The sequence below is a fragment of the Pholcus phalangioides genome, unplaced genomic scaffold (genome assembly GCF_987345545.1).
Source record: "Pholcus phalangioides strain wild (caught in Gottingen) unplaced genomic scaffold, Ppha-v1.0 ptg000018l_1, whole genome shotgun sequence".
Classification (NCBI taxonomy): domain Eukaryota; kingdom Metazoa; phylum Arthropoda; class Arachnida; order Araneae; family Pholcidae; genus Pholcus; species Pholcus phalangioides.
The window spans coordinates 11,804,058-12,092,415 of record NW_028301611.1 but is presented as its reverse complement, the minus strand read 5'-3'; the positions used below and the strand labels follow the sequence as shown (position 1 = coordinate 12,092,415).

The window sequence follows — 288,358 nt, the reverse complement described above, 5'->3', positions numbered from 1 at the left end:
AAAATTCATAAAATTTGGAATTTTTTTATTTTTTATTTATTATAAGAATCATAATTTAATGAGGTATGATTCTTATAAATTTTTAGTGCTCAGGAGGAAAAAAGTGGCCTTTCTTCATTAATTAGTTATTTATTACGTAATTAAGAAAAAAAATTAACAGAAACAAAGAAAGTGAAAATTTTAAAAAATTCACGCAAAAAATAGAATTTAAAATTTTTTTTTATCGGGAAAAAGAAATTTGCAATAAAACAAGAAATGAAATTTTAAAAAAGATAAAGCAAGAAAAAAAGTTCGAGAATAAAAAACGAATATGTAAAAATAAGAAATGAAATTTCTTAGATATTAAGAGAAATAAAATCTGATAGAAACTAGAAATGCAATTTTAAAAAAATTATTGAAACCAAAAATTTGATTTAAAAATTATCAAGAGAATCAAAAAGTAAATTTCACAAAGATAAAAAAAACAAAAATGAAAAATAGAAAATTAATTTTAAAAAAAATTGACCGAAACAAAAAAAAAGAAATTTCAGGAAAACTAAGAAAATAAAATAATAGAAACTAAAAATTTCATATAAAATAATAGAAACTAAAAATTTAATACAAAATAAAAATTAAAACAAGCAAATATAATGAAATTTGAAGAATATAAGAAAAAATTTAATTTGGTAGAAACAAGAAATGAAATTTAAAAAAAAAAATTGAAATATAATTTAGGAAAAAAATTAAGAGAAACAAAAACTTAAATTTTTAAAAAAAAAGTAAGGACTGCAAAAAAAATTGAGGGAAACAGAACAAGAAATTAGAAAAGCAATTAGTGCAGATTAGAGAAAAATTTCAGGAAAATCAGCGAATATAAAATTTCGAAATACAATAAATAACATTTTTGGAAATTAACAGAAGCCAAAAAAAGAGCTAAACTAAGAAAAAATAAATAAAAACAACAAAAATGGTGAAATTTTTAAATTATTTTTTAATATTCGTAGAACAATTTCAGTGATTTTTCGATTGAATAAAAATGATAAAACTGCTTTTACAGTAACAAAAAGAATCGTTAAAAGAAGTTTCTTTGTGAAATGCCAAAGAAAATGAAAAAATTAAATAATGATTAAATTTTCGTGGCTATGTAGCATCAAAGTAATATTTTCCGATGAAAATTCTCATATCCGAACATGTTGTTACGTCCCTCATGTCACAAATCATCAGAATTCATGTTCTTCGTAATATTAAAATTATATCCCTTAATAATTTCAGTCACTAGAACGTGTATTTTCCAACATCCATATATATTCCCATAAAATACTCGTTAATTTACCAAACATACCACAAAACCTCGATTATGCAAAATAACCAGTTATTATTTATAATAACCGCATTTATCACATTTACCGTAACATAAGTACCATAAAAATGATCCAATAATTAAGATTTATAGATTTTTTTAGTGTGAATATAGTTAGGTTTTATGACTACAATAAAAATGACTTTATAAGCAAGGTAAATTTTAAAGATATATTTGCTTGAAATACCAGCCGTTGATAGTCTAGGTCAGTGATTCCCAACGTGGAGTTAACGCACCCTTGGGGGCGATGGAAAATTCTAGGGGGACGGTAGAAGCTACGAGGATAACATAGGATCCTACGGGTTAGATTGGGGGGAGGGGCGATGTGAGAAAAAAATTTCTGAAGAAGGGGGCGATGGGACACAAAAGGTTGGGAAACTATGGTCTAGATAAATTTAAAAAATTATATGTCGATAAATATATATTGTCATTGAATTTCGTACCAAAAAAATAATACAATAATTAAGATTTATAAATTTTGAAGTGGAGATGTAATTAGATTTTATGTAATGACTCGGATAAAAATGACATTATAAGCAAGATGAATTTTAAAGACTTGAAAAAATTTGCTAACAATTGTGATAAGTAATTTAAATGAAAAAGCGATAGACGTTATAACGGGGCGTGAAGAATCGGGAAACAATTCAGCCAACAAGTATGGTTTTTTCTTTTTCTCAACGAAAACTGTCCTGAGTTATGTTTAATTATGTTAGGAGACACACTGCCATTAAATAAGAAAATTTTGTGTCATCATTAGACCCTGATTTAGAGAATTTTAGTCACCAAGGTGATTTTGCACCCGAGATTCCGGAAATCATGCGATATAAAGAGGTCTCGCTGTATTCAGTATATAAAAGCCAGTAACTATTCAGCGTAATTTGTCAATTATGCAGACGGAGAATTTAAAAACCTGACGCTACAGGGGGTTTGACGTTAAAAACGACCGACGTTATACCGAGGTCTGAATGTACAAACATGATTCGGAAGGTGCCAACCTTTAATAACTAGAGTAAACCTAATTGGCTAATTGTGGAAGAAACCTTAAAACCTAGTATTATAGGCGGGATGACCAGTGCCGCCTTAACGCATGGGGCCCACCCGGGCACGGCCCGGTGGCTTCAAGGGAAAAGGGCCTCACAGAAATGAGATCCGGGGGAAATTTTCTAGAATTTACCAGGTAGGGCCTCAGAAAAATCAACTTGGCTCGTTGGCCCATAATGCTCTTAAGACGGCCCTGGGGATGACGATAGAAGTGATAGTGGTATGACTGTCAAAATTTGACTATATATTAAAAGGAAAACTTAAAAGTTTATTATAAATTTCACCATATCTCCCATTTATGATCCCATTCTAATTTATAAAAAGATTATTACCTTAAAAAAATTATCTTTAGTAGAAATTCTAAAATTTGATATCAGTAATTCCTCCCCCTAATTTACAGTATGATATTCAAATACATAGAAAATTCTCATTTAATATCATATTGTATATATTATAAATGATGTATATATTTTTCATCTACCGTTTTGTATATATTAATATACCGTATTCAATTCCGAATCACATTCACGTGAAGAGAAAAAATTTTCTTATGAATTATATTATTTTCTCTACTTGAGTATGATCAAATAAAAATGATCATACCTTTTCGGTGTATTATAGTAATAACTATCATCTAGCTCAGGAAGTATGAATTTTATATGAAATGTACGAAATTATATTATTCACTTAGTCTTATTTCTCTTGATCAGGGATTTTAATGGAAAAAGACACGGGTTCGATTCCAAATTTGAAACAAAGCCCGTGTTCATTAGAAAATTGAATATAACATGATTGAAGTTGGTTTGTAAGAATATATATTTGAAGTTCATTGTCGACTGATTGTAAATTCTGTCACTGACCTTAAATCAGGGGTCCTTAACTTATGGGTCGTGACCCAAACTTGGGTCGCAGGGGCTTTTGAGATGGATCGTACAAAACCACTAACAGTCAGGGATTTTTGGAGCTACAAGTCGTGAATCAAAATTCTAAAATTTGATATATTACTGATTTTCCTCCCTAATTTCTAGTATGAAAAAAGGTAATTCGCATTTAATATCAAATTATAAATGATATATTATTAATCACATATTATACATGATATATTATAAATGGTACATCATTAATGTGATATATTATAAATGATACATCATTAATGTGATATATTATAAATGATATATATACATTTAATTTTATCTACCGTTTTCTATAAATTAATATACCGTATTCGGTGGCTTCCGAGATGGGTCGTTTAAATCTTTTAACAGCCAGGGATCCTTAAGCTCTATGTGTGGTCACGACCCAAACCTGATTCACGTTGGCTTCCTAGATGGGATGTACAACTCCACTAACAGCCAGTGATTTGTAGGTGGCGATCCAAACCTGATTCACAGTGGCTCCCTAGATGGATCGTACCAAATCCACCAACAGCCAGGGACTCTTGAGCTATGGGTCACGAACCAAACTTAATTCGTACCGGCTTCCTATAGATGAGGTGTACAAATCCACTTACAAGTCGTTTGCACTCGCTTCGGCAGTGTAAATGCGCTTATTGCGTCACTAATTTCGAACCAAAGGCCCCCCCCCCTCCCCATGGGTCACGAAGCTGATCATGTAAAAAAACTATTAATTCCGAGATTTTTATCAATTATCTGTATTTCTTCATTTCAATTTCACTTCATTTTTATTTCGGTATTGGGGATTTTAACGCTTTTCCACGAAGAAAGATATTTTTTATAGTTGAAACGAGCTAAAAATGAACGTCGTTGGTAAACATGGTAAATCGTACATGATAATTATTAATACATGTATCATTACATCGGGGGTACGATCGTAAAATTTGTTATCATTTACATCGGGGTCCGACTATATTCTTCACACATACTAGACTCATTTGGAATTTTTTTTTCATATTTATCGAATTCACCAATTACACTAGGGGTATTATATATAATCATAGATAAAGGCGATAAATTTCAAGTATTCATCAAATTTACCAATGACCATTCACTATGCATAACCTCCGGTAAAAAAAAGTGATAGTTTTTTTTTTTCAGTATTTACCAAATTTACCAACTAGCTTGGTTAATTTATGCATAATCGTCGGTGAAAGTGATAAAAGACAAATGGTAAGCATGCATAATAACCGATTTATCACATTCACCGTATTATATATGTAATCATAAATTTTTCGTGACCAATATTTAATTTTTTTCAAATAAATATTTAAATTAATTTATTTAGAATCTCAACGGCTGGTATATATGCCATGTAACATACACGAAAGGAATATAATTAATACCGTATTTAAATTTGAAATTTTCCACGTTTGCCCTCCCTCCCCCACAAAAAAAAAACACGAATTAATAATTATTATGATCATAATAAAACATTCTTAACATTTCTTTACCTTCTTCTCCACTTTCCGGCGATGCAGCTCTGCCATCTCAGGCGACTGACACTTCAATGCCACCTCATCCCAGCACTTTTTCAAAGATTCTACTTTATCTGGTATATCTCAAGTGTATATACCAGGTATAAAAAATTAATAAATTAATTAATTCCGAGAAGAAGAGAAAAATTAATAACCGTAGCGCACAAGCCAGCCGTCCACAATCCCCCGAGATTATCGAGAAAGACGAGGATAATAACGGTAATAATAATCCATGGATATAATAATTTCACAGTCGCTTGTTATTTCTTCTTCTGGATTCTGTATAATGTCACGTTTATAATAGAATACGGGAAAAAACAGAACGCGCGTCTTCAGGCCACACGTGTTACTCACGGACTGAAAAATATCAAGTAGAGAGAGAGAGAGAGAGCGAGAAGACACGCACGCACACAAACGCCGGGGCCGCGCGGTGCCGCCAGACACGACGTCCAATGAGAGGCGAGATCGGACGGGGGGTAGAAATCGTGGGGGAGGAGACGCGGCCGACCAATAGGGGTGGGGGACATAGAAAAATATCTCCACAACCCCTCGACCAATAAGAAATGAACCTACTACAGGAGCGCAAAATATTAATTTCTTGATTTTTCCCCCCACTTCGAAATAGAAATATTTTAAATATTTTTTTAAATCAAGGGGGTGCTCCGACCTCGAGGAGAGCGCGGGCCACTTGGTATTATCGGGAATTTCGTCACGGGCCACATAATCTAGTGGGGCACTTGAGTGGTCGGAAATGGGCCGCTTGAATAATCTGGAACTGTGCCGCGGTGGCCTGTTAATATGCCGCGGTCAATTAAAAGTTATCTGGGAATGTGCCGCACTTAAGTGATTTGAAAATAGGATAATCTGGAACTGTGTCGCTGTGATCTGTTACTTTTTCCACGGTCAATTAGGTTACCACGGGACGCTTGAATGATCTAAAAATGGGCTGCTTGGAATTATGTGGAACTCTGCCACGGTGATCTGTTAATATCCTACGGTCAATTAAGTTATCTTTGAATGTGCCGCGAGACACTTAAGTGATTTAAAAATGGGCTGCCTGAATAATCTGGAACTGTGCCGCAATAATCTGTTAATATGCAACGGTCAATTAAATTATCTGGGAATGTCCCGCGGGACACTTGAGTGATCTTAAAATAGGATAATCTGAAACTGTGTCGCAGTGATCTGTTACTTTTCCATGGTCAATTAGGTTATCTGGGAATGTACCACGGGACACTTAAGTGATCTAAAAATGGGCTGCTTAAATAATCTGGAACGGTGCCGCAATAATCTGTTAATATGCAACGGTCAATTAAATTATCTGGGAATGTGCCGCGGGACACTGAAGTTACCTGAAAATAGGATAATCTAGGTAATCTGAAACTGTGTCGCAGTGATTTGTTACTTTTCCACGGTCAATTAGGTTATCTAGGAATGTTCCGCGGGACACACTTAAGTGATCTAAAAATTGACTGCTTGAATAATGTGGAACTGTGCCATGGTGATCTGTTAATATACCAGGGAATGTGCCACGGGACACTTAACTGATCTAAAAATGGGCTGCTTGATTAATCTGGAACTGTGCCGCAGTGATCTGTTAATATGCCATGGTCCATTCAGTGATCTGGAATTGTGACGTGGATCACTTAGGTTAAAATGACGTGTATAATGTCACTCGATATGAAAATGTTCCGCCGCCCTCTCAAGTGTTCTGAAACTTGAACCAGGCCTGTGAATGTGCTGTGGTCTGCTTGAGTGAACTGTATAAGTGTGCCACGGGCTGCTTACGTGATCTGAAATGAGTTGCGGGCCACTTGAGTAATATTTGGGAACATGTCAAGGGTCACTCAAGTGATGATATATGTATGTAAAGGACCACAATTCTTCTTCGTCATTTATTTTCAGTCACTATTTTGTCTGAGGTGGCTCGAGTGAGCCCGTCGCTTGTCTGTGCCCCAGCCGAAGTGCTGGGCCACTTCTCTCCACAACAGTCTGTGGTTGATTGGCTCGGCTGAGCCCGTCTCCGGCGTGTGGACAGCCCATGGTGCTGGGCCACCTCTCTTCTCTTTATGTCAGTCTTTGGCTATTTAGCTATTAACACTGGCAGAATTTCCAATAATTTTTTGCTGACTTCAGTTATCATGCATGAATAACATTAGGCGCCGATTCGAATTTTTCAGTCGCCATGGCGATCTGGCGCCTGGGATTTCTCCAGTCCTGATTTTAGGCATGGCCCACGTGCCCTCTCTCTCTCTCTCTCTCTCTCTCTCTCTCTCTCTCTCTCTCTCTCCCCGCGTATGCCCCACTGCTTTAAAAAACACTATAAATATATAAGAGGCCCCCCAAAAAATAATATTTTCCCAGGGCCCGAACTTATGAAGTCCTGGGTGTGAGCACTCCAAGTTGAGAAATATTAGTGGCCGTCATTTTGCCCCCAACATCTTATACACACGGCTCTCTTAAAAATGAATCAAATTAATATTAAATCTTTTGCTGGGGCTCTAAAATTAAATCGTCGGTGGGTCCCAGAACAGGAATTTTCCAGGGCCTCCTCAAGAATAAATTGTGTAAAAAAATTGATTCATTCTAAGCCCCACTGCTTTAGCTGTCCCTCTTCCCTATGTAGTGGCCACCTCATTTGAATATCATCTATGATGAATTAATTAGATTGTGTTTATAATTTTGTCTCGTTAACATGATAGCCCCGACGCACCTACTGTACAGAGTAAGCCCATGCGTTAAGGTGGCCCGGCATGAAGGAGCAACGATGGGAACGGCTGGCTTTTTCCGGCAGTCCCTGAAGCCATGACTTTAAGTGGGCTTCCTAAAATTGATGTTCGATAAATGTTACGGAGAAATTAGTGTTAATTCCAGGGCTTCTATAGGCTAGAGCCCCTGTCATATCTTTTGTGGGAAAGGGAGGAGAGCACGCATGGGGATATCGTGGAACAATAGTTCTCAACCTCTAGAAGCCCGCGGCCTAATTGCGTGGTTTTGTTTTTGAGGAAACACTGTTGGGGGGGGGGGGGCATAAAATTTTAATCGCAAAGTGACCAAGACTGGCCCTGGAGATTGGTCATTGGAATTCCAAAACTTATTCTCGAGTTTCTGTTTTTAAGCATTAAAAGTAGGCTCGATTTTTTTTTTCAATTTTTATTTCTTTATAGAAATGAGAAAATCATGATAAAAATTTTCATAAAAATTTGCATAAAAATTTCAGTGAGTTTCTCATTCTTTTCAGTAAATTTACGAAGCAAAAAATTAAGGAATAAAGGTTTTATGCACGAATGTATCTAAGGATACGGTTTCATAAGCCTCTTCCTTGAAGGAATAGCCAGGGCCTGTTCCTTAAAAAGTCGGGCCCACGGCAAACATGACTTTTGAAGGTCCTTTATATATAGCGTTCTTTCAGACAGAGGTGTATGCGGAAGGACGGGGGGGCGGGTTGCATGGAGGGCCCATTAAAACCCTTAAAAATATTTTTTGCAAAAAAAAAAAAATTGAAATATCAAAAGAAAATATCAATTTTGGGGGCCCTGTGGCCAGTTTTGTCTTAACGCATGGGCCTACCCCGGCATGACCCGGGGACTTTAATAGAAGGGGGGGGGCTCACAAGAAAAATATCTGGTTGAAATTTTCGGGAGTAAGCATGTCGATTTTTGTCTGGTAGAACCTCCAAAAAAATCACGTGAGGTTCTTACGATGGCCCTGTCCTAGGATCGTGCCCTCGTTCATCCATGCAGTAAATAGGCAGGGGTGCCTGTTTACTGCATTCCCGGGTTCTCAACCTTTATGGCATTGTGGGCCAATGCACTAATTTGAAAACGTATCGCGGGCCACTTAAGTGATGTGGAACTGAACCACAAGCCACTCAAGTTCTCGGAAACTTTACCGCAGGTCATTTGAGTGATCTGTTACTATGCCGCGGGTCACTAAAGCATGGACCCCCCATAAAGGTGAGCTCACACTTCTCCAGCCCTGAGGCTCGAGAGGATTCTTATTTTTATTTTGCCTTTTCACGCTATAAATTCATCATAAAGGGACCCCGTGACAATCTCGGGGGGACGCAAAAGATCCCGCACTAGGACCCCTGCTCCATGAGGGGGGGGGGGCAAAGTGAGGGAAAAGTGATCTGAAAATGTGCCGCAGGCCAGTTGAGTGATGCCGAACTGCACCTCGGATTGCTCAAGTGCTCTGTAAATATGCCGTCATTATATTTAAGCCATTTATAAATGTGCCCATAGGTCATTTGAGTGACGTGAAACAGCAACACGGGCCACTTAAGTTTTCTGGAACTGTGCCACGAATCACTAGAGTGATCTGTAAATATACCATGGGGGGTCACTCAAGTGATATGTAAATATTCCGAGGGTCACTTCAGTGATCTGTAGCGAGTCACCGTGAGTCACTTAATCACTCTAAAACTACACCGCAGGGATGATACATGTGATCTGTTCCACAGGCCGCTTAAGTGTTTCTGGCACAGTGCGTGCTGCCGATCACTCAAGTGAATCTATAAATATGCCGCAAGTGATCCGTGATTCTGTCGCATAGTACATTTTCACAAAATCAGGGTTTATAAGGTTCCACATCAGGATGACTCCGAGGGGCCACGTTCGGCCCGCGGGCCACGAGCCAAACGGTCCGAACACGTACGAATCGAATAGTCAGCAACAAAGTTTTCTCAAAAATCAGACCAAAAAAAATGAATAACATGAAAATACACGTATATATACGAACAATAAAAATATGGCCGATTGTGGCCAAAGAGGGAGAATACAACACACATAGATAGCACACATACTTCTTTCTTTTTTTATATATATTTCTGTACCCTCCGTCCACACCAAAAATCGAGAGGGGGAGACAGAGCATCAATAATGGATAGCATAGGCTGTACCGAGTACTCTCCCCCCCACCCCAGAAACAAAAAAATACTGTATTTTTTTAGGCCTGTTTTTTTTGGCCTCTTTCTCCCTTCTCTAGAGAGAGAGAGAGAGAGTCCATGTTCAAAGCTTCCCCAACCCTGGAGTACTTTTTTTTCCCCCTCCGTCCTCCTGTACTCTGTACTTTGACCAATCCCACACGCTACCCCCCCCCCCCGTCCACCCATCGTGGGTCTGACACCATCAATGATCAATGCGAAGTAGCCCCATACTGAAAAAAAAAAAGTGTATATACACGCAGTATATAAGGAAAGGCTTCACGCGGCAATGGATGGAACTTGGAAAAAGGATGAGGATGGTGGGGAAAGTAAGAGTAGGAAAAGGGACCTTGTGGGAGAAGAGCCATGGACCTACAGATATTCCCTAGGGACGACGTCTACAGATTAATGGGAAGGAATAGCAATGCAAAGAAGAATTGGGGGCGAGGGGGCGAGAGAGAGAGAGAGAAAGAAAGGTACTTAAGACCATTAGGGTTAACAAGGAGAAGATCGAGTACTGGGACTACAACATGGGAATATGTGCTTCAAAAGGATGTGTGATTTAGAATTTCTCTGTGGAGGGATATCAATGGAAAATACTGTGGTAACATTCTTGATGATCTTACAGACATTAATGGCTATCGTCCATTATTATAGTCATTACATACAAACATTATTTTACCCAAAAGATAGATAATACTCTATCATGTACTGTCTGTCTATCTGTTTCCAACGTGAACCCTTGATGATGAAACCTTCCACGGGACTCGGACACAAATTTTTTGAATATTTTCCAATAAACTGTGTCCCTACCGCCGTCTCAGCAGCACCATAAAGAGCTCCAGGGCAAAATGAAAGAGCGCTCACCACTCAATTGATATATTTATTGTCTTAAGTCATTGTGATAGTGAAATCTTATCGTGAAAGCTCTTGCGCAAATGAGGTACCCGTACTCAAGGCCGTCTTAAGAGTATCATGGGCCTCCGGGCCAATTGGTTTTTTTGAGGCCCCTACCAAACTCTCGAAAATTTCAACCAGATCTCATTTTTGTGAGTCCCCTCTTCGATTGAGGCTCTCCCGGACCGTGCCCGGGTGGGCACATGCCTTAAGACGGCACTGCCCGTGCTATGCCTAGTTGGGGCTCATGGCCCTGGATGTTCCGTAAAGTACACGTAAATTGTGCAGTTCAAGAATCCTTACCTCTAGGAGATGGAAAATTTCCAAAAAAAAAAACAACAACAACATTGTTTTTACAACTTATAACTTCCTGATGAAACCGAAAAAATGGCATTCATGAGCTTCTGTTTCGAAAATTCGATGCCAAAAATTGTAATGTTACTACCGGTTTAACCAATAGGCGTACTCTCAACACGGCCAAATGAAGGGTCAATGTAAAAATAGGAATTGTGGGAATAAATGCCAAATTAGTTCATGGGCAGAATATTTGATTTTCTTGGCCAATTGATTTCGCTCTTTCTTCCCCGTCTTCCAATTCGTTCCCCCCTCTCCTGCCAAGTGGTCATCAACGCGGCTCAACTACTGCAAGTGGGCTGTACCGAAAGGGTTAAGTGTATGCCGTGAAGCACGTTTTACAGGCGTTGCTTTTCCGCTATGTGTTATGTATCTATAGTATATGTACCAAACTTTTCCAGTTAGCTAATAACCGAGAGACCTTTGATCGGACACCGAAAAAATAAGGACCTCTCAGCCACTTTTAGTCTCATTGTTAATTACAAATTTTTTCCCCCTAAAACGCATCCAGAATTGCTACAGTCGCCATTGACAAAGGGGCCTTTAACAGTTAACTGTTAGAGGTTTCAAGTTTAAAGGCCCGTTTCACAAAATGTTTGGAGTGGATTTGTTAATATTTCTTTCATTGTTGAAACTCTAAATCGAAATGTGAATAAGGTGATATTTCAAAGTAAGCAAAATAGAAAATTCTGAATGAATAATATCTTCGAGGAGATTTTGAGGCGTCCTTTTGCTCATCTGCTCATCCAAAGCCGTCATCATCCACATATTTGATGTCTCAGATGCGACTTGAGAATGTTTTCTTAATAACCTGGGAAAATTATTTTCAGTTATTATAATTAAAAAATAATAATTGTTGACATCCTAATAGGAGCCCTGGACCTGTCCAATAAGCCCTTAGGAAAAATAAATTTCCAGTAGTTTTCAAATCTAAATAAGTAGACAATAGGAGAAATGACTGACAAATCAGTCTATCTCCGAGATGACAGATACGATAATCTATGTATAATATATAAGATCTGATATCAATCTCCGAGATAAATATGGAAAAACTAAATATTTATTGGGGGCTCTCTCAGAAAACCACCCAAAGGTATTTTTGGTTTGGGTTTTAACACCTTGAAATATTCATTAACCACACACTAGAAGCGTGAAACAATTTTCTAAGATACTTCACGTATTCGTATATCATGACAAAAAAAAAGAAGAAAAAACGTATTATGAAAGGATTAGCGGGCACGTGCCCAGGGCCATGGCCCCCACATCCTGGAGCGGGGCCCGTAGGCTGGGATCTTTTTCGGGCCTCCCGGTCAGATTTTTCACGGGCCGCTTCTGTAGTTAATTTATACGAAATTTCGTTATAAAGGAATTCTAGCTTTTTTACATTGTTCTTATGCAAATTAATCTTGGGAATTGGAAAAGTGTTCGTTAAAACGAGATTTTCGCTATAACAGTATTCGTTAAAACGGGATTTGACTGTACCTCAAGAAACTCTTATTTTGTAAAAAATTCCTCAAACAACTCTAAAACCGGAACCTCCCGTAAAAAAATTGTCATAAACGGGGTCCTGCAATGGAGTCTGAAAACTATCATTAGCGCTCCAACTGGGGCCCTTAAAAATTGTGATAAACGGGGCCCTGCAACAAAGACCGAAAACATTATTAGTGGACAAGAAAAAAATCCCAATACACATGCCTAACAAACGCATTCTCACACCTTCACGATAAAATACACATCACAATAGACGTGTTAATGCAGGGAGGGATTCCGGGGCCACCCATCATCGCCCCGGGCGATTTCCATAGCGTAAAAGCCAACGAGTTAATACTTCCTATCACAACCCCAGCCTTCCAATAAAAAAAAAAAGCATTATTTAGTATACCGTACGGGCTATGGGGTACAACGGGGTTTACGGAAGCGTTGACGCTTGAAATTGAAACCCAGATTAAACGGGGGTGACGAGAGGGTTGTACTCTTCAATAACATACATAAGCACGGGGTTCTAAATACAGTCGAGATCCCAGTGTGGAGAAAGAGAGTGTTGTATTGAAAGGGGTTTGAACGGATGAAAAAGCTTGACTCGTCCCGCTGCGGGAAGCCAACAAATTAACCCCTTCTGGGTGGATATTAACTCGACCCAAGCCGATTATTACGTGATATTTCTCGTTTCCCCCTCACGAGCAACATTATTACAACGTTAGTGCAAGTAGAAAAGGGTTGGCACATCGGTTCCTCTGGGTGTGGATGCTTTGGCGAGTATTTATGACTGGATTATCGCCAAAATGATTTTCGATTCATATAGACTTCGTTTTTATAGGTTTTTTCATTTTATTTGAGGGTTTTGAGGTAGCGTAATAGATAATTATTGACATTTTAAAACTTCGTTTTAAAATATGATCTAGAATTTTTTAGCAATTATCATTAGAGTTTTTTTTAGCAATTCATCGCTAGGATTCTTTTAACAATTCATCATTAGAATTCTTTAGCTATTGATCATGAGAATTTTTTAGCTATTCATCGTTAGAATTTTTTTAGCTATTCATCGTTAGAATTTTTTTAGCTAATTTTTTAGCAATTCATCGCTACAAATTTTTTTAGTAAGTTTTTTTTATCAATTCATCGCTAGAAATTTTTTTAGCAATTCATCGCTAGAAATTTTTTTTAGCAATTCATCATCAGAAACTTTTAGTAATTCAGCGCTAGGATTCTTTTAGTAATTCATCATTAAAATTTTTTAGCTATTCATCGTTAAAATTTTGTAGCTATTCATCATTAGAATTTTTTAGCTATTCATCATTAGAATTTTTTAGCTATTCATCATTAGAATTTTTTAGCTATTCATCATTAGAATTTTTTAGCTATTCATCATTAGAATTTTTTAGCTATTCATAATTAGAATTTTCAAGCAATTATCATTTTTTAGTAAGAGTTTTTTTTATCAATTCATCGCTATAAATTTTTTTAGCAATTCACCACCAGAATTGTTTAGCAATTCATCGCTAGAATTCTTTTAGCAATTATCATTAGAGTTTTTTTTAGCAATTATCATTAGAGTTTTTTTTAGCAATTCATCGCAAGGATTCTTTTAGCAATTCATCATTAAAATTTTTTAGCTATTCATCATTAGAATTTTTTAGCTATTCATCATTAAAATTTTTTTAGCTATTCATCATTAGAATTTTTTAGCTATTCATCGTTTGAATTTTTTTAGCTATACCTCCGACGATTGTTAGAATTTATAAATTCTTTTAGCAATTCCCCACCAGAAGTTTTTAACAATTCATCATTGAATTTTTTCATCAAAAAATTGCATCGAATTCCATCGTGAGAAAAACATAAAAACTAATGACGAGGAAAAACTTTTCAGTACAAAACTTAAACTGGAAAATATTTTTCAGTTACTCATCACAAAACTATAAAGCGATTCATCGTAAAATAATTTCTATCAATTCAGGTGAAATTTTTTTCAGCAATTAATAGGGAAATTTCTGTAGGGATACTCCGCGAGGAATAATTTCCATAGTAATAAAAATATTTTACTCATTCATCAGTACATTACGTAATGATTAATGTAATCATTACGTCATCGTAAGAAGTTTCAAAGCTAAATTGCAGTAATCAAAAAAAAAAATTCAGTTCATAAAATTTATTTATAGCAGTGTTTCCAGGGCCGTCTTAAGAGCATCATGGGCCCCAGGCCAAGTGATTTTTCTGAGAACACTACCTGGCAAATTTTCGAAAAATGTAACCACTTCTCATTTTTTGGGGTCCCTCTTTTCTTGAGGCCCCCGGGCCGTGTCCGGGTGGGCCCATGCGTTAAGACGGCACTGAATGTTTCCCAAACTTTTTGAAGAGCGACACTTTTTTTTAACCAGAATTTTATCGTCGACGCCCTACATAAAGAGACCACGCGTCCCGTTTTCCGGGACATTCATGATTTTGTTTTGGTTTTGATTATGAATGTGCTTTAATTTCCGTAATCAATGATGGATGAAATCAAATCATTTTTCGATATTTAGCTGGCAGAACTGTTTTATTATGAGATTTTGAACTACACGCATACTTTTTAGCTTTGAATCTTGAGGACATGTCGTCAACACAGTCGCAAGTTAGGACGGTATGCGTATCTTGCGCATGTCTTGTAATATTTTATTTCCCTCAATACTGATTCCCTCCTAATATTTTCAGTGACTTCACATCTTCATCAAAAAACTTCATAAACGAAGCATTATTAATTGTTCATGATCTAAAATGCAGGCATTTCGCCATACATTCACATACTAATCATCGTTCTGTGTTCTTAGTTTTGAAATACATATATATAAATATTTTAAAATCTGTTGATTCTTTCTGATGTATTTATATGATGTATGACGTTTTCCCTGTAAAAATATAGCTCTATTGATATATCTTGATCTATTGATTATTATACTTGTAAAATTAGAGAATATTATATTATATGATAACATGTATGTGGTAAGCTGTTCAGCTGACTTGATGCATTTTATAGTTTTCGCACGCTGTGTTTTTACTTACGTTGCGAAAAACAAAAGTCAATTTCTTATTCGTATTTCTTATTTCATTTTTGAGAATCTCTCACGATCCCTTAACGCGACCTACACTTTGGGGACCCTTTATAGAAAATCATCGAAAGATAACTTCGATTTCATCATCCAAAAATCAAGATATTATCAAACCCATTTATAAGGAAATATAAAAATATAAGAGAGAGAGGAGAGTACTATAATTTTATTCATTCACACAAATTAAAATTGCCTGAAAACTAAATGAATTTTATGTTGTTTAAACTAACTAAATGAATTTAATTTACTAAATAAATTTTAATTGCATAAAAATAAAAATAAAATTATAATTTTTTATTGCTGTAACAACACTTAAATAATTCGTATCAAAAAATGAAATATCATCTCGGGGGAAAACAAATTAAGTTTCGGTATTGATTTTTCCCACCATACAAAATATTGAAAAAAAAAATTTTTCATAGGTTCCTGACCGCCCTTGCCCTTGACCCTTTTCCTTTCAAGAAACGAAATAAACCCTCTATTTTACAATAATAGTAATAACGAAAAAAATCACCTAAAAAAAATTCTCTGAGGAACAGTTTGTTCTCGTTCCCATTTCTCTGCACATTGTGGTACATTGCACAACCCAAACTGTACCTCGTCAACCCACTCTTTTATTGTATAACTGGATTTTTGTTCCCCCTCTAACCGGTTATTTTATATAAAAGTCGCGTGCGTCCATGTTTCGTTCTTTTCCAAGTCGTTATCTACATGAGAAAAGAAAAATAAGGAAGGAAAAAGGCAAGTATATATATATATATATATATATATATATATATATATATATATATATATATATATATATATATATATAAGAAATGATAATAATAATAATAATAATAATGGTTTTTTTGCCTAACCCGACCTTGCACATGGAAAAAAAACAGGTGTAAAAGACGCTGGGGCAAGTTCAAGGTTTTTACATGAAAAAAATACGAAAACCTAGACTTTTTCTTATTTTCTATGGTCTGGGGACGAGGAATTCAATTTTTTTCACCTTTTTTTTTAGATGAATTAATGCTAATTAATTAATTCAACGATATTTAAATTTAGTAATTTGCATATCCAATTAATTATTTCATGAGTACACGCAGAATAAATGCGAATAGAGGGGAAATATAATCAAGATAAATGAATAGAGGTGGTGGTTGTGAAGAAGTCAGTGGTTTGTCGTGGTTCTCTGAAATGAGTGATACCGCCCTATATCAGAGTGGGGAGGGGAGGGAAGGTAGAAACTGCGGTTGCAATGCGGTTTACCAGTCTGGACATCAGTCCGGGCTGTACAGAAAGGGCTGTTTAATCTCTTTCGTGTCGCGCTTGCCGCCTTGGCTTAGTGGGCGTGGTTTCGGGGCTGCCGTGTGACATCACGGTGCTACTATTTTTTTTTTCCTTGCAGATGACATCAACTTGCGAAACGTACTGTGTCGAAGAGGATTATTTTAAAATTTTAGTTGCTTATTTTACTGGTACTGAAGTGAGTGATGTGATCGGTCGTTGATGGTGTTGTTTTAGCGTCACTGGTATGTACGGGTGGTATTTTTGTAATATTTTTTTTGTGATTCTTGTTTAAATCCTACTCCAGAATTAATGAAAATTCAGAATTTATTAAAGAAACAATCCCAGAATGTGTGGAAATTCATAATTGATGAAAAAAATAATAATAATTCCAGAATTATTTCTTTATAGATGATGATGCAAGAAATTCCGGAATAATTCCTTTCTAGATGAAAATATAGATTTCCAAAATTTATGAAAATTTAGAATTTATGAAAGAAATTATTATCACCTTAAGTGAGGGTCCCCCGAAATTCGGGGCCCGGTGCTATAGCACCCGTCACACACCCCGTAAGGGTGGTGCTGCCTGAGGCCTACTGCCTGCACCTTCTGCCTGAGGGTGCTCTCAGTACCGCATTGAGTCCGTGAAGTGACTCAGTGGGAGTAGAAGTCACGTGGTAGCTATATACGGGACAGTTTACGTGACAAAATCATTATCTTTCCAGAATAATTTTGCTTCTTTGTCTTGGGTGTATGACCTGTGAGCAACGAGTTGTAGATGACACCGTCAACAGACCGAAATTATTCAATGACCATTGCGGCAACCAGAGCGAAAAATAATCCACGCTGGCAAAAAAAAACAAAAAAAAAACTAATGAAGAAGTCACATCGGTGTCGTGAGAAAGTCCGAGAAAATACGAGACTGTACATATATAGCGTATATAGAAAGGCTAATACATGAATAGGGGAGATCATCCACGATTCCTTGTTTACCACCAGGAGTAGATGCTGGATCTTGTTTGTTCTCTCTCTCTCCTGAGTATTGAACAAAGCAGGAAGAAAAAAAAATACATTTGTACCGATAGATGGGGTAAAAAATAAAGAAAAAAGCCCGTCTATATTCTCCCCGGGTTCGATTCCCGATCATGACAAGCATACTCTCGATGTTACACGAAAAAAAAAACATCGAACATTTGTCCGTTTTTTGTTATCATCTAACGGCCAATGGATGGATACACAGTACATTCAATAATAAAGAAAAGGGTGAGGAAAGAGAAGATAAAAACTCTTTCACAGAACTCCAAAGGTGTACAGACGTGTTAAACATAGTGTTGTCGAGACTGACCTACATTCATACTGTGTGAAAGTTCAAGGGATTTTTTTTTTATCAGTATTGAGTACAATACAATCAGATATTTTTCTGAGTATGTATTTCGGCAGAGTGAGAATCCACAAGGAGAAAATCGAATGGAATCAATGAGCTTGTTGATCCTTGATATGTTGATCATCCGTGATCATGGATGGCACATCACGCCCCATCTAGATCAACTTCATTAGATCACCCATTCACTAATCCATGTCTCGTTATAGTTAATGAGCGATACGCCTCAGACGGCTTCTTGGCTTCCTACTGGCTCAGAAATTGTGGTACAAGTACCCTGGGTGGGCAGTATAGGGGCAAGCAAAAATAATCAGCAATTGCGAAAACAATGTGTGAAGTGATAACAACTGCGAAATATTTGCAAGCTGCTTCATGCATTCTTATGCGTACAAGCACCTACCAATTTTTGTGGTAAGCAAAGTCTCCTAGGGTATTTCTAAGGATACGCAAGTCTCATAAATACATATCTCTAGGGAATGGGTAAGCCATCAACTTAAACATTTTCCGGCGAAAAACAAAAGCCACAATAGAGCCAAGGAGTGGCCCGTGAGAAAATCATATATCATTGGAAAATATAATTGGAAATATAATCGTTTGAAAACGAAATATTTCTCAATTTTAGTGAAGGAAGGCCAAACGGAAGCATATTTGTTGAACATCGAATCAGAAAACCGTTGAAAGATCATATACCAAGCTGTGAAATCCTGAATTTGCGCTACTCTTTCAAAATGGTTATCTACAAATTTCTTGGCAAATAGAAAGAAACAAAACAATAAGAACATGGGATCTAAGATGTCACTAAAAATTCCATTCTATTATGATTGATCTCGAAAATTTAGGTGCTTTTTTAGAGATGAACAACGAAGAACGCTTTTACCTAGGCATCCTCACTCTGGAGCATCGTTATCAGAGACATTGGAACCCTTTAATGATAGGGTATTAATGTTGGTGATGCCCTTCACAAGAGGAAAAGCAGTCTCATATTTTTCTAAATCGAATGCACGTAAAACTTTCAAAATATATTATTAATTTAAGGGCTTTTTGCATATACAGGGTAGTCCTCAAGTGCTAATGTGGCCTTTATCTCATCAACCGTCCGTCGTTGAGTTTTGTTTCAATTTAAAAAATGCTCAAAAAGGCGTTCAAAAATTACTCTGTACCAGTTTCGGGAGTGAAAACACAGTGTGTTACAAAATAGGACCTCCGAAATAGGAATACGGTCCTCCTTGTCTTCTAATTTCCAATTAGAATGTTGTTGTCCCGTCTCTTCTGAGGCAAAAAAAAGAAGGAATTTAACGTTTCTAAGTGCAATATTTGCCAAGATATTTGAATTCAAAATCGGAGAAAAGTTGGAAAAGGACAACGTAAATGAGGTGAAAGCATCGTTGCCAATTAGTTTTTGCTATTCCTTTATAACTTGATTTTTGAATGCGAATATCTCTGCAAATATCGCACTTATAATCTTGAAATTTTTATTGTTCTCCTCCGAAGAGATAGGGCAACAAAACGTTCTACTCGGAAATTAGAGGACAGGAAATTTTATTCAATTTTTGAATTCAAATGTCTTGACGAATATTGCTCTTAGAAACATGGAATTTTTTTTCTGTTTACTTCGGAAGAGAGACAGGGCAAAAACTTTCTAGTTGGACGAGGAGGACCATATAAAAATTTCAATTTTTTATTTTTATTTTGCGACACACTGTATCTTCACTCCCAAAACTAGTACAGAGTAATTTTTGAACGCCTTTTGAGCATTTCTTAAATTTGAACCATACCTCTACGACGGACGATTGATGAGATAAAGGCCGCATTAGCACTTACAGGACACCCTGTATATTTACTGGTAAACATCAGTAAAAAAAACTCTCTTAATTTATTTAAAACTAGACAATGTAGGCCAATATTGTATTTTCGCATTGTTGTGATAACTGTGTATCTCAATAATGTTGCGTGATAGGGGAAAAACTGATTTTTTTACTGAATACAGCACCCTAAAATGAGGTGAATCCACCTATTCGCTAAGCAGATACAGTTTTGATTCTCGTCGATAAGACTTTTTATCTAAATGGCAAATTTTGCCAGTGGTAAGTGACCAATTTCAGAGCTATCGCTAAGTGGTATATGTACCAGCTTTCTCCAACGAGGTTCGACATGCCTCTCTCGAATACAATGGCGTCCAGTGCCCGCTGTAAATCCGCTTTGAAAAAAAAAAACGGGTCCAAGTCTAATTAGGCATCGTGTGAAATAACAAAAAAGACGTCCACGTCGTCAAGATACAGCAACTAATTCACGATCTCCCTCTATTTTTTTTTTTTTTTGCCAAATGATAATCCTCTTCGTTCAGAGGGGATTACAACTATCTGGAGACGGGGGGAATCCGTTCCAATTCAGTCAAGAATGAGACACACTTGGGACTAAATTCAAGATATAAGGGAATATAAAAAAAAAAATTACAATCTAGGCTGGCTTAAGCCTGAAGCTAGGTAAGGGCCGCCCCTTACCAAACACGGGCTCCGTTGTGAAACTGATAGTGGGGGCCAGGTGCGTCTCAACACTTTCGGGGCACCAAAAATGTTTAAAATGAATGCCAATTCCCACCTCGAACGCTTTTCCTCAGCATTTATAGAGATACCAAAGCTTTTCCTACGCATTTATAGAGATACGAACGCTTTCCCTACGCATTTATAGAGATAGAACGCTTTTCCTCAGCATTTATAGAGATACCGAAACAATTTTCCTCAGCATTTATAGAGATACCGAAACAATTTTCCTCAGCATTTATAGAGATACCAAAATACTTTTCCTCAGTATTTATAGAGATACCAAAGCTTTTCCTAAGCATTTATAGAGATACGAACGCTTTTCCTACGCATTTATAGATACCAAAACTTTTCCTCAGCATTTATAGATACCAAAACTTTTCCTCAGCATTTATAGAGATACAAACGCTTTTCCTAAGCATTTATAGAGATACGAACGCTTTTCCTACGCATTTATAGATACCAAAGCTTTTCCTGCGCATTTATGGAGATACCAAAACTTCTCCTACGCATTTATAGAGATACCAAAACTTTTCCTCAGCAGTTATAGAGATACAAACGCTTTTCCTACGCATTTAAGGCGAGGGGGAATGGGCATCCAGTATTTCGGAATATACAAGAGTATTGTATAAGTAATTTTAAATACACAATAATTTTAAATGTAAATTAACCCAAAAAATATATCGAAAATTTCGGACACCAGCATCGAGCACTGTGGATGTTTCAGGGAAGCAGCACTGTGGTGATCGCGAGCAACGGACTGAAGATGCCTTTTATTCAGTATTTCGGACATTGGCTACGTATAAAAACAGGAAATTCTTGATCGTATATCTCTCTCTCTCTCTCAAAACTTGAAACTTAGTGCTTGCTGAAAAAATATTCGGTCATCAGGTCAAAAAATCCTCAAGACATAAACATTAACATTAATAACACCACAGATGGCTGTGGTTCAATATAAAGGTGGGAACCACACAACAATAAAGATGTCTAATAGTGTTGTTGTTGTTGTTCCTCATCCCACAGGTGGCAACACTTTCGGGGGTGGGGGGGGGGGAAAAGGGGAAATCCTTAAAAAAGGAGTAAAATAGGGTAAGAAAAAAACATGTTTTCGACCTAGAAAACATCAAAACACTCACGACCTTCAAGAGCAAAGAAAGGATTCTTCCAAGATGGGGAGTTGAAAAAATAATTCCGTGTGAAGTTTTTCCTGGTTCCGAACCCCCGGTTGGTTCCCAGGATGGGGTTCAACCCCCACATAAAAGAGTTGTTTACCAATCGGAATGACCCAGATTTCGCGTACAAGGGAGAAGAAAAAAAAAAATGGCGGAAAAAAAGGGCAAAATATGGTCAAAAAGGGGGTAAAAAATGGCGTAATCTCGAGGAAAAAAAATGACATTTTTTTACGGTGCAAACTGTATTTATGTCCGATTACACCCCAAGTACAAGGCTCTCGTAAAAAAAAAAATGTACAGTGTACTGCTAAAAAGTAAATAGCCATATATATATAGAGAGAGAGGGGAATATGGGTCATACGTGTCCTGTGGGACTGTCCCACCAATACTTATTTGTCGGTGCCAAGTCGTAAAAATCGGCAGGTTCCGGTTGTTTATGGGCCTTATGGGGTTTTAGCGGGCCTTTATATTTTCGTAATGGAACTAGGTCAGTCCGGATGGGGTTGTGTGCTACACGTTTTAACATCGCAAACATCGTTTAAACACGTTCACAAACATTGTGACGTTACAGCTGATGATGGTCGTATAATGCCTCAATATTCTGTACCCTTTATGTATGTATGTATGTGTGTGCCGTACATACTATCTTAGACCATACGTACTCAACGTATGGCCCACGGGCCAAATGTGGCCCTCGCAGTCATCTGATGTCCGCCCGTGAGCTCAAACCTAATTTTGTAAAAATGAGGTGAGCGGTACATTTCGAGATGACTTAACCGACCTGCGGCATAGTTTTAGTTCAACGCGGCACAGTTCCAGAGCACTAGAGAGTCCCTTACAGATAACTTAAGTGACCCGCACCACAGTTATAGACTGCTCAAATGGCCCGGGGTGCTTTTACGGATTGCTAAATAAACCCGCGCTACAGTTCCGTATCACTTGAGAAACCCGCGGCTCATTTGTAGCGACTTGAGTGACGTGCAGCACATTTCCAGATTACTTAACGGAGGCGCGACATAATTTTGGGTCACTGTGGCACAGTTCCAGAGCACTAGAGTGACCCTTACAGATAACTTAAGTGATCCGCAGCACAGTTATAGATCACTCGTGGCCTGTAGCACAGTTATAAATCACTCAAGTGGCCTGTAGCACAGTTATAAATCACTCAAGTGGCCCGTGACACATTTACAGATTACTAAATAAACCCCGCGCTGCAGTTCCATATCACTTAAGAAACCCGCGGCACATTTGTAGCGACTTAAGTGACGTGCGGCACATTCCCAGATCGCTCAACTGATGCGCGGCATATATTTAGGTCACCGTGGCACAGTTCCAGAGCACTTGAGAGACCCGTGGTACATTTACAGATAACTTAAATGGCCCATACCAATGTTATAGATCAGCCAAGTGGTCCGTGCCACATTTACAGATTAGACTGAAATCTTTAGTGGGCCTCTCCCAAACCAAACTTATCACGGGCCCCTTTCTATAGTGAATTTATAGCATGAAAAAAAAAATGATAGTAGATAGTACTTGTCACGGGTGGCAGGGTTGGTGCCCTGTCAGCCTCACCCTTTTTGGGGGGGCCCATGTCCAGGACCACCAGTTCTGCCGTATGGCCCCAGGCTGAGAACTGTAAAACCATACTTGGACGTCGCAAATATATGGGTCAGTTTTGTAACGAACAGTAAATACGCTTACGTGTGCTTATGGACCTCTACACCTAAGATAATAGGGTATCGGTCATCGGGGTTAAATATTAAGGGTCGGAGAGATTATTGTCTCAAGGTAGGAGCGCGTGTGACTTTTCCCCAACAGGTGAGAGAGCAAATTTGACCCCATTATCTTCTCGATGGACATTACCGTAGTAACGTTATTTCCGCGATAAAGTAAGAAGGGACAACGAGAGATAACACAATCCGGCGTCTAAATTCCAGTCCCGGGAGAAGACGAGAAAACGTTTCAAGTACACATCCTGGTCAAAATTAAATTCCCCCCCCCCCCATCAGCATGTAATGCTCATCATCTAATGCATAGTTTCCCAAACTTTCTGTTCCATCGCCCCCCTTCTTCAGAAATTTTTTTCTCTCATCGCCCCCCGACTCATGTGAGCCCCTGGGATCCTATGTTATACCCGTAGCTTCTATCGCCCCCCCCGGAACATTCTATCGCCCACCAGGGGGCGATGGAACGTTTTTAGAGTTCTGAGAATGAAAACTGTTTTGAGAGTGAAAATACAGTGTGTTGCAAAATAAGAAAAAGTCTAAATTTTTATACGGTCCCCCCACCCTGTCCTCTAACTTCCAATTAGAAAGTGGTTGGGATAATTTTTGAACGCCTTTTTTGAGAATTTTTTTAAAGTGAAACTACGACGGTCGGTTGATGAGATAAAGACACTTACAGGACACCCTGTATACGAAACTCAAGCCCGAGTATGTAATGGATGAGTATGTAAATTTTACCTCGAGTAATGTTCAGACTGTTCAGATTAACGTTATGATATTCTGAAACGAATTTCTTGCAGGGAAAAGTACTGAAGCTTTCCTTTGCTTGTGTGACTTTGCTTTCATGCTTCACCCAAACTTTTAGGAGATTTGCATAGCACTAGAAATTGTGTGTGTGTGAACCATCAAAAAGGGCAGCCGTACCAAAAAAAAAGAAAGAAAAAAAAATAGGAGAAACGAAACCGCAGTTTCGCCCCCCGTCAACGCCCAATAAAGTTTCACTTTGCTTTGGCAAGTTAGAACTAACAAAAGAAAAACTCGAAGAACTCAAGAAAACATTTTTTGTTAGTTTTTTTTTTAAGTTTTTTTTGTTTCTTTGTTTTTAATTTTTTTTTTTTTTTTTTTTGCGTTTTTTTTTTCTCATCTGCGACTTGACGGGCTTGACAAATAAAAAAAAATATTAAGCCGCCAACCCGATTTTTCAGGAGTCAAGCGTAGTATTTTGGTCCTAATAATGTTTTCTTTTTTTTTAGATGAAGCGTGAAATTGATGTGCCACATGAATCAGAAAAATTTCGTTTCACTCCTTAGACTCAAATTTAGAAATTTACTCCAATTTAGTAACCACATTAAAGAAATTTAAGGATTCAATACTTATTTTCGAGTCAACTCGGTGACCTGGCGCCTGCAGCGAAAGCGTTCGTATCTCTATAAATGGTTGGGAAAAGTTTTGGTATCTCTAAAAATGCGTAGTGAAAGCGTTCGTATCTCTATAAATGCTTAGGAAAAGCGTTCGTATCTCTATAAATGCTATGGGGAAGCTTTGGTATCCCTATAAATGCGTAGGAAAAGTGTTCGTATCGCTGTAGATGCGTAGAAAACGCGTTCGTACCACTGTTAATGCTTAGGAAAAAGCGTTCGTACCTCTATAAATGCTTAGGAAAAAGCGTTCGTACCTCTATAAATGCTGAGGAAAAGTTTTGGTATCTCTATAAATGCTGAGGAAAAGTTTTGGTATCTCTATAAATGCTGAGGAAAAGTTTTGCTATCTCTATAAATGTGTAGGGAAAGCGTTCGTATCCCTATAAATGTGTAGGAAAAGCTTTGGTATCCCTATAAATGCGTAGGAAAAGTGTTCGTATCGCTGTAAATGCGTAGAAAACGCGTTCGTACCACTGTTAATGCTTAGGAAAAAGCGTTCGTACCTCTATAAATGCTTAGGAAAAAGCGTTCGTACCTCTATAAATGCTGAGGAAAAGTTTTGGTATCTCTATAAATGCTGAGGAAAAGTTTTGCTATCTCTATAAATGTGTAGGGAAAGCGTTCGTATCTCTATAAATACGTAGGGAAAGCGTTCGTATCCCTATAAATGCGTAGGAAAAGCTTTGGTATCTCTATAAATGCGTAGGGAAAGCGTTCGTATCCCTATAAATGTGTAGGAAAAGCTTTGGTATCTCCATAAATGCGTAGGAAAAGCGTTCGTATCCCTATAAATGCGTAGGAAAAGCTTTGGTATCTATATAAATGCGTAGGAAAAGCGTTCGTATCTCTATAAATGCTGGGGAGGCATTTCTACTTCTACAAATGTATCGGGGCTTTCGTACCGTAGAAACGCAGACAGGCATTTACATTCCCTTGAAACGAGTATGAGACTTTCGTGCCCACTAGAAAGAAGTAAAAGACGTTCGTATCTCTGGAAATGGGCAGGTTTTCGTATCCGCTAGAAATTAGTGTATATAATAGGCGTTCCAATCCCCTGAAATGAATACTTCTTTCTCGTGTCTCCGGGTATTCGTAAAAGGCTACCAATTGTATCTCCTGTGTCTCAATGGTTCGTCCGATATCCGAGTGACCCCAGATATCCACGAGACCAAATCGTACCGTAGTGTAAAGGAAACGGAAGGTCGAACCGTCTTTCTGGGGCTAACCCTAGCAAAGTTTCTCAGTTTTATGAGGCTTTTATTAGGTTATATACATCCATTAGTACTTTTCTCAGAGAATAGCGTTTCCTAAGTAATATTACCTCACCTCGTAAGTTAATCGTTTTTTGTTCTCTGACATCTACGGATAGTATGCGTATTTATCTAAAGAAAAGGGGGGATTCGTTCCAGTTAAAACAGAAGTAAATAAAAAAAAGCAGCGAAAACACGAGGAAGTCCAATCACCCTTTCTCTGATTAGACAGCGGTTCAAGGATTTCTGCCACCATAACACCGCGAGCAAAATAAAGATAGAGTTAGCAAACAACCCTTCGGGAGAAAAAAAACTTCCCTGATACACATCCTGATACAACCGAGGTTACTCCATAACACACACTGAACAGATAACGTCTAACCTGAAAACATTTTTCTGATCCGCCAAGGATATTCGAAATATATAATTCGTATAAATATATCGAGTTCAAGGTACGATAATCGCGCATACCGTATGAGATAGATATCAGAAGGACGTGCTCACGGCAATTCCAGCCATGTTGAATACGTGTATAACATGACACACACATGCAAGTCATTCGGATTTAACTGTTTCTTTTCTGTATCGATGGTCGTAAAACTCGAATTCGAATCTGCTTGTAGAAGTCCGTGACTGTCGGATGAACCCCGTTCACAACACAACATGGTTCCAATCTCCTTAGCTGGCGTTGTACGTGTACGGTATTCAGCTGTGAAAACATTTACACGATAAATTATTACTACGGCGTCGTCTAGGATCTCGCGCTTACCATTGAATTTAACGCTCGTACCCGTTGATATCGGGTAAAAAAGAAAAAAAAAAATTCAGCATTCCTAGCAATGATGGAGTCGAATCTGTGTTTGATCAGCCATCGTTTTTTTCGATGTACGTGAACGGAGCCATCGTTCGATATGCGTGTTATTCACCTGGACATTATATTCCACCGTTATCTCTACTTTTTCGCTTTAAGTCTAAGGCATTTTATAATTTCGGTTGTTTTTGTTTTAACGTAGGAAAAAGGCTTGCGTACTCTAGAAAGTGCGTAGAAGACATGCGTGCGACGTGTTGCTAACCTGCGAAAGAGACTTGAATACTGCCCAGAAATGTGTAGAATAAATGCATGCTTAAGACGACGTATAATTTTATATATTTTTATTTTTAGCACATGGAACTAAATTACTTTTTTATATGCCAAATACGGGGGTGGGGCGTATTTGGTAATTTGCTTACATACTTTGGAAGTACAGTCGTTTGATCGGATAACGGATGAACGGATAACCAACTCAAAGGGATAAAATCCTTCAGCATCGAGATTTCTTCCATACGTTCCCCGCTTAATATGATAATTTCAGCAACTTCCCCCTCCCCCCCGCACGATCAAATGTTATGCTTATCAAGTCAACTGTTAATACACATCAACACCACTATACGCATAAATGTTTTTATTCAATGAATAATTTAGAATTAATGGAATCGCCAAGATGGTCTTTGTTGCCATCTCTTAGAACAGAACATGGCCATAAAAATAAAAATGAACATACAATCGGCATTAAAATACCTCTCTCTCATGTGCTTACGGTTAAACATAGTACAGATATAATCTTTTCGCCAGCCAAACACCAGAGGTCGATTCATCTCGCGCTCGCACACTGGGCCGTTGTGGGGGACACACACACACACACTCACGCTGATCCACCACCATCATGCCACAATCAGCATCAGCAATAACTCCCCCCCACCACTTCGGGTCACGTGAACTGACCCTCCGGGGATGTCGGGACGCTTAATATCAGCTTTGAGTACAAGTGATCTAAACTTGGTTACGTGTCAAAATCAAGAATGAAGCACGTCTAACTTGCACAATGGTTTAAAAAGAACCCACGATGAAGAACAATATCAAAGATCATGAAAAGTGGGGGGGGGGGGGGGGAACCGAACTTCCCGAGTGGGATTCGAACCAACGGTCAACTTACCATTCTAAGAATGGATGGTAGTTTCAGATATTAAAAATGCATCAAATTATTAAATATCCTATTTTTTGAAGATAACCATCGATTCTCAGATTCTTCGCCAATTTAAAACGCCAATTTTGAAGCCAACCTCACTTTGAGAAACTTATTTTCAAAATAACCATTTTGGAACATTGCCCTTAAAAAAAAGCAGGCGTGGATACTGCGCAATTTCCCCTAGAAATGCGTAGGTGGGATTCACATTACTATAAATGCGTTAGAAATTTTATATCTCTGTTAATGCGGAAAATTTAAAAAAAAAATTAATACCTAATATTATTTCTAATACAGACGTTTTCGTAAGGGTTAACTTTGTGCCGAGGGTTGCCCATAGTTTCTACTGGATGGTCGCTCGCAACTAGAGGGAGCTACGAAAAGTACTCTTAATGTGCAGGAGTTAAAAAAATTGGAAGAATTTGCATATTTTGTCTAATTTCTTGACCAATTAAGTAAGAGAATGTGCTGCATTTTAAAGGAAATTCTAATTAAATGGCGTGTATAATTAATACAATTTGCTTTATTTCTGAGATTTGAAATTTCTTCATTTTGCGAAAACCAAAAAATTTATTTGTACAGTGTCGTTGTGAAAATCTTTTGAGAGTTTCTCGAATTTTGTGAAAATTCAAATTTTTCACTGTATCCTTGAATATAAGATTATAAATTAATTTATAAAAAATTACCAAAACATCCCAAAATTGGGGTTTACGGAAAATTCATCGCTAACAATGTAATTCACCGCTAAGAAAATTCATCGACAACAGTTGGATACGAGTCAGTGTGCCAGTGAGTGAGCGAGGAACGACCGAGTTAGGGAATCAGCAAATTATACAGTAGTTGGTGAGTGAGTGAGTGAGTGAGTGACAGGGTTAGTGTGTTGGTGAGTGAGCAAACCAGTGAGGGAGCGAGTGACAGAGTGAGTGACCTAGAGTAAAAGAGAGTAACCTAGAGTAAAAGAGAGTAACCTAGAGTAAAAGAGAGTAACCTAGAGTAAAAGAGAGTAACCTAGAGTAAAAGAGAGTAACCTAGAGTAAAAGAGAGTAACCTAGAGTAAAAGAGAGTAACCTAGAGTAAAAGAGAGTAACCTAGAGTAAAAGAGAGTAACCTAGAGTAAAAGAGAGTAACCTAATGAGTGAGTGTCATGATGGTGGTAGACTGAGAGATCTCCCAGTGGTAGACTGAGAGATCTAGTGTGTAAGTGCGTGACCTAGTGATTGAGTGCGTGACAGAGTAAGTGACCTAAGGAGTAAGTGAGTGACCTAGTCAGTGGGTGGTATAATGAGCGACCTACTGAGTGAGTGAAGGAATAAGCTACATAGTGATTGACTGAGCGGCCTTGTGAGTGAGTGAGCGAAAGCGAGCTTAGAGAGAGTGACAGATCGGTTTCACTCCCTCGTTCACCTGCTCACTCGATAATTCATGTCGAACTGATATCGGTGAATTTTCCCAGCGATGAATTTTCCTGACAGTGAATTTTCCGGACACGCAAAATTGGGGGGGAAGAGTTGTTCTTTTTGCCAGATCCAAGTTTACTCTCCCGTAAGGGTGTTTTCTTGGCAAGCTCTCAACCCTTTCGGCACAGCCAGCTTTAGGTAGAGATTTGATAAAAAAATTTGTTGATCATACACCCTTTTCTTTTCAATTTCCTCTCGGCTTTATCTCATAAAATATGAGTATTATCAATGATATATTATATATCAACCGATATTATCAATGTATTGCAATAATGCAATCACATTTATGGATTCCGTTAAAAGATACCGACTATATAAAATAATTGTGTATACATTGAGCTTCAACAAGAACGTCCGAAAGAAATAAGAATTATAAAATTAGAATAAAAATATTGCTTCCCAGCCGCCTGGCAGTACAGTGGTTAGGGAGCTAGCTTCTGACTGTGCAGGTCTGGGTTCGAATCCCTGTTCGGGCATGGATGTCTACTAACACACTAACAAATTCCCTGGACAGATCGTAAAGATCTCTTGGGAATACGTAGTGATCACATTTAAATGCTCAGTGAGAAAGAGATAAATGCAGCTGTGACAGTGACGCCTACGTACAATAATAATTTGAAGGGGGGATGTAAAAATTAAAAATTGCATCGATAATTAGAACCGTCTTTCTTGTACCGAAAAACAAATGTATCCGTAATATTTGAATAAATATGCACCGAGATATCGATGGTTGAAATTCTTGATTTTTTTTTCCCCACTTTTCGGAACTATCTTTGTATTTCCTCTCAGATTGGGTTGTTTTAGCCCGTAATATGTCAGGGAAAAAAAAATCCAATCATCGATATCTCAGAGAATGTTTCTTGAAACGATGCAAAAACCAATACAAACGCAATGGACACCACAGCAGGCATATTGCCCAGTGAGGCGTCTGAGAAAAAGATGCCCATAAGAAATGTGGATATCAAATGTAAGCAAAATACAGCAACCCAATATAAAAGCATGTCACGAAAGAAATAATAATAATAATTAATTTTATATAACACACTGCCCATGAAAAAGATTGCCGTTGTCTTATCTGAGTATGGATAGCTTCTCGATTTATAGCCCTGTGCAAGGGCGTAACTAGAATTTTTGCCACCAGCGGCAAACATGATTTCGTCGTCGTCCCCCCACAACTTTAAAATTCAATGACGGTACTTTTTGTTCCCACCTAATACTGCCCCCCCCCCTAAATTAATCCGCCTGAGGCATTTGCCCCCTCCCCCCCCCTAGTTCACGCCCTGCCCTATGCCTATCGTACTTCTTTTTAAACGTATCATTGGTATTAGGATTCACGACCCCCGAGGTGTAAGCTATTCCATTTATTCGGAACCCTATATATTATAGAAAAATTCCCTGTGATACCCCCAACCCGGAGTTGTCCCTTCCTAAAAGCTGCTGGTGTCCCCTTGTCGAAGCAGTTGATTGACTGGACATCATCAAAGGGAAGAATAGAGTCTGATTACCCTGAATGGAAATTCTCAAAAGTAGGCCATTCATGACGATTTTAGACCGATTCCTACAGTAACTGACCAACCTAAGAAAAATTTCTCCAGTTTTGAACACATTCTCATCGTAATTCAGTCCGACACACACAAATTACCCTCATATAATTTTTCTAAAAACTCCGCCCGTGACAGTATTTATCAACCTCCGGGTCGCGACCCGGTACTGGGCCCTAAAATCAGTCAAACTGAGCCATGGGTGATTAACTGTTCCGTTTTTCCCTATTTATTTTCTATTTGTTGATTTCATGACCGGACAGGGCCGCAACTATATATTTTGTCAGCCTGGGCAGGCTCTCATTTTAGAGCCCCGTGTAATGAAGAAGGATCAGTTAAAGCAGGGATTCTCTTGAATTATGAATCGTGACTTTATCCTGGATCGCAGTTGCTTAAGGGCCGTATTCACAATTTTTGGATAAGAGATCATCATAGATTGGTTAAAAACCAGAATTTAACCAATCCGTGTCGATCTCTTATCAAAAAATTGTGACTATAGTTTAAACCATGTCGGTGAATACCACCCTTAGAGATGGGTCATGTGAATCTACTTATATAGCCAAGGATTTGTGAGCTCATGACCCAAACTTGGTCACAGCTGCTTCCGAGAGGGCTTGTACAAAACCCACTTACAGCCTGGGATTCTTGAGCTATGGGTCCAGACCTAAACTTGATTCGCATGGGTCTCCGAAATGGGCCGTAGAAATCCTCTCAATGTCCTGTTATAAATGCACACATTGCGTCACTGGCTTCACTAATTTTGGAAAAACCGACAGTTCCATGGGTCGCGAAGCTGATCTTATTGCTGATTTGGGGGAGTCGCGGCTTAAAAACGGTAACGGGTGAATCCGGAACCCGCTCTGGACCAGCGCCGGTGGCACCAAAACCACCTAATTGCTTCCCTGTGACCGGACCTCCAACTCACAAAAATGAATGAAACCGGCTTCTAAAGGTTGAGAAATACTGGCCTACATTGGCTACCCCCCTCAAGCCGAGATTATAGTGTTATTTCACAGGAAAAATAACGTAACCCCCTCCCCCAGAAGAAAAAAAAAATTTAACCCCCCTTCCCCCCTTTCGAGAAAATTCCGCCTACGAATATCATAGCCGCCAAGTCTCCCGAATTTTAGCTTCATCTCTCGACCTCCCGAAAAATTCTAAAATCTCCCGAATTTTTACGAAAACCACAAAAAATCCCCTAATTGTCCCTAAAAATTCCCTACTTCATTTAAAAAGAACTCCCGTTTCTGAAAACAATCCCTAAGGAATTTCTTGTGGAGCAAAGAAGTCTTTTGTTTCTGCATTTTCCCCCAACTTTCGAAATGACGTCACACGTCGTAAATCGGGGAATAGTGGGAAATTCATCACCCATGTGTGAAATAAAAAAAACATCAAGCAAAGTGCCACAAAAAGTCAGTGTTCTTCAAAAAAATTGACAATTTTTTCCTTCATCTTCCGATGATATTTTGGGGTCATTCGCGCAGAATGTTTCTGATGGAACACAATATTTGTTTTTATGTTTAGATAACCATTGAAGTTTTGCCCTCCAATTTCACTTGTTTTTTTGCGTAGAGATTTTCTTCCCATGGGTTTAACTTCCATGTGTGTAAAATCCCTATTTTATTTGACTTCAATTTTCGAATACGGTATTTATTCCCTATGCTTTAACTTTCATGTGTGGAAAATCCCTATTTAATTTGGAAAAAATCCCTATTTAATTTGGAAAAAATCCCTTTTGTATTTATCAAGGAGTAGTTTTAGTATAAAAAATACAGGTCCGCGCAAAAATCTCCCCAATTTTCATTTTCAAAAGTTTTCAGCTATGGAATATGCTAGCCTGTGGTAAGTAATTCCCGGCAAAATAACTTCAATTTTCTAATAGGGATTTCATTCCCTACGCTTTAACTTTCATGTGTGGAAAATCCCTATTTTATTTGGAAAAAATCCCTTTTGTATTTATCAAGGAGTAGTTTTAGTATAAAAAATACGGGTCCGCGCAAAAATCTCCCCAATTTTCATTTTCAAAAGTTGTCAGCTATGGAATATGCTAGCCTGTGGTAAGTAATTCCCGGCAAAATAACTTCAACCATCTCAAGTCATATCTTTCCCACATCTCTTACACGAAACTACCAAATTAATTAATTAGGTACTTCAAAACAAAAAATCCCTTCAGAAAAAAATCGCTTAAGAATCCTCAGAAATTGACATGCCGTATCTCTTGCACCGATACACCCACTTTTATCCCCCCCCCCTTGCGAGAAAAATCATTGCATAACGCATAACTTTTGTGTGTGTGTGTGTGTGTATATATACCTTACATTGGTAGAATAAAGACAATCGAAGTGATAATGAAAGTAGCTAAGCTTTTTTCTTCTTCCGCGATAAGGCGACAGACATTGCAATGGCAAAAAAAGAGAAGAAGACGAGCACGAGGTGCACGAGATGTTTGCCATCGTCATCAGTGAAGGCGTACAATGTATCAATGGGAAGGGGCCATTGAACTACAAACACCATAACTAACTTATCCCGTGCAAGCAGCAGGGTCAAAGTTGCAATTCAGATAAACCTTTGGCCTTATTTCAGGCCCTTTTATATATATATATACATACATATTCGTTATCTAATACTAGGCTGTGGAAGAGAAATTTCTCTGAATAATTTTTTTTTTTACTTATTTCCATCTTATCCATTTTCCTGAAGAAAAAAGACTGCCATCTAGTTTGTGCAACGATGGATGATGTCTTTGGAACATCGTTGAGATTCTTATCTGATATATAAATAATCTTGTAAACAATCAATTATTTAGGGCAGTATGTAACGCAACAATAATGATATACGGTATTGTATTTTATTGATTCTTTCTACAATTGGTTTTTTTTTTCTGGGGGGGGGTTATTGAATATTTAAATTCAGATATTTTTATGTAATAAGGTAATCGGAAGAAATTTTTGGTATTTTGTATTTAATAGACGCAATGGGATAATGATTGTTGATTCTGGATGATAGTTATGAGCGGTAATTTACCTTGAAATATGAAATTGTTGATTTAGAATTGCAGTTAATTTTGTTATCGTGCTTTCTTGATTGAAAAATATGTATTTATATTTAAGTGTTGTATTTGCAGCTAGAATTATTGTTTAAAACACAGTTTATTTATTGTAATTAATGTTCGAAAACACTATATCAAGAATTATTGTTTGAAAACACTATTTCTAGAATTATTAGAATTATTGTTTGAAAACACCATTGTTGGTGTATTGTTTGAAAACACAATTGTTGGTGTATTGTTTGAAATCACCATTGTTGGTGTATTGTTTGAAAACACAATTGTTGGTGTATTGTTTGAAATCACCATTGTTGGTGTATTGTTTGAAATTCCATTGTTGGAGTACTGTTTTGTTGGAGTATAATTTGGAATCCCATTGTTGGGGTATCGTTTAAAATCCCATTGTTCGAGTATTGCTTGAAATCCCATTATTCGAGTATTGTTTGAAATCCAATTGTTCGTGAATTTTTTGAAAACGCATTATTGGTCCACTGTTTCAAAAAATTGTTGCTGAGATTACTGTTTAAAAACGTTTTTGCTGGAAATATTGTTTGAAAACATTGTTAGAAACTAGAATTATGGTTTAAAACATTGCTGGTAGAATTATTTTTTGAAACACATTGAGGTGTTCTATTGTTTAAAACAAATTGTTGCTCTATTGTTTCAAAACATTTTTACTCAATTGCTTAAAACTTTGTTGCTAGAATTATTGTTTAAAAAAATTACTAGACATTATTGCTCGAGCTGTAGTATAAAATCCACTATTGCTAGAATTTTATAGTTTAAAAATACTATTGCTAGAGAATTGATCTTCAAAAACACATTGATTATCGACTGTTTGAATATGTTGAATGTATATATGTTTGAATTGTTACCATAATTGTTATTTTAACCCATTATCGATAAAATTGCGGGTAGAAATGCTAGCTCGAACTTTCGTTTGGAAACACGTAGCTGATTAAATACTTCTAATATTGCTAGAATTGTTTTTTATAAGTCAATTTTTTATCAATTGATTGAAAAAACATAATTGACCTGTTCCCACAGTGGTTCTCACCCTTGACAGGCCGACTGCCCGGTTTCATTCATTCTTGTGAGTGGAAGGCCCGGTAAAACACAAGACCAACGGAAAATGAATGAGGAGAAATGAAATGGCTGATCACTCTCTGCCCGGTATGAATGATGTCAGGGGGCTCTGTACCGGACCGCGACCTGGCGGTTGAGAAACACTGTGTTGCAGAGCTTCACAAATCCCAAGCGAAATTTACCATTGGGATTACCAAACAAATTCATATTAGCATCTAAAGTTCTATACGTGTGATTACAGACTCGGTCAAAGAAATGCGCTTGGCTCTTAAAAAATATTTAAAATATTTAGTTAGCGCCTAGATTTTTTTTTTAATTTGTCAATCCCTGGCCTATTGTTTGATCAAATTGTTGCCATGATGACTGTTCGAGAATGCTGCTGTTCAAAAACCTTGCTGCTACAAATGTTGCTTGAAAACAATGCATATTAACAGTAAACAATTGCATATAGTATATTGTTTGGGCAATACCACTGGCGGAATATATGGGTGTAAAAAAACAAATTTTCAGTTGATAAGAACAACGCTTGACAGTTTCAATTTTTTGACCACAATATCCTACAAGAAGTGAAAAACAAAATCCATCAAATTAATGGCATAGAAATTATACAATTATCTTCATCGACTTTGCCAAAAAGACAACCTGAGACATCAACAATCCTTACAACCTCGCGATTTGACAAGATTACCCCACACACGCACAAACTCCTAACATGTCGAAACAGCAATCCGTCGACACAACAACAATTTCTTATCCAACATCATTGATCAAAGTCAACGAATTATAATTCCCTTATTACAACCTTCAGCCATATATATTTTTTTATCCACAGCTGAATAGATGACCCCGACACCGGAACCTGCGTCTATTATGATAAGTCTGTCAATAACGTCATTGAAGAGAAATATATTTCAATATCATTCTAAGAAGGTACAAAAAAAAAAAATACCCGGGTGGGTTCTCCGACAAGAGAGAAAGTCCTCCTGACCTACTACAGTCACCCGGACTTATTATTATTATTATTGGAATCGGTCTGGGATCTCCAAAAACTTTCACATCTCACTACGAGACATCTGGTGAAGATGGCCTTCTCCTCCGACAGACAGACAGAAGCCTTTTCTTCAACAACAGAGGAAAAAGAGGCAGAAACCTGGCCAGTGTGGGATGGGATAGGTGGCCCGGCGATTGAAAAAAACACACACACACAATATACAGAAGAAGTGAAAGTACAAAAAAATGGAGGTTGATTGAACGTAACCAGCACAGGTGAGGGTCTTGAAAAGAGACCTCAAAATGACCTTCGGAATTTCCCCTCTTGCCTCTCTCTTCAAAGGACAAACACATCATCTACTTCTTTTCCATTTCCTCTTATTGTTGATGGTCTAAAGTTTTGGTTTGCGAACAATGAACAATTGCACAGTCGCTCTCTCTCTCTCTCTCTCGCGTAGATACAAATGCGAAATTTCGTATTAAGACGAATATAAGCCCCCCCCCCCCCCACCAGCCTAAATACTTCACGCTGATTCTGATAAAATAACTTTCCGACCGTGAGATGATTCCCCCTTAATGCATATAATAAGTATTATTCAATGGGAAAATCAGAAAATATTTTACAGGGAGTATGAGTATTCTTATCCCGGGATTACACTGTAAAAGTATAATATAAAAGTTCTTTTATAAAACTTTTTAAAAATGCAGCCAATAAGACTATCGGTTGCATTTGCGCGAATATAACCGGTACGATTATTGGTTGCGTTTTTCAAGTTTTATGAAAGAACTTTCGTCAAACTTTTATAGTGTAATCCCAGCCTTACGAAAAAAATTCGATGGCAATAGAAGATTGGAAAAAGATATACAGTCAATCCCGCTTATAACGTTCCCATTTAGAACGTTTTCTCGCTTACAACGTTTTTTTATTGCGGTTTTTCTCTTTGAAAAAGTTATCCGTGCATATAGGAAGCTCGGGTATAATATGGAATACCAATTTTATTTTATTTTTTATTATTATTATTCCTATTTAAAACATGATTGAAACCTGAAACTTCTATTTAAAGAAAATTTGGAATCTTGTCTTTTCATTTACAAGAGTATTATTTGAAAATAAATATCATGTCTAAGGAAATAAAAGGCATTTTAAAAAATCTATTTTAGGGAGTTCAAAATGAGGAAAACTAATTGAAGTTGATAAAAATGCAAGATTTAATGAGCCTATGACAATGAACAATGAAAATTTCACTGTTTGTTTTTGTAGTTTATGATGTAGTGTGGTGACAATCTAATTACAAGAGTCATAAATGCAATATTCTGCCCCCTTTAACAGTCAAGATGGCCCACAAAAAACAGGGCGCACACTATTTCTAGACCTTTCCTCTTCTATCTTCCCCTCTTGAAGTGATATTCTAGCCCAACTCAGCTGATATTTATTATATTCCAAATTACCCAACACATAAATTTTAAAAAATAGCGTTCTACCCGGACGGAAAAATCACTAGTTAAAAAAATGAACACGGCACAATAGAATACAGTACAACACTTAGACATTAGTACATTGTGCTTCATCTCAAATTATTGGACACATTTCCAATAATTAATAAATTAATAAACACCTTTGTAAACTTGCCTGAGTAAATTTCAGACAGTAGACTAACTAATATGCTCATATAGCAGCCGTGATGATGGTAATAATCGAGCGCGGCACGGACTCTTTAGCATCATGGGAGCATTTTGCGGGTGCATGTAGTTTATCATTGTTCCACTCATTGACGTACGCAAGGGGGGGGGGGTTCAATCCCCCCTAAAGCAGAGATTATAGTGTTATTTTGCAGGAAAAAACGTAAACCCCCCCCCCCCGAGAAATGACTGCGTACGCCTATGGTTCCACTTATGGGGGGGGAGGGAATACCCCTGCGCGGATCCCATAATCCTCGCACTTACTATATATATATTTTTTTAATATGTACTCTGTTCGGGGTCACTTAATTCGCTTGGAAACGTGTCGCGGGCCATTTAAGTGATTCACAACTGTGCCGCGGGTCACAAAAGTGGTCTGCAAATACGGCGCGAGCCCCTTAAGCAATCTGGGAGTATGCCGCGGGTAACTTGAGTGATTTTAGAATGTGCCGCAGGACACGTGAGTCACGTGGAAATGTACCATGCACTACTTGAGTGATCTGGGACTGTGTCGCGGGTGACTCAAGGGATCTGGGAACGGCCCGTGGGGTCATTTAAGGGATTTATGAATGCACCGCGTTTCACTTAAGTGATCCGGAAATGTTGCAGGCCACTGAAGTCGCATGGAAATGTGCCGCGGTTCACTTGAACGATCTGTAACTGCGTCGAGGGTACTTAGGCGATGCGAAATCGCACCTCAGTGCACTCCCTGTACTAGCGAGCAATGTCAAGAATATAGGCATGATAGGGATCGGAAGAGAAAGAAACGAACATTAACGGAATTCAGGCTGTACTGAAAGGGTTGAGTGCTTGCCATGAAAACGAATTTACGGCGCGTTGGGGGAAAAATAGGTGTTTCAAGGACAGTGGAAAGTTTACTGTTGGTATTTGTCAATACGGATAACTTTTTTTGTCAAAATATATCAAGGGATTTCGCTTTTCGTGGATGTTCCAATCTATTAAATGAAAAATTCTGGCACTATTCAGTTAGCTCTAGTGGGAAACGACGCAAAATTATGATGTAAATGAAGCCACGGCACGCGGAAAATAGTCAGCAGCAGCCGAAATAAAACGGTCCACATAATGGAACAAATGGACAACATTAGCTTCAGTATAAAAGCCCAGATTATACGCGCTAAAAAAAGTGGCAAAGTATGCACTAAAAAACTCTGAAATACGCGATGAAAATGCTGAGATATGTACTAAAAATAAAGATATACATATATATATATATATCTGCATTTAAATATGTCGAGATATGCCATGAAATCAAAAAATATGTGCAAAGAAGGAAAACAAATCTACATAATAATGCCGAACTACGTCGCTGAAAATGAAAAATATACGAAAAAAATGTGTTTGGAAAAAGTGCCGAAAAAAATTCATAAAGTTCTGAGATTCGTATTTAAAAATGCGAATATGTGCAATATGCAATGTATGCAATATGCAATGTATGCAATATGCAATGTATGCAATATGCAATGTATGCAATATGCAATGTATGCAATATGCAATGTATGCAATATGCAATGTATGCAATATGCATTTAAAAATTGGAATCATGCATGTTTCGGTTATTTTGTGACAAAAAATATGCCTATAAGAATTCTTATATGCTTTCATTGGCGCACGCAATGAAGGTAATTCAAGCCGAGATTATAGTGTTATTTAGCAGGAAAAAACGTAACCCCCCCCCCCAACCCCTAAGAAGAAAAAAGAAAATTGAACTTCCCCCCCCCCCTCGAGACGCCTATGCGTACGCCTATGTATGCCGCAAATATACGTTATAGGTATATTGAAAAATATACGTGAAATGAAAAAATATGCATTTAAAAATGCCGAGGTTTCCCCAAAAAAAAAGAAAAATTTTCGCAAAAAATGCACATTTAAAAATGCAGAAATATGACCTAAAAATGACAGCACTGACAAATCATTGACTGTTAGGCACTAAATTTTCCGGCACAACTCACTAGGTAGCAAATTGCTCATGGCGATGGACCTGACTTATGCTCGGTTTGAAAGAAATTCTATTGCCCATAGAAAGCGGTAAAAGACAGTCAAAATTTAAAATTTCAGTCTCGCAGAAATTAACACGATGATATAAAAGAAAATTATTTCTCATACAATATTACCGTCCAGTGTTCGCCAATGCGCATCCAGATGCGTGATTCAACGTATCAAAACTTTCAATTTTACTCCTACAAATTTCGGTGAGGGGTAAAAATACTCCATCAAATTTTGCCAGGTAATTTCTTCAGTAGAGTTATCTTTCACTGATGAAAATAAATACCCATATTTTTAACAAAATTACCGTTTAAAATTCGGGAAAGGAGTAAAATTACCTTCAAGATTATACGTATATGCGGATAACACTGTTACCGTCACGGTAAAGCTGAAAAACTGGAGATAGGTGTATCAAACTACCAAGACAAGAGATCCGAAATCCTAATTTAAATTTTATAATAATAATTGTTATTTAAATTTAGTGAAATAAAATTGTGAGTAGTCGATGAACTTACAGGGTGAGCAAAAAGCCCGTAGAAATTTTAAAAATGAATAAAAACCGAAATAAAAAACGGTTTGCAGGGTTAGCATCACTAAGAGGTCACGGGAGTTTTTTTAAGACAGGAAAAAAAAAACAAAAAAAAAGCCGTTAGGTGGCGTTGGTACGAGTGACTTCGGTGTAAATACGCAAATGATACGGCTATAAGAACTTGTACTCCTAATCCACAATCAGTTCACCGTTGTAAACCGTGTATGTGTTCCTGCTGCACTCTGCCGTTACTGGATTTGTGACTCGCCTGCAATGTGTTGTCCCCTGTGGTCATGTGGAGCACATACTGCTGTAATAAACGATTTCGCATAATAAATTTAAATTTAAAGCATTCTGTTCGTTATTTGCGTATCTTTTCTTTGACTTATGTACGTCAACGCCACCTATCGGATGCTTTTTAGGTTTTTTTTTTCCTCTGTCTTAAAATAAAATCCCGTGGCCTAGTGATGCTTAACCCTGCAAACCGTCTTTTATTTCGGTTATTTTTCCAGTTTTTATGAATTTTCATGAATTATGAAGTTATTCTAGATTATGAAGTTATTCTAGATTATGAAGTTTCTACGGACATTTTGCCCACCCTGTATATGTAAAGTAATGGATCGCTATCTGTTTCCTTCTTAAAATTGGCGACAAAAATACACTGTGCGTAGCGTATAATGATGATGGGCAGGCACTAAAGGGAAATGACCCGTTGCACCTGAAAAGCATGGGCCGCGTTGTCCTCATTTCCCCAATCTCGAGCCGAGTTGAACGGGCACCGTGTCCGTTATCTGCTCTCGTTGCCATCTCAGGGGGGCCCCAGCGAAGGGTTTAGTGCGTAAGAGCCCTTGCCTTGTCTGTCAACACGAAGATATTGCGTCCGCTTAATTTGGCCAAAAAAGCGCAAACCCGCTCCACGGATAGGACGCGCGACCTTCGTACCCCATTCGAAGCCAGAGAAAAATGTCTACACGAGATAATTTGAATTCAGGCCGAGCTGTGATAACGCCCTTCTTCTAACGCAACACGTGCAAAATTGTTCATTTTTTGATACATCGCATTTAATGAAAAACTTGCATGAAAAATTTGTTTTAAAATTATAAAAAAATAATTTTCATTCTGGCCCGAAATTTTTAGTTTCAGATATTTTTTGCTGTTGATTCTGATTTTTCAACTTTAAATTCTAAATTAAATTTTTAAATTCTTATTTTTAAATTTTTTAATTGTTATTTTGTTTTAAATTGTTATTTTGTTTTAAATTGTTATTTTGTTTTAAATTCTTATTTTGAAATTTCTAAATTCTTATTTTTAAATTTTTTAATTGTTATTTTGTTTTAAATTATTATTTTGAAATTTTTAAATTCTTATTTTGAAATGTTTAAATTCTTATTCTTTAATGTTTAAATTCTTATTCTTTAATGTTTAAATTCTTATTCTTTAATGTTTAAATTCTTATTCTTTAATGTTTAAATTCTTATTCTTTAATGTTTAAATTCTTATTCTTTAATGTTTAAATTCTTATTCTTTAATGTTTAAATTCTTATTCTTTAATGTTTAAATTCTTATTCTTTAATGTTTAAATTCTTATTCTTTAATGTTTAAATTCTTATTCTTTAATGTTTAAATTCTTATTTTACCGTTAAAAATTCTAATTTTTAAAATTTTTTAAAAACTTAATTTTTTTTTCAATTACTTATATCTATTCACTTTAACTTTAAATTTTTTTTTTAAATTCTGATTGTGTTTTTAAGTGTTAAATTTTGATTTTATTAAAGTTAAGTTCTGATGTTTCTGTATTATTAAATTCTGATTTTTTTTCGATCATTAAATTCTTATTTATTCAATCATTAAATTCTTATTTATTCAATCATTAAATTCTTATTTATTCAATCATTAAATTCTTATTTATTCAATCATTAAATTCTTATTTTTTTCATTGGTAAATTCTGTGTGCGATTTTTGAAGTTCATTTTTTTAAAGTTATTGAATCTATTTTTTTAAATTCTTATCGTTATAAATTGTTAAATTTTTATGTTTTTCGTTTTTTAAATTCGGACTTTTTCAAATATTAAAAATTTATTTTACAAATTTTTTAAAATCTTACTTTACTAGTTTTATTTCAATTAACTAAGTTAAAATTTTTAAATTTTTAGTTTAAAAGTTCAATTTTATAGTAAAACGGCAATAGAGAACTAAATCAAAAATTTTAAATGAAAAGGATTTAACAAGAAACACAGTAATTCAACAATAAAAATCATACAACAATAGGAAAATTAATAATTTAGCAATCAAAAATCGGATTAATTCGGTAGTTGAAGTGAAAATAATTGAGCAATAATCCATTGAACTTGAAAATTTTGTATCCATTGAATTTGCATAGTAGAGAGTAGAATTACCTTTAGGGTTTTCGACTGTTGGTCATCAACGAAATTAAATAGAAATTTAAAAGAATTCAACTATGAAAGAATTGAATGTTGAACAATCGAGAAATAAATCAACAGTTGAATGCCAAAAATTCAGCAATTGAAAACCAGAAATAGAAAAATTAAAATAACTTAACAATCGAAATTAAATAATTTAGCAACAAAGAGGTAAATAAAGAAGCAAATAATTTAACAATAAAGAAGTAAATAATTTAACAATAAAAAAGTAAATAATTTAACAATAAAAAAGTAAATAATTTAACAATAAAAAAGTAAATAATTTAACAATACAAAAGTAAATAATTTAACAATAAAAGGTAAATAATGTATTTAACAGTAAAAATTTTAATAATATTCGTCAAAAAATGGTTAATTCCAACAATCGAAAAAAAAAATCTCAACATTCAAAAAAATAAAAATTAAACAATGAAAAAAATAAAAATTCGACAATGGAAAAGAATAAAAATCCCACAATTGAAAATTAATCGTTCCACAATAGAGAACTCAACCAATTCAACAATTGAAAACTAAATAATTCAACAATTGAAAACTAAATAATTCAACAATTGAAAACTAAATAATTCAACAATTGAAAACTAAATAATTCAACAATTGAAAACTAAATAATTCAACAATTGAAAACTAAATAATTCAACAATTGAAAACTAAATAATTCAACAATTGAAAACTAAATAATTCAACAATTGAAAACTAAATAATTCAACAATTGAAAACTAAATAATTCAATAATTGAAAACTAAATAATTCAATAATCAAAACTTTATGGAATTCGATAATTGAAATAAAAATAATTCAACAATAATCCATTACACTCACGAAATCCATTGAATTTTAAAAAAAAAAGTTGAAATTTTTTCGCAAATTAATTGCAGAGCCTAAAAATTAACCTTCAGAATTTTCAATTGTCGAAGAGCAGCAGCAGCATAAACAAACGAAGCGTGTGAGTTATAAAACAAGCAAACAGTAAACAATTCAACAATAAGAATTCTAATAATATTCGTCAAAAAAATGGCTAATTGCAACAACAATCGAAAAAAAAAAAAATCTCAACATTCAAAAAAATAAAAATTCAACAATGAAAAAAATAAAAATTCGACAATGGAAAAGAATAAAAATCCCACAATCGAAAATAAATCGTTCCACAATAGAGAACTCAACTAATTCAACAATTGAAAACTAAATAATTCAATAATCAAAATTTTATGGAATTCAATAATTGAAATAAAAATAATTCAACAATAATCCATTACACTCACGAAATCCATTGAATTTTAAAAAATAAAAAGTTGAAATTTTTTCGCAAATTAATTGCAGAGCCTAAAAATTTACCTTCAGAATTTTCAATTGTCGAAGAGCAGCAGCAGCAGCATAAACAAACGAAGCGCGTCAGTTGTTGAGGATGAGAGGACGATGTCATCACGGAAGTCGAACCCCGTTTCAACAATGAGAAACAGAGAGAGAGAGAGAGCAACACACCGTTTCAGCACGTGTTGCCGGTTGATCTAAATTAACTGCAAAACGAGATGCCGCTCTTCTCTCTCTCTCTCCTCACAACAAGAAAAGATTTCTCTCCTTACATAAGAAAGAAAGATCTTCTTTTTGCGTGTGTTAAACAACTTCCCAAAATACTCGCTTATCTCCCAATACATACTTTATTTCTCTTTTAGCTCCGGTTACCTTGGCAACGACTCTCCCGATTTTGATTTTTACACAAAAATAAAGAAACAGATAACGCCAACAGTGTTATTAAAGTGAAAAAGAGATAACAAAAGATATCAAAATCTACAAATTTATCAACGGCGAAGATAATTTTGTTGTTTTTTATTTTACCTCGAATTATTACTTTTTCTCCTCACTGACAATTTTTTTTAATTTTTTTTTTTTTTCATTTTTTGTAAGAAATTTTAAAAATTCAATTTTTCTACTTTTTTTTGTATTTTTTTTAAGTTAATTGCTCTCGTAACTAGAGCCCGGATTGTGTTCGAATGCATAATAAGTGCGCATCCGATTGAATATTTTAGCACTTTCCATAATTGGTGCATATAAATGCATGAAATCGCCGAAATTTTAGAATTAGTGAATAATTTTTGTTTCTTCTATTAATCGCGTTGTACTTATGTTTTCATGGTTATTTTTTTAATTGATGAGGAATTTAAATTAATTTTTAATTTTAACTTCTTATTCTTCGAATTTCATTGGATTTCTTTGATTTTTTGAAAAAGATATTTCGTTATTGAGTATTGTTTATTTCAAGGCAAATTTTTGAGGCATTTGTGAATGCATATGTTAGGCATTTGTGAATGTGCATTGCTAGTCATTTTTGATATGCATATTTTAGACATTTTTTGAGTGCATATTTTAGGTATTTGTGAATATGTATTTTTAGGCATTTTTGAATTCCTATTTTAAACATTTTTAAATGTATATTTTAAGCATTTTTGAATGCATATTTTAGGAATTTTTGAATGCATAGTTTAAGACATTTTTGATATGCATATTTTAAGACATTTTTGAGTGCATATTTTAGGTATTTGTAAATATGTATTTTTAGGCATTTTTGAATGCCTATTTTAAACATTTTTGAATGTATATTTTAAGCATTTTTGAATGCATATTTTAGGAATTTTTGAGTGCATATTTCAAGCATTTTTGTATGCATATTTTAGGAATTTTTGAATGCATATTTTAGGAATTTTTGAATGCATATTTTAGGAATTTTTGAATGCATATTTTAGGAATTTTTGAATGCATATTTTAGGAATTTTTGAATGCATATTTTAAGACATTTTTGATATGCATATTTTAGACATTTTTGAGTGCATATTTTCAGTCATTTTTTAATTATATTTTTAGGGATTTTTGAATTATATTTTTAGGGATTTTTGAATTATATTTTTAGGGATTTTTGAATTATATTTTTAGGGATTTTTGAATTATATTTTTAGGGATTTTTGAATGCATATTTTTAGGCACTTTTAATAATGCCTATAATTTGTGAATGCGTATTTTAGGCATTTTTAAGTGCATATTTTAGGCATTTTTGAATTATATTTTTAGGCATTTTTGAATTATATTTTTAGGGACTTTTGAATGCATATTTTTAGGCACTTTTAATAATGCCTATAATTTGTGAATGCATATTTTAGGCATTTTTGAGTGCATATTTTTGGCATTTTTGAATTATATTTTTAGGGACTTTTGAATGCATATTTTTAGGCACTTTTAATAATGCCTATAATTTGTGAATGCATATTTTAGGCATTTTTGAGTGCATATTTTTAGTCATTTTTGAATTATATTTTTAGTCATTTTTGAATTATATTTTTAGCGATTTTTGAATGCATATTTCTAGGCACTTTTAATAATGCCTATAATTCCAATGCCTATTTTTTAATAATGCCATGTTCGAATACATGGACGTTATTCGAACCCACATGCGCGGATGGTAATATCAGAGACCGGTTAGCCAGAGAGAGAACCAAATTAGCTCATTATCATGCACGTATCCATTTGCCAGAGAATGTGTGTCCCGCGTGATGCATTTTAGGATCCTCGAACGACAAGAAGAACCAAAATTAGCAATTCACCTGCAAGTAAACGGCCGAACCACCTGCTTAACCACTATACATTTTTCCCCCCGGTGGTTTTTACTCCACCATAATAAACAACTTCCTGCCCTTGATTATGGACCCCCCCTTATATTTTCCGTCCCCACAGAGTTCTTCACTGGAAAAAAATAGCCCTCATAGTTACATGATTTCTTTTGCCCTCAATTTTCCCTCTTGGACATGAAGTACTTTCTCACCCTCTTAAAAAATATATGTATATGTGTACACCCTCCAGTCGGGATATTAAATTCATTGAAATGTGCACCATCGCGTGCCGAGACCATCCTTCTTCTCTTCGATTGCTTTCTCTTGGTTATGGGGGGAAAAATGACCGTGACCGACATATCTTGGACCCTATTTGAACATCTTATGCCGTACATCATGTATGACCTGCGGCCCGCGGGTCAAATATGATCCTCGGAGTCATCTGGTGTGTCCCGTGGCCTGAAACCTAATTTTGTAAGAATCAACCAAGTGAGACATATTTATAGAGAGATCACTTAAGTGACCCGCGACACAGTTATGCAGATCACTTAAGTTACCCCCGACAGATTTATAAATCACTTAAGTGGCCCGCGGCACATTTATAGATCATTTCAGTGACCCGCGACACATTTATAGATCATTTCTGTGACCCGCGACACATTTATAGATCATTTCTGTGACCCGCGACACATCTAAAGATCTCTCAAGTGGCCCACGATACATTTGCAGATCTCTCAAGTGACCCACGATACATTTGCAGATCACTTAAGTTTCCCGCGACACATTTATCGATCTTTTAAGTGACCCCGACACATTTGCAGATCATTTAAGTGCCACGCGACTCATTTATCGATCTTTTAAGTGACCCCGACACATTTGCCGATCATTTCAGTGACCCGCGACATATTTAAAGATCTCTTAAGTGGCCCGCGACACATTTATCGATGACTTAAGTGTGACCCCGAAACATTTGCAGATCATTTAAGTGACCCAAAACATATTCTGAAATCACTAAAGTGACCCGCTGCATATTTACAGTTCCTTTAAGTGGCCCACGATACATTTACAGTTATCTTAAGTGTCCCGCGACGCATTTTCAAATCAATGAAGTGACCCGCATTCTCCCAAAGGTTGAGCAGCACCCTTACCATACGTGCTTAACCCATGGCTCGCGGGTCCAAATGTGTGGCCCCTCGAAGTCATCTGATGCGGCCCGTTACCTTAAACCTTATTTTGAAATAATGAACGTAATTTTGAAATAAGTCGTGTGTAAATGCCCCCCGACATAGTTACAGAGCACTTGAGTGGCCCGTGGCACAATGCCAGTATTTTCAACCGTTTCCTAAAAATGGTCAACGGGCTACGCATGTCCCGTTGGCCCACAGGCCATGCGCTGTATCCACCAGTCCAAAGATCTTCATGTATTACGTCATCATCGATGGGGGGAGGAGGTTTCCGATTTGCTGAGTTTTGATGACAAGGGGGGGAGGGAGGGCGGTCTGGATAATGCTTACGTCATCAACCACCCTTTGTGATAATATGAAATATTTTCAATAGCATCTTACTCGGTGCGCCAAAAATGAGAAAAACCTTTCGATATTTTGTGGGCACTTGAAGTAACATCCCCCCCCCCTATTGATAAGTGCCCTACAGTGCCACTTTAGTTATCTCTAAATGTTTCGCGGATACAAGTGATCTGGAAATGTGTCCGGGCCGCTCAAGTGCTGTGGAACTGTACCACGTATCACTCAAGTGATCCGTAATTATATACCGCGGATCACTTAAATAATCTGAGAATGTGCCGCGGGTAACTTGAGTGATGTAGAACCGCACTGGGGGTCACTTAAGTGCTACGTCACATGTCACTCAAGGGATCTCTAAATTTGTCACGGATCGCTTAGGTGACCTGGAACTGTGTTATCCCGGGTCAATTTAAGTGATATGAAAATATGCCACGGGCCGCTTAAATGTTCTGGAATGGTACGACGGGACACTTAAGCGATTTGTAGATGTGCCGCTTAATTCTTTTTTCCTTTATTTTTACAAAATTAGGTTTGAGGAGGGTAGGCCGCATCAGATAACCCACGGGGCCATATTTGGTCCGCGGGACAAGGGCCTTTATGCGAGTTATCATTATATGGCTTAGAGGGGTGGGGGGGGGGGTCACAATGAACTTATCAAAGATAAATTTTGAGTTCACAGCCTTCAAATAACATTGAAATTAACAGAAATTTATTACAATAATGTGTATAAAAGTATTTTCTTGCGAAATTTCAATTAAAAAAAATTACATTTTTGACCGTGGGAGGATGGGCACGAGCCCCCCCCCCCCCTCCATGCACACGGCCGTCTTAAGAGCATCACGGGCCCCCGAGCCAAGTGGGTTCTCTGAGGCCCTACCTGGTAAATTCCAGAAAAGTTTTACCAGATTTTTACCCTTTCCTCTTGAGGCTCCCGGGCCGTGCCTGGGCGGGCCCCCATGCGTTAAGACGGCAAGACGGCACTGCCTATGCCCCACCCCCCTCCCGTGTACGTCTATGATCCCACCAATATGTGTTAGGACTCAGACGGGCAGAGCTGATGACGAAATTTTGCTGACAAGGGGGAGGGGGGGTCAGAGTTTTGCTGACAAGGGGGCGGGGGGTTCAAAAATGGCTAAAAATTTGCTTGCGTAATACTTGAACGGCCCCTATACAGTATATAGCGCTGGTGTGCAGTATGGCACTGCTTAGGGGGGGGGGGGTAGCTTGTCATTTCCATCACCGAAACTACTCGCAAAGCACGGATTCAGCAAGGAACTGCACTTGTAGATTGATATGAAGACCTTCAAGGTCCCGAAAATCCGCGATTTTACGAACATAAGGAACAACACATTGGGTTCTCGATGGAATTATCATTGGAAAGGCGATTTCGGGGGGCGAACCTCCCCCCCCCCCACTCCGCTGACGAGGATAAGGTGGGGGGGGGGGAAACATATATAATATGTATCCTACATGTGCTGCAGTGGAGTGGATGAAGTGTGGATCGGTCCACACCCCGATCTTTCCCGAGGATTACCTTGTGGGTTCGAACTTCCAATTCCACCCCCTGATCCTCATAAATCCTCGATGGCATTCCTGTGTTTCATACTCTTCCCCCCACGTGACCTAGTTCCTATCATTTCGTTTCCCTTTGACGCCCTAGTGTCTAAAAAGCACAGGGAAAACACTACCTTGATCAGATTCATTCGTTATTTATTTATACAGGGTGGGCGAAAAGTCCGTGGAAACTTTTTAGAAACGAATAAAAACCCGGTAAAATTAACCTGAATAAAAAAAACGGTTTGCAGGGTTGCCATCGCTAGGTCACGGGAATTTTTGTTTTTTTTAAAGACAGGAAAGAGAAATGACTAAAAACGGCCGCTAGGTGGCGCTGGTACTTCGCTGGAAATATGCAAATGAGACGGTTATGAGAACTTGCGCTCCTAATCCACATCTATAAGCACTTTTTTTTTTGTCATATTGTTAAACCCGCTTGTAATGAAGTTAGAAAAGCAACGAAACCGTTCGTTATACGTGAAGTTCGTTATATCATCTCGTTTCACACACAACGAATACTTTTCTAATCCTCAAGATAAGTTTACATAGGAACTACGTAAAATCCTGTAATTCCTTTATAACGAAATTTCGTTAAAATGAAGTGATTTCTCCGGCCTCTTGGTCAGTTCGTTTTAACGAGATTCGACTATACTTTTCACTATCCGAAAACTTTATTTTTCTCAATTCCTCTTCGTTCCTCATACAAATCGTAGATAAAAAAAAAGCTTCAAGTACTTGCTCTCAAAAGACTGTATAGTTTCAAGTTTGAACAAACGGACTTTTTGTACTTGAAATTCACAAAAATCAACTCGCAGGCGTTGACATCACTACGACCAATGTCTGAATCAAGCTGAAGATCGGCAAATTTGTACTGAAGATGTTTTGTTTAGAGGTAAATATAACCTCAGTCTTATCTCCCGATAAGGTTTCCTACAAGCAACACAGGATTTAACAAGAGGAAAGTTAAACAGAAATGCACAGTGGGTACTCAAAAAGACGCCCTCCTAGTTCAAGGCATTATTAGTGTACTCGGATCTTGTAGAAAGGTAAATTTACCAATGGTTGTCAACCTTAAAAAGAAGCCCACGGCCCGGTTGGTTTTTGTGAGTGGTCATACACATGACTAATGTGAAATAAATGGGTAAGATGAAATGTTGAACAAAAAAAAAAACTCAAGGAAACAGTAATTTTCCGGATATTATGCTGAGGTGAGTTCGGAAAGAAAAGTCATCACGTCTCCGCCGGGACTCGAACCCAGGCCCTCTTGCATACCGGGCAAGCATGCTACCATCTACACCACTGGAGACACATGAATCTGCCTTCCTAATTTCACGCACTGTGTCGTGAGGCGCTGAAGTAGAGGCATTAGTAGCCTCTCTTAACTTCAGGAAATGGCCCCCGGGTGGGACGGTTTAGAGAGAGAGGGCTCTGGCTGAGAAAAAAGCCATCTAAAAAAAAAAACTGCTCACGGCTTGTTAGACTGATGTCAGAGGGCCGGTACCGAGTCGCGGCAAGGCGGTTGAGAAACGCTGGTCTAGATAAGCAATGCAAAATTTCCGGGACATGTGAAAAAACTTCGTTTTCTCTGAAAATGCGTAATATCCGTGTTCGTTATACGTCGTAAGCGAGCCCGATTGTATAATATAGAAATAAAGGTTGGTGGTCTGTGAATTTCTGTGTGCCTAGGGGCATGGGTCCCCAGATGGGGTGGGCTGACAAGGCTCCAGTCATGGGGCCCGGGACGATTTTCACCATTTTTTTTGTTTTATCACGCTGTAAATTCATCATAAAGGGGGCCCGTGAAAGTCTGGTCGGGGGGGGGCGCATAAGATCTTGGCCTGGGACCCTGCTCCAGGATGTGGGGACCATGCCTAGGGGCCGAACTTATGAGGCACAGTCTGTGGCAAGCAGGGCGGTAACTAGGATTGTTGTGGGGTGGTGGGGAAGGCAAATATGATTTTAGGTGGTTAAAGTCAAGAATTGGGTTTTTACATTGGAAACAGTATTGAAATTTTAGCACGACCCGCGGACAAGTCCTTTCTTCTGAAGACCCGCTATTTTTTTCAATGGACCTTAATAACGGTTCACGTGTCAGAGCGAATGAATACCGAACAGAGCACGACCGGGCACAGAAGAATGGCCATAACGTCCCTCGACTTCCGTCAACAGTCAAGGTAAACCGTAAACACACGGGATTTTACCAGAAATAAAAACTAGCCGTGTCCACGAGAATATCGCCCATACCAACGTCAAGGTCAACCATCCATATACAGTACTCCCCCCAAAAAGTACAGTGATGACGTGAAAGATGGAGGAGAATGACGTCCGATTAGGTACAATCTGACCGACAATGCTTAGAAAAATTCGCTTCCGTGTGTACTGGGGGAAAGAAAATACACACTATATGGTACAGCAGTGACCTTTCGTACCCCCCCCCCCTCCAAAAAAAAAAAGTACTCTTTGTGCAGTAACCCTTTGTGTGTGGGGCCCCGAAAATAAAAGAGGATGCAACTGACACCCGGAAGGTTTAAAAAAACAAGTATCAAAAGGATAAAAACATGGCGGCCAACCCCCCCGAAGCCACAAGAACCCTTTTTTTTGAAAACAGGTGGCTGTGTTATCGCTTCAATGGCCGCCAAATACTGTACAGTACTGTTGGGGGAAAAAAAAAGGAGGGGGGAGCTATTTTCAGGTAAACGATGATGACATCCATAAGCATCTGGGGGAAGGAAGAGTGGGTACGCGGAGGTCAATACAGACAGTACCGCTGGTATGAAAGGATTCTTCTAGCAGTACGTAATGTACATCGGAAGGTATCAATGGAATCCTTTGATGCGTGGTAAGAGAGGGGTAACGATAATGTATTATGATACTTACGGAAAGGGGAAGGAGGTCTTACTTTTTTTGGCGAGTTCTCGCCAAACGTCGACGCGTGTGGCGCCAAATTGAACAAATATACTGTTTGTGTATTTGTTACCGAAAATGTGATAAATGTATGGGGATCGCATAGTAACCGGTTATTATGCATGCTTACCAAGCACTTCAGTATAAGTGATGAATTTCATACTGAAGTTATTACTTTTGCCGGCGTTTACGCATAATACCCATGGGCATGGAGGGCCAAAGCTCCCTCTGGCATCAAAGAGGGATATAAATGGGTCTAATGTATATGTGTATATATATGTATATACGTCATCATCATCATCATCTTGCCTCCCCAGTAATACTGACCGTGCCCCCCCCCCAGACTTCAAGTCTATTTCCCCCTACGATAATACCCTAGCGTCGCTAGGAATTTGATGTATTTCCCTAAATTAATCACCTTTACCGGTGATTATGCATGATACCCATGGGCATGGAGGGGCAGTGTTCCCCACATCAAAGAGGGGGTATAAATGGGTCTAATGTATATGTGTATATATAAATTGACATCATCATCATCATCTTGCCCCCCCAGCAATACTGACCGTGCCCCCCCCCCAGACTTCAAGTCTATCTCCGCCTACGATAATACCCTAGCGTCGCTAGGAACTTGATGTATTTCCCTAAATTAATCACCTTTACCGGTGATTATGCATGATACCCAAGCGTCTCGTCGTTGGTAAACATGATAAATAGTTTTATATGATATACTATAGGACATGATAACTCATACATGTATTTTTATCATCATATCGGGGGTATGATCGTAAAATTTTTCATCATTATATCGGGGTCCGTCTATCACACATATTAAACTCATTTTGAATTTTTCCATATTTATAAAATTCACCGATTACACACCCGCGGGCCAAATGTGGCCCTTAGACTTATCTAAAGTGTGGCCCGTGACATTTTTTTTTTTTTTTTTTGCATATCACTCAAGGAAGTCGTGCCATATTTACACGACCATATTGAGTGGCCACTCAATATGCTCGTGTGAATATGCCAGCGCCCGGGGCACGAGACCCGCCTGTCCCCCTCCCCAGCTGCGGCCCTGCGCGTCACAGTATCAGATCACTTAAATGGCCCGCGATGGTGCTTAATATCATTCAAGTTACGCGCGTCAAAGTTCTACATCATTCAAGTTACCCCCACAGCCAGAGGCGGGATTAACGGTGGGCGCCCCGGGGCCCCGACTTCTAAAGGGGCCCCGTGAAACCCAAACTTCACGTTATTTTCTAATTCAAGGTGGTCCAATATTCTCTCTTCCGCCCGGGGCCTCAACCGACTTTAATCCTCCACTGCCCACAGCACAGTTACAGATTACCTAATCGAGCCACTTGAGTGACGTGGAACTACCACGGGATGCTTAGGTGCTCTGGAAGTGTCACGGTGATCTGTAAATATGGCGCGACTCGCGTAACTGATCTTTCAATCGGCACAGTTCCAGATTACCTAAGTAACCCGCGTCACGTTTTCAAACCAATGAAGTGGCCCGGTTTCTCCTAAAGATTGAGCACTTTTGACCGATTCGAATGAAATTCCAACGATGCCTTGGCTCCTTCGTTGGCGGTATTTTCAGTCCAAGGCAACCATCAAACAGGGGGGGCCACCGGTGCTCATGTGGGGGGGGCGAAAGGATAACGGGACAGATAAACAGGACCAGACTTGTCTCCTAGTCAACAACCGCACAAAAGGGGTCCCCTCATCTCAACCAATAAGCCCTATTTAGAGAACAGTCTCGGCGTTGAAAAGGGTTGTTTTTTATGGGGGCCCCCCCTTTGTACACGGGGTTTGAACCCCTTTTGGGGTAAAGAAAAAAGGTAAAATGTCCGCGGTGGCCATTATTTGTTGAGAGGTGGGCGTATTATGGCCACATAACACCACATCCATCTTGTAACCAGGAGGAGAATGAATACAACACATGAGTTGAGTAGCCATTATTGCAGTTACAACAACGTATGTGGTGGCGCAACAATGCATAACACGGGGCCATATTTTTTTATCCGATAGGAAAACGAACTTTTTATTTTGAAAGGTTACTCGTTTCTAGTGTTTTTTTCCTGATTATTTTTAACAATGGTCTTTTAAAAAATAGTTTTAAACAATGGCTTCTTTTAAGTATTTTGTGACGATGATTTTTGAATTGAAAGTGAAAGCAATTGATAAAATAAAGTTATAAATTAAATGGCATTGTTTAAAAGGATATGAAAGTTCTTTCAACAATAGTTTTAGGAAAACAATTTTAAACAATGGTTTTGGAAATATTTTTATAAACAATGGTTTTGGAAATATTTTTATAAACAATGGTTTTTGAAATATTTTTATAAACAATGGTTTTTGAAATATTTTTATAAACAATGGTTTTTGAAATATTTTTATAAACAATGGTTTTTGAAATATTTTTATAAACAATGGTTTTTGAAATTTCTTTCTAAACAATGTTTTTTTGAAATATCTTTCTAAACAATGGTTTTTGAAATTTCTTTCTATTTTTTTGAAATTTTTCATTAAACAATAGTTTTCTTAAACTTTTTAAACAATGGTTTATGGAAGTTTTTTTCCAAACATAGTTTTGAAAAATTATTTTCAAACAGTGGTTTCTTTCTTGAAGTTCTTGAAATGCTCGAAATTTTTTTAAACAATGATTTTCCACAATTCTTCTCCAAACAGTGATTTTTAAATATTCTTTTCTGTGTTAAATAATGCTCGATAAGTTCATAATGCTTTTTAATAATGTTTTTCGAAAAACGGAACACATTAATGATTTTCAATGCTTGTTTTTCAATAAAGCTCTTCAACAATTGTTTTTGAATAAGTCTATTTAAAAATTACTGTTGAAAATCAGATTCTCCCGCAATTTTCAACAAGGCTCTTCAACAATAAATTAAAAATGTTTCCTCAACAGTAGTTTTTACAAATCGTTAACAATGGGTTTTTAAATAACGTTCTTCATAAGTGCTTCATAAACAATGACTTCAAGAATAGTTTTTCAATGAAGTTATGAGATATATATATATATATATATTCTAAAATTCAACAACTGAATTTTAGAATGAAACTCTTAAAAAATTCCTCTGGAATAAGGCTTTTAAACCATTGCTTTTAAATAATGCTTTTCAAGGTTAGCTTAAATCGGTCTCAACAGAGGTTCAAAATGCTCTCAACAAAGGTTTATAATGGATTCTCTCATACACAGCAATGGTTTATAATTCTCAGTCTAAACAATGTTCTCAACAATGCATTATAATGCTCTCAACAATGCTTTATAATGCTCTCAACAATGCTTTATAATGCTCTCAACAATGCTTTGTAATTCTCTAAACAACTGTTAAAAATGCCCTTAATAATGGCACTTGAACAATAAAGTGTTAACACTTTTCAACAATGGTTTTTTGAACTTAAACACTCGTCACAATTGTTTTAAAATAACGCATTTTAACAGTTGCTTTCAAATAGAAAAATTGATGGCAGATGGAAACACTACGCACAACAAGAATTACACAGAAACAAACTTCACATCAGATTCACTACACATACACACACATTCCAACATGTAACAATTCGTTAGAAATTCCGCAGAGGAATATGGACGAGGTGCATGTATGGTTGGTTCAGTAACTCAGTAGTAGTAGTTGTTTCCATATAATGACGCTCTTCAACAATCGTTCGTGAATAAGACTCTCCAATAAGTATTTTCCAATAGAGCTCTTTAAAAATTGCTTAATTAAAGCAAAAAATTGCCTCTTATTATCAATATTGTTATATCATAGTCCCTACATAATGGAGAAGGGCCCTCCCCCTTGGCTGGAATCTTTGGCGGGCCCCCAAGCCAGACTTTCCGCGGGCCCTTCTATAATGAATTTATTGTATGAAAAAAAAACAAAAAAAATGATAATTGTCCCGGACCCCGGGGCTGCAGCCCCGCCAGCTCCACCCTTGTGGGGGCCATGTATTATATATTTCATAATACTATTGAATAATTGAATAATAATATGGAATAATATCATTTCATATTGGATAATTGAATTAATGCATAATAATAATTATTATCAAAAAAACTCACTTATCACAAAGTTCAAACTCGTTCCGGGTATGTATAAAAAAATCACTAAAATCCACAACACTGTACGGAATCCATTGAAGAAAAGTAATAACAATTGTTAATAATCGATTTGGCTCTTCGAGGGCCACTCCAAGCCCCGGCTGAGTGTGTTGTTGAATCTCCCACGAGAGCCTGGGCCCAACTACCGAACTGCGTGAAGATCCAACAAGTCTTAAAGAAACTAAAAATTTAGGTCTGTTGTGTTTGGGGAAATGCTTTTCTTTCACCTTACCCTTCAAAGAGGCTACCGCCCCCGCAGGGCGGTGGGGGGGGGACACAGACAGAATAAATAGGGGCAACCCCGTCCGGAATGAATGAATAATAAAAGAAAAAACGCGCGCACCACACCCGTGAACCGACTTAACCAATGGGAACACTCAAAAGAAAGGACAATGGTCTGCAAAGGGTGGAGATTTCAGACGTCCCCCTCGATGACTTGACCTATATTTTGGGTCCCCAGCCTAAAGGACGTGTTAAGACGTCATATAGGCCAATGTCGTGAGAGGCAATTCATCGATATTTTAATGTTTTTTAAAAAAACTGCCTTGAGAAAGGTCTTTTAGGGCCCCAAAAAAAGGGAGAATGGAAATATGGGGCATTTTTGATATATGAGCATCGTTCTAAGCCAGGCGTCTTCAACCCGTTGCTCGCGAGCACCGCGGTGCTCTCTGAAGTACTCAAAGTGCTCGACGCTCGCGTCCGATTTCGTGCTCGCGAGCACTTGATCCACGCTCGAATTAAACCCCAACCTGGTACAAATTGTGTTCAAGGATTGAAATTATCCTGATTTCATGCATTCGTATGCGAAACAATAATTTTAGAATTCATAAAAATTCAGAATGAATGGACGAGTTAATTTTAGAATTGAGAAAAATTCAGAATCAATCTCGTGGAAACAATTTTAGAATAAATAAATATTCAGAATCAATCGAAGAAATAATTTTAGAATTGATACAAATTCAGGATCAATAATTAAAAAAAATTCAGAATCAACAATTAATAAAAATTCAGAATCAACAATTAATAAAAATTCAGAATCAACAATTAATAAAAATTCAGAATCAACAATTAATAAAAATTCAGAATCAACAATTAATAAAAATTCAGAATCAACAATTAATAAAAATTCAGAATCAATCGAGGAAATAATTTTAGAATTCATAAAAATTCAGAATCAATCGAGGAAATAATTTTAGAATTCATAAAAATTCAGAATCAATCGAGGAAATAATTTTAGAATTCATAAAAATTCAGAATCAATCGAGGAAATAATTTTAGAATTCATAAAAATTCAGAATCAATCGAGGAAATAATTTCAGAATTCATAAAAATTCAGAATCAATCGAGGAAATAATTTTAGAATTGAGAAAAATTCAGAATCAATCTCGTGGAAACAATTTTAGAATAAATAAATATTCAGAATCGATCGAAGAAATAATTTTAGAATTGATGCAAATTCAGGATCAATAATTAATAAAAATTCAGAATCAACAATTAATTAAAATTCAGAATCAACAATTAATTAAAATTCAGAATCAACAATTAATTAAAATTCAGAATCAACAATTAATTAAAATTCAGAATCAACAATTAATTAAAATTCAGAATCAACAATTAATAAAAATTCAGAATCAACCGATGAAATAATTTTAGAATGCATAAAAATTCAGAATGAATCGACGTATTAATTTTAGAATTGAGAAATATTCAGAATCAATCTCGTGGAAACAATTTTAGAATAAATAAATATTCAGAATCAATCGAAGAAATAATTTTAGAATTGATAACCTTTCTCCAGTCGCGAGGACTGCCTGTACTTGTCATCAAAAGTAGAGCACCCTTACGGCAAGTTTGACATACGAATGCATGAAATCAGGCTGATTTCAATCCTTGAATGCAATTTTTACAAGGTGTTCTAATTGGAAACGTTGATGAAGTGCTCGCGAGCAGAAATCTAATAAAAAAAATACACCTCTATAACAACCATAACTCTTTCTCTCATTTCCATTGGCAGTTAGCCCCTACAGCAGCCTCACAATTTAAACTAAAATTTCTAAACACTCACACAGCCTCCATCTTTTGGAGCTTGAAAACCGATACAGTCGAATCCCGTTACAACGAGCCCCAAAGAGACCGTAGAAACCAGTTCGTTATAACGAAATTTCCTTATTATAGAATTCCAGGTTATTCAAAAATGCTCCTACTCAAACATCTCTGGCGGATTAGAAAAGTGTTCGTTAAAGCGAGATTTTTTTTTTTTTTTTTGCTATAACGGTATTCGTTAAAACGAGATTCGACTCCAGCCTGCATTTTCTTCTCCGCCCGAAGCTATATGGCTAAATATAAAATCTGGAGCAAGGGGGCCAGTCGTAAAAGAGTTGTAAAAAAGAGCCTAATTGCTAATCGTACTATAGTACCAGTACCATAATTGGACCCCTTTTATCAGGCTGCAAGAAAAAAGACGAGACAGCAGGTTCTCCTTTTCTTGTTTGTTAAAGAGGATAGTATTGAGATGTAGTATCTTCCCACGGACCAGCCGGCACCAAAGGGCAAATTGCCCTGAAGGAGAACAGGAGAAAAAAAAAACCCAGATGTCTCAGGGACCAATTGTGACCGAAATACCAATGGACAAAACGAGTTGAGACATTACCTTTGAAGCTGTACCGCCGGTACAAAACACTGACTGCCTCGAGGTACGTGGTACAAGAAGACTGTTCCTTTTAAAAGGTTTTTTCTCTTGAAGGCTAAATAAAGCCTGAAAAGGCCGGAAAAATAAAATAGATTGGGTATTTTTCATGGTGAAGATTAGGTTGATTCGGCTTCTTTAGGATGGGCCCCCGAAATGGGCCCCCCCCCCGAAAAAAATGGCAATAAAATGCACAAAATTTGTGATGAACACTTTTTCCTAAATTAAATTCGGAAATTTATATGTTGATTCCAGTTCTCATCCCGAACCCGTTCCTTGTAAGTTTGAGAACTGGGCAAAGATGAAGTTTTGGGCCTCCTTTATACAGGGTGTCCTGTAAGTCGTAATGCGGCATTTATCTCATCGTATAGGTATGGTCTTAATTTGAAAATCGTCCAAATGTGTTCAAGTTATATCTGCACCTGTTTTGAGAGTAAAAGTACAGTGTGTCACAAAATAAAATAAAATAAATTTTTATATGGACACCCTGCCCTATAAAACTCGATTTGTGTGAAAGTTGATGGCCTGGAAAAAATATGCGAAAAATCCCGAACAAAATTTCAAATTTAGAAATTTGATCGAGCTGCTGCTATCAGCTGGTGATAAGCTTCACGTTCCAACATTCATGATAAATAAATAAATAAATATATATATATATATATATGCATAGTCGATCCCGCTTATAACGTTCCCACTTACAACGTTTTCCCGCTTAGCTTATTTAGCTTTCCCGCTTATTTTCGTGGTCCCATCTCTAACAAATTCCCATTAAGATTTCCCGTTTACGTTTTTTCATTATGATTTTTTTGAAAACGTTATAAGCGGGATCCAACTGTATATAATTCTTTTTATAAACTCGAAACAATATAGTCAACAATGCAATCGAATACGAGACACTCACCAAGGATGTAACCTTCCCGCAAGAGTACGTTTCCATCAAAATCTGTTGGCGACCTTGCAGAACGTGCGATGACATTCCTCAATGAACATTTGACTATCCCATCCACACAGTTTCAACGATCAACATCGAATTCCACCCGATTAATTACAACGACAAGGCTACGAATTCAAATTCAATTTCCCCAATGAAATAAAAATTTCCAAGGGCGCTGCCTTGCAGAGTTCTCCCTCTAGGAGCACCAATACCTTCAGTAACACCCAAGACACGAATGCAGCTTCTTTTACTTCTTCTCCAGCTTCTTTTTTTTTTGCCTTTGGCGTATATGGAGGCAGGCAGTGAAAAAGTTTTTGTTAAAAAAGCACCCTTTGACCTGTGTATGCGAGCAGCACGCACAGGAGCAACTTTCTATTCCTAGGTGCTTCTCAAATTAGACTCGCGTTCTGAGGGGGAAGCAAAAAAATAAAGTGTATAGGCATAGGGATTCTCTCTCTCTCTTAGATCATCTCTCTCTCTCTCTGAAGTCTAGAGAAGTGGGTCAAAATACAGAACCTGCGCAATTTATTTTTACCCTTAAATTTTATGAATACTGTACACACATAGTATTAGTACGTAACAAACTGCGAAGACACCTATGCCACGGTCACAGGCGGATTTATGATACACCCTGTGGGGCTGCAAGAATTTTGCCGCTCTTTTTCCCATTCTAGTCCCAATTTGCTTGACTCACTCGTTCCTCAAATTTTCCGACGCTGGTCATATAGCCCGCTTAGCGCATCTCCCTCCACCACGTCGGTACGCCGCGGCTTATCAGTCACTCGTTTTGACATTTACGTGCCTACATATTCTCTGAGTCACTCTTTTTGGTTCTTCTCTGACCTGGTCCCTCGATCTCTAGATCACTCTTTTTGGTTTCTTACTGACCTGGTCTCATGGCCTTCACAAGGGTGGGGATGATAGGGCTCTGGGTCAAGTCTTGATTTTTTGTTCCCACACTATAATTTATATGGCTCGCTGGAGATCCTAGCCTACAAGCCTTTCAACAGGTTGCGGGGCCATTCCTGGTCACTACGATTTCAAAAATTACCACTGGGAAAAAAATTGCTCCTAGTCGTAGAGCAAGCAAGAGATCACTTGCTCAATTTTATCTTTAGTTTCTCAGATGGCTACGTGCAATTATCTCGCTGAAAACCGCTACTTTTCTGTCAAAAGCCAATGTTTTCTCAAGATTCTTGCTGTGAACGTCTCTGCTCACGGAAATTTTGGTTTTATGTTGAAAAATGCCAAAAACGACGTTTGAGATGAGTTTGGGTCTTGACCCATAACTCAAGAATCCCTGACCATAAGAGAATTCGTATGAGTCATCTAGGAGGCTCATGCGAATCAAGTTTGGGTCTCGACCCCATAACATCAAGATTCCCTGGCTGTAAGTGAATCTGTACGACTCATCTAGGAAGACCCTGCGAATCAAGTTTGGGTCATAAGCCATAGCTCGAAAACTTTACCGTCTTGAGCATGGGCCCAAAGGGCACCGCCCTGGAGCATCGAGTGCAGAGGGCCTCACGTAAACGAGATCTGCGAGCAACTTTTGACAGCAAGTAAGTAAATTAGTCAGCAGGTTTTTCTAGGGGAGTATTTAAGGTAAAGTGGTTTAAAAAAAAATAACCCGGCCCGTATGGCTGTTAAGATGGCACTGTTCAAAAACTCTAGGCTGTAATGAATTTTTTACGACCCGTCTCGGAAGCATCTGCGACCCATAGGTTAAGGACCCGTAAATTAAGCACTTAAAGGTGTGTGTGTTTTAGCCCTTTGCCAACTGGTCCTTTTAACAATCTTTTTTTTTCTTTTAATCCAACCCATTCATGATGAAGATGCCAAGTAGACAAGAATAAGAAGAAGGAAGAGTGTAGTAGTGGCCTTGGCCGTTTTTTATGTTTTCTTTCCAAGGCCGCAAACACAATTCCACAAGTTCGCCTACTTCAGATTATTGACCCAACAACCAACAAAATTGCGGAAGGGTTTTTTTACCCCGTTGTGTTTTGACGCCATTTACTCAAGGGCATCGAAAACGGGTATCCGAGCCAACGACGCCAATCGTTATCGCCATTCTTGGCACTCTTTTAAAGTTCAGTTTTCATAAAACATTTTTGTTTCACACCCAAGTATCCATAAGAATAATTTTTATACATCTTCTAAAAATAATGTTTTGGTTTATGCTTCTTTCTTTTGAGAAAACAATTTCAACAAACAGTATATTTTGCACAACTGTGTATTGAAGTTAGTTTTTGTTCACTAGAACGAATTTAGTATAATGTTTTGTTAAAAGATAAATTTCGTATTTGATGTTTTTTAAAGAATGAAGTTTTGGGCTGATGGATAAAAATTCTTAAAAAATGGTTTGTTTAGGAAAAATTTCGTAAACAATGATTTGTTTAGGAAAAATTCCGTAAGCGTAAACGTAATTTCGTAAATTTGTTTAAAAATTTTGTATTATGTATTAGTTTGTATGAGGAAAGTTCGGTTCAAATGAATTTTATACTATTGTTTGCTTAAAGTAAATTTCATAACATTTTTCAGTTAAAAATGAATAGAATAGAAATGAATAGAATGGAAAAGAATAGAATAGAATTTCACACATTGTGTTTTGCCAATAGAATTCCAAAACAAAACCTTGTTTTAATATAATTGTTTGCTAAAAAGATCAATGCCCCTCCATTGTTTACGAGAGGAACTAAAAACGTTTCTATAAAGATGAATCTAAGTAACAAGTTGATTTGAAACAATTACTTGCTGAAATATGAATATAAAACAATAGTTTATTTAAAGAAAATTTCGCAACAATGTTGTTTTGTGCGAAGAGGAATTTAGTTGAAAATGAATTTGAAGAAATAGTTTGAATTTCAAAACGACTGTTGGCGCAAAATGAATTCCAAACAAATTTTATTTCAACAAATTTCGTAATTTGTTTCATCAGATTTCGTCACAATGGTTTTTTTAGAGAAATTTTATAACAAAAAAATTTCGACAAATTTCGTAATTATAGTTTGTGTGAAGAATTCCGTTGCAATGAAACACAATAGCATCCAAAAACAATAGTGTGCTAAAATGTTAATTCAAAAACAATAATTTGATAAAATATTGTTTAATTTAAAAAATAGTTTGATAAACTATGAATTAAAAACAACAGTTTATCGAGCGATTAATTCAATAACAATAGTTTTTCAGGAAGAAGAATTTAGTTTGTACTGAATTTGAAAAATTCTTAACTAAAAAATGAAATCGAAACTTATAAATAATTCGAATAATATTATAAGACGAATTCCAAAACAATGACTTTTTTTTAATGATGAATCCCATAATAATATAGATCGTATACAGAAAAATTCAGTTAAAACTAATTAAAACAATTTTCCGGTGAAAGATAAACTTCGAAACAGATTTTAATGCAAAAATGAATTCCAAACCATTGTTTGCTAAAATATGAATTACGCGATTCAATGTTTGTTTTAAAATTTATATCATAATAATGGTTCGAATGAAGACCGATTTCGTAACAATATATTATAGAGGTATTAAAATTTTTTTTTAATTATTTTAAAAAGAAATTCTCAGCAATGTTACATTGAAAGATGCATTTCTTGATGAATTAATTTAAATATTTAATAATCCTAATTAATTTAAATATTTAATAATCCTAATTAATTTAAATATTTAAAAATTATAATTAATTTAAATATTTAAAAATTATAATTAATTTAAATATTTAATCATCCTAATTAATTTGAATATTTAAAAATTATAATTAACTTAAATATTTAAAAATTATAATTAATTTAAATATTTTGAAAATTATAATTAACTTCAATATTTAACAATAATTAATTAATTAATTTCAGTATTTAACAATTCTAACTACAAATCTATAGCTAGTAACAAATCTACTAGTTACTAGCTATAGATTTGTAATTAGAATTGTTAAATACTATAATTATTGTTAAATATTGAATATAAATATTGATAATTTCACTATATAACAATTTTAATTAATTTCAATATTTAACACTTCTAATTAATTTTAATATTAAATAACGCCAATTAGTTTTTACAAATTCTAATCAATTTTTATATTATTAATTTTTCATAAGATAAACATCTTAACAACAATGTTTTAAGGCAAAACAAAAATGGATTTGGTAACAACGTTTCAGGAAAAATGAGTTTCAAGACAATGGTTAGTTGACAGAGATTCTACAATAATAATTTACGAAAAGATTGTATAACAATTATTTGTTAAAATATTTTGTAAAAAAAACGAAATGAATCTACCACACACAACAATGGGTTTTTTTCTTTAATAAAATTTCAGTAGATTCTTCGGTTCGAAATATTCCATTTCTCTCACTAAATATTTGTGTAATTAAAAAAAAAAAAATATTTATCAACTAATTAATAGTTAACGTAATACGATTCTTTATCTCAATCAAGATAAATTTAGGAGAAACGTAATAAATAACTGCAAAATGGTGGCAATTTTCAAGTTTTTCTTGTTCAACCTTTTAAACAACGATCGGGGGGAGAAGATCGTTCGTTTAGAAAGACGTTTTCCAGAAACTAAATTTAGCTTTTTCTTCTTCTTCGTCACCAACAACTCGTCTTTGACAAACCAAAAAAAAATTCTTTCCTTGAAAAAAAAAAAGTGAAAAACAAAAATGTATTTTTAGCCTAAAATCTCGAGCTTTGAAAGAAAGTTGAGATTTCTCACCGTGTTTACGCAGGTTATTATTATTATTATTACAGCAACCAACGTCGTGTTCACATTGGGTGACGATTGTTATTACGTACGCACGTGTATTACTAATACGTACAAACGTATACCCCTGACCTAGAAACGTTTGTTGCATTTCTGTAAATGGTCTCGGAAATTCCAGTTGTTTGTTGTGTTATATAATACAATATTTTTAAAAGTTAGCTAAACCGAGAAGCTATCCTCAAAGGAAATTTCTCACATTGAGTTCATCTAATTGGAATTTCTTTTATCGACTTGAAAACTACTTTACTACGGAGTAGGACGGCCTACTCCGTACAATGTTCGTAGGAAGGGTGCTACCCCCCGTTATACGTGCGTAAGAGTTGCGCATAGCGTGCCTCCTTGAAATATGTGAGAGACTTCCGTTTATACAGTCGAATCTCGTTCTAACGAAATTTCGTTATAAAGGAATTCCAGGTTACCTAGCATTGTTCCTATATAAACTTATTTGGGGGATTAGAAATGTGTTGGTGTACGTAAGCCTACTCCAGTAAACCGTTGGGGGGGGGGGAGCATTCCCAGATATGCATTTTTGTGCGTTCTGCCAAAAATGCGTTGGTGGGTGTAAGCTTACTCCACGAAATGCGTTGGGTTGCTCCTCTTATAAATTCATTGGTCTGCGTAAGCCTACTTCTAGAAATGCCTTGGTGTGCGTACTCCTAGAAATGCGTTTTTGTGCATATTCCTAGAAATGCGTTGGTGTGGGTGCTCCTACAAATACGTTGGTGTTGCGTAAGCCTACATCACGAAATGCATTGGTAGTGCTCGTCTTATAAATTCGTTGGTCTGCGTAAGCCTACTTCTCGAAACGTGAATTGCAGTTGAAATGCAGTTCCCGGTAAAAAAACGTTGAATATGACGAATAAAGTATGAGATAAATATTTATACATAATTATCAAAACATAGTTTATAGGTTGCGGAAATTCCTGTCCGGAAAATTCACCGCCAGCAATTCACCGCCAGCAATTCACAGCCTGAAAATTCACCGCCATGCAATTCACCGCTAGGAAAATTCACCGACAACAGTTCGATGCGAGTCAGCGAGGGAGTGAACGATTGAGTTACTGAGTTAGTGAGAGAGAGGAGTGACCTAGTGAGTATGTGAGTGAGTGAGTGACCTAGTGAATATGTGAGTGAGTGATCTAGTGAATATGTGAGAGTGATCTAGTGAGTATGTGAGTGAGTGAGTGACCTAATTATCTGCATTTACTGTTTCAGTAAAGGTAACCGATTAAAATGAACTTCGCTAGAAAACTGAGGCAGTTGTATAAAGAAAGGTCAGTCCAAATAAAAGTACAGGAATGCCCTCTAAAATACGGGTATTATAGTCACACTTCTCATAGGGGTCCGTTGACGTTTTGAGGCATTCCACTGGTCCTTGGATTTTAAATATTGAGAAAAGCTGATCTTGTTGATCATAGGCAGGGCCGTCTTAAGAGCATCATGAGCTCCCCCCCCCCCCCCCCCCCCCGGGCCAAGCGATTTTTCTGAGGCCCTTCCAGGAAAATTCTCAGAAATCCCAACCAGATCTCATTTTCGTGAGGAGGCTCCTTTTCTCTTGAGCCCCAGGACCGTGCCCGGGTGTGCCCATGCCTTAAGACGGCACCGATCCTAGGTGCTCAAAATTTTGAATCAAGTGTCTAAAAGGTTGGCAACTGTTGCTCTAAAATCGGCGGTTGAACCACCAAATATTCCAATATCTTTCCACACTCGGATTCCTCAGTCTTAAAATAGAATCATTCAAGATGCTGAAAGGGGAGGGTGATTATAAAAAGGGAAAGGCCATTGGATGATCCAATGCACCACCTGACCATTATAAACATCCTCAGGAAGCTAAAAAATCCAAAAAAAAAACCCCCTCTCTAAAGCAGCTGAGAAAGGAACCCCCCCAATAATCTTTTGATGCAATCTTAACCTGCCGAAACCCCCTCGAATATACCTGAGTATATACCTGGGTTCAATTCCCGTCGAATAACCCCAAAATAAGTACAATATATTTTTCAAGGACGGACATCTTTTTTTTGGGGTAAAACAATTTTTTTTGTGTGTTTCCTTCCCTTTTAACCTTATACATACGTATATATATTTTTTATAATATTTCTTAGCCCCCCCCCCCCCTCCTTTTTTTTAACCTTGTTTACTGCCAGACGTTGTTTACCGAGAAAGTACGTAACCTTCTCCTTCTATTGCCGGTTCAGTGACTTTTTTCTCCTCCTCCTCCTTCTTCTTATAACCGGAGAACCCCAAGAACCCTGTCGAATAAGAAAGGGCGGACCTCAGACTTACCTGGTACAGGTAAAGGAAAAAAAAAATAAATAAACTTATTTTTTTAGTAATATAAGAAAAAGGAAATTCTTTCTTTCTTTTACTTTTTCAAGGGAGGGCCATGACTTCTAAAGGGGGTTCTTGAAGGACCCTCGGTGGCTGCTGCCATCTTAGATGATACCCCCTTGCGGAAAAGAAAACCCCCGAGGAGGAAGAGAAGAGACGCGTCTCCTTTCCTTTCCTTTAAAGTGAAAGTCGTGAAAAGACAGGAAAAAGGAACGTTTATATTCATGAAGAAAATAATAAAAATTTGCCTTATCTGATATTGCTGGGAAAATACTGTACATATAGTACCTACATGTGTAATGTTGCCTGTGCATTCAGCAGGAAATGGACTTCCTTCAGATGGTCACGTACGTCACTGAAAAGTGTTTTCCTTTCAATGGTAATTTTCTTTCAGTTGATGTAAATCGATTCTGAACCGAAATATCGTTTAAATTCCAAGAAAATTTGATTTTTCCGAAATTATTTAAATAATTCGTTATCAGTTTTTTGATAAGTTCTGAAATCATTTTTTTCACCAATTCTGAAGATTTTCTGATCAACTACTGGTCGATTTAACTGATTCTTCCTAATTTCAATTTGGAATCACTTCAAATGATTCTTTATTTATTTCGGTAATTATGAAACTATTTCATTCTCCGTATCTTGAAATTATTTCTTGCAAGTATTATGTAATTATTATTTTATTAATATTGTGAAATAATTTCTGTCACAAATTGAGAAATTATTTTTCCCTTGATTTGTGTGTGTGCGTAATTTATTTTTTTCCACATTAATTCTGAAGTTTTTGTTTCAAAAATTATTTATTTAGCAATTCTAGCCATTGCTGCTTTGTATTAATGTAAATGTCATTGCTGTTTTGACAGCTTTAAATTAATGTCATTTTTTTGTGCATGGGAATTATTTGATTGATGCCATTGCTGGGTTTAAGAGCTAACGATTTACACCGTTTTGTTGCTTTGAGAGATTTTAATTAATGTTATCGTTACTGCTATTTTTTGAGCCTTTAATACAAATACAAATACAACGCCACAACAGGCAAACTGCCCAACGAGGTGGCTGACTTAAGAACATCATGGATCCCCGAGCCAATTTTTGGAGGCCCTACCTACTACTGCTACATGCACCCCCCCCCGCGGAACCCCCAACGAATCGGTACATGCGGGAATGTGCGTGTACGTGTAGTGAAACCTGACGTGAAGTTTTTTTTGTTTCTCTGTAATGCTTATGTGTAGTGCTGCCATCTGTCACCAGTTTTTCTAACTATGAGTGAAGTGTTATGATTGAATGATTTATCGTTGTAGGACTGTTGCTCTCTGTGGCGAGACTTTTTATCGGGGAGATCGGCTCGCATTTGCGTCTTGAAGTTGGGAAGGAACTACAGAAAACCAACTTCAGCCGACCACCACTGTGGGGTTCGAACCCGGATCCTCGCATCGCCAGTCCGTCACTATAACCACTCGACCACCACTAAGCGGGGTTGGTGCACGCAAATTTTCCAAAAAAAAAACCACATTTTTCCAATTTTTCGATTTTTAAATACTATGTTTTAATATAAACTGTTGGCACAGGAATTACACAATATTATATCTAATGTTGTCAACTGAAATGCTCTTTTCTCAAAACTAAGTTTTTTTGTTAGATAAGGAACGTTTTTCCAAACACCACTCATTCAAATGTCTTGAAACTTTGAGTGTTTCTCATCACTATGGTGTTTTATACTTTAGCGCGAGCTTTTAGAATTTTAATGGTTGGTTATTTATTTTATTGAATTTGAAGTCCAACGACATGTAACCTTTACAAAAATAACAAAAATTTACCAATATTTTGTGCCATAAATTTTTTTTTAATAAGAAATCTTCGTGTTAAAGTGTTTAACACCATAGTGTTGAGAGAGACACGCAAACTTGGTTTTGAGAAAAACGCATTTTAGTGAAAAAGCATGTATAATGACTGCGAGCAGTTTAAATTAAAATATTTTAAAAATATTTCTAGTACAGGGTAGAACAAAAACTTGAACACAGTTAGATGCAGAAAATTTCATAGTATTTAAAAATTGGAAAATGTGTTTTTTTTGGAAAATTTGCGCGCACCAACGCCCTTAAATTAATGTCATCGTCATTGCTGAATATAGAGCTTTAAATTAATGTCATTGTCATTGCTGAATCTAGAGCTTTAAAATAATGTCATATCTTGTCACTTAAATTTTTTTTTTATTGATATCATTTTTGTTTTAAGAGGCAATGATTTGCCCTACTGTTGGTTTGAGAGATATTAATTAACGCATTGTTGCTTCGACAGCTATCAATTAATGCATGTCATTGTTGCTTCGAGAGCTATCAATCAATGCATGTCATTGTTGCTTTGGAAGCTATGTATTATCTTCATTTCAGAGCTGTTCAGAAATATCCCTATTTCCAATAACTTTGTTTTCTCTATAAATAAAGGATTGTTGTGTTTGGAAAGCTGTTTTTTTTAAGACTTTTATAGGATTGTCGTGTTTGGAGCGTGTTTAAAACTGTTCTCACTTTGAGAGGTGTTTGCATTTAATTTTTTTCTTCGTAGCTGTTTAAAAAACTTTTTTCATAAGAATAGTATTTGAAAAATTAAAAAAAAGAACTCTTATAGGGATAAAAATTTAATCATTTTTGTCAAGAATAATATCTAAAGAAGTAACAAATGAAAATTCAACAATGATTTTCCAAAAAAATCAATTCGAAGAAAGGTCTGTTTAGCGTTAACACACGCAGTCACGACTATATCACACCATCTGTCCACGGTTATCTATAATCAATTAATCATAACTCGTCATCGATCATCAACCAATAATACAAACAAACAAAATAACACAAAAAAAAATCAGGATAAGGGAATGGCAAAAAAAAGCAGGAGTCAGAACGAAAAGAAACACTCGATTTGCGACACAAAAAACGTTTTTTTAACATGGGGTGGGGGGCGACATTTTCTTCCCCATGTATTTTCGTGTGGGAGGATTTTCTTGAGCTAAACTTCCGGAGACGATCACCAGGTGGCACTTATCGCACACACATACAATACAACAGACCACTAGCGGAGTAGTATACGAACAAAAAAAAATACATGCATCACATCTGCTTCCTTTGGTTAGGTAAAAAATATACATTGAAATGCATCCGTACACTGGTATATATTGTACTGAGGAAATAGAGCAAACAATAAGATAAAAATTCAATAAATTTCCAAAACAAAAATTTCAAGTAAACAATAAATGCTTTCAATGCAATTCCAAATTTTCATTATGCAAAAGAGTGTCAAAACTTTGAATTTAAAAAAAAAATAAATCGTTACATGATTTTGATCTTCAACTAAGCATTTTTATGAAATTGATAGTTGAAGATCAATTTCATAAAAATGATTAGTTGAAGATCAATTTCATGAAAATGCTTAGTTGAACAATGCTTAGTTGTTAATAAAATATACATAATATATATACATAATAAAATATATATATAATAATAAAATAAATCGTTACATGATTTTGATCTTCAACTAAGCATTTTTATGAAATTGATAGTTGAAGATCAATTTCATAAAAATGATTAGTTGAAGGTCAATTTCATAAAAATGCTTAGTTGAAGGTCAATTTCATAAAAATGCTTAGTTGAAGATCAATTTCAGAAATTGGCCTTCAACTAAGCATTGTTCAGAAATTGATCTTGAACTAAGCATTTTTATGAAATTGATCTTGAACTAAGCATTTTTATGAAATTTATCTTCAACTAAGCATTGTTTAGAAATTGATCTTTAACTAAGCATTGTTTAGAAATTGATCTTTAACTAAGCATTGTTCAGAAATTGCCCTTCAACTAAGCATTTTTATGAAATTGATCTTCAACTAAGCATTGTTCAGAAATTTATCTTCAACTAAGCATTTTTATGAAATTTATCTTCAACTAAGCATTTTTATGAAATTTATCTTCAACTAAGCATTGTTTAGAAATTTATCTTCAACTAAGCATTGTTTAGAAATTTATCTTCAACTAAGCATTGTTTAGAAATTTATCTTCAACTAAGCATTGTTTAGAAATTTATCTTCAACTAAGCATTGTTTAGAAATTTATCTTCAACTAAGCATTTTTATGAAATTTATCTTCAACTAAGCATTTTTATGAAATTTATCTTCAATCTTCAACTAAGCATTTTTATGAAATTTATCTTCAATCTTCAACTAAGCATTTTTATGAAATTTATCTTCAATCTTCAACTAAGCATTGTTCAGAAATTGACCTTCAACAAAGCATTATCCGAACATAGATCACGTCATACAATCCGACTCTGAATTCATTCATTGCACCACTATTTTCAGGGGCGTTAATGGGAACCAGAAGTTTTTGATGGTCTAGACTCTAGAGAAACGGATTTCAAAAAACGGAAAAAACATTTGGGTGAGAATTCATCTAAAAAAAGCCATAGCAATATTACAGAATGCAATATTGGGGGGAAAAAAACATACATAAAATAAAAAAAGAAGTGGAAGCTTTGAATAACTTGGGGGGGGGGGAGGTGGTCTTCTGTTTGATTTGGGAACCTGTCTCATTCTTCGTTGGTTCACCCGTTCAGACGCCACTGACTGGTTTCAAAAATTTCGAAAACTGGAAATTTTGAAGCAATTTAAAGTCGACATCGACCCACGAGTCACGAAGTTAATGCACGCAGACGAAATACAGAATTGTCTCATTTTCTTCAACAAAAAAAAATCAACATGACTTCAAGTATATTTTTTTCTATCAAACTACATGATATTATCTCAAAAAAAAAAGCATCGGTATCTCAGTATTTCCGTACAATGTACTGTACCGAATCAGTGATATCAATACGCGAGAAAACACCCCCAGCGTACAGTACATACGAAACTCTCAACCCATCTTTTCTTTAGAGATAGCGCTTATGGACTGACCGGTACAAATGGACAGTCATTTAGACAGTTTTTTTTTTTCAACTGTAAATTACCCAGTCAAGATGACCCCCACAGTCCTCGTCCTCCCGTACCCCATATACTTCACTGACGACTCTTCCTGTTATTGTCGCTTTAGGATATTGGGATTCAGTGAGGGGAGTTGGTGGGTGGTTGCGAATCGGGATCTATAACGCTGCTGTTCAACTAGATACGGATGACACGTATATGTGGGGGAGTTACATGGGGGGGAAAAATGTATAGTAATAACAACAAAAAAAAGGAGCACCGGCAAGTGGAGCTCGAGAAATACTAATAAATCATCAATAAGTTCGATTATCTAAAAACGGGGGGCTTCTCTTTTTTTGAGGTGTCCGTGCAGGAGTTTGGATGTTTCTCTCGTTAATGTGGGTCTTCCATAGACAGAGATAAAAATGGTGAGGGATAAAAATTGATTTTTGAGAGGGAAAAAGAAATTGGGTTTTTCCCCCTTTTTTTCCCTCCAGAAGAAACAATTTCCTTAAAAAAAATGAAATTCATGGAATGTGATAATTAATTAATACAAGCTCAAAAATCATATGCTATGGGAAAGATCATTATTGGAGCACGGATAATACGCGAATGCATATGCGATTACATATTTTAGCATTTTCTGCAGTTATTGTATATAAATGTATAAAATCACAATTAGATTTTAGAATAACTGAATATTTTTAGCATTTTTTCCTGTTTTTTAATCACATTGTACTAATGTTTTCAAGATTATTTTTAGCTTTTTATTCTAGAAAATATTTTACCATTGAGTGATGTTCAGTTTAGGGTATATTTATAGGCATTTTGAAATGCATATCTTTTGCATTTTTAAAGTATGTTTTCTTCGTTTTTGAGCATATTCTGCATATTTTTCTTTTCTCTTAGAGCCATACATAGTGCACTCATAGGTGATTTGATTAAGCACTTTTTTGTACATATTTTTCATTTTTGGTGATATCTCTGCATTTTCATAAATGCATGATTTATTTCCATTTTTTGTGCATATTTTGCTTCTTTAGGGAAACTAACATTTTAAAATAGATTTTTTTTTTCTTCATTTTACGTATATTTTTCAATATTCCCATGGCATTCAAGAAATTTTAAAGCTTATTCTTTATTTTATGCTTTTTTCAATATTTATAAGTACATATTTTAACATTTTTGAATGCGTATTTTAATAATTTTTTGAGACTTTTCATTATTTTTGGCACTTTTGAATACTTTTTTTTTTCATTTCTGCGCATATTTTTCATTTTTCATCTCCATACTTTAGCATTATTACAAGGGTTTGTCACCTCTATATATTTTTACCTCTGTTATTGCATACACCACCGCTTGAAACTTACACTGTGGATATAACATACTGAAAACAAAAACCTGGAAAAATGATGCCAAAAAGTGGCTTACTTGTGCAACATTCATTGCATTCGGATTATATCTTAATTCTTTCACTGTTAGCAGTGGGAATTTCTTTAGTTATTTATGAGGGGAAAATTCCCAGCATTACGGGGTAACTTTAGCACAATATGAATTAGCGTGGAGGGCCACCAATTTGAACTCCAATTCGCTTTATAGCCATTGTATAAGCAAATTTTTTTACGCCATGTACCCCTTTCAGATCCTGGTGCCACAAATGTGTGGGTTGCTTTTTCCTCACTGTAGAATTTTTTCTTTTGACCGCACGGTGTTAAACATTGATTTAACACCGGTTTAAGGACTGTGCAAGGACTGTTTAGGACTGTGCCAGTTTTTAGTTAGAAATATGGTGAACATATGCGTACGCAGAATTTTCTCGAGGGGGGGGGGGGCGAGCTTCAGATTTTTTTCCCTTCTGGGGGGGGGGAGGGGGGGTTACGTTTTTTTCTGCAAAATAACACTATAATAACTTGCGTACACCAATGATGGTGAATATGAACTTTTGAGGAGTTGAGGAGGGGATCTTCATCAGAGAGCAGCGCTCCAAGTTGAACTTTCAGAGCAGGAGCTTTTAAGATGGCTTCCAGGAGAAAGTGCCTCCGGGAAATGTGTGATTTATTACATAAAATTTAGCAATAAAATTCTGTGAAAATGAATATAAACCCCCGCATCATTTCGACTGAAAAAAAAATTTGAACGAAGTGAATTATTTCTTCACAAAAAAAAAATATATTGAAAAAGATGAAGATTTACTGACATTTATGTTTTTAATGCATTTTTTTCAGTATCAAAAATTCCAAAAAATTTCAAAAATTCCGAAAAATGAATGCTCGGGTCTGAAAGGGATACATACAGTACCATGCTAATGAAAATGAAGAACGAGCGGGAGCGTTTGTACGCGCGCGTGCCAAGGCATAGCCCACTAAACAATTATGTCTAGTCGGCCGTGGCCAAGGTGTATACATATTTTTCCATAATACAAAAAAAAAACCAACTCTACATCATTCTTCAATACTCAGAGGATACTCTTCTCATCATCATCATTTCTTTCATTTTTTTTTATTTTTTGCAGCCCTGGAAACATTCTTTCCCCGGGAGTAGTCACCTACCCACAAAGGCAATAAATCACATAAGAGCATTGCAAGTCTAGGGGAATGATGGGACAACACAGGAGAAATCTACGGATGTTATACTTTCTCTCCCCCCCCCCTTACCCACCTCTTATAATAGCGAAAAAGCAAGGAAATGAAGAAAAATGTTCCAAAATTCAATGGCACAAGGGGTGGGGGGAAGACAGTAGCGGAGGCACAAAACACACACACACACACACACACACACACACAAAAAAAAGGAGAAACACTGAGTGGGTAAAAAGTAAAAAAAAATTTTTGCACATGGGGTGGAAGAACACAAGCCTGGGGAAAAAGCCTTGAAAAAAAAAAAATAATAAATAAATGTTAACATTAGTTCTCTCAAATACAGACACGCTCTAAAGTGACTGAACGGCCGGGAAAACATTTTGCTTGTACAGTATATACTGTGCTGCATAAAAAAAAAATAATACCAACTCCCGGAAGACATTGTGTCCTTCCGCTCTAGAACAGCTTTCTTACTTCAGTATGGTTCCAGATGAGGGGTAGGGGACCGGAGAATCGAATTTTTTACTTCCCAATACAGCGTAACCTCACTACAACATACTCGATTTCACGATAAATCCATCTACAACGATATATATATATTTTTCGAATCTTGATTATAGTCTAATGTATGTGTTTGTTAAACCTTCCTCTCGATACAACGATATCCTTTACTACGATAAATACATAAAAAAAAACGATATTTTCTGAGATTTCGAAACTTCTTATATAACGATATGTTTTATATTTTCCTCAAAATCACCTTCAACATATTTTGTTTGTTCTACCCTCTGAAAGTGTTAACGTACCGTATTTTAACGTGTACGAGGAACCCCTTTTTGCCAAAGTTTTTGCCCCAAAAACAGGATTGGGGAGGTTCTTATACATGGATAGTACTATAGATATATCTTTTGAACAATTTTTCAAATTTTTAAGCCCAAAAAATCTGTGGGGTTCCTTCAGAGCCATAAGGTGGGGGGGGGGGGCAACTGTCCAGGTCGGCAAAATTTAGGGGTGGCACTTTTAGGTTGGAACAAAGCACACCATTACAAAATTATCAAATTTTTAAAGTTGTGGGTGCAAGTATCCTAGTTACGGCTCTGCGTTCCTTATACACGTTCAAATACGATATTTGCCACGAACCTATGCTTCGTGCGTAGTACTCGAAAGTGTTGTGAGGTAAATTACTTCACAGGATGTATCAACCCCTATAATATTGAAGTTTGAAAACCATGCCAAAACGGACCGTGTCTTATTTATGTGAACATTAATATTCAGGGAACGGATGCTCTATATAGTAGTGGCTTTGGAAGCCCGCGGCCCGGTTGAAAGCCCTGGGGCCCGAGACGATTATCATAATTTTTTTGCTTTTTCATGCTATAAATTAACTACAGAAGGGGACCGTTAAAAGTCTGACCGAGGGGCCCGCAAAAGATCCCAGCCTAGGGGCACCGCTGCAGGATGTGGGGACCATGGGGAAGGCCCTCCCATACACGCGACTAGTAGGGAATAAATGGGGGGAAAAGGAACAGTGAATAATTCACGATCCGGTTTGACTGATGTCAGGGCCCGGTATCGGGCTGCGGCCCAGCGGTTGAGAAACATTGCTTTATAGTGCTATGTGCTTTTCTCCTGTACCCATTTTGTACCATTTAAAGATAGAGTCTCTATTAGAGTCCTATGGTGGCCAGCCAACTTGTGCTGGGCCACTGTCATGGCGGCTAGTTGGCTTGCTGAGCCCTCGGAGTATCTGTGGTGGCCAGCCCAGGTAATGGGCCACTGTCGTAGCGGCTGATTGGTTCTGATGAGCCCTCGGAGTATCTGTGGTACAGTAGGCTACTGGACCTCGTTACCACGGGAACCCTGTGCGCTCAGCTGAAGTTCGCGGGCCATACCCGATGGGCCCCCCCATGAGCAAAGCTAGCCCTGTCAATGGAGGAAAAACATAATTACGTAATATTTTTTTAGGTGGATTAGCCCTTTGCTGAGTTGCTTTGAGTTTGAGCACGCCATTTGTTACATAGCATCTAGATGGGGGTACGAAGCCAAAAAATCTGCTTCAAGATTTACTTTCAACTAGCTTTTTGTAGGAAATGAGGGTACTTTTGGTCGAAAACTGAGATTTTCGACGGGGTCCCAGTATCGAAATCCTTTAGTAAATTTACTGCAATTATTTTGATTCCACATGAATAATTATTCGGAATAAATTTTAGCAATCACAAACTTTTCGGGATGCTTATCACAGAGAATTTCAAATAACGTCTCAAAAATACAGGGATCCTGTGAATTAGTGAATAGTTTAAGAATTCATAAAAATGGAAAGAATAGATATAGTTGAATGCGGTTAGCGAAAAAGTTATTCACACGCAGGTGGGTTTCTTTCTTTCTTTCTTTTTGGTACAGAAACTCAAATTTTGTGGATAGAGGGGACACCGCTCGAAAGAAAATCTCAGAATTCTTTCAGAATGTCTTTCTTCAATCTATTCTGTGCCCGAAACGTTCGTAAAGCCGGCGATTCGTAGCTGAAATGGAACAACTTCACCAATAGTGCTAAACCACCAATATCAACATCATCACAACGAAAATGATGTAAATGGCCAGAAACTGGCAAAATCTAGAAATGAGCTCTGTTGATTTTGTTCACCTTGCATTTCATGGGATTTGCATGTTTCCAGTGATTCGTTTCTGTGCGGTGCCCTCTATCAACAAAAAAATTTGAACTAAATTTACAAATTGTGCCCCCCACCCACCTCGTGAGAATAATTTTTTTCAAACCGCATTCAACTGTACCAATGCCTTCCATTTTTTAAGAATTTTTTTAACGATTTATATATATATACGAATTTAAGGGACACCCTGTAAATAGAAAATTTAAATTTTACTAAAAATTTATTACAATAAAACAATTTTCTTTTCATTCAAATGCATTTATAAACAGTTTAGTAAATTTCTCTACACAAAATTGCATCGAACAGATAGCCCCTTGTCGAAACTCTCATAAAAATAGTCAGTGCAAAACGTAAGTGGCTACATAGCCCACAGATTCCTGTTTAGGTTCCTCCATCTAACCTTGAAAAGGAGGCAACTTATGGGAGGACCAAAGGGGGGCAAGGGTTTAAAAAAAACAGGTAAAAGACCGAAAAAACCCCTTGAGCAGAGCCCCCCTTTTTTTAAAAGCACAAGTATAACATCCTTTCCCCCAGAACAACTTTTTTACCTGTTCAAGGGCCCCCCTCAGCAGCAGGTTTTTCCTACCTAACCAGGAATGTTAACGTGTTACGCAACTCTTCTTTTTATATATAATTTTTTTTTTCTTTTCCCGGAGGGATCGTGGGGGCACTCGTAAAGGGGTGCGGTTATATAATATAAAATGAAATATATATATATATATATATGTATTTTTCTGGGGGGCCTCTTTCAAGTGATGGGTATGTAATGGGGCAAGTTTTTTTTTTTCTTTCAGAGGAACCACCTCGAAATCCATTGCAGAGAGGGAGTCAATGGGGTATACTGTATTTTTCAGGCAGGTACGGGTCACCCCTCAGTGATCGTGATGTCAGTGACCGTCAGTGTGGTTTTTTTTTTTTTATGTGACACACGGTGATTTTTTTTATTTTTTCACGAATTTGTATTCACAACCGCCTCCGTATAACCTTTTATGCGTATTCTCTCGTTACAATGTAACCATCAAAATTCACTATGTACATACAATATCCGTTAAAATGGAAATTTTCTGTGTCCCGTATATGTCTAGAGGAGCGTATGACAACTACAAAGAATTGATGTTGCGAGTCGGTGTTTCCCAACGTATGGGCTGTGACATACAAGAGACACTTTAACATGGATCAGGGATTCCGTCTAATATTAATCATACTTGATTTTCATTCAGATAATAGATGAATATCTATCATATTGGAACTAGGTGGAATCGCCGCTATAGTATCGACTTATATTATTTTTTCCGTGGTAATAAATGCGTTGTGCACACTTATCATGTTTTGTCATATACCTGGGGACACTGTAAGAAAATATGAACTGGAGAATCTTATACGTCATACATGCTTGGTTTCATAGAAAAAGCTGATCGATAAACAATTAATGAAGAAAAAACTCACGGGAAAACAATCAAGTGGGAAAAAAAAATTCACCGAAAAACAAATCATCGCAGAGAAAATTTGACGAGAAATAAATCCTCACAGGGAAAATTAACCAGCAAACAATAAATTCAGCAAAAAAAAGTTATCTTCATACAATTAATTGAAGAAAAAATTTACTGATAAACAATTAATCGAAGAAACAATTCACCCGAAAAACAAGTCATCGCAGAGAAAATTACAAAATAGTAAATCATGGCTGAGAAAATTAAATGACAAGTGATCAATCCAATTCAAAAATTTACTTTCGTACAATTAATCGAAGAATAAATTCATTGACAAACAAACAATTGAAGAAAAAATTCATTGACAAACAAACAATTGAAGAAAAAATTCATTGAAAAACAAACAATTGAAGAAAAAATTCATTGACAAACAAACAATTGAAGAAAAAATTCATTGACAAACAAACAATTGAAGAAAAAATTCATTGACAAACAAACAATTAAAGTAAAAATTCACTGACAAACAAACAATTGAAGAAAAAGTTCACTGACAAACAAACAATTGAAGAAAAAGTTCATTGACAAACAAACAATTGGAGAAAAAATTCATTGACAAGCAAACAATTGAAGAAAAAATTCATTGACAAACAAACAATTGAAGAAAAAATTCATTGACAAACAAACAATTGAAGTAAAAAATCATTGACAAACAAACAATTGAAGAAAAAATTCACTGACAAACAATTAATCGAAGAAAAATTCGCAGAAAAATAAATTATCACAGTAAAAATTTACAAACAATCAATCCAACGCCAAAATTTCCTTCGATTAATTGTTCCTAAAGCCATTTTTCCCTTCGATTCATTATTTATCGGTCAGCTTTTCTTTCGATTAGTTATCTGTTCGTGAATTTTTCCTTGGATTAATCGTTTGTCAGTGAAATAAATTTTTCCCTACGATTAATTTTATTTGTCAGTGAATTTTTCCTTCGATTTTTTTTTTTCCAGGGAAATAAATTTTTTCTTAGGCTAGTTGTTATACTATAAAAGTTTTACAAAAATTCTTTTATGAAACTTTTATAACTTAATACCGGCCTTATGAGGAATTGTTCGTCGGCGAATTTGTTTTCTTTGGTTCATCGGTAAATTTTTTTCTTCGATTAATTGTTTATCAGTGAATTTTTTTTCTTCGATTAATTGTTTATCAGTGAATTTTTTTCTTCGATTAATTGTTTATCAGTGAATTTTTTTTTCTTCGATTAATTGTTTATCAGTGAATTTTTTTTTCGATTAATTGTTTATCAGTGAATTTTTTTTCTTCGATTAATTGTTTATCAGTGAATTTTTTTTTCGATTAATTGTTTATCAGTGAATTTTTTTTCTTCGATTAATTGTTTATCAGTGAATTTTTTTCTTCGATTAATTGTTTATCAGTGAATTTTTTTTCTTCGATTAATTGTTTATCAGTGAATTTTTTTTCGATTAATTGTTTATCAGTGAAATTTTTTTCGATTAATTGTTTATCAGTGAATTTTTTTTCTTCGATTAATTGTTTATCAGTGAATTTTATTTCGATGAATTGTTTGTCGGTAAATTTTTCCGTGTCGGTGACGAGAAATTTTCCGTGAACCACCTTCAAGAGTCAGTTAAACCTCGATAATATTTCACCTGCATAATACAGTGGCCTACCTTTCTTCACATTTTGCTGGACATCAGCTTTCGGCTGAGCAAGTCTGCAGTTTAAAATTGAGACACGGATGTCTAAAAGTTTGAAACCGACTCAAGTCTAATTGGATTAACCGCCTAAATACGAGAAAACAAATTAAAACGTGGAAGGCAATGAACTATAGTATACCAACACGAGCATTCTGTCAGGCGTTTTCCGCAATGGTGTGGCATATGTTTGATACATTAGGTCGTTAGCTTCTCCCATTTTTTTTTTTTTCCTCTGGTTTCCCCTAACTCTTATTTCCGCATTTTTTTAGGGTAACACCAACCAAAAAAAAAAAAAGTTTTTTTTTTTCACATACATATTTTCTGCATCTAACCCCATGTTTGCGGAAGCTGAACCTTTCTCTCCCCGAATCGTTACGTCACTAAACCCTCCTGACTCAGTTCTGGACCAAAAAAAAAACAACAACGTCAAAGGGGGCACGTGCCTCTCCAGGATATATATATATTTTTTTTTTTCAAATTTAAAGCCAAAAAAATTGAAAGTTTTTGTGCTAGATTGTATGTAACGATTGTTGTTGGTTAAGTGCAATGGCTCCTGGTGCACGAGCACGAGGGTGCTTTACCCTCTCACCTCACGCAAAAAAAACCTCTCTCTCTCTCTCTATAACGTTTTTTTTTTTAATACTGAATATACCAGTTTAAACTAACTCAGGGTAAGAATGAAATATGTTCGGGGTCCAAAAAGAGTACTCTAAGGGGTGTTAAAGCGAAAGGATATAAATTTTGATCAGGTCGGTATGGCTTTTGAATAGATTATCACTGACAATTATTTTTTTTTTTTACCCTGAGGGATATTCGTTTCGTACACTATCACAAGGGATCGAGTATTTTTTATTAAAGGGCCGTGAGAGGGTCAAAAACCTTTTGGGCGGATCTTTGGTAAGTTTGAATGGGTCATTCTGAATTATATGTTATTTTTTTAATGCTTAATCTATGAGGTTAGATACGAGGAGAATCCGCTACGTAAACGAATATAAATTATGTGTGTGGGTTTCGATTATCAAAAATTTCGAGTTCGACGGCCGTGAATCCATTTTGGATATTTATGAAGCATATGTGAGGATTGATGGGAATTTTCATGAGAATATTCTCTTAAAAATTTGTTATCTGTTCGATAAATTGATATTCTATTTATCAGATAACAGTTTAGGACTTAAGTTTTAATTCAATTGTTTGATTGATATTCTAAGTCACTTTTCGGCAATGTTTCCGCCTAATTTTCCAATGTTGGGAAATAAAACCATCATTTTAAGAAGCATTGTTTGAAAATCATTCTTTAGGCGAGAAATTATTTAAAAACCGTATCGACGAGAGAAATCATTTAAAAGGAACCATCTTGACAAGAGAAATAATTTGAAAACCATCTTAATGCGGAAAAAAAGGATTTGAAAACCATCTTGATGAAAGAAATTATTCGGAAACCATCTTAAAACGAGTTGGATTATTTGAAAACCGTCGCAACGATAAAACTATTTAAAAGCCATCTTTTGAGGAGTGAAATTATTTGAAAATCGCCCTGATAAAAGAAATTACAGTATTTGAAAACCATCTTCAGGAGATGAATTACTGAAAAAGATCTATAAAAAGGAGATGAATTACTGAAAAAGATCTATAAAAAGGAGATGAATTACTGAAAAAGATCTATAAAAAGGAGGTGAATTATTATAAAAGATCTAAAGGTAAAGAATTACTTAAAAAAGATCTAAAGGAGATGAATTACTAAAAAAGATCTAAAGGAGATGAATTACTAAAAAAGATCTAAAGGAGATGAATTGCTACAACAGATCTAGAGGAGATGAATTACTAAAACAGATCTAAAGGAGATGAATTACTAAAAACCACATCTTAAGGAGAAGAATTAATTGAAAGCCCTCTTTTTTTTGATGAAAGCAATTATTTGGAAATCATTTTAATAAGAGAAATTACGTATTTGAAAACCAACATAACGGGGGAAAAAAACTATCTTAACGAGAGAGACAATTTGAACCGCCCCCCCCCCCCCCCATCTTAAGGAGCAAAATTCTTCAAAAACCATCTTTACGAGAGAAGTTTTACAAAACCATCTTGATGTGAGAGAAATTAGGCCAAATGTATTTGAAAAAAATCCCATCTTTGTGAGAAAAATCATTTAAAAACCTTCTATAAAAAGAAGAGGAAATTATTTGAAAACCATCTCTTATAACGAAAAAAAATGATTTTTTTGTTTATAAACATCTAAACAAAGATAAGAAATGTAGGCGGTCCGGTCCTACATCCAGCATTTCAAAGAACATATCGTATTGTTTATTTAACTCATGAAATCAATCGGATATATTGATTTCGAAAATTTCTCTAGGATTTTTCAGAAAAAGATATTTTTAAAAAAAAAATTTATCACGTGTTGTTATTAAACTAAAAGAGGCATCAACAGCTCGTCCTATTGTGTGAGATTCTTCAAGAGATCCTCCACGTCATTGGCGTGCGCATCCAACCCTTTCGGATGTTCTCGGCAAATAACAAAGTGATCCGATACGCTTGAGGGCGGAACTATCATACCATTGGTCGACGGGTCGAAAGGGTTGGAGGGGAGAAATCTCAAAAGATAGGCGTGGCTTGGTAAATTTAGAATTGAATTCTATTCTGTTCGTCACGCATCGCAGGTGACCAATGAGATGGCCTCGATTGCCAACCCTTCCCATCCCGGAATGGGATCATTTTTAACCGCCTCTTCGCGGAAACTGCTTTCGGGGTTCAATTCGCGGTGTCGGATTTAATCTCTTTAATGTCAATGAAAATTCATCGGATCATTTAACAACACAAAATCATGCTTCTTCTATTTATTAATTAACAAATTTATTTTACTTTTGTCCATAAAAAATAGTTTCAAAAATTTATTCTAGATAGGATTCAGTCGAGGTCCGCAACTAGATGCAAGCACCATTTTGGCAACCCCCTTTGTAATGTTAAAAGAGAGGTAAAAGGGTGAAATTGACGCCTCCCCTCTGGTCACGCGCCCGGGGCGCCAGACCCGTCTGCTCCTCCCTAGTTGCGACCCTGATTAATAATTGCGTGAAGTAAGACTGATCCACGCAATTACGCCGAAAATTACTAAAATAGTTTTTATTTTATGTCATACCTCATGCGAAAAGTTAACAGGCATACTGGAATAACCCTGTATGAAGTCAGGGCCGTATGTTGATAATGAATAAATTTGATTTGATTTGAAATTTCAGTTGTACTAAAGTTTTAATGTCAAAAATTCAAGCCCAGCTATTAATCGTAAACCCCCCCCCCCCTATAAAAAACCATAAATTTATGAAAGATTCAAAATTTAAATTGCGAAAACATTAAAATGAAGAGTTTCGCCCTAAAACTCTCAGATATGTCATTATTTTCATCAAAAATGATCAAGATTCTATTTAAAACTAAAGCATTTTGATTCGATATATAAGAGTGGATAACAACTAAAATGGGATCCTCGATCAGCGTAATTAGTAGTTACAGTCGATCCCGTTTATAACGTTTTCCCGCTTAGTAAGACTCATTTTTTCATGGTCTTAACTCTAAATATATATAATTCTTATTAACATTTCCCGTTTCAAGCGTTTTCCCCGCTTACAAAGCTTTTCACGACGGTTTTTTGAAAAACGTTATAAGCGGGATCCAGTGTATATATTTTTCCTCTGAAGACGGTACCCACTGTGGATCGAAATGCATTAGGAGTTTTATATTTTCTCCGTATATTTCCAAGGAACGTATCTTCGAACATGAATAATGTTTGAGATAGAGATAGACGGCTTCTCTCAGCTCAAATATACCAAGGATACCAAGGATATTTTCTGGATTTTATGCCGAGGTGAACTCGGGAAGAAAACTCATCTGGTCTCAACCGGGACCTGAACCCAGACCCTGTGGCATTCCGACTTTTCTTTCCAAGTTCACCTCGGCATAAAATCCAGAAAATATCTGTTTCCTTGATATATTGTGCTGAGAAAAAGCCGCCTATTTACCTGATGGCCATTTGTTATGAAAGTTAAGGAAGGCAACCAATGCCTCTACTTTAGCGCGTTAGTAAAAGTTATTAAAAGTTTGACAAAAGTTAGTTTATAAAACCTTGAAAAATGCAACCAATAGGCGGAATAGTTAAGTTTGCTCGAATGTAACAGGTGCGCTTATTTGTTACATATTTAAAGTTTTATAAAAGAATTTTTAATCAAACTTCTATAGTGTAATACCGGCCTTAGAATCCTCTTCCCGATAAATGTATTGTTTGAAAAGAACCTTTCATCTTCATCAGAAAAGAAGCTTAAAAAACACCACGTCGTTTGCAAACCCTCTTAATGAAAAACCAGTTGTTTAAAGAAACCATGAAGCATATTGTTTGAAAACCACATGTCCACAAGAACGGTATATGCAGTGATCCCGCTTATAATGTTTCTCGAAATACCACCATGGAAAAAAAAGTTGTAAGCGGGAAAACACTTTAAACGGGGAATCTTTATGAGTGTTAGTAAAAGTTACGAGACAGAGAGAGAGACCACGAAAACAAGCCGTTATAAATAAGGACACGTGCTAAGTGGGAACGTTGTAAGCGGGATATACTGTATGTTACGGTAAATGTTATAAATCCGGTGATTATATGCATGGTCAACGACCATTTTGGTAAGATCGATAAATATTGTGGATTTATCACATTTAACGATTATGTATAATCCTCAGCTGGTATTCGCAATTCTGATGAATCGTTAATCAATCATTTCAATTTTCCGGGTCTAGTCAACCTCGACATAGGTCTAAATCAGAATTTTTTTTTATTTCATTGTTATAACGGCCCCTTACGATAACATTGAGGGCCCCCTGTGAATTCGGCTTCTTAACCGACTCATATAAGCTATAAAAAAACTGAGAAAGGACAAACTTCCAGGGGCCTTCCTCATTGCGGGGGAGTCACTATAAAGTACAAACTGTACCAATGAAATGCCGAGAAAAATCTTTGGACCGCAAAGAGTTAAGGCATTTTTCATGTTTTCAGAATTCAAGGCACATTTTTCATGTTTTCAGAATTCAAGGCACATTTTCATGTTTTCAGAATTCAAGGCACATTTTCATGTTTTCAGAATTCAAGGCACATTTTAATATTTTCAGAATTCAAGGCACATTTTCATGTTTTCAGAATTCAAGGCACATTTTAATATTTTCAGAATTTAAGGCACATTTTAATGTTTTCAGAATTCCAGGCACATTTTCATGTTTTCAGAATTCAAGGCACATTTTTCATGTTTTCAGAATTCAAGGCACATTTTCATGTTTTCAGAATTCAAGGCACATTTTCACGTTTTCAGAATTCAAGGCACATTTTCATATTTTACAGCATTATTTGTGCATATTTCATCAGAACAATGAAGACAGATTTTCCCCCCCCCGAGCTCCCTTCACTAGCTTCATTTCCCGCAATTGTCAATTTTTCAACGGTATTAGTTAGCAATAATTGGCAATTTTACCTCAGGCATCGTTTTTTTGGCAATGAGTGGCGATTTTTCGGCGGTATTAGCAACAATTGGCAATTTCATTCGAGTCTTTGGCATCGATTTGACAATGACTGGTGATTTCCCGTAATTACCTCGACGGAATATGGTTAGCCCATTTATAAAGGAACATTTTTAGGTTTTTACGGCGTATTTTACATTTTTAAGATATATTTCAAGTTTTTTTAGGGCATGAATGCATTTTTTATGGAGCGTATTCTGTCGGCCATAAAATTCCTAGTCCCAGTGATTAGTTATTCTTTGCTTTATTTGAAAAAAAATATCAAAATAAGATATTAAACAATGAAGCAAATTTCTATTTCTTTTTTGCTATTGTTACAAAGAAGCTTTTGGAAATTTCAGGTTCAGTGACACATAATCCCAACACAATGTTTTGAATTCTCAGTGAAACTTTGTCTCAGATTGAAAACACACGTTGCTCTCTTCCTATTGAATAGATTAAATTCCATCTCTCTTAAGTGAAGTAGCAACAATTGGCAATTTCAATTTCTTCTCTTCCCTTTTTTTTTCAATTCATTTATATGCAAATACTTTCCCATTTCAAACGAAAGCACGAAAATTCTCTAGAAAATGGGAGGGAAAAATGGTTCTCTGCAAAGGGGGAAAAAAATCCCGCTTCTTTTTCTAGGATATTTGAATGCGATATGCAAATGAGGTGCCAAATAAAAGTCCTTTATACGATAAATCCAATTTGAAGATACAAATAACCTCTTTTTGTTCAAAGGAGAAAGCTTCCTGAATTCATTGAAATGCAAATTGTTATCTTTACCAAAAAAAAAATTTAAATAAAAATTCGAACAAATGAAGGATTTGGGAATGAAAAAAAAGTGTTTTGTATTTTTTACGCAGTATAAATTTCAATTTAATCCGCTTAAAACTTTCACATTCTTGAATTTCTCAAACTGAGTCTTATTGGAATTTTGGACAAATATTTCTTTCTAAAGTGGATTCAAATTCTAAGTCGTGATTTTCTAAGCAAATTCTCGAAACACCGATTCAGTTCTAATTATTTCCGAAATTGTGAAGAAATCGTAAATAACGTCTTAATAAAACTTTTTCCCACTAAATTTGGAATGCATTTTCCAAAAGTTCAACGAACTCACAACAAGTAAATTCATTTATTATTATTTTTTTTTCCAAAATAAATGAATTATCTTATTCTCCCCATTTTACTCAATTTTCTGAAATAATAAAACTTTCTACGTGATTTCTTTTAAGGAAATTTTTTTTGAGTTTATAATAGAAATAGAGATCACATTGATCTCATTTAGTGTCTAAAAAGAATTGTTTACTTTTCTCAAGAATTTACAAAACTGGAGGAATTCTAAGAAAACGTATTTTCTTCTCTTAATGAAATGAATAAAAATAATTTTCGTTAAAATTTTATTAAATAGTAAAAGAATCATTGTGTTCTATTAGGTATTGAATAAGATTTAAATTTAAATCCAATTTTGTACTTATTGCACCCATAAATATTCCGAAAAATACGAGTAAAATGAATATATTTTTCTATATTTTGGTAGATATCAGAAATGCAATTCACTTCAGGAATTAACTTTTGTATTTTCTGGTGTAATAAATGACAAAATCCTATTAAAAATCTAAATTTCTTTCAGAAATTTGAAAAAAATATATATCGCATGTGATTTCTCTTCATCACATTAACGGGATTTACATGCTTTTACTACATTTTCGACAAATTTTAATTATTAAAATATTTTCGCTGTTCAGTTTTTCATGAAAAAATCATTTTTATAAAATATGTCTTTTTCCCCCTCAAATTTCAGGAATTTTATATATTTTCTACGCTTTTTCATTCAAAAATGATTAAATAATTCATTTCTATACAACATGATTTAACTTGTACATTGTTATCCTAAAATATGAATATGAGAAATTAAATTTAATGTATATGACGGGTAAAAAGTTCACAAACTTACAAATATTTTTACTATAGGCCTTGTATAAAAGTATACAATTTCAAGTAAAATTAACTTAAATATTTATTCCTTTAAAATAGAAAATGTGTGTCTAATATTGTTTTTTTTGCGAGTTTTCAAACATGTACGTACTCGGCTGTGAAACTTTAATAGGTGGCGCTTGAATCGGGTTTTTAATTCAAACTTTATCATCAGAGCCTGGATCATATGCAAATACACCAAGTGCATATGCATTTGCATATTTTGGTCTTTTTAGCATTAATGCATAAAATCAAAGAATTTTCGGAATAATTGCTTATTTTTGAAAGTTCGTTTAAGCTCAATCACTTTTTTTATAGTTTATAAAATTAATATTGCTCATAATATTTCTAGAGATGTGTCAAAAGCATTAAATTTTTTTTGAAAAAGTGTTAAATTTTATTTAAAAAAGTGCCGAAATTCTTTTGTTAATGGTAGTTATCACTAATTCTTTACAATAAAGAATTTTTCGAAAAATCAGAAATCTTATGTCAGAAAATGCTTAGTGTGGCGTGTTTTACTCTTAATTTTAATTTTCGATTTAATCATCGGAATCATTCAATTTTTTAAATAGATTAAATAATCTAAATTAGTTTTTAACCGATAAGTTAATCTAAAAACTATTTCGAATAGAATAACAGTAAAAACACTAATTAAAATTAGTTTATAATAAATACTGATTTTGGATAGAGTTTAAAAAAGCATTTACGCCATTTATGTAAATTAATTTTTTAATTAATCTAAAATTACACAACACATAAAAAAATAATTATCTACTGTATTTTTTTACTAATCTAAAAATTACTTTTAATGCACTAAAACGTTAATATAAATTTTCAGCTAATAGATACATTTAACTTAACCATGTGTGGTTTATGAAATCAATTAATTTCTTCGAAATTTAATGAAACTAATCGAATAGATTAAAATTTGCCTAAATCAAACTTTTAATATTCCAATTAATTTAAACCAATTTTTCTGTATACCAATAAAAGTTTTTAAATGAATTTTCCAATGGCTAAATCAATGTAAGATTGACAGCCAATTAATTAAAAATCAAAACAAATTTAGTTAACAATATAAAATTTGACAAAAGCATAATTAGTTAAATTTCTATCCATTTTAACTGCCAAAAAAGTACGTGATTGATCATAAGAATTTTAACAAAAATCAGTAATCTGAAAAATGTTTTAAAAAGAATTCTACCTTAATTATTTTCTGCTGTATAATTCCACTCAATTTTAATTAATTTTCAAATCAAAAGTATTAATTAATTTAAACTTTAACCTTAAAGTTAATTCTACTTATTTGAATTTTCAGGCAAATGTATGAACAATCATCATAAAACTTAATCATTATAATTATTAATAATATTATTATCTAATCATAAATTATTAAAAAAACGATAACCATTACAAATCCAAATATAGTACGAAAAATAACTACCTCAATATATTCTACCTCGAAATTTTAATCGACTCGAGTAAATTTTTTAAGTTAAATTTTAACTGATTATAACTTTAATCTACCTTGGAATTAATTGTACCATTTTTAATTTTTGGAAAAATGTTTCATTTATTACAAAAATTGGAGAAAAAAACCTCAGGAGTCTAAAAAAAATTTTAAATTAATATACCTTAAAAAATTTTAATTCAAAATTTAAAATTAACAAATATAATTAATTAAAACTTTAATCTGCATTAAAATTCATTCCCATTAAAGAAATATTTAATCACGATCATACAAATTTCAAAAATTAAAAACAGTATAAAAATTCCAAAAATAATAAAGAATCTGAGAAAAGTAGATAAAAAAAATTCCTTTCACGCGTAAAATTCATACAATTTTAAAATTTCCCGGGATACGTAATTTTTTTTGAGAATCGTAATTTTTTTGAGAAAAGTGAATAATAGACTCCAATGAATCATAAGAATATTTAGTGTTCTTTTCATTAAAGCGAAAATATATATTCGTGATTTTCTTTAACTTTAATAAACTGCATTGGAATTGATTCTCAGAAGAAAAAAAATATATTTATTTAATCTCGCACACAAGTTTCAAAAATCCAAAAACAAAGTAAAAATTTCAAAAATCCAAAAACAAACTAAAAATTTCAAAAATCCAAAAACAAACTAAAAATTTCAAAAATCCAAAAACAAACTAAAAATTTCAAAAATCCAAAAACAAACTAAAAATTTCAAAAACCCATAAACAGTGTAAAAATTTCCAGAATCCAAACACAATAAAAATTTCAACAAAAATTCAAAAACATCGCAAAATATTCAAAAATCTAAAAGCAAAGCGAAAATTTCCAGGATCCAAAAGCAACGTAAAAATTTCCAGGATACAAAAACAACGTAAAAATTTCCAGAATCCAAAAACAATATAAAAATTTCAAAAAAAATCCAAAAACAATATAAAAATTTCAAAAAAAATCCAAAAACAATATAAAAATTTCAAAAAAAATCCAAAAACAATATAAAAATTTCAAAAAAAATCCAAAAACAATATAAAAATTTCAAAAAAAATCCAAAAACAACGCAAAAATTTCCAGAATCCAAAAACAATATAAAAGTTTCAAAAAAAATCCAAAAACAATATAAAAATTTCAAAAAAAAATCCAAAAACAATATAAAAATTTCAAAAAAAATCCAAAAACAATATAAAAATTTCAAAAAAAATCCAAAAACAATATAAAAATTTCAAAAAAAATCCAAAAACATCGCAAAAAATTTCCAGAATCCAAAAACAATATAAAAATTTCAAAAAAAATCCAAAAGCATCGCAAAATATTCAAAAATCTAAAAGCAACGCGAAAATTTCCAGGATCCAAAAATAACACAAAAATTTCAAAAATCCAAAAACAATGTAAAAATTTCGAAAAAATCCAAAAACAAAGTGAAAATTTCAAAAATCAAAAATGAAACTAAAAATTTCCAGAATCCAAAAATAATATAAAAATTTCAACAAAAATCCAAAAACATCGCAAAAATTTCGAAAAAATCCAAAAACAATGTAAAAATTTCGAAAAAATCCAAAAACAACGCAAAAATTTCGAAAAAATCCAAAAACAACGCAAAAATTTCGAAAAAACCCAAAAAACAACGCAAAAATTTCGAAAAAACCCAAAAAACAACGCAAAAATTTCAGGAACCCAAAAACAACGCAAAATGCAAAAATTTCAAGAAAAATAATCTAAAAAAAAAAAAAAAGCCGAAAAAAAAAAAACAAACTTCCACCTAAAATTCTTAAAAATTCAAAATATTCCGGGACATGGAAATTCTTCCGAAAATCCATAACAAATGAATAATAATACATTCCAATAAAAATCCCAAGAATACTTAGCGACTTCCTTTCATCAAAAGGGAAAAATATTCGGAATTTTCAGGGTGAAAAAAAAAAAATCGATTATTTTTTTTCTCTCTTAAAGGAAAGGGAAAAAAATCCTATTTCTTTCAAGGAAAGGGATTCTTTCCTCCAGGAAGAGGTGAAAGAAAAGGCGGCCAATAACCTCTTTTTCTTCGTCAAGGTCAGTCGAGGGAAAGAAAGAATCGAGTAAAAAGACTCAAGGGCCTTTTCTTTTCGCTTCTTCTCTGATAGATATTTTTCTCCTCGTTATTTACTTCCTCTTGAGCCTCAAACCGCCATGTCAATAACCTTGACCGTGACAGTGAAAGTGCTAAAAAAATGAGAAAAGAAGGAAATCCTTTACGAAAGAAAAAAACTAACTAAATCACTAGGAGAAGAGCGTAGAAATATATGAAATAGAACTCGGGCAGGTGGTCGTAACATGCAATGCAAAGCATTTATATATTCTGATGATCATGATGATTATCATCGTTGTAATCATTATGTGGTGTTATAATCCGTCCTACATGCGACCGGACATACGCCCAATGTATGTTCTTTTTTTTGTTTTTTTTTTTAACTTATTTAGATATTCGATAAATGAAGATGTTTCCCGGTGAAGGGGCGCGCGGTAGCCCGGTCGATAAGATGCTCGTCTAAAGCAGTGGTTCTCAACCGGGATACTGGGATACTTCGGGGGGGCCACAGAAGAAAATGTAGAAAGGGGCCATGACAGGTGGTTTGGAGGGATGCAGCGAGCTGAGAAGAAAAATTAAGGTGACTATTCACTTACAGAATCTAACAAAACCCCTCATAAAACCCAGGGCCGTCTTAGGGTATGGACCCACCAGTGCCTCACGCCTACATTTTGCAGCAGGATCCTAGCAAGATCCCTAGGATGGGGTTTTTTTGCAGGCCCTCGGCTACATTTTGCACAGACCCCCTCTTCTATATTAAATTATAGTGTGAAAAACAAAAAATTATGAAAACCATATCAGGTCCCGGGCTGCAGTTCTGTCAGTCCCACTCTTGTGAGGGGTCATGCCCGGAGGTCTCATGTCCATAAGTGGATCCCACCTTAGTACAATAAATTTTGAAAATAAGTAGGAAATATGTAGGCTGCTTATTTCCAGCTGACTATGAGACTACCATAGCATCACTTTGCCTAGGGGGGCCCCATGATGTTGAGACGGCCCTGAATAGAACTCGGACTAACGGGGAGCTCAATAAATTATAAGCCAGTGGTCTGGAGGCCAATCTTATTTGCAAAATTTTCGTTCAGTATAAATTCAGTGGAAAAATCAATTCAATACGTATAAAGGATCTTGGTGCTAGACGAGGGTCGTAGACTCTGAGTAAGCCACGAGAAAAAAATATGGTTCAAAGGGGGCCACGGGCAAAAAAAGGTTAAGAAACACTGATCTAAAGTACCAAAGGATGTTTAGAGGTGTCGCGAATTCGATACCCGGTTCGTCCTTGTCAGAAAACTTTCCTGACACAGGGGTACAACAAAAAACGGCGACTTGACCGCAGCAAGAATTGCTACCGCAGGGAGTCCCCCATCGAGGGGTTAGCGCACCAACCTCTCGATGGGTATAAAAAACAAGCCTGCCGTTCGGAATCGGCAATAAATTGTAGGTCCCGGTCTAATTAGCCCTCGTGTGCAGAAAAATGACCGTGGTGCGACAAGAGTGATCAAAAGTTTCCCGGTGAAGTAGCCGGGGATTTAAGGCATGACGAATGAACGCCAGGGCCTCTGCCGCCGGACTTATCCCGTTGCCGAAATCTCTTCCAGCCCAGCTTCGTGGCAGAGTCTGGGACAGAGTGAGTGCGCCTAACAGTCTGAGTGTAGCTGAAAATCATACACAACACTAGAGAGTCCAGTCAAGTCATAATGGAGTGGGATTGTTTATTTTCGTGCTCGAATAAAAATTACATTTTTTATGTGTATATTAGAACATGACGGGTACTATATGTGTTATAAGTATTCATTAAGTGTAGGAGAAACAGTGTTTTTATAAAATTGTGTAATCGAGTGAAGTGAGAGAAAGTTCTGTGGATATTGGAAATGCCACGCCGTTGCGAGGTGTTGGGGCTAACACAGTCGTGTGTAATGTTCGGGAGCTGTAAGTACGGGAAACTTTGAAAAATCTTTAAAAAAAAGGAAAAAAAAAGAAAAGAAAAGGAAAAAAAAAAAGGGAAAAAAAAATCATGTTAATTGGCCCAAAATGTTTGGAACCAAACGTTTCTGGAAGTTGAATGCTGCGGCCCCTCTGTTAGACAAAGATGATTACCCATTAGGTAATATGTTTTGTAGGATGTCATTGTTTGTATCCAACTGGGGCGTTTATATATATATATATTTTTTTTTTGATTCAGAATCTGTCATTATTTAAATTCTGAGATGATTATTATTCAAGATATATGTTTTTGAATGCTTATTATAACATTGGTTTTGACATTTGGTCGCCATTATCGAAGCAACGTGGCCAGGGACAGAAGCGTGCAAAAAATTATACAGGGTTAAAACTGGAGGTTATAAATTGAACGCAAGCTGGACTCTATAGTCCCGTATTTGAAGACGGACCATAATTTGAATTGAGAATCTGAACATTGTATATTTGCATCATATGCTGATAGTATGGATATATGTAATTAATAGCGTCGTGTACCCCGTGGATAATTTAACTATTGATTATTACGCAGTCCCGTAATAGGTTGGTGACCATATTACTTTTAAATTTTGCGAGACATTGTTTTATTTAGCATTCTGTGTCTATTGTACGCATCTATATATCATACCATAGCCTCTCACATGATCCTGGACTGTCTCAATTATAGAATGATAAAGTTTTAGTTTGACAATATCCATTATGCATTTTGTGGTATGATGGCCCTATGTTACACATAATGTGTTTATTTTCTGAGATTGAGACATTTTATTGCATTATATCATCAATATATTTGAGAATAGCCTTAACTGCATACCACTGTGTGTTTGTATCACTATATTTTGTATGGGAATTTTTTGTTAAATGTTTGAATACGGGATTAAGTCTTTCGTCATTCTTGGCATTGTTGAATCAAATGTTTCTTCCTAAATTTAGCGCTAATTGGTGAAATCTGAACCATACGTCACGTTCCCATTCTTTGTCCTGTTTTTGTTGCTTTTTGTCCCTTATTGTGTAAAAACAGTGTAAAATGAGTCGCACATACTCCGGGCACTATAAATTGCTGAAAAACGTGTTAGCAAACGAGAAATCAACAGAAAAACTTGCAACTGTTTTTGAGAATCTTGAAAATGTTAGTAAAATCACCAATCAGGAAGAGACGCTAACTGACGATTCACGGGCTTCTCCGAACAGTACAGTATATTCTCCAATAATGTGTGATAGAGGCCCATCTTTTTTCCGGTTTACCTCTCCTCATCCGCCCAGACGAAGCCAACGACTGCAATCCATGTGTTCCACTGCCAAAGGACCGACGCAAACATCATTGGATTTTAATTTGTCTGTCACCTCAATGTCGGAGATGCACAATTCATCAGGTGTCTCATCTATATCGTTGGATTCAGCGCATCAAGCTGGAGATCTTCAACGACAAGCAACACCACCTATCCCTGCCACACAGGCCAGATTCGGATTTGCCACTTCAAATATCGTGAACTCGTCTTTTTTCGAGAATCAGTCCCTCAATTTGGACTCTTCTTCAATGGCTACCACCTTCGAGGAGGGAGACGACGAACCCTACGATGCATCGAACGACTTGTCTTCATCCCAGCAAACGGAAAAAGAGGTTAGCAAAAAATCTCTATACTTCAGGAGCCCTAATTTAAGTGATTCTTCGCAAGAGGACGATACTGCTTTGATGGACGAGGTGAATACAAGAAGAAAAAGTTTCAAGAAAACAAAAAAACATCAAAGTATATCCTCAACTAAGAAGGGAAAAAAACATGATGATCGGAATATCAGGGATAAGAATACACCCAACAATCGTCGAGATGAAAAAGGTACAGAAACAAATCAATTAAATTGTATTTCGAAAGAATTTAATCTCTTGGACAGTAATCCACAAAATATTACAGACTCGGACGTCGAGAAGAGTATCGAACCAGTTTGTGGACACTGTAAGGCATCTTTTAGAGATTTAGCGACTAAAAAACTATTGGAGAGACTAGAAGGTCTATATTGTACTGAAGAAATCAGCAATTTGGAGGAGTACTATGAAAACAGAGTCCGAGAAGCGGAAGACTTGGCGTTCCGACTTCAGCCTGATCGCAAAAAAATACAATTCAAGGAATATGGACGATTTGATAAATGCACAAATATTCTGCAAATGATGACCTGTATCACGGACATTGTACATTCTTCTACAATTGTAGAGAACAAGATTAGACACAACATCCCTCGAGCCGCCCGCAAAAGAGCAGATAAATTAATCAAACTCGTGGAAGATTGGATAGAAGAAAGTTGTAGAGAAAATGAGAAATTGTCCAAAACAGCACAAGAGAAACAGGTAATTGGAGGAAATACAATTTTGAAAAATCCTTCAGTTGTAGAGGACGGTGCAAAGATAACGAAGGGAAATTCTACTAAAATTCTCGGGCTTCCTCCCCCCCTTCCGCAGAGGAAGAAAAAGGTGAAGAAGGTGAGTCTCAAAAATCCCTCTTCTTCACAGACCCAGGAAAACAATACGGAGGATAAAGAGAAGACCGAGATTGATAATCTAACCATTCCGCCTCCAATAGAATCTGCTTCTGAAAAAGCAACGGCGTCAGAAGAATTGGGGCAATTTGAGATTGTAGAAGAGCTGATCGTAGAACAGGAAGACAAAACAATACAAGAACAATTTCAAGAGGTGCGCAAGAAGAAAAAGAATAAGCGAAAGGTACAGGAAAGAGGAATCTCACAGGAACGAAGAAATCCAGATGAATTTTTTACAATTCTTCTTTTGAAAAACAATAACTCTACAAAAAAATATATTTTTAATGAGTTTCGAATAATTTTAAACCAATTTCATAATGGCATAGGCAGAATCAGAAAAATAAGCAGAGGATATGCACTTGATTGCTACCAAAATAAAACATGTCAAGAAATAAAAACAGCTGTCCTCTCTAGAAAAGTGACAAGAGACAATATCTATGCCATCCCCACGAACAACTCCCAAATGGGGGATAGAAACAGCCAACAATCGTCAAAAATTAATCGAGTTCTTGGGAATACATTATCATCTAGTAAAAATGCTGAATCTCGATCAAATATTTACCTAGAGCGGGAGAAGACATCACAGGCAGGGACGGTTTTAATTTACAGGAGAAGAGAGTCAACAGGTCAAGAAACAATCAGCCTCATTGAATTTCTTGATGAATTCGACTCAGAAATTATTTGTACTCGTCCAGTTAGAAATGGGCTGGCTATTCAATGTAAATCCAGGGAAATTTGCTACAATATTAAGAGTTCCCTGGAGAATAATGACTATCTAAATCATCATGCTATTGCCTTTATCAAATCTCGAATGCCTAGTAAAAAGAGTGACCGATGGAACCAAACACAATCTTCGACCTCCTCCGATAACAGGCAATATCAGGAACAGGAGAAATTTCCAATTCACATGACCTACTGTAGCAGTAGAAATCCAACTCTCACAATGAAAAACCTGGAGGAACAGCTCAAATATGCCGGATTCCAACATCTAGTTCGGCGTATTTCTCAATGCCCGAATGGTCTTTTTATAGATTGCTCCTCCTTGTATGGACAAGCAGCGATCAGGAGAGAGATCAATAACAATTTTAAACTCAAACTTCACCTACGCGTCATCTAATCCTCAGGCTTATCGTTAGATCAAAAGACTTTTCTTCTTTTCGTGGTTCTAAATTCTTGTGTAACATCCCTTAAGAGAACACCTTATTTGTCATTATATAGGATTATGTCTTCTCCTGATCATCAACGTTCAGTGTCTGTTCCAACATCTTCCACAAATGGCATCAAAATATTACAATTTAATGCCAACAAATGCAGAAATGCGACTGCGCTTCTTCCGTTGCAAGCCACCAAAAACTCTTGGGGTATATTGATGTTACAAGAACCTCTGATTGGTAAAGGTAAACTACTCGAACTTCCAGCGTCTTGGCCGAAATGGACCTCTCTAAATAAAAAAGCAGCGATAGTCCTTGCTAGTCAACATCTCTCCGGTGCCACTTTTTCCATCATGACAAATTGTGTGGCAATTAAAATTTGCACCATTTCTGGAGAAATAATTATAGTCTCGGCATATTCATCCCCATACCAGAAAATTGAAAATACCATTCAAGAACTGAACCTTATTTGTGGGAAAGCTGGTAACTCTCCAATTTTAATATCTGCAGATATGAACGCCCACCACCAAAGCTGGGGATATAAGGATAATAACAACAGAGGATGGTCGCTGCTGGATTTCGCTAATGCCAATCATCTGATATTTCACAATGATGGCTCGAACACATACGAATACTTCGGGGCCACAGGCGCTCCAGACGTTACATTGTCAAATTTTGTTCCACCGCTTGATAATGTAACTTGGAAGGTCAGGCATCTCGATGTTACACATAGCCCGCATTCACATATAGAAATTTCTATTTCTGTTCAACCATCAATCATTAAGACGGTCAAATTCTCCAACTCGAGACGCCGAATTGAGAAGTTCACGAGATCAATGGTTGATCAATTACCTCTTCATGTACAAAATATCAACTTAGCTACATCCACTGAACAATTGGAAGAATGCACGAATGATCTCTTCAATCTCTTGAAAACGCAGGGTAACAAGTATCTCCTTATATCAAAGCAAAAGACACGATATTTCGACGGGTGGTGGACCAAAGATTTAGAGGTCGCTAGACGGAAATGCAGGACTAGTAAGAGAAGGTATCTAGCGGCAAACCTAGATAATAAGGAGGTATTGAGAATCATTTACCACCGTAACAGGGCCTTATATTCAAAATTAATCAGGAAGACAAAAAGAAGCTCCTGGAGGGAATTGTGTAACTCAGCTACAAATCCGTACGGTATATTTTACAAAGCAACGGTGAAACAATCTTCTCTGTCCCCACAACTTTTTTTCCAAACTGATACAGACGAGAATTTGACTGTCCTAGAACAAGCCCAAAAGCAACTTCAAGAATTTTTCCCTGAGGCTAACTATCCAACCAATCATCAAATAAACTTTTCAACGGCTAGTTTGGTGTCTCACGAGCCGGATAATAAGAAAATCTCACGCCAAGAACTGTGGTACATTGCAAGTCATTTAAATAAGAAAAAAGCTCCTGGCGAAGACGCAATTAATAATGTAACCCTTCAAGCTCTACTGCAAAGCTTTCCCGAGGTGTTCTCCGCATTATTTAATAAATGCTTTCAACTTGAACATTTTCCACGACATTTCAAGATTAGCAATGTCCTCTTCTTCCTCAAAAAAGACAAAGATCCAACATCAACTAAATCATATAGACCCATACATTTGTTATCAACACTGGGTAAATTGTTCGAAAAAGTCATTTGCCAGAGAGTTATCTTCTTCTTGGAAAAATCTAATGTCATCAGCCCCCTTCAATATGGATTTCGCCATGGGAGTTCGGCAGAACAAGCTCTCATGGACATTGTCACAGAGATCAAAAATCAAAGAATTAAAAAACATAACGTCATAATAATTACCCTGGACATCCAGGGGGCTTTCGATCACATCAATCATAATATTATCAGGGAAAAGTTGCTTAATCTGCCTGTACCATCTAATCTAGCCAATATTCTGATAAGCATGCTCCAACACAGGGTGGTACAGATGCGGACACCATTAGGAACAGTTCGACATAGAATGGCAAGGGGATGCCCTCAAGGATCGTGTTCCGGGCCACTACTTTGGAACTTATTCCTTAATGATCTCCTCCTTAAGAGGTGGCCGAAGAATGTCAGGGTTCAGGCCTACGCAGATGACATTACGGTAATAGCCTCGGGCCCTACAGTAGAAGGCACAGGTAGACTAGCCACATATGTGCTAAATGAAATCCATCATTGGTTAGACCAACACGGACTCAGCATCGCAATGGATAAAACCAACTTTTTATGGCTCTCTTCCAAAAGACCACCATCGGTAAAAATTGGCGACAATTTCATTAAGAAACGATCTAATATTAAGATTCTCGGGGTGACATTTGATGACCAACTGAATTGGTACAGCCATATCGCTACAATTTCGACCAAAATTAATGCCCTCATGCCAAGATTATGGTGCTCTACTGGAAAGGAATGGGGCATTACCACGTCAATGCGAAGAATCCTATATATGACAGTGGCTGAGAGGATCATCGCATATGGTGCCCCAGCCTGGGGTATCACATTAACGGAGGAACAGGGTAGACGTCTTGATTCTATCCAACGTGGTTGCTTATTGTACATCCTCAAAGCTTACTCGACATCACCAACAAACGCCCTGCAAATCTTGGCTGGTCTGCCTCCACTAAGATATATCGTGGAGTACGAAGCTAAAATGGGGGCACTTCGGAACAAACGCAATATCCAACTACAAGATGCAACTCACATCAGTCACACTCAAATCCAAAGGAAAATCACCGGATGGACGAGACACCCGGCAGAATATCCTGATGATAGACAAATGTCTGCAGATCCGACTGACACTGAACTGTTTAAAAAACCCTATTTCGACATCTATACCGATGGTTCAAAGACGGAAAATGGAGTTGCAGCAGCTTTTACTATCCTTCAGAAAGATGACATCTTCTACAGATGGTCTTGTAAATTGAATACCAATAACACAGTATTCCAAGCCGAACTTTTTGCTTTACTTATGGCTATTAAGAAAGCGGAAGAACTCCAGAAGAGAACATCTATCTTCACAGATTCACTTTCATCACTCCACTCAATCAGGGATCCCCTGTCTCAACACATCATCGCTAGGCAAATCAGAAAGGTTCTGTGTGCCAATCCTCAAATCAGTCTCAATTGGGTGAAAGCTCATGCAGGAACATATGGGAATGAACAGGCAGACCAACTTGCAAAAGCTGCGACTGCAAGAGTGACGTCTGACTTTTCGCTGCTCTTCCCTAAGTCATGGGCAAAGAACATCTTATCTGAGGAAATGATGCAGAAGTGGCAAAATCGATGGCAGACAGAACGCAAAGTTGGCAGGAAAATATATGCTCTCCTCCCCACAGCAAGATACAGATATAGGAAATGGACCAGGGAAATGGTTATATTCTTTTCCGAACATGGTCCTTTCCCAGCATATCTGGCGAGATTTCATCGACAGACTGAGAAATGCAAATGTGGCGGGGAGGGCACAGTCATCCACTACTCTACAGCCTGCCCGTTCACCAAAGACTTCCACTTACAAATCCCTGTTGCTGATACACAGTCTTGGAAGTTGAAGGTCTTCCAAAATCCTGGCAGTTATAATAAGATTAAAAATCTTATCAACTTTATGGAAAATAATCAAGAGTTATACATCTTCCCGAGACCTATGGCATATCAAGACAGAGAAGATCCCTTGGACTCTGATTCGGACTCAGACTATGTACCATAATTGCGACGTCTTTCCTAACCCCATGTGCTATAAAATATGTATAGTGATATTTTAATGAAATTTATCATTGTCAGTGATGCCAATATGTATTCTTTCCATGTTCATATATATTTTTTGTATCCAAAGTATCTACTTCAGATTCAATGTTTAATAATATCCTGTTTGAATTTTTCTACTCTGCTTTGATGGGCTGAGCGCAATTGTTGATTGAATTATTGATTGAATTTGTTTTTGATTGAATTATTGATTGAATTTTTTTTTGATTGAATTATTGATTGAATTTTATTTTTGATTGAATTATTGATTGTGATTGAATTTTGATTGAATTTTATTATTACTTGCATTGTCGATTGAATTTTAATTTTTTTTTTTTTTTTTTTTTTTTTGATTGAATTGTTCACTAAATTTTTATTATTGAATCATGAGTAGTTTGCAGATGTTGTCCTATAAGCATAATTAAATTTTATCTCATTTCATGTATATTTACTATGCATGTTATATACTATTTAATGCTTACATAATATCATCATGTACGCTATATATCTTACGTTTCGTGGCATCGCTGTTTGTCTAGATCATTCCCACAGCCCATCTGTTATAAAAACTCTGACGTTGTACCCGGACACCTGCTTATAAGCACATTATATATACTTTCTCAACTGCTATGAAACGCCATAATTTTTGTTATTCATCAATATATTCATGTGTTCCAATGTATACCACCGGTGAATCCACTAGTGCGCAACTGAACTTTGTATGTTCAAGTGAACTTTGTAATTTCTTCGGACTTGATCTCATCATTAGGACTATAATAACCAAATCTAAACATGTCTCTAACTGGCAATGAAAAGTCCCCCCCCCCCCGGCTCCTTCAGTCTTGTGATATTATTAACACCAGCAATTGATCAATATCGATAATTCCCACTTACATATTTATAGTTCATTGGACCTGAATTTGTACATGTATCCTGTTTTTCATGTTCTATTTGCAGATTCGGACCTATGAAAAAACCCTTCCAACAAAAGACAAGATGAGTGAAGTTGGTGTTGCAGATTGGCTGATGGTTGGGGACAGAGTACAGTGATGATGGCGGATGGCTCGAGATGTTTTTGTTGGCCTCTTGCGGGCGATTCGCCCGGGCTCCTTGGCGGGGGTTTCCGGGGACTTTGGGGGTGTAATTGCCAGGAGTCGGGGGCGATGGGGGGCCTCGGCGGGATTGGGTCCTGTGGCTTACGGGCCGGGGATGCCTGCCGGGCCCGAACATCAAGATAGTTTTTCCAGCATGTCCCAGCCGCTAGGTAATCTGCCTCAGAGCTGGGCCATGTTTGGTGTTGGTGTCTGTATTCCTTTCCGTGGGTTGGAGGTCGGACAGTGGTCTTGGTGGCTAGCGGGGCATTTTCTTTTTTCCAGCATGGCCCAGCCGCAAGGTAGCCTGCTTATATCCCACAAGGGACAGAGCGGGGGCCATGTTTGGTGTTTGCATACACAACACTAGATACGCACTCAGACTGTTAGGCACACACACAATTCCGGCGCAACTCACTAGGTGGTAAATTGCCTATGGCAATAGACCTGAGTTGTGCTCGGTTTGAGAAAAAAAAAAGAGAGAGTGTAGCTGCTGGTGTTGTGTTTGATATTTCCGCGCTGCCATCTATACTTCAAATTGTGAGTGAAGTGTAATGATTGAATATTTGTAACGTTGTAGGCCTGCTGCTCTCTGTGGCGAGACTTTTGAACGGGGAGATCGGCTCGCATTCGCGCCTTGAAGTTGGAAACCACAGAAAACCAACTTCAGCCGACCACCTGAGGGGATTTAAGGCAGTGGTTCAGGGGCCGTAATTAGTCGAATAGGGAGCCCCAATTTACATGTATTTTTCATTCTAATAATCCTTTTAAGAAGGGCCCCAAGGAAAGTCTGACTCGGGGACCCCGGAAGGGTACACTACGGCCAGCCCTGTAGAGGTTTTCAAACTTTTGTAACCCCCGGCTCCCTTGCCAAATTCGTGGCTCCCCTGAATAGATTAGTAGATTTTTTTTTCACTTATAAAAGAACTACTTCAAAGCCGTTGATGGATTTTTGGTGTTATCTGCTAGATATATACAGATGGATGGGTGGATTTTTTGGCGTTATCCGCAGGACTCGTTGATGAAATTTTCGGTGTTTTTCTCAGCTTTTGACCAATTTTTGGTACCATCTGCTACACTCTCATAGAAGGATTTTTGGTGTCTTCGGCTATTATCGTGCACGGATTTTTAGTGTTTTCCTCAGCTCTTTGACGGATTTTCGGTGTCACCTGCTGGCACATAGACGGGTTTTTTTTGGTGTCATCCGGAGAATTTGTAGGTGTCAAGACTCAGGGGTGGATTATCGTTAAACTATATAAGTTTTACAAATGTTATTTTATAAAACTTGAAAAATAAGCGCATCGATTACATTCGAGTGAATGTAACCAATAATTTTATTGGTTGTTTTCTTAGACAAATGCAATTTATTCGGATTCAATGCAATCCCAACCTTAGGATACATTATTATTATTGTTGTTGTTGTTGGAGTTATTACTCTATGGGGATACACAATACGATTAAGAATTTCTAAGGAATGTATGGAGCATCAACTATATGACCTGATGTGTTCAGCCTTGATAATCGCGACCGTTTCCACTATGATGTCCTCATCAGAGGCAATGAACATAATGGTTTCAAACAATCCTGCACGAATTTTAATTTTGTACAATAAGTTCAAGAAAACATGCTAGACATTTTGAATACATCTTACCTAGTCACAATACCGTATACCACATTAAAACAAAATGCAATGTGACCGCCATTTTTGTCGATAACAATTTCGATTATTGCTCTTATATACAGTATTTTTGTGCTCTCTCTCTCTCTCTCTCTCTCTCTCTCTCTCTTCCTTCTCCTCCTCACTCATATATGATCGAAGCCATCAATTATTTCAGGAAAATTTTCGATTCAAGCAGGGGATTGGATGGAAAAACAAATCTTTTTTTCCCCCCTACTGAAACCCCCCCTTTCCCCTGAAAAAAAACTGCAGATGACTGCAGCAATTTTTCAACAGAGAGTAGGAGGAGCTCTCTCTCTCAGGGATGAGAAGATTCTGAATTTGATTTAATTGTACGTTTCTCTCTGTGTGGGAGGACCTTTTTTTTTTTCGTTTGGTCTGGTGCATACAGTAGCGGCCTACTGCTGCTGCTACTACTACTACTACTACTACTACTACGAGCATTGTGTGTCTGGTACAGCCGTCACGTTTAAACTTCTTCCTCCCTAAGGCTATTTCCCTCTACATATAAGTAGTGGTCATTTGGAAATTGAAAAACAAATTATTCTTATCTAAGGGCCAGGACTTAAGGTTATTAAGAAGTCAGCGTTTCGCAGTCCTTTTTATACCCCAGGAACCAGTAAAATGTCTGAAAAACGTCGACGGACCCCTATGAGAAGTATGACTACAATACAAGATTCATCGAAAGACTGGTTATTTGTGGAGATGAAGATTACAAGGAAGAAAATTCATCACCGTCAAGAAAGGCCGGGGTTCAAGTCCCCGTAGGGGCAGTGATGAATTTTCTTCCTTGTAATCTTCATCTCCACAAATAACCAGTCTTTCGATGAATCTTGTATTGACAAGTGGAGAGGACGTTTCTATATGCATATGACTACAATGCCCGTATTTTGCACGGCATTCCTGTATTTTTTTTTGCGGATAGACTTTTTCTTTATACAACTGTTTCGGTGGATATTTTTTATAACTTATAAACTATGTTTTGATGATTATGACTAAAACCACGATTATATGCAAATTCATGTGTGTATATGCATTTGCATATTTTGGTCTTTTTAGCATTAATGCATATAAATGCGTAAAATCAAGGAATTTTCAGAATAAGTGCATATTTTGTGAAGGTTTATTGAAGCTCAATCACTTCTTCACAGTTTTTCAAATGAATATTGCTCACAATATTTTCATGACACATCGGTTTTTTCCCTCGCAGGTGGGATTGTTTTTTTTTTCCAAATATCAACTTTTTCATTGTAACGCTATTTCTAGAGATAGCGTCAAAAATGTTCAATTCTTTTAGAAATAGCCTCGAAAATTTTATTTTACTGGTATTTCGTTACTAAACACAGCCACGACCAGGGGCGTCGGAAGAGTTTTGAACCTGTGGGTGCCGGTCTTGAGATTCATGTAGGGAATTTCGATTTTTGAATCAATTCTGTGGGTGCTCGGACCCGTTCTACAAACTTCCGTGGGTGCCCGAGCACCCACAGCAACCCCGGCTCCGACGCCACTGGCCACGACTAACTAGAAATTAAAAATGCTCAAATAAAAAGTTTTAGCGTTTTAGAAGTTATTTGCATATGCAGTATATGCATATGTGAGGATAGTTATTGTAAATGAATATGCACTATATAGAAAATATGCATTTTAAAACATATTTGTCCGTTCACTTACCTCGCACTGGTAATTTTTCAGTATTAATTGGTGATTTTACAGACTTAGAGCAATGTTTGCTATAAGTTGGTGAATAGCCAATTAATAAATTGCGCCAATCGTCGTCAGTGTTTTTAGCGACAGTGTTTTTAGGCGTTGTCCGTATGTTCTCTTGCAGTATTTAAGACCCTTCCGGGATGGGTCGTTTAGATCAACTAACAGCCAGGGGTTCCTGAGTTATGGGTCCCGATTCAAACTTGATTCGCAGGCGCTTCCGAGATGGCGTACCAATACATTCACAACCAGTGACTCGAGCTGTGGGCCACGAACTAAACTTGATTCGCAGGGGCTTTCGAGATGGGGTCGTAAAAATCCACAAAGAGCTAGAGACTCTTGAGCTACGGATCACGACCCAAACTTGATTCGCAGGGGCTTCCGAGACGAGTGTACAAATCCACTTATAGCCAGAGACTTTTGAGCTATGGATCGCGATTCAAACTTGATTTTCATAGGCTTCCTAGATGATAGGCTTCATGATAGAGGCTTCCTAGATGAACCATACAAACCCACCCATTACAGTCCTGTTAGAAATGCATTTATCGAATTACTGATTTTACCAATTTCGAAAAATAAATAATCCCATGAGTCACCAAGCTGATCTTGTTGTTGATTTTGGGTCGCGGCTGGAAAAAGGTCAAGAACCCCTTCCCTAAGGAGGGTGTATGACAGGTGTGGCCACACTGGGCCATGAGGTATATGTCCACATATGTGATAATATGAATGAAAAAAAAAGAAAATTTGCAAAAATAAAACGTGATAGTTGTGTTTCAACTACAAAAATGACAATTAGTTTTCCAAATACTGTAATATACAACAAATAAATCAAAATCCTTCATAACTCGAAGGAGCCCCACAATCATTTTCTCTACGGAAATCCTCGTCTAGTAACGGTGGCCCTGGAATCGACTTGCCCCTGACGGGCCACAAGCACTCTATTTTTTGCATAAAATCAATACAATTTTCAAAATAATGCTGTTATTATTAATTGAAACGGCAGAGGGAGAGAATATATATATAAGTTCAACCAATTTATAACTAGCTTTCGGTCACTTAATATTTAGGCTTTTAGTGATTTTTCTTTTCTTCCATTAGTTATAAATGCCTTTTTTAGTGCATATTTTACTCACTTTTAGTGCTTGCTTATATTTTCACCATCTTTAGTGCCTTAACTTCCGGGCTCTAGTGATTACATTTCGAAAGTTATGACTAGAGCCCGGATTACATATGCATTTGCATATTTTGGCTTTTTTTTTTTTTTTTAGCATTAATGGATATAAATGAATAAAATCAAAATACTTTAAGAATAAATGCATATTTCGAAGCTTTATTTAAGCTCGATCACTTTTTTAAAAATATTTTTCAAAATGTGAATATTTCTTATAATGTTTTCATAACATCGTTTTTCCCCCGCAGGCGGGATTTAGTGAATTAATAGAGATGTTTGTATTACTGTATTTTCAAAATATCGACCTATTATCTCTCGTAAGGTTATTTCTAGATATATGTCAAAAGTATTCAGTTTTTTTAGAAATAGTGTCAAAGTTCTTCTGTTACTGATATTTCGTTGCTGAGCAGCAGCAGTAGTTATTTTCATATGGAAGTATATGTATATGTGGGGATGTGATTTTGAAATGAATATGCAGTAAGAAATAGAAAATATGCATGTTAAAAACCTATCCGTTTTTGTTTTTTTTGCATGTCATTTTTTCAATGCGTACATTTTCTCATTTTTGGTACATATTTCGGAATTTCTTACTTTTCGGGACTTTTTAATGCATATTTTGGTCCTTTTTATGCATATTTTGTCATTTTAAGTGCTGTATTTTGGCATTTTAAGTGCGTATTTTGGCATTTTAAGTGCGTATTTTGGCATCTTAAGTGCGTATTTTGGCATTTTAAGTGTGTATTTCAGAATTTTTAAGTGCATATTTGCATATGTTTGGAGCATATTTCAGAATTTTTAAGTGCATATTTGCATATTTTTAGAGCATATTTCAGAATTTTTAAGTGCGTATTTGCATATTTTTAGAGCATATTTCAGAATTTTTAAGTGCATATTTGCATATGTTTAGAGCATATTTCAGAATTTTTAAGTGCATATTTGCATATGTTTAAAGCATATTTCAAAACTTGTTAGTGCATACAATCCAGGCTCTAGTTATGACTATTATGACTATTATTTCAGTCCTGAAAAAAAAATTTCAGTTCTTGATTTCAAAAGGTTGATCCTCGTTTAGAAAAAAAAAAAACGGAGACATTCCATGAAAACGATTGGAATGGCCACAAACTTACGGTAATGTCCCGTTGTCCCGTAAAATACGACTCATAAGTCGACCTCATATATAAAAGTTTCTGGCCCGTGGACACTGAAAAGGTTGTCTAACCCCCTGTTATACAGCTTTTACACAAAAGTTATTAGGCCCACTACATGTAATTTCCCATGGCCCGCAAAAAAAAAAATCATTTAAAAGACAGAGGCCTCCAAATTATATACATTGAGGACTTCTATCAAAACTCATATCAAATACTTTTTTATACCTAAGGTGCCCCCACGAAAAAAAAAATGATTTGGCTCCGCCCCCAACCCCCCCCCCCCAGAAGTCATTAAGACGGCCCTGCCTCCAACTCCTTTTCATCTCCCTTATATGCTTTGCAAAGAAATATATATAAAAAAATTGGCCCCCACAGATCACTTTGATGTTGGGAAAAAAGGACTCTTCTTCTCCTTCACAAGGAGTTACACTAGAAAAAAAAATGTGGTATTGGGTAGGGACGGCCCTAAAAAAAAAGGGCTGTAGGATCCAAGGGGGTAGGGTGGAGTCTTGGGAAGGGATTAATTCGCCCGTTGGTGGGAGACGAACCCTCGAGGATTCAATGCAAAGGAAGGGGGGAAAAAAATCGAAAATGGACGGTCTTTACCACTTGCAAAAAATGGGGGGTTTTTAGAGACACTGAAAGATGATGATGGCCCTTCAGTTATGGACTGTGGGCGGCAAAAAAAAAAACATGTCGTCATGGTTACGGTATGCTTTCACGCTGTCCACACACACAGAGAGGTAAAAAAAAACTGCTTATGTACACGCAAAGGTAAGTATAGACGTGGCTGGCACAAACGGGTACAGATAAACCGCGCAAGATGGGTTCTTATTGTGTATTGTCGAGCCCGATTTTGACTTGTGAGGAGGACCCATGGGCAAAGAAGGCATTTTGAGGGACTATATTTTACTCTTATTTTACGACTGAATCTATCATAGAGCAGCGCCCCCGTCCCCTTCTTGCGGAGGGAGCTCACTTCCAGAAAGGGTACCACGAACCCTGCCCCTGCCTCTTAAGCAGTAAAAAGGACAAGACCCACAGAGTCGAAGTCAACTACATTCGAATCCCGTTATAGCGAAAAAATCTCGTTTTGACGAACATTTTTCTAGTCGATAAGTTTACATAGGAACAATGCAAAAACCTGGAATTCCTTTATAACGAAATTTCGTTATAACGAAGTGATTTTTCTCCGGGTCTCTTGGAGTTCGTTATAACGGGATTCGACTGCATTGAGATTACTTTTTTTTTTCTCCAATCTTCGACAACAGTGTTTCCCTAAAGAGGGCGATAGGGCCCCCCAACTAGGAGAGAGCAGGCGGATCTGGTGCCCCGGGCACTGGACCATAAAGGGCACCAACTTTGTTCGAAATTACGAGTGGGGTTGCCAAAATGAATACTCGCTCCGTCACTCAATATTTCACATGCTTATACACTATTTTGATCACTCACATGCTTATACACTATTTTGATCACTCACATGCTTATACACTATTTTGATCACTCACATGCTTGCACACTGTTTTGGTCACTCACATGCTTGCATAAGAGTGACAATAGAGCTTACTCTATTGTCACTCTTTTGATTGCTCACTGCCATGATTCCTTGCTGGGGTCACTTTTTTGATCATTTACACGTTTGCACATGCTCTAGGTCAGAGGTATTCAACATTTTTCCAGTCGCGAGCACTGCATCTGTAATCATCATCAAAAGAAAGCACCTTTACGATAAGTTTGGCATGAAATCACGATCATTTCAATCATTGAATGCAATTTGTACAAGGTGTTTAATTGGAACGTTGATAGTGCTCGTGAGCACGAAATCGGACACGAACATCGAGTTCTCTGGGTGTTTCAGGGAGCACCGTGGTGCTCGCGAGCAACAGGTTGAAGATGCCCGCTCTATGTCATTATTATGGTCATTCACAAGCTTACACACGCTCTAGGTCAGTGTTTCTCAACCACCGGACCGCGGCCAAGGGCCGTTAGTCGTTCATTTTTTTCATTTTTATTCATTTATTTCCCATTATTCGTATGTATGGCCGGGAATTCCAATCACAAAAAAAAAAAAAAAAGAATCAACCGGGCCGCGGGCTTACCAAGGTTGGGAACCACTATTCTGGATCACTCTTTTCGGTCATTCACAAGCTAGATCACTCTTTTGGTGATTGACATACTTGCACGCACTATAGGTAACTCTTGCTCGTTCACGTGCTTGAAAACACTCTAGGTCAGTGATTCTCAACGTTTGGAAGCCCGCGGGCGGGTTGAATTCTTACCCTTTGTGGAAGGCCGGGTCATAAACATGACTAATAGGAAATATAAATGGGTGAAAATGAAACGATGACCGGACCCTGACTAATGTCAGGACCTGGCAGTTGAGGAAACACTTCTCTAGGTCACTTTTTGGTCACTCACTGACCTAGCCTCTATAGCTGTCTAGGCAGAGGCAGATTTATTGACGGTTATACAAATTTCGCCAAGACATCCCGTTCTACTAATTTTCTTGGCCAATCATTCCTCAAACTTGCCGCCCTGGGCTATATATAGCCTGCTAAGCCCCACCCACTCCCTTCCTTTAAGTACACCACTGATAGGATGGCATACACAATCAAATGTATGTGTTAAAAATTTGAAATATATAGGCGAGCTTACTTCCCTTAGCAGTGCGGGAAGGAAGGGATCAGGCCCATAACTAGGCTAGAATAACCGGGACACCGCCCCCAGGGCATCGAGTCAAATGGAGGTGAAACAAAAAATTCACTTATTTTACACAAGGAAAAGTCTTCCCGGGGTCCTGAGAAAGTACGCTACGGCCCTGGGAAGGGAGAGATTCATGTTCACAAACCCTTTTGCTCCCACACATGGCCATTCATGGGTCAACGGGACCTAGGCCCAGGTGCCCAAATCAAACGATGGGCCGCAAAATTATTGAATTTCGTGGGGATTTTCTTCCCTTATTTTAATTTTCCGCTTCGAGGAGCATATTTTTGAATAACATGTCAAATCCGGGAATTCTAGACCTTCCATCAGAGCCGCCATCAGGACAATTGTCCTCAACCTTTCTCGAGTCCCGAGCACTGCTACAATGCCCATCATCAAATAAGGGCACCCCCCACCCCTTACAACAACCTTGACATACAGAAAATCTGCGTAATGCTAATACATGAATGTAATTTTTACCGGGTGTTTAATTGAATCGTGTCTCAATTGCTCGCGAGCACAAGATCGGGCACGAGCATTGAGAGCACTCTTGACGCTTCAAAGAGCGCCATGGTGCTCGTGAGCGACAGGTTGAAGCAGGGACGGACTTTAAGTATTTTACCACTTCCAGATGCCAAAACAGCTTCATAGCCCCCCCCCCCCCCCCTGAAATGGTTTTTCTTGATCCTTGAAGGCTGAAGCTCAGCTCTATCTCTCTCTTCCCCCCCCCCCCCGCCCAGGTTCTGGTGCCTATGCTAGGGACCCTGCTGTAAAATGTGGGCGCCATGTCTACATTACCTGTACACGGCGCACTACAATGGTAGAGATATCAGGGCTATACGACGAATTATCTAAAGGCCCCCCCCCCCCTCCATGGAAAATCTGACTTGAGTCCCACGAAATATTCCAGCCTGAGGGCCCTGACGCACGATGTACGAGCTATGGGGGCAACAGTGGCAGGTCAAAATAGGTCCCGCACGGGTACAGATTTTATCTAGAGCCGCCCCAAATTCTGGTATTACAGGTCACGTCTATTTTCTGAACGTTTTCGTTGTCGAGGTATGACAACCTCGTGAATTTTTACTGTGTTAAATTTTGGGGTCTGCTCTGACCTTGCAACCTGCCGCCCGAGTGCGCCGCTCCCCTTGCATCCTCGCTTTAGCCTCCCTGGTCCACCCCACGCCTCTTCCTGAAAGAACACTATGTGTAAAAGGGGGGGGGGGACACACACCAAAAATACTATCTGTCCATGCCCCCCTCCATCTTCGAGCAGTCTGAAATATTTAGTGGGCCCCCCCCCCCCAAACCAAACTTTTCACGGGCCCTTCTATAGTGAATTAGTAGCATTGGAAAAAAAAATATGATAGTAATTGTCCCGGTTCTCCCAGGGCTAGACCTTCCCCCCCCTGTCAGCCCTACTTCTGTGGGAGACCATGGCTCGAACATATGAGCTACAGGTCTTGGGTTAGTGAGGGGGTATTCATGCCCCCCCCCAAGGCGGAGGCTGACAGGGCTCCAGCACTGAGCCCGGGAGACGATTCTCATCATTACTTTTTCACGCCATAAATTCACTATAAAGGGGCCCGTGAAAAGTCTGGTCTGGGGGCCGCACCAAAGATCCCATCCTAGCGGCCCCGATCCAGGATGTGGGGGCCATGGGGATATTGTAAAATTCCGAGATTTCGAGCCCCCCCCCGTCTTGGACAGAATTTCAAGCTATTGCTTTGTTAAGCAGTTAAAATGTAACTCGGTGTAATGAAAGGATTTTTAATCTGTTTCGCGGCCCCTGAAATTTAGCGGTCCCTTGCCAGCCCACCCCTTACGGGGGCCATGGCTGCACCATTCGCACGTTTTCAAGTCCAGCCTTGGGTTGAAGCTGCCTGCGTAGGGGGTAGGAGACCAATTCAAGTACAGTAAAAAAAAAAAAAAAAAAACGGATTTTTCTCCCATTCCTACACGGACTTGTTTGGTTATTTTTCTCGAGTACAGATGGCGACACCATTAACAATGTTCTACTGATGAAACGTTTGTATCGTAAATATTAGGGTTGCTTACGAATTTGCTTACACAGAGAAGCTAATGTTGCCAGCAGTTATAAAAAACAAATTTAGGAAATTTAAGGCATTTAGAAAATTATCGATAATCAAAAAATCGGAAAAAAATTAGTAATCGATTAAAATACCACAAAAACAATGTTTATATTTGTAATTAGTGCCCATCCTGACATGGCCCGGTGGCGCAACGGTAGCGCGTCTGACTCCAGATCAGAAGGTTGCGTGTTCAAATCACGTCCGGGTCACTTTTTACATTTTTTTTCACCCCATCAGTGGGTCATTCAAGTATTACGTCAGCATCGATGGGGGGGGGGGGGATAGAGGGTTTTGATGACGACCCTCTTTATAACAATATGAAATACGGTCGAATCCCGTTGTAACGAACTCCACAAGAGACCCCGGAGAAATCACTTCGTTATAACGAAATTTCGTTGTGAAGGAATTCCAGGTTTTTGTTCTGTTCCTATGTGTAAGCTTAACTGGAGGACTAGAAAAGTGTTCGTTATATATAAAACAAAGATTCTTTTCGCTATAACGGTATTCGTTAAAACGGGATTCGACTGTATTCTTGATGTCAATCTTTACTGGAAATGCCAAAAGATTGGGGAAAACACTTTTCTTAATGAGTGGCGTCTTAACGCATGGGCCCACCCCGACACGGCCCGGGGGCATAAAAAAAGACGAGAAGTAGTTGAATTTTTTAGATAATTTTCGAGGTAGTGACTCAGAAAAATCGCTTGGCCCGGGGGCCTATAATCATGGCTTGGAACTGTGCCGCGGGTAACTTGAGTGATGTAGAACTGCACGGCGGGCTGCTTAAGTGCTCTAAAACTGTGCCACATATCGCATAAGGGAACTCTAAATGTACCACGGAACAAAATTGTGCCGCGGGTTCTTCAAGTGATCTGTAAATGAGTCGGCGAGTCACTTAAATGATCTGTGAATGTGCCACGGGCCTACTTGAGTGATTTGAAAATTTGCCACTTCAAAAATGGTTAAAAATCTGCTGACTCGTCCATTTTAAATAAAACCCTATTTTCTCAGTGCTATCTTAAACCATGCGCCTTCCCGGGCACGGGCCAGGGGCCTCAACAGCAGCGGGGGAGGGGGGGGTCATAAATATTGGTATCATATATTGGTACGGACAAGCATTTATAGACAGGTAGGGCCTCAAAAATATAACTTTCTCCAGGGTGCCCTTGACGTTCTTAAGACTGCCCTGCTGCCGAGATAGTTAAGGGACAAAAGACTAACATAGGGAAATTGCAAGCAAGTGGGCAAAAGAGGGACTTTGAGTATGAGGAAGTATTTGAAAGAACAAAAGAGTAACCTGCACAGCGAGGGACCTGGTCAGTGTGTTACCTAGAGCGTGTGAATGACCAAAATGAGACACAGGCCGTGCCATCTTAACGCATGGGTCCACCTGGACACGGCCCGGAGGCCGTGAGTGTCCCTCTTTTGCCCACTTGCTTGCAATTTCCCTATGTTAGTCTTTTGTCCCTTAACTATCTCGGCAGCAGGGCAGTCTTAAGAACGTCAAGGGCACCCTGGAGAAAGTTATATTTTTGAGGCCCTACCTGTCTATAAATGCTTGTCCGTACCAATATATGATACCAATATTTATGAGCCCCCCCCTCCCCCGCTGCTGTTGAGGCCCCTGGCCCGTGCCCGGGAAGGCGCATGGTTTAAGATAGCACTGAGAAAATAGGGTTTTATTTAAAATGGACGAGTCAGCAGATTTTTAACCATTTTTGAAGTGGCAAATTTTCAAATCACCCAAGAGAAGAGGGGCCTCACAAAAATGAGATCCAGCTGAAATTTTCCAAGATATACCATGTAGGGCCTTCGAAAAACCACTTGACCCGGGGCCCATGATACTGTTAAGACGGCCCTGGACACAGGTGCAGGCTACTTGTAGGAGTGGGGGGGGGGGCAAACTGATTGTAGGGTGGGTGGTGAATTCAGGGAAATAGTAGTTAAGAAAATCGGATTAGAATGCGGGAAGGGCGGCAAAATTCGTCTAGCCCACAGGCAGCAAAACTATAAATGCACCTCGAGCCGGAAAAAAGATAGGGGCCGGCGCATGGGCGGAGATACGGGGGCGGGGGGGGGCCCAGAGTCAAAGGTGGAGTCGACTGATCTAATGTATATATGAATTGACATCAACATCATCGTGCCCCCCAGCAATAATGACCGTGCACCCTAACCTTCCAAGTCTATCTCCGCCCATGGGCTGACGGGGGGAAGGGGAACTGCCCCGGGCGGAAAAAATTTGGGGGGGGGGGCAGTTTTAGGTTTGATCAAAGAATACCGTTATAAAATTATCGAATTCCAAAGCTGTGGGAGCTGCAAAATCATATTTGCCCCGTGCGGCAAAAAAATTCTAGTTACAGCCCTGCCTGCGTGGGACCAGTTCTTGGTACCCCCCTCGGGAAAGAATCTCTACCGATGCGGGCGGGGAATATTTCCGTCTATCTTCGGCGCCCACTGACAACTAAGGTGCTCCCCCACATAGAGCGGCTCTCCGTGCTGCCGCGTGGGGGTCACTCGGTCCGAGAGCGGCTCCTGATTGAAACCACTCTCAACGGTCAAAACGCAGATGACGGCCGCGCCCTCTTTTACCGCAAAATAACAATAATAGCGCCCCCCCCCCACTAATTACGTTTTATTTTAAACTCTTCTAATAATTTTTTTTTAATGAAAGAAACAATTTTGAAACTAATGAAAATTCGATATTGATGAATTAAAACTAAAAATAATTCAAAGAAACTAATTCCAAGACTAATAATGAAAATTCAGAATGAATTCGGAGAAATAATTTTAGAAAATTGATGAAAATTCCAGAATTTAGAGGGGAAAAAAATTATGAAAAAATTCAAAATTCAATAATTTGGAGGGAAAAAAATTATGAAAAAATTCAAAATTCCAGAATTTAGAGGGAAAAAATTATGAAAAAATTCAAAATTCCAGAATTTGGAGGGGAAAAAATTATGAAAAAATTCAAAATTCCAGAATTTAAAGGGGAAAAAAATTATGAAAAAATTCAAAATTCAAGAATTTGGAGGGGAAAAAATGATGAAAAAATTCAAAATTCAAGAATTTAAAGGGAAAAAAAATTATGAAAAAATTCAAAATTCACGAATTTGGAGGGGAAAAAATTATGAAAAAATTCAAAATTCCAGCATTTGGAGGGGAAAAAAATTATGAAAAAATTCAAAATTCAAGAATTCGGAGGGAAAAAAAATTATGAAAAAATTCAAAATTCAAGAATTCGGAGGGGAAAAAAATTATGAAAAAAATTCAAAATTCCATAATTTGGAGGGAAAAAAATTATGAAAAAATTCAAAATTAATGAGGGCTGTGCCAAAAATCGGTGAGGGCCCTGTTTGCTTTGTGGTCCCATATCCGATAAGACAACTGTGAAAAACACCTTTCAGGCATTGTGGACCAAAAAAAAAATGTTAGTCAAACTCTAGACTAGTGACTATAATAGTCATACCATCTTAGTCACTCTGGTGTCTTAAAGTATAAGCCTCACGGGGCTCGGGGCCCCCCTTCTAGTTTGTACTTGAAGTAGGGTTGGAAAAATCGCAAAAAGATTCGTGCTCCAGAAAAAACTTTTAGGCGCAGAAAAAAAGTTTTTTACCCCGAAGAAAAAGGCCCAAAATAATGCTTCTTTTGGCTTTTTCCGGGACATAGTGACCCTTTTTCCTGTTGGCAAATATGCTGCAATAAATTCAAAAATTTAGTAGCTACACGAAACAAAATTTTAGGCGCCAACACCAATGTTTTAGTCGCCGCGGTGACGTGGCGCCTGGGATTTGTCCGGCCCTGCTGTAAGCACGTTGGATTATCAAAAGTTTTCCACACGTGGTGCCCCTCACCCTAATCACCGCTTATCCTGAACCCGAGAAACCAGACACACTCCCACGTTAGTATTCCTATAGAACCTCTAACGCAGCGGTTCTCAACCGGTGCTCCGCGGAGCCCTTGGGTCTCCTTGTGCACTCTCCAGGGGCTCCGCGGCCGCTCGAGGAAAATTTAAAAAAAAAATAACTATAAATATTTTCAAATAGTAAAAATACATCAGTAACTTTGATGAATAATTTTAATGAAATTGGCCTACGGGGCTCCGCCATACAATTCTTTTACTGTAAAGGGCTCCGAGAGTCAGAAAAGGTTGAGAACCTCTGCTCTAACATATAGGGAGTGTGCTGGAAAGCAGCTAATCGCCCAAGGAATCCCAGAGGTGGACCCACCGCCAGAACCCCATCGGTCTCCCCACAGTTCGCACCCACCAGCGACCCACGCCGGAACAGCCCGCCCCCGCAGACAAGAAGAGACAAACCCTCAGCCAAGCCTGAGAAAGGGCGAGCCCCCCCCCCCCCCCCCCCATCAGGCCGCGCATGCCACCGACGCCAACCACCCGGAATCACCGCTTTTCCGCGGCTCCCCAGAGCAAATCAACAAGGAATCTGTTCCGAGAACCCCTCTCGGGCCGCCACTCCGCGGTGCCCCTGACAAAGGTTGGCGGCTCACCGAGGGTGCCCCACTGCGCACAGTTTGGGAAATCACGACTTGAAGCACGAAATGTTGAGAATCCCTTCAGCTATATCACTGTGATGGCCCCCCACAAGGTGTGGGCTGACAAGGCTTCAGCCCTGGGGCGCGGTACAATTTTCACCATTTTTTTCACGCTGTAAATTCATCATAAAGGGGGCCCGTGGAAGTCTTGTTGGGGGAGGGCCTCCTCCAGGATGTGGGGAGCCATGATCACTGTATAGATTCGTTTCTATGGCAACACGAGTGTAATTATGTTTCGGATATTTATTAATGTTTCCCCGAACTTTTCTTCCCCCCGGGTAGGATCGAGATATTTATAAACGGTGATTTTTCGAAATCAAGGAAGGCGGGGGACGTTCTCGAGTTTCGAAGATTTTTCGGAATCTTATCACGCATTTTCGAGCTTATCTCGACGGTGTCATTGACCTAAAAATAAGATCAGCTTCCGACAGTATATTTGGAAGAATGTCAAAACATTTTCCGTGAAATTATCGCACATGAAACAGCGAGACGCGGAGACGGAAATCTATTGGGAAGGGTTTCTCCCGCTGCATTTCGAAGATAAGCGAAAAAACCCTTTATCCAACGCACGCGACGTCAACGTCTTGACCCCTAAGACGTCAGAAAATTAGTTGATTACTCTGTAGCGTCGTTTCTCGGCCTGTGGATCGCGGCAGGTGCGGCTCGACAAAGCCTCATTAGCCGCCTCTAAAGACGACCCCCCTCATAGGGAAGCCTTGGGATACATCTATTTTGTTTTTAGAAGAAAGTTGCACACCATTGTTTACCGAGGAAAATAAAACTGACCATACGTCCCGCTTTTTAAGAAAATACAGTAAAATCTTGATAAGTCGTCATCTCACGTGACTGAGAAATTACGACGGCTTAAGCGAAGTGACGACTTATACGAAGTGCGCTCAGTTTCAATGTGCACTATTGTGAAAATCATACGAATTTAAAGTAATATAACATTTATTAAAATATGAATTAAATTACACACACAATATTAATAAAAAAATGTATAGATTGCAAAAGAAAAAATTGAAATTTTTAATTTTTTTTAGAGCTCTTATTACTTAACTTATAGTGTTAAATTTTTACTGGTATACTTTGATTTGTAGTAATTTTTAATTTGTACTGATCAGGGGAAACTGTTCTAGAATAGTTAGCTTTTCTTCGCAACAGAACTACTACATGAAATTCAATTTTAGTGTATCTCGAACACTAGGTCCCTTTGAGGGACCAAGGGACTTGGGGGGGGGGGCCTGGGTAGAGAAAAGCACACATTAAAAGACCTTGACTTTGGAAAAAAATGCCTGATTTTTCAACAACTTTAGTCGGCAGATGAACTTCCCAAAAAAAACGACGACTTAACCGAAGTGACGGCTTATTAGGGTGACGACTTAACGAGGTTTTACTGTATTTCATTTTCAAAGAGAGTTTTGTGTCTTACTTTTATTTTAATTTTATTTTTTCGTCTGGAATTATTTTGCCATTCTTGCCATTCCTGCCAGATAACTCAATCCACAAAACAGCAAATCAACAATCGACTTATTGATTAGCCATCATTACTTACGCTTATCCCATAAAGATGATACATAACGTGACGACGATTTTTATTAAGAAATTTATTTCAAAGGCGTTTCTGGTGCTCGAGGGACCGGGCAAGTAAGAAGCCGAGTTATAATCAAATCGATCATTTCAATTGAAATTTTCATGTAAAGTTTGTGGATTAACTGTTTTTGTTTTTTAAAAAACCGATTAGATGTCTTGTAAATCATTTTCTATACAGAACATATTGGATAAGGATGACTCTATTTACAGTGCTGTCTTAACGCATGGGCCAACCCGGGCACGCCCGGGGGGGGGGGGGGGGCTCAAGAGAAGAGGGCCTAAGAAAAACGACAAGTAGTGGAATTTTTTCGGTTTTGATTGCAGTGAAATGAAATCATCATAACGAAATCGGACGTGAGCACTGAGCACTCATGGTGCTTCGAGGAGCAGCATCACGGTGCTCGCGAGCAGCAGGTTGAAGATGGCTGGACAAGACACTAGTGAAGAAATTAAAGGTTGCGGCAATTATGTTCAGCATACTACATTGCTCAAAGCGGACGGCCTGAATTTCTCAACCTATTCCTATATTTGTTTGCATCTACCGAATAGTCTGAGTGAAATGAAATCATCATAACGAAATTGGACGTGAGCACTGAGCAGTCATGGTGCTTCGAGGAGCAGCATCACGGTGCTCGCAAGCAGCAGGTTGAAGATGGCTGGACAAGACACTAGTGAAGAAGTGAAAGGTTGCTGCAATTGCGTTCAGCATACTACATTGCTCAAAGCGGACGGCCTGAATTTCTCAACCTATTCCTATATTTGTTTGCTTCTACCGAATAGGTGAGTGAAATGAACAAAATATATTTTTTATAGCATCTATTAATATTATATGGTCGCAAAAATTATTCGATTAAAATACGATTAATCGATTAAAAAATTTTTTTGATTAACCAGTTCCAAATTTCAATCGATTCCCAACCCTACATAAAATACGTGCCATATGGCCACCGATCATCGAATCATATAAAAAAAATGATTTCGAAGTCCCACAGAAAATCCTCTAAAATTCCGAAAAAACAAGAAAATATGGCGGAAATTTCTAATTGCCTTCTAGTTTTTGCAACCCCTCGGTATTTATTTATTTCCAAATTCCTCCCCAGAAGAATGAACGGAGTTTAGAAATATTCCTGGATGTTTTCCAAGACAGTCACGAAAGAGTATGCTGATAAGTTTTTTTTCTGTTAAAGACTCGAGTTAAGCCTCTAAAAATGGATTCATTCCCGTGTGTTGTTGAAATTCCTTTTGGTCCCCTGATGAGAGGCCTCTAGTAACTCTCAAACAACAAGAACGGATTCCACCAACTGAGGACAAAGTTGCCAGCAGAGTTGAGAGGGTGGAAAAAAAAAAGAAAACAAGCCGGATGCCATCATAATGTCTATCCTGAACCACTTCTTGTCTGAAGAGATGAACACATCAGGAAAGAAGTGTTACACACGTGGCTCGAACCAGAAATAACTGAAGATACAAGAGCTCCCCCTCTAAACACCCACTAAATAGTTTCAAGAGTTACCATCCCTTTTTTTTTTAAGGATTTCTATGAGAAAGATTCATGAAGTGTTTCAAGGGTTATAGATGCGAGATTTGACAAAATATCATAAAAGTCCGTTATAACGAGTACAGAGCCGCCCATAGGGTTGTGTGGCAAGAGCGGTCCCACTGGGTCCCGCGTTTTGTTAGCCACCCCCCGGGCGCTTACGATATTAATTTATTTCGTATACTCTGAATATTCATCAATTCTGGAATTATTTCTTTCATCGATTCTGAATTGTCATTCGCACACATTCTGGAACTCCTTTCAGCCAGAAAGAAATATTTCTGGAATTCTTCATTTTCATGTAGAAATAAATAATTCTGTAACTCTCCATTTTCATGTAGAAAGAAAAAAAAATTGTATGACTATGCATTTTTCCATGTACACAGAAATAATTCTGGAATTCATTTCCATGTACACAGAAATAATTCTGGAATTCATTTCCATGTACACAGAAATAATTATAATTCTGCAATTTCATTCAGCTAGAAATAATTCTGCAATTCTGCAATTTCATTCAGATAGAAATTATTCTGCAATTCTGCATTTTCCCGTAGAAACAAATAATTCTGTAACTATGCATTTTCATGTAGAAAGAAAAAAAATTGTATAACTATGCATTTTTCCATGTACACAGAAATAATTCTGGAATTCATTTCCATGTAGCGAGAAATAATTATAATTCTGCAATTTCATTCAGATAGAAATAATTATAATTCTGCAATTTCATTCAGATAGAAATAATTATAATTCTGCAATTTCATTCAGATAGAAATAATTATAATTCTGCAATTTTATTCAGATAGAAATAATTATAATTCTGCAATTTCATTCAGATAGAAATAATTATAATTCTGCAATTTCATTCAGATAGAAATAATTCTGCAATTTCATTCAGCTAGAAATAATTCTGCAATTCTGCAATTTCATTCAGATAGAAATAATTCTGCAATTCTGCATTTTCCCGTAGAAACAAATAATTCTGTAACTATGCATTTTCATGTAGAAAGAAAAAAAATTGTATAACTATGCATTTTTCCATGTACACAGAAATAATTCTGGAATTCATTTCCATGTAGCGAGAAATAATTATAATTCTGCAATTTCATTCAGATAGAAATAATTATAATTCTGCAATTTCATTCAGATAGAAATAATTATAATTCTGCAATTTTATTCAGATAGAAATAATTATAATTCTGCAATTTCATTCAGATAGAAATAATTATAATTCTGCAATTTCATTCAGATAGAAATAATTCTGCAATTTCATTCAGATAGAAATAATTCTGCAATTCTGCAATTTCATTCAGATAGAAATAATTTTGCAATTCTGCAATTTCATTCAGATAGAAATAATTCTGCAATTCTGCAATTTCATTCAGATAGAAATAATTATAATTCTGCAATTTCATTCAGATAGAAATAATTATAATTCTGCAATTTCATTCAGATAGAAATAATTCTGCAATTCTGCAATTTCATTCAGATAGAAATAATTCTGCAATTCTGCAATTTCATTCAGATAGAAATAATTCTGCAATTCTGCAATTTCATTCAGATAGAAATAATTCTGCAATTCTGCAATTTCATTCAGATAGAAATAATTATAATTCTGCAATTTCATTCAGATAGAAATAATTATAATTCTGCAATTTCATTCAGATAGAAATAATTATAATTCTGCAATTTCATTCAGATAGAAATAATTCTGCAATTCTGCAATTTCATTCAGATAGAAATAATTCTGCAATTCTGCAATTTCATTCAGATAGAAATAATTCTGCAATTTCATTCAGATAGAAATAATTCTGCAATTCTGCAATTTCATTCAGATAGAAATAATTCTGCAATTTCATTCAGATAGAAATAATTCTGCAATTCTGCAATTTCATTCAGATAGATATAATTCTGCAATTTCATTCAGATAGAAATAATTCTGCAATTTCATTCAGATAGAAATAATTCTGCAATTCTGCAATTTCATTCAGATAGAAATAATTCTGCAATTTCATTCAGATAGAAATAATTCTGCAATTCTGCAATTTCATTCAGATAGAAATAATTCTGCAATTCTGCAATTTCATTCAGATAGAAATAATTCTGCAATTCTGCAATTTCATTCAGATAGAAATAATTCTGCAATTCTGCAATTTCATTCAGATAGAAATAATTCTGCAATTCTGCAATTTCATTCAGATAGAAATAATTCTGCAATTCTGCAATTTCATTCAGATAGAAATAATTCTGCAATTTCATTCAGATAGAAATAATTCTGCAATTTCATTCAGATAGAAATAATTCTGCAATTTCATTCAGATAGAAATAATTATAATTCTGCAATTTCATTCAGATAGAAATAATTCTGCAATTCTGCAATTTCATTCAGATAGAAATAATTCTGCAATTCTGCAATTTCATTCAGATAGAAATAATTCTGCAATTCTGCAATTTCATTCAGATAGAAATAATTCTGCAATTCTGCAATTTCATTCAGATAGAAATAATTCTGCAATTCTGCAATTGGACACACACGTGTACTTTTAAGCCACTCTCTCTCTCTCTCTCTCTCTCTCTCTCTCTCTCTCTGCTGGTAATAATGGAATTATAGAAACCTCAACAGGTAGTAATCGACTGTTTAGGACAGCGGTTCTCAACCGGTGCTCCGCAGAGCCCTCAGGGCTCCTTGTGCACTCTCCAGGGGCTCCGCGGCCGCTCGAAGAAAATAAAAAAAAAATTAAATTTAAAAAATAGTTGTAAATATTTTTAAGTATTAAAAATAAATCGATAACTTTGATGAATAATTTAAAAAATTAGCCTACGGGGCTCCGCCATAGAATTTATTTGCTTGAAAGGGCTCCACACACGAGTCAAAAGGTTGAGAACCGCTGGCTTAGGAGTTTCTTAGAAGCATCAATTGCAGAAACGAGCTCAAAATATACAATGGATTTATATGGAAAAGATAAGAAACACATGTTGCGCTTGAGAACAACATGTCCAAAAAATGGGTTAAGGGTACTTTGATAAAATATTATGATGCAGGTTCGAAGCCTTGACACCTTGACAAGATAATTGAATAAGGCTGGGATGTGTAAAATCCCATACTTATTCAATATCTTGTCAAGGTTTGATAAAAGTGCTTTTATAAAATTTCAAAAATTCCACCAATAAGATTATTGGTTACATTCTAGAAAATACAACCGACGATCTTATTGGTAGCATTTTGCAAATTTTAGAAAAGTTCTTTTACAAAGCTTGAAACAGTCAATAAGCTGATTGGTTCTACAAATGCAACTACAAATGCATATGCTTATTGTTGCATTTTCTTATTTTCTAAAAGTTCTTTTATAAAACTTGAAATACACCCAATAAGCGCATTGGTTATATTCGAGCGAATTTAACCAAGCTTTTTAGTTATTTTCTTCTTTTTTTTGTAAAAGATCTTTTATCAAACTTTTGTAGTGTAATCCCGGTTTCATAATGAAAGAAATAATCCTAGAATCAATTCAAACCTCATGGCGCAAATATTCCTAGAACTAAGAAAAATCCAAATTTAATAAAAAATTAGAATCAGTTTTAATTCAGTTTTAATTTACAAAAGAACTAAATTCCAAATAAATTAAGGTCTTCAATTATTACCTCCCCCCTCCCCCCGGTATCATTCGGGGTCTTGGATCCACCAGTTATTGCCCCACTGGCCAGGGCAAGAAACGAAAATGAATTTGGTCCCCCACACCTACATGATTATGGATGAATTGGAAAATTTTGGGCATCACCCACGACGCCGTTTTCCATTGTTGTCCGCAGCGGATACCCCCCCCCCCACCCCCTAGTGACCATGAATGTCTCACTAGTACAGTTAAAACCCTTCTTTTCGGACACGCCCTTAGATGCCGTCACCCCTCTTTTACGGCCAAATAACAATTTCTCATTGTATAACAAAAAGGTATGTATTTCAAACCCCTGATTAATGGTCACCCCCATTCCCTCTTTTACGGACGAATTTTTTTGTCCCTTCGGTGTCCGTAAAAGAGAGGTTTTATTGTGTTAATTTTTCAGTTTCACCCATTCAACCACCTTATTTTACTAACACGAAAAAAAAAAAGAATTTGGTGTATATGTTAAAGTAAATGTGATAAGTCAGTGATTATCCACAAATCACCGGTTATTACGCACAATCGGTTGTTACCACCATGGCCTCCACATCCTAGAGCAGGGCCCTAGGCTGAGATCATTTGGAGGGCTCCCTACTTTCACCGTCCCTTTTATGATGAATTTATAGCGTAAAAAAGGAAAAATTGGTGAAAATCGTCCGGGGCCCCAGGGCTGGAGCCTTATCAGCCCACCTTCTGTGGGGGCCATGGTTACCACCATCGGCTACTACCGGTTATTACCACAATCGTCTCTGTAAGTTTGGTAAGTATGATAAATATGGAAGAAATCATTCAGAAATATCACTTAAATTATCATCAGTAATCTTGCAATGTTAGATTTATTCGCATTTAGCAACATTTTTAAACACCGTCACACAACATCACCGATCAAATCCCTCATCCTTGAATAAAGTTTGAGCAAAATGTCCCGTAAATTTTGAGTAATTCATTGACGATTTATCATATTTACCGATACGAGCTGGGGACTGTACATAATCAACGATAAATGTGATAAATTCGAAAAAAAAAAATTATCAAACTTACCAAAATCATTTAGTGACACATTTACCGATTTATCACATTTACAGTAACATATTCGTATATATGTTTCATTTATTCACAGCGAGTGCTAGGCTCACCAAAATGTAGGCACGGGTCCTGTGAACATGGGCGGAGATACGGCGGTGGTGGTGGTGGTGGGGGGGGGGGGGTGCCCCCCATCGTCGAAGGTAGAGTCGATTGATGTAATGTATGCGTATACTGTATATGAATTGACATCATCATCGTGCCCACCAGCAATAATGACTGTGCCCCCCCCCAGACTTTTAAGTCTATCTCTCGTCATAGCGGGATGGGGGGGGGGTCTTGGGGGTCTGGTTCCCCCACTACCAAAATGTGGGAAAAAGGGAAAAAAGATGGCCAAACCTATCACTTTGGTCCCCCCCCCCCCCGAACGAAATTTCTGGCTACGGGCCTGGAACCTACCTATATGCTGTCTCGCACTCCTTAAAGGTGGCTCTGCGACCAAATACCAAATGCCCATCAATCAGTAACAATAAATTCGAAAATTACTAAAAATACAGTCGAACCCCGATTCAACGAAGCAATAAAAAACACATTTTTTCCGTTAAGTCAATTTCATCGATTTACGGTTTCGGGATTACCGAATATTATATCGGGGTTGAGATTAACACAAATATATACACAGAAACGTCTAAAAAAAATTCGTTAAATCGGAATTCGTTGTAACGGGGGGGGGGGTGCCGACTGTAGTACCCAAGCATCCAAATTCAACAAGTATAATTTCATAAATCTCATGCAATATAATTTGACTTACCATATCTTTATCCAGATCGACTTATCACTTATAATAATCCATAAGAGACACAACACACACACACACAATCACGATCTTCTTGGAAAATAAGATGGTCCGCCGCATCGAACATAATCCAAAAACCCGAGAGAGAACACACACACACACCAAATATGAACGGGGTGTCTAGAAGTAAAAACCGTGTTTTCTCTGCAACTGTATGGCTGGTGATGGTGCCTTGACCTGCTGCAGGACGTCAACAAAAAAACGGTACCTGCTACCACCCCCAACCCCCCTTATTTTTCTCCTATCTCAAGAGTTCACTGACACTTGGGTTCACAAAAAAAAAAATTTTTTTTTAGGGGTAAGAAACCAATGGTAAAAACGAGGGTTTTTTCTCCCACCCTCCCCTCGTGCACGGGGTCATAGTTCACCCCGGGGTGAAAGGGGAGAATTTCCTTCCAAAAATCACCAGCAACACTGCAAACACCATCGCACCCCCATCCTTCCTCAATGTTTTTTTCCCTCACAAGACGGACCACGGTTCTATTTAAGAAATAAAGCAACGGAGAGGAGAAAAGAATGGCGGCCACCACCCAGTCTGGGTCTACCCTTCGAAAAATATCACATCACCCCTTTCCATCCTCTTTAAGCGGCCTTCCCCCCTTCCAACAACAAGTGCATGAAGGCAATTTCTGGAGGAAGAGGCCAAATATTTCTTGCAGCCACCATAGTTCCTGCCGAGAATATTAATAATAATAATAATTCCCAAGGATATATATATGAGAGAGGGATATATAACCCCACAGGGTTGAAAAGGGAAAAAGGGGCTAATAAACTACAATGATGGTATTTTTTCCTACTTGTGGAGAGAATTATTGGAAAGGGCTCTTAAGCAAGGCAAGCCCCCCCCCCCCTCTCGTGGTGGAGAATGACTGTTCAGGGCCGAGGACTTAAAGAAAATAAGGGTGGAGAGAGATACTGTGTGTGTGTGCTGTCTGTGAATGGTAATAAACTGTGAGTGGAAATTGAGAGAAATGTCTGTCATCATTATTTGCAAGGGTGGTTGGAAAGTCTGGATGTGGGTTAGGAATTTTTTTCGTCAAACTTGGGTGCACCAATTTCGGCTCCAGGGGTATCTACGGCAGTGGTTCTCACGCTTTGGAAGCCCGCGGCCCGGTTTGACTGGTGTCAAGGCCCTGTACCGGGCTGCAGCCCGGCGGTTGAGAAACACTGGTCTATATCATTATATCACGGTACGATCTTAAACCTTGCTATCATTATATCGGTGTCCGACTATATATGCATCACACATACTAGACTCGTTTGGAATTTTTTTTTTTTTATGTTTATGAAATTCACCAATTACACAAGGGTATTATGCATAATCACAGGTAAAGGTGGTAAGTTTCAAATGTTTACCAAATTTACCTACGACTCGTGGTTATTACGCATAATTGCAGTTAAAAGTTGTAATGTTTTCAGTATTTATCAAATTTGCCAACGATGCTTGGGTATTATGCGTATTCGCCGGTAAAAGTGCTAAATTTATCAAATTTACCAAGACGATTGACAAGTATGCATAACCGATTTATCACCGTTTACCGTACCATATACAATTTAAGATGAAAATTGCACGTGCCAAGTTCGATTCAAATCCGATGTTTTTTTGGTGCTTTATTTTTTCTTTCTGACCTGGAGCCATCCCTTAGGGGGTGTGTGTTACAGGCGCGATCGCACACCCCCAATCCCGCATTTTGGGAAGCCCCGCACTTACGGTAATAATAATTCCTTTCATCAATTCTGGAATTCTGCATTTCCATCATTTTTGGGGATTCTGCATTTCCATTTTTTGGGTTTCTGCATTTCCATCATTTTTTGGGATTCTTCATTTCCACCATTTTTTGGGATTCTGCATTTCCATCATTTTTTGGGATTCTGCATTTCTACCATTTTTTGGGATTCTGCATTTCTACCATTTTTTGGGTTTCTGCATTTTCACCATTTTTTGGGATTCTTCATTTCTACCATTTTTTGGGATTCTGCATTTCCATCATTTTTTGAGATTCTGCATTTCTACCATTTTTTGAGATTCTGCATTTCTACCATTTTTTGGGTTTCTGCATTTCCACCATTTTTTGGGATTCTGCATTTTCATCAATTTCTGGAATAATTTTTTGCATTTATTCTGGATTTGATAGACGCTGCAATTTCTTCTTGCATTTATTCTGAATTTGATGGGCGCTGCAATTATCTCTTGCATTTATTCTGGATTTTCATGATTTCCCTTCTCCCACAGAACACATTCTCCCAATATAAAATTCGGAGCTAAGGGGAAGGACCCAGAACTTATCAAGACGCTTCTGGCCCCACCATTATTTTCGCACCGGGCCCCACGTCTGGTAAGGGTGGTCCTGTTTTGACCGGGAGTGTACATACAATAGGAAGAAAAAAACAGTTTTTGATACAACGGTCACGAGATGATTCAACAATTTATTTTCAGTACGGCAAAACACACATGCGCATGCTCGAATATTCAGCGTCATCGTCTAATGAGGGGAATTCATCGGTACGTCACAGACCCCATCATCGTCTTCGTATTTCATGTAACGTGGCATCGTCTGAATCAGATTGTACAATTCGTCACCAGGACACGGAGTACACGTCAAGTCTCTGTGTCCCAATATATAGTAATCCGGAGAAAGGAAACCCTGAAATCACAAAGGCAAAGAAATTGCATTAATGGCGAAGCTATGACATCACTTGATTTTGCGAGAGTCGCGTTCAAATAAATCGCCCCCTTTCTTCGGAAATTTTTTCTCTTACCCCCCCCCCCCCCCGTCCAACTCAAGCGAACCCATAGGATCCTATGTTTTACTCGTAGCTTCTACCGTCCCCAGGACCATTCCATCGCCCACCGGGGGCAATATTGCCCTCTTGTAGAAACACTGATTTAAATGAATCCCTATTTAGCACTCTGATAAATTAGGCTTCCCCAAAGACACAATACTTGTCACCTTTCACGATAGATGGAGCGACTGTCGGTATCCACCTCCTAGCGTGGATCACTGCTCTGCCAAATTTTAGCAGGTGGTCGGGCCATGATGAAAACTGCATGTATGTGTTGTGAACGTAACGTGAAGCCTGTTTCCGTGTAACGCTTGTTATGTGTAGTGCTGCCATCTGCCGTCAGTTTTTCTAACTATGAAGGAAGTATAATGATTGAATTTGAATAATTATATAGTTTTAGGTAGGGGCGGATCTAGAGCTCGCTGTTGGGAGAGGTGATTTTTCACATTGCGATACGATGACCATACGTCCCGCATTTTCCTAGACAGTCACGGTTTTCTCTTTGTCCCGACTTTTTTTGAAATGCCCAATTTTTTGCCGTTTTCGAAAAACCCGCCCATAGATCTGCGCGCCTGGTTTTAGGCATACGAAATATATTTCAACACTTGTCATAAAACAAAAAAAAATTCGGTCGCACTCTGTGTAAAGACCCCTCGGCTACAACGTCAGTAATAGGCTGTCCGGACTGATTCTCATAAATGGTGCTAATGAAAAAAAAATTAAGAATAATATCAATGAAAGAGAGTACTACGACTTCGGATATAACGACACATTTTCATAATTTTTTGACTCTGTTTTTATGGGTTTTTTCCCCGAGAAATTTCCAGTGATACAAATTTCGTTCTTTGAACGGCAGGCGATCAGTGAAATCAGCGGGCAGCTCCATCCGTCCACCCCTGTATATGCCTATATAGCCTATAAGCATTGGTCTTATTTAGCTATCACTGTAGTTCTCTTGCCTTAACGGTCATTCATTCAGTAGATACTGGTCCCATGTATAATGGTCATGCAGTGCCGTCTTAAGGCATGGGCCTACCCGGGCACGGCTCGGGGGCCTCACAAAAATGGAATCTGGTTGAAATTTTCAAGAATTTCCCTGGTAGGGCTTCAGAAAAATCACTTGGCCCGGAGGCCCACGATGCCCTTAAGACGGCCCTGTGGTCATGCATCCCCCGTCGCAGGGGCGTAGCCAGAAATTTCGTTCGGGGGGGGGGGACCAAAGTGATAGAATGGTAGATTTTGCCATCTTTTTCCCTTTTTCGGTTATTTTCTCACATTTCGGGGGGGGGGGGGAACCAGACCCCTAAGTCCCACCGCCCTCGTTACGCCCTTGCCCCGTCGGTTCTCTTACCCTAGCCTTCATTTACCCATAAATCCCTTGCCGTGATGATCATATAGTATATACACGAATCCCTTGCCTAATTGTCTTGCATTTGCTGCTCCCTTGTTCTAGCCCCTGATTAACCTGCGAGCCCTTGCCAGCGAAATGGTTCTATATTCTCGGCTCTCTCATCTTGACCTTCATTCACACGCGGCTCCCCTAATTATATAAATTTATTCTCTCTCTCACACAACATAACTTTTACTCAAAGTAAAAAGACTCACCAATCTTGTCGCACACCGAAGAACTCTCCTCAGAGAAGCCAGTGATAGCTCATCGGGGCATTCCTTGTCGAATTTGCCAATAAAAGCCACGGACAACGTTTCGTTGCCGAGTTTGGACGCGTAAGACGCGCACTTGTTGATCGGACGACCTTCATAGACTCTACCGTCTCCTCCAATCAGCAGATGATAACCAATGTCCAACCAATCTGTAAAATGTATTTGCGTCGTTATGCAATACAAACAAATCAACATAAAAATCGAATAATCGATACATCAAAAACCACCCCCATAGAAATCAGATCATGGCGTTCAGAATATGCATGGTGACCATACGTCCCGTATTTCCTGGGAAAGTCCCGGTTTTTTTCGCTGTCTCGACCTTTTTTTTTGCAAAAATATCTCGGTTTTTCCACGCATCTCCAACGGAGCCAATTTTTATTCTTCAAATCAGCGATTAAAATTATTTTCCCAATTCATAAATTACATTACGACATAGTTACGACCACAAACAAGAATATTCATGTCACACATATTTGTCATGTGTTTTTTTTTTCAAGTCAAGCTTCATTTCCCGCGATTGGCGACTTTTCTGTGATGCCAGTACGAGTTGGCGACTTTGCTTACTTTTGGCATCATTTTTGGCAATGATTGGCAACAATGTCCCGTATTTTGAAGCTCAATTTTCCATATTTTTCTCGAGCAAATATGGTCAGCCCGGGAATATGAGTAAAAATGAAGTTTATTAACTGATAGCAAACTGATTTCTCCATGATAAGCCTCAGTCCCAAACTAGTAAGATATGCAGATTTCCCTGTTTTGATTTCATGGCGTAAGGCCGGGATTACACTATAAAAGTTTGATAAAAGATCTTTTACAAAACCTGAAAAAAAGACAACAACCAATAAGTGCTGCATGCATTGGCTACATTTCCAGACATAGGCTTACGCAGAATTTTCACAAGGAGGGGAGGGGGTTTCAATTTTTTTTTTTCTCAAGGGAGAGGGGGGGGGGGTTTACGTTTTTTCCTGCAAAATAACACTATAATCTCGGATGGAGGGGGCGGGGGCAATATATGGAAATATATTTACTAACATGCCGGTCATCATCGTAATCGGCGATGTCTGACGTACTTGCTAAACATGAGGCCCCCGGGCCATGCCCGGGTATGCCCATGCCTTCAGACGGTACTGGCAGTGCCGTCTTAACGCATCTGCACACCCAGGCACGGCCTCGGAGGGGCCTCTGGGGCATCACACAATTGAGAACCAATTGAAATTTTCGAGAATTTTCCAGGTAGGGCCTCAGAAAAACTATCGTGGCAAAAAAAAAGCATGGGCCACAGGGGGGCCCCCTGATACTTTTAAGACGGCCCTGCCCAAGGGGGAGAAAATTCCATTGTTTGTATATCACTCACTATTTCTCATCATGTGGTGCTTCTGTATGATTCGGGCGATCATCGAGCAAGTATTCTTGTCGTAGCAGGGCGGAGTACTAGTATGGTGTATGACCACGCAACCAGCCGTCTCGTTCAGGGCCTTCAGTTTACCAGCCGGATCCACGGCTCCCCAATCTTTCCTTTTTACGAGCTCCACTCCTTTGCACGGCGACCTGCAGTCCTTCATAGTTTGGCCTTGCTCTCCCGATGCTTCAGGCGGGACGTAGATTATCTCACAACCTGAGGGGGAAAAAAATAACAAAAATCTGAGAAAATTCACATGGAAAATTAAATTTGCAATTAGATTTCACCACAGCCAGAGACGGGCTTAGATATTTTAGGTGCGAAAACAGCTTTGCGGCCCTCTAAAATGGTTTTTACCAGATTCTCCAGTGTCCACGGGCACTCTGGCACCCACTAGATTTACACTAGTAGCACCCGAAAACGATTATCAAACTATGTACTATGCAGAGGTGCCGTCATGAAGTAAACATTGGTGGGGGGCTGAAAAGTGTTCGTTTGTCCCGTATATACGGGACTAAAGTACGTACGCAGGAGAAGGAGAAGATGTATTGCATTCTTTTTTGAGAAATTATTGGGGCTCATATCCTTTTACAAAATTTATTGGAGGGGCTCAAAGTCAGGGACGTAGTGTGCCTTTTCGGGACCCCGGGGCAGAATTTTCCTCGGGGTCACCCCTTCTTGAAAGGATTATTATTATGCAATGTGTATGTAAATTTTTTTGGGGCCCCTTGTTCAGCTCGGGGCTTTGGGGGAGTGCTAGGGTTTCTCAAGCCTAGTTACGGCTCTGCTCAAAGTGCCTCAGTCCCTAGGTTCCGGCACCCATGGTACTACTATGGTACTACGTACCACAGTATGTCTATGTTGTGGTAATAAAAAGGACATCTGAAAACAAATTCAAACAATAGCACCCACCGCCCAGCGAATTGTAAGTTTGGTTTCAGGGTACGTGAAAGTTGGTTGAGAAGCGAGTGCTCTATAATCATGGCCCAGCAAGGATAGGGCTGATGATATTCCCATGGGCGGAGATACCGGGGGGGGGGGAGCATCAAAAGTGAAATGAGCAGATGTAATGTATGTATAAATGTGTGTATATGAATTGACATCATCATCATCGTGCCCCCCCCCCCCAGCAATAATGACCTTGGGCCCCCCTAAACTTCCAAGTCTATCTCCGCCTATGGAGGCTCCAGCGAGGAACGATTCTTATTTTTTGTTTCTTTACCCTATATATATTATGCAGTGGTTCCCAAAGTATTGATCACGACCCCTTCGTGGGTAGGGGGTAACGTTTATGATTTAACATGTCCCGATGAGAGAAGAGTAAGTATAAGAACATAATATTTCTTTCACATTAAACATGTGAAAAAGACATCAATCAATGAAGTAGAACCCCTTTCGCATTAATCGAAACTCGGTATCAAAATTCAATCGAAGAATTGTAACAATTTTATTTGATAGGTGGCGTATAAGGGGTTCTACTGTATTTCATCTATGTCTTTCTCTAAGTCAGCGGTTCTCAACCTTTTCTGACTCGCCTTTTCAGTGAATAATTTCTCTGGCGGAGCCCTGTTTAACTCGAGGAGCCCCGTTTTTAGTATATTATTTATATGTCGGTACCCTTTAGGCCACTTTTTTTTTTGTTTGTTTATCAAATTTATTGATTTATTTTATCATTCTCGAGTGGAAGCAGGGCCCCTCAGAAGTGCACGCGGAGCACCGGTTGAGAACCGCTGCTCTCTATAAATAATATAATATTATACTGCATAATTGTTTTCAATATTTTATTGAAGGTATATTTTTTTCTGATGGAATTTTTACAGGTTGACTGATCATGTGACATGGACTTATATGGTTTGCTTATATGTAAAAAAAACACCATTCCACCTCCCCTCCCCCGTGAAAAAGTTTACAAAGTGAGTTTGAGATTTGGAGGCTGAGAATGACTGATAATACTTCCGTGTACACTGTTCTTTTGCTGCGCAGAAAAAAAATTTCCTATATTGTATGAATATTTTACCACATTCCGGTCATATTATATCGAAATTTTGTGAGCACAGAAACAGGTCTGTGCAGGTGAAATAAAAGGCAACGTGCCCTCTGTCTGAAAAGAATGAAAAAGAAATAATAATTAAAGGGCATATTCCAAGTAAGAATAGAATTCTTTTTTACACAGTGAGCATCTCGGTGCTCATTATGCCTCAATCCATCCTGAAGCTAGGCGCCTCCCCCCCCCCCCTCCAAGACTGAGATCTTTGTTGGGGTCTGTATAGTGTAAAAGAAAAAACAATGAGGTTCGTCCCGGGTCTCTCTCCGTGCTGGATCTGTATTTCTTGAAATTAGGGTTACTATATATATAAACTAGCTATAATACCCGGCGCTGCCCGGGTTTTCTTCAATGAAGCTTTTTGGATCATGCGATATCTCCCTCTTTCTTTGAGGGACATGCAAACCGTGTCTAAGTTAACCAATATGGCGACGTCCTGCGCGACTCATGAAATAAACAAATCTAAATTTAAAGAAACGTAGAAATGAATAGCCCCCCCCCCCTTTTTTTTTATGGGTGTTAGGTATTTCGATTCCCTCCCCCTGAACTTCAAGTTATCTATTTCTGCCTGTTTGAGCTTCCAAAAATGCTTAATTAAAGCTGTGGAATTTTTTCGATGCACTTTACGGGGCCCATAACTAATTTTAAAAACATCCTAAACTATATGAATTTATGCAAATAAATATCAAAAGACAATACGGAGACATTAATTTTCATGCTTGAGAAGATATAGATAAAAAGTTGAAATCAATGTTATTACATGGATATCAAACTCAAAAGTAGATCCGGCAAATTATTCATATTTTTAATTTTCTGGGCTTCGTATCTCCAAGTGAATTCCATATTTCAAAAATCGAGAATTCAATTTAATTTTTAAAATTATTGATGTGGCAGGGAACCCTCCCCCCCCACTAAATTTCCGTATTTATGCAGTTAAATCGGCAATTTTAATAGTGATTTCTATGAGGATCACCCTTTTCCTGACCCTCAAAGCGATGCTGATGATGATTATGACGTCTATTCAAAAAGCCTCATTACTGAGAGTATTGAAAATGTGGCAAACCTTTATAAAGGCATAAATTATTATACATATACTAACAGGATTAAAGAAGTGACAACCGTTTCAAAAATGCTTAATTGAAGCTGTGGAATTTCTTCGATGTACTTTACGGGCCCATAATTAATTTTAAAACATCCTAAACTATGAATTAATGCAGTTGAATATCAAAAGACAATACGGAGACATTATTTTTCATGCTTGAGAAGATATAAATAAAAAGTTGAAATCAATGTTATTGCATGAATGTCCAACTCAAAAGTAGGTCCGGCTAATTACTTCATTTTTAATCTCCTGGGCTTCGTATATCTCTAAGCGACCTCAATATTTCAAAAATTGAGAATTCAATACAATTTTTAAAATTATTGATGGGGCGGAAAATCCAACTAATTTCCGCATTTCTACAGTAAAATCGACAATTTTAGCACTGATTTCTATGAGGATCACCCTTTTCCTGACTCTCAAAGCGATGCTGATGATGATTATGACGTCTATTCAAAAAGCCTCATTACTGAGAGTATATTGAAAATGTGGCAAACCATTATAAAGGCATAAACTATCATACATATACTAACAGGATTAAAGAAGTGACAAACCGTTGTAAAGGCATAAATCACGTCTGAAACGCATTGCTAGGGAACCACGGTAACCAAAGTAAACGTTCGGAAAGTGATTGTTGAGGCCCAAAAACCATTGTTGCCCGACAGTTTTCTGCCCATTTGGGGCACTTGCCCTGCTCTGACGAAATTTTAAAGTAGCCTATCGTTCAAGTCGGGTCCCATTTGGTTTATATGCAAAATTTGGCGACGATCGATCTAAAATTGTAGATTTGTATAGAGAACATACACACACACACACAGAAAATCAATTTTATATATATAGATAGATAAATAAAAAAACTGTGAGAAAACCGAACATTTTTTTGCACGCGCACCCCGGGGCTAACGAAAAAGAGATTCTCTCTCGTTATTCTCGTTAGCCCCGCGCGCACCCTTAGTGACGTGACTTTCAACAATTTCCACAACAGATGGCGCCACTATTCTGACAAATAAAACCACACCAGTGATGGTAACTCGTGGGAAATTTCCCATATTCGTGGGAAAAATTGGCTAAAATTTGCCCAAATGGGAAATAATTTGGAATTTCTTATCATTTGTGGGAAATTATGAGAGTTCATTAAACAAAAGAATTTTTGCAAAAAATAAAAAATTAATGCAGTGCAATACATTTCCATTATAAAATACTTGATTACGTATTTTCCCCGCTAGATGGCAGCACATTTTCCCGAATGTGTGGGGAAAAAATTTAGTCAAAAGGGAAATTATTGAGGGAAATTTCGCTGGAAGAGGTTACCATCACTGAACAACACATAACAGCTGCAACAATAGCCAATGGAAACATTCATGTTAATGAAGATAAATTTTTTTCAAAGTGAAAAAAATAAAAAATATAAAATTTCTAAGGAAAAAATGAAAAATAATTCCTGACACCCCTAAAAATGACACACGCGCACCCTCTGTAACACAGTTTTCCAAACTTTTTGTTCCATCGCCCCCATCTTTAGAATTTTTTTCTCTCCTCGCCCCTTACTCAAGTGATCCTATAGGATCCTATGTCAAACCAGTAGCTTTTATCGCTCCCCTGGACCATTTCATCGCCCACCAGGTGGAGATATTGCCCACTTTGAGAAACACTGCTCTATAACATCAAAATTTCCGATGGTTTTACTACACTAACAAAAAAACACACCAGTGGTTCGCAAACTGCGGTGCCTGGATTATTATGTAAGGGTTAACAGATTCGAAAATTGAGAAAGAACGCCTGTGTGAGTGACCTGTGACGTCATTTATTCCGATTTCCGCAATAGATGGCACCAGTATAAAACAGAACCGCTACAAAAAAAGCAAAAACAGAAAAAATTCTGGGAATTTCGACGGCTATTGTGTGTTGAATACGTGTGGGGCAAAAAACACAAAAACACTCATACCAATGAAGAAATTTATGTTTCGAAATGGAGAAAGAAAAAAATTCTTTTCAAAAAAATGGAAAATACAGTAAAACCTCGTTAAGTCGTCACCCTAATAAGTCGTCACTCCAGTTAAGTCGTCACCCTAATAAGTCGTCACTCCAGTTAAGTCGTCGGTTTTCTTCAGGCCCTTCCAGCTTTCATAGACAACAATGTTATTATTAAACCCTCGTTTACTCATCGCTAATTTCGGTTAACTCGTCACTATGCAAAAGTTTTAGGGAGAAGAACAGATGTTTTTTATGACTCCTATTAAAAAAAAATAGATTGTTAACAGCTTTGGCGACTTGACCGAAGCAAAAATTGCTACCGCAGGGAGTCCCCCATCGAGAGGTTAGCGCACCAACCTCTCGATGAGTATGAAAAACCAGCCTGCCGTTCGGAATAGGCAATAAATTGTAGGTCCTGGTCTAATTAGCCCTCGTGTGCAGAAAATGACCGTGGTGCGACAAAAATGATCAAATGATGATCAAATGTTAACAGCATTGCCATATGCTTAAAAATCAGCAAACAAGCCTATGTACCAAACCAACGAAAGTTACGCTGGTGAAGTTCATTTGCCAGCTAAGGTTTTTGATACGTTAGGGACTATTCGAGCTAGACTTGATTTCTGCATGGACCCCACTAATTTAGGATTTCAAATTTTAACAAAATATCTTTGTAGAAAAACCGAGACATTCTTTCCAAAGTTGAGGTCTTCTAATGTGTGCTTTTTCCTATCCAGGGCCCCCTCGTATCAAAAATGGACTCTGTGTTCGAGATTAATTTGTAATTAGTAGATTAAGATTACCTTGATAAATTTTACCAAGATGACCTTGTAGTTGTATCATGAACTACTGATGAAGGATTAAAACATAAAATTAAATTTCATGACACGTAAAATAATGCGCAATAGTTCTGTTCTGAAGAAGAGCTAACTATTCTAACAGTTGCTCTGGTTAGTCTAAATTAAAAAAATTACTAGTATAAATCAAAGTGTACTAGTGTATTTCATCGCAATAAGTTAAGTGATAAGAGAGATCAAAAAAGGTAGAAAATTTCTATTATTTTTTCTTTTGCAATCTATAAATTTCAGTAATATCGTAATTTTGATCCATATTTTAGTAAATATTATACTACTTTGATTTCATACGATTTTCACAATATTACACATTGAAACTGACGGTGCTTCGCTTAAGTCGTCACTCCGCTTAAGCCGTCATAATTTTTCGATAACATGAGGTGACGACTTATGGAGGTTTTACTGTAATTCCAGAAACATGACAAGGAGGTCAAAAAGGTGAATTTTCTGAAACGTAGGAGAACGTTTAAAATACCAAAAAAAAAGAGGACGTCCTCCTGAGGAGGTAGGGGGTTGGTAACCCTATATATGGCTGTAGTTTCTGGTGCTATAAATTAATGGGGGGGGGGGGTTCCATGACAGACACAAAGAATTCCAGTGCGTCTACGACTAAAAGTATTTGGGAACCGCTAACATACATTATTTTTATTCATAACCGCAAACCATTATTTTTCCCTACTGGAACAGAACCACCAAAAAAGCATAAAAAGAACAAATAACGATCCGTCTCCCCGCTCGCTTTTAATAAATTATCGACACAGTCTGGTCAGATTTATTGCTTTGCCTGGAGCAAGGCTCCATATTCCACCCTCAGAAGTTTTTTCTAACTTTCGGGAGCGTCGCTTTTTTTTTTTTGCCAGAGGCGATTTCACCATAGCAATCAGCATTGAGTGTTGTTTGCATCCTATTTCCTTTTATTGCGAATGAAAGAAGGGGCAGACCCCCCCCCTCCCTTCCTTACCCGATTCAGTGCACGGCATTTGCTGTTGGTGAGCAAAAAATGGTATTTTCAAAACGGATGCTGCGGTTTTCCTCCAGATCATCGATTTTTCAGATCGCCTTTTTCCCATATTACGGGGAAAAAAGGCACGATTAACCATCCACTTGGAGGTAACGTGGGTGTTCTTGTGTACAAATAAATACAAATGCAACAGGCAAAATGCCCAACGAGGTGGTTGAACTTCCTTCATTTTTTTTTTTCAAACCGAGCACACAACTCAGGTCTATCGCCATCTATAGGCGATTTACTACCTAGAGAGTTGTGCCGGAAGTGTAACTGTGTGTGTACCTAACAGTCTTGGTGCGTATACAGTGTTGTGTGTTTGATTTTGTTGCCATCTATATTTCAGAATTACGTTTGTAGGCCCGTTGTTCCCTGTGGCGAGATTTTTTTAAAGGGGAGAGAGATCGGCTCGAATTCGCACCTTGAAGTTGGGAACCACAGAAACGGGGTCATTAAAGTATTACGTCAGCATCGACGGGGGGGGGGGGTTTCGGATTTGCTGACTTTTGATGACAAGGGGGGAGGGTGGTTTGAAGGTTGCTTACGTCATTTTTCAACCACCCCTTTTCGAAGATATGAAATATTCTAAGCTGCTGACGAAATTTTGCTGACCGGGGGGGGGGGGAGAGGGGGGGGGGGTCTGTGTTTTGCTGACTTCTGCTGACAAGGGGGAGAGGGAGTCAAAAATGGCTGAAAATCTGCTTACGTAATACTTAAATGGCCCCAAACCAACTTCAGCCGACCACCACTGTGGCGGCGGTGAGGTTCGAACCCGGGACCTCGCGACGCGTGTCCGTCACTATGACCACTTGACAACCACAGCGGCGGTTCTTGTCAAGGTGTGTAAACGTGTGGGAAAAAGAAAAACACAAGAGTTTCAATGTATGTCTCAGAGTACAAAAAACATTTTTCCCATGAAAATGAAGAAAAATTGTTGTGAAAAATTGAAAAGAAGGATATAAAAGGGAGAATTTTTCTAAAACGCGTAAGAGGACGCTTGAAATGACACCAAAAAGGAGGACGTCTAGCAACACTGCTTGAAATATGAGAGAGACATGCATATAATTGAAAAAGGCGTGGGAAGCTTACGTATCTCTAGAATGGGCAAAGAGGTACTGGTATATCCTTTAAAATGCGTCAGCAACTTGCATATCACTGAAATGAGCAAAGGGCAAAAAAGCACCTCATACACATTCCTCTACGGAATTTCTAACGAATTAGCACAAGCCGGAGAGAATGTGTGTTCTGGGTGGCTTGGCCCTAACGTATTTATACAAATACAAATACAATGCCACAACAGGCAAATTGCCCAACGAGGTGGCTGACTTAAGAACATCATGGATCCCCGAGCCATTTTTTGGAGTCCCTACCTACTACTGCTACACCACACATGCACCCCCCCCCCCCGCGGAATCCCCCAACGAATCGGCACATGCGGGAATGTGCATGTACGTGTAGTGCAACCTGACGTAAAGTTTGTTTCGGTGTAATGCTTGTTATGTGTAGTGCTGTCATCTGCCCCCAGTTTTTCTAACTATGAGTGAAGTGTTATGGTTGAATGATTTACCGTTGTAGGACTGTTGCTCTCTGTGGCGAGACTTTTTAACGGGGAGATCGGCTCGCATTTGCGCCTTGAAGTTGGGAACCACAGAAAACCAACTTCAGCCGACCACCACTGTGGGGTTCGAACCCGGATCCTCGCATCACGAGTCCGGCACTATAACCACTCGACCACCACAGCGGCTATGTTGTCGAGTTGTTTTTGTTTCGTGTTCATGCTGCCATCTGGCTTCCATTTTCTGAAGTAAAGATAGAAAATGCTTGAATTTCCATGAGACTTTTCAAATGGGAGACCGGCTCACATTCGTACCTCGAAACTGGGAAAACAGCAGTAAACCAACTTCATCCAGTTACCACTATACCGTCAACGGGGTTCGAACCTGGATCCTCACGACGAGAGTCCAGCACGATGCCCACACGACCAGCAAAGCGGCTGGTTTATAAGGGCATAGACATGAGCAAAGCGGGGGGGGGGGGGGGTTGAAATGAGTAGAAAGTGCATTGAGAGCTTTCATATTTTTTGAAATTCGTAGGAGACTCCCACCTCAATGAAATGTATGTGTGAGGTAAATGTGTATGAGGCCTGTCTGTCATTGAAATGCTTAGGAGGGCAATGCTAAATTATACTGTGAATACGCAGGAGGCTTCTGTGGCCAGAAAAATGAACGGGTGACTCTTAAGTGATTCTAGAAATACACGAGAGTCTTTTGAATTCTTATAGATGCTTTCTGCAAGAAATGTGTAGGAAGGTTACGTACCTTACGTTATTTTAGGGGTACGCGTGGTCTGAAAGCGCAAGTCTGAAACCACTGGCCTGAAGCAAAAGTTCAGAAAAAAAATAAAAATCTGTTTATGTAATGGCCCGATCGTTACGCACCAGATTGAGTTGATCAGAGATTCCCTAATGGTGTACCATTAACCTACTCAATTCTCAAGATCATTTCGAATTTTACGTTCTTAACGAAAATCTTAAACCCTTGCAGTGACAATCCCGAGATATCTCTGGTTCTTTGATTAACCGACCCGATTAATCGGATCAGCCGTAATTACTACCAAATTTTTACAACGTATGTCGATAATTCGGGGACGGGGGGACGTGGCTTTCATGTTTGGGATAATATTATAATTTTGGCTAGTTTTTGCATTTTTGAGGGTATATTCAGTCGTATACCTATTCACAGATTAATTTAGAAATCAAGTTTTGGAATTCTTTTCCTTATAACCAACCCGAACTTGTTGTGATTAAATAACAATTATATAGTAATTACCAGTCACCAGTTCAGTAGAAAACATTGATGTGAAGATAAGATATGCCTGCAGATCCCGGATGTTCATTCTCCTTGAATGCTTCATTAATGGACGTGATGATGATGATAAAAACAAGTATCTATAAGAAATTAAGGAAATTAAGTAAATGATAAGGTTATATAATATATATATATTTCCCAAGACAGATAAAAACATGCTTTGGACCTGTGAAAAACCTGCGTACAGTATAAAAACTAACGTATCGACAAAAAGTAAGCCATATCACATAATGTATACATGCTAAATCCATAATCCGCGGGTCAGATGTGGACCTCGGAGTCTTCTGATGTGGCCCAAAGACTGAAACCTAATTTTGAAGAAATGAACTTAGCAGCCCATTTTCAGATCACTTGAGCGATCCGCAGCACATTTAATTGACCTTCAGTGCTGTTTCTGATCACTTAAGAGGTCCTTGACACGTTTTCAAAGCAATGAAGTGGCCAGCACGCTCCTAAAAGTTGAGCATATGTGACGTATTGCATAGGGCGTATCCCAGAATTTCTTTACCACTATGAATCTAGGGCTATCGTTGACGAGGGTGAGGAAGTCTTTAGGTGAGGAAAGCTTGAGAACTACTGCTGTTCACCTCTCATATCTGTTCAGATATGACAGACTTCTCTTCTTACAAACAAATCTGCCATAAAAACTACTAGCTATAAGTTATGTTTCTGCAGCGGTCTTCACGATGCTTCAAAAATAACTTACATTTTATTCCCTATTGTAATTTGACAGCCCAAAATATCGCCAGAAACGGCGACACTGTATCAGTGAAAAGTTCAGTTCGACAAAGAACACCTCAAATTTTTGGGTTATTTATTGTCTCTGTCTTTCCTATGGGATTAGACCCACTGTTTCCCAAAGTGTGAGCCACGGTTCCTAAGGGCACCGCCAAACTTTGTAAAGGACATCGTGGTGAGCTGTTGACATTGATAATCGTCTACTTAGTGCTTTGAAGTGGTTTTCTTTTAGACTCTTCTGGGTAGCCGCGGAGAAACGTTATCCCGGCAAAAGAATGACGTATGGCAAAAGTTTGAGCACTACTGCCCAAAATCATGTGTGACCCACCCCTCCTCACGCGGGGAGTTACGATCCACACTTTGGGAACCACTGCATTGGGGTAATGAACGTGGGGAAAGAAAACTCTTTCCAAATTGCCGTATCATTTTTCGCTTCAGGTAGCAAAATTTCTAGGGCAGATCCGTGGAACATACTCGTGACCATGAAGTGTTCTACGAGAGTGAAAACGTTGGGAATCTCTATTAATTGCAGTGGCGCATTTGCAGGGGGCTTAGCAGGCCCAGGGCAGCAAATTTGTGGAATTAGAAAGAAAATTAGTGGAATGGGAGAAGTGTGGCAAAATTTCCATAACCCTTACTGAATCCGTCTCTGTCGAGATAGTAAGGGACAAGATCAGCGAGTGACCTAGAGAGTTTGCAAACAAGTGAGCGAGCAAAAGAGTGACCCACAGAGCGAGGGACCAAGTCAGTGAGTGACCTAGAACGTGTGCACGCATATGAACGACCAAAAGAATGACCTAGAGCAGTGGTTCTCAACCTTTTCTGACTAGCTTTCTGGTATATAATTTCTATGGCGGAGCTCCGTAAGGCTATCTTTTATTTATACAACAAAGTTACTGATTTATATTTATTATTTTAAAATATTTATAATAACTTTTTTTTCAAATTTACTGGTTTTTCTTATTTTCATCCAGCGGCTACAGAGCTCCAAGGTCACCGCGGAGCACCGGTTGAGAATCGCTGACCTAGAGCATGAGTAAATGTGCGAATGATCAAAAAAGTGACCTATAAACCCAAGAACCATGTCAGTGGGCAAGCGTATGAGTGACCTAGAGCGTGTGCAAGCATGTGAGTGACCAAACCAGTATGCAAGCATGCGAGTGACCAAAACAGTGTGCAAGCATATGAGTGACTAAGATTGATTTAGAGAGTGTGCAAGCATACGAGTGACTAAGAGTGATTTAGAGAGTGTGCAAGCATATCAATAACTAAGAGTGATTTAGAGAGTGTGCAAGCATATGAGTGACTAAGAGTGATTTAGAGAATGTGAGGTCATGGAAGTGACCAAAAGAGTAACTTAGAGACGCAGGTGTACTTGCAGCAGTTGAGAGAGGTAGGCTAGTTACAGCAAAGGCTGGCGAATCCAAGGAAAGAGTAGTAGACTATAATGAGAGAAATTTGGCAAAATTCGCGTAGTCCAAAGGCGACAAAGCCATAAATGCGTCTCTGCTTGATGGGGCTACTGTAACTGCACGCATGTAAGGCATTTCAAATCAAACTCTCGCAAAACAGTTTATATAATCAGAACAATAAGCAGTTATATCACTACGTATGAGTAAAAATGCAGTTGTTATTATTCTGTGTTGTCCGTTCCAAAAAATATTTCAAGAGTTATTGCTGCAAAGTTCTAGATTTCCGTCCCTGATTTATATTCCGACACCGAAACCAAAAAGTGATACATCACTGCCTACGAGAAATAAGAAAACAAAATGTGGGAAAGGAACTTCACTTACTTGAGCTTACATGTGCAGATTCCACGGCTGGAGATCTGAAGGTTTTCAAAAAACTAAAAATTTCTCCTTCGATTCTTCCATATATCATACAATATGTAGTATGAAACCTGCATGCATGTACAAAAAAAATAATAAAAGAAGAACCGGTCTGTGGCAATTCCTTCTTCAATGAGGCTTGCGTACGTACGAAAGCGAAAGAAACCGTAAATAAAATGTTTCGTGTGTTGGCCATGTCACTTAGTGTCATCGTCATCACGCCGAAACGTACAGCGGCGCGTGTGCGTTTATGCATGTATGTATGTACGTAAGCTTCTTATTATTACGATCATTATTTCTTAGGTATTCCCGGCCGTAGAAAGTCGTTTTCTCTTGCGGTTTTTTATTTATGTTTTCATTGCCGGACAATGTCGCCTTCTCTTAATTTTCTTTTTTGCATTTCGAGTCCTGGCTATTGTTCGACCGGCCATCATCTCTCCACATAAGCTTCTATTCATTCTGAATCATTTCCGACGAGATGAAAAACCCATCTTTCACGTGAAATCGACTTCTTTGAGAATAATGCATTCACTTACTCGTATGTTGTTTTTACGAAGAAAATGAGCCATTTTCTTCTAACAGTTGGTTCCGGAACAAATTAAACTTTTTCCATGATAATCATGGCATGGCATTACGTACCTCAATGGAATTTCACCTCCCTCGCTCGACACGTATATCAAATAGTGATGTCATAAACATCCGCATTTCGCAGGATTTCCCCATTGTAATCCACTGCAGGCTCACGGTAGAGCGTATTTTTTCAATTCCCACTAATTGTTCACCAACTTTAGCAACTTTTTGGTGATGATTAAAAATGTCCCGTATTTTTACCTGCTTATTTACTATTTCCAGTATTTCTAACGATGAAATATGGACACCCCTCTCCCCAACTTTGCTTTAAGAATTGTTCTGTTTCCTTCCCGAATGGTGCAAGTTCCCAAGCAATCACAAAAATTGGTGACCGCCTTGCTTGAAACATCTTTCTACCTTTCGCTATCACATTCGAAAACTGAGAAAGGAGGACGATCGCACGCACATCCTTATTAACGTCACTTTTTCAATTTCCACAAGAGATGGCGTGGCTATACTAACAAAAAGCACTTACCCCACCCAACAACAATCTTTCCCAATTTGAACGGAATAGCTAAAAAGAGCAAAAATAAAGAAAAGAAAAATAACGACACGTTTCCCCCTCGTGACAATAAATTGTTCAGTTTAGTCAAAGGTAAAGTAATATATCTGGTCAGTTTTATTACTTTGCCTGAAGCAAGGCTAGAGGTTTTATTTCCCTACCCTCAGAAGGCTTTTTTTCGGGAGTGCCGCTTTTTGCCAGAGGTTTTCGCTTCACTCACATGTTTGCACACTATATTGGTAACTCACATGTTTGCACACTATATTGGTAACTCACATGTTTGTATATACTGTTTTAGTCACTCGAACTTGCACACGTTATAGGTCACTCTTTTGGTCTCTCACCGACTTTTTCTCTCTTTATGGGTCACGCTTTTGATAATTACAAGGGAAACTTCGGCATGCGAAAAAAGTGTACATGATTACGGAATTGTTGAAAGATACCTTAACGAACGAAATAGTTTTAGAATTATTTCGGGAATAATTTCCTGATATAATTTCAGAATCAATAGAAGAATAATTTCAGAAGTTATAGAAATGATCTCAAAATTGTTGAAAGAAATTGTTTCAGAATTATTGAACAAAAATATGTATTTTATCATTGATAAAAATTAATAATTAATGTAAGAAGTAATTTCATAATTACTTTTAGAAATAATTTCGTACTTAACAAGAGCCACAATTTCATAATCGTGAAAATAATTTCAGTATTTCGTTATAGATGAAGGAAGAAAAAAATTAGTGAGAGAAAAATTATTTCAGCATTTATGGAAATTCATATTTAGTGGTAGAGATATTTACAGAAAGAAACAAATTTAGGGCTTCTGTTTAACTTGTGACCTATGGGCCCAATCATTTTTAAATCTGTACACCATCTTGCAAACTAATTCTAAATACTGGTATGAGACTTATCGGCCAGCGGACTTCATAGAAAATTTTGATTTGGTCCACAATGTCTGAAAAATGTGTCTTATACTGTAAGTGAAATATGAGTTTATGATTGTTGGGAGCTCTCTGATCTTCCAGATCAGTGGTTACCAAACTGTTCGCCAGCGATTTCTTAATGCTACGTGAAGATGAATATTAGTGATCGTGAATGGCAGAACTTCTTTTTTAAACCTCAATATGCTTGAATGAGGCACAGGGAAAATCCAAATAGATTTGTATAGTTATTTGTAAAGTATCAAAATACCGGGAAGTGATCGCCGCTGACTAAGGTACACTAACTTTTTTCTATGTCTTCATATAAATTATTCATCATCAAATATGTTAGCAAAGAATCGAATGTCTTTCTACAACCTGCTGTGTTGAATTTTTTTTTTTCTATCTTGCTTAGATTTCAAGATAAGAAAAAAAGTTCCTAAATTTTCCACCAGGTGGCGTTCTAACCTATCTTATCATTTGGCGCGTACTTGTGTTGCTATACTAATATTCTACTTCCATGATTCTATCTCCCATATTTCTGGAGTTATTCAAGATTATGTGAAACTTCCAATGTTCTTCATTTCTCTCATATTTATCCTTTTTTGCTCCCTGGCATCCCAAAATGATTCTTAGAGGTAGAAATGATTATAAGAGGCTGAGGATATATCATTGTATGTGAGATCTTCAAGTGCTCATAACTTTTGAATGAATGAAGATAGAGCGATGGAAAAAGTGTCTAGATATAATAAATCGGTCATGCGCCACACGATAACAACAACTAAAATGCCACCTGGTGGGAAATTCTTGAACTTTTTTACCTTGTCGTGACAAATAAATGAGTTTTGAACAAAATTACTGCTTGAATTTGGGAAATCCTATTTCATAAGATGAAAATATGTAATACTTACTAAGAATGTGTACACTGACTGCCAAAATTTTTAACATTTAATATCATCAACTATTACTACTACTTTTCAACCATCGATGCCTCAAGAACTTTTTTCTAATGTTACGAGATGAATTTCTTTCGGTATAAAATTGAGTTGCAAATTTTAACCAACTTGTATTTTTTTGACTAAATCACTTGAAATCATTGATTTTCACTTTCATTCAAATTATAATTTCAAACAGATATGATTATTACAACTGAATCAAAGCTGTTAATTTTCCACACGTTCATCAGCTCCGAAATGCTCTGTAGAATTTTATTACTTTCGGACACACACTCTCTAAACCTCTTCCCATACAATAGCGAAATATTTCAGCCGAAACACGTTCGAGCTCTTTCTGTTCTTTCTCTCATCGAGACGTTTGATTGCTAACCTTGTAAATGAGAATTGATTTTTTTTTTCCTTTAGCTCAGCATTATTTTCTCGCTCTCTACGGTATGACGAGGCAAATAATGTATAGAATAAATAATTTTAGGAGAAAAGTGGCTTTGGTGGCAACTGAAAAACTCATCTTTATTTCTCCCAATTTCTTAAATGTTAAATGAAGATACCGGTTTCAGAGATTTATCGCTTGTACTCGAGTATATATCGTTCAAATTTGTTGCAAAAAGCCTGTGTAAAAGGGAGGGGGGTTGCATATATGCAGATGCAGGTGAGTAGTGCTGCAAGATTTGCATCATGGGCGGAGATACAGGTGGGGGGGGGGCGTAGGGGGCATTGCCCCCCCAGCGTCAAAGAGGGAGTGGGCAGATCTGATGTATATGTTGTGTAGGGATTGACATCATCATCATCGTGCCCCCCCCCCCCAGCAATAATGACCTTGCTCCCCCAGACTTCCGAGTCCACCTCCGCCTTCGTTTAAGTGTCATCATAATCAGTACTCCATGATGGTTTTGAACGGGCTTTTTCCATTTTACATGTAAACGGGGCTATAGAGATATCGGTGCACCTCCTGGATCTATCTTTAAGAGGTGCTGCTCCCATGACCCCCCACACCGTGCAGCAGGGGCTCCTAGGCTGTGCTTTTTGCCGGGCGCTTCTAGTAAATTTTCACTGGCCCCTTTGCAGTAAATTTATAATGCAAAAAAAAGAAAAGAATAAGAGAAGGGTTTTCTTGGGGCCCCAGGCTGGAACCCTGTTTGCCCTGCTCTTGTGGGACGGGGGGAGGGCATGGCTGCTCTCGCACCTTATGAGATAGCGCTTGTTATATGACCTCTGTGGTGGTCGAGGGGTCATAGTGACGGACTCGCGTCGCGAAGTTCTGGGTTTGAACCTCACCGTCACCACAGTGGTGGTGGGCTGAAGTTGGTTTTTCTATGATTCCCAACTTCGAGGTGCGAATGCGAGCCAATCTTCCCTTTAAAAAATCTCGCCATAGAGAAAAACAAACGATACAAGTATTCAATCAATACACTTCACTTCTGAAATATAGATGGCAGCACTGAAAAATCCGACACAACACTAGATACGCATTCAAACAGTCAGGTACTCACACACTTACACTTCCGGCACAACTCACTGGGTCAGGGTTCTCAAAGTGGGCGCCCTGGTGCGACTCCAACCTTTGTCATTTTTGAAAATACCTTTTGTTAAGGAGCTCTAAGGGGAGCCGGAGGAGCTCGCGGATGAGCATTGAATAGGGGAAAGGGGCACTGCGGGTGGAAAAAGTTTGAGAACCCCAGCCCCTGCAATAGTAGTACATTGCCCATAGAGGGTGACAGACCTGAATTGTGCTCGGTTTGAAAGAAAGAAAGCCCTTGTCATATGACGCTGACCTTAGATAAGGTTTGTATGTCCCTCAAACCCCCTACCCACTGAAAAGAAGGGAACATCACGTGATCCACAAAAAGCCTCATGAAATCCGAGATTCGTACTGGTTTTCTCAGATGCATGATTTGGTCACGGAGAGATTCAGGCAAAGACATTTTCCGGAGAACAGCTGGTAAAAAATCCATCTGATTCTCATCTGCACGTGGAAAAGCTCCCAAAGTAAACAAACACCGGTGTCCTCGCTGTCGATTTGGCACGACTGTTCCGACGGGAGGGTAATGGATGTCATAGATTTCCATAAAAGATTGGCGTTTCCCGATCAAGCAGTTCAATGCCGAGTGGGTATTTATTTACATAATAACATACATTTTCTTTTCTCGCGAGTTTTTACATTAACATGAAATAACACTTATAATAGGGTTTAAAAACTTTCATTGTCAATGGCTGTAATGAATTAATGACTTTAATGAATTAATTACTTTTGATTGTGTGTGTGTTTTTTGTCCAATGTAGGCCATATCAAAATTACTGGATGCTTTCATAAAGAAGAAATCTCAAGGGAAATCTACAATTGAACAGGTTAGAATTACATTAATACAGTAAAACCTGTCTTCAACGGAATCGCATGTATGTATATATGTGTGATAATATTCTTAAATTTATTATTTCACATTTAAAATTGCCCTTTGTTCTTGGCTATTTGTCTCGGAGCAGGTGTTCGATGACCCCCGTCCCTGTAGAATAATCACTTTAAACTTCTAATAATGACATTTAATGAACACAAAAACATGGGCGGTTATACAACACAAACGAGCACCATTGCTATCCGGACATCTACTGAATATCTTGAATTCCACAAATATTCTTAGAGGTGAAGCATGTGCTGCCATCTGTTAGTCACTTCTTCAGTTAGTAATATTTACAACAGTCCCAACGGTCTTACTCTTCTCTGATGCATACCTCTCCAAGTTGCAGCTGCCCCTTTTAGCCAATCACAATTAATTAATCCACCTGCCTCTCATACGCATACACTTTCACATCTATCCTTTATCGAGATATGTAACGTTATGTAATCCACTTTTATACTACAGTCACCATGAAATAAAGCCATCAATCGCTTGCTGCTCCTGATATCGCTTTCTTTTGCTTCAACCTACTGCAAATTCAATTATCAAAATGTGCCAATGTGACATATATATATGTTCTTTGCTCTTTCGCTCCCCCCCCGGATAAAGTTGAAATGACTTCCCTGCCCTAGAATCTGATTTAATAATCACATATACAAAATTTTAGGTGCCCATACTAATTTTCTAGTCACCACGGCAGTGCCTGGGATTCGTCCAGCCGTGATGTACGGTGAAAACTCATATTACATCATGCTTTTGAGCCGCAGTTGATGACGAGGATGTTGAAAAAATTTGAGGGAACAGATAGGACCTGGGATAAATCAATAAACAAGAATGTACTCTATCACAAGGGTGGCAAGTGTGCCTTTTGGTGCCTCCACCGAGTCATTTTTCTGCAAAGGTGAAATAAAGGCAAGTGAAAAATTCGGCTTCTTCCTTGTCTGGTCTCTGGAGTGCCAGAAATGCTTTTTGAAATAAATTTCTTAATTGAAGTAGCCTCATTATACTTCATCTTTCACAGGATAAGAGTAAGTAATGACTCTTTAATACAGCGGTTCTCAACCAGTGCTCCGCGGAGCCCCAAGTGCTCTGTGTGCACCTTCCAGGGGATCCGCTGGGACTCGAGGAAAATAAAATGAATCAGTAAATTTGATAGATAAGTAAAGAAGAGATTCCTACATGGTTCTGCCATAACAATTAAGTACAAAAAATGGCTCCTTGAGTCAAACAGGGCTCCACCATAGAAATTATATACTGAAGATGGCTCCGCAAGTCAAAAAAGGTTGAGAACCACTGCTTTAATAAGAATTGTTATGGGAGTCAATTACCACCCTTACGTGGGTCATTGCCCTTTGCTTTTCTTCCTTTTCTTTTCCTTGTTCTGGCCATGCACAAATAGCTTGCGATCACAGTGCTACACCAGCTTTTCACCATACCGAGCGCAAATCCAGGGCATTGTGTTGGAAGGGGCAATTTGTTGTGCAGGTTCATTGGATCATAACATATTTTATGGGACAGACTAATTTTCCTCCATATCATTCAGCATTTGAAAGGGGTGATCACCCTGTCTGGATCTGCGCCTGCACCATACTAGATGATAAAGGCCCAATGCAATTCTCTGATGTGCCAACCGTGCTCTGATCCAATTTGAGTGGATCAGGGCACGGCATCAGTATTTATAAATGGGAACATTTCTTCAAACCAACCCAGGATGGGGCATAGCAAGCAGATGTAATTAAGTCTTTAGAAACTTCTCTTGAAAGCAGTGATCTATCGTGGCGTATATATAAAAAAGATGTTCTTGACTCCTTTCAATGCTGACATTGGCCCTGACGTTTAAGAACCTAAACCAGTGATTCTTCGGAAACACATTTTGATACTTCTTAATAATGTTTAAAACAGAAGGCTTCAACGAAAAAAAGTTGTGGAATGAAAAGAAAATGTACATCTCTCATATTTATTATAAGGTAAGATGGCGTCTAAAATCTTTTGACGAGAAAAAAATAATTCAAATCCCCAGTGGGAACAAAAACAGCAGCACTTGTGAAAATGTAACAGAAAAAAATGTCTCCTAGGGATTATACTACAGTTGTTCTCATGCAGGCCTGTAGCCAGAAATTTCCGGGGGGGGGGGGTGGAACTAAAGTGATAGAACAATCAATTTGGCCATCTTTTTCCAGTCATATTCTCACATTTCAGGGGAGGGGACCAGACCCTCGAGTTCCCCCCCCCCCCCCCCCCCCCCCCGCTATGGCCTTGTTCTCATGACATCCTTAAGGGGATTCCCGAAGTACCATCCAATCCCAGGTTTGTTCCAGGGAAAGAGTATAGATAACAAGATATTTTCCCCAACGAACTTGAGACGACCACCGATAGATGCTGCCTTCATTTGCAGCCCAACTCTATGGAAAAGATGCAAAATTCAAGCTTTTTTCCCCCATCTTTACTTCAGAAAATGGAAGCCAGATGGCAGCATGAACACGCAACAAGTTGCAACTTGACAACATAAATACGCTAGGGCCAAGCATATACACTCAGATTACACATTCTTTCTCTCTTTTCCAGCATGTGTTGATTCATTAGAAATTCCGTAGAGGAATGTGCACGAGGCTCATGTTCGGTTAAGTAGTAGTAGTAGCAGCCCAACCCTATAACATCAGTAAATTGCAGTGTACCTACCAATGGCTGGAGTTGGTGTGTGGTAAAGTTTGCCTGTTGGCATCAGCCTCACTTTTGCTAAGACTGTACAGGTAGCTTTACTGTGGATTCTAAAAGTAGTCTCGATGCTCACAGGTTATTATGGATAAGTATAGGCTTTAAACATTAAAATTGAATCAGATATTGTAATATATGCTAATGCAAAAGGATATGAGAAAGTTATTGCTAAATTTCTGGGAAAAATATTTCTGTTATGTTTCAACTCGCACTGCAAAATTTAGCGATCTTTTATTACAGTTTTATGAAAATTTGTGCTCTAATCGTTTGTGCTAATTTCTTTTATTTAGTCTCCAGAGATTTCAGTTTTGTTGGAAGCATGCGCATCCAGTGGCATTACAGCTCCGGCGTTTGCCGTTCAGGGCATCATATCTCTAGTGTTGAATGGCTATATGCATGCTGATTATGCGGTGAAGCAGCTGCTGAGTATTGTTGCCTCAGCCAAGTGAGAATATTTTTCATTCTTTCTTTTAAAGACAAATATATGAAAACATCAATGTTTGTACTGGAAATTACAGTAGACTCTGGATTATACTATTAACCACTTGCAGGACCAGGGGTCATGAAAACGTCAGATAACTGGGAGTAGATTTTAGATTTACAAATGTTAAGCTATACAGTACAAATACAGTTGAACTCTGTTAAGATGAACTCACTCAATACAAAGTTTTGCTTAATAGGAATTGTTATATTTTACGTTGCACATAATTGAATCTGGTTGGTTAATACAAAATTTAGTAAGTACAAAATACAAATTATTTTGGGGTTTTTCAAATTTGTGTATGAGTGTGGTTTAACTACACTATGAATAACTTTACTCGAATAATGAAAATTCAGTGAAATCTCATTATAATAATACTCTGCAGAACAAGGAAAACTGTTGCTGTAGAGAGATTATTTTTGTATTGAGAAGCAGCTGCGTGTGTGTCTGTGTGTGTGCATGTGCGTGTGTTGAACATTAGACTAGTGTTCGATGATTCGATGGAACTTACAGCATGAGTTGCGTGACTATGTGTCTCGTACTTTATGGGAACATTTATGTATTTTTGTCCATTCCAACTTCATACAACTGTTCCATTTTTTCAACGAAGCTCATTTTAATTTGTAATTTTTACTTAAAATGATGAATGAAGATGACTCTTATAAATTATACCATGATAATTATGAATATATATAAATACTTATCTCATATATTTGCCATGATCAACACAGACATGTCATTTCAACTTTTTCTAGTTGGGGAGGGGAGAGACAAAGAACACATACACAATATATATGTTTATTTCACCTTGTTTGTCCTTTTCTATTGTATTTCTTAAATTTTTGTAAAATCCATGGGTCCTGATCCCCCCTACATGATGACCATAGTTTTTTTGTGAACTACATTTCAATTCACTGTCTAGCAGTCCTTCATTTTGCACTTATTCATAATTTTCAGCCATTTCATTAACAATTGGTGATTTTGCCAACTTAGGGCAATGTTTAATTAAACAAAATTGGTAACATCCCCTATATTTTGTGGCTCTCCAGATCACAGTTTCCTCCATATTTTTTTCCAAGAAAATATCCCCCAGTTTGATAAATCCTTTTTCCTGAAATAAATTTCAGTTTATACTGTGATTTGCTGCAGTTGTGTTGTGTCCTTTACTTCCACTTGTCGGTAATTTTAACAATAATCAGCAAATTTGTCATAAATTACATTTTTTGTCTTCAATTTACTCCATATATATTACTGTGATTTACAGTATTTTACTTGAGTTGAACACCAGATTTTGCTGGTGTCTAGTGTGAAAAGGGTAATTTTCGGACCAGTGCAGTAAGAGAGATATGTAATTAAGAATTTAATAAATAAATCGTCTAACAATTTATGAAAATATTTTAAATTTTGCATAAGAATAATAATGTATTCTTCAGATCTTTAATCATATTGTATTCTTCAAGCTTCAATGTCTTTCGGCTATTTGTTTTAGGAATGTATCTGTGATAATAAATGGCATCGCTAAACTTCTCGTGGCACAAGCCGATGCAGTTGATGAATCAAATCGGATGAAGTACTCTTTGCAGCATGGTGGCTTGTATGTATTTGTCTTTGCTTCATTGTGTTATTATTATTTAACTATTTGGGTTGCAAGATTGTATGCTTTAATAAGTAGACAAGATTAGAATTATGTGAGAATAGCTGATATTTCTGGCTTTGCACGAGTGGATTTGATAATTTGAGAAATCCCTCATAAGACCCATTTAGGAGTTGAACTATTGAAAACACATTCTTTGTGAGTTCCTATGTTATAAAATGAAACTACTGACCACAAATTTCATATTTATAGCTTCAGCGGTTTTGGCTTAACAATTATGTTATTTAATAAATATATATAGTGAGGACATGTTATATATATATATATACAGTGTCCCAAAATCGACTGATGGTTTTCCAAATGGGATAGCAAGAAAAAGTTGAAAAGATATTAAAGTCATTCTTGGGGAATATAAATGTGCAAAGTCAGGAATTTCAGATATGTAATTCATGTTGCAAGGGGATGTATAACTATATTAAAATTAAAAAAAAACTAACTTCTTCTATGGACACCCTGTGCTCAAAACCCAATTAGGAAGTTGTTGCCCTGTCTCTCCTGATGCCACCAAAAAATTTCCACGTTTTTAAGTGCAATATTTACAGAGATATTTGAATTCAAAAGTTGAAGAAAAGTTAGGAAAGAGCAGCGAAATGAGAGGGCAATGCTTCTTTCCCTTATTTATCCTGTTCTTTTTCCTAACTTTCTCTCGATTTATCAATTCAAATATCTCCGTAATATTGCTTTCAGAAACATGAAATTTTCTTTGTTGGCATCAAGCGAGACAAGGCAACAACTTTGTGTGTGATTGGGTTCTTGAGCACAGAGTATTTGTATAAAAAGTTTTTTTATTTTAATTACTATTACTACTAAACCACACATGCACCTCGTCCATATTCCCCTTTGGAATTTCTGATGAACTGGTACCTGTTGGAATGTGTGTGCATGTGTAGTGTAACTGACGTGAAGTTTGTTTCTGTATAATGCTTGTTGTGTGTAGTGCTTCCATCTACCATCAATTTTTCTAACTATGCATGAAGTGTAATGATTGAAAATCATTTTAATAACTGTACATCCCATTGCAACATGATTAATGTATCTGAAATTCCTGACTTCACACATTTATATTAACCAAGAATATTCCATTTTGAAAACCGTCTGTTGTGGGAAACTTTGTAGATTACATACTATAATCATTCTTTGGAGAAAAATGAATTTCTTACTGATAAGCTTGAACAAATTATATCAATATATATAGAGGCTAATGAATAATTACTGGAAAAATTATGTACAGTGAAATCAATGATACTTTACAGACCAAGAAAAATTATCATTGTAGTCTACACTTTGTATGGAAGTTATTGTTATATGGAGAGAGAACATTATCGTCAATCACCAACAAAATTTATGCTGTTGTTGGCATCTCTTTTCAATTGGCATTATCAGCACTATCATAAAATGCATTCATGATCACTTATTCACAGTTAAAAAATTCTGATTAGTTGATGAATAAAAGTTAAATGATGTTTCAGTACTTGACGGTTCTTGAAATTTATTGACATTGACAACTCTAGTGGAATATTTCTGATCTCCAGCCCTTCTTAAAACTGGATCTTTCCCTAAACCGTCCTTTAACATATCATTCTTAATTTGATGTTGTAATCAAGAGTGCTCAACCTTTTGATGAATGCTGGCTGATTTAATGATTTGCCCCCTTTTATGGGCGTCACTTGAATGAGATTATTTTAATTGTTTTAGAGCCACAATTGAATTGTTAAAAATTTAAAATTCAATATCACAATAAGAAATTTCCAATCCAGGATAAGTGGCGTTTTATGCAATGAGAGTAAACTTGGGCCACGTAATCATAATAAAGTTTTTCCTTCGTTTTTTTTATTGAGTTTTTGCATTCTTCATTTTATTTAAATTTTTTATTGACAAAATTATCCATTTGATAAATATGAAATAGTCACAATGTAACAATGGGACAAGATAAACCTAAAGAATCTCCCAATATAAAAATATGTTTAATAAATTAGTGTTTGCATTCTTGCACAAATTCGGACACATTGGACTGTAAGGACGAAAAAAAAAATTCTTTACATCTTTTTTCACAAATCAAATGTTTAAAGTTATTTATCATCTGAATTTTACAGGTATCCAAAATATCCTTTCATAACTGTTTTTGAAACAAATCCAGATTCATGGCCACTCATTTTGGAAACTATTTCATCGAATTTCCTTCACAAGGATAATAGGTGAGTGGGAATATTGATTTTTTAATATTTATTTATTTATTTATACAATATTGTTGGCCCTTGGGCCTATACAAGAGGATGCGATTGAGAATGACAAAGATATTGTTTGATGTTGGATAAAAAACTAGTGATAGAGGGAGATTCAACAATAGAGCTTGGGAGTTTGTTCCATTCACCAATGGTATGAGGAAAGAAGCTGTATTTAAAGCAGTCAGTGGAAGCAAAAATAGGTTTTATTTTAAGGGAATGGTCGAGTCTTCTAGAGATGTAGGATGGTTTGGCTAAGATACCAGAAGTATCCATGTTGAACTGACCATGGAAAATTTTATAAAGCAATGTTAATCGAGAGATGAGACGAAGAGTAGAGAGAGGGAGGAGATGAAGTTCATTTTTAAGTTCGGACACAGAAATGAAAGATGACCAGCAGTCGTGAACAAATCGGGCGGATTTATTTTGAATAGATTCAAGTTTGTCTATATTACTGGAGGTGCAAGGGTCCCAGATTTCAGCGGCGTAGGAGAGGACGGGGGATATATAAGTTTGGTAACAGAGAAGTCTGATATCCCGAGTAGAGTGTTTAAGATTGCGGCGGAGGAAGAAAAGTTTGTTAAGGCACTTCTGGTAAATGTAGTCGATGTGTTTGTTCCAACGTAGGTCGGCTGAAATAATGACACCAAGGTATTTGATATGTGAAACTTGGGATAACGGTAAATGATTGATGGAGTAGGAGTATTCAAGAGGAAGAAGTTTACGGGTAACTTTCATGTGAACCGTTTTTGAGATATTCATTGGCATTTGCCATAGGGAACACCAGTCGGCGATGAAAGCCAGGTTATGTTGGAGAAAGTATGAGATTATTTTATAATCTCATAATAATTTTAAATATGCAGTGGTACCTTGATACTTGTCTGTAATTGAGGGGGGGGGGGTTGAAGTCAGGGTGGAAGAAAAATTCCAGCAAAAAAATTCCATCCAATCATCTTTTAGTGTAATAGAAAAAATTCATATCATACAATATCATAAAAATTTCATATCATAAAAATTCTATCATAGATGAAAGAATAAATGGGATCTGAGGCCATTTGAGCATCCTGTGGGCATCATCCTTGAACAGCATGATGCCCACAGTAATATAAAATATATATATATTAATATATAATAAAATATATATATTAATATATAATAAAATATATATATTAATATATAATAAAATATATATATTAATATATAATAAAATATATATATTAATATATAATAAAATATATATATTAATATATAATAAAATATATATATTAATATTATATAAACCTCATTAGTGCATCACCCAGTTAACAAGTCACTCTGCTCACCGGGTCACTTTTTTGGAAGTCCCAATTGTCTTCAGGCAGGAATCGGCACATTTATGGCTTACTCCGTTTAACGAGTCACTCCGCTTACTAAGTCATATTTTTGCCCTCCCAAGAGTGACTCATTAACAAGGTTTGACTGTATTAATATATAATAAAATATATATATTAATATATAATAAAACATATATATTAATATATAATAAAACATATATATTAATATATAATAAAATATCTAATATATAATAAAATCTGTACTTTGTTAAAGACTTAGAAGAATCACAATTATGTTATTATGAAAATTGATTTAATGCCCAATTAGATTTTCTTTTTCAACTTGTTTGTTCCTTAATTTTAAGAGCAAGTATCATTAGTGTCAAAACTTTTGAAACAGGCTGTATAAATGTACTTAATCAAAACAATAAATGTATAATTTTTTTAAATAACTGAAATTATATTGGTGAAGTATTAGAGACATTATTGTGTCAGTAATAGTGTTTGTTTTGGAATTCATCACAGAAGGAAAATTTTTGAATCTCTAATGAAAACTTTCCTCTTTCTCTCTAGTGCCAACTCCAGTTTTCTATCCATTGTTCCACTTTTGGATTATGTTCTCTTAAATCCACAAGGAAATATCCAGATTTCATCATTTAAGCATTCACTACTTCAAAAATTACTTAGTGCTGGTGAAGGAAACTCATCTAAAATATTGGACTACTTTTGTCATGTTCTACCATGGATACAGGTAAAATTAATTATGTTTGCTTACTGTTAAATAGTATATTCAGTGCTGTCTTAATAAATGGGCCTACCCAGACAAGAGGGACCTCACAAAAATGAGAACTGATTGAAATTTTCAACAACTTTCCAGGTAGGGCCTCAGAAAAATCACTTCGCCCAGGAGCCCCATGATGATGTTAAGACGGCCTTGAATATATTCTAACAAATATGACAGTATATAATTATATATTAGGAATATGGACAAGGTGCATGTATGGTTCAACAGCAGTATATAATTATATATAAAGCTTTTTTTTTAAATCCCTACAATTTTCCATGCAGGTTAATAATTCCCTACAATGTGCTGAAAGTTTGCATTTCCTATCAAATTTCAAAGAGGTCATTATTAGATCTGATGTGGAAGACGACTCAATGATTTTGAACCTCATATTTGTTTCGCTTGGACTGATTGGGAGCAGTATTGACCAGGGAATGACACTGTCCTCTTTTCTAGACATAGTCGAAGAACTCTGTTCTTCATTGGTAAATATATTATTTGAATGCTGTTCTCTCTCTCTCTTAAATACAGTATTTTACTTTGAATGTGTCATTCATATTGCAAAAGGTTGTATAACTATTAAAATAAAAAAAAAAAAAATTTTATACCGTCCATGTGTGTGCCCAAACACCCGATTAAAGAGTTGTTGCCCTGTCCCTCCTGATGCCAACTAAAAAATTCCATGTTTCTAAGTGCAATATGCACTGAGAAATTCAAACTAATTTGATAAATGGAGTTGGGAAAAAAACAGCTCTAAACGTAGAAAAACCGTTTTACTCACTTTAATGCTGTTTTTCACCAACTTTCTCCCATTTTTTGAATTAGTTTGAATATCTCAATGAATATTTCACTTAGAAACATGACTTGCAACATGAATGACATATCTGAGTACTACAAGTTATTTGGATACTTTTTTTAATTTGAAAAATGCCTCTAAGATCAATGGTTTGCCAGTGAAATGCCATACGCCCTGTTATCTGTGTACACTGTATAAATACTGTTTTGAATTGAGATAATGATTAATTTTGTTTTTTCTTTTTTTAAAGGGAACAGCTGCATCTTCCAATCAAACCTATGGCAACTGTTGTTTTGCTGTGATATCGACTCTACTTTCAAAAAGCTATGGCGATGTTACATTAAGACTTCTTAAAATAGGTTTGCGTGTGTTTTATCTCCCTCAAATGATTTATTGAAACCAATTTGTCACTTGTGACTTCAGAAACTTGAAACATATAGGGACTTGTACATATTTATATTTTTATGGTGAAAATATTCTTTGTTTCATTAATTTATTTGACTTCATTTTTATTAGTGTCAATTTACTTTGTTTGATTGGGAAAAAAAGTGAGTAGGGCTGGGATTACACTGTAAAAGTTTGATAAAAGTTATTTTATAAAACTTCAAAACAACCAATAAGTGCATCAGTTACATTTGCTTATTGGTTGAATTTTTTATGTTTTTATAGTGTAATCGTGGCCTAAGAGTCAAGTTTTTCCCATTTTTATGTAAGAGTTCTCATCTTAAATCAAAAGATCTCAAATTTTTAAATTTTAGAGTTCATTTTATTCTCAACAATTCCCTAACATTATTGATTAGCATCTTCAAAAAGCATGTAAGTTTTTTTTTTACCAAATGGTGAATTCAATGATGCATTTTTAGCTTCAAGTTTAAGACTTTTAACCATTGCTGGGCCAGGAATCACAGCATGTACTTATGCCACTTCAGCTTGTTGGACATTGCTTTATTCTGATTGTTTGTTTGAATTTAAAATCAATCTCCCATGTGTGTCATCCATGCATCTAGAAAAATATGGTGGACAAGAGGACAGCCCTCTCTTTCAATACACAATGAACACAAAAAGATTCTTATCAGTTGAAGCCCAAAAGTGAAAATGTTGGAAAAATTCAAAAAACTGTTTTTGCAGCCCATAGGGATGCTTACTCTTACGACCTCTTTACATGCTCTTTTGAACTCCTTAGAGGGAATATTTGGCACTTTTCACATTGAAAACATTATAAAGCATTGCTCATTCAACACTTTAATGTGAAGTACAGTATTTGAATTTTTCTTGGTACTTACATCGTTTACCACTTTTACCCTCCAATTACTAACTAAAGGTATTTAATTTTTAACTGTTAAGCGATTGTATTTAGATAGAGTAGAACCCTCGTTTAATAAATTTCCTCGCTTTAAGAAGTCTTTTATATATCGATATTTTTGTTGATTTTGCCCTGATTTAATGATTCTACTTAATTTAATTAACCTGATCCATCAAATCAGTACAGTTGACTCCACTTGTTAGAATCACTGATAATGTTATCACTTTTGCTAAGCACGGAATGGGCCAATATCATAACATGGGAAAAAATTTGTTTCGCAATGTCGTAATCAGCCCGTAATAGCTGCTATGATCCATGTACATGTAGCACTGCTTTTGCAATGGTTTTCCTATAGTGAAGGCATGTGTAACAAGGAAAAAAGTTCCTTTCTTCAGTTCATGGTCAGTTTCTTTAACTGACCACATTCACAATTATTTAGCCTGAAGACATTTACAAGGGAATCTAGGGAACAAACTTTATATATATATACATTATAAAAAGTATCGCAATTCCTAATACACACATTAAGCAGTTCCATTCTAACTTCTCACAATTTTTCAACAAGAAAGGGAGTTTAGTTTATGAAGGGGAAAAATATTCTATTTGAGAACAATTTTTAAAAATATATACTATTTAACATTTTAAAGCCTGTAATGTGGGAAAGATGAACAGAGTTGTCCTGTTTCCATACGGCCCTGTTTGACCAAATGGGATATATGGTCATTGTACTCGCAATCTGGAATTTTTTGGAGGTTAAATTATAGTTATCAATTAGTTATTGCTTGAAACCATGAGTCCCAATGTGATAACATTAAGCAGCATGGACTGTATACCTAATAAAAAGTATAGTGACTCCATTATTATTATTTTTTCCAGGTTTATTACTTCTAGAGAGAGTGCAGCCAAATAGAATCGCTGCAAGCATGGCATTTATTCCTACTGTGCAGTTATCACTGGAACCTAAAATAATGTCTTTCACATATGATGAGAATATCACGAACATTCTAACACAATTCACAGATAAACTTCAAATGTGCCTTAAAAACAAAACCGCTTATGGGAAATATGTATCGAGCAGTTTCCCTATCAAGTATTCTGAAGCAATTAATATCCAGTGTCTTGATGCAGTGTTGTGTGTGAATTTTATTTCCGAATTCGAAAACTGGGATGATGAAACCAGAATGAGTTGGTTACTTAAAATGAAGCGATATTTAAGTGTAAGTTCTGAGCAGGTCTCTGATCTTATATTCAACATGGTAGCCGGTCTGCTGTTTCTTCCATCATCAAAGCAGTTGCTTAACATCCAGCTGGAAGTTCTGGAAATTATCTGTGACAAAAACTGTGAAATGGTAATTGAGCTTTATCTTTTTGTAGATAATATCTCGGTATGTTGGTTTGTTGTGGATATTTAATTTTTTGAAATTTCTAAGCATGAGATATTTCATCAAGTAGTAACTACAGTAAAACCTGTCTATAACAATACTGTAGGAACCTAGAAATAATATTTTTATAGAAAGGTTATCATTGTAGACAGTTTGAGCATTTATGTTATTTCATAATGAACAGGAATTCTGCCTTGACCAAAGAAAATATCTTTGTAGGCAGGTTTATTGTTATGCAGTGAAATCTGTGTATAACAATACTGTCTACATGGCCTTAACTAGGCAAGTGCAACAGGTGTACCCACACAGGGCACGACCTCCTATATAACCGGCCTTTGCGTAGCGTTGTGACGTCACTAGAAGTAGTGCTAAACCTCCGCCTCCTTAAGCCTAACGATCTGATCGGATACGGCGACGATATTTTTTGAAGTTTTTTTCTCCCTGAAGAATTTGAATCACGTAACCAGTCGGGAAATTTTCTTAAAAGACATCGATATTTTTTTCAACTATATACACAAACATTAATGACCCATTTAAAAAAATTCTTTTGCCCTTTCCTATTAGTTATGCACTGCACTATTCACTTTTTTTAAAATTAAACAATGATTTCATAGATATCTCTCATTGTAGAGAGAGAGAGAGTCATCTTAATTCCTTAATTTTTTTTCTATTTGAAAAAGAAAAAACCCAATCATTCTGTACAGTATTATTTCTATAAATATGAGACTTTTTTTTTAAAAAAATCGAGTGTTCCTAAAATTAAACCTTTGCAAAAATATCTTGAAACTTCTGAACTGATGAATGAGAAAAACAAAGCCTTGTATCTTTTTTACTCCTAAATATTATTTGATAGCAATAAAAGACACCATAATAATGTTAAATTGGAAAAGTTTATTTACATGTTTCAAAAAATATTGACACAACTTTATTTTACATGAATATAACATCCTTTCAGATGTAGGAAAAACAAATCTGTCCACACATGTAATAAATTGAAAAACACACATTTGATAAATGATTTCAATAACTTGATTTTTCAATGATTTTCAGTAATTTCAAATATATTTTGATTTCAAAAATACACAATTCTGATTTTAATATAAGTTGGTGGTTATGAGTAAACAGTACAGTCAAAAATAAATATATTTTTTGTGATCATCTGTGGCGTGTACCAAGTAAGACACTATGGAACCCCGATAACTTGAAACCCAAAGACTATCGAAAAATAATTATGTTAACTTAAGCAGATGTCAAGTTAGCGAATTTTATTTCATTTTGCTTCAATTTTTAAAAACTTTTTATGTATGTAATATTGAACATACACACATAATTCTAGATATCATTCACAAATTCATAAAAAAATTTTCATATCTGCAATTTCCTACGAAAAGTTTTTGTATTGGGAATAATTTCAAATTTTAGGTGGAAGGGACGTATATTTTAATTGTTGGAAGATGTTATTTGTGAATGAGCGTTGTTATTGACCAAACAGATAAATGTCCTCCCCTCATTTAAAACATATCAATTTAGCTTTCTCGTGTCTTCTCTCACACTCAAAAATCATTCACAGCTGTGGCTGTCATATCAAACAGGTTGAGTTTTCAGGTTCCAAACAGAGAAATAACGGGAAGTAACCCTACTGAAAGGAGTGGAGAGAATTTGACGAATATTAATAAAGAAATAACAGAAACAATGAAAAATATAATTTTTCACATACGAGAGTAATGACGCAAAATTTTTTGAACTGATCAACGCATGGGTGATTTCTGAGTACAAGTTATGGTAATGCAGTTTAAATCGTAGTCGACTTAAGTGGGATATGGGTCTCATGTATCAAATTGAAATATTTTCCCCAATGAATCAAATATAGTGGCAACCATATAAATAATAAACGGTGAGTTATCAAAGTTACACTGTACTAAATTTAACGCTTTAAAATACTCATGTTGCGATACAAAAAAACAAGTTAGTGAATAAAATTGGAGGTTGATGTCTCCTTTCCAAATCACAGTAATGTTATATGAAGACATGCTTGCATTTTACGATTATTTTTAAAAATCATTTTTGTCATAACAGACTGTTCCGAATTATATCTGCACCATATTAAAAAAAAACCTACTTGGAAAGTATGAACAAGTAATAATCCTTTGCCTGATAGGCATAATTGAAAAGAAACCAACAATAAAGGCAAAGCTATGATTCAAGCGAAAGCATTGATTTTTTTCATGACTTTTAGGGGGTCATGATTTTTTTCTTACTCTGAAACAGAGTTCCTCACTCAAAATCTGAAAATTTTTATAAAACATTAGAAATTCGTGGCTTTTCCTTATTGTTTACCTTCATCGTTGGTCACCTCTTCGAATATTTTGAAAGTTTTTGCATTTTTCTATTACCTTTTACTTGGCATTTTTCCCTTTCTGTTTCAAATTCATCACAAGTCATTTTTTTTATAGAAATTATTTGAGAATGCATCAGTAATAAAACATACGTACTCATATACATGACCTTATAGTGTTATCCATAAATGTTTTTCACATCTTTCTGATAGAAAAATTTCCCTTTCAATCCAATAAATTGCATATACACATTTCAAACTCCTACCGGTTTCATATCCTTTTTCTCTCTGGCTTGTTTTGAAGTGTGGAACAGTGAAACGCGAGAGTCCCAGTGTACAAAAATTCCAGTGTACATTCAACAGTGGTACATCATTGAGAGTTTCTCGAGACCTTACTGTATCCGTAGATTTGCCGATCAGGAAGCTTGTTGAATTCCTTGATAGAGGATAGATAATGTTGTCATGACCGTGTTTGGTGCTGAGCAGATAATGAAATCAGGAACGCTTCCTCAGGGTTCATAATAGCTTATCAAGAATCTGGCTTGAAATGTGGTTTACATACCTGTAAAATGAGAGAGAAGAGCCCTTATAAAAATTTATGGCATTAAATCAATTTATTTTGAAAATAAAAATTTTGAAAAAATAAATTTGATATAATTTTATTTTATGATTACAATTTTTTTTCTCTCTACTATCAAAAGATTTCCTACTTGTAGGTACATCTTGAGACAATAAGTTTTCTAAAAAATATTTTTGAAAATATCTAAGCATAAAAAAAGGTAAAACTTTCATAATATTCACAATGTTAAAAGTATATGACAAATTTTCATAATGATTAAGTTTTTTAAAAAAAATTAGAAATTAAGAAAGGAAAAAAAATTCCCAAGGTGAACAATTCTATGTTAATTAATGTATGCCTAATTTTCATTGAGTTCATTGCCAGTAAGAAATTGAACTAATGTTAACTTTTTAAAATTATGAAAAGATAAAATAAGAAAAATTGTTCAAATAGACAAAAAATTAAGTAATATGCTCTAAACACAAATACTGTACCTCATCTGTTCAAAATTGAACAGATGAGGTACAGTATTTGTGTATAGAGCATATTACTTAATTTTTTGTCTATATTATTGGAGTTAGATTAACAAAACATCAACAGAAAAAAAAAGTTAAACTTTCATTTGTATCGAAGTTTGTTGATGCGGAAAAAAATATATACCATATTGATATATTATATCAAAAAAATCAGCGATTTTGCACTTCATGATTAAATTTCGACATGGAATAGCCTTCAACATTATCATAAAACTAGTGGACTAATGCTCTTATAACCAGAAAAATTCAAGAAAATTTCAATAAATAATACAAGAACGTTCTTACCTTACTATTGCTGGTAATTTCGAAAACCTTTCGATGGCATGCTATTTCTCGGCATCTGAGCACGGCGACTTTTGGATCATTCCTTCAATCTAATTTATAATTCCGCACGACTATCGTGAACGGCATGAGAAATATATAAAAATACAAATTCGAAAAAACTGAGAGTTGAAATAAAATTATAAAAACACGTGCGAAGCAGAGATGAAGAACAAACAAACACGTTCAATCGTGCTTCGCTGAGTAGGGTCATGGAGGAACGATAGCACTACTCTTGCTGACGTCACAGCATTCCTGATCACGTGTGCAGAGGCCGGTTATCTAGGTGGTCGTGCACAGGGCCCACTTGGGGGGGGGGGGTAAAAATGGGCATAAATGGGTCAGAAGGGGCCTAAATTCAAATTCTTGCACAGGCACAGGAATGGCTAGCTACGGCCTTGACTGTCTATAACGTTAAACCCTCCTCTAATGATATTTTCTTTGGACCCTGCAGAATTCCTGTTCACTCAATGTATTTTTAACTTGCCCACAGTGATAATCACTTTTTAGATGCACCTGTCTATAGCGATAATTTTAAATCTTTAGAAAGCTAGTAGTACCTATACAATAAATCCGGATTTCTTCAACTTGGAAAATGACACCCTGTGATCCAGAATGGAAGGAAACAAAAGATTACTGCACATGTGAGTGATAAGAAATGATTTCAGGGAAATTGAAGAGAGGAAACTAGAACGCGGGGCTAGCGAATGGAATTCGCACAAGTGTGTGAGTGCTCACCAATGCTCGTCCATTCATCTTTTCGATTTAATGCCAAAGAACTATTAAACTTCAACAATAATGTGATAGTGTTTGGACGTGCAAGCGATGAAGAGATTACTGCAGAAGATGAACTACCAGGTTGGCAGAGCGATGAAGAGGCAGCATGAAGAGAGTGTTCACAAGAGATGCTAAAAATTTCTGTTAAGGATGCCATATCCCTAATCTCTCTACAGGATTTCATTTCAACATTACCAAATGTTTCCAATGTGCATATGAACTTGTTTGATGGGCTCAAACACACACACATATATATATATATATATATATATGCAAATGTCATTTGTATCAAGTAAACAAACAGAATTAACAACTTTTTTTCTGAATAGTAACAGATTTCCCCCCCCCCCCCGTAATTTTATTGTTAAATAAAATTATGCTTAATCTCCTTTACACACATACTTTTATGTAGGTACCTATATTGTTAGTAAAAATTTTGACAGGAAAATTTTAACTTTCAATATTTTAAAATTTTTTTAAGGATTTCAAATTTTATAAAATACAATTTTATATAAGCAAGTATTTTAAAGATGAATCAATAAGCGCAGTAAAATTTGTTAGTACTACATACATTATATTACATGCACACGTACGTACATAAACATTGGCTGCACAAATGCTCAAACTGTCTATAACGATAACCTGCCTATAAAAATATTTTTTCTAGATCTTTACGGTATCGTTATAAACAGGTATTACTGTAGTTATCTACACGTATAACATTATTTGTGGCACAAGATTTGGTTACCAGCTACATAAAATAAATGCATGTCAAAATTGATGAATGCTGGTTCTGGTAAGTTGCTTTCCTGAGAAACCTGGGATGTTAGTCTGATAACTTTTTTAATGAAAAAGTCAAGATTTGCTTGTCTATCTCTGTCTATTAAAATTGTTGTAGCGAGCCAGTAATTCTCAGTATCTCTCGCATATAAAAAAATTCCATTCTCAGGATTGCAATTCTTCGATCACAACTCTGATGGGGGTGACAATCTCTTACCTAAAGATGCTCATTTGTGAGCTCTGACGAATTGGATTTGAGGTTTCATTTGCACTTTATTTTTCTAACATCCTCAAATCAAATAGATTTTGTCATTTTCACTATGCCATATCTTTAGTTGACAGTTAGAGCTCAGTTTTAGGTTTCAAATCAAACTCCCAGCCAAATTTAACAGGTTACACATTTTTTCAAAATTATGTTTTAATGTAATTGCATAAAGTTAAGAGATGATGTAAACCATATGGTGTTTGCATTGGTTTATGTAATTATAATGACAAGAAGATTAATTGGGATTTTTTATGCACTAAAAAGTGATTTATATTATTTTTTTACTAAGGTTTCTATGAATCATTCAATTTTGTTGCTATACTGTCATTTTAAGCATGCTGAAGAACTTTTTGAAGCATTTTCCCATTAGTAATTTTTAAGCGTTTTGCATTCAGTGGTGATAAATTCATATATCCTTCATAATATAAAAACTGATTTCGATTTTTATTTTCTTCACTCCAGTCTACAAGGATGTTCTCGCTATTAATTTATAAACAATCTTCAGAGAAGGATCCTGAAATTTTGTTACTTATACTCGAGTATTTATCAAAGACAGCTAGTCATAAGGTAAGGAAAACAGCCAATATGATAATTGAGATTCTGAATTGTATAAAACCATAGATTTTTTGCTGAACTTTAAAGTTATAACCGCTATAGGGGGGGAATATATAATGCCATTTTTTTAGAGCAGGAGATGTTAATTAGAAGTCCTTGGAGAAATTCCAGGGGCTCCATCAGCTTGGATGAGAAAACAAAGGATTAATTGGAGGGAGAAATTGTTTTTCTCAGCCTAATACATAAAGGAAAGAGAAATTTCTAAATATGACAGATAAATTCAGAAAGAAAAGTCATTTCTGGTCTTTGCAAAGAATCAAACCTAGGCCCATTTTACTACTGATTCGCGCAAGTGTGCTACCACATACACCACTGGAGACACGACCTTGCTTTTTTATTTCACGCACTGTGGTGTGAGGTGCTGAAGTAGAGGCTTAGCAGCTTCCTTCAACTTCAGCAAATGCCCCGAAAGGGGAGAGTAGGGAGATTGCAAGAGGAACTGGGTTCTATTCCTGGCGGGGACCAGATGACTTTTCTTTCTGAGTTCACCTCTGCTGTTATGTCCAGAATGTCTCTTTCCTTGAAATTGTTTTGTATTTTCTTTTAAATACAAAATAACATTCATTCTGTAGCAAAAGGGGGGGGGGTCCCATTGACTCAATGTTATTGGTTCAAAGGGTACATGGAACACAATAGGTTCAAGAACATTATATACAGGGTGCTCTGGTAATGGACCGACAAAATCAGAGGGTTGTTAGTAGGCATCAAGAGAAATAAAAATTGCAATGAAACATGGTGTCGCAAACCACATTGAGAGGGTGAAAATCATGAAAATGCATGCAGGTTTCGACATCACACTAGAACAACAAAAAGTACAATAATAACTACAAAAACCAAGCACAACTCGGGTCTATCACCATCTATGGACGATTGAGTTTGTTGCTCCATTAACAGAACACCTTGTATAAAGCCATATTCATGAATTTAAAAAAAGTTGTCTCCCCCCTAGTCATTTATACTACAGCTTTTTGGGGCTCAGCGTAAAACCAAATATTTCCATGATTATAACTTTTCCATGTAATATTTGAGAAATTTTTATTTAACTTATCTATTATGTATCATGTAGTTTTTTTCCAGCTATATAAATGCTTAGAAAAACTGCAATAAAATTTTATAAGTCTGCATGCTACATCTACCATTCAAATATTGTTAAAATATAAAATTGTGCAGGTTTATGAGCATGACAGTTTTATGGGTCAAAGGCATCGAGATTAATGTTAATTAGTTTGAGAAATTAGATAAATTTATTAGGGACATTAACGATGTGGTTATATCAGTAAAATCGTAGATTGCTATCTTCCTGTATGGGGAAAAGCTCACATTTTTGTATGAATTTATTCATTAAAAAATTATTATACTTATTTTGTTGAATAAAAACAGAATAAGAAATACTTTTTATTTACGTCTTTTACCTATTGTTTTCCTAGTATGCTGTAGCTCCAGTTTTGAATATCCTCCAGATGATGTTTAAACATCAAGAACTGAAATCTCAGGCAGCTTATCTAATGTATCACTTATGGAAGAAGCAAGACAGGTGTTTTTCATACTTGGAAAAGTTTCTGGTTGAGAAAGACCTAACAGTGTCATTAACCACCGGTGTCCCAGAGTGTCGTCTTGCTCAAATCTCTATCATCAAGAAACTTTGTACTGAAGTGTAAGGCTCTTGAAATTTTACCTATCATTTCTGCATCATCAACAATTGGAAAAGGTTAAATAGCCATCTCAGAATATCTGTAATTTCATTTTGGTCCAATGGGTGATTTTTGAATTCCTACTACATAATCATAGCTACAGGTTTGATGAATATGAAAGCTTATACAGCCTCAAATAATTTAATAAACTGATAACTTTTTCTGAGATTAAATAAATACATAGGGTAATGAGGAAAGTCCCTTGGCCACATTTTACTGGCAAACTGCTGATTCTAGAGGTCGGGGAAAGTGGGGCAAAACTGGGTATCAAATAGAAATGAATTACCTTTTGGGTTTGATAGTGCAATTGAATAATCGACGTGGATGAACGCAAAATTCCAAAAAGAACCACGGCTATACACATTTCGGAACTATATGAAGTTCCTTCATCAGCAGCAGAAACAAGGAAGAAAGAAAATATTGAAAAATTCCTTTTTTTAAATTTGACTCTTGTCTACAACAGCAAGTAATTCCCGCTATAAGGAGTTTTTTTTTCAATATTTTCTTTCCTCCTTGTTTCTGCTACTGATGAAGGAACTTCATATAGTTCTGAAACGCGTATAGCTGTGGTTCTTTTTGGAATTTTGGGTTCATCCACATCTCTCTCTTATTCAATTGGGTTTCAAATGTGTGAGCGCATATTATTCTGGAACATGAGAAGAAAATTACATGAAACTTACAGCTTCTCTAAGGATGATATCACTCTCCGCTATCCATACGAAGGTTTACAACAGCTGGCTGATGCAAAGATTGAATATTTTCTTTTTTTTAAATTCATCTTTGCATCTGCCAGCTGTTATAAATCTTCATACTTTCAGCTTCAATGGATATTCAACTACCTGAATATAAGCAATTTTTTGTTCAAAATTCATTCTTCAATTATTATGACTTTTTTCTGAAAAAAAAGAACAAATAACCGGTTTCACACTACCCATTGAAATGCATGTAAAAAAATGTATTTATCAAAAGTATATTTTAAAAAATGAAAAATTTACATTAGTCTTCAAAGTTTTAAATTTCACTTTAAGAAATAATATCCTTCTTTTATGACCATTTAATTACCATTGTTATAGAAAATTTCAGTAGTTGAATTACATTGCCTTATGCTCTCATGTTAATTGCAAAAACCACATTTAAAAGTGTCATCTTTCTCTGTATTCGAGTGCGCTTCACAAGCCCAGTCTCTGCAAATGCAACACTGGATCCATTCTTCTTTTGTTCTTGAACTGTGCATAATGTTCATTACAAAATATACAAGTTTCAGGATTGTCCTCTTCTTCTCACGGTAATCCTATTAAAATAGCTTATCCTTTTGATTTTGATTTCATTGACTTTATCCACTTTCTACTTATTGCTGCTACTTTCATATTTTTATTAGTAGATGTTGAAAACATTTATTTGGGCTCTCTTATTGCAGCACAAGCTCATTAGGGAGAAGGAGCAAGCAGCATAGATGTTTTCCCATTTTTTTTGTTTTGAATCTTTTTGAGAGGCTGATGCTGTTTTGGCAACATACTATATAACGGCCTAATAAATTTCTTGCTGCTGCTTCTGAAGCAAGAAACACTTTGAGCTTTCTTAACTTTGTCTTCCAGTGTTGATTTTGAGAGTATTAAGATGTAAACTATAACTAGGTAGTACCTGGTTTTGTCCCCACACTCACATTCATGAAACAAAATGGCACAATTTTGTTCAGTGATGCCTTCAATTTTCTACTGATGCGTTTAAAATGTAATGTGAAAAATAATTAATACACTCATGAACTTACAATTATGGGTCTTCAAACATTTAGTCGAATACGACAGATAATATAAAGCACAAAATTGAATTATTTCTACCTAAAAACTTAAATTTTGAAAAAAATCAGTGTTACCACCCACTCACTAATATTAGTTCAAATTTCTTTAAGGGCTGCAGAGTAATTGATTTAAATGTTTTTGGGTCAATCACAGCACTAGATTCGGAGATAATGTCCTACCTGGTTTTGCCCCACTCTCCCCTATATACTAATTAGAAAAATATATCCATATAATGTGTAGAACTCAGACATGTAGTTCATGTTGCAATGTGTTGTATAGTTATTAAAATACAAATGCTAACGTTTGTTAACATTTTATACTGACACCCTGGTCCTCAAAACCAGATTAAAAAGTTGTTGCCTTTTCTCTCCTGAGCACAAATTTTTTTTTTCGCTTAAAAGTGCAATTTTTGCTGCGATATTTGAATTTAAAAAACTGAAAAAATTAGGAAAGAAAAGCATGATGAGGGAAAAACATTTTTCATTAGTTTGTGCTGTTTTTCCCCAACTTCTGATTTTTGAATTCAAATATTTCATCAAATATCGCACTTAACTTGAAATTTTTTTTTGTTGGTTTCAGGATATACAAAACAACGACTTTCTATTTGAGTTTTTTATTCTATTAACTGTACAACCCATTTCAACATGAATGACATATCTGAGTTCTATTATTTGGATACTTTTTCTAATTGGAAGTATGCCTTTAGGATCAATGGTTTGCTACTGAAATGCGACCAAGGGAATTGTAACGTGGGGAAAATATCAATCAAGATCTAAAAAATTAAAAAAAAGGGGTGGGGGAGACACCTAGTAAAATGATGTCAGATGTTTCAATCACAAATGATATAGTGCTTCATTGAAATGATTCTCGTGTAAAAAATTTATCATACTTTTATGACTATGTTGGTATGTGGTTTTTTAGTTATCTCTTTATGCTGAAGCATGATTTTTATTTTTTACCACACTCAAATCATTTTACTTTCATCTATCTGTGAAAATCTCATATTATTGACAGTTGCAGGGCTCCTACTTTTCCTACATTTTTTGGTAGAATGTCCTACTTTCTAGGTTTTTTCTAACTAAATCCTGACAACTGAATTCATGTAACTGCTTTTAAATGAAGAGGGCATCACATATATAGATATATTTCCAAATAATACAAATGCAGTTGATTGCAGTTAATGATTTTGCTAAAGCAAAAATCAGTTTTTTCAGATTATTTGGGGATGTATGTTGACCATTCGGTTCATTAATTTTTGCTTTGTTCCAGGGTTCTTAAACTCATTTTGTTTAATGTTTTGATCAATTGTCAGTGTTTTGATTAGTTATTAAAAGTTTCTGTCATGATGAAAAAAATAAGTTTGTATTTACTACTTCATGGGCTTAGACTATAAATTCATTGTACAGTAATGAGCATTCATCATTCACAATTATGATGCACATTGTGTGTATAGGTGAAACAACGGTTTGCATAACAAAGCAGTTGGATACATAGACCTATTCTAGGTTTTGTGATGCTGATGCTACCCAATAGTATTCACCTTGACTTATTTACATTAGAAATTGTTATTTACACATTTTCCTCTATGCTTTTGGAAGACATCTTGAAGTTGCATCATTCTTAAAAACTTCCATGTCTTTATAATTTGCTGTGCATCGAGGAAGATAGTTAACAGACTACTTTACCAAACACCAACTCTGTCCATATCGCTATATTGCAATTTACTGTCATTAATGAGATGGGTTGGAAATGAAGGTTCTGTCCATTGGTGGTCATCTCAAGTTCATTAGAGAAAATGTCTTATTTATATCCTTCCTTGGATTCGAACCCGGGACTGTGACAGCAACCATCATGGTGGTAGACGAGCATCTTACTGCCACGCCACTCGAGCAAGAGAGTTGACAGACTGGACTTTAGAAGACTCCTTGGGAAAAAAAGTGTAATACATTGTGGGGAAAGACAGAAAATAATTATCTGGCTTCTAGTGCACTGGTTTGGCCAAAAATTTGTTTTTCTTACTGTCATTTCTATAATTTTGCTTTGGCTCAAATCCATACTGAAATAGTGCTATGAAAAATGTTTTTCTTAAATAAAAAAGTTTTCAGAGTAATTTTTTTATTGTGCTATGATTATGTTGTCTGAGGGGGTAACCCTCCCCTTGTCCTACTTTTTCCTAATTTTTTGAGTGGGAGCCCTGCAGTTGATTCTACTTAACACATCATTTTTAACTGTTGAATGAATGCAAGATATAAAGTATCAACCGTTTTATCGTTCCAGTTAAAGCCTAAGCATTTATACAGTGAAACTCCTATATAACGATACTCAAGGGAATAGATAAACATATTCTATGAAATATATTAGCTCTATGAAAAATGAATTCAGAGATTAATATAGTCAAATAGGAGTTTCACAGTAGTTTGTAAAAAAAGGGAAACATGTTAAAATGACTTATGGTGATATAATTTATGCATTCATTTGAATTTTAAATATCTTGTGCAGGCCAAATAAGTGTTCAGGGCCTTTCTTAGGAACTTTGTCCAACATAATCAATGAATCTACTTCAGAAGCATCAACACCTGCTGCAGTTCTGGCCTTGGATGCGGTAATTGAACTCTGCACAGCTGAGGTATGTGTGAAATAAATTGGATCATTAAATACTTAAGATGTAGATCTTCTAATAATAGGTCTTGATTATTATTTTTAAACTTATCATCTGTAATTTATATCATGGAATATCCATAATTCTTAATTTATTTTTTTGTTAGGTTATTGATCTCAGATCTGCTTGGAAAGCTCTTGCGCCAAAACTTGGCAGAGATAAAAGGTAACACAAATATGATGACACTCTCTTTTCAAAATTTTTGAAGTGATGAATTATATGTCGATGAGATTTGAAGCCCAAAATAGTGGAAGACATTTTAGATGGCTGTTCACTGTCTTGAATGATGGAAGGTTATGTAATGAAACTATATAAAATGAAATATGCTGGCACAGTCACAGATGGTAGAGCCAGGGCTGCATGTGGGCCAATAACCCTCATGGTTTTTTTTCCCTATTTCAGTGCTTTACTCTATAGAAAGGGAACAATATATACGTTAAAATGATTATAGTTATTACCCATCTTCAAATTTCTGTCACCTTATCCTTTTCAGCTTTTGTCATTCCTGGGCTTATTGATTACATGTCTGCTTAATAGCATTGGCTGGTATTAGCTGCAGCATGTAATTCATCAAAGGATAATTTGCAGAGATTTGCTAATTATTCAGCAATAATAATATTTTGTTTTTTGAAATACCAACAACTCTTTCAACAAACTGAAAATGAAAAGGAGGAAATCGTAATATAAAGCAGATCTGACGTAACACCCAAAGATATACAGCCAAAATAGTTATTCAGGCTGAAGCTGTATCGAAAAATTGTTTTAGTAAGTTTCAACATGAAATCAATACAGTGATGACAACTCATAAGATTTTTTTCATTATTTTTTCTTTTTTTGTACTGTCAGGCCTCTGGTATCTGCTCATGTGTGTGAACTGCTTAGCTTGGTTCCCAAGTTAGTTGTGAAGTCCTGCGCATATGACAAATTCATGAATGAGGTGGTTGTTTACTTATGGCGAACTGTTTCACGAACACCTACAGATCCAATGACGTTTGGAGCTGCTTATAAAGCCTTGTCAACTTTTCCTGCAGATTGCCATAATTTGAAACTATTACCCGCTAGTGTAAGTTTTATTTTATTTTTCTATTTTTAAATTGTTTGTGTTTATTTTTTTTACAAAATTTTATTTGCATGTTTCCATCAGTTTCATAAGTCATCAGAGCCAGCTCCTGTAAGTTTGGGCCCTGGGCAAGTATGGATCTTTGGGGGGCCCTTTATATATAGTGTTCTTGGAGGCAGGGGTGTGCAGGGAGAGGAGAGGGACCCGTGCCTATAATTCAAAAGGCAGCCAATTTTGGGTCCATGAAAATTTGTCGCATGTGCCCTGTTTGCTCATATGAGGAAACAGGCCCTAATAGCGTACTTATATTTTTGTGAACAATATTGGTGGACATCAACTCAAACATAGCTGTGAAGTTTTTCATGTATTTTTAATTATCATTATACTTTTTTTGTACTTTCTCGAATACCTTAACATCTATGATGTTTTAATTGATATTTTAAGAATGATTTCTTGTTTCTGAAAATCACCTGCTTAAGATTACTCTTTGGTGTTTTTTTTTACACATATAGTGGAACCTTGTTTATACATTGCTCAGTTATACTACTTTCACATTTATATGGCGTTTGGCTTTGGCTGCAATTGGTTTTTATACATCTTAATGATAAGGCCGAAAGTTGCTAGTTGTAGATTATGCCGAAAAGTAATATGCCGAAAAGTATATACTGCTGCCGAAAAGATGAGTCCAAGATGAGAAATTTTTCCAACTTGACAATATTTTGTTGTAATTACTTACCCAATGTCGTGCATTAAAAATCCCTCTAAGTGGACCTATGTTGAAAGAAAAATATATGAAGATTGCTCAAGAAATGGATCTGAAAGAAGCTTGTTTTTCATCTGAGTGGCTACAAAAATTCAAATTATAACACAGAATTTCGTGTAAAGTACTGAGTAGGGAATGTAAAGATGTCCCTGTGGAATCTATTGAATTATAGTTTGAGAATATATCAGAGAAAATTTTTGGATATTATCTAAAGGATATTTTTAATGTTGACAAGACAGGATTGTTTTTCCAAATGATGTTTGAAAGAGTTTTAAAAAAGTTTAATCTAATGTTTTTTCTTTCATCTTCAAAAGAATACTATATGAATATAACCTAGATACTTTATAAACAATGGTAATGTTCTACTTTAAATGATTTGAAATGTGATTTAATTTTTTTTCCCTCAACCTCAAGTATGATTGAAATAATATTTTTTTAATAACAGAATTAGAGATGCAATTAAACACATTGAATTTCATAATGCTTTGTATGTCTGGGGGGGGGGGGGGAAGAGAAGCAATTTTCTTTAAAAAAGTCCCAGCCTCTTGAACATCATATAAATGAGATTTCAACTGTATTTAATTTTCTAACACCTGCATCAGTGATTGATGTCAGTTTTCTTCATGAAAAAATTAATTGTTTTCTTTTTCTAATGTTGTGTAGGCTAAAGTTAACCTGAAATTACCACCATCAATGATTTCCACTCCTTTGGATATGGGTAAATCACCAGAAGATGTTTTATCATACATTCCTGGGTACTGCTTCATTGATCTTCTGCAATACTACACTGATAAAGAAATTTTAGAAGGTAAAAATATAAAATGTGCAATCAAAGATAATAAAATGAAATATATGCAACTTTCCCCCCCCCCCCCCCCAATCTATTATGTCACAGTCTAAGAAATTTACTTCCTGACATTTCTTCCACATCCATGATGGAAATCTTTGGAGATTTAATAGAGCGTGGGCCATTCTCTGAAGAACAAGTAAAGCGGCATAGATCTTTGCTGAGCTGTTCCTTTACATAAAACCTCTGAGGTCTGATGGAATTATATCGGCTGGTTTGACTATATATGTTGGGCTCAGATCAGCTGCTGGTATCATAAATGTGAGTGAAACGGAAGGAAGTTCCTGATTTGATCCTGCTCTACAAGATGCTGTTAGAGGACTTGAGTGATTGAGCACAGAATTTTATGGATTACACTCTTCAGTATGTGGTTTAATTGATGTTACTGGATTTAACATCTTATCTTATTTGATTTCTGCCATAAATGCTCAATTGGATAGAGATGGCATGACTATGATTTAGTAAAGCTAACTCTCAATCAACTCAGTAAGGTTAGCTCTTCATCATGCTTTTAAAATCACTCGTGAATTGTTTGAACTATGTGGGGTGGTGCATTTTTTCTTCTATAAATATCCATATGCAGTAAGAATTTCCTTTACTGGATATACATGGCGAGAGTTTCAATATATATGTTCTGTTATGCATTCAGATCTTGTTTTACTCGAATGGAAGGGCTTACACAGGCCAGAAAAATGCTCTCTAAACTGTGTCCCTCCAGCTTGAAGTGCAATGGCGGTGCATGCTTTCATGCCATTTTATTCAGAATCATATTCTGCAATCTACTCTGTGTAATTATGATAATGATACATCAGACCATGTTTCCTTCTTCCAATCCCAATCATTTGTTGAAGAAGATTGGATCTTTGTGATCTTTGATACACAGAATTGTTTGATCTTGTTTGCAAAATCCTATGCTACTACTACTTGACCATATATGTACCTCATAAACATCCCTGTGCATAATTTCTAATAGATCTATTCATGCTGGAATGTGTGTGTGTTCTGAGTGAAAGTGTGGCCTCTGACATATTTATGTCATCAGAGTTCTGCCAGTGCTAAAGAGGCGATTCAAGTATTACGTAAGCAGATTTTCAACCATTTTTGACTCCACCCCCCCCCCCGTCAGCAACAGTCAGCAAAACACTGCCTCCTCCCCCCCCCCCCTCCGTCAGCAAAATTTCGTCAGCAGCTTAGAATATTTCATATCTTCAAAAAGGGGTGGTTGATGACCTAAGCAACCTTCAAACCCCCCTCCCCCCCTCGATGCTGACGTAATACTTGGATGGCCCCAAACACAAAAAGCCCATGCTTTCTATAGCATAGGCATTTGCATTTACTTCTGTCTGTTATATTCAAAGTATGTAACACATGACAAAGAGTATGGTGATTGGCCATACAAATTCTTTTTTGATTTAGATTTTCGGCAATTTAATGCATTGCTTCACTTCTATTGGTCTGAACGTTGCCATTAGCAAGGAGAGGTTTGGTGTTCATCCCTCCCACCTCTTTAGCTGAGATGGTTTGTTTTGCATTCCAACCTGAGTAGAAAATGAAATAACACTCTTGGATTGAAAAAAAATCTCCTCTTGAAAAAAACATACTTTACGCTGCTGCTGGCAACTTATCTTTTCATTTAATTATCACCTGGCTAATGTAAACCACATGTGTTGTAGATCACTTTCTAAAAACATCAAGAGCTCTCTTTTTTTCCTCAAAAATTACTGTGATATGTAAATATTTTTGATGACCACTTTCTACAGCGTTATGTATATTCAATTTTCCCCCACCCTCTATTTTCCTAGGTTACAGTTGTTTTCTACAATCAGTTGTAACACAAGAAGTAGCAGCTTTACCCCAGAGTGTTTATTTCAAACGTAAGCCAATCAGCAGGAAAAATGATTCATCTGACGTTCTTGCAAAAATTCCCGGAATTCTTTGTTCTCAGTTTGATTTGATTCGGTCTACTGTGGTGCAAAAGAATTTAGCTGGTAAGCCCTTGAAAATTTTTGAATGTATGGAAAGGCACTTTTCCGTAGAAGGCCACAAAGGAAGATCGCATGCAAATACAAAGACCTTAATAGGCAAACTGTCCAACGAGGTATCTTAAAAAAAACCAAAAGTGCCCATGAAAATATATGGATGCCAAATAAAAATTTAAAAAATCCAACTACCCCCCAAAATAAAAACAGTTTCCATGAATAAAAAATAAAAAATATGAGAAAAATATAATAAATTGCTTATAAAGAGAATGTGATTGTCTTCATTTAAGTATAGGTAGCTTCATCTCAACATGTTTATCGTATTTCTTTTTAAATGTCAACTGTGTGTGTGCATGGAAATTCATGGTACTTGAGGGTAAGCTATTCCATTCATTCACAACCCAGTTAAAAGAACTCCCAGTGACACAACAACCTGGAGCTGTCACTTACTAAATGATATTAGTGTCCTCTTATCGAAGCACTCGATTGACATTGTATTAATAGCTCATGGTCCATTTTATGCATTCTGTCGAAAATTTGAAACGCTTCCCTCTTATCCCCCTTAACAATTGCATTCTAATGTAAACATGTTTAAAAAATCAGGTTTTTCTCCATAACCCAAGCCTTGTGCACTAATGGGAGCTCATGCAGCTCCTCTCTGCAACCCTTCGACCAAATCTATGTCCCTAGAGAAGAAATCATGATATAAACATAAAGTTGCACAAGGATTTGTTTGATATAATACGTAATGGTTTATAATTTATTTGAAATTCCAAATCTGGTAAAAATGTTTTTTAACATGTAGTTAACACTTGTCTCAAACAGATGTAAATTATTTTGTGAATGGCAAAGGACGTTCAAAGAAATGGAATATTTTTCGAAACAGAGGACTAGTCCCTAACAATGTGTCAGTTCTTAAACGAGGCTCATAAAATTTAGCGGCGACTGTATTTTGAAGATACACTCAAATAAATCAAGCTTCATGGGTTGCAAATAACTATTGCATAATAGTGCATGTCTGTCTAACTCTGAAGCCTCTGGAGTTCAAAATTTGCTAGTGAATAACAAATGATAGAAATTGTAGTTCAGCAATTTCTCCTGTCTACAATCAACAGTTGCGAATACGGTCACTTTGAGATTATCATATAATAAACACATGTGCAAATTTTATTTATCAGTAACAAAATCCTAAAAAGTGGAAGAGGTTATTAGTAAGGTTTCTTTTTATAAAAATTATTGATTCTCCCACTCTCTCATCTATATAGGCCTGTTTATGAAGCATTATTTGTAAAAATATATTTTTATATTCCAAACTTTCAGATAAAAAGAAAGTTACAAATGATAAACAATGGCCTCTAATCCACTCCAAGAAATTAGAATGAAGAGGGAATCAAAGATATATTGCCAAACAATACAAATGTAGTAGACTGCAATCAGTGATTGGGCCAAAGCAGAAATTGTAATGTTTTTAGGTTATTCAGGAGGTGTATGTGGGCCATGTGGTTTATCAATTTTTCTTTTGCTTAGTTCAAGGGTTCACAAACTCATTTTGTGTCAATGTTTTGGGTTGTCATTAAAAAAATTCTGTCATGAAGGGAAAACTAAGTTTGTACTCACTACTTCATGGCCTTACACTATAGATTCATTGTGTTGTAACTAACATTCATCATTCACAATTTTGATGCACATTTTGTGCATAGGTGAAACAACAGTTTGCATAACAAAGCAGGCTGATACATAGGCCTATTCTAGGTTTTGTGATCTTGATGTTACTCAGTAGTATTCAATTGTCTTCTGTATTTTTAGGACATGCAGAGGCATAAACAATGTTTGCAAAACTCTGCAAAGAGCTAGAAATGAAAATGCTTTATTTGCCAAAAACAATGACGCTTGCATTGAAAAGTAAAAAACGAATCAAAACGAAAATAAATCCATTTGAAAAAAGAATGGACAGTGCAGTAAAACCACCCAGTTCACCTTGAACTATTTACATTAGGAATTGTAATTTACACATTTTTCATTGTGCTTTTGAAAGTGATAGTGATAGGAACCGAGAGACACCCAGGCTCTGTCACACTCAGTGATATAAGCACATTGTCCCTGGGGACTCGGGTGCCTCCGGGGTAACCTAACCATTTATTGATCTTGAGAAAGATGTATTACATACATGGGCAGGTGCCATGACGCACCCCGCCAGTAAACAAGTATAAAATTTGTAATCTAAAAATGGTGATTCTGTAAATAAATCACAATTGTAAATCACAGGTTATAAATCACATAATAATCGTCATAATCGGGAATAGTTCTTGATAAAATGTGATCTGCTTCTCTTCAGGGATTTTCATTAGATGAGTAACTATCACATCAATGAAAGCTGTCAATCTACTGATGGGTTGATCTAATCGCTGCACCGTATGGTTTGATTTGGTCCAAAGACATTCGTCAGTAATTGCTGCCTGCATGAAGCTTTTCGATAAGCCAGCGTGGATCAAACTATTCTCGACTACTCAGGCTCCTCTTCTTCTTCCTCTTCTCTAAACAGATGTACGAGATCGCTGTCTGGGGTGTAGTTGACGTCGTAGTCTAGTGGATCTCCTAACTGGCATAGGTGGCTCTCTATCTGGTTCTGGCTCCGGGACTGTAGTTCTGATATCCTCAGGGTGCTGCTCTAGAAAGCGGACCAGTTTACGTATTTTACTTTTCGAATCTTCCCGCTTGAGGATGCACTCAAGCCAAGGTATTCACAGATGTTCAGCTGGCTCTCTGAAGTGGAAAGCCGTTGTCTTGGGGCATAGAGTTGCGTAGTGAAGAGGCGTGCCTATGGCCAAACATGAGCATTTATCACTGGGGATTGATTTGAACCTATGAAGGTTAGCCGGAAATGGACCATGGCCCGTTACGAACATAATCATCTCACGTGACCATTTATGGTTCCGAGGCATTACATGTCGCAGGATGCTATGAGTTGATCGACCGGGCTCTGTGTTGTCATCCCACCTCTGTTGCCATTTATTCATTAGATCCTTCCATAGGATTGCTTTGGCGTGTGATGCGGGAAGCAGCAGATCACCTGTAATGATTTCGCATTCGGTAGCTTCCTTCGCCGTGGTATCCGCCAATTCATTACCCCATTGGCCTATATGTGCTTTTACCCAAGAGAGGCTTATTCTGGTGTGATTGCAGAGAAGCTTTCTTATTGTCCTAGCCATTTTATGACTAGACTGAGGATTAGAGACCGCCAGTATGCTGGAGCGACTGTCAGATCTAATTAGGGCAGCTTTTCGATGTAAAGAAGCATCTAAGACTGCGTTGTAGATGGCGAAAAGCTCAGCCTGAAACACTGAGTTATCATCCTTTAGCTTGACCGACCATCGGGCTATTACTTGTTTACCTTTAGTCTTAACGTATGCTGCTCCAGTCCCTTTTTCCGACTTTGATCCATCCGTGTAGTATATAAGTGTGGATGACTGAAGCAGCTCACCTTCGTTTTCTGGTTCGTCAAAACGTATTTGGCTGTTCCGCAGCCCGACTGACGGGTGGGATGACCAACCCTTTATTTTTCGTTCATATGCCTGAGGATCCAATGTATTTTCCGTCGTTGAGACTGTCTTGCGGAGCTGGAGTAGGCGAGCCGACTTAGCTAGAAACTCCATTTTCAGGCTCAACGGAGGGAGGCCCAAGATAGTCTGGAGAGCATTTGTCGGGGTTGTACTATAAGCTCCTGAGGTGTACAACAGGTATCCTCTCTGAATTGAGTTCAGTCTGTTTGAAAGCTGTACCTGAGGCGATGCACACCAGATTGACGCACCGTAAGCCATAGTTCGCTCTGCCACCTTCAAATAGAGGATTCTGCGCATTTCTTGATTAATGCCCCACTTTGCTCCGGCCATAAGTCGCATCTTCTGCAGGGTAGCAGCAACTTTATCCTTCATTTTCTGGATATGGGACTCCCATTTGAGATCTTGGCTAATGGAAACTCCTAGATACTGCAATACCGTAGTTCTTTTTATTGTCTTTCCCATCATCCAAATCGATGGGGGGCGCTTCTTTGAGATCCAGAGAAATCTCGTTTTGCTCGCCGACAGGCAAAGGCTATGGGATAATAACCAATTTGTGATGGATTAGAGCGCCTTTTCCGCTAGCTCTGCAGTTCCTTTGATCGTCTGGTGAGACGCAATAACAAGTATATCATTCTTTTAAGAAATAAGAGGAGCTTTCCGATTTTAAAATGACTTGGGAAACATTCGATTGAGTAGCACTTGTTGAATAAGGTGTGTAGTAGATCTGGAAAGGATCTGTTGATTGCCTTGGCCATTCGATTATTCACTCTATCCAATCCAGGCGCCTTGTTATTGTCTAAATTGTCTATAATCCTTCTTATCTCTGATTTGGAAATTGGTCTATCACGATATCTAGGAGAGTCAGGATGTGCTGCTACCTCATGAGAATCTTGTGTGGATTGGGTTGAAGAGACTGGGACATCTGGATATATTGTTTGAAGTTGTCGGGTGGCCGCTTCTAGGATTGTCTCGTTACCTGTCTTCCCCATCATGACTTGGGGAAAAGATTTACTTTTCATTGTTGCTCGATAGTTGGTGCCGTAAACCACCGTTGCATCTTCACATGACTTTCTCCAAGACGCAATCTTAGTTTTACGTACCATTTTTGTATACATCGCCCGGTGTTTACAAAACATCGCCCGCAACCTGGGTTTGTCCTCTTCTGATGCCTTCTGGAAACGCCTCTTCAAGGCTCTTGAATGTTTCCTTTCGATTTCTAACTCTCTGTTCCACCACTTCGACTGATTCTTTTTGTCATTGACTCTGTCATTGGTCTCGGCTGCAAGAAGTGTCCGGTCACTCGCCGTCGTCAGTACTTGGAACAAGGATTCCGTCGCTTTCTCCAGGTCTTGTGAAGTATAACATCTCTTAATATTAGCTATTTGGTCTGGAATGCAATTTTTAAGATATCCTGTAAAGTTTTGGAGCCTTCTTTGGGTGGTGCGATAACTTCTTCTTGTTGTAGTCATGGTAGTAGTTTTTATAGACATATGGATATAAGAATGACTACTCTGTGTCGTCTCCTCCCCTACGTACCACTCTATATTTTGTGCCAGCACTGGAGAGTTGGTCAGGGTTAAGTCGGGCCATCCATAGCTTCCTGTGTGGCCATATGTGGGTGTCTTATTATCGGCGTTCAACAAAATTAAATCTTTCGCCAGAATGAGATCTAGTATCATCTGACCTCTTTCATTATTATCATCATAACCCCATAGACTATTATGGTCGTTCCAGTCAGAAGATATAATGATTCTATGTTTTGAGTTCTTCGTGATCATTTCCTCCATTTCTTGTATGACCTCGTATAAGTTCTTGTAAGGGGACGAGTAAGAGCTTATTAGGACAAGTTCTTCTCCATCCACATGTAATTGAATTGCCACTGAATTTTCTTTGGTTTCCAAAGAAGCCCCATGGATACAGGTATTCCTAATGACAATTGCAGCCTTACCGTTTTGCGATAACCACCGCGGCCAGCTTGTCGGAAGACCCTTTAGCTCATAGCCATGCTCCGTGCGCCAAACCCATGGTTCTTGTATCATCATAATATCGATATTTTGACCATTTGCTGTTACTTCGAGTAAGTAGCTGGCCGCCTTGGCTCGATCAAGATTTATTTGAATGATATTGATGTCCGTTAGAAGCATCAAAAGTGTTTCACTTGGTATTATAAGTCTTGTGAGAGACACTGTTTTTCACATTTAGCAACTCCGCCTCCCGGCCACTAGGCCACGCCGGCCACACACTAACAGGTGTGAGGAGCATTTTAGGCCCGTTACCTTATGATTGATGTCCATTGCCGTCTGATGTGCCATGTTCATCATCCAACAGTTGATACACCGCCCTGCCTTGCATCCCGTCTGCCCATATTCAGTGGAAACATATGGGTTGGAATGACGCCACTGGTTTTCTTGGCACCGCCAGTGCGCCTCTCTCTGAATGCGGCTGAATCCAGTCTGTACCGACCTACGATCTGGCATTACATTGGTAGACCCACAAAAATTATAATAACGGTATCGATGATTCTTTGATGGCTTTGTTTTTGCCATAGTCCTATTAGCATGGTGACTCTCACTTTGAAGTTTGGTGGATAATGACCTTCGACTACTGGTGAGAGTATCATTCAACCTAGTGAATGATTTGTCGTTGTACACTACTTTGTCGTTAAATGTTACTTGTTTGCGGTGCCATTCTTCTATGATAGAATATTCATCATCATGACTAGGGAACCAAGTTTTACTTTGTTCACTGCAAGGACTTGGGTTCTGTTGTTCCTCCTCGCTATACATTACTTTGTCACTAGGTGTTGCTTGCTTGCGGCGCCATTCGTCCACGATAATGTATTGATAATGCAGTCCAGGGAACCAGAAGTTTGTTTGTTTATTGCTTGAACTTGTGTCCCACTGTTCCCGTTCGTGAGCCGTAGTTTCCAGAAGTTCGTGTGATTGGGGAAGAACAGTTTCTGCTCGCTGCTTTGGAGAGGTGCTCTGAGAATAATCATCGATGCCCATACCAGTGACCTCAGCAGTTGTACAAGCTGTTCTCACATTTCCGTCTCTCTGTAGGGAGCAATGAAAATATGTGTTATTTTTTGATGTCCCAGGTAGTACTGGCCATGGCTCAGCTGTTACATTGTCATTCCGCACTGGCGGATCCTCGTCGCATTTCTCAGTACTGCTGTCCCGTATTTTCTTTGCATGACTGTCGCCTTTCCTCAGGACGACAGGTGTTTCTTTTCGCGGCCAGGAGTCATCTGATATATACGGCACATCATTCGTCTTTCGGGAGGAAGAGTGATCATCTTGACATATGGTATTCAAGTCTAATATCACTCTCTTACCCAAGAGCACTATTGGATTCAGTGCTATTTGCTTATTACGAGTCGTCGGTGTAAGATGCTTTGGTGTTTCTGTCTGTGTGGTTAGTGACGAAGCTTTATCCTCACAATTAACCATAGTGGTAGCTGAAAAGTCGCTGGCACCGTCACTCACTTGCACTATCTTTGCTGTGACGTCCTCATTGGTTTTCTGCGGAAGGCTGGTATAGCTCCTTGTTTTGTAATCATCTTTGGCGATTTCGCTCACAAGAGCAGACAAAAGTTTCTGTAACTTCTTCTGCACACCCAATGGCACACGGTTACGAATCTTGCCATTACCATTCTCTACCGACTTAACGATCGTGGACCAGAGATCTCCAGTGGCATCTATGAAAGAAACTAATTGGTCTTGCAGGGTTTTTTGTTCATTCTGCGGTATTCGTGGTCGATATTTTCCATTCCTGTCCGTACGGAGGTCAGTAAGTGTCGTCCATATTTCCTTGGCAGCATCAAAGGCATAATTACCGTGTTGCGGTTCTTCCTCAGAATGTGTAGCGGAATCATTTTTTTCTTCGATAGTGACTATCGCCTTCTTTTCTTGAAGGTTTGCTGCCATTTTCCTGATGTTTTCGCCTGTTGCGCTATTAATAGCTTTTTTCAGCAAACGAAATTTCATCCTGTTCCCATTTATCTTCAGATGCGGAGAGTTCGAATTCGTTAAGTGCGGAAAATTTAGGCTTAAGTAGTAGCCTTGAAAACAAGGCAATATCCGAGTATAAAAAGTATAATAATTCAATAAAATCTACGGTTGAACATAAGTAAATAAATTTTTTCCATCATTTCTTTCCGCAGCGACCAATTGCGAATCAGTCTAGGTATCGACCAGGCTTGACTTTCAATTTAGGCTCTCACCTCTCCGCGAAATACGTTGAAAGAAACATGGCGGCGCAAGAACTCATCATCATCACACAACGCATCGTTCACCAGCTAGCACCATAATAGTTTTCTTTGTACCCACTGGGGTTAGCTGGCCGAAATTGATGTCGTTCGAATCAGGGATTGAAGATCTACATCGATATTACATAATCTTAAGTAAACAACATGACTGCTTTTGAAAGTGGTCTCCAAGGAGCATCATTCTTGAAAAACTTACAGGTCTTTATAATTTGTTGTGTAGGGGGAAAGAGACTGAACTTTTGAAGAACCCTAAAAAAGAAGAATATAATATATATTGCGAAGAGAAACAGAATAGTTTGTGGTTGCTATAGTACACTGTTTTGGCCCATAGTCGTTTCTGTCATTTTGCTTTGGTTTGAGCCAATCTTATAGGGTAAGATTGAGATAAAACAAATAGGACTGAAAGAGTGCTACAAAAAAAAAAAGTAATAAATATATTTGAGTGATTTCTTTTTTAATTGTGCTATGATGTTGTCTGGGGCGGGGTGTATCCCATCCTACTTTTTCTAATTTTTTCAGTGGGGAGTGCCCCCCCCTCCCAACTCTTTTTTTTTCCCATTGTGTGTACATTGCTAATTGAGCTATGAGCCAGCCGTCTATATGCATCATATGTTGTTTTCAAAATTCTTAATTTCGATATTTTGCAAATATTTTTACAGTTGGTATTCTGTTATCATATGAGCCCCCAATGCAGTATGACAAAGACGGCAAACTTACAAAGAACTGTATAGCATCCCACTGCAGTATGTACGAGCAGATATTTGAAATGCTTCTGAATGAAGTCAGTTTGGATCCTAATGATTGGCAGCGATGTCTCTTGTTGCCACAAGGTTGGAGATCTTTCATGGAGAAAGCTTTCTTTGCATGCGAGGAAAGTAACCGTATTGGTATTGATCTCCAGAAGTCAAGTGGTCGTTTAAAATGTCCACCTGAAGAAATCAATCTGCAGCTTGAGACTGCCTGGCTATGGTTAGCATATTTTTTGTTTTGTTTCTCTCCCCCTTCCTCCCGTACCGTATTCATCAGTAGGAATTTTTATATTGTTCCAAGTTTTATTTGTGTTATTTAGTTGAACATTTATATTTCTCTGGTTTTTTTTTTATGTACGAAAGATTTTTTTTTTACATTATACAGGGTTAGAAATCGTTTTTTGCATCTCATAAAAGTTACTTCAAAGTAAGTCAGCACTTCTCTCTATTTAATTTTGTAATAATAAGCTTTATGTGTTAGTGATTCTGATGTATGACATTTTAACTAATCAATTAGAGACTCAAATATTGAGTCAGTGTTAATGTGTATTGGTTCAAATTTAAAGTCTAACGTCGTCATGAAGTGGCCAGTGCCTGAAGTATCTGAGAGGTAATGTGAAAATTGGCCTTCATTTAGCCAAGCCAATAGACTTTGGACTAATATTTAATCCTATATGCACCTCATACACACTCCTCTGCAGAATTTCTAATGAATCGGTACATGTCTGAGTGTGTACTATGTGTGTCTATATATTTGTGGCCTAATAATGTATTTTTTTCTTCAGAATTATGCTTGTTTTGTGTTCTTACTGGTGGTACTACTACTACTTAACATTACATGCACCTCGTACACATTCCTATAAAGAATTTTTAACAAATTGGTACATGCTGGAATGTGTGTGTATGTGTTGTGAACCAGACGTGAAGTTTGCTTCTGTTTGATGCTTGTTATGTATAATGCTGTCATCTGCCATCAATTTTTTCAACTATGAGTGAAGTGCAATGATTGAATAATTGTACAATTAGAAAAATTGGTTTAAAAAATAGTTAAAAACTGATAGTTAAGGAAATCTTACTGGGACTGCATCAGTCTTTGGTCTTTTGAAATGAAGGTGGTCAATGCTTGACTTTGACTGTGATACAGATTGTTCCAAAATAGACTGATGAAAATTAAATTTTTTTAGCTGTCCTTTATAAGCAAAATCCATTATAGTGAGGTTCTACTGTATTTGTGTTAACCTCAGCCATGATAAAAAGATTTTCCTTGATTTAGCAAATGAAAATTTCCATTTCATCTGATTCACCAAATTTGCATACAATTATTTTCATGTGTGAATCAAGTTTTAAAAACCTATAATGAATCAAAAACAAATGAAACACCTTTAATGATGTTAGGGACTGGAGAAACACATTTTTATGTAGGAGTTATTGTTAAAGATGGAATATATCAGCACTATTAAAAATTCATTGGAACCAAATAGTAATATCATTACATAGGTGGTTAGAATTATCTAGGATTTTTACTGCATTATCCAAATCACAAGTTTAATTTTGGTTTTTTAATTTTCACCTTTAGAGCAACTGCGAATGCAGCAGCAAATTCTGTATTCGCATTAGCTGGTCTTATGAATGCTGCAGAGAAATTCTATTCTGGACTGGATCATGGCTTGAGAAAGATAGCAGCTGATTGTACAAAATACATTCCTCATCAGGATTTTCTTATTCAGAGCCTTGACACCATCATCTCTGTATGGGATTCCAATCATAAGTATTCCATGAAGCCATTGGAGCTCTTTCAAACAGTATGTGATTTATGAATTCCATGAACTATTTTCACATTTATATTTTTATCAATTTACCGTAATTTGATATTTGTGTACGCATAATTATACTTCTAGTGGTTAAATGCACATGTCTCTTATTCTATAGCAATCACAATCATCAAGTGCATCTTATCTGGTAAAAGGATGTGCTGGAGCGTCATTAGCAAATATTGCTCATCTTTTGAAGCAACTCCCTAATGTCACAGTTCAGCATTGTTTTGATATTTTGTTTGCCAACATGTCTGGAACATCTTCAGCCCTTTCTTTGTTTAGTGGAATTGGTTTTGGATCATTGATGCAAGTTGTAACGAGAGATAATGAAATGCTATCCGGAGGCAACAAGGTTTGAAAACACAATTTTCCATGAACATTTCATATACATATCATTATGATTCAATCTATGTTTATCACCACTGAAAATGAATTTCATTAGCAGTCAGGAGCGGTTCAAGCAAGAGATGTAGTGCACCTGGACAGCACATCATAAGGGACGGCAGTATAGACTTTTGTTTAGAAAAATAAAATTTCAAATACAGTGATATAACGGTACTCTGGGGACCAAGAAAAAATATCATAGTAGAGGGATTATCGTTATATCAAGAGGAGGCAGTTTAACATTAGAGTACAGGCATTTCCAAACAAAACTTGGAAAAATATCATTGTAGAGAGATTTATTGTTATATCGAGTATCGCAGTAGCGATGCTTCACTTGAATAAAAATTTATGACACCACAGCACTGTCACTCTTTCGAGCCATACTTTGACAACAAAGATGTTGAGAAAACTTAAGGGAACAAACCAGGCCTGAGGCTGTAATACCAGAAACAAGAATTGACTCTATCACATATGACAAATGTGCATTTTGGCACCCCCAGGAATGGTCAAACAAAGGCAAAGAAGAATTCAAGCTCCATCTTGTCCAGTGCCTGGAGCATCAGACCCTCCCTCCACACTCCTCTAGTTTCTGCCCTAGGAACCTCTTGGAGTAGATATTTTTCATTGACAAAGTTCAACTCAAAATGTTGGAGGTTTTAGATTAATTAAAAAGTTTCAACACCAAAGGAAATTACAATTGCTCATCATGATGAGCTGTAATGCGAAAAAAGTTATCTGGCATAATTTTAGAGCATTGAAATGACTCTGGACCAAAAAGTGGGATAATTTATTTAAAACAGGGACGTATGGTTAAATAAATTTCAGTGGGTGAACAATAGTGAACGGCTTTGGATGGATAAAAAATTAAGTTTATCCCAAAGTCCTGTGGGAGAAATTCATACATACCCCCCCCCCCCTTGCTATAGAATTAATTTTATTTTGTATTTAAAAGAAAATACAAAACAATTTCAAGGAAAGAGACATTCTGGACATAACAGCAGAGGTGAACTCAGAAAGAAAAGTCATCTGGTCCCCGCCAGGAATAGAACCCAGTTCCTCTTGCAATCTCCCTACTCTCCCCTTTCGGGGCATTTGCTGAAGTTGAAGGAAGCTGCTAAGCCTCTACTTCAGCACCTCACACCACAGTGCGTGAAATAAAAAAGCAAGGTCGTGTCTCCAGTGGTGTATGTGGTAGCACACTTGCGCGAATCAGTAGTAAAATGGGCCTAGGTTTGATTCTTTGCAAAGACCAGAAATGACTTTTCTTTCTGAATTTATCTGTCATATTTAGAAATTTCTCTTTCCTTTATGTATTAGGCTGAGAAAAACAATTTCTCCCTCCAATTAATCCTTTGTTTTCTCATCCAAGCTGATGGAGCCCCTGGAATTTCTCCAAGGACTTCTAATTAACATCTCCTGCTCTAAAAAAATGGCATTATATATTCCCCCCTATAGCGGTTATAACTTTAAAGTTCAGCAAAAAATCTATGGTTTTATACAATTCAGAATCTCAATTATCATATTGGCTGTTTTCCTTACCGTTAAAGCTCTTTCAGCCTCCCACTATAATCATAGGTCATCTATGGGAGTGGCACATGAGGCTTTGCACCCAGGTGGCAGATGAGCTTGAGCCGCTGCTGCTAGCAGTAGTATTAAATCTTAATTTTGGCTGGTATTGTGGGAATATATTCAAGTGCTTAAAACTTAATGGAGTGAATTATTTTTTATTCAGGCTGATTTTTTGTTGGAAACTGCAGAGAGATTAAATTACCTATGTAAAGATGAAGACTTGAAGTGAGTGAGCTTCTGATTCAATTGCCATGAAAATCTGTAGGTTTCCTTGATACAGAATACTTCATTAATTGTAATACTTACAAAGTATGCAAGACTGGGTACCAAAAGCGGAGATCAAGATGAGTTTCGCTAAGAAAATTCATATGCTTCTGTGGGGGAATCAAAAACCTCTGCCCCCTCACACAGTCAGAGTTAGTGCTCTTTCATTGTGCTATAGAGGACTGATTGCTTATTTCGCTTTGGTATCCAGTCTTTCATGCTTTGTATGAACAGTGGAGAGTGAAGGTGCCAACATGAAGAAAACATTGGGGCTGAAAGTTTCTGGTCATCCCGTATATACAGGACTCAAGCATGAATGCTGTAAAGAGAAGGTGCATTGCATTGTTTATTCATTAATTACTGTGGGAGGGGGCTCAGCCCCCCCTCACAAAATTTATTGGGGGTGGGTCAGATGGCCTTAGCCCCTTGGTTCCAGTGCTGCCTCTGGTGGAGAGTGACATTTCCTTCTATAGTACTTCTATTACTTAAGTTTGTATCAAAATTCCTGACTAAGTTCATAGATAAACCCTATAAAGATTTTTAAAACCTTCACCTTCTACTTTTCTATTGATTACAGTATCCAAGATTGTTAATGCTCTATTTTTCATTGGTCAAAAATGCAATAAATTGAAAAAAAAAACACATGACAAACATCTAGACTGCAGTGAAGTTTATCGCACGCATTTTGCAGTTTTACATGGTCAATGGTTTAAAAAAACGGTTCAAAATGCAGCACTCTGATGCAGTTTTTCAAGTTCATTGAAGTTTTTGGCAATGGTGGCTTATAAAAAATCGCCAAAAAGTGAACTCGAAAAAATGCATCAGTGCTGCGTGTTGAACAGTTATAGTCAAGATGTTTGTCGTGTTACAAAAGGTTCACTCATTGAACACATTTGTAACTGAAAAAATAACTTTGAATGTTTTTTTTTTAATTTTTATGTATCACAGATTATGCGTAACAGTTTTCAAAATCGTGTCATTCATTTATGCTCACCCTGTATAATCTATGAATTGTCTCAATGCATAAGGACTAGAGAAATATGAGTTCAAAAACCTTATGTTCCAAGATGGGGGGGGGGGGGGACTTTTTTTTTTAAATGCCAAATGGGAGTCACTATCATTTGATTCTTTCTGCAGCAGGAAATTTTGACACAATCATAGCTTGGCTAATGAAGATTGTTCTGGAATGAAGTTTGTTAGCAGAAGTGTTTGTTAGCTGCATAATGCAGTTTTCCATAGATTTCTATTACCACTAATTCACATTTCTATTGCTATTAATTTCCTTTCTTTTAAAAAATGTCAAAACATTGAATTTGATATGACTATTTAATATTTTGCACACTTGGGAAAAAAATATTTTTTAATATTTGAAGGCCTGGAAAAATGATTGCACTAGCGCTTTGCACATCTTCATTAAGCGCTAGTGGAGATCCGACGTACACAACATGGATAAAAGAGATGTGTCAGAGTTTCCATAACAGACTGATGGAAGAGAATCCTTCTTCCATGGAATATGAGGTGAGTCCAAAACATGTCCATTGAATTTCTTTATAGTTTTCTTATGCTTCATTAGAGTTTTTTATAGCTCTGTTTTCTAGAATAATCTAACTTGTCATGGTGAATTTAGACTATGTTAATGCTCTTAGTTTTAGGCTATTGACTGATAACCCATTTGCATCCACAAGCAGAATATTCTGCAATTTTCATTGCCCCCTTATCACCCAGCACAGAATAGTCCACAAGATGTTGATTGTTTCTTATCATTGAGATTAGAATAATCTGCTCTTACAACAGTTGCTTTGGGCCAAAATGGAACAATCTGCAATTGTTTATGGAGGTAATGCTAATGCAAACAAAGAAAAATACTTGTGGATCATAATTCAACTGGATCCAACTTAGTCAGATAAGTTCACATGCTATAGTTTTGCCCTTTTCTTCACTGAATCCTTCCAAAGTATGTGTTTTACTGCTACATAAAAACTAGTTTCATTATCAAAGAATGTTTGTATGGTCTAGATACAGCTGGAGATGGATTTGAAGGTCTGGGGGCATCTTAAGAGTGTCATTGGGTCCCCCCCAAGCCAAGTGATTTTTCAGGGGTCCTAGTTAGCAAATTTACGTGCTTATTCCTGAAAATTTCAACCAGATCTCATTTTCATGAACCCCCAGGTCATGCTTGGGTTGGGCCATGCATTAAAACGGTACTGCTGGGGCGGGGGCACAATGATGATGTAAACACATGTATACACATATACAAGTGTTTGGGAAGTAGTGATACGTAATGTATATGCAGAAAAGTAATATTTTATTGCTTATGTTGGCAATGTGGACTTTAATCATGATCCTTTAGCTTTTCTCTTGCAGCATTTTGCCGCCGTTGCTATTCTGAATCTGGCTTGAGTAGCTAGCATTTGCAATAGCTGCAGTGATTGAAAACACTACCATCAACATGAATAATGATGTTAAACATTACATAAAATCAAATTGTCACTCAATATACGTTTTCCCAACTGCTGATGAAATTTTTACAATTATTTAAAAGTTGCCCACTTCTGGATCCTTTGCAGAAAATATACCAAGGTCTTAAAAATTCTTCCATATCATATTTTGAATACTCTCTCAGATTTAATAAATATATGTATGGCTAGAGGTGAATTTCCATGGTCTCTAAAATAATCTATTGTAACCCTCCCCATTTATAAATTTAAGAGATCCGAATGATTTCAATAACTTCAGGCCAATTTCAGTTTTACCTTCTATTTCAAAAATATTTGAAACAATTATCAAAACAAGAATTTTTTCTTTCATATTTCAATTATTTCTCTAACAATCAGTTTGGATCCTTTCCTAATAAAAATACAGCTTTACTAACATTTACTAGATTTATTGCTGAAAATATTAAGTCTAAAAAACCATTGACATATTGCTTGACATAAGAAGAGCTTTTCATAGTGTGAATCATTATGTATTACTATATAAGTTGCCAAATTACGGAATCAGAGATAATGCTTTGAATCTAATTGCTTCTTATTTAACTCATAGAACACAATCAGTCACGATAGTCTTAGCACCCCATTGGAAATAGTGAAAAGTGTTCCTCAGGGCTCTGTCTTGGGACCATTATTATTTTTAATATTCATAAATGATTTATGCAACTTAAACATAAATAACTTTTGCTTATGACACAGTATTACTTTACTCAGCTGACAATTTCCAATCTCTAACTAACCTAATCAATACTGATTTGATTATAATTCAAAAATGGTTTGTTTCTACTGATGTACATATAAACACATCAAAAACTAAGTTTAAAAATTTTTCTCCTCACACTAATACTCATTTTTACCCTAATTTAATTTTCCTTGATCACAATTGTACTATTAGTTCTGATTGTAATTGCTTATGTCTCGAACAAGTTACTACAATTAAATACCTTGGCATATGCATTAATCGCAACCTTAAATGGAAGAGTCATGTCAAGCAATTGCAAAAAAGACTACGGCTAAAAATTTATAAATTTTACTATCTCAAATCTTACTTGAATCAGTCTTTTTTACTAACTCTTTATTACTTGCATTTATTTTGAAGAAACATCTTAACCCTTTCACTTCCAATTTTAGAACCTGAATGGGACATATTTATATGGGTGGTAGTGAAAGGGTTAAAAAACAGACAGCACTTGCATGATGATGACACAATAAAAGAATGAGTTACAAGGTAGTTTTGGTAGCAGTGACAGATTTCTATGATACTAGGGTACAGAAACTTGTACCCAGATCAAATAGATGTTGGGACAATGGTGGCAATTATGCAGAGAAATATATAACACATGAATTAGAGTGTACTATTTGTAGTAGATATTTTTTCACACAAAAACATTTTGAATAAATATTAGCCATTGTATTTTATACTTGAACACCCCTTGCATATGTAAAGGTCACCCATACACATCTTTGATGTTCCCTCCCCCGTATCTCCGCCCATGAGTCAAGAGTGACATGAGCTCATTAGATTTATGAAGTGAGTAGTGGATTCAGTGCTATGATGAAAATAGGTAAAAAAAACTGGAACTTCATCTACCTAAGTAAACCACATACTGTAAAAAAAGACAAACTATAAGTAGAGTAAACCTCTCTTTTCCAGGTAGCGGTGGGACAAAAAAAAAGTCCATAAAAGAGGGGGTGACTGTTAATCAGGGGTTTAAGATACATACTTTTATCATATGAGGGGAAATTATTATTTGGCCATAAAAAAAAGGGGTGACAGCATCTGAGGGGGTGTCTGTTAAGAGGGGTTTTACCGTATTTGTATATTTAAAAATTTGATTTTTTCTATCATGAGCAACACCAACCCAACACATGACTTAAAACATCATTGTGACTTGAAATTTTATTCAGTTTTTAGCTCTTTGCACGTCAGCCATGATCCTGAGCACTTCTTCAGCAGGAATTCGATCCATTTCTGATGCTGAAGATCTTTTGGAATGGTTTGAGGATAATCGGAAGGATATGCCTCAGGTAAAAATTCTTTTAGTTCAAAATTTTGCCCTTTTGTTAGTATACTTTTCTTAGAAAATGTATTTTTGTTTCTTAGAAAAGTATACTAAAGTTATCACATGTGTAATGATTTATGTTTCATTCAATTTTTAAACCTAAACCATTCTTTCCCAAACTTACCAATAAGAAGTACTTTTAGCTGTAAACCATTACAGTGATAATATACATTTAGAGTTAATGTAATTATTCACACAATAAATTTTTTCCACAAAAAATTTTCAACACGTTTTTAAGACAAATGCATTTTTTTTCTTTTTTACTGGTTTATGTGTTTCGGCTCTTCAATGGAGAGCCGTCTTCACAGCTGAAACATGTAACCAGTAAAAAGAAAAAAATTCATTTTTCACGTAATAACAGAGTTAAAAAAATATATAGAAGTCAATGGACCAAAAGTTGGGGAATTACAAAACCATATGTTATATCAAGGGTATATTGTTACTGTACTTGACTGTATTTACATATTTTTGTGAACAAAATTTTATTCTATATAAAATACATTGTACTGTATGACATGACATGAACGTCAGTATGCCGCTGCACTCTATCATGTTAACTGATTGTTTTTTTAATCTATTGGGAGTTTAGAACAAATTATTGTAATCACCATTATTTTGTAAGGGAGAGTATTGCTTGTGTGCCAGAGACTCTTTTGCCTGAGTGGTGTGGTGGTAAGATGCTTATCTACCACCGTGAAGGTTGCTGTCACGGTCCAGGTTCAAACCTGAGGAAGGATATAGATAAGATATTTTCGATAATAAACTTGAGGCGACCACCGATAGATAGCACCTTCATTTCCAACTCATCTCATTAATGGCAGTAAATTGTAACATAATGATATGGCCAGAGTTGGTTTTTGGTAAAGCAGTAGAGACTCTTTTGAATGAAATTATTGTATCAATTTATTTTTTTAACCAAAGAAACACATATTTCTGTGGTCACATCAAACTGGTTTCTTCAGGTAGAACAATCATTGACATCTTTTTGTTTTTAGTGTTCTAGCACAGCTGCTGCTGTAGGTTTCTTGTCAGATGGTTTGCAACGTCTGGGCAGCTCAAAAGGGTCGGAAATGGCTAGTGAAGTAAAAGATGTCTGGCTTGGTATTGTACGTTCCGAGGTTTGTATGTTTGTACTGTGTCATGTAACATTTCATTTCATGTAACTGAATCACTGTTGTAGAGTTCAAGACATTTTGGTCTTAGCTTCGAAAGAGGAAGAATATATTTTGTCAGCAGACATACCTATACTCTTTATTTGTAATTAAAAAGAGCATTGCTACACAAAACATTGTAGAAAAATACAGGGTGGTTATAATTAAACTGACCCTATTCAGACCTATGTGCAACCTAATTGACAAATTTTGTTGAAACTTGATGTATATTAATGTGGACCACGGGGAAAAGAAAACTGCAATAATAAATTTTGACCACCAGGTAAAAAGTTAGCACAAGAAATTTAAATTGGAAACAAAAAACTTTTCATATAACCACATAATTTGTCCAATGTGCATTCCATTTGCGTCAATCATGGGTTCAAATGTGTCTTTAGGAGTGCTCTCTCCAAGGCCCTAAAAGGTGTTTTGTCATAAATGCCTGTTTCTACGAACTTCTGCAGAAGAAAGTTTTTTCCGACTTACAAGAATATTTAGAAACTGCTGTACAGTGTTTGTCAATTCACATCTAGATGCATGATTGACACCTACAAAGATGTAAATGCTGATTGTAAGCCTTTTGCAGGCCTCTAGTGCCTTCGTGGCTTCACCATTTCAGAATCTGAGAATTTTTTCCCCTTGCACAAATTCTTTATCCAAGGAAAAGTCACATGGGGCAAGATTAGGGGTATAAGCTGGTTGCTGAAGTATAGGAATGTGATACTTTGACAGGTAATCTGACACAACAAGGAACCTGTGAGTCTTTAAACATCTGCATGATTCGGCGAGACACAAACAACCAGATCTTAGGAAGGCCAGGTTGTGGGCACTCCATCACAACTATGTGCCAGCTCAAGGGTTAGATTGCCTGTTAAAAAATTATATTTCGATATTTCCACAACCAGCCTATTCCCTTGACTTTGCCCCATGTGATGTTTTCCTTTTTCCATCAAATAAAGAATTTGTGTGTGTGTGGGGGGGGGGGGGCAACGATTTCCAGGTTCCGAAGAAGAGCAGCAACAGAAGCACTGGAGGATGTGGCAAAAAGAGGCTTTCTATCTGCATTCACATCTTTCTATGGTCAATGACAAAAATGCATAATTGCACAGGTTGGTTACTTCGAAGGAAACACCAAATGAACAGATTCTATCTGTACTCATTCTTTCATAATAAAATAACCACCAGAACATTTTGAACAGTGGTGTATGGGTAGTTTTGATGATTGCTAACCAACTGAATTGCCTTTATTGTATTACATTCTAGGTTTGTTGCCAGGTTTTCACTCGAATATTTTTGTTATTTTGCTCATGAAAAAAAAAATTACCTCATTCAGGAAAAACAAAATTGTCACATCATGTACTGTATGAGGTAAATTTTTAAAATTTTGTATTTTTTCAATTTTTTTTTGCAGAAAAAGCCTACCTTACAACGAATGGCTGCCTTGAATGGTTTATGTTCTTTATTTTCTGCTGGAAAGGGTCTAGTTCAAGTAGGCGGTGAATTTTTTTTACCATATACAGAGTTACATACATTAAAAGAAAAAAAACGTTTCTCAATCTCTAATTTTCACTTTTTTATTGTTCAGATATCTGGGGATATGTCAACTCCAGCATCTAGCACTGGCCTTAGAGACTTGGTGCAGTTGATGATTCAATTTCTTGGCGCCTCTAGAGATTCTGGTTTGCAGAGTGTAGCCTGTTGGGAGCTTGGTGTGATGCATGCTGTTCATACAAATGTACAGAATGAATCAAGCACAGGTGAATAAGTTTCATGGTATCGATAGTTACAAATTATTTTTTTTCCTGTTAATTTTAAATGAAGAAGATGCTTGATTTTTTTTGATGACCAATCAAATCCACTCCTATTTGGTACAAATAATGTAATAGCAGTAGAGAGTATTAGTTTAATTAAATAAGAAATGTGCCACATTCATATGGTATCAGAGTTTCATATCATGAGCTTGTCATGCTACTACAGTATGAATAAGGAAGGAATGGTCATGTCTCTTGTGGTGTACATCCCCATTTTATTTATGTCTGAATGTAAGAAGGAAAAGGTAATCCCAAGGTCATCCTGACATGCAGGCCACTAGCACACTGCTTGTGAGGCCACCATGGTCACACTGTGGCAGCGCTGCATTCCATATGCAAATCAATGTGATCATTTCCAGTCATCTACAACCACTCTGTACTCAATGTATGTATGTGTATATATATACCATTTCCTTTGTGTATTTTCTAGGATCGGGGCAATGCACCCCCACCCCTGATAATTTTTTCAACAATTCATTGTACAATTAATGATGTATCATCAGTTTGTCTAGCAGTTGATCTGACAGAGTTTGTAAGGATATATTAAAAACTTTTTGTGATGAAAAACTATGACACAGTAAATACAGTCGAAATCCTTTATAATGAATAAAATTGCCAAAATTCAATGTAACAGGGTATGATTGTAGTTATAAGCAAACCATACTTGGATTGATTTAATTATATAGTTATATTTCATTTTTTTCCAGAATCATCATCTTATTCATATCTGAGTGAAAGAAGTATACTGAAGCCACTGATAAAATTAGTCGAAGGATATTTCACTGGAGGTAAGAGTTTTGGTTGGAACTCATACAAATGCAAACACAAAGGCTACAACAGGCAAATTGTCCAATGAAATGGCTGAAAAAAGATGCCCATAAAGCATATGGATGTCAAATATAACCAAAATACAGAAACCCAATATAAAAGCATATTTCACGAAAGAAAAAAGCAATAATTATTACTATATAATGCACTGCCCATAAAAAAGATTATAGCTTCTTGATGTATCCCAATATGCCTATCATACTTCTTTTTAAACATATAGATTGTGTTAGAATTCACAACCCTCAGAGGTAAGCTATTCCATTTATTCACAACCACCATTAGAGAAAAACTCCCTGCGACACCACAACCTAGAATTGTCCCTTACCAATCATTACTGGTGTTCCCTTGTTTAAGCAGTTGATTGACGATGTATTATTATCTCATGGTTGGTTTTATCCATCCTGTTGAAAATTTTAAACACTTTCATGATATCCTTTGGCACCTGCGCTCTTCCAATGATTAACCATTTAAAAAAAAAAATCAAGTCTATCTCAATAGCCCAGTGCGCCATCAAGAGCACGCGTGGCTCTTCTCTGCACCCTCCACCAAGTCTCTCTATAGTTATGGTCTCTAAAATTTGATGGCATACTCCAATCCAAAGTGAACTAGGCCCCAGAGAAGCAAACAAATGACTTTAGGAGAACACAAAGACACCCTTTTAAGAATGAAACTGAGCATTCTATTTTATTTTTTGACCATTTCTGAACAATGTTCAGAAAACTTAAGGTGCTTGTCAATGAGAATTCCCAAATCGGTGACCCTAGTTGCATCTAAGACAGTAATACTATTCAACTCGTAAGTGAAATGTGGGTTGTTCAAAGCAAAATGAGCAACCATGCACTTATCAACACTGAACGTCATGCTCCTTTCATTATCCCATGCTGCAATCATATTTAAGCTTGTCTAGAGCATTTCCCTTTCACTTTGATTCCAGACTACCCCTAATAGCTTTATGTCATCTGCAAATTTGCTAGCAGTCCCATCGACACTGATTGAGTTTATCGATAAAAAGTGAAAAAAGTATGGACCCAAAGACATTTCCAGGAAAAAAATCCATTCTAAACATCTGTCCAATCAAAAAATTCTCTGTTCACCATAACCCATTGTTACCTATCTTTCAACTATCGTTCTATCTAATTCAACAAGTTGCTCCCCAATGTCATGTAAACGCTTCAAGAGTTTACCATGCTAGACCCGATTGAATGCTTCCTGGAAATCAAAATAGACAACATTGACATCTCGTCTATCCACTTCACCAACTGCCTTTTGATGATATTTTCCAGAATTTTTGAGAGTAAGCTCATTGGTTATGAAGAATTAGTCATTAAAATTGATGGTTAGATATACCATTTTTGTTTTTTTTATCAATGATCTCTTTGTATCACATTTTATAATCTCGGCAAATGAGAAATCCATACTTGAAGTATGCATTCAAATTTATATTATTTCTTTTTGAAAAAACTGTATGCTCGTTGGCTCTGGGAGACAAAAATTCCCATTTTAACATAATTTTAGTCTTGATGGGGAAAATATTTAACCTTTTTTTCCTTGATGCAACAATGGTGTGATACTGCCACTGGGGCGTTCGAGTGGTCACAGTGACAGACCTGCAATGCAAGAACCCGGGTTCAAACCCCACTGGTGATGGGCTGAAGTTTGTTTTCTGCGATTCCCAACTTTGAGCTGTGAATGAAAGTCAATCTCCTTGTTAAAAAGTCGTGACACAAAGAGCAGCAGGCCTACAACAGTACAGATATTCAATCATGACTCTCCACTCATAGTTCAAAAAATAGATGCCAGCACTATAACAAGCATTACACAGAAACAAAACTTCACGTTAGGTTCACAGCATGCAGCAATTCATTAGAAGTTCTGCAGAGGAATATGGACAAGTGAGTGTGTAGTTCAGTAGTAGCAGGTGTGATGCTACATTGCAACCCTGTCGAGGACAAGATTCCTAAATGCATACAATGACACTGCGGTCTCGATCTTGTTTCTTTCCTTGCCACATAATATTTTGTATGAATAAAAAGTTAATGAGAAGACCTTGTAATAATCTATATTTGTCTTTTTTCAAAATAAACTGTAGTTGCTATGTTCGTGCATTAATATTGCTAATGCGCCGACATTAATCTAATTCTTCCATTAATTATTCAGAGGTCAGTCGATGTCACATTATACTAGTTTTAGAAGCTCTGGGTCAGAAATTTCCTCGACCACTGCCACCTCTGGATTGGGTGAAATTTCTTACTCCTCTGCTTCAACAACTGGAAGGTGAGTTGATGTTTCTTTTATAAATAAGAAATATGTTATATAAATTTCATTTAAGTCACCTTTTGAGAATTTTTATTTCTTCAATATCGCAATCTACGTGTTCTTCAAAGATAAACATTCATGAGGTGCATGTGAGCGTGATTATCAAATAGCAGTAGTACAATCTATAATGATTGATATGTAAGATTGCAGCTGTATGTGTAAAAGATCATGCTATAGTTTTACCTAAACATCTGTTTGTCTCTAACATAGATACAGGAATCGTTGAGGCCACGTTGAAAATTGCTATCAATCAAATGTCTTCATCATCCAGTGCACGTGGTGTATTTTCATCTTATTCTGCTCCGCCACTTTTATTCAAACTTCCGGTATGTATAACATTCTCAAATTTTTTTCTTGACCAGTTCAAACTTGAAACAAATTAAGTACAGTGATACGTCAGTGCTTAAAAGTTTTTGGCTGACAAAGACTTTTTACAGGATTTCTCTGCCTTGGCTAACAAACATTTTCGTTGATATTGATTCATGCGCTAACATAAAAGCTGCATCAATTTTAGAGCCAATCATCAGAATTAATGTCACTCAAATCAGATTGACTCATGTTCACCTCAGAATCTTTTCCCAGATATAGTTCCACTTTCTGAAAGTTCTTAAACCATTCACGTAAAATGAAAGATTCAGAAAGATTCATGAAAAATGCATTGGAGGAAAAGAAGGAGCATATGTTTCCAGAACACGTCTTTTTTCAGTGCGACTCTTAACATCAAGCTGAACAGTATAGACATTCTAGGAGCTTATCTTTCCCATCTGCATGTATTAAATACAGAAATGAGCTGACGAAATCACAAATTGATGGGGACACCTACGAACTCAGCTGGCTTGTGTCAAGCAGGTTGCGTAATTAGTGTACTAAAGCTGTAGTTAATTGTGTACATAGTGTGAAATAAAACGATCTTCAGTATTGCATCTTATAAATCTTCATGTATCAAATTACTTCAGCTTTTTATCAGCTTTTCGTCATTTTTATAGTTAGTGCCATTAGGCATTTTAAAAAACTTATCTTTAAATTTTTGGCTGTTTCAAGAACAAATTAAACTAAGATTTTCCATAGAAACCTATAGGAAATCGCATTCTGGCTGAAAAACAAACGTGATCCTGGAGCAAATTATCTCTTAGCTAAAGTATCACTGTAATTGATTATTATGTCATTCTTTTTGTGTTACATATTAGCTACATTCGATTTCTATGATGTTCAGTTTTATGCCTGAACTTTCACATATTACATGTACGGAATTTACACATTCAACAGCCTCCCTATTTATTCGATGTTCTGAATCAAACCATGTGTAGAGCATTCATCGCCAACAATTCACTTGTCGTAACGTTTACCACCACGCAATTTCAGCTGCATGGCAATTCATCGCTAGGAAAATTCACTGACAAACAATTCATAGACAAAGGGACATAGTGAGTAAGTGACCGAGTGATGAACAAATGAGTGAGTCACTCAAATAATTACTCACTTGGGCACTCATAAAGTCACCGTCTACTTGCTCACTCATTCAGCCATTCACCCATTCACTCATATGATTGCTCACTAACTCAGTCACCCACTTTCTCAATCACTCACTCACTGGTGATTTTTCTATCAGTGAATTTTCCATAAATCAAATCAAATAGGGGAAGGGTGTCCTATATTATTGAAGAACTTATTTACTCTGAGATTATTTTTTTCACTAAATGTGAATTTACATCATTTCGGAAATGATTTTTTCATTGAATATAAATCTTCATTAATTCTGAAAATGTTTCTTTCAATAATTCTAGCAATTTATCACATTAATGATGAATTCTCATTAATTACAAAATTATTTTTTCCATCAATTCTGAATTATTATTTTTTTTTGCTAATTCTTAAATTCTTTTTCTCATTAGTTCTGAAATGTTTTCTTGAAGCAATTTTCAAATTACTTCTTTCAAATTTTAAAATACATTTCTTCATTGAGGTTTTCTCTCGTATGTAATGTTTTCATTGAAGGGCCACCACAAAAAGATCCCACTCAAATTATGGGTCGAAGACTCCTGTCCTACACCTTATTTTTTTTTGGCATGGAAGTAAAATGTTTTAAAGCACTTTTAAGTGTCTGTAGACTTTTATTTCAATACGGTATGTGATTTAAAATTTCTGTTTCATTGGAAATATGAATTATATACAGTGGCCGCTTGATATCACAAACCGACTTGTTTTAAATGATCGAGCCCTTTGCTCCAAAACAATTTGCCATTTCTTTGAAAGTCTTTCCCATTTACGAACTAAGTTTGCATTTGAAATACCTTTAGAATTACAATATACCTTTGCATGTTGCCAAGTTTTGTATATAATTCAGTAGTATGACCCATGAAAAGCTATTTATATCCCTTTGGGCCGAAAAGTGTTCGTTTATAATTTATTGTCTGTCTTGTCTATTGTGTTGTTTGTTCAATATAAAAAAAAATTGAGCAGACTGCAGTTATCTCATTCTGCAATTTATTTGAACAACTTAGTAATAATATTACTCTTTTTTTTCTCAATTATTGTCAGCAGTACGAACCAATAACGCATTTTATTTCTCAATTATGACAGGTAAGTTGCCATGTGATGTTCCTGAAAAATCTAGTCACAATTTCTTCGTCTTTCCCTCCAGCAAAACTGACAGCATTTCTAAAGGCTTTTATATCGTCAGGTAGCATAAAGATTAAAGATGATCCAATTACAGAAGCTGTGATATTTGAGGTATGTTTTTTTTAAAATACTAAGTCATGTTAAATGGTTAGTATACGAGAGATATACTTCTGGAGGCATATTTCCAATTACAAAAAGTATCCAAATAACGAGTATAACTTTAATACATCATCTATATTGCCAGGGGTTATATAGTTATTCAAATATAAAAACTTACTTTTTATACGGACACCCTGTTCCTGAAAACCCAATTAGGAAGTTGTTTCCCTGTCTCATAAATACATCACAGTGAGTGCAGAAAAGAACACAATTTTTTTTTTCTTTTCCTATAGTGTCTGCAAGAAGCTCACAGACATCTTGATTCCAACCAAGGGCCAAAGAAAGTGCTTGAAGATGTTTTTAAGGACCTGATTTCGTCTCAAAGTTTTGAAAGAATCAGGATGTATTTAGAGGCAGTATGCAAGTTCTCATCTGAGATGAGTGAAGAATCTTTGAACAATCTTTTTGAGCATTTGAGGAACAATGATTTGCTGTGTGTTGAAATGCTGATTATCAGCAACTTAGTTAGGATGGGAAAGAAATCTCTCGCACATCTCAAGTCGTGTCTGACATTCTCCAAACATGAGGATAATCAGTAAGTTATGTGATCTTTCCATAATTTGAAACATTAAAGCCAGGATTCAATTGAATAAATGTTGCACAATGTATGAAGCTTATTTCAATTATATTATTTGCATGAAAATGAGAGAGAGAGAGAATTCTGCCCTATTTTTAAACCCAACAAACTCTGATATACATGTATGTATGTATAAACAGACATTCATATTTTATCTAATCTCAATTCATATGATATGAACTGGGATTTTAATTCTGTTGACTTGAACGTCACATGCTGTGTATAAAGTTGTATATCTTCATGTAACCTCCAAGATAGTTAAAAGAGGGCATGTGGAGGTCACGTCATATGAGTTGATTGGGTTAATCTTGAACTCTGACATCTGTATTTGAGCAGAAGCATATTCATGGGGTGGGGGGGGGGGGATTAGAAAATTATAGCTCAGGGTGGCAAATTTGACTAGAATAGAAGGACAGCAAAAAATTTTTATAGCCCACAGCATCATTAGACACCAGAAATCTGCCTCTGCCCAGATAGTAAGGAATCAGGTCCATTAGCAATCAAAAGAGTGTCATAGAGAGCAAAGGATCAGGGTGAGTGACCCAGGGCAGTGTTTCTCATCCCTCGGGCCCTGACATTGTTCATACCAGGCAGCAAGTAATTGACCGTTCCCCCCCCCCCATTCCTTCTGTGGGAGGACTCCTGTCCCTCCACTTACAAAAATACATGAAACATGGGCGGCTGGCTTCCAAAGGGTGAGAACCACAATGGTTCTACCTGTTAGAACCTTACCAGCAGTATATCTAGGGTTGTAGGTTGACATTGGTTTCCTGTAAATCTTAACCTGGAGTCATGAATAAGAGCTTATCTCCCTGTTAAAAAGTCTTCCACACGAGCAAATATTCAATCACCACACTTCACTCATACTTTGAAAAATAGATGGCAGCACTAAAATTCAACACTAAATATACCCTCAGACTGTTAGGTACATATGTGCACTCTTGGCACAATTCATTCAGTACTAAATTTCCTGCGGCAATAGACCACAGTTGTAAAGTTGTGTTCAGTTAAAAAAACAACGTTTGAGGGGGGTAGTAGCAGTTTTTTTGTGAAAACAGACACCTGACCAGTCTGCCAAGGACAATGTTTCTTGTTTTGCAATTAAGATATTAAATCTGTATTTTATAATTGTAATTTTGTACACATTAATCAATAAAAAAAACCCTCTAATCAACAAAAGTTTTAAAATCGGTGAAATTTAACTAGTTCCATGTGTTTGCTGGAAAAAAAATTCACACAAATTGCAAATTTGTGTGAATTTTTTTAGACTTGTTTGATCAGAGGTGTATTTCTCTGTTCTGACCGAATACTAACCCCTTTAAGTATCTTTTTAATGAAGTAGGCTTTGCTCTGATTTTCAGCAAGTGCAAACTAAGGGGGCATAAGGAGAAGTTTTCCATTGAGAAATCAATTTATAAAATATCTGAGCTTGAAAGTGCTAAAATTAGAGGCTTTTATGAATACAAGATATCGTGCCAGTGCCTCTTTACTAAGCAACATAATAAAGACAAAAAAAAGTTGTGTTCTATAAATAAAATATCAAATGAATACAGTAAGAAATTACATCAAATAACTTACTATATTGTACTTTGAAAACACAGCCTTTGTGTAATGGGCAAAGCTCTTCCACAAAAAACACTAACTGCACCTGCTTTTTCAAAATCAATGAAAGAATAGCACTTCAGATAAACCAGAACTTTGGTAAAATCGGGGTCCTTGTGCTAGCACAGGAGTCAGGAAATTTAGTATGAAATCCTTCAATTTATTTATAAAGTATGAAAATTGAAACTGATGATTCTACTACTAATCTGTCTTGTATCTGCTTGATCATTTTCCAGAACGAAATACAGAGTCATTTTCATATTGCTTCGATGTATAACTGAAGGCAAGATGGAGCCTACGAGCGAAATTAGTAAAACCGAAAATATCATCGATCTGTTAATGGAAACCATGGGGTGGATAACAGTCTTGTTGGATTCGTCTAATGAAAACAGACTGGAAAGTAATAACGAGGTAAAGTTTGTTCCACATTTTCAAAACTTTTTGTTTGCCAAGAGATTTATGATTTGATCGTCCCTTATCTGATGGTTATCTTTAATAAAATCTAAGATTTTTGTCTAATTCAAATCATCTGTGTAATACAGTGAAACCTCCCAACAGCAGCCACTAGCAGGACCGTCAAAATGTGGTTGTTATTGGGAGTTTACCTTTATTAAGAGGTTCAGTATTTTTAAGGGGGGAAAGAAATTGAATTTTTTTGATTGTGCATAAAATTATATTCCATACAACTACTAAGTTCAAAAGTTCCAAGACTTATTTTATTACAGAAGAATGAATATAGATGACCCTTTTTGTTTGGTGTTTCCTTTAAAGTGACTACACTTTGCAAAAAATTAGGGGGTAATAAGCTGGTTGTGTAAAAGTACTGGAATGTAATTTGATGGGTGGGACCTGTGAGACCTGGTTGGTTGTATCTCATCAAATCATGCAGGTGAATAAGGACTCACAGGTCCCTCCTGATGTCAGATTACCTGTCAAAACATCACATTCAGGTACTTCCACAACCAGCTTATTCCCCCCCGATCTCACCCTTTAATGGATTGGACCTGCAGGCGAGTGCAGAGGGAACACCCCATTTATATAAGTGCTATTTATTTATTGCTTATATTTCTACCTGAAATACCACATCACATTATCTGGGGTCGAGTCATCGGATCATCATTGGGAAGAGCCTGCCTCATCGTTGTCTACAGCAAAACAAAATGGTGTCGCCACTGTTTCTGCTTTGATACTGTATTCATTCTTCCATAATAAAATATGTCACAACTTTTTGAACGTAATAGTATAATTAAATAAAAGAAGCTGTTTTGTTTTTTAGGATATGGCATTTATTTTCCATTTAAGATGCATGAAATTTGCAAGATCTTTAGTTTAATCTCTGAAATCTCTGCTAACAATTAGGGTGAGACAATCTTTAATGGACTTATGCTATGAATGGGACCCCATAGAATTTGGGAAGGGAGTTCCAAGTCAAACAAAAGTTTTTAACCCTTTCAGATTTAATGCAAACATTCTTTTTTTTTTTAACTTCTGGGAGTTCAGCTCTGACTACAATGATAAAACATTTGTAATCCTTAAAGGCAGGGCTGAACTCCCTGAGGTAGAATACCTATAGCAAGAAAAACACTCCCCTCGCCATAGTTTGTACATACACGCTTTTATTAATATGCAAAGCATTTTTTTTTTGGTCTAGCAATCTTCCTAGGCTGGGATCTTTGGTGGGGCCTCGGGGACCCATTTGCAGTGAATCTACAGTGTGAAGAAACAAAAAAAAAAAAAAAAAAAAGATTCATCCTCCCCCAGGCTGGAGCCTGTTCATGGGTGAAATAGTGAAAAATAAAGATTCTTTTCGTAATGCGACATTGTACCAATGAATGCAATGCAGCAGAAGCGCAAAGATCTATGAAAATGCCAGATGAATAAACAAAGACAAGTTTTTAAAGCCGTTCTTTTGAATGGTGCATTTTTTACCAACAGTCAAAAACTGTTTGATAATTAGACTTTCATATCCTAGGATTGAATTTTATTTTCTCACAATTGAAGTGTTTGGTTCAGAATGTTACCAGGAAAAAGCGTTGAGCCGGACATTTTAACAGATTTAATGTGGATTGTATACTATACTACAGTAAAATGATCAATAATTATCATGCTAGTACCATAATGTTTGTAATTTGATTGGCGATATTTTTCTTCACTTATGTTCAGGTGATCCAATTTTTAAATAATGTGTGCTTGGCAATAATAATTGGCTCGAGTAGCATCAGAACCAGTTACGCTACATGGTCCGATACCCCAATGTCGATGGAAAAATTGATTCAGTTACTTCCAGCAGCTCTATGCGATTTGACACACAATAGTTCTTGGAGTGATCACATGGACAAGGTAAGTTTGCTTTATCACGTGCTATATGAAACATTTTAATAACATTGTTAAAAATAGATAATTAAATCTATTTTTCTAGATAATCGATTGGCTAATCAAATGGGAAAAACTTACCCACGTGAAAAGCGAAGAAGAAATGCATTATGGATACTCATCTTTATGTGCACTTCGTAGCACAGAAGCTTATCGCAAATCCAAATGGGCAAAAATTATATGCATGTTGGACTATGTTTGAAATGATGTATTTTTAATTTAACCAATAAATTTTTTTTTTCACTGTTTGATGCGTTGATATTTGGAATTTGTAGCATTGGAAAGTATCAATATCCTGGGAGGATGTGCACCCAGAGTAGGGACACAAATGCTTGCTTGGGATACAAGCCTATGCCAGCTGCATTTAAATCTAAGATTGTTTCTTTTTCATATGTAATTTCAGTTGGAAATTATTGTTGATAATCAATAATATATTATCGAAAAACCAATATTAATATCTTTTTTAACTATGAAAATCTTCTATTTTTCACATTTCTTCAACCACATCTGTGTCTGGAAAATTCACCACCATGCAATTCACGGATAGGAAAATTCACAGGCAACAGTTTGACATGAATGAATGAGTATGCTTGCTCACTCAATCACTAGCTAGCTCATTCTATCACTCACTCTGTCTCGCTCACTATATAGATTGCTCCTATCATTCATTTCATAGGTCACTCACTAGGTTGCAGTGAGCAATCAGGTGATTGAGCTTGTAACAAATTCAACAGGTTGCTCATTCTGTTACTCCCTAAGTAGCTTGTTTTATCACTCACTCCAGGTTGCTCATTCCATCACTCGCTAACTAGATTGCTCAGTCTACCACACTATCACTCACTCAATCCTCGCTCACTGACTCGTATTGAATTTTTCATAAACCAGCCACATCTACAGCTTTTGTCTCATTATATAAAATGATTTTTTCTCAAGTTTTTAAATTTCTCCAGTACAGTTGTCAGTGATATCATTATACATAGTGGATAGTAGAATGATTTATTTTTTCTAGGGGATCTAAGAGACTGTCACATTATATTTTTTCTGAATGAGGAGCGACTCCAGCTGCGGTTTTCTCCAGCATGTATTTACATTATCGAGGTGTAAAATGTGCAAACGGCAATCAAAGCAAAAGTTCTATTTCAATATTTGGTAGGTTTGTTCAGGATACATTGTCGAAAAACTTCTAGGTTTACATCAATTGTGACATATCCCCCTCCCCTCCCTACGGTATATGATTCACTTCAATGTAAACTTCCAAAACATAAAAATCTCAGATTTTTTTCCTCGTTCGCTAAAAATAACATTTTAACTTAATAAAAATAGTAAGTACTAATATCTTGAATTAAGTAATCTTTGCATATTGTAAGGAAATGTGCTATCTAGTTGTAATTGTGTTAGGGTGTGAGTGGCTGCAGATGCCCATACTTTTGCAGTGTTTTGTTTTTTTACTCTTGTTTTCAGTTACCAACTCCACTGATAATGGAGTTGGTAACTGAAAACAAGATCATTACTATTCCTGTGTGACATCATAAGTAAGTCCTGATGACCTTGACCATGGCACCAGAGGTAGTTCCCTCCATTTTCCTATGACATCACCTAAAACCAATGCCTGGGACCAGTTGTGCCATGATTTTTTCCCTCTGCATAAAAAGGTGTGCCATTGCGTGGATGCATTTTCTGTTTACGTGCCGTTGCTGGTTACCACCAAGTATGAGCTGAGCCGTTTTTTAAGGTGAGTGAAGCCTATTTCTGAACTTTGAAGGTTTTTTTATGGCCCGGTGTGTCACAATATCTTTCCGTGGGGATCTAACATTGCACATTTATATAGCTCAAACACTCGTGTGGCATACTACAGTACCCCAACAACCGAAAATTGTTCATTAAAAACCAACAATGGAAACTAGGTTTTTGTTATGGTTCAGATACTGCAGTAATCCACGTGCATCCTTCTGGGATATAAAATGTCACAAATTTTAAAATAAATTTCCACTGATTGGAGGCTATCTCAAGCCTTAAATTTGCGAAATTCACCCATCCCGATACACTGGCTGGTAGCATTGTAAGAATAAAAAATGTGCAACCTCCATATTACATTCATGTGGCATTGTGTAAACACTGCTGGAATAATCATCGAAAATCTTTAACGGTAACATTTTATTTACAAAGTTTTTACCATACGATTCACCAACATCTATTGGATAGCTGACTTCCTTTATACACCTGCAGAAATCTGTTTTTGTACTCTAGCCATCATTATTTCATCCAGATGCTTCTGTCTCATCACAACGATACAACCACTTATCACAGCAAGGATGGCCATTGAGCTCTCAAAGATTAGGAAGTTTCGTTCATCCATCCATTGGACTTTATCACAGCTATCATAGAATAAACAAAGGGGCATTTTCACCAATGACTGGCTGCTTAATGAAAATTTCAAACAATGATAACAAATTCAAAGAAGAAACAACATTTAAGGTTTTTCAAGTCGGTATTTAAATGGTCTAGGTACTACACGAATGGTAATTTTAAAAAGCATCAGAATTAAAAATTTCCAAAAAATGACAGTGAAAAACTTGTGCGACGTTTCTCCTGAAATCTGTGTCAAGGAAAGTTGCAAAACAGATGTTGCCAAAGCCACCCTTGAGGGTGTGCTGTAATGTATCCATGGGCCCCCGGGGAGCAATTGAAGTGATACAAAAGAAATTTGTTTTTTATTTTCTGCTTGTTTGCCTTAACTCAATAATTCAAACCAGGCATGTAACTCTTTAAAAGGACTTTACAAATTGGGTCTCAACCGGGGTTTTAGTCACACAGGGCCCTGCACTAACAGTAATACAAGTGAAAAAAAAATACAGTAAAACCTCATTAAGTCGTCACTCCGGTTAAGTCGTCATTTTTCTTCAGGGGCTTCCATAGACAACAATGTTATTAAACCCTCGTTTACTCGTCGCTAATTTCGGTTAACTCGTCACTATGAAAAAATTTGAGAAAGTGGAACAGACTAATTTCATGGCTCCCATTAAAAAAAGAACTTGTTAACAGCATTGCCATGTGCTTAAAGGTCACCATAAAATCCTATATACCCAAACGGAACAGTTTAAGTAACGAAAGTTACGCTGAGGAAGTTCATTCGCCAACTAAGGTTTTTGGAACGTTGAGGACTGTTCAAGCGAGATCTCATTTCTGTATGGGCGCTAATGGAGAAACCGCGAGACACCCAGACTCTGTCGCAAGAAGCAACGTAAGCATTTCAGCCCCACAGGGCATCTCCGGGAGAAACCAAAATTTATTGATACGTCAAAAACTACACTTGGTGCAAGGAAATCAAAAATTATGTAAATCGAAGAATCAAGTTAAAGTCAAAGTGCAATGCGGCTACGGATAATAAATAATCATAGAAAGCATGGGCTCTACTAACTTGGGGCTTGAAATTTAAACAAAATATCTTTGTTGAAAAAAATTTGACATTCTTTCCCAAGTTGAGGTCTTATGTCTACTTTTCCCTGCCCAGGGCCCCTCCACCAAGTCAAAAGTGATCGAGATTACTTTGCAGTTGTATCATGAACTACTGATGAAGAATTAAAATACTAAAATTTTAAATTTGATGTCTATGTAAAATTAATGTGTTATAGAGAGTTCTATTATGAAGAAAAGCTACTTATAGCTTTAGACTAACAGTTGCTCTGTTAGTCTAAATTAAAAACTACTAGTATAAATCAAAGTGTACAGTACATTTTACCACAATAATTTAAGTAATAAGGAGATAAAAAAGGTAAAAAATTGCTATTATTTTTTCTTTCGCGATCTATAAATTTTATTAATATTGTTATTTTGATTCATACTTTAATAAATTTCATATTACTTTAAATTTATACAATTTTCACAACATTGCACATTGAAACTGATGGCACTCCGCTTAAGCCGTCATAATTTTTTGATAATTTGAGGTGACGACTTATCGAGGTTTTACTGTATATCAAATATATTTTCAATTCTGTGATGTTTTCACTTCATTAATTCTCAATTTTCATCGATTCTGTAATTTTTCCATTTAGTCTGAATTTCCGTCGATTCTGGGATATTTTCCCTCTTCTATTCTGAATTTTAATCAATTCTGCGATCTGAATTTCTTGGATTCTTAGAATTCTTGGATTTTTTCTCTCATCAATTCTAGGATTTTCCTTTCATTAATTTTAAATTTTCATCGATTCCAAGATTTTTTTTTCACATTAATTCTGAATTTTAATCGACTTTATGATTTTTTTTCTTCCATTAAGTCAGAATTTCCATCGATTGTGAGATATTTTCTCTCATTAGTTCTATTTTGTCGAACCTGACACACTTTCTTCCTTTAATTCTGAATTTTCATGGGTGAGTGGATATTTTTCAGCATTCCTGTATATTCTGTGATAATGCATGAATCTTTGGATGTAGATTTCCCGCCCCTTACAAAATACATAAAATTGGGGCTGAGGAATCCCAAAATTATCTTTGCATCAGGCCTTGCATCTGATAAGGGTGACCCTGGATGTCGCCTACACATTTTACCGCTCGAAGGATTATTTCAAAATGGATTTGAGGCTTTTTTATTTTAATTTGAAAAATAAGAATTAAGAAAATAGACTGATGTAACAACAAATGCTCCATGTTACAGTCAATTTTTGATATAATATTAATGTTCACGGTTTCTACGAGATTTAGGTTTGCATTTAATACAACTTGATTTGTAACTAATTGATTGAAAACACTCCAAATCCAATTTGAAAAAAAAGCCTTAAATAACATGACAGTTGGGTATTTTTGGTTTACGAAAAATTCACGCAGAACAATTCACCATCATGCAATTCACAAACAGTTCCACACAAGTCAGTAAGAGAGGAATGACCAAGTGAGTGAGTCAGTAAATGATACAGTAGTTAGTGAGTAATAGAGTGAGCGAGCGACCTTTGTGATTGAGTGTGTAATAGAGTGAGCAATTTGGTTGATGATAAAATGAGTGAGAAACCTAGTGAGTGTAAGAGTTAGTGACCGACCTGTTGATCAAGTGGCACAATGAGCAACATTGTGAGTAAGTGACAGAGGGAGTGACTCACTTATTCCTTCATTCACTTATGTTCAACTGTTGTCAGTTGCATGGCGGTGAATTTTCTAGACACTGGTATTTTTTATGGTCTCCGGCAACGACCAGTGAAACAATTCGTTGCCAGAGTAAATCTTTTTCTTTGAAAAATTTGGATTCAGAATGTTGTTAAACAATTCCTAGGGTTGCTTGGATGTGTCCTCATAAATTTCTGAGAAAAAAAAACCAGTCGAGATACAGAAGAGGATACTGCTTTTAAACAGAATCAACATAGCTTACTATGTCCTAACTTTCAAGGCACTCAAGGGTCACCTAACAGTTGTCTAGTCTAGGTTAACCTAGCCGATTGAGCTAAAATTATGTACAGATCCTCTTTTGTTGATTGAAACAAGATGGGAGTGGGGGGGGGGGGCGCAGTAGCTAAAATTTTGAACAGTTTAAAAATAAGGGCCACCCAATAAATTCGCCCATTTTCTGCCCATGCTCATAGATTAAAAAAGGTTGCACACCTTCCGCTCCAGGAGTTGTCTAATTATGAAATTGTAAAGATAAGATGCTTATAGAATTAATTGTTTAAATTATGATACTAATTTGTTGAAATATTTCCCCCTCCCCCCCGGTAATGGGAAATAAAACTGCCAATAACTCCTTGCTTACGAGCGCAAAAAATGAGGGGGGGGGGAGAAACCATTTCACTACATTGATGGTGTCACAAATCATTCATCATGAAATTTGATCATATATATATGCTGCTCAGATTTTTAAAATGAAATTCAAACTTGTATGGCAGATGACTCAAATTACATGAGCTATTCATTCAATTTATAAGCCTACATGACCCAAAAGCGCCAAATGAAAAGGGGGCGATAGATGAGACTACGTGGAGCATAAAACACCCATATAGCAACTCTGTCCTATCTCTAACACTTTTCGAGTTATGATGGATAATGGGAAAAATGTCCAAAAAAAAAACTCACCCGAATTTGTGGTTTTTGACAGACCTACATGCAAAATAAGCCCATATTCGGAAAGAGCAGGAGAAATCCTATAAGGTGACATAATTTTCATCAGAACATCTAGGTTTGATGCTGAAAGTGAAAGATTGGTGATGTGCGAAATCAAATTGTGGCTAAAATCTGTGACTACCAATTCCGCAAACAGCCTGTAATGGTACAAACCCGCGGTGGGTGGAGAGGGCCCACCCCATTCAAAATAAGTGCTCTAAAGTAAATTTTTGTCATTAATTGAATGATTCTTACCTAATTATCACAAGTAAGGTCATTTGGTGTCGATCTAAGGTCATCGAACATTGTGGTGTACATTAATCGGGCATATGATCGGTAAACATCATTCCAGAAATGCTCAATTGACTGACTGTGGTGAAATGACATCATTGTCATTGTGCCACATCATGATTTCACTGTGATGAAAGAAATTTAGAATATAAGTAAATAAGTGATGTGATTGATCACCTCTTCAGCAAGAAGGGCAGCGACAACGTCGTTTCTTCACATTTGTAATTCTGATTCACTTGCATTCAGCCGTACTTCATCACTTCTGGTTAACTCCACCTGGGGAGTTAGGATGTCATAGTTTGGAATACCTCAGCAGTACTCCATGTTCCTGAACTCCTAAGGCTGCTTCTTTATCATGTAAGGCCTACTGAGGTGGGAGTACAGACGAGTCAACTTCAAACATTCAGCTACAATGAATGAGCTGACTCCTGGTGATATGGACAGACGACTTTCGACTCTTATTGTGCACAGGATTACTTCATGATACTCATTAAGATCCTAGTTGTGACAAGTGTTTCGTTATAACCCTTACAGCTACAACTGGCCAGACTCATCAAAAATTTGTTCATTGCACTAGCTTTCGCAGAGCCTATCATAAACCATGTAGGTGTTCTAGTCCAGTAGTTATTTGGTCTTTTTTTTTGCGATACTGCATCACTGAAATCAGCACTATTGAAGTATACATTCAATGAGCATTCAAAATTGCAGTTACAGATTTTAGCAAAAATTTGATTTTGCAGGGGAAAAAATCCTAAAACCTGACGCCACCTTCATCAGGATATCTGGAGTTAACGAGAAGCTACAAGCGTTGAAAGATTGGCAAAGTGGAAAATCAAATTTTTACCAAAATCTGCAACTGTCGATTCCAAATGTTCCTGATTTCAGTGATGTGTTGCAAACAAAAAGCTAAATTACTCCTGAAGTAAATCACCGATACAGTTTATTGCAGGCTGTTTTGAAAGCTGGTGATAGACAAATTTCTGGTAAATGTGACAGATTGTAACTAGAAGTTTTGTTTATGGAATCGGTAACTAGATACCTTTGGTATCAATTTTATTTTGAAACCTTTTGATTGTAGCTCACCATTACATCTAGATATACTGATGCAAAAAAATATCGACAAATAGAATTTTTTCTGCTCTTTCCAAATATGTGCTTATTTTGCATTTAGATCGATCAAAAACTACAAATTTATGTTTTTTCTCAGACTTGAAGCATTTTCTCCCACAATCCATTATTCACGAAAACGGTTAGAAGTGGGACAGGGTTGAAATAGTGTTATATGCTCAAATACAAATACAAATACAAATACAACGCCACAACAGGCAAATTGCCCAACGAGGTGGCTGACCTAAGAACATCATGGATCCCCCGAGCCCCTACCTACTACTGCTACACCCCACAAGCACCCCCCCCCCCCCGCGGAACCCCCCCAACTAATCGGTAAATGCGGGAATGTGCGTGTACGTGTAGTGCAACCTGACGTATAGTTTGTTTCTGTGTAATGCTTGTTGTGTGTAGTGCTGTCATCTGCCCCCAGTTTTTTTACTAACTATGAGTGAAGTGTTATGGTTGAATGATTTACCGTTGTAGGACTGTTGCTCTCTGTGGCGAGACTTTTTAACGGGGAGATCGGCTCGCATTTGCACCTTGAAGTTGGGAACCACAGAAAACCAACTTCAGCCGACCACCACTGTGGGGTTCGAACCCGGATCCTCGCATCACGAGTCTGGCACTATAACCACTCGACCACCACAGCGACTCGACCACCACAACATGGGGTCTTTGATCACCCTCTCTTCATTTGGCAGATCAGGTCAAATTCACCCTGTGCATGCGCTTACCTTCGATAAACATTACCCGCAATTTCGCATGTCACCATTTCCTTAAAGCCTGTTGGTATACAAGCTGGAAGGTGCTTGCTCACCTGAAAAAAAAAATTGAGATATCATTATACTGATATATTTGCAGCGTAAAAATATGTGTTTTGTTCAAAAAGTATATAAACATAATTTTTCATGCAAACCACTCTTCCCTAACTTCTTTGGTTCGGTCGCCTTTAAAGCAGTTGTACCACTCTTTTATCGGTGTGGTGCCCATTTCTTTATCTCCAAAGCCACGTTTAATCTTGCGGATTGTTTCCACTTAGGAATAGCCAAGCTTCACACAAAACTTAGCAATAGTGTATAAGTTTTTGCTGCTATTTTACCAAAAATGGAAATATGACAGTGGTCACTCACTCATCGGCAGTCTGCCAGGGACTGGGAGCTTCTGCAGGCAGGTAAAAATTGAAGCATGCACACTACAATTGCCTACATCAGCGGTTCTCAACCTTTTTTGACTCGCAGAGCCCTTTCTGATATATAATTTCTATGGAGAAGCCCCGTAGGCCTATTTTTTATTCATTCATAAAAGTTACACAATTTATTATTATTCAAAAATACTTTTTTTTTTCAGAATTTACTGTTTTTCTGTACTTTGCTCGAGCTGCCGCGGAGCCCCTAGGGAGTTCAAACTGAGCCCCAAGGGCTTCGCGGAGCACCGGTTGAGAACCGCTGGCCTAGATACATGCACCAAACCACACCTCTCTAGCTTCATTGGTTTGTGGAGGGAAAACTGCAGTTGGATACTTTCTGAACAAGCCTCATAATTCTAAAAGAATCTCGACATCCAAGTAGATCATAATGGGGGAGAGGAAATTAGCAGTTCAGCACATAGGAATAAACAGACTCGGCTGCCTTTAAGAAACATGGCTGGCATATTATGAGACCGAAGCATAAACTGGTGAAAGAAAATTTGTCCCTGAAACGTCGTAAAAATGTCATTGGATAGCCTATATCACATTGAATTGAAAACTCTTACTTTTTCAAACTCTGAACACGGTGCGCACGGCTGGCTCACATAAAAATTCTGCGTCTGCCAACATGGTGCGTCCGACGTGTTTTCACCTTGACTTCCGGGATGCTGCGGATATCTGCCATTTGGAGGGGTGAGGTAACTTTCGACAGCTAGCACAATCAGTGACGTACTGAAATGAATGAAATCACATGGTTTACAATAAAAACAACTGATCCATTTATTACGAGACACATGACAAGTTTCGATAAAATTTCATTTAGATCTGGATTCCCAAACTTTTTAGGTCCAAGGCACAAATGACAATTTAAAACTATGGGAACAGCTACAGTATAATTCCTTTTTTCTTCGGAGATTTCCTTTCTATCCTGATGGCACGTTTCTTCCTGGAAACAAATACTGTTACAGCGAAAACCTCATTTTAACAAACACTTTTTTAATCCCCCAAATAAGTTCACATTGGAACAATGATAAGTAACCTGGAATTCCTTTATAATGAAATTTCGTTTTAATGAAGTGATTCCTCCAGTCTCTTGGCGTTCGTTATAATGGGATTCGACTGTATACGACCATATGGAGACTCTAATTCTCATTTTCGAGCTTGAGATATAATAACAAGCTGAAATTAATGTTATTGCTTGGATGTCCACCTCAAAAGTGGGTCTGGCTCATTATTTTATATTTAATTTCCTGGGCTTCGTATTTCTAAGCAAACTCAATATTTCGAAAATCAAAAATTCAATTTTTAAAATTATTGATGTGGCGGGAAAACCCCACTAAATTTCAGCATTTCTTTACTAAAATCGGCAATTTTAACATTGATCTCTATGGGGATCATGTGTTTTCACAGAGTCACGTGATCTTACGTCAGAGATGTTAGGGGACACCATTCTAAGAACTGCCAAGGCGGAGACAGCTGACGTCATACTCCCTCCAGTAATATAAGCTCGTTGGGACTTAGTGAGTAAGCATGGGATTGACCAAACGAGTGATCTACAAAGCGGGGTACGAGGTCAGTGAGTGATCTTGGAGTGTGTGCAAGCATGAGTGACTAAAAGAGTGGCTTTAGAGACACTTGCAGGAGTATGGGGGGGGGGGGGACAAGCGTCCAGTCTAGAAAATCAGACTAGAATGTTAAAAGAGTGGCAAAACTACATAAATGCGCTTATGCACTTGGGTTGTTGAGAATGGTGTTTGCTGATTATATCGCCAAATTAGATGTTGGCGAGAATGGTGTTGATTATATCACCAAATTTTGTGTTGGCGAGAATGGTGTTGATTATATCGCCAAATTGGGCGTTGGCGAAAATAACATTGGCTGAGAAATCTCTAGTGGAAACGGAATCTAAAAATTGATTACGAACAAAATCTCAGTTGATATACAAACAATATGTTATTATCTCAATGGATTGAGAAGGGGGAAGGGGAAATGATTTGCTCACCAAATCAACGCAACGATGAACACAACCATTCGCTTGGTGGTGCAAAACTCTATCATGGCGATGGCGAATCTTCGAACCGAATCCCTCTAAACATTTTCCGCACGCGAATGACAGCGAAATGACTAATAACAACAAAACTCGCCAACATCCGTACGACCGTGATCACTGCTCCAATGATGACCAGAGTTGCCAGATCCGCGAAAACATTTCCAGCCCAAAAAGTATTCCGGGATATTCAAACTTGTGCTGCCATCTAGGTGACAGAACACGCACTACAGCCTGCCGGTATTTTAGCCCAGTGTTTCCTAAAGTGGACAATATCGCCCTCTGGTGGGCGATAGAAGCTACGGGTGTAACCAATGCTGTCTCAACGCATGGGCTCAGCCGGGCATGGCCCGGGGGCCTCCAGAGAAGAGAGGGCCTCGCAAAAATGAGAGAACTGGTTGAAATTTTCAAGAATTTTCCAGGTAGGGTCTCAGAAAAATCACTTGGCCCAGGGGCCCATGGTATAATAAAGACGGCCCTGGGTATAATATAGGCAAGGCTGTCTTGGGGGAGATGGGGCAAAAAATTTTGGGAAACTATGGGCTAGATCGTAGCTCCTATTCAACTGAGGTCCCTGCATGGCCCCCACAAAGGGAGTGGGTTTAGCAGAGGCTCCTGCCAGCGGGCCCGAGATGATTCTCATCAGATGTGATTCTATTTTTGTTTTTGACACTACAAATTCATATCAGAGGGGTTCGTGAAGGGTCTGACCTGGGGGGACCCACCAAAGATCTCAGCCTGGGGGCCCTACTGTGAGATGTGTGGCCATGGGTTTTTGTGCCGTGCCCGGTTGAACTCCTGGTTGGGACTCACGAGGTTGGAGCCCTGTAAGCCTGTTGGGAGGCGTATTCACGAATCAAGAGTATGGATTGGTGTGATCAAAGCACTTGATTCGTGAATAATGTAATTATGATGATAATCATTGAATCATAGAGTACTCATCTGAGTTGTCGGTGAGTATCTCGAGTATGAAATCAAGCATCTGTCCTCAGTGCCGTCTTAACGCATGGGGCCACCCGGGCCTCACAAAAATGAGATTCGGTTGAAATTTTCTAGAATTTACCAGGTAGGGCCACTTACGGTAGGAAAAGCCACTTGGCATGGGGGCCCATGATGCTCTTAAGACGGCCCTGTCTGTCCTCAATGATTTCATTGAGCATTACGACCCCTACAACGGTAGGTCTGGCCTGGCTTTAGCGGGGAGGGGGGGGCACGGGAGAAACCTCATTGCGTTTTTTACTAGATAAATTCACTATAGAGGAGGTCCCCACCAAAGATCTCAGTCTTGGTGGGGGGTAGTTCCTGGATGGGGGGGGGGGGGGGGTGGCATGATGAACACCGAGATGCTCGCAGTATAAAAAGGAAAAAAATATTCTTACATGAAAAATGCGCACTTTAATTTTTTTTTTCAGATAGCAACCCTATACAATGTGGGGGGATTTTTTTCTGCACAAAAAAAAAAAAAAAACTCTATGTACACGGAAGCATTCTCACACTCTGAACGCGTCCATATTTTTGTAAACTTTTTCACCATGTGAAAATAGTGCCCTTCTGTGTAGGGCTGTGCTATTCTAGGCACTTTCGTCCGTAACCAATAAACTGGTAAAAATAAAATTTCATCCGCAAAAATATGCCTTCTAGAAAATATTGAAAGCAGTTTTACAGTACAGAGTACCCATTACATGCGGGACCGTCTTAAGAGCATCACGGGCCAAGTGGTTTTTCTGAAGCCTTACCTGATAAATTCTAGCAAATTTCAACCGGACCTCATTTTTGTGAGGTTCCCCCTCTTCTCTTGAGGCGCCCAGGTGGGCCTAATGTTTTAAGACGGCACTGATTATATGTGAGAAATACATCAAAAAAGTAGAACCCCCTTCCGCCACCTATCAAATAAAATTGTCTCATTTCTTCGATTGAAATTAGAGATCGGATTTTGATTTATGTACCGTATGAATAAAAAGCAACATAATGTGATATTAATTAATATTTCATAAGCAATATTATATGTATATATTAACTATATTATTAATTTTGTCTCAAAATTTTAACAGTTGTTATTTGTAAAAGGTAAAACAACGTTAGTATAACTCATAGTGTAGCACAAGAAGCTTAAAATTTACACTTTACAAGTTTTAGTAACTTTTTACCTCACACAAATAACAACTGTTAAAATTTCGAGGCAAACTTGATAATTTAAGTAATATTGTTGCTCATAAAATATTGACCGGTATCATATCATATTTCTTTTTCATACGGCACATTAATCAAAATCGGGTCGCTGATTTCAATCGAAGAATGGTAACAGTTTTATTTGATAGGTGGCGGAAGGGGTTCCAGTCCATTGATGTTTCTCACGTGTAATATACAGTGTGATTTTAAATTCGTGGGACAAACTTTAAGAGGTGATGCAAGACACCTAAATCAGCATTTTTGATCATATAATGAGCACACCTCCTCTTTCATAATCCTTTGTGGCGAGAAAACGACTGTAAGCTCCTTCGTCAGCCATCTTGAACCAATCACTTCCGTTCAACCCACGTAACCAGTGACGACTTCCGGAAAGAAAGGGTGGGGGGAGGGGGATACTGGCGTAAACTAAACGCCATGTAAACGGGCTGTAGTGAAAATTCCTGTTACGGGTAACTTGCCTGTTCCCTGGATATTTTATTGCACATGTAAACGGATTAGAAATATCTATTAAGGGATATAGATATTATTAGATTATTTAGATTTTTCGGTATCATTGATATCCGTTCTGAAGAAGTGTGTTCACGTCATACACGGGCGTAAGTAGGACCTACTTTTGTTTTGGAGGTGGGGGGGAGAGAGCATACAAGCTAATTTGAGGTTTGAGGGAGAGCAAGGAGAATCTGAAACAACAATTGAAACAAAATTTAAAGAATTTTCATTCAATATTTTAACTTTTTTAAATTTTTGATAGTTCTGTCCCCCCCGCCCCAGGTGTGTTTCTTAGGGAGAGGGCATCAGGATTCTAAAAGATGCTTAGATGTAAAAAAGTTGGGAATCGTTGCCCTAGGGTTACCAGACGTCCTCCTTCTTGATATCATTTCAAGCGTCCTCCTACGTTCTTGAAAATTCGCTCTTTTGTCCTCCGTTTCTGGAATCATTATTATTTTTTTTCTGGGGGAATTTTTTTCTTTCTTTCTGAAATGCACCCAAGTAGTAGCCTGACGTCAAAATGACGTGAAAATTTGGTCATTTTCATTTTTTTTGACGTTGAGATAAGTCAGGTTTCCATAATGGCACACAGGAGCATCGGAAGAGTTTTAGACCACAATGGTATTCGTTAAAGCGGGATTTGACTGTATTAATACCGTTTCCCGCACACATGAAGTATTAAATCTTTCCAATTTTTCATTACCGGTCTTTCACAATACACACCACGGATACCGATCTAGAGTTACATTAAGCAATGTGGATGTTTCTAGGATGCTTCAAAGGTATCTATGTTACGGTGAATGTGATAAATCCGGTTACTGTGCATAATCACCGAACATTTTGATAAATTCTATACATTTCACTAAGTTAGTAATTTTTACCGGTGATTATGTATAGTACCCAAGCGTCGTTGGTAAACTTAATAAGTATTAAAAGAGAATTATCACTTGTGTGTACCGGGGATTACGCATAATATCCAATCATCGCGTTATTGGCAAACCAAGACGATTAATAAGTATGCATAATAATCGGTTATTATGTACAATAACCGATTTATCACATTTACCGTAACATATGTATCGATCGTATATGCATTTCGCATGTGACAGTTGGAAAATGAAACACATTCCTCTGCAAATCTTATTGCATCATTTTGATATGAAAACCATGATTACGTATCCTGCTAAATAATTATGAAGCCAATAAAGCACGCATACTCACGCCCACATAAATGTATACACATTAAACTAAATTATGGCTTAATTTGACAAATTTATTTGGACAAATTTGATGGTTTCGTATCGGCTTTCCTATTTCGTTTTGTCCTGCTCTTCTTCCATAACCTCTGGAGTCTCTGCTCCCCTGAACCTGAAAACCCTTCCTCTCCAGCGAGTAACCATAATTCCTCCCTAAATAAACAGTCAGTCTATATCAGCATCATGCCAGGAACTGCGACTGCGGAGACGCCGACAGTAGAAGTTGGTAGGTCGTGGCAGTGCTTCCAGGTATTGTGTAGGATGTCGTACACTGCGCAATCCTTCGGTGACGTCAACTCGGCGTTGTCGCTTATTCCACTGATAGCATAGACGCAGGAACCTGAAAATAGAGAGCACAAAAATAACATTCAATCCTATTTTTATTACAAAGGTTTCCGGGAGCGTTTTACCCGCAGATCACAACGTGTTTCATATTGAAATACTGATTCAGGACAATTGTGTTGCACTCCGTGTAGCAGGGGTTCTTAACCTTTTCCAGCCGCGACCCAAAATCAGCAATCAACAAGATCAGCTTCGTGACCCGTGGGAACCATTTATTTTTCGAAATCGGTAAAATCAGTGATGCCTGCCACAAGTGCATTTCTAATAGGACTGTAAGCGACCCGTCTCGGAAGCCCGTGGGAACCAAGCTTGGTTCGTGACACATAAGTTAGGAATCCTTGCCATATGTTACTAAAGACGAAAGTGTTATCAGAGAGGGACGAGCACAGGGTACTCGTGGCCCTCTTCTCTTCCAAGACGATAAAAAAAAATTAAAGATAAATATCCAAAGAAAGTGACGTCATGTGTTACTTTAGTCAATTTCGATTAATTTAACAAGTTTTAAACGACGTAAAAGTAAAAATACGGTATGGTTTCGGTTTAAATTCCTTGTGTGAGTAATATCCTTGTGATTAGATTCCTTGTGTCCCCTCAGAAAATTGATCTTGCACCCAGCCTCCGCGATTAAGGAAATTAACATATCAGTTTATCATTATCATTAATCAACTGGGGGTTAAAAATGGTAAAAAATTTGACTACTTGAAAGGCCCCTTTTTGACATATAGAGGAGCCAATTTTAAAATCTTGGCAAGTGGTATCGGTAAAAAAATATTAGAGCAAATTAAATTCATAAAAAAAGAAGGCAGCATGTAAATAAGTAATAAGTTGAAATACCGAACGCCACAGCAGAAATCATGTGTTTCGGTGTAGGAAGAGGCGCACACTTCTTCCAGGCCATCATCGAGTGACTGTAGGCATACACATGATCCACATTGAATTCTTTACTCTGATCCGCGCTGATGTTGGACACTCCACCGATCGAAAAGATTTCACCGTCGCATTCTACAACTGCGGGGAATCCTAAAGGCTCTGGCAGCTTTGCTGAATCATACACTATGCTGAATGAAAAGGACAAAAATACCGATAAGTGAGAGAGGATAATGACTAGTAATTATCCTGTTTTAAATTAGATAATTGAAATAGTCTAATCGTCCTTAAAATCTGAGATACAATTTCTTAATGAAGAATATGAGAAATTATTTTGATGCATTTATTAGACATTTTCCTGTAATATGAGCAAAAAAATATGCAATGATGCGAGAGCGATTAGAAAAAAATCTGGCAGGAAAGAGCTCATACTCGTCTACGCCTGGGTCATACAGTTCAACATCCCGGACCGCACTACACTGCTTCGTATGTTTGTCTAGCACCAATCCTCCAACGATCCAGAGCCGACCATTGTGTGCGCAGACACCACTGCCCATCTTCGGTTTACTCAAACGCGGGCTAACCGTTTTCCAGCTGCTATCTCCAGGGGTGTAGCATTCGATAGTGTCCAGCAACCTGAGTGAAGAACGCAAAGTTCAAGATCGCATATCAATGTGAATATGGGTTACTTGAGTTATCTTGAAATGTGCCGCAAGTCGCTCAAGTGATCTTAAAGTGTGCCGCTTGAGTAACATGGAATTGTGCCGCGAGCAATTCAAATGATCTGGTAATGCGCTTCGACACACTAAAGTGATCTCTAAATGTGCGGCGGGCCTCTTGAGAAAACTGTGGGTATGTTGCGAGCTACTCAAGTGATCTGACACTGGTCACTCGATCAGAACCGCTGGTAGAAACGGAAATTTACTTCGTCTCCCGGGGGCCAGTACCAATTTTAGCACACCCCTCCCTCCCTGTTATTTTAATCTTAAAAATGCCCTTTCTGGTCCAGCCACCGAATCACCAGATCCCCTTGTTCTTTCCTGGCCTTGCACTCGAGTGATCTGGAAATGTGCCTTGGGCAAATTGAGTGATTTGGTCATTTGTAGTGGGCCACATCAGGTGACTCCGAGAGCCACATTTGACCCGCGGGCTATGGATTGATCATGCATGCATGCATTATAGTGTTCTTCGTTTAAATTATATTTTTCGCCCTCTCTAGCTGCTCTCACATTGTAAACTTGTCATTATCATGGTCTCTGATGAATATTTCACCTACTTCGATGTTGCTTTCGAAAATATCTTCATCTTTACAATTTTTTGGCAGCCAAAATGTCATTTAATCTTTATGTAGGGGACACTAATTAGCTCTGAGACAATCTTTTAAGACTTATTTTGAAAATCACCTGAAACCGTGCATTGGGTAGCTAGACACTGAATTCGTTGCTCTCATGGAAAAATCGAAAAGGTCAGCAATGTGACACGTGTTTTTCAGCAGTGCTATGAAGAGAACGATCCACTAATTAGAAGGATGTAGAAGCTCGCGTGCTTGGGTTGAGAAGACGCGCGTCCACTTCTCGCAGATCCCACGCGCGCTGCCCGTCAATCACATAAGTACCGTTCAACATGAGGAAGACAACCGTTCCAACTTACTTATCATTGTCATCTTTGCCGCAAGCAACGAAGATAGTTCCACTGATGACGCCGGCACCGTGGTACATTCGAGGACTCCTCATCCGAGGGAGATCAGTCCATTTTTTAGTATTCACATCAAAACACAAGCATGTTGGTTCTGGCACCATCTTACCGACCTTCGAAACACCGGCGTCACACCCACCTGTAAAATATACGAAAATTACCTCATATAAATTCTGTCAAAAAAACAAAAACAAAATTAATAAATTTCGTCAAGCATTCTGCCAATCCATCAAATGCTCGATTTACCGATGCAGTAGATTTTGCCGTTCAGGAACACAGCACACATGTGATGGCGACTGCTGGGCATTTCACTGAACTCGCTCCATATATTCATTCGTGGTGCATACTGGAGGATAAGTTTGCCTGCAATTAGATATCAGACATAATTTTCTACTCAAATCTGGTTTGAAAACCATTAGAAAACTCTAATAAATCTACAGATTTTTCCGTACCTTCCATACCACAACCTTCAAGTACGAATTTATGAAATCGCTTGATCTGAGTTTCCATACCATGACATTCCCGTTCCGTATTAATTAATATTTTATGAGCACAAATCACAACCCTTCATCATAGAAACCGCAAAACAACAACACAAAAGTAAATTTCAAGATATAAATAGCCTGGATTTAAAAACAAAATAACGAGTTTATTTCATTTGGCTTATCCATTATCGCTACCTTCAGCAGTCATATCAGTTCCGCCAAATACCAAGATGGCACCGGTGTCCATGAATTGGTTCCGAGCTTCTCTGAAGGAGTCGTCTGTTGAGTACTGCTGCGAGTGCCCGCAAGCGAGGGTTCTCTGAGGTAGGTGCTCACTGCGAGCACCGCGAACTGAAGGATATCCTTGTTGTTTCCTGTCCAAGCTCTGAGACAGGTAAATCATCTGTTCTGGTTGGTTCCGGCTCGAGCTCTGGGACGGGTAAGTCGTCTGTCCTTGTTGGTTCCGGCTCGAGCTCTGGGACGGGTAGATCGAAGGTCCTTGTTGGTTCCGGCTCGAGCTCTGAGACGGGTAAATCGTCTGTTCTTGTTGGTTCCGGCTCGAGCTCTGAGACGGGTAAATCGTCTGTTCTTGTTGGTTACGGCTCGAGCTCTGAGACGGGTAGATCGACGGTCCTTGCTGGTTCCGGCTTGAGCTCTGGGACGGGTTGATCGAAGGTCCTTGTTGGTTCCGGCTCGAGCTCTGAGACGGGTAGATCGTCGGCCCTTGTTGGTTCCGGCTCGAGCTCTGGGACGGGTAGATCGACGGTCCTTGCTGGTTCCGGCTCGCGCTCTGAGACGGGTAAATCGTCGGTCTGGTGGTGTCGTACTGCTGGGAATGCCGGTTTATAACGTTCCGCAAGTTGTCCCCGTCCTCTGAGTATTGATAGTCATGACGTATTTGATGCTGTTGAGGCGAATTCCAGCTTTCGTTACTGGGATATTGTGTGCGATTGACGAAGCTGGGTGTCGTCGGGGCACTTGATTTCCTTTTCAATGGGTTCTTGAAATAACTGAGCCATCCCTGTGATTTCTGGAGAGAGAGAAATTCATTTAGTTATCGAAGAAAGCCATGAAAATCCATTTACGATTCTATATGGTGGAGTTCACCCTCTTTCCATTCTTTTGCATGACCTATTCACCACAGGAAAGGGGGTTCCAAATTTTGTGCTTGTCCCGGGGTACGAAGCATCTCGTTGCGGCCCTGAACACGTTGTGTATAAAACATAGTAACATAGTAGATACAATCGAATCATGTTATAACGAACTCCAAGAGACCGGAGAAATCACTTCGTCATAACGAAATTTCGTTATAAAGGAATTTCAGGTTTTTGCATTGTTCCTATGTAAACTTATCTGAGGGATCAGATAAGTGTTCGTTAAAACGAGATTTTCGCTATAACGGTATTCGTTAAAACGGGATTCGACTGTATAGCTATTTCTCATATCTGACCCCACCGAGTGAGAAGTTTTACCGACGAATATTCCAGTACCAAAGTGTCGTTGGTGAATTTGATAAATACTTGAAATTTATCTCTTTTATCTGTGGTTATGCATAACACAATAGTGTTATTGGTGAATTTGATAAATATGAAAAAAAATAAAAAATTACGAATGAGTTCTAGTATCTGTGTCCAACCCCGATTTTACGAACAAGTTTTACGATCGTCTCGCGATATAACGATACAATACATGTATCATGACAGTATCATGCGATTCGATTTATCATGTTTACCAACATCGTGATTATATGTAGTGTGGTAAATCGGTTATTAACCGCATAATAACCGATTTACCACATTTACCGTGAAATATATGTAAATTATTTTACCTCTGGTGTCCTCGGTTCGGGCTTAGGATACTGTGGCGGCGGTCTACCAGTAGGAGGCTGTTCAGTGAATATCTTCCTGGTTTTAAAACCTCGATACTGAGATTGTATTGCTGTGGCCGCCACTTCTTTCTGATACTGAGCGAATCTCACAGGATCCGAAATGTGAGGGTCCTATTGATCATAACAACGACAATAAAAATCAATTTAACTGAAAAATTTACGTATTTCTACTGCAGTTATGCTGTTCAAAATTACAATACAGGTATGATATTATACCATGATAAGATCATTCACTCAGGGTGTTTAAAGGACAACATTGGGCCTCCCTGAGGCAAATTGAAGAATATACTTACAGAAAATTGAATTTAATGTGCACATAAAACTAGATGCATGAACAGATATTTAATTTTAGGAAAGGAATAATACATCTCTGCCCTCACGGGGACTCGAAGCACTTTCACTCGTATACTGGACGAGTGCTCTACCACTAAGCTATGAAAGCAGATAGAATACCCCCACCTTTCGGGCGTATATACAGGGTGGATGTTATCGACCGCTCAATAATTACACTCGTGATTCCTTGTGAAAATCTAATAGGCGAAAAGTGTCTTCAGTTTTTTGATTTGACCACTAATTATGGAGTTACAAGGCATTAAAAATGAATGATGTCACTTTCGAATCCCGCCAAATTCACTGAACGTGAAACAAAACTTGGCATTTTTGAGCAATGCTATTAACCCTGAGAGTAATCAAAGAAATGTTAAAGCTGTTCAAACCAGTTTTTTTCCTGCTCTTTCCCCACAAGAAATTTGACTTAAAAGCGAAGTAAAACAATAACCACATTTTTTGCAAGAAAGTGTTGATTTCGGGAAAACAATTTTCCCAATAGATTTCACTTGGCTAATGCTTTACAAATCTGGTCATAAATTTGCCATTGTAGTGGGGCGAAGGTAACACTTAATAACTAGGTTAACATTACTCTCTACACGGAGAGGAAAACACACCAAACCTGAAATAAAATAACTGAGCTTGTCTTCTAACGGGATTGGATATCTCAGTTCATTTTCAATTAGTGGCGACCAACTGCATGGGGAAAGTTTATTTTTTTCACAGTGGCTAAGATGTGCTCATACTGAATACATCTTTTCCATCTAGCCCACTGTCAATGGAAAAGATGTGCTCATACTGAGTAAGCGCACACTTATTCTGACATTTTGCCAATCCATATTGTTGAATACACTATGAATATGGTATGAATACGCTATAATACATCACACTGGAAATATTCTTTCTACACAGTATACATACCCATAATATCAATGGTTTTTTCTTGATCAAGTATGTACGAGGCTCACAGTTGTAGTCTTGAAATAGATCTTCTTCGTTCACTGTTCTAGCAGCAACGTAGCTATGGACGAAGAGAAATTCTTATAGCACTCATATATCCATAGAAATATTGATATAATCATCATGATTGGTCCAGATCATACAAAAATGACTATATTTGAAAATTAAAACACTCAGAATAACAATGAAATTAACGGTTAACATCAGTGGTTCCCAAACTTTCGTCACCCGCGGCTGCTTAGAATAGTCTAACAAAGAACCTTCCGAAATGTCGCATTCCAAGTCTCACGACGTATTGTTAAATTAAATTGCGCAATGAAAAACGCGGAAAAATTACGTGTGCGCTACATATTACATTTAATGGCTTATGCTGTGGTTATAGTGGAGCGAAGAGGTAAGTGGGTACGAGAACTGCGACTAGGAAGAACAAAATGTATTGGGGGTGGAGGAAGAGACGTCCGCGCATAGTCAAAGAGGAAGAGAGTAGAGAAAATGGCCGGAGAGGGTTCTGAAATGTAAGGGTGTAATGATAATGATCCCTTCGCAGAAGAGGGAGAGAAACAGACCAATCAGCAGATAGCTAAAATCATCGGATCGAGGCGGAAACAAACCGGATTTTTCTAGTCGCACACCTCGTTGAGTGCCCTCTTTCTCTTCTTTGTATCGCTGGCTTGAGTATGTGAGGTGTAGAACAATACAATTGTTTTCGTCACTATACTCCCTATTATGCACTCCTGTACATCGTGGTTGCCTCACTATGTATTTAACATAGTGGCTTATGACTCAAACTTGATATCGTAACACCATACCAGCGAGTGTGCGTATGTGTGTGTGTGTGTTCTTTCCCTTCCAGGAGGGACGGGAAACTTTACTTTTAGTTTTGATTCCTTTGTTCGGACGAAAACTCCTCTGATTGATTGAACAAAACATCTGACCGGGCTGCGTTATTCCATACCATACATAGGATTTTAACTTGAGGTTGAGTTCATTGGCCAAGATCACTATCACGTCACTAAAAGAAGAAGCAGTGGGGTTCAAAATGCTTTAGTATACAGTATATATATTACGGTAAATGCGATAAATCGGTTATTATTCATAATCGTTAATCGTCTTCGTTTGATGAATTTATCACTTTTACCTATACCAGCGATTATGCATTATACCCAAGCACCTTAGGTAAATTTGATGAATAAATCTACTATACACTAATAAATACTAAAGAAAAAAATTTTACTGGTGATTATACATAATACCCATGTGTGTGTGTGCCTAAACTTGATTAATTCGATAAATATTTAAAATTTATCGCTTTCACAGGTAACTATACTTCAGGGGGGGGGCGTGACACTCCCCCTTAAATCGGGGGTAAGTAAGCATACTAGACTCATTTGGGAATTTTTTTCATATTCATCAAATTCATCAATTACACTAGGGTATTATGCATAATTACCGGTGAAAGCGATAAATTTAAACTAATTACCAAATTTACCAAATACTATGTATACACGTAAAAATAATTATTTTAGCACTTATCCAATTCACTACCGATGCATGCATATTATGCATAATCACCGGTTATAGTGATAAATTGATCAAACCCATGGAGGCGATTGGCGATTATGCAAAAAAGCAAATAATATGACATTTACCGCAACATATTCTGTAGACAAAAACATTTTAAGCCTCTTGCCTTTTTAGCCACGCCTTGTCTTTTAGTGACGTAATAGTGATCTTGACCAATGAGAGGAACTCCATGCTAAAATCCTATGTACAGGATGAAATAACGTGACCGGGCTGTGCTTCATGATAGGTTGAATGATTTAAATAAAGCAAAAAATGTCGCGAGAATGTTTCCATATATTGGCGTCAATTCTGCTGATGTGTCGCAGCAAGTTACGTCTGATATGAAGAAAAATGACTGCGTTCTGGCAGGGCCGTCTTAAGAGCATCATGGGCCCCCGAGCCAAGTGGTTTTCCTGAGGCCCTACCTGGTAAATTCTGGAAAATTCTTACCAAATCTCATTTTGCGAGGCCCTTTTTCTCTTGAGGGCCCGGGGCCGTGCCCGGGTGGGCCCATGCGTTAAGACGGCACTGCGTTCTGGGACTTCCAAGCGTGGGAAAGAATCTAAGAACATGTTATCTTCTGTTCAATATATTCGAAGTGGGATTTTTAGTTGGGGGGGGGGGGGCAATTGCGCTCACGACAAAAGCACCGAACAGGCACACATCAATATCCTGAGCTCACTACAACGCCCCCTGGGAAAAACTTTGGTGATTTTTCCTAGGAGCCGCGACGCACATTTCGAGAAGCACTGGTTTATATTATACACGAACGACGTAATACTTACCAAGTGGCTTTGAGAAGCATCATGTTGACTTCCGGAACTTTTGTTACCCCGGGCAACAATGGCGGCGAATGGGCGGCGAGGATTTCATTGAGTGTCATCAGTGGGAAACGGACGCATCCGATCACGTCAGCGACGAAACATTCTCTGTCTAAGAAATCCACCGACAGCCATTTCAGGGCAGCGAGGTAGACAATGATTTCACTGGACGGGGAAGATAGCGGAGGAAAACCATGGTCAGTGTTATTTTAGGAAACAACGGTATACCAGCGAAAGATGCGGTCAAGTACCACTGTCATCAAGTATCATGCATAGTAGGAGTTTCTAAACCACGACCCGCGGGCCACTTTTGGCCCTCAGAGCTTTTTGTCGTGACCCGCCTTCAATAAATTGTTGAAAACATTGAATAGTTCAAGAATTAATGGAAGAAATAATTTTAGAATTAAAAAAAAAGGTCACTCATGTGGCCACCGATACGTTCATTCCCCCACTCGGTCATGCAAACTCATCCAACTCGCACACTCAACCATCTGCATACCTATTCGGTCACTCATATGGTCACTCACCCAATCGGTGGTCATTCACATAGACACTTACGTACACGGTGGTCATTCACATAGTCACTTACGCACTCGGTCACTCATACGGTCACTTATATGGTCACTAACCCACTCACTTGGTCACTCAGACGGTCACTTATGTGGTAACAGATACGGTCACTCATCCACTTCGCCTCTCATATAGTTACTTATACGGTCACTCACTCAGTGACTCATATGGTCACTTATGCGGTAATAGATGCGGTCACTCACCCACACCGCCCTCTATATAGTTACTTATACGGTCACTCACTCAGTCACTCATATGGCCACTGATATGGTCACTCACACACTCACTTATACGTACATATGGTCACTTACACACGTGGTCACTCATACTGTCATTTTTATACTGTCACACCCGCACATTCAGTCTCTCGTACGGTCACTCACCCATTCACTTGACCCAATCCGGGATCAAACGTTCTGAAGACGAAGTGTCGGAGGCGAACTCGTCTTAATTATAGTGTAATTAACTAATTATACAGGGTGGGTGAAAAGTCCGAAGGCACTTTAAAAATGAATAAAACCCGGAAAAATAACCGAAATAAAAAATGGTTTGCAGGGTTAGCATCGCTAAATTCGCGGTATTTTTTTGACAGGAAAAAAAGAAACAGCCGATAGGTGGCATTGGTACGAGCAACTTCGGTGGAAATATGCAAATGAGACGGTTATAAGAACTTGCGCTCCAAATCCACAACCTGTTTGTTCACTGTTGTAAACCGTGTATGTGGACCTGCTGCACTCTGCCGTTACAATTTGTCACTCGCCTGCAGTGTGTTATCCCCTGTGGCGGTGGTCACGTGGAACGCATACTGCTGTAGTAAATGATTTCGAGGCGTTCTGTTCGTTATTTGCGCATTTTTTCTTTGACTTGTGTACTTCAGTGCCACCTATTGGCTGTTTTTTGCCCCCCCCCCCTTAAAAAAAATTCCTGTGACCTAGCGATGCTAACCCTGCAAACCGTTTTTTATTTCGGTAATTTTTCCGATTTTTACAAGTTTCTAAAGTTTCTACGGACTTTTTGCCCACCCTGTATTAATATGTATTTATGAAGCAAAAGCAACATAGCAATAAAATTGCATATTTCGTGACCACCCTACTCACCTTCGAACAGCGAGTTCGTTGCAGCTCAAGAATTCGATGACTTGGTCACTGGTCAGATGCAGAAATTCGCCGGTGCCTACAACTTTTTCGAAGTTCTTGCACATGACATCAAGCGCACGCGCAGCAGTGGCTATCTCTCCGAGCTTCTTCGCGGTGACGTAGATGTACACAGGCTGAATGACTGGATTCTCTTGACCTTCGAATATCTGGTATGACCAGGTGTTCGAAAAAAAAAAATTAGGCTCTTGTGAAAATTACATGACACACAAACATTACACCTTGTTTACAGGTTCAGTTCCTTGTTTACAGGAAATTATGTCAATGACTTATACATTGATAAAAATATACGCCCATCTCAAAAAGGCGGGTCATTCAGGGGGGGTACGCGAAAGATAATCAATCAGCAATGGCGAAAAAACCGAGCAAAGTGCAAAACATTTGACATGGCAATACAATACACAATAAGACGTATAGTAACCAACCGCATTTCTATGCGATTGACGCCTCTTCCGCATTTCTAGCGTTTCGAAAGCCTCCTACGCATATCTAAAAGCAGGCACGCCTTCAAGTATTTCTAGGGATACGTAGGCGTGCGTAAGTTTGCTATCCGTTCCAAGAGGTGAGCCCACCTTCTAAATATTTGTTGCGGGGAACGCGCAATTTTCCACGCGATACGCCAGCCTCCTGCAGATATCTAGAAACAGGTACGCCTTCAGAGTATTTAAATGGATACGCAAGTTTCCACCGAATTTCTAGACTACGTAAGTTTGCTGTTCATTCCAAGAGGCATGCTCACCTTCTGAACATTTGTTAAGGTGCACACAATTTTCCATGGGGTTCGCAAGTCTCATACTCATATGGAGGAGCAGGCACGGCTCTCGAGTACTTCTAGAGATGCGCAACCGTCCTACGCATTTATAGGCTTGCGTAAGTTTCCTATGCATTCCAGGAGGTGAGCTTACCGTTAAGGTGCACACTATTTTCTACGGGGTTCGCAAGCCTCATACTCATATCAAGGAGATGGGAGAAGAGTCTTCTGAATATTTCTAGGGATACGCAACTGTTCTATGCATTTCTAGGCGTACGTAGCTTCCCCACGCATTTCAAGAGGTGAGCTCGCTTTCTGAATATTTGTTGGGGGGCACGCACAATTCTCCACGGGGTACGCACGCTTCTTTTTCATATCATCCCAAGTATTTCTAGAAGCAAGGTCTCCGATTCATTAAACGTAAGCGTCCTGCACATTTTTAGATGTAAAACTTTGTTGGGGGGCTACCGGCCTACGCATTTCCCAACGTACTCTGAAAGGTCAGGAACTACTGTCTTATAGCACGAAAAAGAAAAGAAAAAGAATGCAAACTTACCGTAACGCATTGGTTGACTGCACTCTCGATGCCGAGTTTACGAGCTGCTGTAAACACATCACCAATGGTCTGACACGTTACCTCCAAGTGCCCGGTGTACATATGGTACAGAAGAATTTCGAGAGCCTCTTTTTTGATGTCAAAGCTGTCGAGCTGTACAAGACAATTTATTTCGCACATTACAAACTAGAAATAACCTATACACGGTTGATAAATCTCCAAAACAACCATCAGCTGCCAAATCAATATACTCCTGAGATACGCAGGAGCCAGGGAAAGAGAGGAAATCGTCACTACTGCTCATTTTAACACAGGGTAAGAGGACATTTGCTCTATAGTCTCTTCATACTATGGTTATGCCATCTCAAGATACACAGTGCCCGCCGCTTAAATTTATCATATCGGAATTCTGATTACAAGAACCGATTAAATCCTGATGTACGCTCCATAGATCCCTTGAGAAAGTCTTTCGGTCGATCAGGGCTGTGTGCACACCAGTTAGACAAGACAAGACAGCTTTAGGCAAGCTTAGTCTATTTTGTTAACGTTGATTTATACAGGGTGTCCTGTAAGTGCTATCACGGCCTTTATCTCGTCACCTGTCCGTCGTAGAGGTATGACTCCAATTTGAAAAATGCGTTACAAAGAATTATCGTGTACCAGTTTTGGGAGTGAAAATACAGTGTGTCACAAAATAACAAAAAAATCTAAATTTTTATAAAGTCCCCAGAACTCTAACTTCCGAGTTGAAAGTTGCTGCTCTGTCTCTCCTGAGGCCAACGGTAAAAAATTCCACGTTTCTAAGTGTGCAATACTCACTAAGATATTTGAATTCAGAAATCGGAGAAAAGTTATAAAATCACAGCAAAAACTAACGGACACAATGCTCATTTCCCCCCCCCCCCCATTCATTTATTTTTACTTTACGAACTTCTCATACGCATGTCCAGCCTACTTTACAGCACACTACCTCCAGTCATATATCACCGAGTTGAAAATGAAGGCCCAGCATGGTCCAAAAGTCATTCGCAAATATTTGCTCTTCCAATGTTCCCCCGGGGCTTATGAAGCACCAGCAGTATAGGTCCAATGTTCGTTGCTGAATATTTGCTTCCAGAGCACCCCTCCGCGTTGTGACAGTTGACATTCTTTGAACAATGTGTGGCCAGACGGATTGGAAGATTGGGAAGGCAGCTTCTTTGACTTGGTGGGGGGGGGGAGGGGAGATACAAGGTCCTGGTTGTTCTCTTCGACCAGCCTTCCAATATCTCCCAGGCTCCAACATTTGACGATCATTGCCAGTGGTGGAGTAGGCACACTACTCACCCGTGACCTCTCTCTCTCTCTCTATCTCTGGATCACAGGTTTGCCCACTCAAATGATTGCACACTTTTAAGGTCATTATTTTTCTCACTCATGTGCTTGTCATTGTTTTGGTCACTCACGTGCTTGTCATTGTTTTGGTCACTCACGTGCTTGTCATTGTTTTGGCTACTAACGTGCTTCTCTGTGGCGAGACGATTTAACGTCGAAATCGGCTCGCATTTGTACTTCGAAGATGGGAACCACAGAAAAACAACTTCAGCCGAGCACCACTGTGGTGACAGTGGGGTTTGAAGTCGGCGCCCGAGTGCCGTGGTGGTAAAATGCTCGTCTACCACCGAGAAGGTTGCTGTAAGGGTTCCAGGTTCAAACCCTAGAGAGGATATAGAAAAGGTATTTTTCCTAACTAGCTTGAGGTAACCACACCGATAGACAGTGCTTTCATTTCCAATCCATCTCATTAAAAGCAGTAAATTGCAATATAGCAATATGGCCATTCGGTGAATTAGTGGGGTTCAAACAATCTATCGTTGCGATGCGAGTTGAGTTCGTCACTATGATCACTGGACCACCACAGCCGTGGTGTTTCGGTCACTGACGTGCTTGAACTTTGTTTAGGTCACTCTTTTGGTCACTTACCTGCTTGCAAACTGTTTCGGTTACTGACGCTCTCGCACTTTTTGCACTAAAATCTGCACTGCTACAAATCTTCGCCAACTTTTTTTCCCTGACACAACCCTGACTCATTTGAGGTAACGGAAGTAAGTTGCTTTGTGACAGTGCGGGGTTGTGAGCGGTTCTGTCCATCTATCTGCAAATCGAAGAGAACGATACCTTACGTAAAACTTACGTTTATGACATCGACGTGGCGATGCAGCAAGAGATGTCCCGGCTCAGCGGAAAGCAAGATGTCTTTGAGTGCCGTCGAGTAACACGACAGCACTGTCTTATGAGCGTAATACTCGTCGTCATTGATCTTCAATATGACGTCGGTGACCTTTTTGTGCTTCCACAAAATCGACGCGTGGATTCCCAGTTTGAGGTAGTGACCCTCCTCGTGCGTTTCGCCGTCTTCATCGCGCATGAGCGGGCTGGAATGGGGAACGAACGTTTCACTGGACACTCCATTTTTCTGCTGAGGAGGTAGTATAGATGGATCATCCTGTATCTGCGAGTGAAATTTCGCCAGCTGGAAACGGAAAAAGGAATGAATCAATTATTGGCGCGCATCAGTACGTACACGTGACGCCTGAGTGGCGTGGGTGGTCTACCACCGTGAAGGTTGCCGTCGGTTCCGAGGTCCGATACGGGGGTGGGGAAGAATATAGATAAGATATTTTCCCTAACGAGTTTGAGGCGCCCACCGATAGATGGCATCTTCATTTCCCGCTAGCTAACGGCAGTAAATTGCGTATAGCGATATGGCTGGAGTTGGTAAGAGGGAGTGAGGGAGTACATGCAAGTGAAGCTACATCCACACCACTCTGACGTGACGTGGGACCACATCAAACGGCATGGTATCATATAGGACATGACATGATACGGTGTTCAGGCTGGTCTGATGTTGCCTCCTCTAAGATTTAGAGCCATTACAGTGTGTGTAAAAAATAAATTGAAGCATCTCAAAACGGGACATTGTAAATTATGCTTTAGTATAGTATGTAGCTTTCCCATGCATTTCAAGAGGGTGAGCTCGCATTTCTGAACATTTGTTGGGGCACGCACAATTCTCCACGGGATACGCAAGCTTCATTTTCATATCCCGAGTATTTATAGAATCAAGGTCTCCGATTCATCACACGTAAGTGCCCTATACATTTCTCGAGGTAAACATTTGTTGGGGGGTATCGGCCTACGCATACATACTACTGTATGTACTACTATATACACAGTATATCGTTCTCGATTAAGATTTTTTTTTTTTTTTTTTGCCGGACGACGTCGCCAAGAGCGCCAAAAAGCGGAAAATAGTGACCTTAACTTACCATGATGAATATTACCCGGATGGATGAAAACGAACTTTTCCTTTCCTGATTCTTAAAACATTTTGAAAACGAGTGGAGGTGAACTTTTCTATTTATGCGCTTACTGCTGAGATATATAGGTGAAGGTAATATACTGGCCGGAAATTTACATAAAAATTACATTAATCGACAATAAGTGATTTACTTTCCAATTGTTGGAATACAGCAACAAGTCTCATTACAAGGGAATATGAATTTGAACAAATGCTTTTCTGATACGTGAATGGAGAAAGTTTCTTACGTTTGAAACAATACGCCAGCAGCATTTTGATTGGGTAATTTTTAACAGTGAGATTTAAACCAGGGGGGATCATCTGTCTTCAATGAGCAGCTCGCATTTCTCAACTATTGTAGTAATTTCAAAATTATTAAAAGAGAAATGATTTCCGAATTAATAACATTATGAATACTACCTCTGGCATTAACATAAGAAATACGATCATTCTACAGTGGGACCTGCCATAACGGGCACTCGTTTTAGCGGACGCAATTTCGAATTACATCGACGGGACTCAATATATATAATACTATCCATTAGTGGACAACTCATTAGCGGACAAAATTTTCGATTGCATGGTTTATCGAGAGATGAAAAAATGGATATGTTCCATTTTGATAGAAACGACTAACTTGTAACATTGTAATTTTCTTCCAAAAGCTCTTTTACGCGTAACAGTTTCCATGAAATTTTAAAATAACTAAAAAGATATTGTCCTGTTCTATTTACCAACATGTGTGATCTATTGCGAAAGACAGGATAAAAAAAAACGATCTCACAGTAAAAACGTATGCACTACATGCAACCATCACTGGAAAAAGATTTCACTTAACAGTGAAAGAGAACAAATTACCATATTTTGGTAAAAAACAGTTGATATTGGATAAGAAATTTTCAAATACATCTCTCTCTTTCTTTCTTTCAATTGGCTAGCACTTTAAAAATCCAGTGACAATTACCAATATAGCGGACGAAAGTAACACGCAATAACAAGGGGCGGGGGCCATTCAAGTATTACGTAAGCAGATTTTCAGCCATTTTTGACCCCATCCCCCCCACTTGTCAGCAAAAGTCAGCAACACACTGACCCCCCCCCCCCTGCAGTGCTAAAGAGGCGATTCAAGTATTACGTAAGCAGATTTTCAACCATTTTTGACTCCCCCCCCCCCGTCAGCAACAGTCGGCAAAACACTGCCCCTCCCCCTCCGTCAGCAAAATTTCGTCAGCAGCTTAAAATATTTAATATCTTCAGAAAGGGGTGGTTGATGACGTAAGCAACCTTCAAACCCCCCCCCCCCCCCTTGTCATCAAAAGTCAGCAAATCTGATCCTCGATGCTGACATAATACTTGAATGACCCCAAGGCTATAACATCGAACTACAAGAAGAGCAGCGAAAAATCGCCAATCGTGAAAGAAGAAGGCCGAACATGGCTTCTAACGAGACTAAATACAGCAGCTCATTCCTCTTCAAAAAAGCTGCAACCCACTGTAGAGGGACAAATTTACTTTCGTTGGGTGTTGGGCGCGCAAGTGACCGTTACAAAATTAGCACGTTACAAAACTTCAAAACGTTATAACTCTTGCAACGAGTCCGATCCAAAAACAGAAAAGGGCGTGGTAGCTCAGGTCGACAAGATACTCGCCTGAAGTACCAAAGGATGGTTAGAGGTGCCACGAGTTCCTACCCGGTTCAAATACTCTCCTGACGCAGGGGTACAACAGAAACGACTACAGAATAAGATTGTTACCGTAGAGTAACAATCTTACCGTTCGGTGAGTATGGAAAAAAAAACTGTCGCGCTTAATCGGTTGATAGTTGGTTGGTTTGTTCGTAACGTGTTATATAGTCCCGAAATTTCTGTGTTAATCGAAGCCATTTCCAGTTTCCTCAGATTTCGTTCCCTGGAGTCATGCATTTCAATCACCCTTGACGAAGCTAGTGGAATAATGGTTATTTCTCAGGCAGAAGCTGCGATTACTCACGTAATTAACACTCGATGTCGTAAAGTTTGCGAATTGAATCGTAGTTTTAATTCCTTCCCGAAATAGCACCCAATGAATAAAGATCTCTCTCTCTATCTGAGGATAGTCCTTACTTTTTATATTAGAATAGCAATAATAGCCTATCTGGGTTTTTCTCCAAATACTGGGAGCACGAAAAAAGTGACAAACCATAGTAAAGAGACAAACATGTCTGAAAGGCAATGTTAGAGATTCCGGTATAACCACAGTAAATACTCCGAAAGTCATTATTGAGGAACGCGAACCATTGTGGCCTAACATTTTTTCTCCCATTTCGAGCAGTTGCGCAGCTCTGACGAACTTTTAGGCCCTCCTCACACGGGTAAACTAAAATCGAACCCGAGTTGCCTCAACTTGAGAGTTGAGTTGACTTGAACGAGTCGAGTTGCCCGTTCTCCCTCCCTCACACGGCGCTACTAAAAAAAATATTCAAAGCCAGGGAAATTGAGTAAAAACAGTACAATCCGTGAGAAGTACAATATCGTCCAAGTTGCGTCCTGTTTGGTACATTAAGCAATTTTTTCCCCTCTTGAAATCATTAATTATGTTTAAAGTAAAAACATGTTGGATATTTTTTAACATTGGATTTTTTTCTTTCTCTCACAAAAAAGCTGGTCCAAACTCCTTGTGATTTTTAAGGCACCATAAATATTATTTTACGTTCTATCTGGAAGTCATTGAGAGGACTATATACTTTACGGGACATTCCCTAAGGGATCGTAAAAAACGATTGATTTTTGGGGAAAAATTTTTCATTCGCTTTAAGTGAGCTTTTTTTCTGATGGAATCGGCTTTTTCCATTGAAGACACTAATTTTTAGCGATTATAGTAGCGATAAAGTTGAGATTTTAATTATAAATAATTATCATCATACACTACTATGTAAGTGTTTATCTAGGGGAAGGGTTTTATACTATACTCCCAATCTCACGTGAGTGCTGTACGTAACCTATATTTATTTATATAACACACATTCCATTCGAGAGGGATTTGGGGGTTACGATTGCATCAGTGAACATTTCTGTAGGAAATAAAAGTTACATTAAATATAACTGTTTATCTTGTTACAAAGTTCAGCGTCGGGCACATCTCGTGCAATCTCGACCTTGGAAAATATGAAGGAATACTTCAAGAGTCGCGTTACTTTTGTTGCGTTCAACTAGCATGTGCAAGTCGCCAAGTGACTCCGTTGCGTACGATATTTCATCACCTCGTGTGAGGAGCTCCGTAGAGAAATATACGTGTTCGATCTTCTGGAAACGAAGTCTCCTGTCAGTCGCCAGACTTTAGTATCCCCGTGTGAGCAGGCCCTAATTGAATCATTCAAAGAATTTAAACACTGTACATCTCCGAAACGACTTTTCCAAATAATCCTAAACGCCATTCCCTTCTAATATTTATTGTAAAGATACTTGCCCCTCCCCAGCATCACTGATGATTTTTGGCTAGACGGATTGCGGAAGATCGTGGAGGAAGGCGGCTATTTTGAGTTGGGTTGGAGGCTGGCCATGCGAACGACAGCCTCAGTCGATAATCCAAGGTATTTCTAACTGATAGACTTAGCTGGAGGCTGAAAGGTACTGATTGTTCTTTTCGACCAGCGTTCCAGTACCTCCCACCCTCCAACATTTTGACGAACATTGCATATGGTGGAACGGCCACACTACTCGGCGATGTCCGATCTTGGGCCAGATGGACACGAGTGTAGTTTAAACGAATTGGATGCACAAAAGCATGTCTGGTATTTCAAGTTCAAGAGTCTTTCAAGTGTATTTGAGAATTTCTCCCATTGGACAAATCAAGCACAAGTGAGAAGCTTCGAATTAGAAAAACTGCCTTTGTGTGTGTGTGTGGCAGCGTATGTATCGAAGACCTCCTCCTAACTCCTCATGACCCACCGCTCTGTCTCAATGAAGAGTCCTGAGCAGGTGGGTCGAAGAAGGCCTGGAAAATTTGGCTGTTATGTGTTGTGAACCTAATTAGACGTTTGTATCTGTGCGATGCTTGTTTTAGTGCTGTCATCTGCCATCAGTTTTTCTAATTATGAGTGAAGTGTAATGATTGAATATTTGTACCGTTGTAGGTCTGTTGCCGAATGCTGAATAGAAAAATCTCACGCCGGGAACGAGTTCAGGACTCTTTCAACGGCTTCTAAGAAGGGCTTCTTGGGGGGGGGACCCGAAAAAATTCGCCTCCTACATTTCGCCCCCGACGTTTCATCTCCGGAAATTTCGTACCTGATATTTCATCTGCTCTGACCGTGAGAGGGACTGACTGTGTGAGTGACTAAGTGTTAGGTGAGTGACCATATAAGTGAGTGAGTGACCATATAAGTGAGTGAGTGACTATATAAGTGGGTGAGTGACTTTATGAGTGACCGTATAGGTGAGTGAGTGACTATCAGTGACCAAGTGAGTGTTCGATTGACTGCATGGGTGGATGTGAGATTGACTGTATGAGTGAGTGACCGTATGAATAACAGAGGGTGATCGTGTGACTAACCGTATGAATGACAGGGAGTGATCGCATGACTGACCGAATGAATGACCAAGTGAGTGATCGTGTGAGTGTGTTAGTTTGAGTGAGTGTATGGTTGAGTGAATGACCATGTGAGTGATCAAGTGGAATGACCATTTGCGTGAGAGATCACATGAGTGAGAAATAATTCTGGAAAATGCCACCACACAACATCGTGTGTTAGTGCTGTTCCTGGATAAAAGCTTTACTGTCAAGAAGCAGAAAAAGTTGACATCTTCTTGCTACAAGTAGTGGTCATCAGTGATAGGTCCATTCTTGAATGGACCCTTTCTTATTAGTGGAGAGCTCCTCCTAGACTGTACAGACAATGTTAAAGCCGAAAAAAAGTTGGGGAAAGAGAGTGAAATCCTAGAAATATATTAGAGATTGTTACTGAAAAATTAAGTAAGTTAAAATTAAAGCATAACGTGATTTCCAGGGTTGTCTGGTGAATGGATTGGTCGTACAAATCCATTTACAGAGAACAATTGAATACTGATTCGTTCTTTGGATAAACCAACTGGACGCACCAAAGTGTGGCACCAAATTATACAAGTAACAAATGGGGAAAAGAAAAATCGTTCGAAAGAGAAATTATCCCAGAAGTAAATCGATAATGGAATCATCGTTTATTTGGGTTTCCTCTTTTTTAAGAGGCGAGTGCCGTGAATAACATTTTGTGTTCGAGAGTGTGATTCCGAGAGAGAGATGCTGACTCGGCAGGTAAAAATTCAGTGCCGGTCTCACTACAAAAGCCGTTTGTGACGGGAAGTCATTAAGAGACGAGCTTACGATGGCATTTCCTTTTCATCTTAAAAGTTTTTCGCTCGAGATACGATAAGAATCTGCGGCATATTAGAGAATTAAATACATCGATTTGGTCCGAATTTGAGCACATACGAGTGTGAAAAATCACAGTTTTTATTCATTTTTTACATACAACGTGTCCCATAAATTCGTAAATGGTTCAAAAATTCATAAAAATTGAAGCAATTGTTATATTTGAATGCGGTTTGCAATAAAAAGTATTCTTACGTGGAAGTGGATTTTTTTGGGGGCTGGGTACATAAAAAATTTGTTTGAATTTTTGTCGATAGAGGGTGTTACACGAAAGGCAAACCCTCACTGGAAATATTGAAACCAGAGTCTTATTAAATTACAGGGTGTACGATTAACAGTTCGCTTCTCAATTTGCCGGTTTCTTGGCGCTTACATGAGGTTTTTATTGTGATGTTAATCATTGGTGCATAAAGCAATATTGGTGAAGTATGTATCATAGGCCTGGCCAAAGTTGTGCTTTGGGGCATTTCACCTGAATGAAAGTGCCACCAGCATACAAATTTCTACGCTTAGTCAAAAGCAGTGTTTGGACTCTCAGAAGAGACAGAGCAACAACAACTTCCTATAATTTAAAGTTAAAGGACAGGGTGTCTATTTAGATTTTTATTTTGAAACACACTGTATTTTCAACCTCAAAACTGATACAAGAGGACTTTTGATCACATTTTGAGCATTTTTAAATTGAAACTATTCCTCTACGACAAACGGTTGATGACATGAAGACCGAATTAGGACTAGTATACCCTGTATAGTATGTCCCTACTTCACTCGAAGATACAGCAATTGATACTACGTAGAGTTTCTTTAGGGTGTAATGCGAAATTTTCCGACAACACTCATGGAACTAGATATCTTTTGTGTGTTTTGTGCGTTGGTGTAGGAAGGGGGGCTTTGACATCATCTCATCTTCGACCATAAAAAGGCCATTATAAAGACCCTAATTGGAATTTTATTATTTTCTGCCAACGAAATTGTGACGCATGAACCCCCGTTTATGGTTAACGTAAACATTGAACTCCTGGCAATTTGCCGGACGATTTATAGCTTTCGTAATAAATTTTCTGCACGCCGTATTGTTTCTGTTTTGCCACAATTTAGAATTCGTTCCGAAAATTTGCAAAAACACCCTCGTGTTGTTCCTCAATAGATTCTTGATGATGCTTTATGATACTGACGGCATATACAGGGTGATTCAGTACTCATGGATAAGACAAAGAGTGACAGAAGACTTCTAAAACAAGCAATTTCCGTCCTATGATGCATAGTTGTGAGCGCAAGAGCGCTGCCATTGCACGCATAGAGTACCCGTTTTCCCACTTACCGTCATTTTTATCGTGGATTGTAGAAGGAATGACCGTATTTTGGAATCAGGAAGAGACTGGTACACATTCCACACATAGTGCCGCGTACCAGAATACTCTGGATTTTCACACACAGTTTCGGGAGGGTTTTCCGACAAGACCCGTGACAGATCGATAAAAAATTGAGATTTCCTAGTGTTTGTGTAAAACGGGTTCCTTTGTCCGCCGCATACACGACTCGCATCATGAGCTCCTGTATTCGAACCTCACCGGTGGCACCCTGTTGGTCGGCTGCAAGGTTTAAGCTAGATAGAAAAAATTGCTTTAGAGCGAAAAAGCGAAAATGGAAATAAAAAAGTTTAGCAACATGCTAATGATTGATTGATGGATGGATGTCTACTCGTTTTGTACATCCTTTACGCATTTTTGTGAAAGTGGCTACTACTTCTTTCACATTCTAAGATTTTCTTTGTAGACGTAGCTGCAACCCTAGTCGGCTGGTTTCTAACTTCGAAGTGTGTGAATGCGAGCCGATATCCTAGGTAAAACGTCTTAAAATCAAAGAGCGCAACAGGCCTAAAACGGTAGAAATATCCAATCTCATTACACTTCACTCATAGTTTGAAAAAGAAAAAATGGCAGCACGCACAAAACTAGATGCGCTCTCGGACTGTTAGGCACATATGCAAACTTGCGGCACTACTCATTCGGTAGAAAATTGCCTATCAAATTATTACACTGGTGTTCTGTCCGGTGTAAAAGGAAGAAAGCCGCTTATGGGATACAGGACGTCCCAGAAGTGTGAGGATATCACAAAAACCACATTCCGCTGAGAAATTTCGAAATTAAGTACAGATGTTATGCGAGTAAAATTTTCAAAAGTTCATGTTTACAATTGCTTAGTTACTGGTACAATTGTTCAGAGGCTTTTTGATCTACTACGCGTATTGTCGGAAAACTCTCCTTACGGTTCGAACATATTGCACGCTGGTTTCCGATTCTGCAAGACGGCGCCGTTGCTGAGGGATTAGAAACCTGAATTTCAGGGTTTTAACTAATCCGTAAAGGCCCGATACTAATGAAAATAATCGAAAAGATAATTTTGGAAAAAAATACATTAAAATGGGCAGTGTGCAGTGATTGTGCAAACTACCGTAATTAACAAGGTAGCAAAGCGGACGCACTCGGCTATGCAGGGTAATGACGTCATGCGTGACGTTAGCTGGTACCAACGTTAGAGGAGGTATAAGATAATATATCTCCTCAGTGAGAAAGCCGCTGTTATATGATCCTGTTCCACACCCACAGGTTCAACCCGCCCAAAAACCGGTTTTTGAGGTGTGGCTAGCACACTAGTACAGAGCAAGCTATTTTAATGATCGATTTTGCGTAGCCATCTAGCCATCATACCTTAAAACCGGTTTTGCGCAGCTCAGAATCGTGGATGTGGACCCGGATTTAGATGGGTTCTATCACTCAAGTTTGGACTCGCTTCTGAGAATTTCAATTTCCACAATAGAGACGTTTCTACTTTCCCAGTTCGTGTAAAAAAAAAATAACGCGAATTATAATTTTTTAAATTGTTTTTTGAGGAACGCATAGAGTAGTGTTTCTCAACCGTCGTGCCGCGGCCCGGTACTGGGCCGTGACATCATTCATACCGGGCCGCGACTTGATCTGCCGTTTCCTTTTCCTCCATTCATGTTCCGTTAATCATGTGTTTGACCGGTCCTTCCACTTACAAAAGTAGATGAAACCGGGCCGCGGGCTTCCAAACGTTCAGAACCACTGGCATAGAGGCATTAGGAAAAGAATGATTTAATGGCTTAACGGTTGTCTTCATGAGTTTCACGCTTGTTGCGGTTCGTAGTTTGACTTTGCTGGAATGCTCCTCAAAAATGCATATTCCTCCCTGAACAGATAGTTTCCGTCCTTGTGAATCGTGATCACAGTTATATATATGCTTAGGCAACACAAAAGGTGCATCTATGTAATCCAAGTGGACGAAATAACCATCTTGAGAAAATATGTGCCCCAGAACCATACTATCGTTTGTCCATTTAAGTGATTTTACCGTGTGAAGAGAGAACAATAATAATTATTGTTTCCTCTTCGTATTAAGAACCAGGCAGGGCTCTAGCTCTGTTCCGCTAGGGATTCCTCTTCATGCTGTAATCACTCAAATGGACATACGATAGTGTGGTTCTGAAGTGCAGAAATATCAGCTTACTCTTTCCTCCGAGTAAAACACGTCATTTAGGACGTAATAGTAGTTGCATCTTACATTTAGATGATGATTGTTTCAGTGAAGAAACAGGATATCTCCCTCGATCGCTGCCACACTTACTTGATGAGTGGATCAGATGAATGGCTGTACTGTTACTCAACAGATATTACTCTGCGTCTTCATATCAATACATAATCTACAAATCTACTAACGGAGTATTTGAGTACACTACCGTTCCAAGGGATAAATTGAAGCCCCAAAATGAAGAAGGTAAATTCAATAATACAGTCGACGCCGCTTATTAAAAACTCAAGGATTATATTATCATTTGGGTATTTTTATAATTTTTTCAAGAAGCGGAACTGACCTGTACCATAACATGGAAAAGAATTCATTCATAGTTTTCGGAATTCGGATAATGTTATCAGTTCTTTTTTACCGTCGAAAAGTTTTTTTTTGCGGTTTTTGAAGATAAGTTATAAGAAAAATTATTTTTTCCCCGTAAGAGTTATCGTTATCAGGCTGAGGACTATGTAGGAGGCTAGAAGCTGGTCTCTCCCCCACAATCTCCGTAGTTGATAAACATTTTCCTACCTATCGGGCCGTAGTATTCGCTGTGATCTGTGGATACTTGTGGAGCTGCTCTTTTCAATGCCGTTCCTATGGTGGAGGCAAAAAAAGCCCTTTCTTTCAGAATTGAGGATTTTTACTCATTCTGAAATTATTTATATCATAAAATATCAATTCTGATCAGTTCTGAAAATATATTTCACTAATTGCGGAAAATTTTCTGATTAATTGCTGATTAAATTTATTAATTCTTCTTTATAAATAATTTAGAGAATTATTTTTCTCATTGATTTAAAAGTTATTTTTTCATCAATTCTGCCATTATTTGTTTACAAAATTCAGAAATTATTTCTTCCGTTTATTTTCGAATTAATTCTTCCGTTTATTTTCGAATTAATTCTTCCATTCATTCTAGAATTATATCTTCCTTTTCTTCTAGAATTATTTCTTCCATTTATATTAGAAAATTATTTCTTATATTTATATTAGAAAATTATTTCTTCCATTTATATTCTAGAATTATTTCTTCCATTTATATTCTAGAATTATTTCTTCCATTTATATTTTAGAATTATTTCTTCCATTATATTCTAGAATTATTTCTTCCATTTATATTTTAGAATTATTTCTTCCATTTTATGCTAGAGAATTACTTCTTCCATTTATATTAGAAAATTACTTCTCCCATTTATATTAGAAAATCACTTCTTCCATTTATATTAGAAAATTATTTCTTCCATTTATATTAGAAAATTATTTGTTCCATTTATATTCTAGAATTATTTCTTCCATTTATATTAGAAAATTATTTGTTCCATTTATATTAGAAAATTATTTCTTCCATTTATATTAGAAAATTATTTCTTATATTTAAATTAGAAAATTGTTTCTTCCATTTATATTCTAGAATTATTTCTTTCATTTATATTAGAGAATTATTTCTTCCATTTCTTCTAGAATTATTTCTTCCATTTCTTCTAGAATTATTTCTTCCATTTATATTCTATAATTATTTCTTCCATTTCTTCTAGAATTATTTCTTCCATTTATATTCTAGAATTATTTCTTCCATTTATATTCTAGAATTATTTTTTCCATTTATATTCTAGAATTATTTCTTCCATTTATATTCTAGAATTATTTTTTCCATTTATATTCTAGAATTATTTCTTCCATTCTTTCTAGAATAATTTCTTCCATTTATTCCAAAAGTAATGTTTTTCAATATTTTCAACCATTTCCTGAAAATGTATCGGAAATGTGACCCCGCTGAGTTGAAGACAACTGAGTTAAGGCATGAAAACATGAGAATTACAAAAATATGTTGCAGGGAGATTTATCGTTATAACGAATACCATTGTAGCGAGCATCCACAGACTGGAAATAATCGCCAATATACAATCGCATATCACATTCTCGGCCTCTCTATAGCCATTGAACCATAAAACATACCAATACGAATTTATTGCATTGCGTGCGCCATTCTTGTCAATTTTGAACAGTTTTGTGGTGTTCGCTGTAGCGAATAATTGAATCATTCGGGGGGGGGGGCAGCCTGTTGATTTGATTGGGAAGGATTGCTTTTGCGTTAGGGTACGGTTCCAAAGCCAAGAGTTTGGATTGGTATATTCCACGTTTATACTGCCAACAGGAATTCACCCCCTCCACACAGGAATGAAATTACTTCCCGATAGAATTAGGGTAGAAGCATAAGCATGACATCTCTCTTCAGTCTTCCTCTCCATGCCAACTATTCAAACTATTATCTTCCTGGTCATTGATTTATGCAAGTTTCAGGTTCCAATTTGATCTATTTTCAACGTTGTAGGTGAAAATGTAATTTTCCCTCCAAAGAGCTCATTAACTGCTACTACTACGACGTAACCGTACATGCATTTCGTACCCACAGGGGTATCCGAAAATTCCGTCCCTGACATTTCGCGCGCTCTGACCGTATGAGTGAACAAGTAAGTGACTGACTGTGTGAGTGACCAAGTGATTGGGTGAGTGACCGTATGAGTGAACAAGTAAGTGACTGACTGTGTGAGTGACCAAGTTATTGGGTGAGTGACCGTATGAGTGAACAAGTAAGTGACTGACTGTGTGAGTGACCAAGTGATTGGGTGAGTGACCGCATGACTGCCTATATAAGGTAATGAGTGAATGAGTGACCAAGTGAGTGTCGATTGACTGTATGAGGGACTAAGGGAGTTACTGCATGAGTGACCAGGTTAGTGACTGAATGAATGACCACACTCACTTGGTCTGCATTACGGTCACATGCTGTCACTCGCTGATACGGTCACCCATTCACTCATTTGGTCAAATGTGGTCACTCACCTACTCACTTGGTCACACACTTGGTCACTTATATGGCCATTCACTCATGTGATCACTCACCAACTCGATCACTCACACGACCATTAAATCATGTGGTCATTCACTCACTCATTCACTCACTTGGTCACTCATATGGTCACTCATACGGTCATTCACTCATATGGTCACATACTTGGTCACTCATACGGCCATTCACTCATGTGATCACTCACTCACCCACCCACTTGGTCAGTCTTACGGACATTCATTTACTCATACGGTAACTCACACGACCATTAAATCATGAGGTAATTCACTCGCACACTTGGTCACTCATATGGTCACATACTACTTCACTCAAACGGCCATTCACTCATGTGATCACTCACCCACCCCACTTGGTCAGTCTTACGGTTATTCATTTATTCATATGGTCACTCACACGAGCATTAAATCATGAGGTAATTCACTCGCACACTTGGTCACTCATACGGTCACATACTTGGTCACTCATATGGCCACATACTTGAGCACATCCTTGTTCACTCATATGGTCACATACTTGGTCACTCATATGGTCACATACTTGGTCACTCATATGGTCACATACTTGGTCACTCATATGGTCACATACTTGGTCACTCATGTGATCACTCACTCACCCACCCACCCACCCACTTCGTCAGTCTTACGGTTATTCATTTATTCATATGGTCACTCACACGATAAAGGCAGGTGAAATGCCCGTTGCTATATTCCCGAAAATCATACATACATTCCTCTAGGGAATTTCTAATGAACTGATACACGCCGGAATGTGTGTTCTGAGTGCACGTGGAGCTTTGACGTATTTATGTCTTCAGAACTATGATCCTTTCGAGTTCTTGCTGGTGCTGCCACCTGTCTCCCATGTTTTGAAGTAAAGGTGATAAATGCTTCGAATTTCATGTAATTGTGAGTATCGTGTTATAGGTCTGCCTGCTCTTGGCGGAGAGACTTTTTTAAATGAGAGACCGGCTAGAGCATTCCGGGGTGTGCCAACGATGAGTGTCAAAGCCACGATGAGTGTCCAGCACGATGCCCACACGACCACAGAGAGGCGAGCTTATCAACTGTTGTTCCTCTGACTGTTTCTGGAAGGGTATCGCGAAGTTATTCGTTATTTGTATAAGCAGTGGTTCCCAAATTCTTTAGGTCTCGCAGAACTTCTTAGTATGGCTGAGAATCGATTAAAATTTTTAACTGATTAATCAAAGAATTTTAATCGATTAATCGAAATTTATATCGAATATTTTCATATGCTAATCGTTCCTAGCAAACGTAGTATTGGTATATATACAGGGTATCCTGTAAGTCCTGATTTGGCCTTTATCTCATCAACCGTTCATCGTAGAGCAGGGATCTTCAACCTTTTTCCAGTCGCGAGCACTGTCTGTACTTATCATCGAAAGAAGAGCACCCTTACGGCAAGTTTTCAAGTACGAATGCATGAAATGACGATGATTGAAATCTTTGAATGCAATTCCTCCAAGTTGTTTGATTGGAACGTTGATCTAGTGCCCGCGAGCACGAAATCAGACGCGAGCATTGAGCGCTCAAGGTACTTCAGGGAGCACCGTGGTTGATGACGCCTGTCGTAGAGGAATGGTTCGAATTTACAAAATGCTCAAAATAAGTTCAAAAATCACCCTGTACCAGTTTTGAGGAAGAAAATACAGTGTGTGTCACAAAACTAAAAAAAAAAAAATCTATATATTCATATGGGCACCCTGTCTCAAAGACACCCAATTAGGAAGTTGTTGCCCTGTCTTTTCTGCAATATTCGCTGAGATATTCGAAGATGCTGCTACGAGACTTGACTGTTCACCCTGTATAATAATATTGGCAAAATCAAGCAAAATCTCTAAAAAATTACTTAGCTTTTTCATCCCAACGTTTCGAAAATTTCTATTTCATGAAATTTAATACTTTCACTGTCGTTTATTTACAGCGAACTGTAACTTTTTACATGCATTTCAATGTTGAATAGTTATTATTACCAGAATAGCAGAGAGCTTCGTGGGTCATATTTAGCCCGCTGGATCATGGGTTGAAGGCCACTGGCGCAAAGCATTGGTTCTCAAATTTTTTACCCCCACGGGTTCTTTTTCCTATTGATGATAAACCCACGATGGTAATTGGATGCTATACACGTCGGAAAAATTCGTAGAACAGATTAGACGCGGCACCAACAGTCTCAGCTCGATGCGATGCGCTTGACAGTGCTTGGAATCGCTGCGTTGAACCAGCACCTCCTAGAGATAGAAGGCCTCCGCAGTCTGCTTGTGACGTCAATAAGTAGTCCATTTTCCTCCGGAAAAAAAAATTCCCTGCTCGTGCCAGTATCATCGAAAGAAATGATCGGGTTCAGAATTTGCGATTTTTATGTCCCACATCCAATCACTATGGGGTGTTTGTGAGCCAATCAGGAAGATTCTACGCCAAAGTAAGAAGAAACGAAATAGGATGCTGTGTGTCAAAATGTGACAAAACTTGCTAGGTAGTCTTAATGACGTTTATGGCAAACAGTGCAGAGGCCTTCTATGTCTAGGAGGTGCTGGTCGAACACACTTTGAGAAACACTGACGTCTTGCAACGACATTATTTTCCGACACGCTATCTATTTTCCTCGCAAGAATCAATACACAGTACTGTATTCGAATGTGTGTCGCGCGAACAATCAATTTCATCTTCAGTAGAAACATAAAGTGGAGTTTAAAAGCTTCCAAGACTGTTTCATATACCCGTTGTGAAAAATCCATGCTTGAAATGTGTCGCGTCAAATAACATTTTATCAAAAATGTTGGAAAACTAATAGTTCTCGCGAAATGCTGTTACTCGTGATCGAATAATCAAATGTTCTCTCTAAAAGGGACAGGCACTCTCGGAAAATAATATATTGAGACAATATATGGAGAATTCCATACATTCATCGCCCGAAGCGGCCGTTTTCATAAAATTACACTAAGTGCATTCACCGTATTATATAAACACGTTCTTGAATATTGAAGGAGAGTCCACGTGCATTAAGAGAGCTTTCTGTAGAAATTCTTACGCATTGTACACCTTCTTAATCTTTCCGCTACTTTAGACTGGCGAAAGTTTTAACCAATTTTGCGGAAATGGGAAAAGTAAGTAAATAATTTGCGGAAAACCGGGGAAATAAATACAAATACACGACCACAACAGGCAAAATGCGCCGAACGAGTTGGTCGAGAATAAATGAAATAAATTAAAAAAATAAGCGAGGAAACTAATGTTGGCCAATAATTTTGCAGCAAAAAATAAATAAATGTGGTTTTTGGGGGGGGGGGGAGAGGGGTAGTTTGTCGAACCGGTCAAAAAATATATGGGATTCCAGAAATATATTTACAACCCGCAAAGAGAAATAAATAAATAAAATAAAATTAAATTAAATTAAAATTAAATAAAATAAACAAATAAAATGAATAAATAAAAAATAAATGAATGAAAAAAATAAATGAATGAAAAAAATAAATGAATGAAAAATGAATGAAAAATGAATAAATAAATAGATAAATAAATAAATAAATGAAAAATGAATAAATAAATGAATGAAAAATGAATAAATAAATGAATGAAAAATGAATAAATAAATGAATGAAAAATGAATAAATAAATGAATGAAAAATGAATAAATAAATGAATGAAAAATGAATAAATAAATGAATGAAAAATGAATGAAAAATGAATGAAAAATGAATGAAAAATGAATGAAAAATGAATAAATAAATAAATAGATAAATAAATAAATACATAAATAAATGTGAGATTTCGGAAAGAGTAAATAAATGGGAGTTATATTTTGAAAGAGAGAGAGACAAAAAAATTAATAAATAGAAGAAATAAGTTGAGGATCCAAAAAAAAAAAATTAAATTAAATAAATGGGAAAAATGTCCTGAGCGTCAGTAAAAATAATCTAATAAATAAAAGAAATAAACTGAGGATCGGCGAGAAAAGTAAATAAATGGGAAATATGTTTTGAGAAGGAAAGACAAAGAAAGAACCCGCAAAAATAAATAAATAATGGGTAAAATACTTTGCGCAATCGCAAAAAATAAATAAACGAAAAATAAATTGAGACCCAGTAAACAAATCAATATGGAAGAAACATTTTTAGGACTGGCAAAAAAAGATAAATAAATAAATAAATAAATAAGGGAAATAAATGCGAGAATCCGGAAAAAATAAATAAATGGGTATCATATTTTGAGATAAAGAGATAAAAATATAAATAAATAGAAGAAATAAGTTAAGACCCACAAAAAAAGTAAATAAATGGGAAACATATTCTGAGCAACAAAAAATAGATGAATAAAGGAAATAATTCGAAAAAGATATAATTTGCAGGTCTGTAAAAAAATAATAATAATACAGGAAAAAGTTTAACTAATGAAACCAGCAAAACAAAGTGACAAGAAGGAAAATTTTTTGGGCAGACAAATACGAGTATATATAAATAGGAGAAATAATGTGAGGATTCAGGAAAAAATATATAAATAGGAGAAGAAATTTGAGAACAAACTGAAAAGTTAATAGGGAAAAATTTTCGGTTAAATGGGAGGAATATTTTGAGGATTCCGCCAAAAAAATAAATAATTTGTAGGAGTAATTTTTTAGGAGCAGCAAAAAATGAATAAATTACGGAAAAACAAAAAAAAAATAAATAAATGGGAGGATTTTTGGACCAGTAAAAAAATAAAATAAAATAACGGGAAGTAATTTGAGGTATCCGAAAAATAGAAATAAATGAGAAAATTAATTTTTAGAGCCAAAGAAAATGAGTTAAAGAAAATTTCGAAGACGACAAAAAATTCAATAAAAAGAGGAAAAGTTGAGAGGAGAGGTACATTTTTGTTTGACCGTTAATTTGAGAACCGGAAAAAAATTAATAGTAGAGAAATAATTTAAGCATCTACAAAAATAAATAAATAGGAGAAATATGTTGAGAAAAAGCAAAAAAAAAAAAAAAAATAAATAAATAAATAAATAAAATAAGTAAAATAAAATAAAAATAAAATAAAAATAAATAAATAAATAAATAAATAAAATAAAAATAATAAAATAAATAAAATAAAAATAATAAAATAAATAAAATAAAAATAATAAAATAAATAAAATAAAAATAATAAAATAAATAAAATAAAAATAATAAAATAAATAAAATAAATAAAATAAATAAAATAAATAAATAAAATAAATAAATAAAATAAATAAATAAAATAAATAAATAAAATAAATAAATAAAATAAATAAATAAAATAAAATAAAATAAAAATAAATAAATAAGTAAAATAAATAAATAAAATAAAAATAAATAAATAAGTAAAATAAATAAATAAAATAAAAATAAATAAATAAGTAAAATAAAATAAAAATAAATAAATAAGTAAAATAAAATAAAAATAAATAAATAAGTAAAATAAAATAAAAATAAATAAATAAGTAAAATAAAATAAAAATAAATAAATAAGTAAAATAAAATAAAAATAAATAAATAAGTAAAATAAAATAAAAATAAATAAATAAAATGAAAATAGTAGAAGAGAAAAAATATCGGTTCTGCAAAAAATATATAATTGGTAAATAAGAGAGATATAAGTTTGAGAGCCAGCAAAAAATAAATAAATGGGAAAATATTTTGATGACACACAGGCAAAATTGAAACTATATTTCCTTCATGAAAAACACAGGATATTGCCTAAAGTGAAGTTGCCGTATTCACAGCGGAAAAAAGTTGTCAAAGGCAAGAAAGTTGCCGATTACCGAAAAAAGAAGTTAAATAAGTGTAAAGTCGCCAATTAGACATTATAGGACAGGATGTAATATTTCGTCCGTGATCGTAAAAGGGTTAAAACAAGAATCGAAAAAACCACCTGCCACCTCGTGAGAAAATAAAACAGCAGAGAAAAAAAAAACAAACCAATCGCCAAGTATTTCACTGAGAGCGACGTAATGGTTCATCACTAATTGCGACCAATCACGATGCGCTAAATTCCTTATAATGTATCTAGGAATGTAAGGTTTGTTTGAACACTTCCCGTCTCCTTGCTAGCCGCCAACTGCATTGATGATGTGCACCGCAAAAGTGAATGGAACGTCTGCTTCAAAAAAGCCTCGCACATGACATAACAACCCGAAAGGTATGGGTACCATTTCAATTCATGTCCTACATACAAGCACGCGTCCATATATTTTTCCTTCAAATTTTTAATTATAGAATTAGAGGAGGTTCCTCAAGTCCTTTATGTGGTAAATAGATGTTCATTTACGTTCAAGAATTGTTTCCTTGCTGTACTAGCAAAATTAATCAATCCGAACAAGTACTCATTGAACAAATTTGACGGATAAATCGGACAAAAATCTGTTTGCGTTCACGCTCTATTCGAATATACAATGGCTTCTCTCTCATTCGCGTCATACATTTCTTTGTTGGATTCGGTCTCTTGAGATTTCAATCGAGAAACTTTTTTGTTAGAGACACAAAAGTTTATTTGAATAACTTCCAGGGAAATAACAACAACTTGAAATTTCAAGTACAAAGTAAAAGAGAACGTTCTTGTTATAGTTATTGCCGGGAGAAAAAAAAACTGGATTTAGTTATTCTGCAGGTTTTTTTGTATGGATTTTACGTTTTTTTTTTCCCTCCCTCTTTGGAGAATACATGAATGGATTCATTCGTCGATTTCGTTATTGTGGAGGGAAAAGAATAAATTGAGTTAAATTTAAAAATAATCAATATCCAATTTCTTGGAATTGTTCTATAATACAGGCTGTTTTGGAGAGCAAACTAGTTTTGTCAAAATGATGTTTCTCTCGTCAAGGAAACAGATATTTTCTGGATGTTATGGTGAGGTGAACTCGGAATTAAAAGTCACCTGGTCTCGAATCCGGGTCCTCGTGCATTCCGGGCAAGCATGCTACCATTTACGTCACTGGAGACAAGACCTTCCTTCCTCATTTCACGCACTATGGCACGACACGCTGGAGTAAAGGTAGTAGACACTCAACTTCAGGAAATGTCCACACCAGGTGGAACGGTAGAGAGAAATAGACGGCTTTTTTACTCAGCCCAAGACATCAAGAAAAGGCCTACTATCTCTCTCAATCATCCCTGTCTAGACATTTCCTGAAGTTAATGGAGGATGTTGCCCGCCTCTATTTCATCGCCTCACACCACAGTGCGTGAAATAAGGAAGGCAGGGTCGTGTCTCCAGTGGTGTAGATGGTAGAATGCTTGTCGATATGTGCAAGAAGGCTAGGTACAAGATTCATTGAAAGACTGGTTATTTGTGGAGATGAAGATTACAAGGAAGAAAATTCACCACTGCCCCCACGGGGACTCGAACCCCGGTCTCTCGCTTGCCGCTTGTGATTGGCTAATAGCCGCTTGTCATTCACGAGCTATTAGTTGATTGTTGACGCCGTCCATGTACGGTGCCTTTCAACACATATATACTCGCTAAGGTTGAAATATTCTATCTGCTTCCATAGCATAGATGGTAGAGCACTCGTCCGGCAAGCGAGAGATCGGGGTTCGAGTCCCCGTGGGGGCAGTGATGAATTTTCTTCCTTGTAATCTTCATCTCCACAAATAACCAGTCTTTCAATGAATCTTGTATTGACAGGTGGAGAGGACTTTCCTAAATGCAAGATGGCTTGGGTTCGAGTACCGGTGGAAGCAAGATCACTTTTCTTTCTGAGTTCACCTCAGCATAATATCCGGAAAATATCTGTTTCCTTGATACATTGGGCTGAGGAAAAAATCGTCTATCTTTCTCTAATGCAGTGGTGCTCAACCTTTTTTGACTCGCGGAGCCCTTTTTGATACATCGTTTCTATGGCGGAGCCCCGTAGGACTATTTTTTATTGATTTATCAGTTATTCTGATTCATTTTTATTATCTAAAAATAATTATAAATATTTTTTTTTCAAAAATATACTCTTTTTTTTATTTTCCTCAAGTGGCCCCGGAGCTCCTGGGAAGTGAACATGGAGCTCCAAGGGCTCCGCGGAGCACCGGTTGACAACCACTGCTCTAATGTTTTTTTGCGTTTCGTGGAATGTGAATGTACTACGATTTTTCATCAAAAACCTGCCAAACTCGTACTATAGCAAATCTGTAGCAATTTAAAATTAATACAGAGTTTGGACAAATGAATGACACGATTTTAAGAATTTATATTTTGAAAACCATTACACACATAATATGATCTGCGATATCCCAAAATAAAGAAAAACATTCAATGTTTTTCCTCCAACCATCGCTCAATAGATGGCAGCATTTCCGTAGAGCGCAGTGTCTCAAATTAAAAATGGCGACAATGAGAGAGAGAAAAAAAATTGTGTATTAGAAATATGCCATTATTATTTCTGCTACTTCTGTGCAGCGTACATTTAAAAATTTGTAACTGAACCCCTTCCCCAGCAAATAATTGTTCAGTCAATGCGTTCTACGGAAGTGGTGCCATCTATTGAGGGATGTTGAAAAACAAAACCCGAAGGTTTTTCTTTATTTTTATGTATCTCAGATTTATATTAGGTGTAATAGTTTTGAAAATATAAATTTTTTTAAAATCGTGTAATTTTTTTATGCATACTCTGTATATCACATCACGGCACATAACTACAACTAGTACAATTAATATCATGGTTTAAAATCCCATTTAACCATACAGAGTGTCCTAGGTAGCAAGTGTCCTAGTGTAGCAAGAAAACGGTGACAGATATTAAAGGCATTCTTGCAAAATATAAATGAGGGAAGTCAGGAATTTCAGTTACCTCATTCGTATTGCAAGAGGATGTATAGTAATTAAAATAAAAAAAAAATTAGCTTTTCATAGGGACACCCAGTGGTCGAAAACCCAATTAGAAAGTTGTTGTCTCATCTCCTGATGCCAACAAAAAAAACCCAAAAAACAATTCCGCTTAGAGTGCAGTGCAATACTCGCTGACACATATATGAATTAAAAACCTGTGGAAAAGTCGGGAGAAAAGCAGCAAAAACTTTCATAATGGCTCCTCGGAGAAAATGACTCCGGGAAAAGTGTGATTTATTGCATAAAATTCAGGAAAAAATTGCATGTGAGGTTGAATATACCCTGCATCATTTCGGTTAAAAAAATTTGAATGAAATAAATTATTTCTTCAAAAAAAAAAAATCAAGATTTTCTGACATTCATGTTTTTGATGCAATTTTTAAGCATCAAAATGAAAAAAAACACTGAACACTAGTCTGAAAGGGTTCAGATCTGAGTTCACTCGTCCCTAGCTTCATTTCCCATAATTGGCAATTTTTTGATTAGCAGTAGGTGACAACTTAACTTATTTTTGGCAATGACTGGCGATTTTTTCGGCGATGTTAGTAGCAATCGACTACTTTATTTGTGTGCCTTTGGACAATGGTTGGTGACTTCCCGTAATTTCTTAGAGGAAATATTTTCAGCCTATTTATTAAGGAATATTTTAAGGTTTTTAAAAGAACATAAATGAATTTTTTATGGAGCATATTCTGTCGGTTTTATGTCATAAAAATCCTGGTCCTAGTGATAACAATACTAGAACATTTTCTATGATTATAATAAGCAACGTCAATATTATGGGTTTGCTTTCTTATCTTTGATAAATGTTTCTCGTTCTTCTGTGTTCTGAATTCTCAGAAATTTTGAGGAAATGAACGTCATTTCTTGCCACGTTTTACTGACTGCGGAATTCAAGGTGAAGCTTAAAGTGCTCGAAATAAATACAGAGAACATACGTAAAGTGTTTGGTATCTCTCTTACGCCATTAATATAAAGAATAATTTTCAAAAGAGAATGTTTCCATTTATTGTTCCACGCATTATCACGATGTCATTCGCATTTTCTACAAGAGCATTTCACGCGAATAATGTCATTAATTTCACGTAATCATTTTTCATAGTCAAAGTCACTGATACCGGGGAGATCTGCATAAAATACACTTACGATCAAAAGTGTGTAGGATGACAAAATTATCAGATGTCGCGATCATTGCGGAGTGTATGCAAATTTAGTTCTTTCCCTCTTCGCTGCAGGTGTGCGAGCATATACTGTCGACACCGCTTATTATAATCAATGGTAATATTATCATTCTGATATTGTTATTACTTTTGCAAAGAACGGAACGGTCCAATAATTTATTACCGGGATTTTGGGCAAAATTGTCTAAGCTCTTTCCTCTTGGGACACCAGCGATTGAAGATGATAATGGGGGGATGAAATTTTCAAGTTTTATAAAAGAATTTTCTAAAACTTGTATATATAGTGTAATGCCGGCCTAAGTAGTAATGAAATGCTGTCAGGCTTTCTCACTAAGGCGATAAACCACGAGAAATTTTCGGGGGCCTTGAAACAGTTAAATGTTAATTAATATGCAATTTAAAGTATTGTTACGAAAATTAGGTACATTATTCCAATTACTCCCATAAAATATGAATAATAGTAATAGAAGAAAATGTCGATCTTTTATATTAAAATAACCTTTTGAACGTAGTCGGATACCTTAATCAAGTTATTGCTTACTGGGCATATTTCATGATATAAAGATTTCATGATTTCATGATATCAAGATTTCATGATTTCATGATTGATATTGGGTATGGATATGTCGAAATATACATTTCGACAAGGACATAAAAAGACTCCGTTGTGAATTATCAATACAAAGATTAGATAAGTGATATATCTAAAGAATATATTTCTTCTTTCCTTATATATATGCAGGGTGACCTGTAGTCCTGTATGCGCTAATGCGGATACATTATCTCATCAAATATCTGCCGTTAGAAGTATGATTCCAATTTAAAAAGTACTCGAAAAAGCGTTCAGAAATTACCCTGTACCAGTTTTAAGTGTGAAAATACAGTGTCGCCATATGGCGGTCTATGTCATTCACGAACTATTAGTAGTTGATTGTTGCTGCTCCAAGGCAGCAATGTTCTATCGGTTTCCGTAGTTTAGTTGGTAGAACACGCGTCCGGTAATGAGAGACTGGGGTTCGAGTCCCCATAAGGGCGCGGATGTGAATATTCTTCCTCGTAATCATCATTTCTAAAAATAACCAGTCGTTTCAGGAAACTTGTATTAACAATTGGAGGGGAAAAATTTTTTTCAGCAAAAAATACAGTGTGCCACAAAAAAAAATTAAATTTCTATACGGTTCCTTAGTCCTCTAACTTACAATTAGAAAGTTGTCTCTCCCGAGGCCACAAAAAATTCCTATATTTTTCACGGTAATATTCACTGAGACATTTAAATTCAAAAATCGAAGGAAAGCTGGAAAATAACAGCAAAAAAGTGACAGACAACGCTCCATTCATAACTTTTCTCCGATTTTTTTGATTCGAATATCTCAGTGAATATTGCACTTGGAAACGTGGAATTTTTTTTTCTGTTGGCCTCGGGACATACAGAACAACAACTTTCTAATTGGAAGTTAGAAGACAGGGGAGAAACCGTATAAAAATTTACACTTTTTATTTTTGTTGAAAATTATATTTTCACTCTCAAAACTGCTGCAGGGTAATTTTTGAACGCCTTTTGAGAATCTTTTAAACTGAAACTACATCTCTCTACGATAGACGGTTGATGAGATAAAGGCCGCATCAGCACTTACAGGACACCCTGTATATATTCTTTCCTTGAAGGATATTCAAAGTCACACACAAAGATAAGAATCCGTTTCGACATTTTCCTGAGGATATAAATTTTTGCTTTTTTTCTTTAATTTTTTCTTTGTTTTTCAACTAAATTCAGAAATAATTTCGAACATCTGCCGTTCTCTTGAACAAAGTTCTTAGAAGAAAACCGTATTCGATTCAAATAACAATTTGAATTGTGACGCCCCATCCTCAACAAATAGTTTTCCAAACAAATTTCGTATTAGAATTTAGTTGCGGGCTTATCCTTTTTATCCACTTCAATATTTCTACCTTTCTTTAGAATGGAAGAAAGAGTATCTTCTTATTAAAAATGTTGATGTGTTTCCCAACTCAATTCTTATCTCATCCGGATCAATAATTTATTATTTTATCTTATTTTATCCGTTATTATGGATTCGGGTCAATCCACGTAAGCGTTTGTCTGCAATGCTATGGAATATATGTATGGTATTGCAGACAAACTTCCGTTATTATTATTTTATCCGTTATTATGGACTTGGATCAAATCCACGTAGTCGTTTGTGTGTTTGCAATACCGTACAATATTTATGTCATTTTATCCGTGATTTGGGTCGATCCACGTAGGCGTTTGTTTGCAATACCGTACAATATTTATCTCATTTTGTCCGTGATTTGGGTCGATCCACGTAGGCGTTTGTTTGCAATACCGTGCAATATTTATCTCATTTTTTCCGTGATTTGGGTCGATCCACGTAGGCGTTTGTTTGCAATACCGTGCAATATTTATCTCATTTTATCCGTGATTTGGGTCGATCCCCGTAGGCGTTTGTTTGCAATACCGTGCAATATTTATCTCATTTTTTCCGTGATTTGGGTCGATCCCCGTAGGCGTTTGTTTGCAATACCGTACAATATTTATGTCATTTTATCCGTGATTTGGGTCGATCCCCGTAGGCGTTTGTTTGCAATACCGTACAATATTTATGTCATTTTATCCGTGATTTGGGTCGATCCACGTAGGCGTTTGTTTGCAATACCGTACAATATTTATGTCATTTTATCCGTGATTTGGGTCGATCCCCGTAGGCGTTTGTTTGCAATACCGTACAATATTTATGTCATTTTATCCGTGATTTGGGTCGATCCCCGTAGGCGTTTGTTTGCAATACCGTACAATATTTATGTCATTTTATCCGTGATTTGGGTCGATCCACGTAGGCGTTTGTTTGCAATACCGTACAATATTTATGTCATTTTATCCGTGATTTGGGTCGATCCCCGTAGGCGTTTGTTTGCAATACCGTACAATATTTATCTCATTTTATCCGTGATTTGGGTCGATCCACGTAGGCGTTTGTTTGCAATACCGTACAATATTTATCTCATTTTATCCGTGATGATCCATATTTATCGTGCCGCTGTGGTGGTCGAGTGGTTATAGTGCCGGACTCGTGATGCGAGGATCCGGGTTCGAACCCCACAGTGGTGGTCGGCTGAAGTTGGTTTTCTGTGGTTTCCAACTTCAAGGCGCAAATGCGAGCCGATCCCCCCGTTAAAAAGTCTCGCCACAGAGAGCAACAGTCCTACAACGGTAAATCATTCAACCATAACACTTCACTCATAGTTAGTAAAACTGGGGGCAGATGACAGCACTACACATAACAAGCATTACACAGAAACAAACTTTACGTCAGGTTGCACTACACGTACACGCACATTCCCGCATGTACCGATTCGTTGGGGGGTTCCGCGTGGGGGGGGGTGCATGTGTGGTGTAGCAGTAGTAGGTAGGTAGGGGCTCGGGGATCCATGATGTTCTTAAGTCAGCCACCTCGTTGGGCAATTTGCCTGTTGTGGCGTTGTATTTGTATTTGTATTTGTATTTGGGTCGATCCACGTAGGCGTTTGTTTGCAATACCGTGCAATATTTATCTCATTTTGTCCGTGATTTGGGTCGATCCACGTAGGCGTTTGTTTGCAATACCGTGCAATATTTATCTCATTTTGTCCGTGATTTGGGTCGATCCACGTAGGCGTTTGTTTGCAATACCGTACAATATTTATCTCATTTTGTCCGTGATTTGGGTCGATCCACGTAGGCGTTTGTTTGCAATACCGTACAATATTTATCTCATTTTATCCGTGATTTGGGTCGATCCCCGTAGGCGTTTGTTTGCAATACCGTACAATATTTATCTCATTTTATCCGTGATTTGGGTCGACCCACGTAGTCGTTTGTTTGCAATACCGTACAATATTTATCTCATTTTATCCGTGATTTGGGTCGATTTCCGAATTTTTAGTCGGTGTCAGTCTCATTCTTCTAGAATTTTTAGAAATCTTAATGGGACATGGGACGTTCAAATGAAAATATCTAATTACTGTATATTTCTTGCTTCAGTGACATTTCAGTTATCAATATAATAATTTCAGGTCTCTTAGTTTAAAAAATACGTGTTTTTATACGAGCTTGGCTCCTCATTTAGACACCAAAAGGCACCAAACTAGAATGCTATTTTTTGTTCCTTGCGTCTCAAATGTCACTGAAAAGCATCAATTTTTTTAAATTTTGCTCTGTAGGCATATATTAATGATTTGTAGTGTGCATTTTGTATTATGAGAAACCATTAGTAAAGAAAAAAAATTTAAACCTGTTTTTTTATGGTATAAATTTGCAAACTTTCCATCATTTTCAACTTTTTTTCCCCTAAAATTATCATACAAATGATATCACACAGTAAAATGGGTATTAAAAATTATTGATATATGACTACAGAGCAAAATAAAGAAAAAAAAAATGGATGATTTTCAGTGAAATTTAAGACGCAGGGCACAAAAGAAATGACAGTTCCAGTTTGGCACTTTTTGGTGTCTAAATGAGTCGCCAAGCTTGTTGAAACACATAGTTTTTAAACTGAGAGACCTGAAATTGTTATTATATTGATACTGAAATGAAATTAAAGCATTTTTAGCACGAAATTTACTGGAAAAAGCAATTTTCTTTTTTAGTAAGAAATTTACTGGAAAAAGCAATTTCCATTTGAAAGTCCCTTGTCTCTCTACCTCCTTTACTCCATACTCTTTCCCGAGTTATTCTTCTCTTAAATTCGTAATAATGGCTTAAGCAAACCGTATTCCTACTTCCAGGAAAGAAATTTTTCGTGAACATTTTTATTATTTAGCTCCGAAATTATATAATTCGTTACCATCAGAAATACAGAATTTACCCACACACGTGGCATTTAAAACAAAAAACAAAACAAAAAGCATTATTTAAATTATTAATATCAATAGATAATGTAGACCACAGTTTCCCAAAGTTTTTCGCCCCCTTCTTCAGAAATCTTTTTCTCCAATCGCCCCCAACGCAATCTAGCCCATAGGATCCTATGTTAAACCCGTAGCTCCTACCGCCCCCCTGGAACATTCCGTCGCTCCCCCCAGGAGGCGTTAAAGCCCACGTTGGGAATCACTGATGTAGACGCTTATTTTGATCTTTAGGAGGAGCAATAGTATTTTATCTACTGTAGCTTTGCCACTTTAATTATGTATATATGTTTTCAATTAACAAAAATTTTTGCTCTTGTTTGTGTTGTCTATGCATGTGCGAGTTTCATTTTCCCCCCATACATTTTTTATTTAATGTTTGCTTTATTTTACATTCCTCGTTTATACGCTAAGAATTTTGTCTTCTTTTGTGCTGTGACTGTATGTTTTCTTTATTTTTCTTGCGGTTTTTATTTCAAATGCATAATTTTAGTTTTTTTAATGGGTATATGTGTGCAGGGTGATCAGCGAATAAGCCCTTATTTAAAAATTAAATATCTCTACAACAAAGATCAATAGAATTATGCGGTAAACGGTACGTTTATTGGCAAAACTGTGAGAATGTTGTACAGAAATTTCGAAAATTTAGTTTTTTTTTAAATTTTTTGAAATTAAAAAAAAAAAACGAAACTGGAGATTTTGGGGTGTCCGAAAATCCTCATTTGTGTGAAGAGAAACCACTGCATTCGCCTAAAGTTACTGCATGGGCTGCGGTATGCGCCTTGTGTGCTGACAAATTGTTCCAAAATTGTAACGTAACGTTCAGTAGTAATCGTTTCTCGCACGAAGAAGGGACCGATAATGCCTCTGGACGTAGATGCCCGGCATCTGCGTTGAATATAGTCGGACAATGATATGATGATAACAAATGTTACGATCGTACCCTGATATAATGACACGACATGTATGAATTATCATGTATAGTACAGGGTGGGCAAAAAGTCCGGAAATTAACCGAAATAAACAACGGTTTGCAGGGTTAGCATCGCTAGGCCACGAGAATTTTTTTTGGGACTGGAAAAAAATAATTCAAAAAACAGCGGATAGGTGGCACTGACGTACACAAGTTAAAGAAAATATACGCAAATCACGAACAGGATGCCTCTAAATCGTTTATTATGGCAGTATGTGTTTCACGTGACCGCCACCGCTGGGGATAACACATTGCAGGCGAGTCACAAATCCAGCAACGGCAGACTGCAGCAGGTCCACATACACGGTTTACAACAGTAAACTGATTGTGGATTAGGAACGCAAGTTCTTATAACCATCTCATTTGCATATTTCCACTGAAGTCGCTCGAACCAGTGCCACCTATCGGCTGTTTTTGAGGGATTTTTTTTCGTGACTTGAAAAAAATTCTCGTTATCTAGCGAAGGATGGCAACCTTGCAAATTGTTTTATATTCGGTTATTTTTCCGGTTTTTATCCATTTTTAAAGTTTATACGGACTTTTTTCCCACCCTGTATATGATATAGTACAGTTAATCGTATTTACCAACGACGCGACGATTGGATATTATGCATAATCACCGGTAAAAATTATTTTTTTAGCACTTTATTAAATTTACTAACAACGCTTGGGTACTGTGTAATAACCGGTAAAAGTAATTAATTTCGAGAAATTTTCCAAAATTCACAGCAATTACGCATAACATATACATTTTTTCAGGGCTCTTCAGAATTTTTATAGGCTCTTCATACAGGAACTATTAGTCACCTGACCATTAGCTCCACCTCCCCCCACCCAAACTAAGGAAAAAAAACTAATTAAAACTAAATAAGAACATCATATCTCGGTTAAAGTTTTTACGTTAATTTTCGAACCATCCTATATTACATTCTTAAATAACTGGAACGATATTAAATAACATATCGAGTGCCGGAAGGCATCAAAAACATCCATCTTTACTCTTGTAATTACACGAAGTGTTATTCCAAAATGTAAGTTATCGATAACCATCTAAAGCAAACAATTCAATACCATTTCTATCTTTTAACGTTTAGGATTCGGATTGAGAAAAAATACAATCGCTTTTACAAATAGAATCGTATTTTCACTTATCTTCGCTTATCTTATTTCACTCACTTATCAATTAGTATCTCGATATCGAATAAATTTTATGTATAAGTAATTGGATCTACATAATTATCTCATGTAATCGGTGTTTTTTTTTTTTTGAAATATCGTCCATTTTCTTTTGAATATGTTGAAGGGACGATGTTGTTTCTAGAAGCAAAATGAATTAATAAGATGATGGAAAGGTCTCATTAACATGAATTTCGATCGGGAGTTTTTCGTACTGTTGAAACTTATAATTATCACGTGTGAAAATTATAGATTTGTTCGTCTTTTATTATTTTTTTGGCCATTATTATATTGTGCGACATACAGTGTTTCAGAATCGACTGACGGTTTTCAGTTTCTTTCTGAAGAAATTATTTATCTCATTCAAATTTTTATAGCCAAAATGATGCAGGGTATATTCATCCTCACATTCAATTTTTTCCAGAATTTTATTGCTAAATTTTATGCAATAAATCACACTTTTCATGGAAGCACTTTTTACCAGGAGCCACCCCATTCAATTTTCCCGGAGGCACTTTCTCTTCGGAGCAATTATGAAAGTTTACCCCCTCCCCACCATCCCGCCCCTGGAAGTGCAACTTTAAGTTCTGCCCTTTGATGGAAGGCCCCAACTCCCAAAGTTCATATTCACCATATAACCAACTCAATACTTACACAATGCTTCAAGTCAATCCCCTGAAGAGAAAAGAAAAAAAAATTCTCTACAGTGAGGAAAGGCAACTCACACACTTATGGCAACAGGGTCTGAATGGGATAAGTCCCCGTATAAAAAGAAGCGGACTCATCGTCCCTCCATCTTTGAATAAAAGCTGGTTGCGCTCCTTGTCACGACGTCCAATCAGTGACGTCTTGTCAGTGTCGTGCTTGTTTCGTGTTCTTGCTGCCATAGTTCTTCAATATTTTGAAGTGAAACACGAAGGCTGAATTTCGTATACAGCATAGTTTCCCCAACCATTTTTGTCCTGTATCGCCCACTTCTTTAGAAATATTTTTCTGCCATCGCTCCCTCCCCCACACAGACGCAATCTAACCCATAGGATCCTATGTTGTCCCCGTACCTTCTACCACCCCCCCCGGAACATTCGATCGCCCCCAGGGGGCGTTAACGCCCACGTTGGGAATCACTGATATAAAGCGTAGTTTCCCCAACCCTTTTTGACCTCTATCGCCCCCTTCTTCAGAAATTTTTTTCTCCCATCGCCCCCCCAACGCAATCTAAGCCATAGGATCCTATGTTATACCCGTATCTTCTGCCGCCTTCCTGGAACTTCCCATCGCTCCCAAGGAGGCGTTAACTCCCACTTGGGAATCACTGATATACAGTGTCCGGCAATCGACCGACCGACTGTTTAAAAAATGGTGTAGCAAAAAAACTGTGACAGATGTTAAAGTCATCCTTGCGGAATATATATGTGCGAAGTCAAAAATTTCAAATACGTCATTCATGTTGCAAGGGGATGTGTATAGTATATTAAAATATAATGAAAAACTTTTATACGGACACATTGTGCCCGAAAACCCAAAAAGTTGTTCCCTGTCTTTCCTGATGCTAGCAAATGAAAACATCACGTTTCTAAGGCCGGTATTAAACTATAAAAGTTTGATAAAAGTCCTTTTATAAAACTTGAAAAATGCAACCAATAAGGTCACAGGTTGCATTTCCTAGAATGTAGACAATAACCTTATTGGTTAGATTTTTCAAGTTTTATGAAAGGGATTTTATCAAACTTTTATAGTGTAATACCGGTAATATAGTGAATATTCGAAGAGATATTTAAAATCGACAAATGTGGAGCGAAGAAACGAACGACGCTTCTTTCCCAACTTTCCTCCTTTTTTGAATTCAAATATCTCTTTGGATATTGCATTCAGAAACGTGAAGTTTTTTTTTGCTGGCATCAGGAGAGACAGGGCAACAGCTTTCTAATTTGGTTTTTGGGCACAGGGTGTACGCAAAAAAAAAAAAATAATAATAATTTTTTTATTTCAATAACTATACAAATACAAATACAACGCCTCAACAGGCAAATAGCCCAATGTGGTGGCTGACTTAAGAACATCATGGATCCCCGAGCCATTTTTTGGAGTCCCTACCTACTACTGCTACACCACACATGCACCCCCCCCCCCGCGGAACCCCCCAACGAACCGGTACATGCGGGAATGTGAGTGTACGTGTAGTGCAACCTGACGTAAAGTTTGTTTCGGTGTAATGCTTGTTATGTGTAGTGCTGCCATCTGCCCCCAGTTTTTTTTTTTTTTTCTAACTATGAGTGAAGTGTTATGGTTGAATGATTTACCGTTGTAGGACTGTTGCTCTCTGTGGCGAGACTTTTTAACGGGGAGATCGGCTCGCATTTGCGCCTTGAAGTTGGGAACCACAGAAAACCAACTTCAGCCGACCACCACTGTGGGGTTCGAACCCGGATCCTCGCATCACGAGTCCGGCACTGTAACCACTCGACCACCACAGCGGCCCTTACAACATTACATCCCCTTACAACATTAATGATGTAACTCAAATTCCCAATTTCGCACATTTATGTTCCGGAACAATGACCTTAATATTTGTCACGGTTTTCTTACTATCCCATTTTGAAAACCGTCAGTCGATTGTTGTGACTCTGTAGGAATGTTGGTGCGCAACCGTCATCCGGAGTCGCTACAGGTAGTTTTTAGGTCACTCACTTTCAAAGCAGTCCTGAAGTCGCAATTATGACAACATAAATACGTTAGGGAACACACATTCCGATGTGTACGATTCGCCAGAAATTCCGTACGAGGTGCATGTGCGGTTAAGTAGTAGTAGTAGTAGCAAGTATGCAGTCCATGCGGAGTTTCTAACGAAGAAACGTGTGTTTTGAGTGTATGTGTGGCCCCCCTAATGCATTTATGTTGTCAGAATTGCGAACCCCATGCTTGCTGAGTTCGGAATTGCTTTAAAAGTGCGTGATGCAACAATTCGACTTATCAGATTCGACTTGATAAGTCGCCATCTGGTGGCATCGTCAGCAATTGTGAGCTTCGGCCCGAGTTAGCTCCGACCGACCATGCACGGTCTTATTCAGCACACACGAGGTCCAAGGAAAGATTGAGATATTCGTTGCTTTTGTTGTCTGGTGCGTTCACCCGGAAAGTGAAAGGTCGTGGGTTCGACTCCCTGCAAAGTCAGTTGAATTTTCTCTCTTTCCTAAATATATCTTCGCATCAGCCAGCTGTTAGGAACCTTCGTATGGATATCGGACAGCCACACCATCCTCGAACAAGCATTGCGTTCTTCAGAGATTGGACGAAGGAGGTTTTGTAGTAGTTTTTCTTGAAAGGACAAATGGTTTTCCAGGACTAGTTTTTATGGTAGTAGAAACTGCTGCTAGTGTGTGAATTATATGGAGCCTACAAAAGAAATCTTGGAAGTGGCAAACAGCAAAAAACACATCTATAAATGGTCCAATAACACGCAAGTGATAAAGAATTCAAAATTATTGAAAAAGGGGATTTCTTCTGTGTAAATATTTGTACAGTCAAAACTTGAAAGCTGATTTTGGAACTTATAAAAGACCGATACAGAGATTATATTTGGGTACCTTATACCTATTTAAGGCTTCTAATAAGACACATGTTGTTTAGTCTTTCATATTTATTGATTTGTGAACATATTTTTCCTTTGGACAAAGAACTACTAGAGTAAACTAATAATAAATAAAGTGTATTTTTGTACTGAAATTTGATAGTACTTTTTTCTTCAAAACCAGCGAGTTCCATTGTATTTTACACTTTTGTAAGACAGGTGTATATTCGATGTGGGACAAAATTAACCCTGGGTACGGGCTACTTTGTCCCAAAATATTCATGAAAATACATACAAAGGGGGATTAGTTGTGTCACGGTATTTTAGAGAAAGGTTTTGAACTATCTCAAAACTACCTGAAATCTCGGTATTAGTAATTTGTTACTTTCTCTCTACCACGAGATTAAATAAGTTTCATAAAAATGGTCCAAAGTAACCCGTGAGTTTACGGTATAGTTCTCACGAAATTTTCCAATTCCGCTACGATTGATACATCCAAATAAAAAAGCTGAAATGAAGCAAACAAAAAGATATGCAGTTAAAACAAAAATCCTGAAAACTTCTCCAATCGACCATAATGACATGCGAGATTTTTTCCGATTCTGTCGCTTGAATTATGTTTTGAATGATAACCACGCCGTCTCGTGTCGAAAAAAAAACTTCTGACATGTCGTATCCTTCATTTTTTCATTTCCAATGACTTTTGGATGTCATAATGGCTGTCACAATCTATGATAATACCAAATTGCTCGACAGCCAATATCCCAATGCATTGCCATAAATACAGCGAGGGCAAAAAGTCCGTAGAAACTTTTAAAAATGCATAAGAAACAGAAAAATAACAGAAATAAAAAACGGTTTGCAGGGTTATAGCATGGCTAGGTCACGGGAATTTTTCTAAGGCAAGAAAGGAACTCCAAAACAGCCAATAGGTGGTGCTGACGTACACAAGTCAAAGAAAAAATGAGCAAATAACGAACAGAATACCTCGAAATCATTCATTATAGCAGTGGTATGTGTTCCACTTACTGCCACCACCACAGGGGATAACTGCAGGCGAGTCACAAATCCAGCAATGGCGGAATGCAGAAGGTCCATATTCACGGGTTACAACGGTGAAGTGGTTGTGGATTAGGAGCGCAAGTTCTTAAAACTGTCTCATTTGCATATTTCCACCGAAGTAGCTCGTACCAGTGCCACCTATCGGCTGTTTTTGAGTTCTTTTTTTTTCCTGTCTTAAAAACACTCCCGTGACCTAGCGATGCTAACCCTGCAAACCGTTTTCTATTTCGGTTATTTTTCCGTTTTTTTATGAATTTTTGAAGTTTCTACGGACTTTTTTCCCACCCTGTATTAGAGCTTTGTTCCATTCTCGATACATCACCATAATACAGGGTGATTCTAAATTCATGGGAGAAACGAAAAGGTGATTAAAGACACCTAAACAAGAATTTTTGGTCGTAGAATGTGTGGTTGAACCTTAAAGGTGGTAGAGCGTTTTTGACGTGAATACGTCTCTTAAATTATCTGACGATACTATTATACCGCACACAATTTCGGTAACCTTCATAGTGGAAGACAAGCACCTTACCACTGCGCTACTCGGACTCTGCAAAGAAGGACTGGTATTATCATCAACTCTTCACTTTCGGTATCGGCATCATAAATGACGACAACGGACTGACATAGCCATCAAATTTCTTCACCACAACAGCGTACTTAACTTGCCTTTTTGCTCCCGAATAGTAAGATGCTCGTCTTTCACTATGTAGGTTAGTCAAGGTCTATGGGTTCGGATAAGGGCAAAGAACATCAGAGAATAAAGTTCTTTACCTACCGAGCCTGGGGCGACCAACGTTAGATGGCGAATTCATTTCTCACCCAACTCCACTGGTTGGAAATTGCCGCATGGCGATACATGACCGTTGCATGTTGGTGCGCGGTAAAGTAGCGTTCATCGCTTTCCTCCCTCATCTACACGATATGTATATTTTGCTGCCAAAGCCCGAAATTGGCCAATTTCGTTGTAAACTGACCCGACCAATGTCCGAATTTCGAGCTTTGGCCAGTCAGTTCGCAATTTGCCCGGAGATGCCTGGTCAAAGTCCCATAACAAAAGACACGATTCGGGTTCTTCGCCAAGTTGCGTTTTTTTGTGATAAATATGTTAACGTTAGCTAGGGGCAACTCATTAAACCGCAGTCACAATGCGGTAATCAGTTTTTTTTAACTTGACTGAAAATACTGTACGTCGATATTAATATAGAGATATAGTTTTAATAGTTTTTCCTCTCGTCACATGGAGCTGATCCAATACAGCTACTATATATACTTATGTCACGCACGTTAGGGATGAAAAAAAACTAGATTTTTGGAGGGTCTATCGGACCGTCTTACATCAGCACATCCACAATTGACCAGGGGAATCTCCGGCCAGTGTCGTCTTAACGCATGGGCCCACGCGGACAGGGCCCGGGGGTCCCAGGAGAAGAAGGGCCTCACAAAAATGAGATCCGGTTGAAATTCTCTAGATTTTGCAATTTCGAGCATCAGAAAAACCACTTGGTCCGGGGGCCCATGATGCTCTCAATACGGCCACTTTTCGAATTAGCCGGCATAAGCCTGAAACATTTCTGTAAATCGTACTTTGGCCAAAACTCTCGGCCAATTCTTGACAGACACTTAGAGCTTTGACAGCAACATATACAAGTGACTGCCTGTGTCACGTCCACGCCAATATGTCCCACTGCCGCAGTATATGAGGTAGTTGTATTTCTGCTTGGTACCCGTATATACTCTGTATTATTATTATTATTATTTTTAAATTTTCACACACACATGAGCCCATTTCCCTCCTGATAATATATTCATCTACGTGAGCAGAGCCCATAGTTAAAAGCGGTTTAAAATATTGAAAGCGTATTTTATTATAAATTAACATTTGCATTTCTTATCTACACATCATAAAAATCACATTTATGAGATTCCTGATTTCATGTTATATCAAATTCATTCCTTATAAGTGTAAGTAAAATTATCCCGTCCCCCTTAATTGTTATCCCATATGGTTTGTTATATTAAATGTAATATACTACCACTAATACAAGCTGGTCTTGGATTCTTTGCATTGAAAACAGTCGTCATCTTTCCTCTCCCTCATTTACAGATTGTTTCATCGTGATAACACCAACCGTAAATTAAATTTCAATGCTAAACATTCAGTCAAATTCTCTTCAATATATCGCGATAATATAGATTATTCAAAAGTTAAAGTGTATAAGGATTTTTGCAACTTGTGTATTCAATGTTTTCCTGTAAAATTTGAATTTTGCTGTTGTTTGATATCGATCGATATCATCAACAAGGAGGAAGCGATATCTTTTTGTCTCATAACCCCGTCGTTTATATCCAAAATGAAAGCGAAAACACTCTTGCAAAAGCTCGTTAAACTGAACCGATCGTTGGAATTACAACCGATATCAAAGGCCATTCGAATCGGCGCCATTTGTTTTACGAGTCCTGGTCGAAACGTTTATGATCCAAACTGTTGGAATTTGCATAATCCAACGAATTATTGTTGTTGGTGATTCCTGAATTGATTCCCAGAACCGCGAAAGTACTTAGATGAAGGTTCGCCGTGCAAACATTATTCATGATACGACACTGTTACGGTTGGCTATACTCGATCACTCGCTGTAATTTTGTGATCACTTTCCTCGAAGCTATGACCAATCCTATTTGAGATATTTGAAACCGTTGGAATCAACTCAGAATGTGTATACAGGTTGTCACAAATTGCTTGCACAGCAGATATCTCTGCAACCGGTGACTTCAGGAACATACTATCAACTATATAAAGTTTTCAAATAACGTGCAGGGCTTAACTATCCAAATGCTTAACGCCATACTCATGTTATGCTCTTTCGGTGATCTTACGGCGCAAATTAAGGATGCTATTAGACACCTTCAGAGAAACGAAAACAAGTGACGAATTTGAAATAAAATTCGAAACGAATTTTAGCAAAATATAGAAAAAATATCGTTGGAGCGATTTTTCAAAAATCTCCAAAAAAATATCGTTATAGAGGGCGATATCGTAGTAAAAGATATCGTTATATCGAGAGGAGTTTAAAATTGGACTGTAGGCAATTCCAAACATGATTAAAAAAAATCGTTCCAGAGGGATCTCTCGGTATATCGAGTATCGTTGTAGCGAGGTTTCACTGTAATGAAGAAGTAAATAAGGCTATAATTCATCATCATCAACATCATCAACAATTTCCTGTCCACTGCTGAATGAAGGTCTCCTCTGAATTTTTCCATGTTACTCTGTCTGATGCTTTAGCCATCCAGTTGACTCCAGCCACTCTTCGGATCTCGTCAATCCATCTTGTGTGGGAGCGTCTTCTCGGACGTTTAAAACCACGGGGTACCATCCCAGAGTACTTGTGGTCCATCTGTTGTCCTGTCTTGTACATGGCCCCCACATCCTGGAGCAGGGCCCTTGTCAGTCAACCCCTTGTGGGGGGGCCATGGTCTTGTAATATGCCCAACCCATTTTAAACGTTTAATTCTTTCCATGATATCATACACATTTGTGTGGTTCCTTATCCAAGTGTTTCGTTTTCTGTCTCTCCTTGTGATGCCTAGCATACATCTTTCCACGCTCCTTTGTGTTGTCTGTAGCCTTTGTATCGTCTAGCTTGTGAGTGTCCATCTTTCAGCTCTGTAAGTTAATGCTGATAGCACACACTGGTTGAACACTTTTCTTTTCAGGCATAATGGCATGTATCTCTTCAGGACTACGCAGTTTTTTGCCAAAAATGCTCCATCCTTCTGTTTATTTCATTAATGATTCTGTTTTCCATGGTACAATCTCTTGTCCCAGATATACATAGCTATCTATTTCTTCTATCTCTCTGTTATAGAGCAAGATCTTCTTCAAAGCACAGAGCTTAAGAGGATAACAGGCTATAATTATACTACTCCACCAAACGCCAACTCCCGGCCCATATCGCTGTATTGAAATTTACTGCCATTAATAAGATGGGTTGGAAATGAAGCAGCACCTCCTAAGGATAGAAGGCCTTCGCACGCTGCTTGTGACGTCAGTAAGTAGTCAATTTTCCCTCAGAATATTCAGGGGAAAAAATTCCATGCTTTCATCGTTGTGCGGAAAAGAAATGACCGGGCTCAGAGAGAATCTAATCACTATGCGGTATTTGCGAGCCAATCGAGAAGAAACGAAATAGGACGCTGTGTTTCAAAATGTGGCAAACTTGCTAGGTAGTCTGAATGGCAATCTGCGAAGGCCTTCTATCTCCAGGAAGGGTCATATCGGTGGGCGCCTCAAGCTCTTTAGGGAAAATACCGTATATATATACATCCTCGCTCGGGTTTGAATCTGGGACCGTGACAGCAACCTTCACGGAGGTAAACGAGCATCTTACCACCACACTACTCGGGCGCTTGCAGTAATTATACTGTAATAAATAGTGGATATATAGAGTGTTTCCCATTCGGTTAATTCCGATTAAAGCTAAGAACAGATCACTATCCGCAATCACCACCGATCTTTTTCGCACAAGAGTAACATCATCTTTCCTTCATCAAAACAAGGACAGAAAAGTTATTTTCAACTTGTTTCTATGTATTTTCTGTGTTAAGTAACGAGTAAAAACGCCGGGGGTTCGCAAATCGAAAAAAAAAACCAACAACACGTCGTTCGCTAAAGCGAAATTCCTGTTTTGGCGGCTAAAACGTTTCCTGATTCAATCTGCAGATGCTGCCATTTTTCCACCCCCTGGGTTTTCTTTTTTAGACGGGAGAGAGAGAAGCCATATATACAGGATTTTTCCAGATTCGTCACGACAGCTTCTTTCTCCGAAGAAACATTATCCCGTTTCGGAGTATTTTTCCAGCTTTTTTTTAATTAATGTTAGCGATAATTTCATCACCGGTAGTAATTTTTCTGACGTCAAGATGGAGTTATCGTTGGAGATCGGCGAATAAACCTCAAGCGGTAATTATAACTGTTCCTTGAAGCTCACATTCGTCATGCTCATGTGAAATTCGCTCAGATAACTACATCGAATGATGAGCATCATCATCATCATTTCCATATCAAGTTATGCTTAAATCAGTGGAAAAGGACAGTGATCACCACCAGGAGTGCCGTTGTACTTCAGGGTGTGACTAAAAAATGCTCGGACATTGGGTCGGGCAGGGGTGACGTAATCTGTTTAACATTTTACCGGCTAAATTCAGATTAATACCGGCATTACATTATAAAAGTTCTTTTATAAAACTTCACAAATGCAACCAATAATCGTATAGGTTTCATTTGAGCGAATGTAACCAACAGGCTTATTGTTTTTTTCCCCAAGAGAGGTTTGTAAAAGACTTTTTATCATACTTGTATATATCACAAAATCCATAGATTTTTATAATTTCCCCTTCAATTTTCACACACACACACACACACACACACACACACACACACACACACACACACACACACACACATACACAATTCAATTCGAAAGTGCATATGCACCCTCGAATAACTCTCAATATAACTCATTTCTCCCGGAATAAATAACACTGATGTCAATAGAGAGACCCGAGTTTATCGGTAGGTACAGTCAAGAAAGAAATTAATTTTAAAAATAATTTTTCATTTGAGAGAGTTATAACATGATATCCATATTGCACCAAGTTATGATTTCGCCGTTTTCTCAGAAAATATGGACCTAACTCGCTTTGTTATGATCGGAGATTCCATTTAGACTCCTTCCAGAAGAAACGAAATATAAATGAGGTTCATAAGCTTATCGATTTTAAATTTCTTTCCCGATTCCTGGAAATTGTTTTCGAATGAAAATAGGAATTGGTTCAAAAACAAACTGATTCCTAGAAATGACGAGATTGTTTACATTCAATATAAATCTCAAGAAATTTGCCGGCTAATGCTAGACATTCGGTATCATATAATAATAACGTATACATTTTCGGTGCATAAACAAAATATACAGTAAAACCTCTCTTTTGCGGACACCGTTGGGGAGAAAGTCCGTAAAACAGGGGGTGATCGTAAATCAGGGGTGTGAAATGCATATTTTATTATAAAAGGGGAAATTATATTATTTGTCCATATAAGAGGAATGACCGCATCTGAAGGGTAGTTTATATTAAAACAATTTAAAAATATTTTGAGTGCAGGTAGAGTAAAACCTCGAATGCAGATAGATTCTGAAAATTTTATAGTATTGTTACGAAAATTATGTAAATGGTCCTTATTTATCATTTACTAGCTGAGCTGTAATACCCGCCGTTGCCCGGGATTTCTTCATTGAGGCTTTTTGGATCACGTGATATCTCCCTCTTTCTTTGAGGGATATACAAACCGTGTTCAAGTTGAACCAATATGGCGACTTACTGCGCGACTCATGAAATAAACAAATCTAGATTTAAAGAAACGTAGAAATGAATTTATTTTTTTCCCCTTTTTCAAGTGGTGCCAAGTATTTCGATTCTCTCCCCCCCCCCCGAAGTTCTAGTTATTCATCTGCCGGTTTCTGCTTCAAAAAATATCGAAACTGTGGAATATCTTCGATGTACTTTATGAGCCCATAATTAATTTTAAAACAATCTAAACTATATGAATTTATGCAGTTAGACAGTAAGGAGACATACTTGAGAAGATATAAATAAAAAGTTGAAATCAATGTTATTGCATGAATATCCGATTCAAAAGTAGGTCTGGGGCTAATTACTTTATATTCAATTTTCTCTGGGCTTCGTATATCCCTAAGCGAACTCAATATTTCAAAAATCAAAAATTCAATACAATTTTTAAAATTATTGATGTGGCGGAAAACCCCACTAAATTTCCGCATTTCTATTGTGGGGATCATCCTTTGCCTGACCCTCAAAGTGATGCTGATGATGATTATGGCGTCTATTCAAAAAGCCTCATTACTGAGAGTATTGAAAAAGGGCAAGGCATTACAAAGGCATAAACTATTATGCATATACTAACAGGATTAGAGAAGTGACAAACCATTGTAAAGGCATAAACACGTCTGAAACTCATCGCTAGGGAACCACGGTAACCAAAGTAAACGTTCGGAAAGTGATTGTTGAGGCCCAAAAACCATTGTTGCCCGACAGTTTTTTGCCCGTTTGGGGCACTTGCCCTGCTCTGACGAAATTTGAAAGTAGCCTATCGTTCAAGTCGGGTCCCATTTGGTATATATGCAAAATTTGGCGACGATCGATCTAAAATTGTAGATTTGTATAGAGAACATACACACACACAGAGACAGACGGACGGACAGACAGACAGACAGAAAATAAATTACGTCATTTTTCGCCTGTGAATAGTCATTATCGCATTTTTCCGTAAATCTCGCCAAATCGTTAATTTGGCGAGATTTACGGAGGAAAAAAAAAACAAATTTCCAAACTTGGAGAGTCTGGTGGCATATCCGATGGTTTGGCGATGTCATAGCGCCAAGAGAAAAGTAGAGATCTCGTGAGAACCGTGGAGATTGTTCTGGACGGGTTCTTTTCCCTGTATAGTGGCGCCGCCAGGGCGAAACTATGGGTAGTTTGTTGAGGTTTTTTGGAGCCGGCATCCCTTGCCTGTCATATCTTTCTGTTTTTAGCGTGTTTCGTGAATCCTGTGTTTGTAAATACGTCTAAATAGCTGTTCTGCGAAATAAATCTGTGTAGCCCTTCGAATTGCTTCGTGCTTTGCCATCTCGAGTGCTTGTGAGAGACTTTATCCGCAACAGTATTAAAAAAATGTGTCGTTTGGCAAATTTGCTGCACCGACTTCGCCCCCTAACACTACAAATTCAACTAATCTCGATGTCATCCCTACGGGAGAGCTTATGCCAACGCTTCGCTCAAAGTTCGTCCAATTGAAAGTAAAAAACTAAATCACGACAACATAGCGTAAATGAAGTAAGTCGGGGTGTTACTGTCAAATCTGAGAGACATATCACGTTTATATCACATGGACTAATCAATGGTAAGTTCCTTGCGTGTAAAAAGGATTGGCAGAGGAAGCGTTGTCAGTCCATACCAACTTTCAACAAATGGAGAAACAGAAATAGGGAGCAGAGATAATAATGCATTTCTAGAAACCTATCACTGTGAGCCAGGGACGCAATTAGATACTTTGTCAACTGGGGTTAGCCAGCATTTTGGCACCCCAGTGTAATGTAGAAGGAGAAGTCAGAGGGTGAGATGAATTCCACGCACCACTAGTCTAACACCCCGTGCACCAGATCTGCCTACTCCGACACCCTCAGTTGTGACCCTGCCGAGAACCCACCAGCCCTGGAACCCCTTGCATTTAATATCACCATTCTTTCTAGTTCGTTCTCTCCCGAGTAATCTTACAGCTCTGGGCGTGAGCGGTCATCAATCAATCAATCCCGAGCAATCTTTACCATGCTTTTATGCGTACAATCCATGTATTATAGTCGAAACCCATTTTAACGCATACCGTTATTGCGAAAATCTCGTTTTAACGAACACTTTTCTAATCCACCAGATAAGTTTACATAGAAACAATGCAAAAACCTGGAATTCGTTTATAACGAAATTTCGTGATAACGAAGTGATTTCTCCGGTCTCTTGGAGTTCCTTATAACGTGATTCGACTGTATATGAAACAAAATCGGAATTTCTCAGGGCAGATTTTATCTGTAGTTCTGTAGTTCGTTTTTCCCCCTTGAATAGCAGTTGTTATTCTGGAAAATTAATTTATACAAAATAATATTTTAAAAATTTATTTAATTATTTATTATTAGAATTATTTAGTTAAGACTAGTCTAAAAAATGGGAATTTTTTCCTACAAAAACGAAGCAAAAAAATTCCTTTTTTTTTTTCATGGGTAGCCAACAGACAGCGAAGTCCAAAATTCAGCAATCAGTGGGAAATTCTTCTTAGACCGCACGTAAAGGACCTACTGACTTCGCTGAATCTAATGAGTTGTCGAGAGAGTTGGAAAAAATCAGATTTGCCAACCTCAAAACTTTTTCCAAGTCCAGTTTTGTGGAACTGCAGAGTCGATTTCCTGTCTTTGACAAAAAACTTTGGAAAACTCTATCCAGTGAGGAGCCGGAAGCAGCCCGGCCTTACTTACCGACCGTCTGTACTTACTGACGTACATTTAATACACCTTCTTAGGCTGTTAACTAGTCCGTCTGTAATCCCACCATCAGCTTTGAAGGCTGGGCATCGCGGGGTGGGGGGGGGGAAAGCAAAAAATTTGAATCTGGTATTTTAAGAAATTGTAGTCCCCACTGCAGTTCCTATTTACGGTCGTTGTGCGGTCGTGTGGGCATCGTACTGGACTCTCGTCCTGAGGATCCAGGTCCGAACCCCGTTCACAGCACAGTGGTGGTTTTCTGCGGTTTTCCAGCACCAAGGCGCGAATGCGAGCAGGTCTTTCATTTAAAAAAGTCTCTCCGCAGAGAGCAGGCAGACCTACAACACGATACTGACAAAACATGAAAAAATTAATCATTTCCATCTTTACTTCAGAAAATGGAAGGCAAATGACAACTCAACAACATAAATACGTTCGGATCACGCATACACCCAGAACACACATTCCAGCTTGAGCTGATTCGTTAGAAATTCCGTAGAGGCATGTGTACGAGGTGCATGTACGGTTTAGTAGTAGTAGTTCCTATTTACGCAGTTTCTTTCTCCGCTGATTTGACTATGAGAGAATATATAAATATTGTTTATAAAAAATGAAGAGTTCAGTTAATAATTCATTAATAATTATTTCCAATTAGTATTTAATCAAATGAAGAGTTTAGTTAATTAGTTAATAATTCTCGTCAAAATGTTTGCGGCATCCAATGCCATAGCAAGCAATCAACTGGATGCGACTTATATGATGGAGTTCTCTCCCCTTTTTTTGTGCATGCGGCTTATACACCGGAGTTTTGTTCCTGGTGCGGCCCACGATATTTCGTCTGACCATTGTTTTGGTCCTCGAACAGTGAGAAGTTTATTAGATTGTGGTTAAAATACAGGATATAAATATTTCTGCGGTGGCTGCAAAACTACCATGTGTTATATTCCATAATAGCCAGTTTATCAAAGCGCTTGAAGAATACCTATCTCCAAGCATTTTACTGCATATGTTACTGTCAAAGCCCGAAATTAGCCCAGTTCGCGAAGTGACCGATGCTTCCATCCCTTGGTTGTTCTCTTCCCTTGTGCATGCAGGTTATATACCAGAGTTTCGTACCTGGTGCAGCCCGCGACACTGAGTCTGACCATTATGTTGGCCCTCGAACTGAGGAATAGTTGGCCACCCTTGCCTTATTTACCTCCAATCCTTTAGGATTTCATTGTTGATGGACAATACAGTAGAAGCTGCTTTTTAAAATCAAGAATGGCGTTATCATTCGGATATTGTTATCACTTCCGCTATGTACGGAACGGACCAGTTTCATAACATGGGAAAAAATGTATTAACGGTTACCAGGATTTCAGTCGCAAGTGTTTTTTGAAAATTTTGGAGCGAAGAATCAACCAGACAAATTATTTAGGCTAGGATTTTTATGCTCTAAAAATATCTAAAAAATGTTCTATAAAATGTGCATTTATGTTCTAGAAAAACTAAATATGCCCTATAAAACAAAAAAATATGTACTAAAATTAATTTTCATTCCTATCTCAAATAACATTAGTTTTACCAAAATAGTATGATAATGAGGTGCTGATGCTGTCTCAACTATTTTTAACCATTACTTATTGTATGTGTGAACAGAAATTCCTTTTAGTAGCATGTGTGGTGTAGTAGTAGTAGGTAGGGCCTCCAAAAAAAAAAAATGGCTCGGGGATCCATGATGTTCTTGTCAGCCACCTCGTCGGGCAATTTGCCTGTTGTGGCATTGTATTTGTATTAGCCTACTTTAAAATGCTGAAAATATGATCTATCACGTAAAAATTGCAAAACATGCAAAAATATAAAACAATATGCAAAGCAATAGAAATCCGAGCCATACTAATCATCATAAAAAGTATCGTAATTCTTAAAACACACATTAAGCAGTTCCATTCTAACTCTTTGCGATTTCTGAGAAAAATGAGGATTTTATCTCGAAGGTGGGGGCATTTCTATTTTTTTAGAACAAAATATTGAAAAAAATATTATTAAACATATTGAATTCTGTTATGTGGAACAGAAAAACGAGAGGTCTCGTTTCCATTCATCTAAACAGGGATATATGGTCACGAGCTTCACAACCGGCATTTTATTTTTCGTGTAGTTATCAGACACAACGAGCTGATCCAGTACCTCCTAGAGATAGATCTATGTAGAGGTGCTGGTCGATCACATTAAGCGGCGTGCGTTGTATTTTCACTTGTAGATAATTTACGCTATACAGCATCGCCCCCTTCTTCAGAAATATTTTTCTCCCATCGCAATCTAACCCATAGGATCCTATGTTATACCCGTAGCTTCTACCGCCCACGTTGGGAATCACTGCTATGCAGCAAAGCGTTTAAGTGCGCGGGATTTAGAATAACATGAATGGCGGCACTGCAGCTACCTTGAATTTATGTTCAGTCATGCAGTGAGTTACAAATTTTTTTACTTTTTTTAAATTGATGTCACAAAATAATTTTCGATCATAGCAAACGTTTAACATGAACTTGAAATAATTTTTAAATTAATACTTATTTCTATTACAATTCATTTTGCATCAAAATTTCTCAAACTATTGTAGTGTTTAGACATTAGATTAATGATCATTAAAGTCTATCGATAGATGGCGGTAATAACAACGCACATGTGCAGATCGTTTCGTCTGTCTCGCAGTCATTTAACTCATGCATTTAGTTCATGCATTTTAACTTTACTAATTGGACTCTTGATATGGATACAGTTTTTATCCTACACGTATCTTTACGACCGGTTGAAATCCATGGCGGTAGAATCAAGTTATACTTGGTTTAGAAGTAAAAATTTGAATAAGGGTCAATTGTACTGCCGAAGCCCGAAGTGCGTCCAATTCGCGACGAGGCTGGTCACTTCACAAATCGGCCAAGAGTTTTGGACAAAGTTCGAATTTCAGATATGATTCGGACTTTGGCCAGCCATTTAGCGAAGTGACCAGAGATCCCTGGCCAAAACTCGCTGGGCTGAAATACATAAGATGGCCCGGTAGGTGCCAAATCCATTTTTTTAATCGCCAACGTGTGATACATGTCTATATATTGCAGCTCTATTGGATTGTGGGGGAGGAAGTGAAATTTGAAATGTGATGGTTTGTTATATTTAATACTACTCATTTGAGGAAGAACTGAATCAGCATTAACGGGACGTTAAGATCAATGAATTAACGCCATTAGACTTATCCCGTTGCCGAGATTTCTTCCATTCCAGCTTCGTGGCAGGGTCCGGATCAAAGTGTACGCATACTAACAATCGGAGTGCGTATCTAGTCAGCACCTCCTAGAGATAGAAGGCCTTCGCACGTGTTGCCATAAACGTCATTCAGACTACCTAGTAGCAGGTTTGATAAAATTTTGAAACACAGCATCCTATTCCGTTTCTTCTTATTTTGGCGTAGAATCTTCCTGATTGACTCACAAATACCGCATGCTGATTGGATGTGGGGCATAGAAATCGCCAATTCTGAGCCCGATCATTTCTTTTCCTCATAACGATGATTCTGGCACGCGAGCAGGGAGTTTTTCCCCCTGAATATTTCGAGGGAAAATGGACTAATTACTGACGTCACAAGCAGCGTGCGTAGGCCTTCTATCTCTAGGAAGTACTGATCTAGTGATGTATCTTATTTTTTTCCAAGTGCCGCCATCTATATTTCATATTGTGAGTGAAGTGTAATGATTGGATATTATTATTTGCGTTATCGTAGGTCTGCTGCTTTCGGTGCGATCAATCTGAAAGATATAATTTTTGAATTTTTTACCGTTATCCGTACTCTGAAGTATAACGAGCTCATACCTCTTATCTTCCCCATAATTAAGGATTATTTAGTTCAGAAAATGGCCGCGTTGATGGTTAAAACCACATTTAAACGAAACGAAGACATTAGGACAGAAACGGAGAGCATTAGGAAGTAATAACGAATGCATCTAGTATATAAGAATCCATCGTTAATTTTCCTAATGACCTATCGGCAGGATCGATCGATCGATGTCAGTGAGAAACCACGAAAATAGTGATTTACCACGAGACGGAATCTGTTATCGAGAATAGTATAATTTGGTCTCATCAAACCTTCGGAATACGTAGATTCAAAGCAAGTTTTCCGAAAGATATTTGACGGATGAATACTGTGTAGTGTAGTTTCCAGTTACATTAAAGTCATCGTACCCCCTGATTCATTTCTGTTGTTGATGGATGCATGAGTATAGACGAGGAGAGACTGTTTACCAGGAAATGATAGTGTCGACTCATTTTCCTCTGATAGAGCATCCCGCAATGTAGGGGAACGGCGTGAGATTACAGTTCGAAACGATCATACAACACAGATGACGTTGAATGGCATCTATGGTTGGATCACAAATCATTCTAATAAGTCCGATGCCACATTAGGAGAGATCGGGGGAACCACGCCACCTCAACCCAGGGCCGGAACTAGGGGGGGGTGGGGGTGTGGAAACTGTCCAGTGTGGCAATTATAGGTGGCAGCAATGATCACCGTTATAAAATTATCGAACTTAAAAGTTGGGGGGGGGGCGGCAGAAATCCTAGTTACGGCCCTGCCTCAACCCCTTTTCGATCACGGACGAAATATTTCGTCTAAACACCAACGGAGTAAATTCGATACAGAGAGTTCTCTGTGTTTCCTTCCCTCTCTCCTTGCCATCGCGAAGCTTTATTATATTGCTATGCATCAAAGATTTTTTTTACCCCGATTTTTCTACACTCCTCTTAGTATTTCCCCCACACACATAATGTATCTTTCTACCACAGTCGAATCCCGTTATAACGAACGCCAAGGTACCGGAGGAATCACTTTGTTAAAACGAAATTTCGTTGTAAAGGAATTTTAGGTTACCTAGCATTGTTCCTACGTAAACGTATTTGAGGGATTTAATAGGTTTAGTGTCTGTTAAAACGAGTTTTTCGCTATAACGGTATTCGTTAAAACGGGATTCGACTGTATATACATGCTACATACATATCTGTCGTATACTTGCGAGCACGGAGCAAGGGGTGCCACCAATAAATCTTTGCTAACTTTTCCGACACAACACTGCCTCTTTTGAGGTAGCGGAAGTAAGGTGCTTTGCATCAGCTCCGGGTTGTGAGCGGTTCTATCTATATATATATGTATCTGTCGACGAACATTGTGGCGACGGTGGGGTCGCCACAGTTGTTGTAGGCAGTCGAGGGTGGTTTTCTGTGGTGAGCAACCAACTTCATGTCGTAAATGCTGGTCGATCTTCCCGTTAATAGTCTTTCCATAGAGAGCAACAGCCCTACAACGGTACAATTATTCAATCATTATACTTCACTCATAGTTAAAAAAACTGATGGCAGATGGCGGCACTGCACATAAGAAATATTACACAGAAACACACTTCACGTTAGGTTCACAACACGTACACGCACATTCCAACATCTACCTATTCGTCAGAAGTTCCGCAGAGGAATGTGGACGAGATACATGTGTACATGTGTGGTTTATTCTACTTTTTTCCTTCCCTTTCTTCCTTTTGCCGATTTGCGGTTAGGTAAGGACAAGGTTACCAGATTTATCGCCGATTCGTAAAATAGAAATCATCCAAATTTGTTCCCAAAATCTTGTATGTAAAGTGGTTAATAAATTATGATTTTTTTTCTCTACTGTAAAGTAACGCTTGTGAGGCATCTGCCTAATGAAA

The 288,358-nt window shown here is 37.3% G+C and overlaps 4 protein-coding genes and 1 non-coding gene across 5 annotated transcripts in view; 2 read left to right on the top strand and 3 right to left on the bottom strand.

The window, feature by feature from the left end:
- LOC149071743 (uncharacterized) overlaps positions 1–5,171 on the bottom strand; it is a 21,560-nt gene extending 16,389 nt beyond the window's left edge. Inside the window, exon 1 of the mRNA XM_089247721.1 lies at positions 4,788–5,171. The gene's annotated coding sequence lies outside the window, so the exon portion shown is untranslated. The remainder of the gene's footprint in view (positions 1–4,787) is intronic.
- A 107,865-nt stretch (positions 5,172–113,036) lies between these two features.
- Positions 113,037–113,108, top strand: TRNAW-CCA (transfer RNA tryptophan (anticodon CCA)). Its single transcript has one exon. It is a non-coding gene; the product is annotated as a tRNA-Trp (tRNA).
- Positions 113,109–128,553: 15,445 nt separating this feature from the next.
- Positions 128,554–144,429, bottom strand: LOC149071741 (peptidoglycan-recognition protein SD-like). Its single transcript, XM_089247826.1, has 5 exons — positions 144,324–144,429; positions 141,754–141,872; positions 131,910–132,170; positions 130,496–130,701; positions 128,554–128,751 (listed from the first exon to the last, which is right to left on the bottom strand). Exons 2-5 carry the CDS (start codon positions 141,836–141,838, stop codon positions 128,590–128,592), a joined length of 714 nt encoding a protein of 237 aa, XP_089103952.1. The 5' UTR covers positions 141,839–141,872; positions 144,324–144,429; the 3' UTR covers positions 128,554–128,589.
- A 4,939-nt stretch (positions 144,430–149,368) lies between these two features.
- On the top strand, positions 149,369–210,242 carry LOC149071740 (focadhesin). The gene is made up of 34 exons (XM_089247703.1): positions 149,369–149,472; positions 149,648–149,713; positions 152,766–152,920; positions 154,446–154,550; positions 156,704–156,805; positions 158,719–158,896; positions 159,214–159,414; positions 159,976–160,084; positions 161,905–162,377; positions 168,446–168,550; positions 170,026–170,252; positions 174,588–174,714; positions 174,854–174,912; positions 175,594–175,810; positions 177,234–177,378; positions 179,220–179,405; positions 187,886–188,195; positions 188,361–188,402; positions 189,552–189,777; positions 189,905–190,141; positions 191,906–191,967; positions 193,380–193,524; positions 196,404–196,523; positions 197,554–197,676; positions 199,121–199,198; positions 199,295–199,466; positions 200,228–200,308; positions 202,506–202,622; positions 202,875–202,990; positions 205,245–205,394; positions 205,676–205,977; positions 207,858–208,032; positions 209,785–209,961; positions 210,041–210,242. Exons 1-34 carry the CDS (start codon positions 149,413–149,415, stop codon positions 210,194–210,196), a joined length of 5,304 nt encoding a protein of 1,767 aa, XP_089103829.1. The 5' UTR covers positions 149,369–149,412; the 3' UTR covers positions 210,197–210,242.
- Positions 210,243–212,133: 1,891 nt separating this feature from the next.
- On the bottom strand, positions 212,134–220,834 carry JTBR (jumping translocation breakpoint protein JTBR). Its single transcript, XM_089247882.1, has 4 exons — positions 220,668–220,834; positions 219,232–219,397; positions 218,214–218,296; positions 212,134–212,369 (listed from the first exon to the last, which is right to left on the bottom strand). Exons 1-4 carry the CDS (start codon positions 220,721–220,723, stop codon positions 212,207–212,209), a joined length of 468 nt encoding a protein of 155 aa, XP_089104008.1. The 5' UTR covers positions 220,724–220,834; the 3' UTR covers positions 212,134–212,206.
- Positions 220,835–288,358: the final 67,524 nt, after the last annotated feature.

What these genes read in the sequence shown, in the direction of transcription:
- LOC149071741 (XM_089247826.1), bottom strand. Translation starts at nt 141,838, where the DNA reads ATGAAGCATTCAAGGAGAATGAACATCCGGGATCTGCAGGCATATCTT. An exon ending in TTCTACTGAACTGGTGACTG is followed by an intron (nt 132,171 to 141,753) that starts GTAATTACTATA and finishes TTTCCCCCTCAG; the next exon opens with GTTGTGAGATAATCTACGTC. An exon ending in GCACCACATGATGAGAAATA is followed by an intron (nt 130,702 to 131,909) that starts GTGAGTGATATA and finishes TACATTTTACAG; the next exon opens with ATTGGTTGGACATTGGTTAT.
- LOC149071740 (XM_089247703.1), top strand. Translation starts at nt 149,413, where the DNA reads ATGGATGTCATAGATTTCCATAAAAGATTGGCGTTTCCCGATCAAGCA. An exon ending in ATGTTCTACCATGGATACAG is followed by an intron (nt 158,897 to 159,213) that starts GTAAAATTAATT and finishes TTTTCCATGCAG; the next exon opens with GTTAATAATTCCCTACAATG. An exon ending in TTGAACTCTGCACAGCTGAG is followed by an intron (nt 174,715 to 174,853) that starts GTATGTGTGAAA and finishes TTTTTTTGTTAG; the next exon opens with GTTATTGATCTCAGATCTGC.
- JTBR (XM_089247882.1), bottom strand. Translation starts at nt 220,723, where the DNA reads ATGATAGAGTTTTGCACCACCAAGCGAATGGTTGTGTTCATCGTTGCG. An exon ending in TTCATCGTTGCGTTGATTTG is followed by an intron (nt 219,398 to 220,667) that starts GTGAGCAAATCA and finishes CATTCATTTCAG; the next exon opens with TACGTCACTGATTGTGCTAG. An exon ending in GCGGGTAATGTTTATCGAAG is followed by an intron (nt 212,370 to 218,213) that starts GTAAGCGCATGC and finishes ATTCTATGATAG; the next exon opens with CTGTGATAAAGTCCAATGGA.